At 49.2% G+C, this 259992-nt stretch overlaps 2 protein-coding genes across 6 annotated transcripts; one reads left to right on the forward strand and one right to left on the reverse strand.

Annotated features, from left to right (window-relative positions):
• Positions 1 to 62350: 62350 nt before the first annotated feature.
• On the forward strand, positions 62351 to 72093 carry CEBPG (CCAAT enhancer binding protein gamma). Of its 4 annotated transcripts, XM_082366549.1 has the most exons (4): positions 62354 to 62581; positions 63188 to 63375; positions 68247 to 68355; positions 68567 to 72093. In XM_082366549.1, the coding sequence occupies exons 3-4, from the start codon at positions 68331 to 68333 to the stop codon at positions 69103 to 69105; spliced, it is 564 nt and encodes a 187-aa protein (XP_082222675.1). In that variant the 5' UTR covers positions 62354 to 62581; positions 63188 to 63375; positions 68247 to 68330; the 3' UTR covers positions 69106 to 72093. The 4 variants fall into 4 exon arrangements, with proteins under 4 accessions (XP_082222677.1, XP_082222675.1, XP_082222674.1 ...); XM_082366551.1 differs by lacking the exon at positions 68247 to 68355 and having other exon boundaries at positions 62351 to 62581; XM_082366548.1 differs by lacking the exon at positions 63188 to 63375.
• Positions 72094 to 75113: 3020 nt separating this feature from the next.
• Positions 75114 to 189334, reverse strand: PEPD (peptidase D). Of its 2 annotated transcripts, none has more exons than XM_082366532.1 (15): positions 189247 to 189334; positions 180796 to 180979; positions 178744 to 178871; positions 171392 to 171455; positions 164575 to 164622; positions 163130 to 163191; positions 154085 to 154129; positions 144633 to 144708; positions 143671 to 143717; positions 99401 to 99469; positions 97879 to 97956; positions 87577 to 87725; positions 79631 to 79815; positions 76089 to 76280; positions 75114 to 75617 (listed from the first exon to the last, which is right to left on the reverse strand). In XM_082366532.1, the coding sequence occupies exons 1-15, from the start codon at positions 189261 to 189263 to the stop codon at positions 75480 to 75482; spliced, it is 1482 nt and encodes a 493-aa protein (XP_082222658.1). In that variant the 5' UTR covers positions 189264 to 189334; the 3' UTR covers positions 75114 to 75479. The 2 variants fall into 2 exon arrangements, with proteins under 2 accessions (XP_082222658.1, XP_082222659.1); XM_082366533.1 differs by lacking the exon at positions 189247 to 189334 and adding an exon at positions 183102 to 183125.
• Positions 189335 to 259992: the final 70658 nt, after the last annotated feature.

Below are 259992 nucleotides of genomic sequence, written 5' to 3' on the forward strand. Positions count from 1 at the left end.
TATGCCAGACAAGACTGCCAGGGCTTGGAGAGTCTGCTTAGTGCCTCTGAGCTGACTCGGAGGAAGCCCCCCTCAGGCACATGCAGCCCCCAGGGGTCTGGCTGAGCAGAAAGTGCCTTTGTTGGGAGGAAAAAGGGCTCCTTTCTCTGGAGAGATGCAGCCAGGCCAGGACACAAGTCTTGGTGAGTGGAGGCCTCCTGCATCGGAGTCGTTTGAGTAGCGCAAACTTCTCAGCCCTGCATGACGACCCTGGACCTCTCCCTCCACCTTGGCTCCAGAGCGCCCGCTATCTGTAAGGCACTGCTGGGTGGGGGCCCCAGGAGAGCAAGACTTAGTCCTTGGAGGTGACTGGACATCAGATCCACCTGGGAGAGCAGGCCGGCCTCCTGCAGGCCCACGCAGGAGGCAGGGGCTGGTCCAGGGTGTAGACCAGACAACCGCACTTCTCGAGAGATGGGGTGAGGCTCCTTGGAGCCCACTTCTGTGCACCCACCATTTTGACCCCATTCTTTGTCTTTGCTGATTCCAAGGACTTATGCAAGGTGCATCTTAAAAAACAAAACCCCTTAAATTAGGTGAGAAGACAAATCTTTTGAAAATCAAAATGAGTTTTTAGGTGCTGGCTCGTGAAGGCCTCAGTTGGAGCCCTTTTTCCTTGGGATTAGACTTAGCAACTCCCTCCAGTCTAAGCACCCCCAAGTATGTATAAAACGTCCCCCAGGTGCAGACATTGGAGCTACAGGAGGAATGATCTGCATACAGTGAGCTATTTGATAGGTCTCCAAAGGCCTTATCTGTTCTAGCCCATTAGCTGGGGCTGGATTACTCCCAAAGGAAGCCATATCTGTGGTGATATACTGTCAACTTACAGAGTTAAAAAACTGATTTGCAAAAGTTACCATTCTTGACATCCAAGATTAATCCTTAACTGAAAAAAATCAAGTTACAGAACAGCATGCAGCTTCCACTTTTTGAGGAAAAAATTATTTAAATACATACTGTTGGTGTATGCAAAGCAGTTAGGAGGAATACACACCAAACTGTTAACAGGGGCGCTGCCTTGGTAGGAAGAGAGATAACTTGTACTTTTAAATTTACACACTTATGTATATTGGACTTTTAAAAACAGATGAGTATATATTTATGGCTTTTATAATTTTATAAACTATAAAAATATTTTAAGTCACGTACGTTTTATACTTTTATAATTTTTATAGTTTTATAAACTATAAAATGTTTTAAAGTCACTTTAATTTACTCTGCAAACATGTAATGCCATAATGGATAGCATAGTTTTGTAAATTACTTCAAAATGCTTTTTAATGAGCATACTTTCCAAATAAAAAAAATCTGGAAACATGTTCTAAGAATGAATTGTTCCTGATTTATGAATTTGCTCATCTGAAGAACCACACCTATAGACACAGAATCACATCTAGTTTTACATTTAACAAGTCTTCTTTACTTTTTTTTTGCTGATAATTTAATTCAACTTTTATTCTTTTTTTTTAACTTTTTATTTTATATTGGAGTACAGTTAATTAGCAATGCTGTGATAGTTTCGGGCGTACAGCAAGGTGATTCAGTTATACATATACATTCTGTTTCAAATTCTTTTCCCGTTTAGGTTGTTACATAATAAGGTCATCTTTACTTAAAATGAGGAAAGCTCATTTATTTTAGAAATTATATATATAATTTATATATAAAGAACTTCTACAAATCAATATGAAAAAGAATCACAGTCCAAAGGAAAATGAGCATGGTCAGAGAGTTTATTAAAAAAAAAAACAAAAAAACAGTAAGTGCAAATGGATTTTAAACATGTTTAAAAGTGCTAATACTCTGAATAAAAGATATACATTAAAACTACACCAGTTGGATAGGTGTAATGTGCTGTACTGATAAATGGGTAGGGCAAACAGCTAGGATTGTATATTGATTAATACAATCTCTTTGGAGGCCAAGTTAGCAACGCCTATCTAATTTGAAAGTGTTATTAACCTTTCACCTAGTAATCTCACTTACAGAAATTTAATCTCATGAACTCTCATATGTGCACAAAGAGGTACATACATGGATATTGACCAAAACATTGCTTAGAGTCGCGAAAGACTGGAAACAATGGAATGTCTGTCTATTAATATAAGACTGGTTAAATAACCATGGGATAGCTGGTTAATAATCCTCTGTATCTCTGTTAAGAAGAAGGAAAATCTGTCTATGAACACATAGAGCTCTGATATATTCATTCATATATACATATGTATAAAATACACTTGCATACATGTGGATATGAATATATATTATACATATACATATACACCCAGTGCAGTAAATGTGCTTCCATTAGTGTAAAAAGAAGGAAGGTCTACATGTATGCTGTCTTTGTCTAGAACATCTCAGGAAGGGGGCATAAGCAGGGAAACTAGAGAGGAAATTGCAAATGGGTGAGACTTCTTATTATACATAAAGATATATAAAAGAATTAAACAATAATTAAATAATAAGAAACTGGGATTGCTCCAAAAATCCCAAATCATATGACTGCTGAATAGACCCTGAAAACACCAGCCTTAGGATAATGAGACAGGGATCTAGTTTAGTTTTCATATACTTGAAGAGAAATAAATGACCATAAAAGCCCAAACAATACTTTATTTTCATTTTTGTCACCCAGAAAATCTATAAACCAGTCAGTTACAGTAAAACTCTTTTATTCAACATAAGCCCATTTCCCCCAAATATGGAATTGAGTTTCCTGTCCATATTGATTTAGCAGTTCAGGGACTGCAGGCGGGCAGGGTTACCCCTTCCCATCCCTCCAACTGATTTGTCTCTACCATTTTCAGTCAAAATTCCAAAGGTCACTTGAAAAGCACATAACCCACTAAGCTTTCCAGACACTCCCTTTTGGCTAGATAACCCTCCAAGGCCCAGGTCCCAAAGCAGAGTCCTGGGAACCAGGGCAGCACTGTTATAAACCCTTGTCTACTTGGCCAAAAATTGGAGGTGACACTGAACAAATTGAAAGTTTCAACAAGTATATCTTTAGAATCCCATTTTTATTATAATAACTAGAAAATCTAGCTTACTTTCCAAATGCCGTCATTTTATCATAGTCAAGGTGCAATAACAGTTAAACGAAAACCAGCATGAGTCATGCTCGCATAAAACCGTCTACTCGCAGAGTTTGGCTTTTCTCTAAACGGGGAAAACTCAAAGTCAGGCAGCATAGAAAGGGGTTGTTCGGGCCTCTTACTGGGAGAAATTATTATAAGAAAAGCAGGTCACACGGAATCTGCCCAATGGCTCACTGACATGGAATGTGCACATCAGTTGAACCCTTTGGTTGCCCAGCCTCCTTCGCGGCTGGGATGAGGCATGAGAGGAAGGATCTGACAACACACACGCTGGTGAGAGCCGTCAGGGCGTCAGTGAAAGGTATAAGGAGCAGGTGCTGCTGGGCTTCACTCTGGGGAGGCCAAGAGACAGCCAGTGTCCGGGGTGCTGTGGGCATTGTTAGCAGCTGCACTTAAAGCTGGCCCCCATACTGGACCCTCGGGCCCTCCTAGAGATGTTGCCAACTACCTAACATCCTCTTGAACTCTTCTTGGACTTCATTCTTGTTAACTAGGGTGGATTCTGTTGGTCATGCCCAGCTGGGATAAGCCTCTGACTTGGATGACTAGCAAGGACTGGGTCAAGATCAAAGTCATAGATGACTCCTTCCACCTTCTCCCTCCAGCTATGGCCTTGGTCCTGAAAACTTGCCCTCATAGCCAGGGCAAGCTGTGTCTTATAGCCAGACTGAGAAAAAAGACGGGCTGTAGAGTGAACAGCCCTTGTGAATGCCACTCATGCGCAGTGACTTTGATAAACGGCTTAATCTCTCCTGCTAAGTTTTCTCATCTGTGAAATGGGGATAACAAAGCCATCTTCCCCATAGAGTAGTTGTGAGAATTAAATAAAATAACCCATGAATTTAATAGTGCTTAGATGAATGTTGAGGATTAGCTGTCCCAGTAAGGAAATAAAATAAGACTAAAGTGTGGGGAGTTAGAAAATCATATTATATGGGATAAAAATAACAATCCCTTTAACAGTGAGATCAGGGATTCCTAGCCATTTTTTTCTGACCATAGACTTCTTTACAATCAATCAACAAAATCCAGTGATATCCAACTATAAACTCTAAACAAAATCTAAACATTGGCTATCTGAAAATGATGGAGAATGAAATGAAAAAATGGATATGAAACAAAAAAATGAAAAAGAAAAAAGCAGGCAGACGCTGGAAAGAAGTTGACACTTGGAAGAAAAGGACATCACAAAGTTTCTTTCTTTTTAAGTAACATTTAGCCTGAAGGTAGGCCCCAGTGTATGCGTGTAGGACAGCTAAAAGTCTGACAGAAAAACCTGAATTATTATTGGTTTGATGAGGGCAACCACAGTTACTGGAGAGTGAGGAGAGGGGAATCCAAAAAAGGAGAGAGGGAGCCCAAATCTCCGGTTGACACCTAAGCTGCAAATAGATGGGGAAGACACAAAGCAGCCAGATAAGGCTAAGAAAATTGCACTTAAATTTGAGCTGCTACCCACCACAGGGGAGAGACAAAATTTACAGTTTGAATTCAGTCAAGTTAACTACAAGCTAAAATCTAAACCAATTTTCTTCAGAGAAACATAACAGAATCCAGAGACTCTACAATGCATCATTCGTAACATCCAGGATACAATCAAAATTCCCTGATATACCAAAAAACAAGAAAACACAACAATCTAAGAAAAAAGATAGCCAATGAAGACCAACTCCAAGATGATTCAGATACTAGGATAGCAGACAAGGATTTAAAAGCAGCTATTACAACTATGCCCAAGGACATAAAGGAAATGTATTTGCCATAAATAAAAGAACAGAAAATCTCAGCAGAATAGTAACTATAAAAAAGAACAAAATGGAAATTCTCAAAATTTCTCAGAAAAGTCAATATCATAAATGAAAATTTCGATATCATATACAAAATCGCTGGGTGGCTTTAAGAGCAGAAGAAAGATTACAGAAGACTTAGTAAAGTTGAAGGTAGATCAATAGAAATTATCCATTCTGAAGGACATACACATTAAAAAAAAAATGAACAGCACTTCAAGGACGTGTGGGGTAATATCAAAATGTCTAACATACCTGTAACTGATGTCCTAGAAGGAAAAGAGAGGAAAAATGGGACAGAAAATGTTTGAAAAAAGAGTTTTAAGAAATGGCTACATTTGGTAAAGGTGTAAATTTATAGATTTAAAAAGCTCAGGATACTCCCAAGCAGGATTTTAAAAACAACAGCAACAGCATACCTGGAGACATTATAGTCAAATTTCTGAAAATGAAATAAAGATAAAATCTTGAAAGTAGTCAGAGATAACAACACATTGTTATCTCTGTGTACAGGGGGACAAAGTCTCAAATAACCTGAGACTTCTTTCAGAAACAGAGGAGGCCAGAAGACTGGCACCACATCTTTAAAGTACAGGGGGGAAAAAACCCCTGTCATTCCAGGATTCTATATTTAGTGAATATATCCTTCAAGAATAAAGGTGAAAAACAGATTTTTAGATTAAAGGAAATCTAAGAGAATATGTCAACAGCAGACTAGTACTACAGGAAATGCTAAAGGAAGTTCTTCAGATGGAAGGAAAATGAAACCAGATAAACACTCAAATCTACAGGATGGAATGAAGATCATTGAGAATGGTAAATAGGTGGATAACTATAAAAAATTATTTTGTCATCTTAATTTCTTTAAAATACAAATAATTGTTTAAATAAAAATTATAACATTGTATTATGGGGTTTATGATGTATGTGGATGTAATAATTATAACAACTATGCATGAAGGACAGGGGATGTAAATGGACCTACATGGTTGCAACCTTTCTACATTTCATGTTATAAACTCTTAGAAGATTGTGAAAAGTTAGGGATGTATTTTATAACTTTAGAGCAGAGATGGAGAAGGAAGCATGGTTTTGAAAGATACATAGGAAGCTGTATAGTGAGAATTTGGCAACTCTGGATCTAGATGATGACACACACTGATATTTGTTAACTCCCATAAGCTGAGTCTCATGAAACCACTTGATGAAGTGCTACTTTATTCTTATTTCTCATAGAATAATAATAACACCATAACAAGATCTACCATTTTAAAAGTTCATTTTATTCAATGCAATCCCTAACAGAATCTCAGCTGGTTCCTTGTAGAAATTGATGCACTGATCATAAAATTCACATGAAACTCAAGGAACACAGAATAGCCAAAATAATCTTGAAAAGAAGAACAATGTTTAGAGAACTTACACTTTTTGATTTCAAAACTTACCACGAAGCAAAAGTAATCAAGATAGTGTGGTACTGGCAGAAGATAGATGTATAGATCAATAGAAGAGAATTGAGAGTCCAAAAATAAACCCATATCTCTATGGTAAATCAATTTTTTTATAACAGTGCCAAGACCATTCAGTGGGGAAAGAATAGTCTCTTCAACAAATGGTGCTGGGACAACTGGATATCTAGATGCAAAAAAATGAAATTGGACCCCTATCTCACACCATATACAAAAATTAACTCAAAATGGATCAAAGACCTAGATGTAAGAGCAAAAACTAAAACTCTTAGAAGATACCATAGGGGTAAATCTTTGTGACCTTGGATAAGGCAGTGGTTTCTTAGATATGACACCAAAAGCACAAGCAACGAAAGATTAACAAATTCAACTTCATCAGTACTAACAAAATTTAACAAAAAATTAACAAATTTGACTTCATCAGAATTAAAAATTTTGTGTTTCGAATGACACTATTAAGAAAGTGAAAAGACAATCTATACAATGGGAGAAAATGTGTGCAAATCATACATCTGATAAAGAATTTGTATCTGGAATATATGAAGAACTCTTACAACTCAACAATAAAAGTAATCTAATTTTATTAATTAGATTAATAATTAATTGGCTAATTATTAAATGTTATTCAGATTAAGCATTTCTCCAAAGAAGATATACAAAGGGCCAAAAAGTACATGAAAAGATGCTTAACATTGTTAGTCATCAGGGAATACAAATCAAAACCACAATGAGATACTACATCACATCCACTAATAATCAAAAAGACAAATAATTTAAGTGTTAGTGAGAATGTGGAGAAATTGAAACCCTCATACGCTGTTGGTAGGAGTGTAAAATGGTGCAGCCACTTTGGAAAAGTCTGGCAGTGACTCAAATAATTACACATAGGTATATCATCTGACCCAGCAATTCCACACCTGGATATATACCTAAGAGAAATGAAAATACATGTCCACACAGAAACTTGTACATGAATATTTTATAGTAGCATTATTGATAATAGCCAAAAGGCGGAAGCAACCTAAATGCCCACCACCTGTTGAATGGATAAACTAAACAAGGTACATATATCCATCCAATGGAATATTATTTGGCTATAAAAAGGAATGAAGTATTGATACATACTACAACCTAGATAAACCTTGAAAACATTATGCTCAGTGAAAGAAGCTAGTTACAAAAGATGACATATTATGTGATTCCATACATATGAAGTGTACAGAAAAGGCAATTCTACAGAGACAGAAAATGGATTAATGGTTGCCTAGGACTGGGGGGGATGGGAAGATTGGAAAACGGGTGATAGCTAAAGGCTTTTTTTTAAAAAATTTTTATTGGAGTATAGTTGCTTTACAATGTTGTGTTAGTTTCTACTGTATAGCAAAGTGAATCAGCTATATGTATACATATATCCCCTCTTTTTTGGATTTCCTTTCCATTTAGGTCACCACAGAGCACTGAGTAGAGTTCCTTGTGCTATATAGTAGTTCTCATTAGTTATCTATTTTATACATAGTATCAATAGTGTATATATGTCAATCCCCATCTCCCAATTCATCCCACCTCCCCCTTCCCCCCTCGATGTCCATACGTTTGTTCTCTATGTCTGTGTCTCTATTTCTGCTTTGCCAATAAGATAATCTATACCATTTTTCTAGATTCCAAATATATGCATTAATATACGATATGTTTTTCTCTTTCTGACTTACTTCACTCTGTACGACAGACTCTAGGTCCATCCACATCTCTACAAATGACGCCATTTCATTCCTTTTTATGGCTGAGTAATATTCCATTCTATATATGTACCACATCTTCTTTATCCATTCCTCTATTGATGGACGTTTAGGTTCCTTCCATGTCCTGGCTATTGTAAACAGCTAAAGGCTTTTTTTGAGGGTGAAGAAAATGTTCTAAAGCTGATTACAATGATGGTTGCAAAACTCTGCGAATATACTAAAAACCATTAAATTGTACACTTTAAGTGGATGAACTGTATGGTATGGGAATTATGTATCAGTAAAACAGTTACCAAAAACTATACATATATCGATACAAAACAATTTTTAAAGTTCATTTTGTTTTGAATTTTCAAAGTTATATAGCTTATATATGTATATTTTATGTTTAAGAAATTCAAAATATAGCAGGGTATAGAGGGAAAAAATCTCATTTACCTTCTTATTCTAAACTTTTAATCCTACTTTTAATCCTGAGAGGAAGCCACTTATCAGTTTAGTACAAATCTTTCTTCACACTTTTCTTTGTGTTTGCTTATGTATCGGGTTGGCCAAAAGGTTCCTTCATTATTTTCCCATAAGATGGCTCTAGTAGTACTTTAACTTCATCGAAACAATTTTGTTAGATTGTATGGTGACAGCTGTCATATCAGTGTGCCTTTAAAAAAAGACTTATCAAAATTAGTGAATTTTTGTGTAGTATTTTAATATTGAAGATGGAAGAAAAAAAGCAACGTTTTCAGCATATTATTTTAAGAAAGGTAGAAATGCAGCAGAAACACGAAAAAAGATTCGTTCAGTGTATGGAGAAGGTGCTGTGACCCATCGAACATGTCAAAAGTGGTTTGCGAAGTTTCGTGCTGGAGATTTCTCGCTGGACGATGCTCCACGGTTGGGTAGACCAGTTGAAGTTGATAGTGATCAAATAGAGTCATTAATTGAGAACAGTCAACTTTACACCACGCGGGAGATAGCCGACATACTCAAAATATCCAACTCAAGTGCTGAAAATCATTTGTACCAGCTTGGTTATGTTAATCGCTTTGATGTTTGGGTTCCACATAAGTTAAGCAAAAAAACCCTCCTTGACTGTATTTCCGCATGCGATTCTCTACTTAAACGTAATGAAGACGTTCCATTTTTAAAACAAAATGTGATGGGTAATGAAAAGTGGATACTGTACAATAATATGGAACGGAAGAGATCGTGGGGCAAGCGAAAGGAACCACCACCAACCACACCAAAGGCCGGTCTTCATCCAAGGAAGGTGATGTTATGTATATGGTGGGATTGGAAGGGAGTCCTCTACTATGAGCTCCTCTATTATGAAAAACAAATGATAAATTCCAACAAGTACTGTTCCCAATTAGACCAACTGAAAGCAGCACTCCATGAAAAGCGTCCAGAATTAGTCAACAGAAAACGCATAATCTTCCATCAGGATAACGCAAGACTGCCTGTTTCTTTCATGGCCAGGCAAAAACTGTTACAGCTTGGCTGGGAAGTTCTGATTTATCCACCATATTCACCAGACATTGCAACTTTGAATTTCCATTTATTTCAGTCTTTACAAAATTCTCTTAATGGAAAAAATTTCAATTCCCTGGAAGACTGTAAAAGGCACCTAGAACAGTTCTTTGCTCAAAAAGATAAAAAGTTTTGGGAAGATGGAATTATGAAGTTGCCTGAAAAATGGCAGAAAGTAGTGGAACAAAAGGGTGAATACGTTGTTCAATAAAGTTCTTGGTGAAAATGAAAAATGTGTCTTTTGTTTTTATTTAAAAACCAAAGGCACTTTTTGGCCAACCCAATATGAACATAAGTTGTAGATATATAATTTAGTTTTGTAATTTAAAAAATAAGAGGGCTCATGCTGTATGTATTCTTCTGCTGCTTGCTTTTTTTCAGTTAACGTTGTGTTCTGGAAATCCTTCCATATTATTATGTATAGATATTCCTCTTTAAAAGTTCTGCATAGTATTCACATCGTATTGCATTAGTAAAGATTATGTAGGCTGAATATTTAATAGTGAAATTGTTGGGTCAAATGGTGTGGGCTTTACAGTTTAACAAATACTGCAAATTGTCCCCCGAAAAGGTGTACAATTTCACACACGCAACAATAGTGAATACATATACCCTTCCCTACACCCATGCAAGCAATGTACATTATTAATACTTTAAAATTTTGTTTGTTTGATATCTCGTTGTTTTAACTTCTCTTTTCTTGGTTACTTATAAGGTTAGTCGAATATGAAATTCCCTAACATTTTCACCCTGAATTATTTTTCTTAGGATATCTGGTATATTTGTTACACCCCTTTTTAAACTTTAAAAATTCTGTTTATCCTTTTATGTTGATTTTTACTTTGTTTTGTCCATATCTCCTGTAAATAGCAAATAGCTAGGTTTTCTTGATTGTAATTCTAACAGAATTTACCTGATCTGAGAGCTGGAAAAAAAGGAAACTTGCAAAACCCAAAGAGTTTGTTATTGGCAAATCACTAAGACTAATGTTATTTAAAAGTCTGTCTGTATAGCTGTATATTAACTTTGTTTAGTATATCATCATGTTTTGCTGTAGAATTGAAGTTTTAAAGTTTGTTTATATAGTACATTCTTGGTTTTATTATGAAGAATTCCACTTGGTTATTATGATGGTTTTAAAACTTGCCCACAAATTCTTTGACCCTTCTCTCAAAAAAGGTGAGGCCTAATTCTCCTCCCCTGGAATATGAGCTGGCCTTAGTGACTCACCTCTAACAAACAGATTGAAGTGATGCTGTGTGGCTTCCAGCTTCCACCTGGCTCTTTTTCTCTTGGGATGCTTGCCCTTGGAACCCAGCCACCATGTGGTGAGGAAGCCCAGGCCACATGGAGAGGCCCACATGGAGAAGAAATGAGGCCTCCAGTCAACAGCCAGCACCAACTGCCAGACATGTGAGTGAAAAGTTTTTGACACTTTCAACTGAGGCTCCAAACATCGGGAGCAAAGACAGGCCACCTCCCTCCACTGTACCCTGCCCCAATTCCTGCTACATAGAATTCACAAGCAAAAGAAATAGTTGTTTTATGCCACTACACTTTGGGTAATTATACAGCCATGGTAAGTAGTATATTTATTAATAAAGATAGTTTTAGAGGTATTCCTCACCACCTTCCAGTTGGGGTGGAAAAGACAAGATAACCTCACTCAGAAATTTTATTATGTTTCTCTAATAACTCATTCTTCAATTCCTCAATGAGATATGTTTAGCACCGTTTATACCATCTTCTTTGGGGTTTTCTATTTCTGAATACAATTATTTCTTTTCTCTTGCCTTTCTTCCCCTTCCCCCCTTTTTAAGAATCTTTTGTTTTCTTTGAATTAATAGGTTTTTGTTGTTGTTCCATTCTTTCCTTCTGGGGATTAGACTATATAGACAGTATACGTCTTCTATTCTTTTTAGGATTATGATTACATTTAACACACATTTTCCTTCAATAACTAGAGGTAATCAGTATCTATTTCCTCCTCTGAATGAGATGAAGAACTTAGTGGACTTTCACTTCCCTCCTCTCTCTCTTCACCCCCACCTCTCATGTTTATAATCAGCTGAACTTGAGTTTCAGACTGCCTTCAGACTGCCTTCAAAAAAACAGCCAGTAATTAGTTATACTTAATTATAAGCACACCCTTTACCCCCATTCTTTGCTCATCATTGTCTTTAGTATCACATATATCTCTCATGGATTCATTTTCTGACTTGCTGGGAAATTTTCAGGGATGTGTCTGTGAGTGTAAACTTTATGAATCTTTGGATGACTGAAAATATCTTTATTTTGTCCTTTCCATTTGAATGCTTGTTTGACTTGGTATAGAGCTCCGGGTTCAAAAATTAAACTTCTCTTGGAACTATCTATCCGTTGCTCCAGTGTTTTCCAGCATCCAGTGTTGCCAACGAGAGAGATACGGTGCTCATAGGATCATCATTCCCTTTTGTGTGATCTGGTTCTCTCTCTCTCTCTCTGTTTTGGAAACTTTTCTCTTTATTTTTGGTATTCTGAAATTTCATGAGATGGGCTTTGTCTTCACTCTTCTTAGCAATCTAAGAACTGGTTTCTTTCTTTCACTCTGTAAATATTTCTCTCTCTCCATTCCCCTCCTGCTTCCCTTCCTGCCAGCATCCCCCCCTCAACTCCCACCGGACAGGACCCCTCTCACCTTCCTACCATCTAATCTACAGGCTTCTCACATCTGCATCCTCTCCTTCACCTCCTTCTATTGTGCCAAGGGAGGTGACCTCCTCCTGCCCTAAGTCAGGCCCTTTCCCCGTGCTCTGGACCCATTCCTCTCACCTTCTCAGCACCCCACCCCCATCTCATTCAGCATTCAGGCACGCTCTCGCTCTCTCTCTCTATCTCCCACTTAAAAAAACAAAACACCTCTCTCTTGACTCCACACCCTTTCTTCACGCCTCCCTATTTCTCACTCTTTATTCACAACTGAGCTTCCTGACAGAGTTGTCTCTATACGCCATCTCTACTTCCTCACCTTTGATGAATTTTCCAACTCATTCCAATATACTCACCACGCTCCCACACACTTACTGAAACTGCTTTTAGTAAGGTGCCTTCTGGGCTCCCAGATTCAATAGTCTCCTTTATCGGCACCTCCTTTCCCCTGGCTTTAAATACCATCTGTTGAATTTTTGCTGCTTATTTCCAAATTCGTGTCTCCAACCCAGACACCAAGTCTGAGCTCCATCCTCCAACATCTCACCTCTCCATCTGACTGTTTCACAGGTGGCTCAGAGTTGACAAGTCTAAGACTGAATCTTGTTTTCCTTCTGAACTCCCCTCCCAATCAGATCCTCCCATCCAGTGATTTAAGCCAGAATCCCAGGAGTTAAATCTCTACATCTCCATCTCACCACTCCGTGTCCGATCTCTTAGCATAATCTATTGACAATATTAACCCTTCATTATGGCTCAAAATGTGTCTATCAACCTCTCCTTTACCCACGGCCAGTACCCTAGTCCAAACCACCACTGTCTCTCACCTGGACCACAGTCATGTCCTCCTAACTGGGCTCCTTGCTTCTAGTACTGCTCTCTTAGTGCATTTTCCACCCAGCAGCTACAGGCATCCATTCAAAAACATAATCCAGCTCATACCTTCCTTTTGCACTTAAAATAAATCTTACAAGGCCCTGCATGACCCAGCTCCTGCTTCATCTCTCCAGTCACGTCTTACAGCCATTCCTCAGTCCCATCCCCCACACCTTCATTCATTCAGGGACTCTGGCCTTTCACACCAACAAAGACACTTAGGCATCACTCTATTTTGAAGGGAATTAGCCCGTTGAGGAGGAGGTGAACGGTGGGGCGAGGTGCCCAAGGAAGCAGCAAATTGGATGCATTCTCCTGTGCCATGACAAATGACATTTCATTTTCTGACTCAGGACTAGGGGTGGGGAGAGGCTGAGAGATCTATAATGGGAAAGTACTTGCAATACACATGGCAGGTGAAGGGTTAAAATCTTCAATACACGAAGACCCTCAATTTGGGAAGAAAAACAATCCAATAGAAAAATAGAGAAGGTATTTAATAGGCTTTTCAGAGGAAGAGAAATTCAAAGAATGAATAAACATGTGAAGAAACTGAGGTACCTTTTTAAAAGAAAAAAAAACACTCATCAGATTGGAAAAAATGAAAGAGTGGCTGGTAAGAATACATGAAATCAGACACTCTTGTACATTGTTGGTAGAAACGTGAATTGGAGCAATGCTTTGGGGAAATGATCAGGCAATGTTACTAACAAAATAGAAGATTATTCCCTACATCATGTTAAGTAAAATAAGAAGATTCAAAATTCTATCAACATTACTGCAAGTCTGTAAACATGGACTAAGCACATAGACAAGGACTAGAGGATATCATGAATGTACACAAACCCATGAGACTGTGGGGAATTTTTGCCTTGAATTTTTGTTGTTAAAATAATATTGTTTTGTCTGGGACTTCCCTGGTGGCACAGTGGTTAAGAATCTGCCTACCAATGCAGGGGACACGGGTTCGATCCTTGGTCCAGGAAGATCCCATATGCTGCAAAGCAACTAAGCCTGTGCGCCACAACTACTGAGCCTGCACTCTAGAGCCCGCGAGTCACAACTACTGAGGCTGCGCGTGCCACAACTACTGAGCCTGCGTGCCACAACTACTGAAGCCTGCACGTCTAGAGCCCGTGCTCTGCAACAAGAGAAGCCACCACAATGAGAAGCCCGTGCACTGCAACGAAGAGTAGCCCCCGCTTGCCACAACTAGAGAAAGCCCGCGGGCAGCAACGAAGACCCAATGCAGCCATAAATAAATAAATATATTAAAAAAATAATAATACTGTTTTGTCAATATTGTAACTTTTAAAAAACACATATGGTGAATCCTGGAAGCAGTGATTGTTTATGGGTTGGAGGTTAATTTGCCTTGAAGTTCATTTAAAAGTTTTCAGGCTACTCTTTGGGAAACCAGGAGTTGAGGATGGGTTGGTGCTTGACCAGCTGTAGAGCAGTGGATGGTGTGGCAGCCTTGAGGCCTGGGAGTGCTGGATGGATGGAGGATGGAGACTAGAGGTGAGCCGGGCAGTTGCTGCCACACGCTATAGATCAGCCTGGGGAGAGGATCAGGTCTGGGGCAGAGGAGAATGATGCAGGTTCAGAAAGCAAGTCAGAAGAAGAAACCACCGACTGGGTAAGTGAAGGGGAGGAGGTGTGAAGGTGATTCCAAAGGGCAGGAGGGGTGGCAGGGCAGCCACTCAGCTGGGGAGGGAAAGCTGTGGCGTCAGGGGAATTTTTCATAGGGGTGGAGTGGGAGGGGAGGAAGAGTCTGAGTTGGATTTCAGGCATGCTGAATTTGAATTTTGAGAGTTTTCTGAAATAATTGGGAATAGGGAAATGTGAAAATGACAAAGTTTAAAATATATATATATATATCTCTCAAAGAAGCCAGAGACTGAACATTCTTCTGTTACTTGATTGATCTGTAGAAAGATTGAACTTTCCCTCCAATAAGACACACTTCTTTCAGCAGAGGGAGTTCCATAAATAGTACTTCCTCACTTTCTGGTGAAACCATTCCTCATTTTGTATAGCTTTATCTTAATATTTTTTTTTTTGTCTAATATTGAACTCAGATTCTCCTTTTTAAGTCTTTGCCATATTGCTAGTATATTTTCCCTTTTTAAAACATTCCTTTTCTTAAAAGAAAAATTCCCTTGTTGGTTTTGTCCATATTTGTAAACAGTGGACACTGATGACCCAAACTACTCCTTGGAGCTTTCGTCTTTGCTCTGGACCAATTCCTCCATTCTTTTAATAACTTTGGTTCCTCTTTGGGCCCTGCCAGCCTTTTCTCTACATACTTGTGGTAGAAAACAGCCCTAACTAAGCACAGTTTTCTGGGTGTGGCTCTACTGTACTTCCCTCATCTGGGCAGTCATGGCTCCTGCCAGCTCTTTCAGGTTCTCTGACACTAGGTGGTCTGTGACCTTCTCTTCTCTGGCACTAGCTGGTCAGTACCCTCTGCCACAGGTTATAGATCTACATTTTCCAAATCAGATGTGAGCATTAACATATCCCAGCTCACCTATTAGGATGGCTATAATAATTTTTAAAAGGAAAATATTAAGTGTTCTTGAGGATGTGGAGAAGTTGGAACACTCATGCATTGCTAGGGGGAAAGAAGAATGGTGCAGCTGTTGTGAAAAACAGTATGGAGGTTCCTCAAGAACTTAAAAATAGAATTACCATATGATCCAGCAATTCCACTTTGGGGTATATAACTGAAAGAATGGAAAGCAGGGTCTCAAAGAGATTGTTCTACACCCAGGTTTATAGCAACATTATTCACAATAACCAAAAGGTGGAAACAACCCAAGAATCCATTGATGGATGAATGGATAACAATGTGGATGAATGTGGTATTTCCATACAATGGAATATTATTCAGCCTTAAAAAAGAAGGAAATTCTGACACATGTTATAACCTGGATGAACCTTGAGGACATTATGCTAAGGGAAATAAGCCAGTCATAAAAAGACGAATGATGTATGATTCCACCTACATGAGTTACATAATAATAGAGTACTCAAATTTATACAAACAGAAAGTAGAATGGTGGTTGCCAGGGGCTGGGAGGAGGAGGGAGTGGGGAGTTATTAATGGGTATAGAGTTTCAGTTTTGCAAGATGAAAGAGTTCTGGAGATTGATTGCACAACATTGTGAATGTACTTAACACTACCAAACTGTGCACTTAAAAATGGTAAATTTTGCATTATGTGTATTTTACCAAAATAAAAAAATTTGGGAGGAAAAATTTAAGAAAGAGAAAAAGAAGTAGTGGAGCTAGGATCCAAATCCAGGTCATCTGATGACAATGCCTGCTCTTAACGCTAGGCTACGCTAGTCCTGCAGGTAAGGGGACCCATGCGCCTTAGAAGGCAGATTATCCCCCTTTGAGGTCTCATTTCCCCAACACAAGCAGTTTATCAGTGGATTCCTTATATGTACATTCAGAGCACCTCCCCCTGCCCCGCCCCTGCCTGGAGGTGTTTGTCTTCTCATGATTGGTGCCCCAGCAGCCAGCTGGCTGGGCCAATCAGATTTAAGAAAAGGAGCACATCCTCTAACACGTATTAAAGTTGAAGCTTTGCAAGTGGCTAGCATGCAGCGTTGGTACCCACCCCAAGGAGTTCGCTCATCTTTATTATTTTGTGTTTGTTTGGCTCCCTGATGTCAGTATAAGTTCACCTGTACCTGAGGGACCCTTGTTCCATGCCTGTGCTCACAAAAGCTTTTCTATGTGGACCAAGAATTCTGTATTTTCATTCTTTTACCTAATACACTCTGTGAAGGTAGAACTTTGTCTTGTACATCCCATAATATTGCCACCATCTCATACATGAGAGGCATTTTAAAAAGAACAACTTTTAGAAATTTTCAAACTTCACAAAAGTAGAGAAAAGAGTACAATGAACACCTGTGTACCCATCCCTCTACATTGACATGTTGCCATTCTTATTACCTAATAAGCATGTAATAAATATATAGTGAGATAATGGCATTAAATGGATATTGTCCAAAAATTGAGAATTTTAAATTAGATGTAAAGGAAGAACTTCTTGGGAAAACTTCTTGGCAGGTACACTCAGTTCTTTAATAGGTGACATTATGGAATACACTCTTTCTGCTTAGCTAAGCCAGATTTCACCTTTCTGAGATCATTTATACCTAATTCTGCCTAATGATAATAAACAGATGGGCTAAATTACCTCTAATGTATTTTCTCATTGTGTTAAGTCGGAATGCAGCAGGGTCTTTGTTTACAAGCAACAGAAACTGAGTCTGGTTAACTTAAACCAAACAATCTGTTGAAAGGATTTGGAGAAGCTCATGGAATCCAAGGAAAAAATAGAATAACCTTGTAAGGGAGACCATCCAGGACAACTCCAGGGCTCCAGAGAGCAAGAACTAACTGACCATCTATTCCGGGTGCTGCTGCTGTTGAGGTGAATCAACGCCAACCGCTCTCTGACCTTGTCACTCCTGTCACCATTCGGATTCCCAACAGATGACGTCAGTTGCACTAGCCTGGGTCATGTGGCCATGCATACGTTCAACCAATTACTATGACTCCGATTTGGCCAGGCCAGGCTGGTACCCCAAAGAAGAATCTTGTACTAATACCAAAAGAATAAAGAAGGGATAACAAGGATGAGCAGAGTCTACCCCAAAGTCCCAATAGCACTTCTTCTGGGCACACCTTCCAGCTCAGTGTCTTGTGAACTAATTTGTCTTATGTAGCTTCAGATATGGCTTTAATTTTTTTTTTAATGTTAAGTAGTTTTAAACTAACCCCTAAAATACTAACACCCTCTGTGATATTGCCTCTCTGTCCACCCAGACCTTTTGGAGAATGAACAGTGTCCAAAAGAGTAAAAATCCACTCCATCCATTTTTACCCCAACTTCAGTTTATTTATATAATTGGTAAATGTTTGGATTCTATATGCAAATAGCTTTCTTTTGGAAAATCAAGTTATATTTTCCTATTACTTTACTAATAATATCAAAGTTTTGTCATCCTCACGTTTGACTGTTCTTTAGTAAGTGGTGGACATGACAATGGGATTCTCTTTATGACTTATGTGATGCTCTGTTCAAAGACTACTCTTGTGTGAGATCCTAAAATGAATACTTAGTAAAGAAAATTTCTGTAAAGTGAAACATTCTTTTTCCAAAAAAAAAGTATTTGTTTGAGCTTCATGCATTTTTAAAAGAACACTTGTAAATAGATATTTTAGGGACAGGAAGTAGAAGAAACTGAATTAGCAGAATAATTATAAAAATTTTCCATTTTCGTTTTCTATGTCATTACTCAATCTAACTTTAGTCCTCTGGTTTCTGAACTCAGATGGTCTTTAAGTCAAACATTTGTGGACTGGATTAAACACTTCCAATTATGATGAACATGCATTTACCCCATCAATTAAAATTGGAATTGTTCTAAAGAAGATTCCAGGTTGCTGGTAGAATCTGTTGTTCAGAATCCCTTTGTGTTGTTTCTTTTCCTTTTCATGCCTTTTTTTCTTTGCTTATAGATATTTACTTTCAAAGTTTTTTCAAATCTTCTTGTTGTAGACGTTCTCAGGGAACATTTGCTCTATTCTCCTGGCTTCAGGCAAGGCATCTAAACTCACTCTGATCCTTCATTACTTTATTCACCACTATCTAGGTTCACTATTTCCAGGATGAGCTAGACTTGGCCCATCATACAAAAAAGAATACACTGAAATGCACAGCATTATAGGGTTAGTTCCATGAAGGGTAAGACTATTGTGCCACTGGTGAGAACCATGGATTCTGGGGGGATGAGGTACCGAGTTCCTTACCCACCTGAGAATCTCTAGACAAATGGATAATTTTATCAACACATTATTTTAGTCTTTACATTTTCCATGAGCTAGCTTCTCCCGTTGTGCCACCCACACATTGGCTGATAAAACCTGGTTCTTTTGGCTGATGCATGCATTCAGAAACACAGGCTTGGGCCATTTTAGACCAGTGCTGCCCTATAGAAATAGAACACGAGGCACATATGTAATTTAAAATTTTCTGATAGCTACATTTAAAAAGTTAAAAGAAGTAATTGATTAATTTAAATTTAACCAAATATATAAAAATATTTTGGCATGTAATCAATATAAAAAATTATTACTGAGATATTTTACAGTCTTTCCACCCCAGTTTTATTGAGATATAATTGACATATAACACTGTATACATTTAAGGTGTGCAACATAACGATTTGATACATGAATATGTTGCAAAATTTTACAGTCTTTTTTCATACAATGTATTCAAAATCTGGTGTGCATTTTACACTTAGAACACACCTCAATTTGGACACTAAATTTTTATTGGAAATAACTGATATGTATTTAAATTTCATAAAATTGACAGTTGAAAGTGTACCAAAGTATTTAAAAGATTTCTAGTTGCTGAATCAAGTACTAGTTTTAAATTTTAAATATAAATTAATTAAAATGAGATAAAACAAAAAATGTAGTTCCTTAGTTGCACTAGCCACATTGCAAGTGCTAGTTTTTTTGGACAGTGCAGCTCTAGAGCCTTGTTACTCAAAGTATGGTCGGGGATCAGCAGTTATCACCTGGGACCTTGTTAGAGATGTAGTCCCACTCTAGATCTCAGAAGCTAGTTTCCCAGGATTCAAATGCACATTAAAGCTTAAAAAGGATGCTCTAGACCAGTGGTCAGTAAACTTTTCCCATAATGGGCCATATAGTAAATCTTTAGGCTTTGTGGGTCACAGATAGTCTTGCTTGCATGTTCTTCTTTGATTTTTTTTTTTTTACAAACCCTTAAAAATGTAAAAATCATTCTTAGCTCATGGACCATACAAAAACAGGCTGCAGGCCACATGTGGCAAAAATAGGCTGCAGGCCATAGTTTGCTAATCCCTGTCATGACCACATCTTCTAAAAGAACAAAAGAATCTTCAGCCCTTTCTGGTGGCCTAGTTACCTGGTATATTCTCATTATTACAAACAAAAAAAGATAATTAAAAATCTATCGTGAATTTTACAGGGCAAATTTGCCATTACCTATCCAAATGTAGAGCACATACCCTCTGACCCACACATTTCCACTTCTAGACATCTATTCTACAGAAACACACAATTACACACATACACAGAGAGCATAGCAATTATATATGTTCAATGATATTCATTGCAGCATTGTTTGTAAAAGCAAAATATTGGAAATGCTGTAAATGTAATTTACCTTTTAATGCAGTGATTTAATACAGTGATAACATAATAGAACCTTTTGAAAGAACTTTATTTTCTACATCTCAACTGAAATTGTTTTGTTCTTATTGTGTGTATGGCTTGTCAGTTGTACCTATCATCACAATTAAACTAATAGATACTAGTTTGCCGTTAATAAATGTTCTAATAAGTTATGACATCTCCTTTACCACAAAACACTGTAGAGTTGTTAAAAGAAAAAGTAGGGCTTCCCTGGTGGCGCAGTGGTTGAGAATCTGCCTGCCAATGCACACGACACGGGTTCGAGCCCTGGTCTGGGAAGATCCCACATGCCGCGGAGCAACTGGACCCGTGAGCCACAACTACTGAGCCTGCGTGTCTGGATCCTGTGCTCCGCAACAAGAGAGGCCGCGACAGTGAGAGGCCCGTGCACCACGATGAAGAGTGGCCTCCGCTCGCCGCAACTAGAGAAAGCCCTCGCACAGAAACGAAGACCCAACACAGCCAAAAATAAATAAATAAATAAAAATTTTCTAAAAAAAGAAAACAAACTTGCTTTAAAAAAAAAAAAGAAATGAAGTAGATCTACATACAATAACATGGAAGTATGTCCAGGATGTGTTGCTAATTGAAAATACAGAGAGTTGCAGAACAGCATGTTCTTACTTAAAAAATTGAAAACACACATGTGCAAACACGCACACACACAACCCAAATTAGTTCAGTGATCACCCCTGTGCAGTAAGAGTTGGGAGAAAGAGGTAGAAAGGACAGCGAACTTTCACTCTTTGCTTTAAATCTTTCTGTATTATAATAATATTTCAACAGGCATGTACCATCTCTGTAAAGCTCCTACGTGTGCCCTGAAGGAGAACCTTAACTCCTGCAGCTGCAGGGCTGAGATTGCTGAAAATCAAACACAGAATCTCATCCTGTGATTGGCTGAATTACAACACAAGCTGAACTCGCAGCCTGCGCTTACGGCAAGATGAGATCCCTACCATCAGTTGACAGAGGAAGAGAAGACTTGGGCCTGGTTTATAGATGGTTCTGCACGATATGCAGGCACCACCTGAAACCGGACAGCTGCAGTGCTACGGCCCCTCTCTGAGACATCCTTGAAGGAGTAGTGAACAGAAGTTTTCCCGGTGGGCAGAACTTTTAGCAGTGCACCTGGTTCATTTTGCTTGGAACGGTTAGATGTGCGATTCTACTGATTCATGAGCTGTGGCCAATGGTTTGGCTGTATGGGCAGGAACTTGGAAGGAACATAATTGGAAAATCAGTGACAAGGACATTTGGGAAAGAGGTGTGTGGATAGACCTCTCTAATGGGTAAAAAGTGTGAAGATATTTTTATCCCATGTGAATGTTCACCAAAGAATGACCTCAGAGGAGATTTTAATAATCAAGTGGATAGGATGACTGGTTCTGTGGACACCAGTCAGCCTCTGGAGACCCCTAGCCACTCCTTGTCATCACCCAATGGGCTCTTGAACAAAGTAGCCCATGGTGGCAGGGATGGAGTTCTGCACGGGCTCAGTGACATGGGCTTTCTCTCACCGAGGCCAGACTAGCTACTGCCACCACTGACTGCCCAATCTGCTAGGAGACCAGCACTCAGTCCTGGATATGGCACTATTCCTGGGGGTGATCAGCCAGCTACCTGATGGCAGGTTGATTGCACTGAACTGCTTCCATCATGTAAGGGGCGATGTTTTGTTCTTACTAAAATAGACACTGTCTCTGGAAATGGATTTTCATTCCCTGCACATGATGCTTCGGCCCAAACTACTATCTGTGGACTAACAGAATATCTTATTCATCATTCACACAGCACTGCTTCTGATCTAGGAACTCACTTCACAGCAAAAGCAGTGTGACAATGGGCCCATGCTCATGGATTTCACTGGTCTTACCGTGTTTCCCACCATCCTGAAGCAGCTGGTTTGATAGAATGGTGGACTGGCCTTTTGAAGACTCAATTACAGCACTAGCTAGGTGGCAGTATCTTACGATGTTGGGGCAAGGTTCTCAAGGGTGTAAATGCTTTGAATCAACATCCAAAATATGGTGCTGTTTCCCCCATAGCCAGGATTCACAGGTCCAGGAATCAAGGAGAGGAAATGGGAGTGGCACCACTCACTATTACCCCTGGTGACCCACTAGCAAAATGTTTGTCTCCTGTTCCTGCAAGTGTATGCTCTGCTGGCCTAGATGTCTTAGTTCCATGGGAGGAATGCTTCTACCAGGAGACACAACAATGATTCCACCTGGTCATTTTGGACTCCTCACGCCTCTGAATCAACAGACAAAGAAAGGAATTACTGCACTTGTGTTGACTGGGGTGATTGATCCTGCCTACCAAGGGGAAATTGGACTGCTACTGTACAACAGAGGCAAGGAAGAGCATGTCTGGAATACAGGAGATCCCTGAAGGCATCTCTTAGTATTACCGTGACCTGTGATTAAGGTCAATGGAAAACTACAGCAACCCAAATCAGGTTGGACTACTAATGGCCCAGACCCTTCAGGAATAAAATGTTTGGGTCACCCCACCAGCTAAAGAACCATGACCAGCTGAGGTGCCTGCTGAAGGCAGAAGGAATACAAAAAGGGCAGCAGAGGAAGGTAGTTATAAATACCAGCTACAGCCACATGGCCAGTGCAGAAATGAGGACTTTAATTATCATGAGTATTTCCTCCTTATTTTAAATCATATTTTAAGTTAAAGGTTATCAAGGAGAAGAGCAAACATCACTCAAGGACTTTACCTCCTCTTCTGGGGAAGGAGGTTTTTAGTTCTTTGTGTGTTTTTAGTTGTATGCAGAATTGTTGTATCATATAAGGTGGAACTATGACCTTGTTATTGTTTTTATTTGGAGCTAAAGTATGGTTTAAGAGATCCTTGTGGGTGCCAAGTTGACAAGGGGTGTACTTGTGGTTGTTAATTTTATGTGTATGAGGAGAGAGAAAAAATGGGAAATACAGAAAATAATGTAAAAGACATGTTAAAAATGTTTAACGTCATATAATTGGGGTCCCAGAACAAGAGGAAAGAGAGAAATGAATCCCAAGCTAGATATATACAAAGAAAGCCACAGCTAGGTACATCATAGTGAAGATGTTAAATTTAAAGCAAAGAGAAATCTTAAAAGTATCTAGAGAAAAAAGACTCATTCTCTCCAAAAGAAACAATGAAATTGACAGCTGAGTTTTTGATAGAAAGGATAGAAGGCAGAAGAAAACTGAATAAGATCTTTAATGTGCTGAAAGAAAATAATGGCCAGCCTGGAATTCCAGATCCAGTGAAAATAGGCTTCAGAAATGACAGTGAAATGAAGAAATGTTTAGACAAAGAATAAGAAATGTTTAGACAAACAAACATTTAGAGATAATTAGTTACTTGTATACTCACTCTAGAAGAAATGCTAAAAGGAGTTATTCAAGCATAAGAAAAATTATTCCAGAGTTAAGGGCGGAAATTTAGGAAGGATTAAAGAGTGGCAGAAAGAGAAAATGTGTGTGTAAATCTAAGTGAATACTGATTGCATAAAACAAAAATAATGACTTATGGGGACTTCCCTGGTGGTCCAGTGGTTAAGGCTCCGCGCTTCCATTGCAAGGGGGCACAGGTTAGATCCCTGGCCGGGGAACTAAGATCCCACGTCGGGGAGCTAAGATCCCACATGCCGTGCTGTGTGGCAAAAAAAAAAAAAAAACCAAAATAACGTCTTATGAATCTTATAGACACACAGAATAAAAAAATATATGACAGCAATATCACAAATGGTGGAAGGGGAATTTACCACAGCAGACCCTGAAACAGAGATCTGAGTTCAAATCATTTATTTGGGGAGTTAACCCAGGTAATATCAGTATGGGACTGGGGAAGTGAGGTCGGGTAGGGAGGGAACCAATGCAGTGTGTATAATCTAGCAAAGTATCACCAGGGGTAACTGGAGCTTAATCCTGTTTGGAAACTGTGGGACCAGAGGAGATCAGGCACCTCAGAGTTAATCCTACCTGAAGGGCAAAGAAGCTGGGATATTTATTCACCATTTCTGATCAGTAATTCGTTGAGGACTACTTCAGGGAGTTTTAAATTTCTGGGCACTTCTAGCCTGCTTGGCACTCAGCATCAAAAGAAGCCCTCAGGCCAAGTTGGGTCACAGATGCTGGGAGTTGTCAATTGTGCCAACATGCATGGAAATGGTGCCAAAGAGGTTTAGGTGGGGCATAGAAAGCATACACTACTGGAAAAAAAGGGAGTTAAAAAATTAAAAATTTAGTTTTAATCATCCAGGAAGAAATAAATGTACTAATTTACATTAGGCTCTAATAAACAGCAGATGCATATTGTAATCTCCAGATTTTAAAGAGTAAAATAATGTGGATTTGACAAGTTAGTAGAGGGAGAAAAAGGATTGATAAAAATGACCTGTTAATCCAAAAATGTTAAAAATTTGAAAAAATGAACATAGGAGAATGGAATGAATTGAAAACAAATACTAAGATGGTAGATTTTAATCTTGATGTATCATTAATTGTGCAAATGTAAAATGATGAACTATTCCAATTAAAAGACAAAGATTAGCAGATTAAGTAATAAAGCACAATACAACTAAATGTTGCTTACAAGACACTTTCAATATAGGATACAGAACAACTGAAAATAAAAAGATGGGAAATAAAGACAGGACAAACATCAACCAAAACAAAGTGGGTGCAGCTATATAAATGTCAGACAAAATATATGTTAAGACAGGAAGCATTACTAGGGCTAAAGAAGGATAATGAGAAAGGAGTTAATCGCCAAGAAGATATGATAATTTAAATTTATATGCATTTAATAACACAGCCTCACTATGTATAAGGCAAATGAGCAGAACTAAAAGGTGAAAGAGACAAATTCACATTCAACGTGAGAAATGTTTAGCGCATCTCTCTCAGTAACTGATAGGACACACAGAACCAATAAGGATATATAAGGTGTAAACAAAAATAACAAACTTAATCCAATTAACACATATAAATTTGCTGCCAACATCTGCAGAATACACATTCTTTTCGAGAATACTATAACATTCACCAAAATTGGCCAGATTTGGGGCCATAAAGCAAATATGGACAAATTTTAAAGGACTAAAATCATACAGAATATGTTTTCTTATTATAATATAATTAATCTAGAAATCAATAATTTAAAAAAAAAACACAAAACACCCCAAACCCCCAGTTCCAGAAATTAAGAAACACTTTAAAAAATCTAATGAGTGAAAGAAGAAATTGCAATAAAAGTTAGAAAATATGTTGAATGGAATGATAATAAAAATATGATCATGAAAGTATTGGATACAGATAAAACTGCTTTTTATACCTTAAATGTTTAAGTGAAAAAGAAGGCTGAGGGAATTCCCTGGTGGTCCAGTGGTTAGGACTGGACTTTCACTGCCATGGGCCTGGGGTATGATGTCTGGTCAGGGAACTAAGATCCCGCAAGCTGTGCAGTGCAGTCAAAAAAAAGAAAGAAAAAAAGAAATGGTAAATACATGAATAAATATTTTAAAAAAGAATATTAAAAAAAAAAGTTTTAAAAAATCAAAAATAAAGAAAAGAAAAGAAGGATGAAAATCAATAATGTAAGTATCCATTTCAAATGCTAGAAAAAGAACAGCAAGTATATAAACCCAAAGATAGTGGAAGGAAGGAAAAAATAAAGATTAGAGTAGAAACCAGTGAAATTAAAAACAAATGTATATTAAAGAAACAAAGACAAAAATTAGTTCTTTGAAAAGAATATTGAAATCTATAAACTCCTCATGAGACTTATCAAGAAAAGAGAGAAAAATCACAAATTACCATTATAAGACTGACAAAGAGGATATCACAGCCAATCTTCAGACATTAAAAAGATAAGAAGATAAAAATTTGTATGCCAATGAAATTTAGAAAAAAAACCCACAACCTACCAAAAGTGACAAAAGCAGAAACAGAAAAATCTGAATAAACTTACATCTATTTAATAAATTGAATCCATGATTAAAACTATCCCACAAAGAAAACTCCAAGTCCAGATGGCTTCACTAGTGAATTTTGCTAACCATTCAAGGAGAATAAATATTTATTTTTCGGGGACTACTTAAAGAGGGAGCACTTCCCAACTTGTTTTATGAGGACAGAATAACCTTGATCCTAAAACTGACAAGGATATTATAAGAAAAGTATAAGCCAACCTCTCCCATGAATTTAGATGTAAAAATCCTAAACAAAACATTATTAAACTAAATCCAGCATTATAGACAAAGGATAATATACAAAGACCAAGAAATAAAAGATTGGTTTAATCAATTGATATAATTTCACACAATCACTAAAGGAGAAGCTCATGGGATCATATCAATAGATGCAGAAGAATCATATAATAAAATTCAGTACATTCATTGTAGAGATTCTTAGCAAACTAATAAAAAAATGGAAACATCCTTTTGCAGGGTATCTAAAAATACCTGCAGAAAAGTGAAATACTGAAATCACTATCAGAAATCGGTAACGAGAAGAATACAGATCTTCCTCAACTTATAACGAGATTACATCCCAGTAAACCCACTGTAAGTTGAAAATGCATTTAAAATACCTAACCTACCAAACATCGTAGCTTAGCCGAGCCGACCTAAAACATGCTCAGAACACTTATATTAGCCTACAGTTGGGCAAAATCATCTAACAAAAAGCCTATTTTATAATAAAATGTGGAGTATCCCATGTAATTTATTGAATACTTGTACTGAAAGTGAAAAACAGAATGATTGTATGGGTACAGAATGGTTGTAAGTGTATTGGTTGTTTATCCTCGTGATTGCATGGCCGTCAGGGATGACCCTTGGATTGCACTGATGCTGCCCAGCATGACAGAAGAAATGTCTAACCACATATCGCTAGCCTGGGAAAAGATCAAAATTCAAAATACGGTTTCTGCTGCATGCGTATCCCTTTCACACTTTCATCAAGTAGAAACATCATAAGTGGAGCCATGGTAAGTCAGGGACCATCTGTGTAACGGCTATCACCACTTGTATTCAACATTGTGCTAGAGGGCCTAAGCAATGCAAAAAAGCAAGAAAAGAAAACAAAAGGCATAAGTATTAAAAAGGAAGAAATAAAACTGCTATTATTTACAAACAACATGATCGTATACACAGGAAACCCAGAGAATCATGGATAAATTGTTAAGATCAATAAATAAGTGTGACAAGGTTATGGGACGCGAAATCAACAAACAAAAATTAATTATGGGACTTCCCTCGTGGTCCAGTGGGTAGGAATCCGCACTCCCAATGCAGGGGGCCTGGATTCAGTCCCTGGTCCAGGAACTAGATGCTGCATGCATGCCGCAACTAAGAAGTCTGTGTGCAGCAACTAAGAAGTCTGCATGCTGCAACTAAGAAGTCGGTATGCCGCAACTAAAGATCCCACATGCTGCAACTAAGACCCAGCACAGCCTAAATAAATAAACAAAAAATATTTTTAAAAAAAGAATTAAAAAAATTAGTTATATTTCTGTTCAGCAACAATTAGACAATAAAATTGTAAAAGTGACATTTATAATAGTATAAAATAGCCAATAACTAGGTATATATCAAATGAAAGGTATAGAAGACTTCTGCAGTGACAGTAAAAAATCATTATCGAGATAAAAAAATATCTAAGTCAATGTAAGGATATGCCATGTTCATGAACTGGAACACTCAATTTTGTAAATGTCAATTCTCTCCAAATTCAATGCAATCCAAATAAAAATCCCAGTAGATGTATAGAAACTTGGCAAGCTGATTCTAAATTTATGTAATACAAAGTGCTAAAAATAGCAGAGACAGCCTGGAAGAAGAATGAATGAATTTGGAGGATTTATTCTGCCAGACGTTAAGACTTACCATAATGTTAAAATAATGTGACAGTGTGATATTAGCACAAAGATAGACCAATGAACAGAACAGAGAGTCTGGAAATAAATCCACACACATATAGATACTTAATTTATGATAAAGATGGCAAATGCAGAACAGTAAGGAAAGGATGGCTTTTTCAATAAATGGTTCTAGATCAGTTGGATATCTTCAGGGGGAAAAACATGAATCTTGACCACTACCTCAGATCATTCATAAAAAAGAAGTCCTGGACTTCCCTGGTGGCACAGTGGTTAAGAATCCGCCTGCCAGTGCAGAGGACACGAGTTCGAGCCCTGCTCCGGGAAGATCCCACATGCCGCGGAGCAACTAAGCCGGTGCACCACAACTACTGAGCCTGCGTGCTGCAACTTCTGAAGCCTGCGTGCCTACAGCCTGTGCTCCACAACAAGAGAAGCCACCACAATGAGAAGCCTGAGCACCGCAACAAAGAGTAGCTCCCACTCGCCGCAACTAGAAAAAGCCCGTGCTCAGCAATGAAAACCCAACGCAGCCAAAAAAAAAAAAAAACCACGTGCTGTAGATCTTAAAAAAAAAAAGAATTCCTGTCATATCAGTGATCTAGTTGTGAAAGTTAGACAATGCTTCTGGGAGAAAATACAGGAGAAAATCTACATTACCATGAGGTAAAGCTGTTTTAAATAGAACACAAAACAAAGAAAAAGATTGATAAATTGGATTACATTAAAATTAGGAACTTCTGCTCATCAGAAGACATTATTAAAGGAATAATAAGACAATCCACAGAATGGGAGATGACATTTGCTGACATATGTCTGACAAAGGACTTAAACACAGAATGTGAAAGAACTCTTACAAATCAAAAAAGATATCCCGGGCTTCCCTGGTGGCGCAGTGGTTGAGAATCTGCCTGCCAATGCAGGTGACACGGGTTCAAGCCCTGGTCTGGGAAGATCCCACATGCCGCGGAGCAACTGGGCCCGTGAGCCACAACTACTGAGCCTGCGCGTCTGGAGCCTGTGCTCCACAACTAGAGAGGCCACGATAGTGAGAGGCCCGCGCACCGCGATGAAGAGTGGCCCCCGCTTGCCGCAACTGGAGAAAGCCCTCGCACAGAAACGAAGACCCAACACAGCCAAAAATAAATAAATTAATTAATTAATTAAAATGAAGTGGGGGGCTTCCCTGGTGGCGCAGTGGTTGAGAATCTGCCTGCTAATGCAGGGGACACGGGTTCGAGCCCTGGTCTGGGAAGATCCCACATGCCGTGGAGCAGCTGGGCCCGTGAGCTGCAACTACTGAGCCTGTGTGTCTGGAGCCTGTGCTCCGCAACAAGAGAGGCCACGATAGTGAGAGGCCCGCGCACCGCGATGAAGAGTGGCCCCCCGCTTGCCGCAACTAGAGAAAGCCCTTGCACAGAAACGAAGACCCAACACAGCCAAAACTAACTAAATAAATAAATTTATAAAAAAAAAAAAAGATGAAGTGGGAAATGTTCCTTCCTCCTCTATTAAAAAAAAAAAAATGATATCCCAATAGAAGACTTGAATTGGCACTTCACCAAAGAGGATCTCCAAATGGTCAATAAACATAGAAAAATTTGCTCTATTTCATGAGGTCTCAAGGAAATGCAAATTAATAGAACAATGAACTATCACTGCACCCTCCAACCAGAATGGCTAAAATAAAAATGATTGATAATACCACGTGTTGGTGAAGATGTGGAGTGGAGTGCTTTGGTTTGCTAGGGCTGCCGTAACAAAGTACCAGAGACTGGGTGGATTAAACAACAGAAATTCATTTCCTCACAATCCTGGAGGCTAGAAGTCCAAGATCAAGGTGTCAGCAGAGTTGGTTTCTTCTGAAGGCCTCTCTCCTTGGCTTGTGGGTGACCATCTTCTCCCTGTGTCTTCACATGGTCCTTCCTCTGTGCGTATTTTTGTCCTAATTTCCTCTTCTTCTAAGGACACCAGTCATTGGACAATAGGCCACCCTGATGACCTTATTTAATTACCTTTTTGAAGACCCTATCTCCAAATACAGTCACATTCTAAAGTGCTGGGAGTTAGGACCTCAACATATGAATTTTAGGAAGATATAATTCAGCCCATAACCTGGAGCAACTGGACCTCTCATATACTGGAAATATAAATCGATGTAACTGCTTTGAAAAATGGTTGGACAACATGTACTAAAGTGGAGCAGACACGCATCCTGGGCCCCAGGGATGATTCATTTCTAGGTGGATATACAACAGAAACACAAACATTTGTACATCAAAAGACATGTACAAGAATGTTTATGGAGACCTTCATAACCGCTTCAACTGGAAACAAACCAAATATCCACAGTGGATAAGTGGATAGATAAATTTTTGTATATTCATGCAATAGAATTCTATAGAAAAATAAAAATGATCTATTGCTACTCCCAACATAGCTGAATCTCATGAACATAATAACGCTGAGTGAACGGAGCCAGACATGAAAACGTACATTCTGTACAATCTATAGAATTGCATTAACTTCAAGTTCAGAACTAGGCAAACTACTGCATGGTGTTGGAAGAAGATGTAGGATAGTGACTGGGGGTAGGGAACCACGAGGTTTCTTCTGTTCCTTGATCTGCGTCTTCACTTTGTGCAACTTTCCTCAGTATCTCAAAGAAATACTCAAAGAAAGCAAAGCACCTCAGGCCAGCCTGATACCGGTCTGCAATTGATTTTTAAATCAGCACCTAGGCCAGGATATTGCAATGTCCCTATTGTCTGTCCATGCCAGGTAGGAGGTCACAAATAACAAATGGGCGTTATTCTCTCCGAGCTGCTGACTGCATTTGTAATACAGCTCCTCAGCAACAGTTTGGAAAACTTCTCGCAAAAGACTACACTTCCCATGGTCAAAAGAACATTACACTGACTATTCTTAGAAAGAGGAGCTTAGATAAGGGACTGCTTTTTATTATGGAATTGAGAAGGGATTCAGAAGAGAAAACAACTTGCTTAAACAGAACAAGAACAGAGTCCAGCAAATTTACCCAGACACTGTCTTGATCCCAGAAGTATCAAAAATGAATTTTCAGCACAGATCCCTCTTAAGGACTTCGTTTCTTTATTCCCAACTGATTATTTAGCTGAACTGGGGCATTCGGTGTCCCAAAGCTAGCTGAGTTTGCAGTTATCATTCCCAAACCCCTCTCTTCTCCTCTCTCTTCCTGGATACCATGGAGACCAGTAATCAAAAGCAAGGTTTCCTCTCCTCTTCCATATCCCATGGGGCAGAGTTGAGCACTCAGAACTGCAGCTTTGGATTTCTCTAGTTTCGATGTAACAGGAAAAAAAATTGAGCTAACTGGAGAGTTACCCTTGGAACTCTGAAGATTTGGCATCTGTGTACCTCACGTGGTTCTGGGAGAACTCTGTACCAAAACCAGAATTTTTTTTATGACAGTCTCAGTTTTATGAATATCCCAGTAATTGCAGGTGGGGATTTCCTCCTACCCTGGTGACTCGCTGGCACAGTGCCATGACTCTTTTGCTCTTCCAGGCTCAGGAGAGCAAAATCCTGGCTCAAGGGAGCTTTTGGAAATAGGTGTGGTGGTTACTAAACCCATATACAACAGTACACACTCTATTCCCAGATGTATCCCACTCACTCTTTTTCGGACCTGTTTTGGATCGATAGGCCCCTTTAACAAAAATAATTCACTAAGTATGAAATTTGAGTGGGTTTCACTTAAATTTCAAATCAAAAAAATATTTCCCTGCAGGGACAAATGTCTCGTTAAGAGAAAGGAACTTACTTTTTTCCCCAGCATACATCTGGCTGCCTCTCTGAGCACATATCCTATATATAATCCTCGAAAAGAAGGGCGGGGAGGAGGGACAGAGACATTTCCCAAAAGAATGACTGTGATTATATCTACCATACCATGTCCTAAGAGAAGAAAAAAACCGAACCTGTCAGTTTTCAGAGTAATGTGACACCTGTAGAAAACCATTCTAGATCATTTTGTTCTCATGGCACATTTTGGGGGCTTTGATTCTCTTGGACTCTCTAAGTCTACCCCCACATGGAGCACCTCACCCAAGCCATCCTATTTAGATGCACTCAATCCTATGCCCAGTCCTCCTTACACTTCTCCCCTCCACTTTCCCCCCACCTTTTCATATAGTGCTCAGTTTATCTCTGTTTTCTGTCTATTGTTGGTGGTCTGTCTCCCCCTGCTAGAAGGTGACACCAGGAAGGCAGGGATCTCCCTCTGGTTTGTTCCCTGGTGCATACTAAATGCTGGGGACCATACCCTGCACACAGTGAGCACTCAATAGTTGTTGACAATTTGAAAATTCAGCACCATAATTAACCAAGTGCCAACCCTTTTCACCTTCTTGCCTCAAATCACACTACATTTTTTGATTAAAACGTCTTTGCTGTTATCCAAAAAAGATACTGCAACATATTTTCCAGACAGAATTGGGTTGCACTATCTCTTTTCAGCATACCATTTAAAACAAATTATTAGTGAATGCTAATCTTCTAATATCAAGGTCTAAAACTCCTGGAAATTAAAAAAAAGCATGTATGTCACACACACATACTCTATGATGTAAAGCAAATTGGGGGTTAATCGAAGATTCTCTAAAGGAGAACTTAAAGACAAAACATATTTGTCCTTAATCAAGGCATGAAGTGTCTGTTTGAGGAACAGTGCACGAAAAGTCCATATCCAATTACAATTGTTAAAACTTGTATGTTGGACGCCTGGTATGTGCCAGATGCTTTGCCTACATTACCTCTAATTTTCCCAGCAACCTTTTAAGGTAAGTATTATCATCCACATCCGTAGATGAGGAAACTGAGGCCCAGAAAGGAGAAATAACTGGCTCAAGGTCACACGGATCTCAGATGAGAACATAGGTTTGCTCAACCCCACAGACACTGTGCTAGTTCTCCAGAAAATAGTGTGATGTGACTTTATGAGATACTCACATATGTCATTGGTTTCAATATTCTTAGTCAACACATATGTTTCGAGGAATTGTTATGTTCATAGCACTGTGTCAGCTTCCTCGGAGATCGCTGTAAGAAGCTTGCCATCTCGCTGGGAGATACTCATGAAACCCGGGCAGAGGATGTGACGTGACGAGTGGGATCCACGCAGATGCGGTGGGAGCGCTGAAGAGGAAGAAGCCCTCCTGGGCCGGGCTCCTAGAGCCCAAGCACAGGCTGGCCCTCTGCCTTCTCAGTCAGGTCGGGGCCGCTGGCTGGGTCTGGCTGCCCAGCTGTTATCCGGACCCACAGTGCACCTCAGTTCTCAGGAGAAGTGACCTTTCCCCTACCGCGTGATCTCAGCACAGGGGTAACTATAGGTTGCTGCCTCACTCGCATTCCAGCCTCTGTGGAAGCTGGAGAGGCAAATGCTTCCTCTCTCCAATGATGGGGGGAAGCCGGGAGCCATGGGACCCACACTCGGCCAATTGCAGGCCAGTTGCCCGTGACCTTGGATCTTTTTTAAACTTTATTTATTTATTTTAATATTTTTTGGCTGCTACGAGCGGCATGCAGGATCTTAGTTCCCCGACCAGGGATCGAACCTGCGCCCCCTGCAGTGGAAGCGCGGAGTCTTAACCACTGGACCACCAGGGAAGTCTCCTTTTATATTTGCCGTGACCTTGGATCTTGAGTGAATGACGCAAGGATGGCGGACCATCTGCTGGCAGTAAAGACTGCGGTGGACAGAGGCCAGACTGAAGCAGCCACCTCCTGATTGGGCTGCTCCAGGGATGAGGAAAGTGACACATGTCCCTGAGAGCAGGTTTGTCTCCCATCAGGTCTGAGCGCCCACGAGAGCTTCCCGTAAACCTCCCAGTAGTCGATACTGTCCTAAATTTATTGTCCAATCTTTATTGGAAAAATGTATCTTTTTCTTTACCCTTTTCCCCTGCATTTCACATTGATGGATATAGTTCATGAAAACAACAACAACAACAACTTTCTAGGGACAATCATCACTGAATCAGAAAGTGAAATCTGCTTTTAGGAAATTGTTGTTTACCTGCTCCGATGCTTTCTCCACAGGCTGAAGAGTGTCTGACGCTTACCTAATGAAGTTGAGAAATTCAGTGTTTTCTTCATTCCTCTGAAGTTACCTGAAGCTTAGTAATCAATCACACAAGAAGCCACCAGGAGTCATGGAGTCACGGGAGACGTTGGGCCGTCCAGGTAGAGGGGGCTTTGGCTGAGGTGTGGAGGAGGGTGATGCCAGAGTACTGGATAGCCTGCTGGTTTTGCTCTGTGGGATGATGCAGGGAGAGGCTTCCCTGTATTTTGGCTCAGAACACTGGCAAGATCTCAGATGCAAAACCACAGCACCATGCCTGGCCCTGAAACCAGGAAAGAACTAAGCCTAGGATAACCCACTTACTGGGTGAATGCTATACATCTCAGCACTGTTCATTACCTTCCACAGTGCGACGGGCTAATTCACAGAGTATATTTTTAGAGCACACCTGTCCCTTTAAACTCTCTCCCGTAGTTACGGTGCAGAACTGGAACTTGAATTCACCAAAGCCAATCATTCCAGTTCCTTTTTCTTTTCAACTCGGAGGTTTTCATTTAAAAGTTGTCATGGGAAAATAACTCAATAAATCTCTTTAAGTATAGGGAATTAGGGCAATTACTGACATTTTTAAGAATTATTGAAACATTTTAAAGTTTTTTGATTTATGTTCTAAAGGACATAAGTAATCCTTTTTTCTTTTTGGAAGGGCTTCAGTTAATTTCAAGAACAGACAATGGCACACAGACTGTTCAAATCTAATTAATTATCTGGCTGTGCCCACAACAGTCATACCTTCAAAACACTGTGGTTGTAGCTAATCATCTGAGATTCTCCCACACTGAAATAATTGCACACACCCTTTTGGCCCATGACAGATATATGTATGGGGTGAATTACAAGAAGGGAAGGTGCACTCCCAGAGGGAGATCGAGTTATGTGTGTTTATTAGTGACTCATCAATTTAGTCATGCATTAAATATTCAATATCTGATGTAAAACATTTAAAATCCTGAGGTAGTTCCTTGAAGCAAAACTACACAAGTCAGGTTAACCAATCACATTAGCAGCTTTGTACCATAAATTAAATTAGAAAATCCCACTGCTGGGAAGAGCAATGGGGGAAAGATCCCAGGGATGGTGTGCCTCAGAAATCCACGGGTGAACAAACCCCGCAAGGCTGGGTGGTAAGTTTCTTTCAGTTTATGATCAACAGGAAGCTGAAGGCCAGTCACCTTCGGCCACTAGAGACAATAACCCTTGCCCAGTGGCATTCACTTGGAGTTGATTTACTGCTTCATGTGTACATCCAAAAATGAGCAGAGAGTTTATGATTCATTCTCGCATTTAACCTAAAAACTTCACTTTTCCACTCATTGATAAACTTTAACACATAGGAGAAAAGAAAGAATACTTGACCCTGAAACTTCTCTTGGAAAAGCTATTTAGGTTACGTGTAGTGAAGCAAAAGATCAAATGTGGCAGCCACACATCAATCATTGCTGAGACCAAACCCTTTCTATTTCCGCATATAAAGACGTATTACACCATGTTTTAAAAAAATACCGCAAGTCTTATCAGAGTCACAGTTGAGTAGTGGTATGTAGGTCTGCAGTGCAAACACAAAAATAAGTGCTAAAACAGGCCATGACATGCCACGTGCCCCATCAGATGTGTGTTTTCTTTCACACAGAAGTTTGGAATTCACCACTCCAGGGAAAAAAACTGCTTGTCAGTCCAAAGCCTGGACACCGATACTGGGGGCCAGTTCAATGATAACGTTCATGTGTGACTCAAGTGGTTTCTAAAAGGCAAGAGAGCATCCCTGTGAGGCCCAGGTACTGTTGCCCTGTTTCCTACAGGTATCAGCTATGATCAAGGGAAGCTGGTTTCTTCGGAGGAGGGCGCCCTGTGTGAGGTAAGAGAGAGGTGCGTGGCTGAACTAAGGTGTATTATCAGAAAAGCTGGACTGAGCAGGCCAAAAGATGGACTTCCACACGGTTTTCATTGATGATTCGAGGGAAATCGGCGTCTGGACCTGAATGTCTGAGAATTACTGCAGTTCTGTCAGCAGGGCCTGTGACTTGTCTAGGGCTAATCTTCCATTTTCCAGTGCCCGATATGCCAGGCAAAACTGAAGTTGGCATTGTGTGCCCCCGACGAGGAGGACTCTTCCAGCACCAGCTCCATCTCTGAGTTGCTCCACTAGTTCCAAAATGCCCCCAGGTTTTTGCCTTCACCTTTTCAGCCACCAGAAAAAGAAATTCATACTAAGGAAACAATTGCTGGTGAAAGGTTAATTTGTGTGTGTGTGTGTGGCAGGGGGTCGGGGTGGGTGCTCATTATTCTAGGAAAAATAGTACCAAAAAAAAAGGGAATTGTAGTGAATCCATTTAAAACAGGAGCCAAAATTTCATAGGACAGGGAAAAAAAGATATGATTAGGGCTTTGCCTTGAAATTTAAACAAGCATTACAAAAAGTTTTATTTTATATTTCAGAAAATGGGTTATAATTGCAATCATGAACAGTTCTTACAATGAACAAAGAATGAGTCAGGTGGTGCTGGGGGAGGTTCTGTTTATGATGTGTGCTGACACTCTGTGGATTTCCCTTTAGACTGTCACAGTGTGAGGACAGAGAAGGTGACTTTATTAAGTATCCCAAGAGCCTCCCTTTGCTACTTAACTCATTCTCTTTCATGTCGGTATCCTTTATCCATCGATTTCCCTCCCTCAGTTGTTAACCTGTCTGAATCGTGCCCTATCCACCTCTGACAATGGCTTTGCTTGTGATACAAGCAATCAATATGACTTACACAGACTGTGTGAAATCTGGGCTTTTTTTTTTTTTTTTTTCTCAATTTCACTTCGTGGTAGATCTGTTGTATGTGTATCCCATTCCATTGCCAAGAAGACACTGACCTCTCAGAATGGTAACATGAAAGGCAAAATGGCTCCCTTGTTGGGTCAGGAGATGTGTAAGTGAGGGTTTATTTTAACCATGGCCAACCCTTTTACCATGGCCATTCATATTTCCACATTATGATTACTTCAGATTCCCTGAGCAACTTCATAAATATCATATTTCAGATAAAGAAATCCCCCTTCTACTTCTCAGAACTGAATGATCGCCCCTTTATTCTTTTCCAATAATACAAACCTTTAAAACTGTGAATTTTCCAGAGTAACTAGATATATATTCTCAAAATTTAATATGTACTTTTCTATAATTATTTTCTAAGCATAAGTGAAATTGCCATTTTTATTATATCCAAAGATTTGTTACACCCAAAAGATTCTTAAAGATTGTTTTATTTTGATTTATAAGTTTGATTATTATGTTGATCCTTTTTATTTATCATTTAGTTTTATTGCATTGTGGACAGTGGAAGTTCTGTTTTTGGGGAATATATTCACATTTCTTTTATTGCCTAATGTAAATTTGTGTGTGTGTGTGTGTGTGAGTGTGTGTGTGTGTGTGTGTGTGTGTGTGTGTGAATAGTCCATGGGCATTTGGAAAGAATGCATGTTCTTTGGCCAATAGAGCATTGATATATTTTATCTATTAGTTCACAGTTATGTGTTATTATTCAGATCTTCCATGTCTTTTTAAAATAACAAATTTATTGAGGTATAATTAACATACCATACAATTTACTGACTTAAGGTATACAATTCAGTGTTTTTTGGTATACTCACAGAGTCGTACAAAAATCACCATATTCTAATTTTAGCCTAATTTATCAAAATCAACTTCAGATTTATAATGATTTAATTGTAGTGAAATATAGAAATTTTACTCCTAAAAAGCTCCTCTCCACCTCCTCTTTACGCAATTATTTTTATAAATATTATGTCTTTTGTTGACCTAAGATAGATTGCTAGATATTTCTTCAGCAAAGATGAGTGTATTTGAGATCAGCAAAGAATTGCAATTCGGGGTCTGCAGCCATGGCGAGCCACATGCAAGTCCCCACACAGCAAGGAAAGAAGAACATCTTTATAGAGGGGAAAAGGAAGTTGGGAGGGCTCTAGTAAACAGACAGTCCATGCCTCTTCATTGGCTGAGTCCTTGCCAGAAAAAAGAGGAGTCTTTTTTCTTCCTGTTGGGCTCTGCTATTGACACAGGGCATGAGAGCTCCCCCTTCTGGTCTATCGACACTATTTAATTGAGGTTTCTGATTATTAATTTTTTACACTTTATATGTTAAAACCCAACAATATATTATTATAATTAACTTAATGTAGTATCATATATTTTAAAGAAACAGAGAAGAAAGGAAAGCAAGTATATATTTATAGAGCTGTTATATTACCTTCTTACCCTTTCTTTTCTATTCATTTATTACTATAGATTTGGGTTGTCACCTTGTATGTTGCCTTACCCCAGTATAGTTTTGCTACCACCTTCCTTCTAGGTAATGTTACTGTCAAATATATTGTATGTCTGTATGTTATAAACCCAACAATACAATTATATTCACATTGTTTTATAATTCAGTTTAGGGAATACAGGAGAAGAAATATACAATTATGTATTGTTTTGCAATTACTACATAATTACCTTTACCAGCACTCTCTGAGTGTGTGTGTGTGTTTGTGTATTCAAATTACTGTCTGGGGTCACTTGCTTTCTGCCTGAATATTTCTTGTCATACAAGCGTGCTATCAATAAATTCTCTCAGGTTTTGTTTATCTGGGAATGTCTTTCTTTTGTCTTCATTTTTTTAGAGAAAATTTTACTGGGTTTAAGATTCATGTTTGACAATATTTTACTTTCAGCACTTTGAATATATCATCCCAGTGCCTTCTGTTCTCCATTGTTTCTTATGAAAAGTCTGCTGTTAATCTTACTAGGGAGTCTGTGTGTGATGAGTTGTTTTCTTTTGCTGCTTTCATGATTTTATCTTTGTCTTTGTCTTAAAACATTTTAACTATGATATGTGTGAGTGTGAATCTCTTTGTTTATCATACTTGGAGTTGATTAAGCTTCTTGGCATACACACACACATATAATGGTGTGCCACATTTTTCTGAGGCTCTGTTAGTTTTTCTTCTTTATTTTATTTTATTTTTTTACTCTGTACTCCTGATAGGATAATCAATACTGACCTATCTTCAATTTCACTGATTTTACTTCTGCCAGTTCAAATCTTTTGTTGAGCCTCTCTAGTGAAGTTTTTATTTTAATTATTGTACTTTTCAACTCCAGAATTTCTCTGTTGCTGTTTAAGTAATTTTATCTCTTTGTTGATGTTCTCTATTTAATGAGACAATGTTATCCTTTCCTTTAATTCTTTACGTATGGTTTCTTTTCATTCTTTGAACATATTTATAATAGCTGTTTTGGAGTTTTTGTCTGCTATTTCACCATGTGGGTCCCTTCAGTTCCATGTATTTTTCCTTGGCCTGTCAAAGAATAAAGGTATATTAAACTATCCCACTAAAAATGTGGTTTTGTACATTTTTACCTTTTGTTTTTAACTTTTTACTCTATAAAATTTAATGCTGTTACTATAGTAAGCACATAAAAGGTTTTTTCTGCTATAGGGTTATTAAGTATTAAGCAGCTACAAATTAATATTTATAAAATATGAGTTATAAATAACTATTGACATAACAAATATCAGAGTATGTACCCATCAAATTTAAGAAAAATAACATTATCACCAACTTTTCACTTTGTATTTTGAAGAATGATTTTGGAGAATTTATATTACTAGATGTAAAAACATCATTTTACCATAATATGACAGTGTGATATTAGCACAAGGGCAGACAAACAGACTAATGGAACAGAACAGAGAGTCTGGAAATAAATCAACACATATGTGGACACAATTTATGATAAATGTGACAAATGTAGAGCAGTAGATTTGATTTATGGAAACTCATATATTAACCCTATGTATATTATATAGTTACAAATATTTCCCCCCAGTTTGTACCTTATCCTTTAACCTTTTAGTTTAAACTTCTTCTTTTTTCTTTTCTTCCTTTTTTTTTTTTATTACACAGGGGGTTTTTTTTAATTTTAGTTTTTTAATTTGTATGTCGTCAAATCTGTTGATATTTTCTTCTTTGGATTCTAGGTCTCATGAATTATTTAGGAAAACTTCTGCAATCCAGGCTCATAAAAAATATTTTCCTCTAATGACTTAGAAAGGTGCATATGTGTATATATGTATATTTAGATCCTCAGTTCATCCAGAACTTCTTTTCATGTGTAGTGTGTGGTAGGCATCTAACAAATAGCCACCTGTCACTTTCCTATTTGTTGACTGATCCTTTCTTTTCCCAGTAATTTAAAGGGCCACGTTTTTCATCTCCTAAATTTCTGTCTCAGCTTTGGGGTTCTTTGTTTAATCTTGGGCCAATATCACATTGTTTTAATAGCTATAAATTAATAGTCTATTTTGATTTCTGGTAAGACAAGTATCTATCTCTTCAGTATTTTTTCCCAAACCTGTAGTGAATTCAGAGGGCACGCTTTAAGGTCTTCTGAGTCTAGATGCACAGGCTGAGGTCAGGCAGAGCACCCAGATAAGATTCTAGAGAAATATCTTTGGTGCTATGCTCCATAGAAACAACCATAAAATACACTGAACAGAATTATGATCTTCAGCTTCTACTGGGCCCCATGCTGCTCTGAAGTCTCATTTTTTCAGAGTCAATTCCCTTTCCTGTCCTTCTTAGCTTCAATTTTACACTTAAACCACCCCTCCTCCATTTACTCCTCCAGGATGTACTTCCCTTCTTTGTTACAGAATTAAAACAAACCATAATATGGGATATTAAAATGGAGAGAGAGAGTCCTGCCCTCTTCCTCCCAAGCTCTATTAAGTGAGATCTGGTCCCATCCCCTCCCATCCCCGTAGGGAATAGCTCCTTTCTGCCCTGTGTTTAAACATGCCTATCCCTCTCACCCTAACACACACACACACACACACACACACACACACACACACACAAACACACACTCTTTCACTCCAGATTTCCTTGCAGCTGTCTTGCTATCTCCTCTTGTTCAAAACCTCATTTCTAGAAAAAGTTGTGTAAACTCATCATTTCTTCTCCTCCCACTCATTCCTCATTCTTCTCAAAGGTCACTTGTCACTTCCTTATTGTTAAATCTTTGCTCATATTTCTGCCTCTGGTCATGTTCTCCTTCAATCTGTTTCTCACTGTAGCAGCCAGAATAATCCTTTTTTTTTTTTTTTAAATATTTCAGCTTACTTTTTTTTTTTTTTTTTTAACTTTGGGTTTATTTATTTTATTTATTTATTTATTTATGGCTGCGTTGGGTCTTCGTTTCTGTGCAAGGGCTTTCTCTAGTTGTGGCAAGTGGGGGCCACTCTTCATCACGGTGCGCGGGCCTCTCATTATCGCGGCCTCTCTTGTTGCGGAGCACAGGCTCCAGATGCGCAGGCTCAGTAATTGTGGCTCACGTGCCCAGTTGCTCCGTGGCATGTGGGATCTTCCCAGACCAGGGCTCGAACCCATGTCCCCTGCATTGGCAGGCAGATTCTCAACCACTGCACCACCAGGGAAGCCCCCAGAATAATCCTTTTAAGATGCCAATTTGAACACATGATTCCCCTCCTTAAAAACCTTTCATGACTTCTTATTGATCTCAAGAAAAGATCCAAACTCTTTGAGGAGGCCTCCATTTTCAGTCTCCTCAGCCCAGCCCTCTCCAACCCTAAACTCTGGTCACACCATGTTTCTCACTGTCCCTGACTTCCTCACTATGCCTTCACCTGGTCTTTCCTTCTGAACCTTTGCGTGGCTAATGCATACTTACCTTCATTACTCCAGCATGAAGATGCGAAGGCTTTCCTGACCACCACTCCAAGACCAGAGGAAGCTCCCCTTCTTGGTGTTTCCCTGGCACCTGGTACTTATCCCTATTATGTGGAGCCCATATCACACTGTTTATTTCTCTCTGTCTCCAACTAGGCTGAAAGCTCTTGAGAGCAGGGATCGTTCCTTAATCATCATCTAGCCCCAACATTAAGCAAAGTGCCTAGCACATAGCAGATGGACTATAGATATTGAAATGAATGAATAAATAGCTCCTCTCTTAGCTTGACAGTTCAGCATCATCTTTCTTTTTTTTTTAAAGTAAAGAAGGCTGTTTGTTTGTTTATATTATGGTAAAAAAACACATATCATAAAATGTACCCTCTTAACCATTTTTAAGTGTACAGTTCAGTAGGGTTAAGTATATTTATATTGTTGTGAAACAGATCTCTGGAATGTTTTCTCTTGCAGAACTGGAACTCTATACCCATTAAACAACAGTTCCTCTTTGCCTCTTACCCCCAGCTCCTGGTAACCACCCTTCTACTTCCCATATCTACGAATTTGGCTACTTTAGATACCTCATATAATGGGATTGTATAGTATTTGTCCTTTTGTGACTGGCTATTTTCACTTAGCCTAATGTGTTCAGGGTTTATACATGTACGAGGAGGGAACACTTCTGAACTCATTCTATGAAGCCACCATCACCCTGATACCAAAACGAGACAAAGATATCACAAAAAAAGAAAATTACAGGCCAATATCACTGATGAACATAGATGCAAAAATCCTCAACAAAATACTAGCAAACCAAATCCAAAATACATTAAAAGGTTCATATACCATGATCAAGTGGGATTTACCCCAGGATGCAAGACTTTTTCAATATCTGCAAGTCAATCAGTGTGATACACCACATTAACAAATCAAAGAATAAAAAACATATGATCATATCAATAGATGCAGAAAAAACTTGATAAAATTCAACATCTATTTATGATTTAAAAAAAACTCTCCAGAAAGTGGGCATAGAGGAAACATACCTCAACATAATAAAGGCCATATATGACAAACCCATAGCTAACATCATACTCAATGGTGAAAAGCTGAAAACATTACCTCAAGAGCAGGAACAAGACAAGGATGCCCACTCTCACCACTTTTATTTAACATGGTTTTGGAAGTCCTAGCCACAGCAATCAGAGAAGAAAAAGAAATAAAAGGAATCCAAATTGGAAAGGAAGAAGTAAAACTGTTACTGTTTGCAGGTGTCATGATACTATACATAGAAGTTCTTAAAGATGCCACCAGAAAACTACTAGAGGTCATCAATGAATTTGGTAAAGTTGCAGGATACAAAATTAATATACAGAAATCTGTTGCATTTCTATAAACTAACAATGAAATATCAGAAAGAAATTAAGGAAACAATTCCATTCACCATCACATCAAAAAGAATAAAATACCTGGGAATAAACTTATTTAAAGAGGCAAAAGACGTGTACTCTGAAAACTATAAGACACTGATGAAAGAAATTGAAGATGACACAAACAGATGGAAAGACACACCATGTTCTTGGATTGGAAAATCAATATTGTTAAAATGACCATACTACCCAAGGCAATCTACAGACTGCATGCAATCCCTATCAAAATACCAATGGCATTTTTCACAGAACTAGAACAAGTAATTTTAAAATTTGTATGGAAACACAAAAGACCCCAAATAGCCAAAACAATCTTCAGAATGAAGACCAGAGATGGAGGAATCATGCTCCCTGACCTCAGACTATGCTACAAAGCTACAGTAATCAAAACAGTATGGTACTGGCACAAAAACACATTGATCAATGGAACAGGAGAGAAAGCCCAGAAATAAACCCACACACTTATGGTCAATTAATCTACAACAAAAGAGGCAAGAATATATAATGGAGAAAAGACAGTCTCTTCAATAAGTGGTGCTGGGAAAACTGAAAAGTTACATGTAAAAGAATGAAATTAGAACATGTTCTAACAACATACACAAAAATAAACTCAAAATGGCTTAAAGACCTAAATGTAAGACCAGATACTACAAAACTCCTAGAGGAAAACTTAGGCAGGACACTGTTTGACATAAATTGAAGCAACGTTTTTTTGGATCTGTCTCCTAAACTAAAGGAAATAAGAGCAAAAATAAACAAATGCTATCTAATTAAACTTAAAAGTTTTTGCACAGCAAAGGAAACCACCGACAGAATGAAAAGAAACCTACTGAATGAGAGAAAATATTTGCAAATGATATGACTGATAAGGGATTAATATCCAGTATATATAAACACAAACAGCTCATACAACTCAACATCAAAAACAAATAACCCAACTTAAAAATGGGCAGAAGGTTTGGGAGCTTCAAGATGGCAGAAGAGTAAGATGTGGAGATCACCTTCCTCCCCACAAATACATCAGAAATACATCTACATGTGGAACAACTCCTACAGAACACCTACTGAAAGCTGGTAGAAGACCTCAGACTTCCCAAAAGGCAAGAAACTCCCCAAGTACCTGGGTAGGGCAAAAGAAAAAAGAAAAAACAGAGACAAAAGAATAGGGACAGGACCTGTGCCTCTGGGAGGGAGCTGTGAAGAAGGAAAAGTTTCCACACACTAGGAAACCCCTTCACTGGTGGAGATGGGGTGGGGGGGTCAGGGAGGGGAGCTTCGGAGCCATGGAGGAGAGCACAGCAACAGGGGTGCAGAGGGCAAAGCAGAGAGATTCTGCACAGAGGATCGGTGCTGACCAGCACTCACCAGCCCAAAAGGCTTGTCTGCTCACCCGCTGGCTGGGACGGGTGGGGGCTGGGAGCTGAGGCTCGGGCTTCGGAGGTGAGATCCCAGGGAGAGGACTGGGTTTGGCTGAGTGAACACAGCCTGAAGGGGGCCAGTGCACCACAGCTAGCTGGGAGGTAGTCGGGGAAAAAGTCTGGACCTGCCTAAGAGGCAAGAGACCATTGTTTCGGAGTGCATGAGGAGAGGGGATTCAGACCACCACCTAAACGAGCTCCAGAGACGGGCGCGAGCTGCGGCTATCAGCGCGGACACCAGAGATGGGCATGAAATGCTAAGGCTGCTGCTGCAGCCACCAAGAAGCCTGTGTGCAAGCACAGGTCACTATCCACACCTCCCCTCCCGGGAGCCTGTGCAGCCACCACTGCCAGGGTCCTGTGATCCAGGGACAACTTCCCCAGGAGATCACACGGTGGGCCTCAGGCTGTTGCAATGTCATGCCAGCCTCTGCCACCACAGGCTCGCCCCGCATTCCGTACCCCTCCCTCCCCCCGGCCTGAGTGAGCCAGAGCCCCCAAATCAGCTGCTACTTTAACCCCGTCCTGTCTGGGTGGGGAAAAGATGCCCTCAGGAGACCTACACACAGAGGCGGGGCCAAATCCAAAGCTGAACCCCAGGACCTGTGAGAACAATTAAGAGAAATGAAAATCTCTCCCAGCAGCCTTAGGAGCAGCAGACTAAATCTCCACAAACAATTTGATGTACCCTGCATCTGTGGAATACATGAATAGACAATGAATCATCCCAAAATTGAGGCGGTGGACTTTGGGAGCAACGATATATATATATATTTTTTTCATTTTTCTCTTTTTGTGAGTGTGTATGGGTATGCCTCTTTGTATGATTTTGTCTGTATAGCTTTGCTTTTACAATTTGTCCTAGGGTTCTGTCTGTCCATTGTTTTTTTGTTTCTTTTTAGTATAGTTTTTAGTGCTTGTTATCATTGGTGGATTTGTTTTTTGGTTTGGTTGCTCTCTTCTTTCTTTCTTTTTTTTCTTTAATTATTACTTTTTAATTTTTAAATTTTTAATAATAATTTTTTATTTTTTACTTTAATAACTTTATTTTATTTTATTTTATTCTTTCTTCCTTTCTTTTTTTTTTCTCCCTTTTATTCTGAGCCCTGTGGCTGACAGGGTCTTGGTGCTCCTGCTGGGTGTCAGGCCTGTGCCTCTAAGGTGGGAGAGCTGAGTTCAGGACATTGGTCCACCAGAGACCTCCCAGCTCCACATAATATCAAATGATGAAAGTTATCCCAGAGATCTTCATCTCAACACTAAGACTCAGCTCCACTCAATGACCAGCAAGCTACAGTGCTGACACCCTATGCCAAACAACTAGCAAGACAGGAACACAACCCCACCCATTAGCAGAGAGGCTGCCTAAAATCATAATAAGGTCACAGACACCGCAAAACACACCAATGGACATGGTCCTGCCCACCAGAAAGACAAGATCCCGCCTCATCCACCAGAACACAGACACCAGTCCCCTCCACCAGGAAGCCTACCCAACCCACTGAACCAACCTTAGCCACTGCGGGCAGACACCAAAAACAATGGGAACTACAAACCTGCAGGCTGTGAAGAGGAGACCCCAAACACAATAAGTTAAGCAAAATGAGAAGACAGAGAAACACACAGCAGATGAAGGAGCAAGGTAAAAACCCACCAGACCAAATAAATGAAGAGGAAATAGGTAGTCTACGTGAAAAAGAATTCAGAGTAATGATAGTAAAGATGATCCAAAATCTAGGAAATAGAATGGAGAAAATACAAGAAACATTTAACAAGGACCTAGAAGAACTAAAGAGCAAACAAACCATGATGAACAACACAATAAATGAAATTAAAAATTCTCTAGAAGGAATCAATAGCAGAATAACAGAGGCAGAAGAACGGATAAGTGACCTGGAAGATAAAATAGTGGTAATAAATACTGCAGAGCAGAATAAAGAAAAAAGAATGAAAAGAATTGAGGACAGTCTCAGAGACCTCTGGGACAACATTAAATGCACCAACATTAGAATTATAGGGGTCCCAGAATAAGAAGAGAAAAAGAAAGGGACTGAGAAAATATATGAAGAGATTATAATTGAAAACTTCCCTAATATGGGAAAGGAAATAGTTAATCAAGTCCAGGAAGCATAGAGAGTCCCATACAGGATAAATCCAAGGAGAAACATGCCAAGACACATATTAATCAAACTATCAAAAATTAAATACAAAGAAAAAATATTAAAAGCAGCAAGGGGAAAACAACAAATAACATACAAGGGAATCCCCATAAGGTTAACAGCTGATCTTTCAGCAGAAACTCTGCAAGCCAGAAGGGAGTGGCAGGACATATTTGAAGTGATGAAAGGGAAAAATCTACAACCAAGATTACTCTACCCTGCAAGGATCTCATACAGATTCGACGGAGAAATTAAAACCTTTACAGACAAGCAAAAGCTAAGAGAATTCGGCACCACCAAACCAGCTTTACAACAAATGCTAAAGGAACTTCTATAGGCAGGAAACACAAGAGAAGGAAAAGACCTACAATAACAAACCCAAAACAATTAAGAAAATGGTATTAGGAACATACATATCGATAATTACCTTAAATGTAAATGAATTGGTTGAGTGGAACCTTGTGCATCGAGGGTGTTTAAAATTTTTTTGATAAGTTGAGTCAAGTGAGAGAATATTCATCTTTCTGGGATCATATGGTGAGGTGGGGAGAAAGGCACCAATTTCTTAAAAGCTAATTAAAACAACATAGAAGCAAAAAAAAAAAAATGTAAATGAATTAAATGCTCCAACCAAAAGACATAGACTGGCTGAATGGACACAAAAACAAGACCCGTATATATGCTGTGTACAAGACACCCACTTCAGACCTAGGGACACATACAGACTGAAAGTGAGGGGATGCAAACGGATATTCCATACAAATGGAAATTAAAAGAAAGCTGGAGTAGCAATTCTCATATCAGACAAAATAGACTTTACAATAAAGACTATTACAAGAGACAAAGAAGGACATGACATAATGATCAAGGGATCAATCCAAGAAGAAGACATAACAATTGTAAATATTTATGCACCCAACATAGGAGCATTGCCTCAATACATGAGGCAAATGCTAACAGCCATAAAAGGGGAAATCGACAGTAACACAATCATAGTAGGGGACTTTAACACCCCACTTTCACCAATGGACAGATCATCCAAAATGAAAATAAATAAGGAAACACAAGCTTTAAATGATACATTAAACAAGATGGACTTAATTGATATTTATAGGACATTCCATCCCAAAACAACAGAATACACTTTCTTCTCAGGTGCTCATGGAACATTCTCCAGGATAGATCATATCTTGGGTCATAAATCAAGCCTTGGTAAATTTAAGAAAATTGAAATTTTATCAAGTATCTTTTCTGACCACAATGCTATGAGACTAGATATCAATTACATGAAAAAAATCTGTAAAAAATACAAACACATGGAGGCTAAAAAATACACCACTTAATAAACAAAGATCACTGAAGAAATCAAAGAGGATATCAACAAATACCTAGAAACAAATGACAATGAAAACACGATGACCCAAAACCTATGGGATGCAGCAAAAGCAGTTCTAAGAGGGAAGTCTATTGCAATACAATCCTACCTCAAGAAACAAGAAACATCTCAAATAAACAATCTAAACTTACACCTAAAACAATTAGAGAAAGAAGAACAAAAAAAACCCCCAAAGTTAGCAGAAGGAAAGAAATCATAAAGATCAGAGCAGAAATAAATGAAAAAGAAATGAAGGAAACAATAGCAAAGATCAATAAAACTAAAAGCTGGTTCTTTGAGAAGAAAACAAAATTGATAAACCATTAGCCAGACTCATCAAGAAGAAAAGGGAGAAGACTCAAATCAGTAGAATTAGAAATGAAAAAGGAGAAGTAACAACTGACACTGCAGAAATAAAAAGGATCATGAGAGATTACTACAAGCAACTATATGCCAATAAAATGGACAACCTGGAAGAAATGGACAAATTCTTAGAAAAGCACAACCTTCCAAGACTGAACCAGGAAGAAATAGAAAATATAAACAGACCAATAACAAGCACTGAAATTGAGACTGTGAGTAAAAATCTTCCAACAAACAAAAGCCCAGGACCAGATGGCTTCACAGGCAAGTTCTATCAAACATTTAGAGAAGAGCTAACACTGATCCTTCTCAAACTCTTCCAAAATATAGCAGAGGGAGGAACACTCCCAGCCCATTCTACAAGGCCACCATCACCCTGATACCAAAACAAGACAAAGATGTCACAAAGAAAGAAAACTACAGGCCAATATCACCGATGAACATAGATGCAAAAATCCTCAACAAAATACTAACAAACAGAATCCAACAGCACATTAAAAGGATCATACCCCATGATCAAGTGGGGTTTATCCCAGGAATGCAAGGATTTTTCAATATACGCAAATCAATCAATGTGATACACCATATTAACAAATTGAAGGATAAAAACCATATGATCATCTCAATAGATGCAGAAAAAGCTTTTGACAAAATTCAACACCGATTTATGATAAAAACCCTCCAGAAAGTAGGCATAGAGGGAACTTACCTCAACATAATAAAGGCCACATATGACAAGCCCACAGCCAACTTCGTTCTCAATGGTGAAAAACTGAAACCATTTCCACTAAGATCAGAAACAAGACAAGGTTGCCCACTCTCACCACTATTATTCAACTTAGTTTTGGAAGTTTTAGCCACAGCAATCAGAGAAGAAAAGAAATAAAAGGAATCCAAATTGGAAAAGAAGAAGTAAAGCTGTCACTATTTGCAGATGACATGATACTATACATAGTGAATCCTAAAGATGCTACCAGAAAACTACTAGAGGTAATCAATGAATTTGGTAAAGTAGCAGGATACAAAATTAATGCACAGGAATCTCTTGCATTCCTATACACTAATGATGAAAAATCTGAAAGAGAAATTAAGGAAACACTCCCATTTACCATTGCAACAAAAAGAATAAAATACCTAGGAATAAACCTACCTAAGGAGACAAAAGACCTGTATGCAGTGAACTATAAGACACTGATGAAAGAAATTAAAGATGATACAAACAGATGGAGAGATATATCATGTTCTTAGATTGGAAGAATCAACATTGTGAAAATGACTATACTACCCAAAGCAATCTACAGATTCAGTGCAATCCCTGTCAAACTACCAATGGCATTTTCCACAAAACTAGAACAAAAAATTTCACAATTTGTATGAAAACACAAAAGACCCTGACTAGCCAAAGCAATCTTGAGAATGAAAATGGAGCTGGAGGAATCAGGTTCCCTGAATTCAGACTATACTACAAAGCTACAGTAATCAAGACAGTATGGTACTGGCACAAAAACAGAAAAATAGATCAATGGAACCGGATAGAAAGCCCAGAGATAAACCCAGATGCATATGGTCACCTTATTTTTGATAAAGGAGGCAAGACTACACAATGGAGAAAAGACAGCCTCTTCAATAAGTGGTGCTGGGAAAACCGGACAGCTACATGTAAAAGAGTGAAATTAGAACGCTCCCTAATACCATACACAAAAATAAACTCAAAATGGATTAAAGACTTAAATGTAAGGCCAGACACTATAAAACTCTTAGAGGAAAACATAGGCAGAACACTCTATGATATAAATCACAGCAAAATCCTTTTTGACCCACCTGCTAGAGAAATGGAAATAAAAATAAAAATAAAGAAATGGGATCTAATGAAACTTAAAAGCTTTTGCACAGCAAAGGAAACCATAAACAAGATGAAAAGACAACCCTCAGAATGGGAGAAAATATTTGCAAATGAAGCAATTGACAAACGATTAATCTCCAAAATTTACAAGCAGCTCATGCAGCTCAATATCAAAAAAACAAACAACCCAATCCAAAAATGGGCAGAAGAACTAAATAGACATTTCTCCAAAGAAGATATACAGATTGTCAACAAACACATGAAAGGATGCTCAACATCACTAATCATTAGAGAAATGCAAATCAAAACTACAATGAGGTTATCACTTCACACCAGTCAGAATGGCCATCATCAAAAAATCTACAAACAATAAATGCTGGAGAGGGTGTGGAGAAAAGGGAACCCTCTTGCACTGTTGGTGGGAATGTAAATTGATACAGCCACTATGGAGAAGAGTATAGAGGTTCCTTAAAAAACGAAAAATAGAATTACCATATGACCCAGCAATCCCACTACTGGGCATATACCCTGAGAAAACCATAATTCAAAAAGAGTCATGTACCACAATGTTCATTGCAGCTCTATTTACAATAGCCAGGACATGGAATCACCCTAAGTGTCCATCGACAGATGAATGGATAAAGAAGCTGTGGTATATATATATATATACAATGGAATTCTACTCAGCCATTAAAAAAAGGAAGTTTTGCCATTTGCAGCAACATGGATGAACTTGGAGGGCATTATGGTAAGTGAAATAAGTCAGACAGAGAAAGACAAATACTGCATGATATCAATTATGTGGAATCTAAAAAATATAAAAAACTAGTGAATATAACAAAACAGAAGCAGACTCATAGATATAGAGAACAAACTAGTGGTTACCAGTGGGGAGGTGGGAGGGGCAATGTAGGGGTGGGAGAATAGGAGGTACAAACCTTTGGATGTAAGATAGGCTCAAGGATGTACTGTACAACACAGAGGATATAGCCAATATTTTGTAGTAACTGTAAATGGAAAGTAACCTTTAAAAATTGTATAAAAATAGAAAAAGATTTTTTAATTAAAAAAAGTTTCATGCATGTAGCATGTTAGAGTATTTCCTTCCGTTTTGAGGCTGTCTAGTATTCCATTGTATGTATATACCACTTTTTGTTTGTCCATTCATCCACTGATGGACGTTTGTGTTGCCTCCATACATCAGTGATTTTTTTATGATTTTCTACAGTATTTATAATTCTGTTTTTTCACAAGTTTCTGAACCTACAACATTCAAATTCTAGATAATATATGCAAATATAGGCTTTATAGAAATAAAAAGAGCTTTATTAAATATAAGCTTTTGTTACTACTATGAAGTTATTCACACTTTTTCTAATAAAAAACTCATTAAAATGTATACATTTTAATATGTATTTCACTGTAAATCCTCATTAAAAATAAGAAACACTTATGTAAGATTTGGTATCAGTCTAATTTATACAGAAGAATGAATCTAATAAAACTGATTTTTGTAAGTCAATTTTTAAACTTAGAAGTATAAAAATCTTGAGAGTCACGAATATATTAATGAATGAACATTCATTTAGAATATATATTTTATATATATATTCCAAAGCTGTGTGTATATCTTTTTGAAAGAAAGAACACAGGTCATTAATCTTGGTTTTGTTCAAATACCAGACAGCCCAGAGGAGTACATTTTTAATCAACACCTGAGATCAGGTGGGATGGATAGAGTTCTCTGCCCTAATGGTCAAATTACAGTGCAATCCATGCAAATAGGCATTTAGTTCCTCAAGGGATAAGAAGACAAAAGAAAGAAAGGTGACAAAAAAAAATCCAATAATAGTCCCAGATATAATCCTGTTACTTTAAGGCAATTACCTATGTTAGGCATATCTTTTCTTCCAAACATCACCTTCATTCCTTCTTGTTGATTTTGAGAAATGGGTCACCACTGGTTGGGACTCGTCCGAATGGACATTTAGATGAATTCTTTCTCTTCCTCTGCTATTGTAAACATGATGTAATATACTTCCTTGTATTTTTGCATGCATGTATGATGATCTTCTTAGAATAAATGACTGAATTGGAATGGCCGTGTCAAAGGGTACATCACACAGTTCTAGGGTTTTTATTGCAAATTGCCAAGTGACCTTCCAGAAAGGTTTTACCAAACTACTTTCCCACTGACCATATGTGAAGTGCCAATTTCCTTACCTTCTCGCTAACATCATTTATTAACATTCTTTTTGGTGATTTATAATCAAAGACAAAATTTGGTATCTTGTTGATTTAATTGCATTTGTTTGATGATAATAAGGTAATTTATTTTTCAAGTCTCAGTCCATTAGTGTTTCTTTGTGAAATGCTTGTCCATGTCCCTTGACCTTTTTTATATTGTGGTGTTCATCTTCTGATTATTGATTTTTTTGAATTTTATTTTATTTATCTTTTATACAGCAGGTTCTTATTAGTTATCTATTTTATACATATTAGTGTATATATGTCCATCCCAATCTCCCAATTCATCCCACCACCACCACCCTGCCTCCCCGCTCTCCCCCTTGGTGTCCATACGTTAGTTCTCTACATCTGTGTCTCTGTTTCTGCCTTGCAAACTGGTTCATCTGTACCATTTTTCTAGATTCCACATATATGCATTAATATACGATATTTGTTTTTTTGTTTCTGACTTACTTCACTCTGAATGACATTCTCTCGGTCCGTCCACGTCTCTACAAATGACCCAATTTCGTTCCTTTTTATGGCTGAGTAATATCCCTGTATATTGATTATTGATTTTTAAGAGTTACTTGTATGATAAGGAAATTTATTATATGTTCCAAATATTTCTCCAGTTTCTCATTTGTTACTAATTTTATTTATGGTGTATTTTTATATCCAAAAGTTTCAAGTATTTACGTGCTCAACTCTATGAATTGTTTTCTTTGTCTTTTTTGATTTGGAAGTCAATTTTATGTAACCTCCGTGTGGCAGGTTTCTATCCTGTAGGGGAGCAACTTGCTAACCTCTGTGATAGCCTTGGGGCAGGGCTTGAGTTCTAATCAGGGAACTTTTTCTTACTGTCCTGTGTACCTGGGGAGCCTTACCTCCTGCTGGACTTTGGCTCCTCTCTGGCCATGATAACCATTAGTATCTGCCTAGAACACAGTGGGTGGTTCAGCGGGGTGAGGGAGGGGTGCCTGTCTCTTTACATAATGGCTGCTTCCACTCCCAACACCCCAGCAAAAATACTGGTCTGACCATAGAACACTGGTCAAAATTAGGAAATTAACATTGACACAATACATACTATTACCAAATCTATAGGCTCAATCAGATTTTCTCCAGTTATCCCACTAATGTCCTTTTGCTGGTCCAGAATCCAATGCAGCATCTCGTGTTGCCTTTGGTTGTCATGTCTCCTTAGTCTCCTCCAACCTGGGATAATTTCTCGGCTTTTCTTTGCCTGTCACGACCTTGGCATTTTTGAAGAGTACTGGTCAGTTGTTTCATAGAAAGTCCTTCAATCTGCATCTGTCTGAAATTTTCTCATGATTGGATTGAGGTTATTTATGCATTTTCACAGGAATGCCTTTCTCAGTGCCTCATAACAGGGGCTCATGATGTCAATATGTCTTAGTCCTGCTGATGTTAACTTTGATTACTTGGCGGTAATCTTCCAGGTTTCTGGTAGTATCTTCCAGGTTTCTGGAAGTTATTTTTCCCATTGTAATTAGTAAGTATCTTGTGAGAAGATACTTTGAGAATATATAGATATTTTGTTTCTTATTATACTTTCACCCATTGGTTTTAACATTTATTGATGATTCGTGCCTGCAACAATTATACTGCTGTGCTTATCTAATGGTGACTTGCTGTTTCAGCCATTCTTTCTACATTTATTAATTGGGATTTGCTGTAAGGAAGAGCTGTTTCTTCTCTGCCATTTATTTGTTTAATTATTTATATCAGTATAAAGTAATAGATATTTATTTTATTCTGTGAACTATAATCTATTATTATTATTTATTTTGTTATTCAAATTGTACCAGATTTGGTCATTGGGAGCTTCTTCAAATTAACACATATGTTCTTTGATATACTCCCACCATTTTTTTTTTTTTTTTTGAGCATTTCTTTACTTCCTGTCACCACAAGGTATGCCAGATTCTTCTTGTCTTTTCCCTGCCCATCTCTGGAATCAACCACTTCTCCAATGAGCCCTAGTTCCTCTCATCAAAGAAAGATATTTAGAAACCATGATTTGGTCTCTAGGTAGGATCATTGCTACTGGGGTGTCATTGCTTTTAGGTCCTCTCAGTGGACAAACCTAGAGAACACATAGAGAGAACATATATATTCTCACACACACACACCTACACACACATCTGTATTTATTTCTATATCTATCAATCTATGAATATACTACAAATCGTGAATTCATTCTGATAGCCTCTGATTCCAATCCAACACCACAGGGTTCATTCTAGTCTTGCTCTTTCTTTATTTGTAACTCCTTTCTCCAAAGTGAGAAACCTGCTCTCATTATCCAAATGTATTTACTTAATTCATCAGTCCTAACATATATGTAAAATAGTTTCGGAATTGCTAACCAATACCCCTTTGAAAAACTTAGTAACTAGTGCATATCATCGGTGTACAGTTCTTTTTGTATTTCGCCTATCCAATCAAAATACTGTGTTCTGAAGCTACTCAGGTTAGTTCCTTTCTTTCTTTTTTTTTAATATTAATTTATTTATTTGGCTGTGCCGGTCTTTGTTACCGCACACAGTTTCTTCGTTGCCGCGTGTGGGATCTTTAGTTGCGGCATGCGGGATCTTAGCTGAAGTATGCACGTGGGATCTAGTTCCCTGACCGGGGATCAAACCTGGGCCCCCTGCATTGGGAGCGTGGAGTCTTAACCACTGGACCACCAAGGAAGTCCCTTCGCCACAGTGTGGTTGTGTTGTTCATTTGTAGTACAGTTAGGTTATTGGTTACTGTTTGTACGATATTTCATTTTGGGTTCCTCCCACATCCTGCTTGGTGTTAACTATTTGTTTCTGGGGTTTGTGAAACCTCACCACAGTTCTCAGAGTCAGAGATATACAAAAAGGTATACTCACAGAGGTATCACTCGCTCCCTCATCCCTCCTACCCGCTTCCCACTCTCCCATTCTTTCTATCTCCGTCCCATCCACCCCTCATAGGTAACCAGTATCATTAGTTTCTGATTTATTTGCCCAGTGTTTCCTTTGCGTGACTGATCCCCTGCCAGTCTTGATGGTAAATGGACAAGAGCAGCGGCTAAAGCCTTAAAAGGACATGGAAATGAAGGGTGAAGTTTACCCCAACAGGTAAGTTTCTTAGAGTAGGAGACGTGCTGGCCAAGGCTGAGGGGACTCTAGAAGGGGGACTGATAAATTTGATACAATATCAAATAAAGTCCATGCTTTATTTGTATTTCCTTAGTTTTTACCCAATGTCCTTTTACTGTTCTAGGATCCCACCCAGGATACCACATTACATTTGGTTGTCATCTCCCCTTAGGATTCTCCAGACTTCCTCTGACTTTCCTTGTTTTTGATGACCTTGACAGTTTTGAGGTGTACTGGTCAGATAATACTTTGTAGAATGCCCTTCTATTGGAATTTGTATGGTGTTTTTCTCATAGTTAGACTACCATGAGTTCTTGGGAGGTCAAGTGCCATTTTCATCTCATTATAGCAACATGGCTTATGTCTAATTGATGTTGACCTTGATCACCTGGCTGAGGTAGTGTTTGTCAGGTTTCTCCACTATAAAGTTTCTCTTTATTTTTCCCTTTCATGCTCTGCTCTTCAGAAGGAAGTCACTATGTGCAGCCCATACATAAGGAGTGAAGAAATATTCTCCCCCATCTGAGGGCAGAGCATCTACATAAATTATTTAGAATTCTTCTGCATGGGAGACTCATCTCTTCTCCAACATTTATTTATTTACATCAACATGGACTCTTGGGTATTTCTTTTATACTCTGGGTTATAATTCAATACTACATTAGTTGTTTTCCACTCAAATTGGTATTAGGACTCTTTGGGCATTTGGGGCTCTTCCATTTGCTTCCTGTGCCCCTTTGACATGCCATTTTGGACTGAATGTTTGTGTCTTACCCTTCCCCTGCCACATTCATATGTTGAAGCCCTGATCCCAAACATGTTGGTATTTAGAGATGGGCATTTGGGCAGTAATTAGGGTTAGATGAGTTCATGAGGACCCTCTCATAATGGGATTAGTGTCTTTATAAGAAGAGACACTGGAGAGCATGTTTCTCTCTCTCCCAGCATCCACACAAAGATCACGTGAGCACACAGTGAGACGGTGGCTGCCTACATACCAAGACAAGAGGCCTTGGAATAAAATCTACCTCGTTGGCACTTTGATCTTGGACTTGCCAGCCTCCAGAACTGTGAGAAAGAAATCTCTGTTGTTTAAGCTACCCAGTCTATGATGCTTTGTTACGGCAGCCTGAGCTAAGACACATACCCTCATTGTTTTGCTTTTTGAGTGCTTCGTTACTTTCTGGCATTGCAAGATGCTCCAGGTTCATCTTGTGTATTTCCTGCGTCAATCCTAGAATCAGCCATTTCTCCAAGGAGCCCAGTTGCTATTACTGGAGAATATTATTAGAAACCAAGAACAGGGTCCTAGGTAGCAAATTCTTTTTGGATGGACAGATTATTTTGTGCCTGCTATGTGCCAGGCACTATGTTAGCTTCTTTTCTTGTAAGTTTACTTGATCCTCATAACAATTATATGAGGAATTTACTGTTAACCCTCTCTGCAGATGGGGAACAGAGGTTTAGCTAGGTAAATGCTAGCCAGCATCACCTTGTTCTGTCTCCAAAACCCATCACACTGCTATGATGGAGACTGGTATCACATATGTCACAAATAGACAAACCAAAAGACCCTCTGTTTATCTTCAGTTTTGTGCTTCATAGGCACTGGAATAACTTGCATTACAATCAATATGTAACAGGTAATCATTGCTTATTCAGTGGGGTGATATAAGAATAAGACCCTCCTAGGCCCACAACATGATACGGATTACCTCTCCTGATATGTACAGATGTCATGCCACTCTTATGAGCACAGATGCATGCAGCTCTCCTCATGTGTGCAGACAGTCTGTACCTAGCTTCATGTGCTCACAAGCTACACACCACAGTACACACCGATCCTTGTGTGCACAGATGACATGTACTACCCTTAAATGTACAGGTGACATGTCTTAACTCACAAAATAATGAAATCCGACACGTGGAAAAGTGCTTTATAATGGACATTCACCCTATTTGCCACCCGTTCACGTTTAAACTATGTCAGAATTTTCTCTTTCACGCATAGGACCTGCTTATGAAATTTGGGGATGTCCTAAGACAACCGTTTAGCATCTTAGCTGTTATGATTCCAAATAGTGCTTCCAAAGGTAAAATTGGAGGTTTAAATTTTGCCCTCAAGGATGGAGAATCATATGATACAGGAAAGAACAGATCAGACAACCAGAGTGATTAAGGCTCTGTCAGAGTGACCACGGTGTGAGCTGGTGTTTGAAGTGGATATTGATGGATTCGTCTGCTCAGCACTCCCTTTTCCTCTGGAAAGTGCCTCTGCCATCCCATCCATAGCTGCCATGTTAGTACATCGTGACCTGGTCCTGGCCATTTGATCATTCCAGGGAAGAGCACTTGATCCAGCTGGACCAACCCCAGAGTCCTTGCCTAGGACTTTTGTAACAGGAACTTAAAAGGTGAGTGGGCCTTTCTTTAGTGACCAAAGCTTTGAACATTGAGGCTGTTAGTGGCCGTGTGAAGAAAGAATAATGCCCTAAAATCTTTGACCAAATCCTTCTTTATGCTAAGCCTACTCGGGGATGGTTTTCAGTTACTTCCTATCAAAACAGCCCTGAGGCTTCCCTGGTGGCGCAGTGGTTGAGAATCTGCCTGCCAATGCAGGGGACACGGGTTCGAGCCCTGGTCTGGGAAGATCCCACATGCCGCGGAGCAACTAGGCCCGTGAGCCACAACTACTGAGCCTGCGCGTCTGGAGCCTGTGCTCTGCAACAAGAGTGGCCGCGATAGTGAGAGGCCGCGATAGTGAGAGGCCCACACACCGCGATGAAGAGTGGCCCCCGCTCGCCGCAACTAAAGTCCTCGCACAGAAACGAAGACCCAACACAGCCAAAAATAAATAAATAAATAGCGTTCCCTTTAAAAAAAAGAAGAGACTACAGATAAATAGGCCAGCTAGTACCAGCAGATTAGCCAGTGGACTATAAAAAAAAACAAACAGCCCTAACCAATGCAGAATGATGGCCAATCACTGCCCTGTTATTGCTAATATACCAGAAAACATATTTACTGAGACTCAAACCTGTGACAGACATTATCTCAACTCTCAAAATGCTATATAGCTTTAGTCCAGATCTGTCAAAGGTGGTAAATTTGGTATATTAATTTTTCAGAAATTTTCCAAATACACATTTATGATACTTAAGTATTATCCTAAGTACTTAAGACACATTTAAGATAAATACTTAAGTATGCATAGTAAACATCTATTGATCTGGCTTTCAAACAGTAAGAGATTTCAAATTACTAAACTTTTTCTCCACTCTGCGGAAAGAAGTGAAATGATAAGATGTGGTAACTAAGGGAATTATTCTAAAAAACGCCTTTTGAGATACCCTAACGAGTCAACATCACCTTCAATATTGTGAATATTTCAGTGCCTGAATCATCAAAGCAATATTAAGCACAGCACGACTTTGTTTTGAAGTGTATTTTAGTCTATTACAATTCTATGGATATAATTTGTTTATAATTCATGTATGAGCATCATGGTAATAACAGCTAATACTTTTGAGCTCCTACCATGTATCAGTAAGGCAGTGTTCTAGGGCCCTAACTTTTATCAACTCCTTAATCCTCACAACAATTCTATTGGATAGACACTGTTCTCCCCATTTGCAGATGACAAGAGAGGTTAAGTAATTTGCCCGAGGTCACACACCAGTAAGAGGTGAAGCTGTGAACAGAACAGCCTGACACTAGAGTCCATACCTGTTAGGTAACTAAGTAGTTAACTGTAGTAGCTCTCAGGTGACTAGCCTATTCAATTAGCAGGAGATCCTACTTCTCAAGTCCTTTGGAGGGGATTTTAATGTACTACTTCTTTACAAATTCTTTGGATTTGCAGACTACGCATCAGGTATCAGTGACGCAGAGAACCATGCAGGAAATTTTTCTTTGATTATAGTGGCTTGAGTCCCTGTGACTTGCAAGAAACAACAAGGTGGATCTCCTCAAACTAGAGACAGCTCCACCAGGCTCTCCTCATTTCCTTATGGTGAGAGCAAGTCTTTCAGAGGATTCCCATCTCTCTTAGGGTAAGAATCAGAACCCTTCTCAGGCCACAAGGCCCTGTCCATCTCATCAGTCTCCTCCGGGGCACTGTGCTTCAGCCAAAGAAAGGTGTTTCTCCCATCTCAAGACCTTTAGATAAGACAGTCCCTCTGACTTGAAGGCACATCCGCTTCATCTGCGCCACCTAGGCAAATCTTGCTCATCTTACAGTGTTTCCGGAACCCACAGACCAGGTTTGACTTCCTTCTTATAATTTCTCGCAGCACCTTGTACTTCCTTCTTGTAAGAGCTGTGAAAATGGTAATTAGAAAATTGTTACTGAATGTCTGTCTCCCTGCCTCTAAGTGTAAGCTCCATGTGGACAGGGACTGCTTGTGTTGTTTGTTGCTGATTCCCCACAGCTTAGCACATAGTTGGCACCAAATAAATATTTGTAAACTGAGAAGACAGAATTACCAGCTACCAGCTGAAGACGAAATAAATACTCTAGTCTCCTTGGCATTGACTAATCCGCTGAGTGTGGAAGAAGGCCTGCCCAGACAGACACAGAGAATGCTGGAGCAGCTTGGCAGAGTGGTTAGCAAACCAGGGGATAAATGAACATATCTACATGGTTTTTTGGGGGGTTTTTTTCTATACAATTTTTAAAGTGATTAGGACATGGTGAGGGTAAAATTATAATTTTGTGAGCCACAAAATCGAATCCAGTTTTAATAGTGCTAAAATCTTGATCAAAGAAATTTCAATTCAGAACACTAAGGGCCAAAGTGAAAGAAACGTACTGGTTGTTTTCTTTTTTAATTAATTAATTAATTTATTTTCGGCTGTGTTGGGTCTTCGTTTCTGTGTGAGGGCTTTCTCTAGTTGCAGCAAGCGGGGGCCACTCTTCATCGCGGTGCGGGGGCCTCTCACTATCACGGCCTCTCTTGTTGCGGAGCACAGGCTCCAGACGCGCAGGCTCAGTAGTTGTGGCTCACGGGCCCAGTTGCTCCGCGGCATGTGGGATCTTCCCGGACCAGGGCTCGAACCCGTGTCCCCTGCATTGGCAGGCGGATTCTCAACCACTGCACCACCAGGGAAGCCCAAACGTACTGGTTTTGATATTGTGTCATTCTACCAAGTCTGCTTCTGTGGTTATCAGTGTTCACTTTTAGTTGCAGCCCTCTTAATTTTTATATCTTTATTTTTTTCGCAAATGTTTTATCACCTCTTTACTGATTCCTCGAAACCGTCTTATGCGGAGAGGTGGTGCCATGGCCTGGGTGATGAAGAAACGTTTCCTCTTTCAAAGACTCCAGTTTTTAGACGATAAGAATTGCTAAAAAGGAAGCAATCAAACCTGTCTGCCTCCACCCAGCGCGCTGCTTCCCGGTTGTAATACGCTTTCAGATCCTCCTGCGAATCGTCTTAGATAAATAAGGCTGGTTTGCCATCCATTTTTTTGAGTTCACGTCTCTCAATCTGTTCACCTGGAGGACAGTACAAGGGAATTGATCGTGGAAATTCATTTCCCCGTAACCACAGTCTGCACCAGTGCCATCAACACTAATCCTAAGTTGGGAAAATTTTGCACCCTTCGTCTTTCAACAAGTTTGCAGCTGCCTTCAGTGTCGTGAGGTTCAGGACTTCTCTCCAGGCTCCCTCCGAGGGGCGCGGGCCGTCGGCGGTGAGGCGACCGTCGGGCACCCAGCGTCCCGGGAGGCGAGTCTGGTGGGCCGTTCCGGGAAAATGTCCCCGGGAGCGACTCCGAGGCGGGGCTCCCCGAAGACGTGGTGAAACCAAAACAGAAATCGATGGTTCAAAACATCACCTCAGCAAATTGTGTTTTCCAGAGACAGGTGTTGCCTTCACGAGGCTACGGTTCTCCAATGCCTCCAACTTTCACAGAACCTTTCTCGCAGCGGGTCGCATACCGCAGGGGTGCCGCCCCGCGCGCTAGGCCGGGGAACCCCGCTCGGTCGCTCCCACCGCCCCCGCCCGCCCCACCGCGCAGCGGGCAACGCCTCCGCCACGTGCCCGCCTCCAGCGGCCAGGCCGCCCGCGATTGGCTGGAGGCGCTGTCCGTCGCGGAGGGAGGGCGCGTCCCCCGCAAGCCGGCGCTCCCATTGGTTATGGCGGCGGCGGTCGCGGCCGCGCGCGCGGCCGCGGCGAGGAGGGGACGCCGGTGGCGCTGGCGGCGGCTGCGGAACGGGCGGAGGCTGCCGGTTTCGTAACCGTCGCTGCTCCTCGCCGACTCGCGGGCCGGGAGGCCTGGGTCGGGCCGCGCCGTGCGGGGCCGCTGGGAGTGGAGGCCGCTTGGGGGCGGGCGGGCTGGAGGCGCAGGTAAGGAGGCCGCGGGCGGGCTGAGGGAGGAGGAGGAGGCCGCGGCGCCGCCGGCCGCTCGCGTGGGCGCGGCCCCGGCCCGAGGAGACCCGGCCCGGCCCTGGGCGGCCGGCTTGCCGGGAAGGCCCCGCGCGGCCCGCGGCGCGGGCGGCGGCCCCGCGCGGCGTCTGATGCAACCTGCCGGCAACACCCGGCGGGGCCGCTGATCTCATCCTTGGCCCCGGCCCAGCGCCGCGGCGCCACCCGCAGACCCCCGCGCTCCCCCAGCGCCCCTGCTGCCGGCCCGGGACGGGATGCGAGCCGGGCTGTGCCCCCCTCCAGAACCCGGCCCTCTGTTTATGCAACGTGCAGTGTGACTAGCCAGGCTCGTATTGGCCCCTGGGGATAAAGGGTGTTCCCAGAATAGCAGAAGGTGGACGGTATCTTACTTCAGTGCCACCTGGGGTATTTCCTGCGCCTGCGAAACTGCTCGGTGTCGGGTAATCGAGAATCCTTTTTAGAAGTTAGTCGAGAAGTAGTCAGGGAAGGCGGTCGATTTTTAAATATGTGACTTTACACAAATAATATTGTGCTTCCTTATGGAGCTGTACTTTGAATATCCTTCAGGTGACTGTTGAACACAGGTTGGATGAACGTGCAGCAACCACGAGTTGACTAGAACAGAGAAGGGCAAAAAATGAAGTGCTTCGTTAGCATGCTTGGAGGGAACACAGTAAGGAAAATTGCCAGTAGAGGTGTCTAGATGGAGAGGATGGAAATGCATGTTTGAGGGGAAGGAGAATCTGTTCTTCCAAGTAAGCTCGTGTGTTTTTATTCTTCAGAAGGTTTAATTGCTGGGCTTTCCTCTGGTCTGAAGTTTGTGCTGTCATCTGGCGTCTTAAAATGTGTCCGTTTCAGAATGGTTTTAACCTTGGTGGGTTACACAAAAATTGGTAGTTCTCTCTTCCCAGTGTACACTCACTCAGTTGTATTCTTATTGGAAGAGATTGTCCTTTAATTCAGATAGGCTAGGCTGTGGGACGCTCAAAGAAACTTTTGAAATAAAATAGTATAAAGGTTTGCTTTACTAAGAAATTCTGCATCTACAAGCCCTTGACAGTTAAAAGTTAAAATCTGGTCAGCTGTTACTACTTGAGTAGTATTTGGGATAAGCTATTAAAGTTGATTCACTGTGTTGGAAAAACTTAGTGTAAACAAGGCTAAATAATTACAGGATGCTAGTGAGCTGAAGAATTTTTCAGTTCGAGTCCTGCTTCTGGTGGGCACACTTGGCAGATTCAGTCATTTTAATACCTCCCTGAAAAACATAGGTGGAAGCAAAACTTAATTTTTTTTCTCCCAGAATATCTTCTAAATTCTCAAGGTCACATCATGACTGTCAGCAAGGTTGTCTGATCTTGGACAGGTGGTTTCATCCCTTGGGATTTAAACAGCACCTCGTGAGTCCTAGGTAAAGATAAATAGGACCTCATGGGGCTGAATTTGGTCTTATGGCCTAAGATTGCCTCACCTGATCACAGAAATGGTAAACGCAGGTAGCCACAACTCCAGGTTTATTGTGTATTCTTGGGAGGGGGTGCTTCCATGGGCTCTTATACTGGTAGGTACATTGGTCGCCTGTCTTTTTGGCTTTCCAGACCTATCAGTTAAAAAAGGAAAAAAAAGAAGAGAAAAAAGAATTGAGCATGACTCCCTAATAGATGTATATTTATAAACAATGTGTGTGTATTAGTTTGTGTGTGTTGTTAATGGCACTAAAAGTAGAGTAAAAAGATGACATGAAAAAACAAAAGAACGTGCATTTTCTTCTCATACTCCAGTGGACCACTTGTGTACTCCCTGAAGGGATGTACCCTCCTTCATGGACCCCTGCTTTGGGTCATGAACCCAGCAGTGGCAAATAAATAGAAATCCTGCTCATTTGGGTGTTTGTTAACTTTGCTTACCTTCACTTCACTTGTGGTACAGAGTTGTCAGACCCTGGCAACATATGTCTAAGAACTTGAGGTTATGGAAAACATAACTGGGCAAAGTGGAAAATAAAGGTTCTCAACTGATACGAAGCAAAGACCAGACAAGAATGATGTTCACTGTATAGGCTGGGGGCTAGAAGTAGCAAATGTTTTTATTTTCCTGTATACCATTAAGAAAGACCAAGAACTTTAGGTGGTAAGACCATAATATCTTAGTAACAGTCTTGATTTAATTATGGTTGTTATAAGAGATTTTAATGCTAGAGAATCTCATTTTTATGTAAGACATTTGTAAAACTAAATGTTTTCTCTTAGCCTTTTGAGGCTGTATTCAACAAATATTTCTTGAGCACCACCGCTAGATGCTGGGCATATGGTGATAAAGACAGAGTCCTGTCTCTAGCTTAGTCTACAGGGAGGCACACTATCGAGCTGACATTGACCAAGAAACTGGGGGAACAAATTGGACAGAAGCACAAAGAAAAGAGAACGTGCAGACCATTTAGGGGACGGATAGTGGTTCAGTATTGAGGTGTGATGTGAAAGGGAGCAGGGGCTGGAGAGAGGGTTAACACCTTGGATTGATCTGTATGCTGGAGCCACAGACGACTTTTCAGTGAGCCGGCGTGACACACTCAGGTTTGAGTGTTAGATTGCTTTGGAGACAGTGGTTGGAGGGAACACTGCTAAAGCAGAGGAGGCTGTGCCCCTGAGAGATGATGTCAGCCTGAGGTAACTCTGTGGCATTGGGATGGAGACGGATACTAGAGGTGCGGTGTTTTGGGGGGGTGGGGGTGGGTAGAATTGTCAGATACCAGTGATTTGAACAGATTTGGAATAAGGGACAAACATCAGAATATTTTGGAGTGTAGACCTTCGTTGAGGAAATTGGAGTTAAAAATTTATTTGGTGGGGCAGGGGAGGAATATCTGGTTGTACACATGTGAAGAAAATGACAAGAGGGTTAGGAAAATCCTTGAGAGGTTTATTTTCCCAAGTGAAACTTGAGAAAATTTTGATTTTGTTTTACTCATTCTAACGTTTTGAGTTGTCACTGTGTCACTGATTTGAATGAACATTACTTGAATTAAGGAACTTGAATTTAAAAAATGTTACCCACTCAGTCCATCTTTCTTAAGGTCCATGGTTGATTTGTAACAGTGGCTCTCAAACTTCAGTGTCATCAGAATCACTTGGAGGGCCTGTTAAAACAAGATCGCCCAGCCCTGTTCCTACAGCTCCTGATTCCCAGGTCTGGGGCAGCCCGAGAACTTGCATTTCTAGCAAGGTGATGCTGCTGCTGCCGGTTCAGGGACCACACTTTGAGAACCACTGCTTTTCAGGTTTTCTCCTGCTTCCTGCTTGAATGATTCACAGCAAGGAAACAAGGTGCCACTCTGCTTCCTGGAGACTGAACTTTGGAATAGTATTTGTCCACATAGGAGCCAGACTTTCACTTAGGGTTGAATATCCAGATTTGAAATAAACTTATTTTCTTTTTGTGCATTGTAGGTGCTCAATAAATGTTTGTGGAAGAAACAAAAGCACAGATAACTGTGTAAACTGTAAAATATGTCACTTGTAGAGGCAGCTGTTTTGCTCAGTGTAAAAAACAAAATTGATAATATGTTTGGAGTTAAGTCTTAGACCACTTAGCTCTTTGACCCCCTTTCCTTAGTGGATAGCTCTTCACTTTAAGAGCTACTTTCTTGGCTTGTCTTCGGTTGGAGAACTTAAAAAACAAAAAAAATTGGAGTTCTTTTTATTATCTCCAAGTTGCCTTTTCTTACATTTTTACCAGTTTGATGATTACTCTTTGTTTTACAAGCCAAAGGACTCATTTTCAAAACCTTACCTACTGTGTTCAGCCTAGTACCTTGAGTCAGACTGAGGTAAAAGAGCCCTTCCCTGTTCCGGTATCTTTGAGAACAAAAATGGGCATGAACATCACTAAATTTGGAGGCTGTAATAAGAGTTTTTGGTGACTGAAGTTCGTGGTATATTGTCAAAGTCAGAAGGCATTTTACCACTTTACGTTCCTCATTTGCAGATGGGGAAATCGAGGCTCACAGAGGGAAGGGGTATGTCCAGAGTGAAATGGGGGAAGTCAGAGCCAAGACAAGAACTGACTTGGTTCCTGGTTTGTACTTCTTTGGATCATTGTTATCTCTGAGTTTATTAGAGAGTAGCTTTAAAGACTAAAAACCTAATTGACATATAAAAAATAAAAAAGATAAATAAGATGAACATAATCATGATTGTTGAGACGGTCCCAGGAGACATGTTAAATCAAACAAGTTCATAAAAATTGAGTAAACACTTTTCACTTCATACCAAATAGATAAGCAATGGTATAGATGGCCTTTAACACTATTAGTGGTAAGTGTAGCTCAAATTATACTGAACTGCCACTTTTTAACTGGAAGAAAAAATAGGCAACATGATAAATTATCAAGGGAAACGTGAAATATCCATTACTGAAGATAGACTTGGAGTAGATATCCATCATGGTTTGGAAGGAAGCTTTTGGTGTTTCCTTAGCACTGAAGTGAGAACAGATGACCGGCTAGCTCAGGGCTGCCTGTGTGGCTTGAAAAACAATGGAAAGTAATGATATATGGCCTTTTTAAAAGCAAAGATTTTTAAAAAGCAGACCAGTAAATGGTGTTTATACAGACATGCCTGGCTAAAGGTTTGGGTGAAGTTGCTGGTGTTTACGAACTGAGCTTTTCTTAAGAACTGTAAGGTGTACTCATTTGAGGCAGTTCATAATTCTGGCTGCAGGTTTTTTCCCACTGATGCAGTTTTAGCAGTTTTGTGAAAAGAGAACGGGGTAGTTTTATGGTTCCTAACACTGCTTTCTCAGTTTCCAAGAGTGCTGTGACTTCTTGGTGGGCATGGTTCACTCAGCTTTAGTCAGTTTGTCTTGAAGTGGCCTCATGATGATAGGATAGTCTGCTTTTGACACATCTTGAGGTAGTTGTAGCGAACTGGTTGAATTCATAGTAATGCAAATCTGACTAGTTCTGAAACTGTGACTTCATTTCTACGGGCAGCACTGCCGTAATGTTTCAGGATTGGCGTTTCCTCTGCGCTCCTTGAGCAGTGTCAAGTGGGTGCAGGCGCTGCAGCTGCTCTGGCTCTTGGTCCAGCCTGAGTCCCAGTGTTTGCACCTCCTTGGATGCATCATCAGGGCTTTTGTTTCTTTCCTTGTGGTTTTAGGCTGACTGTGTTTAGATGTGTTTACTAATTATGTCGAGAATTAAAAAAATACTGTTAGAAGCATGATGGGATGGGGAAGCAAATTGGGCATCTCAGAGCTCCTCAATCTGTGATCCAAGAAACTAACTTAAAAAAATCTCTGTAAACTACTCTCATTTGAGGTCATTAAAAGAAATAAAAACAAGCAAAAAACACCTTTTCAAAATATCCTGTAAAGATTCTTACGCTCCGGGAGAAAAGTCAAGTCCTTGATGACTCAGTCTCTGCTTATTAGAGTAAGTACCATGCAGAGATCGTAGTGCAGTGCGTCCTGATGAGCTCTGGAGACTGGGCTGGGCGCTCTGCTCCAGGCTTCTATTTTGACTTGAGCCAACAATTGAAACTTTTTCTCTCTTTTATTGCAGGTGTCTCTCCTATCATAATTGAACTCATTGTGTTTAAACCAAACATCTCACATTTCTCTCTTGCAGATTGCCAAGTGCTATTGGTTCATATGTGCTACCTAATTAGTGGTATTCTTTTGTTTTTCCTCCCATTTTTGATAACAAGCACAGATGGGCAGTACCCTCAGGGGTTCAGGTGGGTTGAATTTGGCCGTGTGGTGCGTCTGTATTAACTTACCTCTCTAAATTACATGACTTAGACTTCTGAAACATTGGAGCAGTTGGCAGTTGTCATAGACTTTTCTCAGCATAATCAATTAATACTGGCCTGCTATTAGGTACATGCAAGTTTAATCTTACTTGATCTTGTCATTTCAAATATTTAATGCAATTTATTTTTTAACTAGGTACATGTGAAGATTTCTTGGCAGATCAAACCATTGATCACCTTGTCCTCATTTCTACTTGTTCTGTGTTGACAAGGGAGCGTGCCCAAATGAGCAAGGTATCACAGCAGAACAGTACCCCGGGCGTGAATGGAATAAGTGTCATTCATACTCAGGCTCATGCCAGCGGCTTACAGCAGGTTCCTCAGCTGGTGCCCGCCGGCCCTGGGGGCGGAGGCAAAGCTTTGCCTCCAAGCAAGCAGAGCAAAAAGAGTTTGCCCATGGATCGCAACAGTGACGAGTATCGTCAGCGCAGAGAGAGGAACAACATGGCGGTGAAAAAGAGCCGGTTGAAAAGCAAGCAGAAAGCGCAGGATACGCTGCAGAGAGTGAATCAGCTCAAGGAAGAGAATGAACGGTTGGAAGCAAAAATTAAATTGCTGACTAAGGAATTAAGTGTACTGAAAGATTTATTTCTTGAGCATGCACACAACCTCGCAGATAATGTGCAACCCAGTAGCACTGAAAATACGACAAGTTCTGATAATGCAGGACAGTAGACCTCACCCCTTTCAAACGTCACAACTTGTGTCCTGAACGTTAAAGGTGTGACTACCTACACTACTCGTATCAGCGGCTGAATCTCCATTATTCAAAGATCCATTGAAGGTTGTTTTCTAGGATCAGCACTGAACAGTTGATTAGCTAAAGATGTTAGCCATATAATTTGAATATCTGGTTTTAAATGATAAGGATTTTTGTGGGGATAAAAAACATTTTTAAAGGTATATGGTAAAAAGAAAAAAATGCCCTGGAGCTTGATGTTCTTAATAAATCCTGACTTCCCAAGAAATGTTTCTTTTCTAGGTTGACAAAAGGAATGGGGAACTGGCAAGTCATGCAGAAGGGTCTTGGTTTTAATGGATATGGTTAATTGGATGAAAGAAAGTTGAATGCCATCTCTGTTCATCTATGTGTGACTTTTTTCTAAATTATGTATTAAAAATGCTTAGAGCTATAGAAACCAATCACTTTATAATTTGGAGTGATTTTATGTATAGCATAAACCTTGTTTTAGCATAATTAGTACCGTTTTCCCCAGCAAGTACAAGTTTTTGAATAGTGATGTCAGGTTAAGTAAAGAAACCCCATTACATTTTAAAGGCAGTATGCAGCCAACTGGCTTAAAAATATAAATAGCATTTAGTAAGCAAATAGGTTTTTTAAAAGTAAAAGCAAAGCATTTGGGATACCTTTGGGTTATTGCATTGGCATTATTTTGTTAAAATTAAAAAAACAACTCAGTGGTTTAGAGAAACTTATGTACCAAAATTTTAGTTTCTGCAGATGCTAGTAAAGTAAGCATTTTTTTTTTTAACATACCATTTGGACAGCCAAGTTAGTAAACAAAACGTCTTAACAGTTTATGGCCACACAGGTTACTGATTAGGATTTTGAATATTAATTTCAGCAGGTAGTTTCTCCTGTGTTCAAATACACTGCAGTGGGGCCGTGGTTTTTAAAAGCAAAAACTTCTTGTGAACGATCACTTGGTATTTGATCTTAAACAACTGATTATTAGAAAAATACGTCATCAACTCCATGCCATTTCCCAAAATAATAGTCTAAGAAAACTTGAAAGTGTAAGGTTTAACCTTTAATTTATTTCACTTAAACACATCGTTTTATATTGTTTTTGCGACATTTTCTAGTTAGTGGGCTGTTCTTCCAGACTTTTGTACCACTTTTCATTCATTTGTATGCATTTATGTCCCATAAATTATTTTAGCAAGAAAATACTGATAAAACTCAGGATATTGACATTTTTGTTAAGACTAAAAAGTGGCAGTCACTGAAGATGGAAATCTCTAGGGTCTGGCTTATATAAATGTTGGTAGTTTTGATTGTCCTTGTTGACTTTTTTTTAAGAACAATTCTAGCTCAAATTTGTGTTTTTCTCTTTTTTTGGTTTTTGTTTTTGGGTGACCTAGGCTGGTGACAAGAGACTGAGTCACATCAGATTAAAAAGTTACCAGGTATCTTATTTGAACATGGTCATTTTGGGCCACATTGTTGTTTCATACTAGGACCTGGGACAGTGTAACCAGGATGTAACTCCAGTTGCACCCTTGGGTTGGTGGAAGAGTGCTGTCTGTGCCCTTCTGGGCGGAAGAAGACATCACAGTGCCCTGCAACTCAGCAAAGCCATTATTAAAGGCCAAGAGTCCCTTCTGCATGTGACAAGAGCCCTGTATTGTTCCATGAGAGCAACTGTCCCAGGACGGTTAACTCCCTACAGATCCAGGAGACAGGATAGGGCTTCCTATTAGGGTCCAACATCGGTTTACTGTGGTTGGAGTATGGATCTACTTGTAGGCTGATAGATGTTTTAAATGACTAACTAGGAGATACCCACAGAATCCTACTGAATCTTTAATAGCACCTCATTGGAGATGCAGTTAGGTCACTTGAATCTTTAAGCACCTGTAAGAGGTGCTACAGACATTTTTAATCTCTTATTTACTAAACAATATCTTTCAGAAATGGTTGTCCCCATGGAATTTATTGTTACCAATTATATGAATTGACTTAACTATCTTGGAAAAGAAGCTTTAGGGAAATCATCAGGTATGTACTCAATTATTTCAACTAAGAAAATAAGATTGTACCTTTTGGAAAAATTCAAGCTTTCCTTTTACCTATGCAAATCAAAACTAGCACCAGCAGTCATGCTTAGAACAGAAATGTTAACCGTTGTCTTGACTATCTCACTGAAGTGTTTGGGAATGAAAGTTGTTAGTTGGATAGATTTATCAGTATAAAATGGAGGGAAACCAAGTACGGGGAATGGGTAAGTTTGGGAATTGTATATGACTTCTGTAACTTTTGTCCTGTAGGTTACATATGAACCATTAGGATATGATCTGCCTTTGCTGGCAGGTCTAGTGGTTTAGGAATTAGGCTTTAGTATAAATTTCTAGCTGCATGTGAGTCTTCCGGGATGGGTGTTTTCTGACAGGTCTTGGCTGCAGGTGGTGCGATCCAACAGTTCTTCCTGCTGTCCGGCCCCTTTTAGTTACTGGGATGTGAGCTCAGATACTTTGGACGTTCTTACCAAGAAGTAGTAAAATTTTAATAAAATATGACCAGATCTTTGAAATTCAGGTCACGAGTGTGAAATTCTCAAATTTACATAAAGAAGTAGAAGTATGTACAATTTAATGTTTGGTGTTACAACAAAGGAAATCGTAGCAGCTTTTGATGTTTCTTAATCCCCCTTAGAGGGCTTGAAACCTTGTACCTGAACAACCCAGTTAAAACACTCGAGTGTTTTTGATGCCTTAGAAATAGGAAAAAATTTTGTTTGACAAAAGCTAGGAAGGAAGAAAGTCCGTCCTATAGCTGTTAGATCTGCCTCTCAGGAAAAAGTACTTGTTCTTTGTGTTCCTGGCTTTCCTCAGTTTGTGAGATTACTCTATTTTTTTAAATATAATTTTATTTCTTTCAATGAATTTGAAATAAAAAAAAACTTTGGAATAATGACTGTATTTCATTGTGGGTTTCTTTATGTTAGATACCAAGAATGTAGTGCAAATGTTAACCAGCTCGGAGCAGCAGGCAGATGCCCTGCTGCCTTTCTGTTCCCAGCCCAGGGCAGGGGTGAGGTGGGCGTGGGGGCGGGCGGAGGCGCTGTCGTCCCAAGTCTAGACTTCCCTTAATGATAGGAACCTAGTTTTCTCTGAATTTAGAGTGCCTTTCCGTAATATTCTTTGTCCCCTAGTCTAATGTAGAAATGTATACCAGAATAGAAGAAGCAATAACTCGCATCCTGCTTAGACACCTGACGTCTCAGAGCGTGGTCTCCACCTATAGAGTGGTAGGAAATAAGTTCTGAGGCTTTGAGGTCGACGGAATGTCAAAGTAAGGCCTTTCCCCTAACAGTACAGTTTATATAGTATGCGTGTCGTCTTTGTTTACACGATGCCATAGGGTGTCTGTCGAAAGAAATTCATACATAAGAGTCTGAGAAGCTGATTTGAGTGTTTCAAGGGAAAGTGCCATAGATACTTGTCTTCTATGATCCTTCAGTTACTTTCATGTCGTGGGAAATAGATTTCTACTTATTGCATCTTAATGAAAATTGTAGTACAGTAATTATTTCTGTGGGTAATGTGTCCCATTTCATTTTTATGAATTAGCTGTAAGTTAAAATCCAATAACTTGTCAGGGAATTTTATATCGACATGATTGTGAGGGTGCTAGCTCTTTTTCAATAAAAGCACTTTAGACCTACTGCTCTTTGGTTGGCTGCCTGTGAGTATCTGAAGAGTTCATATGTATTTTACACGTACTCAAAGGAGAGCAGCAACCCTGAGTATCCTTTGACTGCAACATCCCACTCCTCCCAGAGCTGTAGACCTGAAGGTTATGCAGGGGTGTCCAGAGAACCGGGCTTGAGGCTGTCACACATCACACTTTTCTGCAGCCCAGGTACCGGAGTCTTGTTTCCTCTGAAGCAGCTGTTGGAGCCAGGTGCCTTTGTACATCACCACCTTTCAGTTCTGCCTCCTAAATGAATCTTGTGACGTTTGCTTCACCTCCCCTTCCCCACCTTCTGCAGAGCCATCACCCTCTTTTGCCTGGCTTCTGTCTCCCTGGACTGTTGCATGCTCTCCAGAACCTTCGTGGTTCCCCAGTGCACTCCGGGTGAGACCCAGTCTCCCTGGGATGTGGCTCTGTTTGCTCTCGCTGCCTTCATTCCCCTCCACTCTCCCGCATCACTTTGCTTTGGCTGCAGGGCTTTTCTCAGCACTTTTTAGCTCAGGGCCGGCTGCCTTAGGACAGCTCTTTACATCTGGAATGCTTCATCTCCTCTTGCTTTTTCACTTTCCTCCCTTCCTGTCTCAGCCCCCCTGGCTTTCTAGACAAGGTCAGTCCTGTTACTTTCCTTCTTGGCACGTTCTAATGTTTGAGGTGATCTATTTGTGCATGTTTGTTTAAGGGGAAGCCTCTCTCAGGAGACTCTGGGCTCTGAGAGCAGGGGTCATGTCTTTATGCCACATTGGCACATAGCAGATGCTCATTTCTTGAATGAATACCTAGATCTTTCCTGGGTTTTGGAAAAGCTTTTGGCACTGCATGGCTTTCTGGAAGGGTCTCTAATATATTTCTGAAGCTGTACAAACTTCTGCAGAAGTTGGAGACTTAGGAATTGGACCATTCTCTAGAACATGGGGCAGAGTAGGTGGCTACTGCGGTCCCCTGAGACCTGCACCTGCAAAGAATGCCTTTGACTCGCCTACCTGGGCCCAAGCAGCCAGTTCTGTCCCCAGTGTCCCTCTTGGACAAAGAGCATTTAGTTCCTGAGATTTCTCCTTGTTCTTTCCTATCGACTTCTTTGATAATCAAACATTTATATGAAATGGGCAGTTTTGGTATAAAACGTCTAAAGGAGAGGAAGGAGAAAGATGTGTGTGTGTTGTAGTTAACACAGCTAAACTAAGCTGTCCACTTAGAGTTCCAACCTAACTTTTAACTGGTTTTATCCTGGGGGTGGGGGAACCTGAAACCCTGTGCACTAGAGCATGGCTCACAGATACAGCTGGGGGAGAGAACGATTTGGCACTCTCAAACTTCTGACCCTCAGAAAGACGATCATTACTCAAACTGCTTAATACCACAGATAACTTACTTACGGAATATATCTGCACACCAGGAGGAAACCTTAAAAAATTGTTTGTAAATCAAAGAGGCAAGAAAAAGATAAATGGTGATTTGAAACTAATGCTGCTTTATTTTAATGTGGCCACATCACAAGCACTTTTGTGTTACTGCCATAGGAAGAAATCAATTTACTCAACTCTTCAGTGACTTCAGCGGTCTCTGGCTTGGGCTATAGAGTTTCCCCACCCTATTAAGGTTTCATCTCTGATGTCTGTCCTTCTCACCTGCCCTTCACCTTGGCTCGGATGAGAGCCAAGGATGAGAGAACCCTAGAATGGTGTGCAGAATTCTCGAAGCCCGCTGCAGGGGTGAGGGCGGTTCTGTGGGACCGTGGGAGAGGTGGGCAGGCAGAGGAAGGCCAGGTGTTCTGCCACTGGCAGGGACTGGGCCCAGGTGGCCCTGGATGGCTGTACAGCCTCAGAGTGGAGTTCGGCCAGTGGGCTTCCACTTAGGGGAGACAAATGGACTCAGCAGACGTGGAAGGAGCCAGAAAGCTCACCTTTGCCATGGTGCTGCCTTAGGCGGCAGTGTCTCTCAAACAGATGCTGGCTTTGCTAGCCTGTCCCGCACGAGAAGGAAATCACAGACAAGGAATCTGCGAGTCTCATGTTGTCGATAACTGTACCTTAAGCGCTGCGTAATTCTGCCCCCCTTCGGAAATCCAGCTTTGAGGCAGTAACCGTACCAAAAAGGCTTCCTACTCTACGGCCCCCTTCACGTGGGCAGAGGCCCAGCCCCACCTATGCCCAGACTCCTGGGTCTCTGCAGGGCCAGTTTCCAGGTCTAACCCTGCAGTGCTCACCTGCAAAGGGACAAAGAATAGAGAGGGAGCCGGGCACAAAGGTCCATTTTAGGAAATCTTTTATTGCAAATTCCATTCTGTGTATTGATTTTGAGAGAAAATACGAGGACGGCATCTTTCCTGAGCAGCATACAAATGATGGCAAGATACACATTTAGTTGCTAGTGAAGAACAGGATTATTCAAAACAACGGGATAATTGAAAATTAGCATTTTAAAAGCCGCTGTCATTCAAGCAAAGTAAAAACAGATTAAGGGTGTGATCCCACAGAAGGTTAATAAAAAAGTTTCTCCCTGGGAAACAGCATATTTGGTGTGATCAAACGCCGATGCCGCATGTGATTTCTGAGCAGCACCGCTGGGGGCCAACCGTCAGGCCGCCGTCCATGAAGTGCGCTTGCTGGTGGCTCTACTTTGGGCCAGAGAAGGGAGCGAAGGCCTTGTCACGGCCTGCCATGCATTCTTCAACCTCTTCCACTGTGCGGGGCACACAGGTCAGCAGCTCCATGCCACTGTCAGTCACCACGACGTCCTCCTCGATCCGGACCTGGTCAGACCGACGGACGCTCGTTATTTCTGAGCTGGCCTCACACGCTAAGTTTGAGGGTCGGGCCCGACGGCTCCAGGCTGAGCCCCGCCGAGTGGGAAGAGCCCTTTCTGAGGAGTGGTCAGTACTGCCGGGGGCGGGGGGCTGGCCTCAAAGGCCTCTGTGGGCAGCTGCTGGGAAGAAGGCGCCTCCCACAGGGACCTGCTCGTGCCACCTGCCCACCCTGGCCTTGCCCCTTGCCCGGTGGCCGGGAGCCCCTGGAGTGGGCAGGGGTTTTGTAGGAATCTGAGTCGCTTGTGTTGAGGGCTGAGGCTCCTGTCTGGTGACAGACCATGAGAAAGGGCGGGCCAGGTCCCTCTCAAGTGAGGAAGTCAAGACTGTGCCTCCTGTCCTGGAGGACAAAGAGGTGACACGCAGCAGTTGGAGGGGGGCCGTTCTGGGAGCAAGGACGCGGGGCCCACCAGCACTCACCCCGCCAAAACCACGGAAGCGTTGCAGGACCTCGGGGTTAAAGAAGCAGGCGCGGGCCGGGTCAGCCAGGGCCTCGTCCAGGAGGTGGTCAATGAAGTAGATGCCGGGCTCCACAGTGAGCACCATGCCCGGCTCCAGGTGCCGAGCGGTGCGCAGGTGCCGCAGGCCGGGCTCGTCCATCCGGTCCATGCCCTGGGGGAGAGGACAGTGAGGGGGCTCCAGGAGGGCGCAGCCCCAGCCCAGGGCCACCGCATCGGCGGGAGGAAGATGGAAACAGGTGAGCGCGCAGGGCACCCGCCCCTGCCCGTGCAGGCGTCTACACGTGGGGCCTGACTCGGGCCCCGGGCCCCATGGGTCCCCCTGGAGCTGCAGGAGGCTGTGACCATGGGGGTCTCCAGCCCAGACTCAGCCTTGCTGTGCTGTCCACGGCACTCCAGATAAAACCCTCCGCTCTCCACACGCTCCCCTAGATTTCTCACGTCCCTGCCCCTGCTTCTCCTCGGAACCATGCCCCGTGGATGCCCGTGCGCACACACCCAGGGCAAGCTGCCCCTGCTGGCCCATGGGGCTGGCTGGGGGTCCGGCTGCCTCACCCAGGCCCTATCCCCGCGAGGGGAACAGTAGAAGCCAAACTTGCGAAGCTTTTAAGAAGGCTTGCGGGGCCTCCCAGGCTGCGTGCTTTCTTCTAGGCAGCTCAAGTGGAAACCAGCCCCAGAAGTGCTGGACCTGGTTCCCCCCACAAGCCAAGTCCCAGGTTTTCCACGTGGCCTTCCAGGAGGAGGAACAGGTGCTGTTGGCAGGACGGGCTGTCAGTACGAGCTCTGGCTCGTGTGTGCACAAACGCACGCTCACCCCATGTGCATGGCCTGGGGGTGTGGCCCCCAAGAAGCGCACGTGGGCGGCTCCACACCATGCCCGTGTGCTGGACCCCCACTGAGCCATGGTGACCGGCTCTCAGCCCCGCAGGGGCACCAGCCCCCTCCCCTGCCAACACTCACATGGGCGTGGCCAACGGGGCCATGAGGGCAGGTGGTACCTAGGACACTTGCAGAAATTTCCCTGCCTTCCCCAGGTCCCAGAGGAACCCATCCATCCCTTGGCCAAGGCCTGTGAGCGAGCGGGGCAGCAAGCAAGCCTTCTGGTCGGGCTCTGAGCTTGCCCTGCCCCGCTCGCAGCTCTCCCCTGGAAGCCCAGATGTTGGAGATGGAGCTGTCATTTCTGACTGTTTGGGGGCCAAGAACATCAGACTTCAATTAGTGGTTCATGTAAGGTAACCAGAAACGGGCTGGCTCAGCCTCCATCCACGGCTGGGCACAGCAGGGAAGGCTGTGAGCGTGATTCCATGAGGGCGGGGACAGCGGGGCGTGTAGAAACTGGTACACGCAGCCGCCCTGACCTGGTGTGAGTCAGGCTGGGACGGAGGTGATGAGGGGACACCAAGGCCCTGTGACCCCTGATGGGTCATGCTCTTGGGCCCAGACGCCTGTCTGGTGTGGTACCCGACCCCAAAGCACTATGTGCCTGGAGGAGCTAGGCAGGAGGGCAGGGGACCTAGAAGGGCACAGTCTGGGATGACAGTCCCTGTGCTCAGGTGGGAGGTGCTGGTGGGGCGGGGCGGGGCCCTGTCTCCTGCCATCTGAAGCCCGTGCCTGCCCCTGGGCAGCCCCTCCCGTCCCTTCCCTTCATGCTACCCCCCAGGTGCCGTCCCCTTCTCTCTACTCCAAGGTTGTCAAAGCCAGGGGCCTGGCAGAGGCAGAGACTGACAAGGTCTCCCTGACCTCCTTGGTCACCGTGGGCCCCCGCTGCCCCAGAGCTGTGTGCCGAGGTTGGAGGGTTTGCTCCAACTTGTACAGACAGCCTTCCCTCCGGAAGATTTCAGGACCACGACTCAGACTGGGGGTGAGGGGAGAATGGAAGGGATCCCATGGGGCATAGGAGAATGTGCGTGCCCCAGCCCACTGACCATGACCCCCGCCCCCCTTCAGAGCGCTAGCTCTCGGGAGTCTGCCCTACGGGGCCCACCAAGAACGGCCAGATCAGGGCTGGGAGAAGGATGGAGGCCGAGCTGAGTGGGGAGAAGACCCCAAGAAGGGGAGCAGCCGAGCGCCCAGCCCCTCGGGCCCGGGGACTTCAGCCTTGTTGGGGCTCAGGGGCCCCTGCCCATGCCGGGTCCACGCTGGCTTCTGCCTGGGCTCAGGGCTCGACGGGGCCTCAACTTTACTGGGCTCCGGGCAGAAGAGACCCAGATGTGTCTATAGGCCTGAAATAAAACAAATGACTTTTATAGGAAAAGCCATATTTTTTCCACAATGTTTATCTGTCAGAAGAATAGACTCTGAGCACAAAGGACTGCTTACTGGAAAAGATGAAAACAGTTTGCTGCCAATTTTCTCTGGTGGAAAAAAAGTGCTTTGGAGACTAATGAATAACGAACCTCAGTTAACAATGTCTGGAAGGCCCAGCTCTTGGCTCCCCGCGCACAATGTGATGGATAGAAATTAGGAAATTAAAACTGATTTTGTTTCTCCAAATTTAACTGTTTACACTTGAGGAAAAAATAATTGAATAATAATGCTTCTCTTGAGCAACTCCGCGCCCCCCCCACCCCCCAAATATCGTTCTTAGAGCTTTCAAAATACCCTGCAGCTAAGAGGCCAAGCCCAGTCTTGGCTAACTGGCTGGTGGGCCCCAGGGCGTGCACCGATTGCATAATCCACCCCCTGCACTGCGGGCACCAGGCCAGACGGCAGGGCCGGGCTCACCCACACCCACGGGCCCGGGAGGCTGCAGCCACCTGCCCCGCAAGGCTTCGGCAGGGCCTCCCGAAGCCACAAGCACCGTCTGGTTGGTCCTTTCAAGGGTCGGTCAGTAGGAGGGGGAGGGGAAAGCCTGGCCTGGAGACACCCACACAAGCCTTCCTCCCCTGCCAAGGGTACCTCCTAGAGACAAGGAGGCCAGCAGAGCGTGCTGGCCCAGGGGCCTGGGGGGCAGAGGTTGCACCAGGGAGGAAGCAGGAGTAGGACCTGTGAGGGGCGCCGGGCTCAGCTGGTCCCAGGAGGGACCGGGGCCAGCCACCAGCTGGTGGAGCCTCATCACTCCTGTCTGAATGAAGCCAGAGGCATGAGGACATGACGGGTGCAGTGCCAGCCCCATCACTAAGACCCAGCTTTGCGGCTCCCGCTGCCCTGTGGGGACCCCGTGCACTGCACACGGACCGTCTACCACCTTTCAGGGCAGGCGCTGCCCCCAGCGCACAGCCCGGGGCTCTGTGCAGAGCACGCCCATCCCACACCAGGCCCTGTGGAGGCAGCCACCGGGGAGGCGTTGGGCACGGGGGGCATCAGGGCAGCGACCTGGGCCAGGACCAACCAACGGGTGAAGGGGGAGGAGGGGCAGCGGGCCTTGCCGGGACCCCATTCCTCCTCACCCTGCCTGTCCCACTACACCCCCGCCGTCTCCCAGAGCCCCGGCCCAGCCCAGGGAGGGCCAAGCCCAGCTACGGCTCACAGGCAGGCCACTCGGGCTGACGCGCCCACACTGACCTCGGGGTAGCCTCCCACGTCATGCACATCGATGCCCATGAAGTGGCCGAGCCCGTGAGGCATGAACACGGCCCCCAGGTGGGCCTGGACCATGGCGTCCACGCTGCCGGTCAGGACGCCGATGCGGGTCAGCTCCTCCAGATGGATGCGGTCGGCCAGGCGGTGCATGTCGGGCCACCAGACGCCTGTGGCTCAGAAGGAGGTTGCAGTGAGCTGCGGAGTCTGGCAGCCTGGCCAGGGCTTCCCCGGGCAAGGTTTCAGGGGACACACGACGCCCTCGCACTGGCTGACGCCAGAGGGCCTGAGGTGAGGGGCAAGAGTGACGTGTCCCGGGCAGCCCTCCATGCAGGGCTTTCCCAGCACAGCTCTGGACTTGAGGTCATTCTTCTCTCTCCACTGTGCCCTCAGGGGCAGGCTCCTGTCGCCCACGGTCACCACAGGGGCCCAGCCCATGTCGTGTCTGCTCCTGGGGCCAGGGGAGCCCAGTAAGGTCCTTGGCATCAGGAGGAGAAAAGCGTTATGTCCCCAAGAGCGGACGTGGGGCGGCCTCAGTGAGCCCCAGACTGAGGCTCAGGTCCAAACGTTGCCTCAGCGCCTCAGGCTGGGGGTAGGGGGCGTCCCTGCACACCCCCGCATGGGACTGAGTCATCCCTGGAGGCTCTGTGGGGAGCAAAGGTTTCTGGGGTGAAAGTGCAGCTGGCACTACCTCATGGGCAAACCGGCAGGGGTCTGTGACCCTGCCTGCTACAAGCGCTAGGTGACCATCTCCTTGGCAGCCCAGATGTCCAAGCCCCAGGCTGCTAATCAAACTCATCTTTGCCCCATCCTTCTGGGACAAAGGTCACCGTGGAGAGTATCCCCAGTAACCAACTTTCGAGGAGGGCAGGCTGTGCAGAGCTCAGGGGCTCAGCCCTGCCTGGCGCCCAGGGAGGTCCTTAGGGGCTGGAGCCTAGGGCCCTCAGGGAGTCGCCTCAAAGAGCCTCGGCCGTCACTGGCGCACGGCCGCCTTGGCCACTGGGCTCCACGGAGTCCCCACCTTCAGCCTCACTCGAGGGCGCTGGGTGCTCAGCCTAAGCACCAGACAAGGCCTTAGGCTGGCAAAACCCCCCGCCCCGTCCTACGAGGGTGGAGTTGGGGGCAGGCCATGTGCCGGCCGAGGCTAGCTGCCCCAGGACACTCAGGGCCAGGTGGATAGGGTGGGACCGGCACCCAGAGAGGGTGGCCAGTGCCGGTCCCTGCAGCCCCCTCCATGTGGGGAGTAACCCTGGCTCCCAAGGGGCCTCCCAGCCATGCCCTGATGATCACGGGAGCACTGGGACCCCACACCCTGAGGGGCCTTGTTGGACCCTGCGCTGGTGAGGGTTAGGCCACCAGGGTCTGAACCTCTGTGGCTGGCAGAGGGCAGATGATGGGCCCAAGGGGTAAAAAGAGATGAGAGCCCATCCCTGGGACACATACCCTCCCCTCGCAGATGCTCTTGCTGGGCACCACGTGGGGGCCCCTTGCCTGCCAGAGACAGTGGGCCCACGGCTGGGGTCTCGGGCTGGCTGGAGGCCCAGGGCTGATCCAACGTCCCGGATCCCCAGGGTCCAGGCTCTGAGCAGGTGGTGCTGCGCCCTGGCCAGTTCACAGGAGAGTGGCCAGCCCCCGGCCCAAGGTGCAGGGAGGCCAAGGGTGGAGGAAGCCCAGTCCTGTCCCGAGGCTCAGCCCCCTTGGAATCCAGCCCCTGAGTCCAGCCCCGTTCTACCTGCCCGGGCCCACCACATGGGGGTGGCATCCTGGGGTCTGGAGTCTGGCTGTAACCACGTCAGCGTGGGGGGCCAGGTTTGCACCCCTGAGGGTGGAGCCGGCACGGGGGGCTTTTCTCTGATGGTCTGGCACCCTGAAATGGAGACCTGGGTAACCGGGTCCCACCTTGGCTGCTCACCTGCCTTGTGACCTGGCCAAGCCTTCACCTCCGTGAGCCTCAGACGCCTCCTTTGTCAAACAGGGCCACAACGCTGGCCCCAGAAAGCTGGCTGTAGAGGCTCTGGCATCTACTGGGGGACCAGCTCACTAATCCCCCCAAAACTGTCATTAGCCACTTGTGGCCAGCCAGACCCTGGGTTGGACACTTGACAGTTCTCTGTGTTCCTGGGGCACAAGCCAAGCCTGCCCCAGCCTCGGCCGCCGCTCTTTTTCTAACACCGACCCACCCACCTCGACCTCCTTGGGTCAGGCCACCTGTGTTCCAGAAGCACAATGAGGTCTCTGCACGTCAGACCCTTTCCAGACCCGGCTGGCCTGTGACTCCTCATCCTCGAGGTCTCAGCGGAAACGTCAGCCCCTCCTGGGGTGACACCCCCCCACCCCACCCCCGCCATCGTTCTCTCTCTGCTGTCCTGGCTACTTCTCTCCGTGCACCTTGTTCCTGTCCAGCACGTGTGCTTCCTTGCTTCTAGGGTCTCTCCACCAGAAGGGCGGCTGCCTCCCCCGGGCACACCAGGGCCCGGCGGAGCGGGTGCCGGTTCAGGGCTGAGTGTGTAGCACACTTTTTTCTAAGGTCTGGTCTGCTCCCGCCTGGGGCTCTGGGCCTAAAAGAGCCCCCTAACAGCCCAGCGAGCTCGGCTCCTGTCACTCAGCCTGGCCCCTGGGACTGAGGAAGGGCCGATGCCCCAACCCCAGGGCAGCTCCATCTCTCTTGGGCAGGGCCTTTTCCGGTGGCCAAGAGAGAGGCCCGGGAAGCAGTCTGACTTCAAACCTGGCTAACTTCCACGGCGGGGCTGCGGTCTCGGCCCAGCCGCAGCAGAGGGTGGGAACCAGGTATAAATCAAGCTCCGTGCTGGCAGCTCGGCTCTCCTCCTGTCCTCGTGGCCCCTTGTGGGGGCCGGACGTGCAGGCCCCAGCGGTCCCCACGGCGCCTCTAGTCTTCCTTGCCTGCGTGCCCTTGGGGAAGGCCTTGCACACAGCTCTCTTGGCCGGGAGTGGGAGTTTCTGCCTGCGTGTGGTTAGGGTTGTGACAGTGATTAAACCTCCAGCAACTTGGCCCCAGCGTCTGGCCCGGATGGTGGTTACGACACCCACGGCCAGGGCAGGGGCCCCTGAAGTGTGTGGAGGTTACTGTCCTAGGGCTAGGCTGGAGGGGTGGGCACAGGCCAGAGGGCCTCCCTGCCCCCCTAACGCCCCAACGCCCGGGCTCCTCAGCCTCTGCAGCCCGCGGGCACCTCTGAGCCCACATGCCCGGCCAGGGGCACCGGCAGTCCCCCAAGCCTGCTCCTACTGGGGATGCCACACCAGGGATCACACTGTCTGCAGAGACTGGGTGTCATCTGCCTGCCCACCCTCCCACCTCCAGCAAGCACCAAGTCTCGTCCCGTCTTCCCGAAACGTCTCCTGAACCCGGTGCCTCTGTGGGCCCTCACCTCTCCTGGACCCCTGCCTGGCTCCTCCCCAGTCCTCGCAATGCCTCACCCCCGCTGCAGCCTGCACAAGGCCGGGACACCAGGACATCTCTTTAGAACATGGATCAGACCATGCCAGTCCCCCGCCGCCCGCCACCGAGGACAGAGCCCCGAGCTCCTCGGCCCGGCTTCCCACTCCAGCCTCACCCTCACCCACTCCTGAGTGCTGGTGCCCCCGTGCCTTCCACCTGCTGTTCCCTCAGCTGGGACCACCCCACTCCAGGGCCCTCGCCTTCCCAGTCTCACTCCCGTTCCTCCTATGGGCCTTTGTGTTGAGGCTTTCTCCAGGAAGCCCTCTCTGACTGCCCCTTCCCATGCTGCCAGAGCTAAGCACACGGGCACAGCCATGGCAGGTCGTGGCCTCTGAACCCTGAGAAGGCGGGGCCTATGCCCTGCTCCGAGGCTGGTAACCGTTTGGCCTGACCGGGAGCCCCTGCCTCCCTCGTGGCTCTCTTGCAGCCAGTGCAGTGACCTCACGGGCCCAGGATTCAGGTGTGCCCCCCGCCCCGCTCCTCTGTGCACTCAGACCCCCGGGTGGCAGGGCGGCATCTGGGTGTGCGCCGCATCACCTGCCTTTTGGCTCAGAGGGACCAGAGTCCCAGTGCCCAGGCCCCACTGTGTATCCAGAGCAGCCCCAAGTCACTGGCTGGTCTTCTGTGCCCACCTGGCCCCCCTCCGACCACACCTTCCGCTGCTGGGCGCGGAGCCTGCTGGGCCTGCCGCCTGGGCCGGCCCCTTGGAGCCTCGCTCGGCAGCATCCATCACCGGCTTGAGGCCTCCTGCCCAGAGCGTGACAGCCCGGGGGCTCGAGGGCCCTGAGCCGAGCTGGAAGGCAGCAGAGGGCCCCTTGAGCTACATCCTCACAGCCCCATCCAGACAAAGAGCTCACTTCATTTGAAGACAATGGCCCTCGGGGGATGATAGCGCGCCAGGCCCTGGGGGTGCAGGAGGGCAGGCCCCACGGGCTGCAGGGAACCTTCTGGCAGGCCGCACTGGCGCAGGGCTGAGGCCTTCCAGACCGCCCCACCACACGGCCCTGCCTGCTGCCAGGACCTCTGGGGACCCACTCACCCTGCAGAAGGACAGGGGCAGCACGCGCCCGGGCTGCAGGCGCCTCGATGCTGAGCTAAGCGTGGCTGCCTCACGTGGTCTCCGCGTGGTCCCTCCCCGCCCTCCCTGGCGGAGAGGCCAGGGAGGGCGGGGACTCACTCACTGCCCTTCGGCCAGCAAGGGAGCCTCTCAGGCCAGAGCGGGGACACAGGGCCCTCACCAAACACAGCCCTCCCTGTCCTGGCTTCTGCCAGAGGGCGCTCACGATCTGGATGGCGCGCTCTCCCAGCACCTCTGTCTGCCAGAGCCCTGCGTTCCGCACCAGCTCTGAGGCGCAAAGCCTGAAGGGAGTCCTGCCGCTGCAGCCCCTGCCCCCGCCAGGGAGTGAGGCAGAGCAGGCAAAGGCGCCCTGACCCTGGGAGTCTGCAGAAGTGCCCCGCCCTGCACCTGCGGCCAGCTCAGACACCGGCTCTGGCCCCAGCCTTCCCCACAGTGTCTCCTCCCCTCATGCGGGCCGGGGGCGGGGGGGTCCCATCAGCAAGCTCCTGGGTGCCCGCAGAGACAGGGGGGCGTGGCCGCTGCCCTGACACGGAAGCCTTGGAGAGCTTCGACTGCACCCGGCCAGAAGCCGGCACGTGGCCACCGCATCCCCTCCCGCGGGGCAGATGAGGGTGGCGTGCTCCCAGGTGCGGCAGCTGCCTGGCCTGCCCCTGCCACCTCGTGCGGCCCCCCTGAGTGAGCTCAGCCCTCCTTTCCTGGCTGTCTCTGAGTGGCAGTGAGGGACGCTCCCCCTCTGACCCCAGGCCTGCTTTCCTCAATCCCGGGGCAGTAGGCCAGGATCCGTGTACGCTCCAAGCACTGATCCCTGCCTCTCCTCTGGGCATCTTGCTGTGACCCCGGCCGCCTTTATTTACTCTTCCCTGGAAGGCTCAGGAAGCAGTCACGCAGTCTCAGTGGGTGTTTATCTTGGCCCAGGAGCCAAACCCACAAACCCGGGGCATTTCCGCTAGGATAGGGCACGGGGCTGACCTGGCCACGGCCTCTGAGCTGCCTGTGGGGAGGCGACCTGCCCCGACATGAGAGCAGCTCTGTGGGCAGGACCCCCATCCCGCCCGCCCTGCACCGCATGCGGCCCCTGGGGAACTGTGTGTCACAATCCTGAAGCACGGGGTGTGGGCCGGGGGAGCTCTGCAGGGGCTCTGCTTCATCCCCCCCCCCCCCCCACCGCCGACAAGAGAACTTCGAGGCCCCACTGTGCGCCGGGGGAGGCCTGCCTCCGTCTGCCGGGACCAGCTCAGCTGAGCCCAGCCTGGCCGGGCCTGAAGCCTTATAACTGCCCCTGAAGTGACCTGGCCAGGCAGCCCCATGGTACCTCAGTGCCAGGACCACGCACCAGGCCCTTTTAGTGCAATGTGTGGCCCCGGGGACCTGCCCGTGGGCCCGGCCACCTTCTGGGCAGAGTTGGGGTTGCTTGATTGGCCGACTGAGCTGGCCGGGACACCAGCTGGGGAGGCGCCACCTAGGTCGTGCCCAGGCCGCAGCAGGTTTTCCTGTGGGTGGATGGGGTCAGCCAGGCCTTGGCCGCCACCCCTGTCTCAGCACGAGGATGGGGCTAAGCCATGACAGGGACATGAAGCCTGGAGCTCCAAGGTGAGTGAAGAGCCCCAGGGGAGACACTGTCCCTCCAAATCCCTACCTGCCCGACATCCCGCCAACCTTCCCCCACCACCACCACCATATGCCTTGGCTCACTCTGCCTGCCCCTTTGTCTCCAGCGTGGAATGCGGTAGCAGCCCTCCATCCTTCTGTACCGCGGCCCTGCGCCAGGCTCGGGTCCACACAGGCCCACGCCACGCTCCCAGAGGGACCCACCATGGGGCGTGGGTGCACAGGGGTCACGGGGCTCACCCAGAGGAGCGCCCACCTCGGGGGCCAGGCACCTCCACCCACTCTCACTGGCCCAAACCTTTTGCTACATCCAGAACGTTTATCACTTAAATGACCGATGTTCAAAGCTGAGCAGAACCGTCTATTCCTTCTCTCCCTGGGGTAAAGCGAGGGTGTCAAAGGAGGGGGAGGAGGAGATGTCCCTCGCTCGGGGTGACTGCCCCACACAGGCCGGGTTTTACAGGAAACAGGTCACACATTCTGAGGTTTAAAGGTCAAAAAGTACAAAAAGGCTCCTGGTGAACACTCTCCCTTCTCCCCACGCCCCACCCTGTCTGTCTGGTTCCCTTCCTGCACCTCTTCTGTGGATTTCCAAGCACATGTGGACCCACGTTCTCGCCGTCCTCTGTTTTTCACAAAAGGGGGTCCCCTGGCCACCCCCTCCTGCACTTCTGTGTCTTCATGCAACGGCCTGTCCTGGAGGTGTCCGTATTAATTCCTACCTAGAGGGAGCTGCTGCTGTTTAAACACAGTTACAGCACAAGATGCTGTTTTCTTCCCCAGCCGCTAAACCAGGCAAGTCTCGTTGACACCGTCACCCGGCAGGAGCTTAGCTTTGAGGTTTCCTTCCTTGTCTCCTTTCTGGGGTGTATCTGAGTTCCTCATCCTTGGAATCATCTGGTCACCAAGCTCTGCTCCCTCTGGACACAGGGTGCGGGCCCATCACCCCTCCAGGGCTCCCTGGCCTCTGGTGGGCCCCAGTGCTGGATGGGGGCATCCACAAAGCCCTGCTGACAATTTGCCTCCCCTGAAGGGGGCAGCTGCAGAGGACCCCTCACGATCAGCACCCGGCCCGCAACAACCGGCCACGGGGCCGCGGAGGCCAAGAACCGAGCCATCAGATTCTGGGCCTGAAAAGGGCCACACACTGGGGCCTTACAGTCTGGGGGCTCAGGATCTTTTCCTCTTTTTCTCTTTGTGAAAAAAAAAAGCTCCATGGAGGGATACAAATCTGACTGCCACAGTCCCCGATTTCAGCATGAACTCAGAGCCCAGCCTCCAAGGCCCATCACACCAGGTGCTCAGATGGCTCCGCAGCCTCCTCTCACCATCCCCCAAATACCGGAGAGACATTCGGCTCCCGCCAACCCAGCCACAGCCGGCAGCCCCGAACGAGGCTGCTCCACGTGCAACCAGAGGCCAGTGTCCAAGCTGCCAAGCCCTCTCTGGAACAGACTCTGCTTTGGGACAGGGCAGAGGACACGCTGACATCCCAGTGGCCAGTGTGGAAAGGAAGATGTGCAGGTGGAGGTCGGATGGGATGTGGGGTGACCTTGGGCTGAGCTCCCCGATCCCCAGCTCTGTCCCTGCTTGGTGGTCAGACCCCTTTCCCAGGAAATGGACGCCGGGGACCCGCTAGCATCTGGAGCCTTGCTGGCTGAGCATGAGAGGGGGCGACGGAATCAGGTCGCAGAGTGTGGGACCTGCTCCTCCGAGGTGCCCTGCCACCTGGCCATCTGCATCCCCACGCCAGGTGGTCCTCCCCGCAGGCCCCGCCCCTGCCCTCACCTGGCTTCATGGTGTTCATGACGGCCCGGGAGCTCCGCAGCACCGCCTCATAGATGGCCTTCTGGTCCAGGGTGAACTTGCCGTTGGCGGGAAAGGAGCACGTGATGTCCGAAGCGAAGCAGTAATACTCACCGCCCATGTCGAACACGCTGCAGGGAGAGTGGGGCATGAGGCCAGGGGTACACTCAGGGGCACCCGTCCCCTCCAACCACACTTCCCTCCCACCTGGCGCTCCAGGCCGCTGAGCCCGAGCCTTCTTGCAACGTGGCCGGTGCAGGCAGCAGCTTGGGGCCCTCCGACCCTGCTGTCTCCTCACGGTACACGAGCGGCCAAGGAACCACGGGGCGTCCCAGGAGACCTCCGACTCCAGAGCAGGAAGGTTAGGGGGAGTGGGGCTGCCCACACACCTCCCCTCCACGGCCTCCGCTGGCCAGGCCTCTGGATGCCCAGCTGTGGGGAGGGGGAGGGGCGGAGATGTCCTCAGGCCCCCGCCTGCCACCTGGCCTCCACAAGGGCATTCTGACAGACCCTCCCGGGGCCACCCAGCACCCAGCATGGGGCACAGCTGCAGCCCACGAGGCAATGCTCATGGGAGCTGGACGGGTCCTTGGGACAGATGCACCTGCCTGACAGAAGACGTGGGCTGAGCCGCAGCGCCTGCTTCTTGCAGGCCCCAGTGTCCCAGTGAAAACCCAGCCGACAGCTCTGCTCCAGCTCTGGGGTCCCCTTGGCCAGGGAAGCACGGCCCTCTCCCCACTGGGGTGGGACACGTGTGCTCTGCCAGGGCCCGGCGGGCCAAGTCCCCGACTCGGGGGCCATCTGGCCCCCAGCATCTCCAGGTGACAGGGTGGAGACCAGGAGGCACAGAAGGCGGGAGTAGAGAGGGGGAGGAAAGAAGAAGCCGGAGCTGGGAGCACGAGCCAGCAGAGGCAGGACGGTGCTGGGACAGGCAGGCAGGCTGCTGAGTCAGGAGGACAGGCCAGCTGAGCCTGCCCTCCGGACACCCCGTGACAGGGCCCCGGTGCAGCAGGGCTGGGAGGGAGTGGAGCGAGCCTCGCTCCCACACCCTTGCTGCCTGACCACGCGCTCACACCCTTTACTGGTCAAGGGCGGGTAAGAATCCTGCCCCACGCATCTTCCACGGTGAGATAAGACAAAATAAGTGAGGGGCTGCTGGGTCCAAGCCTGGGTCCCACGGGGTCACCCACGCTGACAGGGGTGGGGGGCCCAGACTGAGCGGCCTCCACATCCTGTCCCACCCCAGCAGGCTGCTCGACTGCAGGCACAGAGCAGGGACCCACCAGCCCCCTGACCCCATCACGGGGTCAGGGCCAAGTCAGCATGCTGACAGTGACAAAACCGACAGAGGGACATCAGTCCAGCCTCAGGCCCGGACCCCTGCTGTGTCTTCAGGACCAGGGGACCACAGCGCCAGGTGGGGTGGAGGCAGTGAGGGCTGTCCTCTCTGTGCCTGTCTCTTCCCCTTGGGGGGCAGTCTGTAGCCGCACAAATCCTGGCAGATCTGAGCCCGGGGGGCAGAGCCACACCTTCCATGACAAGGGCTTCTCACCGAAACCCAAATTCTAATGGTAAACACTACGGCTCAACCAACATTCCAGAAACTGCCTGTGTGCCTGACTCTGGGGACCCCTACCCCCAGCAACCGGCCCTACAAGTGGAGCAAGGAGTTGGGCCATGCGGCCTGACACCAGCACCGGGGACAGCACAGAAACAGATTTTTAAAGGAAAAACGCGAATGCTCGGGATCCGCAGACGCCCTGCTGGAATCCAAAGTCCCCAGTCGGGCAGTTTTTAATCTCTTGTCTTTTTCTGATTGCAAAACACCATAAACAGTGTCAATAGTGCAAAAACCATCAGATAACAACTCAGGTGATTCTCAGGGGGCGGGGGAAGAGCCCCACTGGCATGGCAGGGGAGACTTCGGTTTGGGTCAAAGTCACAGACTCTGGGGGACCCTGCCTGGGGCGGGCCAACGGAAGGGGGACTTGGGCCTCACTTGAGGGGACCCGCCCAGGACCGGTGTGGGAACCGAGGACCAAACGTCGAGAAGCCCTGAGCAAACATGCCCAGGCATCTGCTCTCCAGGATGCTCCAGATGCACCAGGGTGTTAGGGCTGACGGCTGTCTGCAGCCTTACTCCTGCCCGGGGCACATCCCCCGCTCAACTCCCGCCCCCATCCCAGCTGGCCGGGAGGGTGGGGCATATCTTAGCCCTAAACTTCAGGGAAACTGAGGCTCTGAACACTGGTGCAGCAAAGTCCCAAGTCGGTGGTCAGCAGTTCAGAGCCCAGGGATGGGCGCTCCTGTCCTGGCTCTGGCCCTCAGCCTTCAGGGCCTCAGTTTTCCCACTTTTCAAACGCGGACGCCACCACTGCTGCACGTTCACGTCCGCCAGGGCCAGCATGTGGACAGGCCTGGGGAGTGGAACTGCATGTGGCCGCGGCCTAGCTTCACCCGCGGAGCAGAGCATTCTCATTTGGGCTCCTCAGAGGCAACAAAGGAAAATCATCTGTGGCTTGTTGATTCAGAATGCCGAGGAATGACCTGAGCAGACAGGATAGAGCCAGGGGCGTGGGGACATGGATTCCTGGGGGCCACCACATCAGGGGGCAACCTGTAGCAGCACCCCCGGCAGAAATTTCTATCGGACGGTGCAGATCTCAAAGAAAAACAGAAATTAAACTATTTAAAAAGCCAGGAAGCCCACAAGAGCAGGCCAAACGCTGGAGTCATCCAGAGCAGTGAAAACAGGACTCTTCCCCAGGACAGACAAGACTCCTGACCAAGTTCTCAAAAACAAAAATGTGGGAAGGTGGGTGCTTGGAGTTCCTCAGCCAGTCTGGCTTTATTGTTCAGGTTCTAGAAAACTTCAGCTGTATTTTTTGTTTTAAAATCATCCACTTTCTGGAGAAGGAAGTGTACACCCAGCTGGCCAGCTCCATCCTGCCCAGCGACGCTCAGGCACGGGGCTGACGTCTATTTTTGTGCTCTCAGTTCCCTATCTCTTTTCGTTTTTTGGTTTTTTTTTTTTAAATCCCCCTCAGAGTTCCTACATGTATAAGTTATTCAGATTTTAAGCCATTCTGGAATCCAGGGATGAAAGCCATCGCCTTTTATAAATCATCTCGCCCAACTCCTCTGTGTCCACTCCATCCGTCCTCTGAATGCACGCTGATGATGGAGCATTCGCTCATACTTTGGCTCAACCGAGAACGCCGGATCCGTCCTCCCCGGCTGCCTGGGGACACCCACTGGGGACCTTACCATCTCTGGCCGAGTGAACGCGTGTGATAATCTAAGCCATCTGGGGAGATATTACACATCTCCGAGCAATATGCTGGCGTCTCAATCCTCACATGTGTTCATCTGGTTCTATTTCTGGCTCAGATGAGAGGTTCTGTCTTCCGTTGGCTCCTCCTGGGCAGCTTCAGGCCCGGGCTACCTGCCACCATTGGCCCACCCAGGCCCTCCTCAGTCCCCTTGGCTCCACCGCAGGCAGAAGGCCTACGAGATGGTTCGGCCAGTGATGTGAGGCCTGAGGAGGGTTTGGGGGAAATGCTGCAGTGTTTATACGAGGGCCGCTGTGTACGCAGGCTGCAGCTTCATTTTAAGCTCCAGGGCCGTTGCCTCGCTCTCAGCTACCTCTCACCCCAGACAAGGCACTGTCCATGCGCGCGTGCGTGTGTGTGTGCACTCACTCAAAGACCTATTCACCACAGTCGCAGCATTTCAGACCCCAACTTGCACCCGCCCCAGTCTGCGTTCCAGACCAGGCTGGGGGATTTCTGAGCTGCGGGAAACTCCTGCTTCCCTCCAGACCTCAGCATGAGACAGAGAGGGAGGCGTACTGGTCACTTTCCCGTTCGTGTGCCGCAGGCCAGACAAGACCCACGGGCCACCCGCTGGCTCCCAGCCAGACCTTCGGTGCAGTGCCGAGCCCCAGGTGTGACCGGCGGGGCAAAGGCCACCACTCGGAGCCCTGGAGGCTCCCTCCATACCCCAGGCTGACTCACCAAGCTGATCTCTCCCCAGAGAGACTGCCCTCTGGGCATCCCTGTTCCCCAACCCAGTCACGGGACAGCTACCCGTGGGGCCCGGGCAGACAGGGAAGTCACCCAGGCAACCAGCTCCAGGACCCCCAGAGCCAGCAATCTCCAGCACACATGGTGACGAGAGCAGGCACGTGCCGTGGGCCTCCTGCGTCTGGATGGAACTGTTGTTACCTTTCCACAGACGACGTGGGGAGAAGCAGAGCACCAGTATGGGTTGCGTCCCCAGGAAGGACATAACTTGGTACTGGTCCGACCTATGGGTGGGACACGGCGGGCGCCCACCCAGGGCTGGCTGCTGCCACCGCACAGCGGGGCGAGGGCTGGGCGTCAGGGCAGTGGCCTCTGCGGGGGAGGCAGTGAGTTGGTGTCACGCGCACAGCACATGCTTCGTTCCACTTTTCGGTAAGTAGTGTCCCGTGGTATCTGCGCGCACCCGGGCTGTCTGGACTGGTGCTTTCACACTGTGAGTCGTGACGTCAACTGTGTGGGATACAGGGAAGGAGCACAAACAGACAACAGAACGGACAGAAACCCCACGGTGAGGGCGCCGGGTTACCATCTAGGCGTGTCTGCTCCCCTGGTCCTGCGTTATAACGTAAAGGCTGCTTCAACCTGGATGGCAGGTTGAAGGCCACGGCCACTGGTCTGGACAGATGGCTGACCAGGGCCTGTGCCCTCCTGAGAGTGTTCTCTTGCCCCCAGGACTGGGGCATGTCCTTAAGACCATCCAATCCTCAGGAGGGGGCTGGCTGGTGACAGCTGCGCTGTCCTCTGAGGAGACAGCAAGGTGGGTGCGGGCGGGGCGGGGGTGTGTCTGGGCTGGGCCTGGCATCAGGAAGCTGGGCCTGGAGGTGACACTCATTCCCTAAAGCTGACCGAGGCCTCAGGCACCTCCGGCACCAGGACAACGGGGGCCTGGGGGCCCCTCCATGTGGCCTCTCTGCCAGCTGGGCAGGAGCCCCAGGCATGACTCGCCCCTCCGTGGGCAGCAGCACACAGATGCCAGAAAGACATCAGACCAAGTGGCCCCCAGGAGTGGGCAGGATCGTCCCATCCCTGCCTGAGATGCCAAGGGGGCTGCCGGGGCCCTGGGTGAGCAGCCCGCAGGGGTGGGGGTGGGATGTCGATGGCGGAGACGCAGGCTGCTGTCCCGGGCGCCGTGTGACGGAGGGGGTGAGGCGGGGGCACGCTTCCCAAGCAGTTTAAACTAATGTCTAGCCCACATCAAACCCGTGGGACGAACAGGGAACTAACTCGAGAGAAGGGCAGGGAGGAGTCGGCCGGTAGTGGTGCCAGTGGCAGGAGGAGGGTGGCCAGGAGGGGAGAGAGCTGCCCCAGCCGTGCCCCCTCGTGGGCCTGGCTCCTCCTCTGGGGCAGGAAAGGACGGGGCAGCCCGGGCAGCCCTGCAGACAGTGTCTGACACCACCTCAACTCGGGGAGCAGCGGCACACACCACCCACAGGCCAGCGACGCTTCGGGTGTCTTCCGGGGCCTCCCTGGGAGGAAATCAGTAGCCCTTACTTCTCTGGGCTTCGGTCCAGGAGTGCTGTGTCAGCCTTCCGCCAGTCAGCAGGGCAAAGCCGGGGCTTCAGGCTGACCATTATCGGGGCAAGGAGACAGAAGGGGCCCTCGTCCCACTACAGGGAAGGAAAGGAAATGACACAGGCTGGCTGCTGAGGGACGGGCTGGGACAGGCATCTGTCCCCCCCCACTAACCGAGCTGGCGGCCCCCCTCCCATGCCCCAGGACACAGAGACCACAGCCAGCAGAGATGAGCCCGGCAAGCACGTCCTGAGGCAACGCTGCCCTCTTCTGGCCAGTGCTGGGAGGTCCGGCTCGCCACCCACCAGCCACATGCTGTCTGCAGCTGGGCAACCCAGGCCGGGGCATCCTTCGACTGGGGCAGCTAGAAGGTTCTGATAGGGGCCACAGGGCATGCTACCCCAGGAACCACTCCTCCGCCACCTGATCAGATGGTGGGAGAGGGAGGAGGTGGCAGGTGAGGAGCGGTGTCCCAGCTGTTTTCCAAATCAGACGCCACTGGACGCAGACCCTGGACCCTCCCTACCTCTGCCCCCTGGGGTGTGCCTGCTGGGCCCAGAGGAGGCAGGGAGTCTAGCGCAAGAGTGGGTCCAACTCTGGGTGCACTACTTCCTTGGGGACTTAAACATGGACAGTGGCGCTCCCTGGTGGCCCATGGGCAGGGCACCAGCCCTTGGTGCTTCTACCCACCTTTGGAGACTCTGGTTTCCAAAGCCCAGGCTGGTTCTGGGAGGAGAGGGCAGTGCGTGAGGACTCAGAGGACCATCACACCAGCCACTCCTGTGCTCAGAGCCACCGGGTCAGGACTGATTTGGTGGTGAGGGGTTCTGCTGGGGCTCCCACCCAGGAAGGGCCTTCGATGACATTAGACACCGTCCCCTGGGTGAGCTCGGCAAAAGCATTAATTAGAAGTGCGCCACACTTCTGTTACCCTGTTTTAGAAGGTCTGCCTGCTTTTGCCTTAAAATGAAAACAGCAGCTAATGGCTTCTCTAGGACGGCAACTTGGTGACGGGGTTCATGGTGAACCCCGAGGGCCACAGCAGGAAAGGGCTCTCAGAGGCCACAGCAAAGCCCTGAGAGGCCCCACAAGAGGCCTTGTGTCTCTGAACCAGCCAAGAGGGAGGAACGTGGGGACCTGAGGCCACGTCAAAGTCCAGTTCCCCACCCCGGGATCCGTGCGGAGCAAGCGGGGCAGCGTCCAGCCGAGAAAATGGCGGGTGCTGGCGTGGTGCGAGGAGTGGTCCCCAAATTCCTCTTCTCAGCTCTCGGGTGACGCGTCTGATGTGGAGTAAGAACCAGCGTGTCTGTCTAACTTACGGGGCCCTGATTTCCCAGCCCGGCTCCCGGGAGGCGCCTGGTTTTAGAAGGACAGAGGAGTAGACGGTGGCCCTGGCCGGCTACATGCTCCACCTGGCACGCGCCTCGAGGACAGTGTGGGGGCTGAAAACACAGAGTGGGCAACCACGTGACCGGAGAGCTGTCTGAATACACTGGGCCCGGCACGTGCTCTGCTGGTGGCTCTCGCCTCCAGTCTCCGTCCTGGAACCAGCTGCCGGAAGGCGGGCCTCAGGGGCACAGGTGCGCTGCTGGCTCTGGGGACGTCGCTGTGTTGCAGCTCTCTCCCGCCAGGAGCCACCTGTGCCGGGCTCCACACTCAGCGCTTTGCCCTCATTACCCCAGTCCTCAGAGCTGAGTGCTGTGTCTCCCCCAACGACAGATGAAGAAACTGAGGCTCAGAGGGGTGGCCGTTCAGCTAGGGAGGGGGAGGGCAGGGACTTGAACTGGGGACCTTCTGTGTCCATCATCACACGTCTGGGACCAGAGGGGGAGGGATGGGAAGGGCTGGCTGCCGCTCGGCTCCCACTCCTCACTTTCTCCAGCAGAGTCTGACTGTCCTGGACCAGCTCCGGCCCCCAAACAGCCCCACTCCTAAATGTTAAACTATCTCGGGGCATTTTCACCCGACATCAAGGAACTGAGACCCAGAGCATACCACCTGATGGGCACCCTGGAAAATAGTCATGGCTCTCGGAGACGCTCAGCTTCAGGAAAAATTCTGCACTATGCTTATATTTTGGTTTTGTACCTTATGATGAAGTGCTGTGAATTTTATGTTGGGATAACAGAGTGCTTTATTATTTACCAAACACAGTAGGCGCTTGGCAGATCAATTTCAATAAAACAATGGATTATAAATGCCGCCAGCAATCTGGCAGTAGCAGTAATCAACAAAACATGTTGTTCTAAATGCTGCATAATAAATTGACTATAATAAACTCATAATTACTCTACTGGCTACATTTCAAAGTTAGCACTAGAAAAATAAAATCACCAGTTTGGGCTTGGCATTAACATCCGTGGGATTCCCTGGACCACTCCTGTCTCTAAAGCCTCAACCAAGAGACGCAGGTGCCACACACACTGCCCAGGAGGGTCGAGGCCACAGCGTCTGACGTGTGGAGGAGGCCTGCTGCATGGCACCCCGATCAACCAGGCCCCGCCGCGCCAAGGGCCCCCGGAGCCAGCCTCTCATGGGGGGAGGACTGTCTTAGGACACATAAAGAGATAGGAGAAGCAGTCCTTTCCTCTGGGCCGTGCCAAACTCACAGAGAAGAAAGACTCAGAGCCACATGGCCCTGCTGCAGAGCCTCCGACGGGGACAGCTGGGGCCTGCTGGTGTGGCTGGGGTCTGCCTCTGCCTGGGGACTGGGTTCCCACGTCCTGGCCCAGCCAGAAGGGGCCACAGAGTGAAAAGCGTTAGGAAAGGTTCTAGGAAGCGTGAGTCCCTGAAGACACCAGGCGATCTTCCTTTGGAGCCACCAAAGGGCAGGCCCCCCCCCACTTTCCTTAGTCTTCAGCTGAGTCAAGCCGGAGGCAGCCGACCCCCTCCCCAAATCCTCTGGCTCTGCACCTGGACGCTCCTGTGTCTCAGTGACCTTGCCTACACATCGGGGGTGGGGGTGGGTGAGGGGAGGGGGAGACACCCACTTCATGGGATCAAGGGGAGCAAATCTACATAAAGAGCTGTCCCTGGCGTCAGGCATAGGGGAGAACCCTGTCAAAGTTGCTGCACGCCCTTGGCCCCTATGCCAGGAAGGGCGTTAGACACGCTGGGGATGGGGGGGTTGCAGTGAGCGGCAGTGGCCTCTGTGTCCACATTGGGTGTCCCCCTCTGCGGGCTCCCGTCCCTGTCCTGCTGGCCCAGGACCCTGAGAGAGCGTGTGTCCACCCAGCACTTGTGGTCCCAACATGTCCCTGCTGCCGCCCAGTGCAGTGCCAAGTGCTGTGTGCTATCTCCACCGACAGCAGGTAAACTGAGGCTCAGAGTGGGAATTAAGAGGCTTTGTTTCCTCCCAGAAGGCTGAGCTGGGCTCCTGTCAACAGGGGCCCGGGCCAGAACATCCATCCAGCTCCTGACCCTGGGTGAGTGGACACCGCAGCCGGTGGGTGCCTGGTGCACCCTGCAGCAGGGGCACCCTGGGCTTGGGCGGGTTTCTGAAAACACTGGGCAGTGACAGCTCAGACCCGGGCATCTCTTGGCTCACGTCCCCTGGTGGCTGTGGGCCAGGGAACCCCGTGTGCAGCCTTCCCCACTCCCTGCGCGAGGCTGGGTCCTGGCCAGTGCTGCGGGCAGGACCGGAATGCCGGCTCGGGGATGGAGCCTAGCAGGGCACGTGTGCGACCCGAGAGGGGGCGCGGCATTAGCGGGAAGCAGCGCGATGGAGCCTGGCTCAGGTGCCTCAGCAACAGGAGGGAAAGGCACCAAAGGACCAGGCGGGACAGCGCGCACCCCTCCTGCCCTCATCTGCGGGTAGGTGACCACAGCAGGATGTCTGCAGGCCAAGACAGGTGGCCCCGTGGGGCTGGTGGCCTCTGGACGGCTCTCGGGAGCCCTTGGCAGCCTGGACTGGCCCTGCCCGACGTCTGGGTGGTGGAGAGAACAGGCGGGCAGTGCGAGTGCCCGTGAGCGGAGGACGGGGCCGGTCCAGGTCAGTGAGGCGCCCACAGGCCCCTGCCAAGGCCAGAGCGGCTACCCAAGAGAGGGGCGCGTATGCCCAGTATGAGCCCTACACACTGGGGCCTGGGAGCAGGGTCTGCGGCCCCGCCTGCTGGGCACAGTTCATCGGAGGGCTGGAGGCTGTGGGTCCTGCCCACGTCTGCTTACTCACGGCTCCATGGGGGGCAGGGAGCACAACACACCGTGCTCAGCAAAGCCCTGCCAACAGCCTGAGGGCCAAGCACCACTCTGACTCCCTGAATCAATGGCCGCTCGTGCCAAGGAGTCTTGAGGCAGGAGCTGGCAGGTTCAGAGGGCGGGGGGCTCCCTAGGGGTCTTCTCCACTCCGAACTGAGATGCCCACCCTCCCAGCACCAAGCCAGAGAAGTGAGCGTGGTGGGTGCCGGGAGACGGCGCAGGCCCTCCTCTGAGGTGGCGCCTCACCCGCACAGCACAGGGCCCCCGCTCCCCTCTCTCAGGGCCTCCTTGGTCCTGGAGAGGAGGCTACATGTAGGCCAAAGCCTTGGCAGAGAAGTCTGGACCCAGAGCAATGGGGGGACCTCACCGTGGTCAGCCTTCTCAGGGTGGGACCAAGAGGCCGTGGTCAGCCACCTTTGGGGTTGAGGCCCACCGCAGCCCCACTGTTCACACGCAGAGCCAGGGCAGCTCGGGGGCTGGCCTCACTCACCACATGTCTCCGTCCTGGATGGTCTTGTCGTTGGGGGCCCCGGCGTGTCCGTAGTGCAGCACGGCCGAGTTCTCACCACTGCAGAGCACCAGGGGGAGGTCAATAGCCCATCCTCACCCAGCAGGCCCCGGGCGCTAGCACCCCAACTCCCTGCCCCAAGGGCAGTACTGTCCACCCTGCAGCAGGGGCCCAGGGCCGCTGGACCAGGTCCACAGCCTGAGGTGGGGGTGAGGGGCAAGGTGGCCCTGGCATACTGCAGTCACACAGCTCTTGGCCAACCTCTGGGCTCATGGCGGTGGCACTGGCGGCGCTCCCTTGGCTGAGGCTGTGCGGGTAGGTGGCCTCGGCGCTGGGGATGTGGGCCTGATGTGGGAGCGAGGGCCTGCGGGCCCGGGGAAGGGACTCCAAAGAAGCCCGTATTTCCTGGTGACTAGCGGAGAGGGGGGGCCCAGTGGGAAGGGCCCGGGCTGTGTCGGGGCTGCCGTGGAGTCTGCCAGGCCAGGGCCACAGACGGCGAGCCAGTGGCTCTTCACTCCTCTGCTTGAGAACACTTCCCTAATGAGCGATGCCTTTAAGAAAAAATAAAGACTTTTAAGTCTGTCCAAAGGGAAAAAAAAAACCCACTGGGTGTAATATTTATGGCCCTGTTTGGGAGTCTTAGGAATCATAAAAGTAGAAATAATGATTTTTCTCTCTATCCACCAGAGAAGAACATTTCCAAGGACTGAGATGTTCACATGTATTATTCATGTGGCAAGGACGTGCACATCAGCAGAGCTGCAGGCTCCATCCTGGCTGGACAGAGGCCAGACCCTCTGAGCCAAGGGGAGAGCACAAGGAGACTAGATGGGGTGAGCCTGGGGGACGAGGGGGCCGCCCACACCCAGGACGTGCCCCTCAAAGCCACACAGCAGTGCAAACTCACGGCCATGAGCTGCCCCTATACTCGTGGTCATTTCCACCCTGTGCCTCCAAAGCACACCCGGCCAAGTGCGGGTGACACACAGGACGTACACAGAGCCCCCGCCCCCAGCCACAACGTGCCACACACAAACACGCCTACAGTGACACCCTGCACGACAGAGCTCCAGACCCACCCACGGCTGTGCTGTTCCCCACACGGCCACACACACGCAAAACCACAGCCTCCAGCACTGATACAGCTCCTTCTGCACCGCCTGCACACAGAAGCTGGCATAGCCTGAGGTCACGGCCCGGTCCCCACATGCTGGGAGCGTGCCTGTGTGGAGGGGGCGAGGAAGGCCAGCCCCAGGAGGAGCAGCCAGCTGGAGACGGGAAGGGAGGGCACGGCAGTGGGCAGGCCGGCTCCCCTCCCAGGACGGGCAGAAGCAACCTCTGCTCCCAGAGCCTCGGGAGGGGAGAGCGACTTCTAGGCTTAGGTGGGCACTGCCTCGGGCATGGGAGCAACAGGTGCGTTTAAGCTGGGAGGACGGTGGGGTCCCCTCACTTTCCCTAACCTCCTCCCGTGATCATTCCCACGTGGCCCAGGAGGCGCGCTTACCTGCCGCAGATGCAGGTGTAGGAGCTGTGGCGCATGCCACCCCGGGAGAAGCAGTAGTGCTCGAAGAGGCTGCGGGGGAAGGAAGACACGTCAGAGTAGAGTCACTGGAGCACGCACGCCCCCCGCCCCCGTGCAAATCTTCAGCCCAGGCCCTGCTCAGCTGCGCCTGCAGGAAGGCCTGAACTCCCCAGCGTGGATCTGTGGCTGGTAGCCTGTAGTCCACAGGCCGCCGAAGCACAGAGGTCAGCGCGGAGAGGGGACAAGGCTGGAAGAGCTCGCTACTTCCAGTGCCACGGCGCTGCCCAGCCTTTCAGGCCCATCAGGAAGATAGCCCTGGTCCTGCAGGGAGATGGGCTGGGGCAGGGGCCACCTGCCTCTGCAGGGCTGGAGGGAGCGTCTCCCTGTGACTCCCTTCTCCAGTGGCCACATCCTCCCACACGAGGAGGGGCTGGATGCAGCCAGGGAGGGAGGGAGGGACGAGAGCTCTCCCAGCCCCAGTGCTGGACTCACCCAGGCCCTGAGCCTGAGCCCGGGGAGGGGCGCAGGGAAAGGAGAGCGGGAGCCACTGGGCTCTGGCCTAGAGGACGGGATTGAGGGGCAGGTCCGTGTGCAGATGGAGCAAGGCAGGGCAGGCTCCAGGGAGGGGGAGAAAGGCAGGGTCTGGGGGCAGGCCCAGCTTTTCCCTACTTGTGACAAGTAGCAAACCGGTTGGCCCCCTGGACGAGCTCCCACCTGGAGCAGGGGAGGCCAGGAGAAGGTCTAGAGGGAAAGACGAGACCTCAGAGCAGGTCGCCGGTAGCCCACCCTTAGGCTGAGCCCAGACAGAGACAGAGCCAGGGGAGGCCTCCAGGGGAGGTCAGCAGAGCCCGGCAAGCCCAGGGGTGTGACGGAGGTCAGAGGATGAGCCACTGCCACATCAACACCATACGAGCAGTGCTGAACCCTTGGGAGACCACGCTGCCAACAGCTCTGGAGACGCCAGGACCCTGCCCCTCCCCCCACCACACACTGCAGGACCTGGCGGGTGGGAGATCATCTGGGCGTGGGACTCGGCGCTCCAAGGCCCCGGCCTCTGCAGAACCCAGCCGGGGAGGGGGGCAACGGTGGGGGGCTGCCCTCACCCCCTCCCTGAGGCCTGGGCAAGAGCTCGGGCCCAGCCTTCTGGGTGGCCTTGGTTGAGAAGCAGGTCCAGGTGGACCCCACCCTACCCACCGACCACCAGGCTGTGCTCAGAACACCAAGGCTGCCCGTGGGCACACTAAGTGGCAATCCTGCCCTGCATGTTCTAGGCCTGTTTTAGAGCACGTCTGTACGGAGGAGTCTAATCTTCCAGGCACTATAAACACAAATTATGCATAATTGTTACGATTCGGTATTAAGGAGTTGTTATGCAGCAACAGTTCTGCTATATTCAATCAGCTTTCAGACTTGCTTTACAAATCCCACAGAATAATTGGGTATCTGCAAGGGAAATATTTCCTCAACACAAAGGATTTCAGGAACTGCCCAGGGAGGTGAGGAAAGCCACATTCGGCATCAGCTGCCCCCGTATTCATGGCGGGAGTGCTCAGGCGGCTGCCCCCGACTTCAGCCTCAGTCTCTCCGAGGCCACAGGGCGGCCAGGTCGAGTCAGGGTCCTGAGGCGGCTCCACACCACCCACCCAGACAATGGGGCCCCAGACACTGGGATTCCACACAGCAGCCCACGGTGAGTGGGGGAATGCCGACAGGCCACGGACCCACGGGGCTCCCCGAGCCTTCGGGGACGATGCCCTGCCCGGACAGAAGCAGCGCTCTGGGGGCAGCAGCCACTCTCCAGGTGATGGGGACAGCAGGGGACAGGCAGAGGGGTGGTGAATGAACAAATCAGAAGGTTCAGCCTGGGGAAACGGGGTGGCATCGGTTCCCCCACCTGCAGCCAGTCTCAGAAGCAGGTGTTTTCCTAACCTGTAATCTACTCAGTAGAAACAGCCTTCATCGCATGCCTTGGCTTCGAAGTAAAAAGCCTTTGAAAGGCATGACTCACAGAAGCACCAGACTAAGGAACGGCCGACCCAGTTTTCATCTGCAAGCTGCAGCCCGGATTACCTCTGTCAGCCACATGATCCCACACCCACAAGGAAGAGCTGGAAAGAGGAGGGGAAACGCCACATGCTGGAAATTCGCTCTCCCTTAAAAGGGTTTAAGTCCTTCAAGCTGGACTTCAGCATCTGATTTTGTTTCAAATGAACCTGTGTGACATGATACAAGAACAAACTGATGCTCTAGTGGCATAACACGTGGACTCGACGGGCTGCGTTTTTTGCTCACACACCTCAAGGGCCCCTCTCCCCAGGACCTCAGCCTTGGGCCGTGGACATGCAAGGGCGCCCAAGTTCTGGGGCAAGTGCAGTGGGCCAGGACCCTGAGTCCGACATATTTCTGATTCTCAAGGCATGGGGAGTAAGGATGCTCCAATCTGGGGCCACAGGCTCGACGTGAGGCTCCCGCACAGCCCGGTCAGAGCTCGGCAAGAACAGGCCTGGAGGACGGGCCGCAGCAGCAGAGGCACCCCATTCCCACTGGATGGCTCACGGACCAGGCAGCCACGGGAGGACACTTCATAAAGACCCGCTAGACCTTTACGGAGAATATGGCAAACCGTGAACCAGGTGAGGGTCCAGCTGACGCACAACCTGAGGGGCTGACTACTGATGACACACGTCTAGGGCCGAATCCGGCTGTGAGCTACCCATCAGCCCCTTGGGAGCCACAATGAGATGAAGGTAGAGTATGCAGCCAAAAGCCTTCCCACCCCCAGCACTCAGAGGTGCTGATTAAAACTCATAAGCAGAGCCACATCCACAGGACAAAAGGAAAGCGGGGCCAGAAGAGAAGAGGAAGCTGCCGGTCTTGCTAACCTGGAGGCCTTGGCATTCGTTGCCACGTGGGGACAGTGAAGAGGCCCCGGACGAACCAGAGGTAGGGGGCCAGAACTGAGAGCCCTCCCCAACATAAAGCTGGGGGCTGGGCAGGGATGCACAGACTTGGAGAAAATTCACCAGCACCACAGGAGGCAATCAGGAAGCTTCCCGGGCTCTGGGAAAAAAATAATGAACGTTCCCTCAGAATTCGCAGCATAGGTCTGTCCTCCACGGGGTTCAGGTTCAAGTGTGAACGACCTGTATGGTTTGGAAACCCCGAAGCCAGGAAACTAACAAAAAACTCGGTCCCTGACTGGTGATATCTGGAGCCAAACTGACAAAGCCAAACTGAGCGGCCACACTCTCAACCCAGGCAGGAGAGCCACGATCTGCCACAATCTCTGCATGTGCACACACACGTATGGACACACATGCACATACGTCTACACACACATGCAGGTACATATACACACCTACGTCTACATACGTCTACACACACATACATGTATATATGTATCTATACACAGATATATACACACACCCTACACACTGAAGATGAACTCACAGTCTGAAAACAGTCCACAAGAGCTGTCAGCCACAGCAAGCAGCAGGCTAGACCCTCCCGGGACTTCCGATAAAAGAACCATCAGAGAGAGACTATAGACACATATTAGATAATTAACACCTGAAAGTACAGTATGAAAACACAGCAGGCAGATTTTACAAAGAGTCACAACAGAACTGCTAGAAATGACTGGTCTATCCATAAGGGGACAGCAGACAGAAAGTCCGGCAGCAGAGTCGGCAGCCCCAGAGACCAGCCCGCCTGCCCTTTCAGGCAATCGGACTCTCACGTGCAGCGCGAGGGTCAGGTGGGCCTAACCACCCCAGCCTCCTCCGGCTCACCTGGACGGAGGAAGGGTGGCGGGCACTCCGACCAGGCACATGGCCCACAGCCTCCCCAGGCAGCAGGAGGGGCTTCCTGACGAGCAGAGGGAAGGGCGGGGTCAGCCCAAAGCCCTGCCACCCGCCTTGCGGTGGTCCCTGAAGCTCCCCGACATGGCCATCCCTCTAACACTCTTGCCTATAAATTTCTCCCAAGCAAGACACAGGTAGAAAATGCTTTGTATCCAGGCATAAATGAGAACCTTTAAGTAACCTGGGAGAGTCTGTGCTGTGAATAACGACGTGGATGGGGTTCCCGTAGCGACAGTGTGGCAGTCCCATCCGTCAGTGCCTGGAGAGGGGTTAACAGGGCAGGGACAGCAGATTCCAAGGCCCAGGTCTCCAGGGACAATACTGCTGGGCCTCCCCACGTGCCTGCAAATCCAGCCCATGGAGCCTTCCTGGCCGCACCGCTTAGCTTCTGCCCTCTGAGGTGTATCATCTGATGAGCAGATAGCCACAGCCCCGCAAAAAATGCATTAGCTGCCCAAGATTATGGCAGAAGGGCTGCCCCAGGCAGCAAGGGTCGCCGCACTCTCAGTGCGAGCGTGAGCGCCAGCAGACGGGGCCAGCCAGGGAGATCAGCCACCTCATCCCCTCCCAGGTTGGGCCTCGATGCATGTCAGGCTCCCAGGAGGCCGAGCCAGGAACAGGAGCGTGGAAGAGAAGATGGGCGTGGTGGTGGAGGCCACCTGGATGAGCAGAGGGTCTAGGAGGGCAGGCAGTTAGGACACGGGGTTACGAAGGTGGGCAGGGCCAGAGCGTGAGGGCCTCCTTGCGGGCGGGAGGCACCGGCACTCGGCGGAGAACCGGGGGGCTGCCCTGTCCCCCTCCTTCCCCAGGCCCCCTGGTGAAGAAAGACACAGAGCACTCCAGGAAGCCACCACGGAGAGGCTCCGAGCACGTTTTAAACGAGCAAGTGGCATTCACACGGAATGACATCAAGAAGGGACGGATTTAAAGCCTTGGATAAACCCAGAAATGCATTATTAATAAAACCAGTGCTCACAGAACAGCTTCGTGGCCCAGCCTGCACCGATGCAGCACCACCAGGGACAAAGGACCACCTGCAACCCTGGCCGGATGGGGGGTGCTGCCGCCTTCTCACCCAGGACCTCCCACAGGCCTGGCCAGCGAGAAAGACCCAACAGCTACCTGCAGCATTTGGTGTTTAGGACAGTCCTTCAGGGGAGGAGAGGGTTTCCTACTTTGCTGATGAGGAAACTGCAGGTCAGCGTGGTGATGTGCTGTGGTCAGGAAAGCCCTCAGAAGAGTCCCTTTGAGCCTGGGGTCCATGTAGGGTTTCTGACCCCAATGCCTCTAAACCTCACATCTGTCAGCGGTGGGGGCACTTGGCGGGGCAAGGCGCTCTGTTCCCCAAACACCAGCGGTGGATGACGCTGTGCTATGCCTTCCAGGGCCCTGGACTCTAGTCTGTGCATGGGGCCCAGAGTGAGCAGGAACGGGTCTGCCAGGACAAATGGCCCACCCATCCCAGGGACGGTGCACCAGCCCGGCCTGTAGAAAGCAGGAGCTGGTGCTCCAGGAGAGGCCGCTGGGGTGCAGAGATCCTGGAAAGGGAAAGCTCGCCTGCCAGAGGCAAGGGCAGCGTAAAGACGGTGGTGGTCAGGGCATGAGGAGAGGCAGTGCCAGGGAGAAGCCACTCTCTCTCTCTCCCCGCGAGAGCGGCCTTATCAAGGTATGAGATAATTAGCATTTTAATTGGATACTTGGGAATTCTGAATTGCCTATCTTGTATGAGGCGTAACTGAGGACATAACATGACATTCAATTAACAAATATTCCCCTTTATTCTTGACGTGCTCGATTAGGTGGAGTTCCTGAGTTCCTCGGTATCCATTCTGGGATAAAGCACTACATCCTTTCAGCTGGCAAAGCCCTGGCCGCATCAGACTGCTAATAAACTTCAGCCATATATGTGTGTGTGTGTGTGTGTGTGTGTGTGTGTGTGGAAGAGATTTTAGAAATTTTCTACACAAAGGAAAAAAAATTAAAATCATCCATAATCTTATCTCCTAGAAACAATCTCTATCAAATATTTTGTTGAACATCCTTCTAGACAATTTTTTTAGTGCAAAAACACAGATTTTTAAAATAATAATGAACTAAACTTTAAAAAAGTCACCTCTTGACTGAAGTCTGACATACATCCAGAAAAGGACCAGAATCATAAGAGCTCGGCACAACGGCCCGTCACAAAGTGAGCATCTCTGTGCCCAGAGGCCCCTCCCTGTCAGTCCTCCTGCCCACGGGGAGCCTGACTTCCAAGACCACAGGTTAGATGTGCCTGTTTTTGAACTTGACGTAAATGGAATAAAAAACCAAGACCTCTTTGAGTCTGGCTTCTTCCGCTTCTCCACCTCACGCTGGAGAACCACCCCCCATGGTGGGTCACTGTCATTTGTTCCTTAGCGCTGGCAGTGTTCCGCCGGGTGAGTGTGTCCCAGTCTTCTGTTGGTGAGCGTGCCTGCTGTTTCCGGATCGCAGCCATCATGAATAGTGCTGCCGAGGACCTTGTGCAGTCTTCAAGGGCACGTGCACACACATCCCCCACCGAGCACGTAGCCAGGAGTGGAAATGCTGTGTGTCGCTGGATTCTGTGTAGGTTCAGCTTTAGCAGATAAAGCCAGTCTTTCCAGGTAACTGGATCTAAGTATTCACTGGCCTCTTCCACTTCATACCTGTGCATGGGGCCCAACTGAGCTGAAGAGGGTCTGCAAGGACCAATGGCCCCACCCAGCCCGGGATGAGGGCCGGAATGTGCCAGGGAAGCTTCCTTCTAAAGCAAGAACGTTGTTCCCTGTCAACAGATACGTGTTTCCACTATGCCCAGAATCCGACACTTCTCCCCACTGCCTGCCCCTGGTGCAGGCCACCATCTTCTCTTAAAGATGGTGACAGTGCCTGGTCGATGGTGACAGTGGTGGAGCTGGCTCTCCTGCTTCAGCCCTCGTCTCCTACAGAGTGTGCTCCTTTAACAATGTACGTAGGCCCCCAGGACTCCTCTGCTCAAACCCTGCCTTCCCATGAGCAGACTGCCTCCCTCTCGCTCCCACATCTCCTCTCACTTCCCAATCTGCCTCCTTGCTACTCATGGGACCACCAGCCAAGCTCCCACCTCAGGGCCACCAGATGAGCCCTGTTCTCTCTGCCCGGAACGTCCGTCCCACAGGTCCACAGCTTGCTCTCTCTCCTTCAGGCTTCTCCTTCATGTCTCCTACTCCAGGACACCTGTCCTGAGCCCCCTGGGTAAAGAATACTCCTTCACCAATATACAACCTATTATCCATCCCCCCATCCATCCATCCATCCATCCATCCATCCATCCATCCATCCATCCATCCTCTCTCACCTCCCATGAGGCTGGGTTTTGTCTATTCTGTTCACCACAGAATCCCCAGAGCCTGGAATAGTGCCTGGCACACAGGAAGTTTTCAGTACATCTGTTGAGTGACGGAATAAGTAAATGGTTGCATGAGCAGGACCACAGCCTATAATTTACCTAACCGATTTCACGCTGTTAGATATCTAGGTTGCTTCCACCTCCGTGTTACGATGGACACCCGTGGCCATATGGCTTTTCACTATCTTCGGGCTAAATTCCTAGAAGGAGAATTCCTGAGCATCTGCAGTTTTGAGTCTCAGGGCATGTTCTGCCAAAAGGACCCCAGAAAGCTCATGAGGATTTTCAGGGTCCTGAGACGTGTACCGTGGGGCCCGTTTGCCACTGGACTGCGAATCTGGTAGGCAAAACAAAAAGGATTTCGTTGTCTCGTTAACTGGCAAGTTTGGACATGTTTATATGTTTATTTCCTCATATTTCTTCCTTTCTGAATGGCCTGCTTCTATTTAGAAAACTGCTTCTATTTTTCTTACTGATCTTTAAGGGATTTATCTATGAAGGATACTAGCTAGTGGTTTTGACCATCATCTACGTGGCAAGCGGCTGGCCTGTTCTGACCCTCTCCAGCTCCTTCTTTGTCTGGAAAAAGAACGGGGTGCCTGGGGCAGGAGCTGCAGACACAGGCAGGGCATTACTGGTGCCCAGGATGGTGACGACACACAGGAGGATGAAACCTGGATCCCACAGCACATGGCTCAAGTGGGAAATTCTAGATCTGTAGATCCAGACCTCTTTGGGGCTGGCTCTCTCCAGCAAGTGAGAGGCCCCAGCTTTGGAAGGCCCTGGAAGAACCATGTAAACACAGGCACAATTTGCCAACTGTTCTCTGCCTTCCTCAGAGACCAACATCTGCTCTCATCTGACCCAATCTAACTAGTTCTTGCCGATGTCAACAAGAACACCTTTCTGGGCCCCAAACCAAAAACTCCCCCTTTAAGAATGCACCAGGTCGCCCTAGGAATCAGCCAGGGAGGATCAAACTGCAGGACCAGGAAGGGGTGGAGGGAGATAATCCTCATTCACCACGATCTAGAGCCTACTTTCCCTCCAAGGGATGCCAGCACCCCCTCCTCCCCTCCCTGGGAAGGTGCAGGGCAGGGAAGCCCATACACAGGGAGTCTTCTTGGGGAGGGGAGGGAAGGGATTTTCTTTGAGCTAGTGTTTCCCAAAGCATGACGTGGGTCCATGAGATGACATTATGGGATGGGGTACACTGATAAACACGTGTGATGCATTAGGTATTTATTTTAAAGTCACCTTCCTGCAAATTATACTGGGTTTCACTCATGACAGGCACACAAAGCTTTCTTTTAAAATGTATCTCAAGAAAAAAGTAAATAAACTATTAAGCAAATAATACAAGGATTTAGCAGAAGTTCTCTGAAGAAAAGCCTGTTTTTAGTTCTGGGTGGGAGGACAGTCCAGAAGCTCCCCGTCCCCAGACGTCCCCCAAATCTGCCAGTCTTTGGAAAACAGCTGGTGTGAGGACCCCAAGAGAACCTAGGCTCTCTCCAGTGCCCCCACCTGCTCCTGTCCCCAGCTCAGCAGCCTTGGACACCAGGCTAGTGTGGACCCCGGGGACAAAGGCCAAATGGGCCCTCCGTCCTTAGCACCGGGGATGCCGAGGGGTCTCAGGGAACAAAGCCACCTCCAGCAAACCTAGTTGCCGAGGGCCTTGGACAAGCAGATGCCAAGCTCTTACCACGATGCTCTGTTCCCCTACCAAGTGCAGGTGAGTGAGAGCTTCCCTTTAGCCCAGAATCCTGGCTGGAGTCTCGCTTGGCAATGTTTCTACCTTCTTTTATTTAATAGCTCCTCATAAGGCCGGGTCATTGACAGAGCCTGGTCAGGGCAATGACTGTCTGTCTGGGGCCCACTCGGGACCACGGTTGTATAGCACCTTGGGTGCCTGGTAGCTGCCCTACTCCACCCTGGGGTGTCCTTGGGGGCACCACCTGCTGCAACTCTCCCCACTCCATGAGTTCCCCTCCCATCCCCAGTGGAAGAAACAAAACCTGGAATCTTCCACCAAACAGGTGCTTCCTAAATGCTAATCCTGCAGGAGACAAGGGCCCCGGATTCCACCCGGTGCAGGTAGGACAGGACGACTAACCCTTATTCCTGAATTCCTCTGGGCTTTGCTTTCTGAATCCCTCTAGGGTGCTGTGTTTTGTTTCTACAGAGCCCAGTGCTACTTTATTTCCAAACATCGAATTCCCTTCTCAGCCTTATAATCTTAAAATATTTCACAGAAGTGTCATATCAGATAAAATTTTCTTTGGAAAGCACCATTTTATATCACTGCCTTTCTAACGTGGCAGTCCCAAGCACTGGTTCCCTCTCCCCGGGCCGTCTCTGGCTCTGGGCAGACCCCCGTGGCCCTCATCTTCCGATTGGCTGAGCCGCAGCTGGGCCCCGGCTTATTCTGGCTCATCTTCTGGTCTTGTGTCCACATCCTCCCTCCCAGCTGCCCTCGGCTCAAGGCTCTGAGGGGAGAGGAAGAGCAGCAGGTGCTGCCCAAGCCAGTCCTACCTGCACACACACCCCTCTAGGTGTGTTAAGCACAGGGCACCGAATACAGGGAACTGCTCACCTGGGCGGTAAGCGCGCAGCAGCAGGCCGGGGTCACCCCTAGGCTGGAGGGACCCAGGGAGCTGCGTCCCTGCAGCCCAGGATTGCAGGCCACCTGCAGGAAGCGAGACCCATGGGTGCTTCACCAGGCAACCGCTACCCCAGGTTCCTGCGACATGATGTCTCTTCTTTGAGAAGGCTCTCCCAAGCCCCCAGGAGCCCCAAAGCCCAGGTCAAAGTCAAAACAGCAGTGGATGGAGGCCCAGACACTGTCCGACAAGGCCCGGGGACCCTTGGTGGAAACGGCCCTTCCCACCCTGCGTGTGGCTGTGCTTTTTGGCAGCATATCGGCTGTTTGGTGTGAGCTGCCAAAGACCCCTCTTTTAATGAGCTTTCCCATCCTCACTCACGACTCCAAGCGTTCTTTTAGTCACAGTCGGCTGAAGAAACAACAGAATTCTACTTATCACTTTGAAAGTCGTCATCCACTAAAGACGATAAATGGGGGTTGCACTCACGCTGCCCCTGGAGAAAGATCAGCCCTGAAAAGAGGAGGTGCTGCCGGTGCGGACACTCTGCAAGCATGGGGTGGGGGGCGGAGAGGGGGGCTTGGCCTGGCCAGTGGCGTCTCCAGCACGGTGGGGGCCGCATCGGTGCTCCCGCGGGAACTTATCAGTGGGGCCTCAGCCGAGGTTCAGCACAGCGAGGACACGGCCAGAGAACGATGCCACCTCCCATCGCCACAGTGCTCTCCACCATCCCCGACCTGCTGCAGGATGTCCACTCTGGGTCCAAGGGGACGGGAGAGGTGATTTAAGAATTCACTCCCATGCTCTGAACCTTCCTCCAACTGACACACCCCCGAGTTGCAGGGCAGGCTCCTAGAAGTACACCTCTAACAACCCCCATGAATTAAATATTTTGGTAACTTAAACCTACTTATCAACAGCTAATTAATAAGGCCTAAGTCCTCTGATGACAGGGTGATTAAACTGTTTCTGAAATAATCCATTTTTAATTAAAATGCTACCCCCTTTTGGTTTCTGGATAGATTCAAAAGAAAGCCTTAACAGATGTCTTGTTTTAAAATGCACATTATATAAAGCCAATAATTAGAAGAATTCATGCTTTTAATTATATTTTAATAATTCTCTGCCTGTTGATGCAAAGTTAAATGATCTTTCTTCATGGTACTAACGCTGCTAACCAAAGCCAGCAGACAAGCAGCAGGAATTCTTCTGGGTGTGAAATCCCATTTCAGGGAGCAAAGGTGCTTGCAGGAACTCTTTGTCCTCGTCCTGGCAGATGGCAATCTAATTACAGTGAACTGCCTGGTCCTGAAGCGCGCGCCTGGCTCCCGGCCTGTAAGAGCCACACTCCAAGGCGGACACACCAGTTATGTGATGAGGGCCTGGGTTTCCCCTTCTGCTGTGCAGCACCAGGCAGAAGAGTCCCTTGACTTCTCCACTCCCCTCCCTGTACACCCTGCAAAGCATCTCACCAGAGTGACCTGCAGGAGCAACCAAATCACCTGCCAAACTTCAGAAAGCTCACGAAACGCAGTGAGAACTTGGGAGGATGAGGAAGAGGGGGCCACCCCGAGAGGCGTGCTTTCCTACCTGCCATGCTGACCCCTGCGGCGAGCATCCTCATGCTGGCCAGTGTGCCCTGAGCTCTCCTCCCCAGGCTCCACCTCCAGCACCACCCACTGCCAGCACCCCGTCAGGTCCCCTCTCCCCAGGACCACTGCGGACCCTCCTCATGGCTCCCCCCAGGCCACCTGGCTACCCTGCTAGCCTTAAGCAGGTCCCCTCAGGGCCCACCCAGTAGCCTCCCCCTCCTCTCCCCATCGAAAGCTCTTCATAGCTGAGGCACCCTCCTCCCCACCTCCTCCCCACCCTCTCTCTCTCTCTCTCTCACACACACACACACACACACACACACACACACACACACACACACACACACGTGCACGCCCTCTCATGGCTGTTAGGCTTGCACATGGCTGTGCCACAGTGCCTGCCTTTTCCCCCTCCAGTCTCAGAGGGAATTCCTAGAAGCAGGCCCAAGTCACCCTGTACCCAAGGCTGGGCACAGTGAGGAGTGCACAGTCAGTCCTCAGTAAACATCTGGGGAAAGGGTAACAGACGGCAGGGATGGTTGGCCTGCACATGCCTAATGACCAAAACAGAATGCGTGTGCATGCGCGCTCACACACACACACACACACACACACACACAGCCTTAAGCCCTGCCTGTCTAGGCGGAGCCCCAGGTGGAGACCTGGCCGTGTGCTCACCACTCCACTTCCTCCTTCTGGGCACATTTTTCAGCCTCCCTGCAGTTAGGCTGGGACCCGGGACTGAATCTCGCCAATGGGAGTACAAGGGGAAGGGACGTGTGCTGCTTCTCAGCAAGACTTTTAAGTTGGATGTACGTTCTCTGTGCTTTCTCTCTCCCCTCTCAAAGGGGGCAGCGTTGGGCAATGAAGCAGCCCCTCCCCATGTTTGGAGGAGAGACATGGGGCCTCTCAGACTGTAACATGAGCCAGAAATAAACTGTCCCTAGGCTAAGCCACTGAGATCTGGGGTTTTTTTGTTACGGCAGCAAAGGCTATCCTATGCTAACGCACATAGGAGTTTAGAATATGGTAAAGGTGAAATTATCAGTCAGTGGGGCAAAGACATTATTCCAAAGACAGGGGATCAACTACTCATTTCAAGAGGGCAAAAGTGCCAGGATCCTTGCTCGCTCACCACTTTAAATGCACTTTAGATAAAGAGTTAACAACTTAAAAATGAAATCACATGGATACATGGATATGTTATACTATACATACCAGCGTCAAAATAATTTGTAACCGTACAGAAGATATTTTTTAAAAGAAAATCATAAAAGTAGAAGAAAACATACGCAAATAATTGAATTGTATTGAGGTGCTAGAAACGGTCTATGTAACTATGCAAAAGGCATAAACTATACAAGAAAGGCTCGATTTGACTATTATATTTAAAAATTCCTGTATATCAAATTGGGAAAAATATTTTGACCAACAGAATTGTAACATGAAAAGCCCTATTATAAAGTGTTCTTGTAGATCAGTAAGTCAACCTACACATGTCAAGAGCAAATTGTGCCAAGGACAGACAAACCACGAAGGCAAATGCCCAGGAAACACCTGTAAGAGAAGTTTAACCCTGCCAGTAGACAAAGAAGTACAAATAAAGGTGGGATATTACTTTTCCCTTATCAGACTGGTAAAGATGATTAACAATAAAAACAATACTAATTAACTTTGCTGTCCGAGTGGGCCCACAGGCACTATGGATGTATATGTATATGTATGTACGTGTGTGTGTGTTTGTCCGGCCCGGTAGCTGAGAACTCGGTTTCTGGAGAGAGGCCACCTGGCTCCTCTAAGACCCATCTGTCCATCGTGGGATCTTGGGCAGTTCCTTAAAGCCTTCCTGGCTCTGTGTGCTATAAAGCAAAGATGCCATCCCCACCTCACGCGATTAAATGAGAAAATCCCCAGGAAGCTCATAGTATGTGCTCACCAGACATTGACATTGACACCATGCAAGCTGTGTGGGAGAACAACTTTTAGAAGGCAGTTAGGTTTTGTATATCAAAATCCCCCCCAGAAATTCCATTAGCAGGAATCTACCCCAAAGAGATTATCAGTTAAACACCCAAGAGGTGGATAGATAAGGCTGATCATCACAGTGTTGTTCACACTGTAAAGTCAGAAACCACCTGGCCGCCCCTGCGGAGGGCTCGATAAGCGGATTACGGTGCAGCCCCGCGGGTGCAGCGGGTTCTGGTTCACTGACGGAAGAAATTTCCACTTCACAGAGGAGGAGGGACAACGCCGCCTAGTGTGATCCCAGCAGACCCGAGTCTGTCTGTCTGTGCCCCCGGAGAGATCCAGAACACGACTGCTAAAGCAACAGGGATTAGTGAACCTCTGAATATCACAGGATATTTTTCATATCTTGGCTATAATGCTCTGTGCTGATTAAACTTCCTGCTGGCACACATAATATCTTTTTATCCGAGAAAGCTGTTTTCATTTTGAAAATATTTTTTGGAAGAAATGAAAGCTACCTGTTAAAGACCAGCTCTCCTGCAGCCAGCCTTGCCCCATTGGCTCCACCAGGCCTCTTTCCCACGTGGACACAACCCACACGGCCCCGATCCGGGACAATGCTGCGATGCTGCCACGAGGGGTCGCTAGTGCACACCGCCCGCCACCCACACTGAGAACCTTGAGAAGACTTCAGCCCGGCTTGAGGGATCACAGTTCAGAAACAAATGCTGTAGGAAGGCCCGTTGGTATGGAGTGTGAAGAGTCCAAGCCACAAGAATGTCTGCTCAGCCCTGCTTCAAAAGCCCACTTATCTGTCTTCTCTGGAATGGGATTCTGTCTGCGCGAGGAGGCATCCCTCCTGCAGCCTAAGTTCGGGACGTCAGAGACTGGCTGGAAAACAGCCTCACCTGCTTCCTCTGGCTGCCCACACCGTACACACTGCACTCTGTGGACCACCCCCCCCCCCCACATCGGGAAACTCACAGGGCTTGGCCTCCCGCTGAGTGGAGGGAGCCAGAGACAGGATGGGGCTGTACATGCAGCTCTGAAGGGCCAAATTAAGAAGCAAATTTGCCCCTGGTGCTGCTACTGGGAAACCCCAGCTCTCCATCTCCCCTGGGAGCAGGAGGACGCTTCTCTGCCCAGGGCACTGAGCTGCTCCATGGAAGCGAGCCTGCTACTCTAAACAGATTCAGCACGCACAGGGAAAACCTCACCTAGGACACAGAAAGCATGACATTCACCAAATGCCCCTGGAAAGAGCACTCAGATTCAGTAAACAGCTCAGATTTGGATGGATTTACATTCACAGCTTCTAAATCCCCAATGCAATGCATTGCTGCACGGCAAAGGTGGGAAGTTGGGGCTCCCTGCACGTGTAACCTGGAGACAGTGGCCCTGATGTTGCCTGAATCAAATGCACACACGTCTCCCGGGAGCCTCTGGTCCCCCTCTGCTGTACCGCCTGCAGCTATGGCTGGGTACATGGCATCAGACCCTCCCGCCCACCTGCCCGCAGCAGGGTGTTCTGAGGGAAGACACTTTCTACCCGCATCCTCCCCCACCCCAGTTCTGGGACAAATGGTGGTCCCCAGGGCCCCAGGAGCTACACGAACACTTGCATGCGGCTCCCAACCAATTCCACCCCATGTGAATCCGGCTATCCCTCCTGGCCTTCCTTGTCTCACGCACAGGACAAGCATCATGAGGCCACAAAGCGCCAGCTTCCTCAGAAACTCTGATAACTAGGGAAGAGATTTCTTTACTAAATTTTTGTGGTCTGGTTGCTAGTTCCTGCCTCTTCCAGCATGAGCAGGTGTTTTACCCTTAAATATGGAGCCGAGAGCTCCCCTCCCAGCTGGGCATTCCCACTCCACACACACACAGGATACAGAGAGGCCCTTCAGACGGTCTTAGAATAATGATGCCCACTTGGTACCTCCAGGGGACTTAACTAATTTATAAGGCAATTTTAATAATAACTATATATTAATTTTACATTCCCTTTTTACCTATTTCAGTGACTAAGAACTGTTAGGAATTAGGTAATATATTACAACAGGCTTCTGGGGACTTTTTATTAACTAATGCCCCATATTTAAAAACCTTCCTGTCAAATGAGAAACATTAAAAAATGCTGTCCCTTTTATAATTGCTTCTAATAGACTCAATATTCAGGTCCTGGCCTTACCAGACAGCCCGGGAGGTACTTCCCCAAATTACACTTAACTTTTCATTTTCTTTCTGTCACTGGCCAATGGAATAATTCTGAAAACACACAAACGGTCATCTTACCGTGTCAGCCTGTAGCTCCTGAGATGCCTATAAATTTGGAAGGTACAAGGACCACACAGGACAGAGACATGCGGCAGCCTTTCTGCCCAGACTGTCACTGCAACGGCTCTGCGTTTGTAGAGTTGTTTTTTGTTTTGTTTTGGGGGTTGGGGGGTAACCCTATTTATTGAAATATAACATAACGTCCAGTAAAACGCACACATCGTAGGTGTCCAGATTGATGAGGTTTCACAAACGTACCCTTTAGATCAAGACGCAGAACATGCCTAGTCCCCTGGCAGGTGCCACCGCTGCCCCCTCTCTCTGCCCCCATCTGCTCCTCCATCACCAGAGTTTTGCCTGTTGGGGAACTTCATGGAATGGAACAATTCTCCTTTCTCTCAACACTGACCCCGTGGGAGCCGCCTGACCTTGGTCTCGTGTGCAGAGACCTGTGGTTCTCACTGCTCAACGGTACTCATCACGTCAACACACCATAGTCCATCCACCTCCACGGGCGGGCTTTGGGTCCCCGCGGTTTTAGAGAACCCCCAGCCCACATACACAGTGTTCTCGCGTGTGGCTCTTGGCGTGTCTGCTGTACCCCGAGTGGAACTGCTGGTCGCCAGGTACGGGATGCTCAGCTTTGGTGGACGCTGCCAGTCGTCCTCCAGTGTCTCTGTTTTTCATGTTTGCTGCTTTTTCCCTGGTGGAGAAGAAACTTTCAAGCCCTTCGCTTTATGACCTAGAGGCTTGAACCCGAGAGTGAGGCCTTGGAGCGAGCGCCTCACGGGGCCTGGGTCCTGCCTCTCTCGGTCATCTCGGGCAAAGCTGGCAGAAACCGCCTCCTCCTCAAGCCAGACCTACCCCGTGGGATGACGGCACATCTAGCCTTCCCCCCAGCCCCAAAGGTGGGGTCACGTGCTCCTGAGAAATGGAGTTGCAGAGGGACTCTGACGCCCCCTCATCTGCGAGTAGAGACCTCTGCAGAAATGGAAACCTGATTGGGGCTGAGGCAGAGGGAGTGAAAGACACAAACCCTTTCAAGCAGGGGAGAAAGGTACCAGCTGGGGGCGTCCAGAAGTGGCTGGGAAAGGCCATGCCCTCTGAGTGGCCGCTCGGCCTCGGGAACGGGGTCGGGAAGGAGCAGGAGGGAGCTCAGCAAGTGGCCTGCAAGGTCCAGCCCTTCCTGCTTTGAGTGCAGACTGAGACAGGGCGGTCAGGGGCCGCGCAGACACTGGACAGGCAAACATTTGAGGATAACCGGAGAGAGCGAGCAGAGAGAGACATCAACTTCCCCAGGGAAGGAGCCCCAGGGTGCAGGCCCACTGCAGCGTGAGCAACAGGGACTATCAGAACACAGGCCAGAACTGAAGACGAGGGACGAGGAGGGATGAGGAGGGACAAGGAGGGACAGAGGAGGTGGCAGACAGCCCCCAGCACCGGGGGCGGCCAAGTGCGGCCAGTTGAGGTGACAGTTTCACATCCACCTTGCACTTCCAGGCAGAGGAGAGAAGAAGCCCAGCCTCCCAGGGCTGCTGGAAAGCCGCCAAGCTGGGAGGCCTTTGTTTTCATTTCCAAATTCAAAGGCCCTGGGCTGGCGTCAGCCAGCATCTGATCCCAACTCAAAGCCACAGCGGATCCCTGATGAGCCCAACACAGAGTCTCAGCTGTGCCAGCCTTGGGGAGCTTGGAAAATTAAGGCCCCAGAAGCCAGTTTTAGAAGTTTATGAATAATAAATGCAATTAATGTGAGAGAAAACAGAATCTGGAAGCCGAGGGGAGGCCGCGGGATGGGTGACTCAGCAGGTGGCCTCCCTCGTCACTTCCGGCTGCCCAGCCCCTCAGAATGGACAGGTGGTCAGGAGGTGGGGGGGGCCAGGCCCCTCCCTCACCTGGCCACAGCCCAGAACAATGAACAATTGGGGCCTGGGTCTGGCTGGGAGACAAAGGCCCCCAGAACCCTCCCCCTGGTTCAGCCCCAGGCCGGGTCTGCCCTGGTGCTGGGGTCCCGGTTCCAGAGCGTGCCTCTCTGGCCTTGACCACACTTTCGACTAGATGTTGTCACATAAGTGCTGATCCTATGACCCTCCGCTCTCACTCACATCAGCATCCTGGGGGTCCAAATCGCCAAGGGCTGCAGGCTGAGGGCCGCCTCGGGCCCCTCACACTACATTCCCATGGGGTCCCCTGGCTGGTCTTGTGCTAGTCCGAGGCCCGTCTGCAGGTCGGTGTCCCCCCCAGAGCTCTCAGCAGGTCCTCTGCCTTCCCAGTGCCTGGCACTGAATATCCCTCAACGAGCGTCACTGGAAGGTAGAGCAGGTGTGGAGGAAGAAAGAGGCTGGCCTCCAGGAAGCAGTGAGGAGGAAGAAAGGTGGGCTCCAGTTGGGGGAGGCGAGGAAAAGCCTGAAGTCAAACTGGCCCAGAGCTTCCCCCAACTTCTTGGCTCCCAGCTTGGTTTCAGGGTTGCTTGTGGAGAGAGGAGCAGGAGAGGGGAGGAGAGGTGGAGGAGGAGGGAAGGGGCGGGAGGGCTCAGACGGGCAGCCTTCCCAGTGGACCCCCAGAGCCCCACCTGGAGGCTAGAGTGAGCCTTCTCCAGCATCTCCCGCTGGCGAGGACGGGCTGCTCCTGCCTGACCAAGACCAGCACAATCCAAGCTCCAGGGCCCCCCAGGCTGAGGAGGCACCTGCCCCCGGCATGGGCCATGAGACTAGTGCCCACCAGTGAGGCCTCGGGGGCTGCCCCAGATGAGGTCACCAGAGAGACTCTGTCCACTAGCCCTGTAGGGACTCAGGGGCCCATCGGTGAACATGGGTGAGGAATTGCCAGGAAGCTTCTTTCACTTACTATAAATTGCACCTTTATGGGAAAATCAATGATATTGCCTCCTCGAACTTCCACACTTGTTGCTGGTCTAAAGTAATTACTCCACAGGATGACAGGCCAAAACCGGTGATTCCCGAGAGCCCGCCTGCCTCAAGCCTGCATCCCAGGAGGGCCCGGGATGGGAAGCTGCCGGGAGAGATTCATCACGCCCAGCTCCCCGGCTTGTCCATCAGGTCCCTGGGCAATACCATCCACACGCCTACTATGCGCCAGTCGTGACATACTGTGACCACAACAGGATGAGTGCGGCAGATCCAGGCCCTCGTCCACGGAGAGACAGACACTACCTGATTAACCGTGACAGTGGGAAGTTGGACAAAGCAGAAGCCATGTGAGGGAGAGCACAGCCAAAGTGACGGGACTCACAGGAAGACTTCCTGGAGGAGGGGGTCTGCAGCAGAGGGCAGAGCAAGTGGGAAATTCAGAGGCAGAGAGAAGCAGGGCATGCGAGAGGAGTGGCAACAAGGCCCGAGGAGGCAGCCAGAGCTCCGGGGGCTCTGACCCTCAGAACGCCTGTGTCGCCCATTCCTGGCACTCTGAACGTTAACTTCTTGAAACAGTCTACTTTTTCCTCTTTCAAGGTTCTTTTAAATGATAGCTTGTTTAACTACCAACATCAATTGGCCAGCCATTCCATGAACAAATGGTTCTCTGCTTATCTCTGCATTCAATCACTTTTATTTGTCCCCAAGTATTTGGCAGGAACCAGTTACATCAATAAAGAAACGTCAATTTTTAACTGCCACATGAGATGCAAAAGCTTCAGATGGATTTTCCATCAGCAAACAGGGTGCCTGGAGGACTATTATTAACAGCCATTAGAGACACACAGGCAGGCCCGGGAGACAGGGCTCTAGATTTAGACCGGATTAAGGAGATGCTGTAGACGCCGGACCTCTCGGCATCATAAATAATGCTGAAATTTTAGACTGTGGCTGAACTCTCTGTTGTCACAATCGTTTAGGCCACGGTGTGTCTGATGTTGTATAGCAAAATGACAAATATCTTTCTCAACTGCTAAGTGCATAGCGCCCACAGAAATAAATCCAACCAAATTGCCCAGTACAGGTAAGGAGACATGACATGACGGTGGGTTGGGGGGGTGGGGCGGGTGGTATCAGAAGCAACTCAGACAGTGATTTCCAGAGGTGTGTGGGCCGTGTGGAGAGGGGCTTGTTTTCTCGCTGACTCTCACCACTTCCTGTTGTGTCACCTCACTGCTGGAAGAGGTGGGGTTCCCAACCCTCAATAACATGTGGGGTCTGATACCCAGCTCTCCCCAACAACCACCACATCGCAGCAGAGCCAATGACATGGGCAGAAAAAAAATAACGCAGGAAGAATGATGGAGTGATGCGTCTAACTGTGAAATATAAGGAGAGAAGTGCATTAAAGCCATGGGTGATCCTCCCGGACAGCTGGAAATCGCCCTCCACGTCCCGCTGGCTGGCCCACTGCCCAAAGGCAAGCCCCCAAGGATGTCACCAACCAGCAAGACTTTGTGCAACGTCCAGAAACCGGGGAGGGCGCTCAGAGGGCAGCCCCGGGGCCTCTGGGCTTCTGGCACAGACACTCGGCTGGGCACAGGGTGAACAGATCCATCTGCCCCTGGGCCTGGGAAATAACTGTCCCAGGGGCAGGGACGCCACATCTCAACACCCATGCCGTGCCCGTTCTGCAGGAGAAACCATGCCCATCTTAGGATCCTGCCCCAGCTCGGAGCCCCAACCAACACGCTGGGCCACTCCCTCTCTTGGGCCAGACCCGCCTGATTTTGGGGTTGCCAGAAAATGAAGACTGCAGGGCATCGAGAGAAGAGGCAGGTCAAAGGGTTCCACTGGCCCTTTAGCCCTATTCCTTGCAAGACCAAGACCTCTGCCGGGGCCCGTGACACCCCCAGCCTTGCCAGATGGTGAGCTCTTCCACTGTCCAGCCGGCCAGGCCAAACCAGAGTGGCCCCTGGGTGATGGAGGTGGGTACGGCAGGGCCCTGCTCGCATCAATAGCCGGCCCTGGCGGGGCAGCTGTCCTGAAGGAAAACAGTCTCCCTGCACTGGTCGCTCTCACCGGAGCAGAACTGTGGAGCCAAACCAATGACGCCTCTGGGACTGAGGTGTGCTTCTGTAAGAACACAGGAAACAAGGAGAATGCTGTCTAACAAAGAGGGACCTGTGCTCCAGGCCAGCCCACTGACACACTTCTCCTCCCTGGCAGTGCACAAGTGGCTGCTCTCGGAGGGGACCTGAAGTGGAGGTCTGAGGGGTTGCTCCATGCTCCAGACAAGTCATGGCCTGGGTAGTGAAAATTGTGACCTGGCCAGGGCTCTCATAACCTGCCATGTCTCACAGGCACCCACAGACCCCAGAGGGTACCGGCAGCGCCCGGGTCCTACACCTCCTGGCCCCGCCTCCCCTCGGCTGGGCACCTAAGACAAGGGGCCCCAGCTGTTGGTGGCCATGACTTCTTTTTTTTTTTTTTTTAAACAGCTTTTGCAAATGCTAGAAGCTACTGCTTATCTTTTGTTTTGGTTTGGTTTTTTATTATTATTATTTATTTATTTATTTTTGGCTGACTTGGGTCTTTGCTGCTGAGCATGGGCTTTCTCTAGTTGTGGCGAGCGGGGGCTACTCTTTGTTGTGGTGCGTGGGCGGCTCATTGCAGTGGCTTCTCTTATTGCGGAGCACGGGCTCTAGGCGCACGGGCTTCAGTAGTTGTGGCACGCAGGCTCAGTAGTTGTGTCTCGCGGGCTCTAGAGCACAGGCTCAGTAGTTGTGGTGCACGGGCTTAGTTGCTCTGCGGCATGTGGGATCTTCCCGGACCAGGGATCGAACCCGTGTCCCCTGCATTGGCAGGCGGATTCTTAACCACTGCACCACCAGGGAAGTCCTGGCCATGACTTCTGCCAGGACTGGGGAGCAGCACTAGACCCTCCAAATCCTCTCCTGGAGGGGCCAAACCTTAGACAAAGGTGGGTCGGCACAAAGGCTTTCTCCCCTGTGCACAGGGGCAGTGGGGAGGGGGACCGGGCACAGGGCAGGCTGGCATGCCCATCGAGCCTCCCCAAGAAGCAGGGTCTCTGAGGGTGACCCGGCAGGGCCCCTGGGGCCCAGGCAGTTGGTTTTAGCTTCCTGGGGGCTCACCAAAAAGAAGATTCCCAAGTGAGAGGGCTTGGCCCAGAGATGACCACTACAGCTGGCTCGTCAGGGGTCTGCGGGTCACGCAGCCCAGCACCATCCTCGTGAAGGGTGGCTGGCGCCCCCAACTGTCAGCGTCCGTGATTAAATCAGACCACAGCCTCTCAGGTGCTGCCACCCTCAGGCCTTGATTAATGCCTTTCATACATTCCCTGGAGCAAATGCCAAACCTTACAAGAAAACAGTTCCAAGAAATGTTCTGAATGATTGTATGCTGGCTTTTCCTCAAGCATAGCAATGGTTCATTTATAAAAATTCTAGACGACGTCCAGTGGGACCTGTCACAAGACGGGTGACCCTGGCTGGAGATGAACCTTTCCCCTCTGCTGCCTCAATCTCCCCAGGCACAGGTGGTCCGGACTCTTCTAGCCAGTCTCCCCCCGACCCCAATCATTTAATAGCAACTCCATCCTTCCAGGTACTCACGTCGAAAACCCTGCAGTCACCCTTGATCTGACAACAAATCCTGCTGGCTCTACCTTCCAAATCAGACAGGGACCAGATTCCACGATAACCTCTGAGTCTTCAGGTTCAACAGGTCCAGCATAAAATACACCCAGAACCTGTCTGCTTCTCCCCTCAAACGTTCTGACCCCGGACTGGGGCCCTGTCACCTCTCACCACTGCAGGGGCCTCCTCGTGGGGCCTGCTGCTGCTGCCCTTGCCCCACTGCTGTCTCCGCTCAGCACAGCTGCCTAAGGCTACTCTCCATTATCAGACAGTCCCTCCGCTGCCCGACCTGTCGCCTCTCGGCCCTCACCCCCCAGCCCTCTCCTCTCTGCCCCTCGGGCCTCTGCACTGCTCCTCTCCTCTGCCACCCCAGGGCTCGGCCCCCAGCCCCTCTGGGTCGTACCCAACCTCTCTGCGAGGCTGCGATGCCACCCAACTCAAAACCGCAGATCACTCCTAGGACTCCCTCTATCACTTTTCACGGTTTTCCGTTTTCTGTAGTATTTGTCACCAACGAATATTCTGTACATTTTACTTACTTATTTTGTTTCTCTTCCCTCTAGAGCTTCGCAGATAGGTTTCCCTCTGTTCTGTCTCTCTGCTCCTAGAACACTGCTTGGCACCTGTAGTTCCCCCAATAAATGTTTGTAATCCAACCAACTGGCACAGGCAAGCTGGGAATGAGCCAATACTTGCTGGCCGGCGGGCAGGATGGGCCCAGGGGTGGCCTGTTTGCCAAGGACAGGCAGTGTGTGGGGGGCATCTGTCAGCCTGCTCGGCCAAGACCAGCGGGAGGGTCCAGAGGGCTTCCGCTGCCCTCCCGGCGAACCCTCTGAATGGTCAAATCAGAACTCTCTGCGATGGACAACGCTAAACGTAGTTCTGGGCCAGTTTTCACCGCACGGACTATATCTGGAAACGACTTTGGAAAATCCTGGTCTTGAAGGGACAGTGAAGCTGGTTTCTGTAGGTTCCACCAAGCCCAACGAGGTCAGCTCTGGCTGTTCCAGGCCTGCGGAGGTGACCTCGACAGCCTGCCGTATGAACATCCTTCTGGCGAGGCCGGCCTTTGTCTGGCCTCGAGAGCACCTGTGAACGACTGCGCCTCATTGCGACACCAACACGCCTCTTATCTGCCAGCGCAGGGGCGCAGACCCAATTCCTCAATAACCACTGGGCTGTCAGGTTCACCAGGGCCAGTGACCACATCCACAGGAAGCGAGGCTGCCTGGAAGAGGGCATGGCTGTGGGCAGGGTGGGGTGGGGTGGGAGGGGGGTGGGACGTGATCTTGCCCTGACATGCACGACTTTGGCCCCAGCTGGCCTGGAGACTCCCTGGCCCCTGAATCCTCCAAGGGTTGAGCGAGGGGCCTGTGGAGCCCTCCTCTTCCTCAGGAATAGTTACTGAGCACCTGCTACGTACCAGGCCGCCACAGGCCCTGAGGCAGGGCCTGTTCTCTCTGCCCTGTCTGCAGTCCAGAACCGTCCATCCCTGCTGGTGACCTCTGCCTGCTGGTGACCTCTGCCCCCGCCCGCATGTCTACCCGACCGCTCCCCTGCCCAACCTGTCCCTTTGTTCTGGACCTGTGGTCTCTAAAGGGCCACAGAGAATGTTTCTAGAGGCTGGAGCAACCTCTGAAGGCCACACCCTGGCCTCTAGACAATGGCCCCTGGGCTTCCTGGTTGAGATTGACCTTGACCCGGGGTGTGTGTGGGGGGGGGTGGTTTGAATGCCCTGCCATTTCTTAGGCACTTCAGGAGCCCATTTCTTCCACTTTAGGAGGCAGAACCTCTTCCTTACCTAGGGTTGGCCGGATTCCCCCCAACCCCGATTCTGGCATTAGGTTATATGTCATCATAATTCATAAAGTGATAGGTCTTTGTCATTTTAAATTTGCATAGGTAATTTAAAAAATCAGAACTCCCATAGAAGAGACCTGGGCCTTTCTGGTACCCTGCACCGCGCAGTGATCACTGCCAGGATGAAAGCAGCAGGCCCCCATCCACTGGGCAGAGGTCGCCATGGCCGAACAGCGAAGGTCAAGCACTCTAGAGCCACGGGCCAGGGTTCCAATCCTGGCTCAATGGATTGGCCTCTTGTCAGTGGTATGGCCTTGGACAAGTTACTCAGCCTCTTTGTTCCTCACTTTCCTTGCCTATAAAAGAGTCAATTGTGCCTACATGCAGAAGGTTGCCGTGAGGGTGAAATGCATCGTACCCTCATTTGACGGCAGAAGGGGGAAAAGCCCAGGCCTCTGGAAACGCCTGCGGGGCTGTCGCTGCCACCTGGCCAATGCCCATGGCCTCCCTCTCCCAGAACTAGCTCCAGGGTAAAGGGTCTCCTTCACTGCTGGATCCCCAGGGCTCAGAACAGTGTCTGGCACACAATTTGTGCTTAATAAATGCTTGCAGAACAATCGAATGGGCTGAAAGAGGAACAGCTGAGGGAACTCGCCCTGGCCTCAGGGGTTTTGTGTCTTACATGCTGGACCAAGAACTTCTGATCCCCAAAGCCCCTTTGCCCCTCCCTGAGAACCACCACCTCCCTGTCCGCACAGGTCACTGACAGATCATTTCTAAGACCCCAGACCCGCTGCCCCAGCTCCTCCTCACTCCTCCACCTGGTCGTCAGCCCCACGAATGGCTCTGTCCCTCTGGAGATCTGTCTGACCCACCCCACCTCCTGCCCGTGGTCTAAAGGGACCTGCAAGGGCCAGGCCTGTGTGCTCTCAGGCAGGCAGAGTGAGGGGGCGTGCTTAATGGGTGTGCACATCCCTACACACACACACACACACACACACACACACACACACCCCACACACACACTTAAGGCAGGGACATGCAATACAGCCAGGCCCTAATGAAAGTGCAGAGCCAGGTCCCTAGGGAGCTCCCTCCCATCCAAATGCACAGATGTCATAAAAGCACAGCCCTAAGGCCGAGCCTCTGTGTTTCAGGCCGGCACTACAGTGGCTGGGAGGTAGGAGGCAGGAGAAAAAGAAGCAAGCAGTCTGGAAGTGTGGCACCTGGAGCTGCCTGGACCAGACCTGCCTGTAAGGGGACAGGCAAGGGGCGTCGGGGAAGCGTGACTCGGCCTGCACAGCCTGGCTCAGCGCCACTAGGCCGCAAGTCTGAAGCCTGGGACTCCCACCATTCCTTCTCTTCCCTCACCCCCACGTGCCATCCCTCAGCAAGCCCTCAGCTCCAGCTCCAGCCTCAACCATCCTCCAACCCATCCTCTCCTCTCACTGCCCTCCTGTGGCCGCCTCTGTCCACTTGCCACCCAAAGCCACAGCCCCAGCAGGTCAAGACACGCCAATCACAGACATCTCCGAGGGGCGTCTCACTGACACCCGGCCTGCCACCCGCTCCTCTCTTACCCACCGGGCCCCGGTCCCTGTGGCCCTCACCAGGTGGGTCAGTGCCAGGCTGGCTCCTCAGCCCCTCAGCCTCGGTGCGAGGGTCACGCTGGGCCGTCAGCTCCCTGTTCTTTCCTGGACTCCAACTTATCACCACATGTATTGATAATTCTCCTGCTTGTCTATCTTCCCCTCTGGAATGTCAGCGGTGAACTCCTATGGGCTGAGTTGTGTGTCCCCCAAATTCCTATATTGAAGCCCTAACCCCAGTGCTTTAGAATGTGACTGTATGGAGACAGGGCCTTTAAAGGGGTGATTAAATTGAACTGAAGCCATTATGGGCACCTTAATCCAATCTGACTGACATCCTTATAGGAGGAGATTAGGACACAGAGACACCAGGGATGTGCACCCCCTGAGGAAAGACCATGTGAGGACACAGCGAGAGGGTGGCCATCTGCAAGCCAAGGAGAGAGCCCTCAGGAGAAACCAAACCTGCCCCCACCTTGATTTTGGTCTCTTCCAGCTTCAACACTGTAAGACTACAAATTTCTATCGCTTAAGCCCCCCGTCTGTGATATTTTGTTATGGCAGCCCTAGCAAACTAATACAGACACCTTCAGGCCAGAAGGATGAGAGGTCTCCAGACGCTCTCAGGGAGGCTGTGGTCACAAACCACCAGAGCCTGAATCGCCCATGACCTACAAGCTGAACCAGAGTCCCACCAGGGTCAAAGCTAAGACCTCAGAGGCCAGAGAGAGGATATGAGGAGCCACTCCCCCAGGCTAGCTCCAGCCACAGCTTTGTTGCCTGCCAGGAGGGGCCTGTGTCTTCATGGCCGAAGAGAGATGCAGAGCCCCCCACCCAGCCCGCCCCTGGCTGGAGTTCTGGCGCCCACCCCCACTCCCACCCCAAGGAAGGGCTGCCAGTCTGAAGCATCCAGACTGCAGCCTCTCGGAGATTCATTTCTTTCCTCTTCAAAGCATTATAGATTGATTGCCAAGTCTTGCCGTAAATCAAAAGAAAGTCACTACTCATTACCTACTTAGAATTCCCTGAGTTCTTCCTGGGAAACCATTTCTCCGCTGTTTGATCTCTGAGCCACCAGCACTACCTGCAAGCACGCCACCCATCACGGCAGCCACCAGACACTTTTTTCTTCCAGGCTCCTTTCTCAGCACCTAGATGAATTTTTACCTTTCTCCAGTTTCAAGAAGAGCTGCCAAGATAAATGATTCAAAGACTCCAGCTCCTGCTGAAAATATACGGACTGCGCAGAGCCTATTCTGAGTAACCCCGCGTTGGGGAGAAAGGCACCGACCACACTCTCATTGGACGGGCTGTGCTGGCAGCCGGGCCCCAGACTCACGCAGGCACCTGCACACTCCTTCCTGTGTCTTTTCACCCGTGGGACAGTGACTTGTCCAGCTGCAGCCAGCACCAGCTGCCCATGCCTCAGTCAAGCCCTTCCTACCTCTCAGCAGAATGTCACCCAGGGCCCCAGGGACACGCGCCAGCTGGCTGTGGCTAGTGGGACCAACAAGGTACCCCATTTGCAAACGAGGCGCCCCAGGAGGACCCTCTTTCCCCAGTTCTGCAGCTGGTACTGGTACAGTTCCTTCTCCCAAGGAACCCCTACCCCACAAAAGGGCTACTCACCACCCAAGGGGCAGAGCCCAGCCAATGCCAGCCTCTCCAACCCAGGGTGCCCATCTCCAGAGCCACCAGCCCAGTTCCAGGTCGAGCAGTCAAACCCCACTTCTCTTGCTGGGATGAACAGCAAGACAAAGTAAAACAGCAAAAACAGGGACTTCCCTGGTGGTCCAGTAGTAAAGAATCCACCTTCCAATGCAGGGGACAGGGGTTCGATCCTTGGTCAGGGAACTAAGATCCCACGTGCTACGGGGCAACTAAGCCCACGCACCACAACTACGGAGCCCACACGCGCGCACCACAACTAGAGAGAAGCCCGCGTGCCACAACGAAAATCCCGCGTGTTGCAACTAAGACCTGACACAGCCAAAAATTTTAAAAATAAATAAAATAAATAAATGTTAAAAAAAAAAACACAACACAGCAAAAACAAGCCGAGCCAGGCCCTGACCCTAACAGCCACCAGGCATCCACTGTGCGAGGGGCTAGACGGGCAGAGCTCTCCACCAACAGGCCCCAGTCACCCCAGGCTGGAGGGATGGCTACAGAGCATCTGGCCCTTGCCAGGACACCCAGGAGAGCCGCCGGGCCGGCCACAGCGCTGCTCCTCAAGGTCGGGATGTGACAACAGCCCCACCTCAGGCCCAGGCACAGAAGGTAGGGGGCTGCACCCACAAGCGAGGGGACTCAAAGTGCTGTCACAAGTGCAGGCCACCTGGCTGGCGGGGGTGTGGCACCTTCATGGAGGATGGCCCCGGGGGAAGGCACAGCTGCATGACGCTGGAGCAGAAGGGGATAAGGAGACGTGGCTGCCCCAGAACTGGGTTTTCTAACGGAACAGTGGAATCAACATAAACGCAGCCAGCTGGGTCTGTGAGCAGCGGTAACCACACCAGGTTCCCGCAGGTGCTGGCCGAGAGATGCCAGCCTTTGTGGCCAGGGCTGCACCCATGGGCAGGGGCCGTCGTCTCATTCTGCTCAGAGAAGCAGGGAACAGGAAGGGACTTGGGTCATGGCAGTACTGGGGCCTGAAGGAACCCAGGACACTCCACAGTGATGACATGCTAGCCCAGACCCCTGGCCCGAGGCTTGTCACCAACACCGGACATGGCCCCCAGCCAGGCAGCAGCAGCCTGGTTCCTGGACATCCTTGTCTCTTCTGAGCCTCAAGCACAGTGTGAGGAGAGGCCCGGGTCCACGGGAGCTGCAGGAGCCCATCTCCTGACCGTCCACCCGACCCTGCACCCTTCCTCGCCCTGCGGGAGGAGGAGGCCACAGCCAGGACCGTGGCAGGCCCTTTGACAACAGTAGAAGCTCAAAGGCCCACACGGCCCACCCTCCACGCCAGGGACCAAGGGGAGTCCTGGTGCAGGGCACAGAGGCTGGCCTGGCCTGGGGGGGGCTTGTGGGGGACACAACTGTGGCTTCAGAGCAGCCCCTGTTGTTGAAACCTCTAAGTGGGAAACCCTCTCTGTGGTTCCACCATCAATAACCTCCGGGTTTTAGAAGCATACATGCCTGCTGGCAGATATGGGAATGGGCTTTCAGAGTTCCTGGACCAAACCCTTCGTGACATCTACAGAATTCAGAGTTAGGAGGGAAAAACTCCCAGCCCAGAATAATTGCTCCCACAGGGAGCATCTTTCTGCACCAGAATGTAATAGGTCTGGATGAGAATTTTCCAAAAACCGGCACCAAACCTTGCAGCAAAATCACAACTGTCTGCTTGTTCTGGGGGCCAAACCGAAATAACAGCTCCTACAGGATAATTCCTCACCAGACGCTCCTGAGACCCAGAGCAATGCTTTCTGACCATCGGACCCAGACAGGGCAGACTGCCCTCCGAGATGGGCCCCTGGTCCACGCACCACATCCTCACCCGTTCCTATCTGCCATGGGGCTCCTCCTGTACAGAAAAGCAGAAAAGCTACTCCAGGGTCGGGGTAAGGGCCAGTACCAGCTCAGAGGCCTAGGGGCACCTGGCAGGTAACTTGTAAAGAAGTGAAGCTGACCAGAGATTTACACACAAAATATGAGAAACAGTCCTTTTATTTTCCCCATAGCACTCCCATTTTTCTTGAAATACATGACCCTTTTGACTATTTTTCCTCTTTCCTTCTTTTGATAGAGACACTGGTATGAGAAATCTTTCTCAACTACGAAAGAACCAATGTCATGAGAGCCATGAGAAAAGGTGCTGGAAGGGGTCTGCCTCAGTGCTGGGGAGGCATCAGGGAGGGGTGGGGCCTGCAGCATGTGCCCCAAAGGCTACTCTGCCCAACTGGGCTGCTGCTCTCTGGGAGTTTCAGCCCAAGGATACCATCAATTTCAATATCTAGGGAAACCCGGAGAAGTCTGATTTTTAACTGTTGACTTAGAACAACCAAAACAAACCAAAAAATTCCACTGTGTGGGCCAAACTAACACTGCTTACGCCCTGGGTCTAGCCCAAAGGCTACCCACCAGTTTACAACCTCTGGACTTTGTCTTGCTAGAAAATTCCTCCTGGGGAGTAAGAAGTAGGGACACCAGAGATTCCACTCCCCACAAGACCCTAACCTGACAGAAGCTTCTGGAAAGCCACAGGGTCTGCAGCCCATTCTCACCAGGGCCCCCGGGGGAAGGCAGGCCACCTAATGGGGTATGGCCAAAGCCAGCTCCAGCAGCAGCCAGCGCAGGGGAGATGTCTCCCACTGCCAGAGAGCGAAGGCCTGCTGCACCCCTGGTGTGGCTCACACCCTCCTCAGTTCCTTTGGGTGGCTCAACTTGACAGTGAATCCACAGGCAACCCAAAACTTCCTCCCCTTTTCTTCTGGGCCTGAGCCATTTCAGCGGCACCCCGCATCTCGGGGTCAATCAGACAGCTCTCGGTCAGCTGTGCAGAAGGAGCCAGAGCAAGTCTCCCTTCGGGAAACCGGAGGCGACTTAGAGTCTCTGGCCCATGTTTTTATGGGCTCCACAAGGTCAGCACATCTGAAGAGCAAGAGCCAACAGTCATGGATGGAGAAGGGGCCACGATGGAAAGGGGCTCTCTAAGACCACAGATGTGGTGGCCAAGTTATAAAATGAGCGTAATAAGGGAGGAGCAGAGCTTCTGGAAGGGGGTCACAGGAAGTGAATGAGAAGACAAGCTTGCAAACTTTCCACCGATGCAGAAGTGGGGATTATGAGAGAAAAGATGAGAGCCCCGAGGCAGGGACAACCCCAGGCCTGTCTACACAGCTGCTGGCACCCAATGGGTCACCATGTTAGCTCCTGTAACTGAGAAGGAAGTCACAGAGAGACCAGGGAGTGAAATCTGTCCAGGGTGACATGATATATAATTACATTACAGGTCTCAGATAACATGACCCAAGGGGATAAATGCCTGTCCCTGGGGAGTGACCAGCGGGACAAGAGACAGGGAATACAGAGCGTGCGACATTCTCACCTGAGTGTGCACGCGGCCACTGCCTCTGGCCTGTCCTGGCTGGTGGCCCAGCTGTTCCTGACTCCACAGAGCTGTTGCTGGCATCACCGGACCTGTCACCTGGATCACAGTCAACAGGCTGTGTCCTCCTCCACCTCGTCTGCTCTGTGTGTAGGTGTGACTGCTTCTCTGCTCTACCTTTCACTGGCTTAGGTCAGAATACACCTGATCTGAGTCTTGCCACTTGAGTTGTGCTGCCCTCCGCACCCACCCGCGCTGCCTGGCTCAAGAGCTGTCGGCTAACACGAGGCCCAACTCATGCCTCTTCTCAAGGAGCCACCTCCAGGGCCTCCCACCCAGCTGGCGAGGCTAGTGGGATCCATGACTCCCAAAGCACGGCTGAAGCTCAGAACGGTACCGAGACAGATCCTCGGGAAATACTGCTGCGCTCAAGAGTCCTAAAAACATCAGGCAAGAAAAGTAAAAGTTCCCTACAAAAGAGAAAGAATATGATTGGCCTAAGATCTCAGGCAACAATGGAGGGAACATGTTCATAGAACAGAGATTCAATATCCAGTAAAGCCCTCCTTCACATAGGAGGCAACACAAGGACTCTCCAATGTGTGGGGTCAAACTAAATGCTTTAGAGGAAACGGAAAACACGGTACAAAATAGGGGTCCACACTGGATTCAGTAAGACAGTGACATCTAAGTAACTGTTATTAAAATGATTAACTTTTTAACACCAACTTTCCAATGACAAAAAAAAATTTTCTTTCAAAGCCAGAACAAAAACCAGAAAGCACCAAAGGAGACTCTGGATGAAAAACCAAACATACTGGTCTTCACCACAGACGCGAATGGCCCTCCTAACACTGGGAGGGGCTCAATTTGGAACAGGTAAACTGCAACCAATGAACAAGATTCAAAATAAAGGAGTAAGCAAAGATACACCAGGAAAATGCAACAAAAGAAAACATTTAATAGCAAAACCAGTATCAGTTAAAGTCAGATTCAAGATAAAAAGGATTAATTAGGTCAAAATGGTTTTTAAAAGCTGTAAAAAGGTAAAATATCACAATAAAGTTTTAATCGTCAACCTTTATACGTCAAACAACTTGGGATGGAAATGAATGAAACAAAAGCTACTAAGAGTCACAAAGAGGAATTCATAAAACCATCTCTCTTAATCTTAAATATACAAAAATAAGGAAGGAGGCAGAGGACTGGAATAAGGTAAGAAATCTGATTTCATGTACACCAAAGTACACTCTACTTTTGTTTATTAAAAAATAAACATTTTCCAGTATTCCATAAAAGATTGACAAAGAATATGTCTAAATAGGCCACAAAGAAAAATCTCAAAATTTACATAGCCTATAATCTCTCACTATAAAGGTGATAAAACCAGAAACTAATAATAAAAAGTTAACAAACCACACATCTACCTAGAAATGAAAAGAAATGCTCTTAGTTCGTTTCTTGGGTTAAAAAACAAATCAATCAAAACCTCTTAGGATATGGTCAAAGCAGCATTAAAAAATATATTAGCTAAAATTCACTTATTACTGAAGAGGAAAAAATTAAAAACTAAGATTCAACTAAACAAGTTAAAAGATAGATGCTCAAAACAAGGTCAGGAAGGAGGGAGAAAGAAATCAATAATAAAGCTGGGAATCCATGAGTTAGACAAGCAGAACCAATAAATACATTTAATAACTGATTTTATGAAAATACCAATAAAACTGGTATAATTCTGGCAATGCTAAGCAATAGAAAAAGAACACAAATACATAATATTAGGAATGAGAAAGGAAATACAACTACAGTTATAGAGAATTTCTTGGGGGGGTGGAGAGCCACGCTGTGTGGCTTGCAGGACCTTCGTTCCCTGACCACAGATCAAACCTGGGCCTGGGGAAGTGAAAGCACCGAGTCCTAACCACTGGACCGCCAGGGAATTCCCTAGAGCACATATTTTTAAAAATTAAGAGAGTAAAATTGATAACTTGGTTCTAAGAAGTTTAAAATTCTGGATGAAAACAAAAATTTTCCAGGAAAAACTTGAAAAGGCATCAAAGAAATTCTCCCCAAAGTAACAGTAGGTTCTGACAGCTTCAAAAGACTCCTTTATACCTTCAAGGAACAGACAGCCCCTATGCTTTCTAAATTGTTCCAAAAAATGGAAAAATGTGGAGAGCTTCCCAGATCATGATCTCAAAAACTCTCATCTTAAAATATGACTAAGAAGTTAAAAAAAAAAAAAGTCTACCTCAATCCCCTATTTTGAACCTATATACAATGCCAGTAAAATAACATCAAACAATCATTATGTCCTATACACTAATGATGAAAAATCTGAAAGTGAAATTAAGGAAACACTCCCATTTACCACTGCAACAAAAAGAATAAAATACCTAGGAATAAACCTACATAAGGAGACAAAAGACCTGTATGCAGAAATCTATAAGACACTGATGAAAGAAATTAGAGATAATACAAACAGATGGAGAGATATACCATGTTCTTGGATTGGAAGAATCAACATTGTGAAAATGACTATATTACCCAAAGCAATCTACAGATTCAATGCAATCCCTATCAAACTACCAATGGCATTTTTCACAGAACTAGAACAAAAAAATTTCACAATTTGTATGGAAACACAAAAGACCCCAAATAGCCAAAGCAATCTTGAGAATGAAAAACGGAGCTGGAGGAATCAGGCTCCCTGATTTCAGACTATACTACAAAGCTACAGTAATCAAGACAGTATGGTACTGGCACAAAAACAGAAATATAGATCAATGGAACAGGATAGAAAGCCCAGAGATAAACCCACACACAGATGGTCACCTTATTTTTGATAAAGGAGGCAAGAATATACAATGGAGAAAAGACAGCCTCTTCAATAAAGTGGTGCTGGGAAAACTGGACAGCTACATGTAAAAGAATGAAATTAGAACACTCCCTAACACCATACACAAAAATAAACTCAAAATGGATTAAAGTCTTAAATGTAAGGCCAGACACTATAAAACTCTTAGGGGAAAACACTCTATGACATAAATCAGAGCAAGATCCTTTTTGACCCACTTCCTAGAGAAATGGAAATAAAAACAAAAATAAACAAATGGGACCTAATGAAACTTAAAAGCTTTTGCACAGCAAAGGAAACCATAAACAAGACGAAAAGACAACCTTCAGAATGGGAGAAAATATTTGCAAATGAAGCAACTGACAAAGAATTAATCTCCAAAATTTACAAGCAGCTCATGCAGCTCAATATCAAAAAAACAAACAACCCAATCCAAAAATAGGCAGAAGATCTAAATAGACATGTCTCCAAAGAAGATATACAGATTGCCAACACACACATGAAAGGATGCTCAACATCACTAATCATTAGAGAAATGCAAATCAAAACTACAATGAGGTATCACCTCACACTGGTCAGAATGGCCATCATCAAAAAATCTACAAACAATAAATGCTGGAGAGGGTGTGGAGAAAAGGGAACCCTCTTGCACTGTTGGCGGGAATGTAAATTGATACAGGCCACTATGGAGAACAGTACGGAGGTTCCTTAAAAAACTAAAAATAGAACTACCATATGACCCAGCAATCCCAGTACTGGGCATATACCTTGAGAAAACCATAATTCAAAAAGAGTCATGTACCAAAATGTTCACTGCAGCTCTATTTACAATAGCCAGGACATGGAAGCAACCTAAGTGTCCATCGACAGGTGAATGGATAAAGAAGATGTGGCACATATATACAATGAAATATTACTCAGCCATAAAAAGGAGCGAAACTGAGTTATTTGTAGTGAGGTGGATGGACCTAGAGACTGTCATACAGAGTGAAGTAAGTCAGAAAGAGAAAAACAAATACCATATGCTAACACATATATAAGCAATCTAAAAAAAAAAAAGAAAAAGAAAAAAAATGGTCAGAAGAAGCTAGGGGCAATACGGGAATAAAGATGCAGACCTACTAGAGAATGGACTTGAGAATACGGGGAGGGGGAAGGGTAAGCCGGGACAAAGTGAGAGAGTGGCATGGACATATATGCACTACCAAATGTAAAATAGATAGCTCGTGGAAAGCAGCCGTATAGTACAGGGAGATCAGCTCGGTGCTTTGTGACCACCTAGAGGGGTGGGATAGGGAGGGTGGGAGGGAGACGTAAGAGGGAGGAGATATGGGGATATATGTATATGTATAGCTGATTCACTTTGTTATAAAGTAGAAACTAACACACCATTGTAAAGCAAGTATACTCCAATAAAGATGTTAAATAAATAAATACATAAAACAATCATCATGATGCTTACTAGATATACTGTTCTATATACTATACATATGTTAATTCACCAAATCCTCCCAACTATCCTATGAAGTGCTATTATTAGCCTTTCTTCCAGATGAGGAAACTGAGGCACAGTAAGTGGCGCAACTGGGACCCAAACCCAGGACACCAGTCTCTAGAGACCATGCCCTAACCTCTAACGTGGACTGCCTCCCCATTTCAATCCTGCAGCTTATTAAAATAGTAATCCACCACAGCAAGGTAGGGTGTGCCGGGGATGCCCGGCTGGCTCTGCACCAGGAAGTCTAACCATAAAATTAATCTAAGGAACACCCAGCGCCCAATCTTGGTATCTGATACCATGATCCAATAAAAGGAACGAGGGCTCCTCAGAGAAATGGCTGATTCAAGGGCTGGAGCAAGGGATACAGAAGATGAGCCTGGAGCATCCTGCAGTGCCAGAAACTAAGAAAGTGTTCAAAAAGCAAAATTATGCAGTGTGTCAGAGGGACACAGGAGCCAAATGAAAGAGTCCCCAATGGCCAAGCTGGAACAATTTAAGCAACAAAATAATGTATTGATAATATTGGTTTATAACCCAAAGTATAAAATATATATCTATGAGTCCATACAGATATAAGTAAATAAACGATTGAATAAATAAACAGGAGACAAGAGACAAATCTTCCATACAGAAGAATTACAAATAGTGTATGTAGATAATTCCCCGCTCAAGGAGATAGAGTATAACTCCCCACTCCTTAAGTGTGGGCTGTGTATTCTGCCTTCTGAAAAATACAGTATGGAAAGGGGGAAAACAAGTAGGTTTACAGTGGAGAAACCTGACAAATACTAGCTCAGTTAGGTGATCAAGGTCAACATCAGTGATAAGTCAGTTCACTAACATGCACCCTTGAAACAACGAGATATAAAAGTGGCACTTTACCTCTGGGGTCCTCCTCCCAATGACACATATCTCCAGTCTAACCATGACAAAAACATCAGAAAAACTAAAACTGAGGGACAGTCTACAAAATACCTGACCAGTACCCCTCAAAACTGTTAAGGTCACTGAAAACAAGGAAAGTCAGAGAACTGGCCACAGCCCAGGGCAGCCGAAATGTAACGTGGGATCCTGGAACAGAAAAAGGTTATTAGGTAAAAGCTAAGGAAAGTGGAATGAAGTATGGACTTTTGATAATAATAACATAGCAACACTGTTCATGGACTTCCCTGGTGGTGCAGTGGCTGGGAGTCCGCCTGCCAATGCAGGGATCATGGGTTCGATCCCTGGTCCGGGAAGATCCCACATGCCGCAGAGCAACTAAACCCATGTGCCACAACTACTGAAGCCCACACACCTAGAGCCTGTGCTCTGCAACAAGAGAAGCCGCCGCAATGAGAAGCCAGCACACCACAAGGAAGAGTAGCCCCTGCTCATTGCAACTAGAGAAAGCCCGCACACAGCAACAAAGACCCAACGCAGACACAAAACAAAAACAAAAACAAAAAAAACACTGTTCATGAGTGGTGACAGTGTATCACAATCACATTAACAACAGGGGAAAAAGAGAACTGTCTGTAATATTCCTGTAACTTTTCTGTGATATAAAACTGTTCTAAAGTCAAAAGTTTATTAATTGCTTAAAACACAGACACACAAGGCTGATAAAATTCAACATCCTTTCCTGATAAAAATCTCCTAGTAAGCCAGGAAGAAGACACTACTTCCTTAAACTTATGATAAATATTTACTGAAAATCAACAGCACCAGGTTCAATGGTGAAACACTAGAGGCAAATCCATGAAGATGCCTGCTGGCACCACTGTTACCCAGTGGGTTCTCCAGGGGCAATTCCCCCGGCATCTGAAAAGAAAATGCCTACTTCTGTTGGCTTTGCCCCCAAAAGCTCTAATTAGGGCTGCATCAACCAGGGTGCACATTTGCAGGAAGTCCTTCCCTCTGGTTCTTTGCGCAGCTTTCTGGCTGGATATCACGTTAGTTTATGTCCTAAACGTGCCCATTTCTCAGTTACTTTTTAAGCAAGGTGAGCTATCCAGGCTTTAAGCCACAGATCCCCACGACCGCTAAGACCCAGCTACGCTCCCAGACACCGGGCTCGGCAGAGCCTCTGGGTTCTCCTCTCTGCTGTCAGGTCTGCAGACAGAGCAGGCTGGGTGGGCACACAGGACCTGCCCTGCCTGGTATCGGGGGGCCCAGGATGAGGTAAAGCCTGCTCAAAACCCCAGGAATTCTCCACCCAAGACGGCCCTGACTCTTCTGTCAGAAAGGGCTCGGCTCAAATACGCCGAGGTGCGGCGGGGTGCAGGACTCATGGGCTGCCTTCCTGAGGGGTGCACCAAACCGATGGGGGTTTCCTGACCCTTTCGTGGTGGGCTGTGTGTGGCTCATCTGCAACCGCTTGAGGAAGTGCTGGCAGGAAAGCCGCACCAGCCACGCGACGCAAGGCAAAGAGCCGGCTGGGCCACACCCAGACCTGGGGGTCTCGGCAGGCCAGGCCGCAGCCTCACCCCTCAAAGTGGCCAACGAGAGTGAGCGACATGTCTGCTGTGGAGGGCGCAGGGCACTCACCGCCCAGACAGCGACCAGGCCCACGGAGGAGGGCCCGTCACACCTGTCCCTACCCGGGGGCTCTCAGTGGTTGCCTGGGCCCAGACCTGCCGCAAAGGCCCCAGGCAAAATCTAGCACCTTCCTGAGGTAGATAAACTGAGGGCAGTCTCCCTGAGGCCCAAGCTTGCCTAGGTTGAGACCAGATTACGTTGGGACTACTCCAGGGAACATCTCCAGGACCTCCAGGAAAGCAGGAAGGAATAAGGGCCTCTTGGTGCTGTCCATCGCCGATGAAACCTGGATCCCAGCGTGACGCATGGGGTGCTCAGAGATATACAGGGCCATGTCTGACCACCACACCCAGCATGCCAGGCAGAGAGAGAGACCCAGAGTGAGAGGAGGGCCACGCAGGCCCAGGCGTCTAAGAGATGGCCCCGCAGGGGTGACAGCGCACCAGGAGGGATGGGCAGAGACAGAAGAGGGCGCTAACCTGAGAGCAGGAGAGGCAGCTCCTGCAGATCCGACAGAGAAGCTGGTCCAGACGAGAAGGGGGTGGGGTGGCACTGCAAAGAGTGAGGGGTGGGCGCAGGGGGTAACTGTGCTGCGGAGGCCTGGGCGGGAGAGACAGAAAAGGTCTGACACACCTGCCTACGCTCTCTGCAGACACAATCACCACGGGTCAGTAGCGGTGCAGGGTTTCCTGTAAACTCTCCCACCTTCCAATTACCCTCACTACAGTTAAATTTTCTAATCCTCAGGAAAAACAAAAAAACAGGCCTTTTTTAACAAGAACACAGCGAGGATTTTTGCAGCCTGCTCCCTGGGTTGATAATCTGAAAGATCAACCACCGATCAAGCCACTGATCCAGCACCACGTGGCTTGGATGGAATCTGTGTGTGAGTGTGTGGTATGGTGTGCAGTATGTGTATGTGATGTGGGACGTGTGTGTGTGGTATGTGGTGTGAGTGGTGGGGAGTATGTCTGGTGTGTGGTGGGTGTGCGTGTGGGGTGTGTGTGGTATGAGTGGTGGGGAGTGTGTGGTGTGTGGTGGGATGTGTGTGTTTGTGTGTGTGGTGGAGGGTGTGTGTGTATGTGTGTGTGGTATGTGGTGTGAGTAGTGGGGGGTTGTCTGTAGGCGGGAGACCCCCACCCTCCAGCCCTGGGGGGAAGACCCTCAGGCCTGGCCCTGTCTCCCCGCCCCCAATCCGGGCCCAGTGGGCACACTGAACACACAGATTCCTGACTTGCTCCATCTGGACAAAGGGGAGCAAAAAGCAAGGCGACTCTGAGCACGGAGTAGCCCAGCCGTGCAGTTCAACATTAACAAATGACTGAAAGAAGTGAGAGAGTGGCATGGACATATACACACTACCAAATGTAAAATCCATAGCTAGTGGGAAGCAGCCGCATAGCACAGGGAGATCAGCTCAGTGCTTTGTGACCACCTAGAGGGGTAGGATAGGGAGGATGGGAGGGAGACGCAAGAGGGAGGGGATATGGGGATATGTGTATATGTATAGCTGATTCACTTTGTTATACAGCAGAAACTAACACACCATGTAAAGCAATTATACTCCAATAAAGATGTTTAAAAAAAAATGACAAAGAAAACAGGAGACTCTTATTATGGGCTGATGCCTGTGACGGAGCACAGGGAAACCCAGGCCTTGTCAGGGGTGTCCAGATGGGGGCCGGTTGTCTGCCAAGAAGGACGCCAGCTGGGGAAGGAGGACAACGCCGTGTTGTCCCCTAGTACACCTCACAGACCCCTCTGCCTGTTAAATGACTCCCACACCCCCCACGGGAGCTGCCCGGGAAAGGGCCCGAAATGCCCCGTTCACAGCTTGGAAAGAAAGAGAGCGTTATTTCAATTAAGGTCCCAGACTGTCAAAAACATCAAGTTATTAATCTCCTTGTGGCAAATGTGCACCGGGACCTGCTTACACAGCCAATTGAGCATGCTCTAAATTAGTGTTTGCCGGTAATTGATTCAGCTGCCAGCCCCATGCCAGCCGGCTATAAGCCCGTGACACCACTAACATTAAGTAACATGAGGAGGTAAAATGCATGCCTGGTTGGGCCTGCAGTCAGATGCCATTAGCACCCGATTTACCCAAACATTAACGTCTTATTGGTTTAACACAATTCACCACACCTCAATTGCAGAAACTGATTTTCATTTTCCCTGGAACCCTGCTCGCAGGCACAGCACAGAGGAGGAGTCTTAATAAATGCCACCAGCTGGCTTCCTTGTTTCTAACGTGCCTTCCAGATTTTATGACAAACCTTTGATGATAAAACAAAAAGATGAGGCTTAGAACTGAGTCTCCTGACCAGCGGCCCTTGTCTGAGTCTGAGCGCCGTTGTGCTGGTGGTATGCCCGCCTTCCAGAAAATCAGCCCCAATCTCCCCCCAACCCCCACCCCCAGGAGTCCCTGCCCTTCTTGCCCTGTGTCCCTCCGTGGGGCTGGAGCTGGCCATGCTCTCAGCAGAACGTCCAGAAGCTTCTAGGGATGCTCTTCTAAGCCAGGGGTCGGTGGCCTGCCCGAGAGTCGCTGCCCTGGACCTTCCTGGGCATCGGTCCAGCCTGTGTTAAGGAGGCCACACCTCCTGGGGAGCCCTCACCTGCTTTAGACGTGCTCTCATACTCCCACTTGGTTAAGAGAAGAACGCTGAAGTTCACAGCGGCAGAGAAGACAGGCAAAAGTAGTTCAGGACATTTTCTTCTCTCTCCTGCCCATCCATCTAACCCGCCCACACGTATTTCCTGATACCAACTGCGGGGCAGACACTGCAGATTAACGAGATGGGGCCTCCGAGAGAAAGTTCCCAGGCTCCAAGGACACAGGCCACAAAACAGCATCCCAGGCTACCTGGGCAGTGACGTGCCTGTGGGGACATAGAAAGCGACATCGGCCCCCTCACCAGTGGAGACGCCCCCAGGCTTAGGCTGGCACTGGCAGTGGGTGGTGCCCTCCTCAAATCTGGCCAGGGACACCCCAATGTCCCGGGAGAACCATCTTCCCACTGTCTCCAGGGGGTGACACCATCTGCCTCCCAGGGTCACCCCTCCTACCTGCCCTTTGGGAACAGACTCTGTCTCTTGTCCTCACCATCTCTGCCTCAGCTTTTAAAACCCCTCGCCACACTCCACCCCAGGAAACCCCTGCTCTCAGGCCTCAGGGACCCAGAGATCAGATGGCCCCCCTGCCGGGCTGAGGGTGCGAGGGTAGCCACTGCTTCCCCCCGTACCCCCTACGGCCAGCCGCAGGGTGGGCATGACGCATAGTAGGTGCACAACAGGGCACACACCTGGCACGTTGAGCTGGATTAATGCCACTCAGCACCCTCAGGGCGGCTGCTTCGGGCCCTGAGCCTCAGGATCATTTCTCCGAGGGCCGCCCCTGGTCCACAGAGGAGGCAGCAGTGGGACCAACCTGGGACGCAGTGTGGAGCGGGAGGCTGAGCCCTTTGTAGACAAACGTAAGATCTCCTCGGAGCTCAGCTCAACAAGAGGGTCTCCTTCAAACAACAGCCAACCGCAACGTGTAGACCCTGAATCCCAACTCATACAAACCAGTTCTAAAAAGATAGTTTTAGACAACATGAACTAGACGTTTATAACATTAAGGATTACTGTTAACTTACTTAGATGTGATCATGACACAGTGGTTACATGAAAAGGAAAACAATACCGTCATCCACTGAGACACCCGCTGACGTATTTACAGGTAAAATGACACAATGTCTGGGGTTTGATTTTAAATACTCCAGTAAAACAAAACGGAACAGAAAACCCTGATGGGGACTTCGACGTTCATTATACTCTTCTACTTGCGGGTGGGGGGTATTTGAAATTTGTCATTAAAAGAAAAGAAAAGACCTCTATTACCTTGGGTTGGGGAGTAGGGAGCTGGGGGAGGTATCCTGAGTCACCAGCCCCCGACCCAGAACTCACACCCAGGTTGCTCTGGCTCTGGGACACCGAGGACGGCTCAGGCCCCTCCCAGGAGCCACCTTCAGAGCTGGACTCCCCGCAGTCTAGGGCACAACGCAGCAGTCAGCGTGGCTCCACACCGGGGCAAGCGAGTCCTGCTCCAATTTCTGGGTTGTTTTATTTGAAGCATCGGCTGTGGGTCACTGTGGGCCAATTCAGCTGGGAACAGGTTTCTGGGCCAGTGCCAATCTGAGGGACCCACTGCCCAGCCCACCTCCCTGGCAGCCCCGCAGAACTCCTCCTGTCCCAGGTCGGGGGTGGGGGCGGGGCTGGGGCAAGGACCCTGGGAATCCCAGAGCACGGAGGCAAGAGCTAGACGGCGCCGCCCCTTCCCCGTCCTCCTTGGGCTGGCCTGACAGAGCCGGGTCCTTGATGACTCACTTGTTCCATGCCCTTCCTGGGAAGGCACAGCAGCGGGGCCTCCGAGGCCATGTTAACCTCTTACCTCCCAGGGTAAGGGGAGAGAAACATAGAGGCTCGCTGTTCAGGACTCCTTTAAGGGTTATTAGACTTTGAAAAAAGCCGCCTACCCCCAAGCCACGTGATGGTGATTGTAAATGCCCACAGTGCCCACTGCCGACTCTGTACCTCGCCCTCACTCTGCACTAAGGTGCCCACCTACCCCCAAGCCACGTGATGGTGATTGTAAATGCCCACGGTGCCCACTGCTGACTCTGTACCTCGTCCTCACTCTGCACTAAGGTGCCCGCCTACCCCCAAGCCACGTGATGGTGATTGTAAATGCCCACGGTGCCCACTGCCGACTCTGTCTGTACCTCGCCCTCACTCTGCACTGCTAAGGTGTCCGCCTACCCCCAAGCCACGTGATGGTGATTGTAAATGCCCACGGTGCCCACTGCTGACTCTGTCTGTACCTCGCCCTCACTCTGCACTGCTAAGGTGTCCGCCTACCCCCAAGCCACGTGATGGTGATTGTAAATGCCCACAGTGCCCACTGCTGACTCTGTACCTCGTCCTCACTCTGCACTAAGGTGCCCGCCTACCCCCAAGCCACGTGATGGTGATTGTAAATGCCCACGGTGCCCACTGCCGACTCTGTCTGTACCTCGCCCTCACTCTGCACTGCTAAGGTGTGGAGGCAGAGCGGGCCCTGAGGGTACCTGGGGCGGACATGGGCCCTGCGAGGTGGGGAAGGGGCAGCAGCACCAAGCTCTTACAAGGCCAGGCAGGAGAGGGCAGCCCAGGGTGGAGGGTCTAAGGTAAGACGCTTTTTCGTACTCACAACACTTCTGATAGCAAATATGTAGGTTTTCCACACTAAGCAATTCTCCACCTCTCTGTGGACACCTTCTGACACTAACTAACTGCCAGAGTTAGTGCAGACCCCACAGGTTAAGGGCTCAGTCCCACGAAACTGCCCCCTCTTCAGGCACCAATCACAAGTCCAGGCCTCCTTTACCTCTGACCCATCGGCCTTAAATCAGGGGTTCCCACAAAACCTAGCCTTGGGTTTCATAATTTGCTAGAATGGCTCCCAGAACTCAGGAGAGCGCTTTACTTACTATTATCACTTCATCAGGAAGAATACAACTCAGGAAGAGCCAAGTGGAAGAGAGGCACAGGGCAAGGCGTGGGGGAGGGGCATGGAGCTTCCAAACCCTCGCCAGGGATGCCAGCCTCCCAGCACCTCCTCTAGGTGTTCACCAACCTAGACGCTTTCCAAACCCTTTGGTTTAGGGCTTATGGAAGTGCCATTACCTCCTTAGATACAGGATTGATTAAATCACTGGTCAGAACTCAATCTCAATATCTAGTCCCTCTCTTCTCCCAGGAGGTCGGGGCCTCCGACAGTCCCTCATTAGCATAAACTCAGGAGAGTCCCTCATTAGCATAAACTCAGGTGCGGTGGAAAGGGGCTTATTATAAAGAACAACAGATGCTCCTCTCTATCAGGGCATTTCAAAGGCTTTACAAGCTCCGTGCCAGGAACTGGGGGCAGAGACCAAATACGCATTTCCTATTATGTCACAGGGGGAGAAAAAGGCAGCTTCAGTGTCTTCTCCCCATGGGGGCTCCCACGCGGTGCAGTCACTTGTGAGAGACTCAGGAATGGGGGCTTCCTGCCCCAGGAGGTGGGTGGGAGGGGAGCCACCGGGGCAGTTTGGGTCTGACCCCAGGGCTCCTTCACACTGTGGGCCGCAGCACGCTGACTGACCCCTGGGTCCTGGCACGGGGCTGAGGAGCTGGCCAGGCCACACCCAGCACAGCAGGGCAGCCCTGGGAAGGCCCCGGGTGGCAACAGGCTCCCTGCAGCCTAACTGGAGCTGCAGGATGATGGAGCTCTCCAGAACGCTTTATGAGCCACTTAACCAACCCGCAACCCAGTCGTCCAAGCACAGCAGACATAATGGCAGTGTTTACACATAAAAATGGCAAGCTGTTTTACTAGCGGCTTTCAGAGTCACAATAGCAGTTATTTGGTAGTTTCCTGCAAATTGCAGCAACAAAGTCCAAGAGTGGAATGATGGGGCACTAAACCACCCTGAAAAGTAATCAAAGACCATTACCATCAAACACTCTGCCAAGAGCCAGGGAGGCGGCCACAGTCGGAAGAAAAATCCTCTTTGCCCACGACGCCGAAGCCCTACTCCTAATTCCCACTCAATCTGTGCGCCAGGCTGCCGCGCCTCATCTGTTACTTGCTCAGCGAACGTAAATTACTGTTTTTTACATTTTAATCTTTACCCAGAGAAACACAGCAGCTTACCTTTCCATCTCATATTCTTTCATTCCCACTTTTACAGCCTTCATTACCTGGAGGATGGATATTAAGCAAAGACATTTGTATTAAGGAGATAAGTAACACCGCCTTATAAATAATGTATAGCATTTTTTCAAAAGAATCTCTTCTTTAAAAAATAAAAATAAAAAAAGAATGATACCTGCACACAGTGGTGCAGAAATGTGACAAATTAGAACTTTTTTAAAGCTCCGAAGTCATACAGTTTATTTAAACCACTCCGGAGCACTTCTGTTCAGAAGTCGATAAACACCTTGGGAGGCAAGCGAAGATTTAGCCAAGACATGTTTGGTGAATACTTAATGCTCAGAAGCCTATGACAACTATCCTAAGAGGTTTCCCTGCTTATAAAACACAGAGAAAATGAACTCGGAGAAGACATTGTGTTGCCCCCCATGACCCCCATCTGTCTCCTGACACAACTCTGCAAATGTCAGTAAGCAGGTACTGGGCTATCCCAATGGCCCGGACCCATTACCAAAAATAAACTTCCTTATTTGCTCCTGCTCCTCAGGTAAAGTGGGAAGGTTTGGGAAAGAACCAGGTGAGGGTGTTTTCAAAAAATGGATGCTAGTAATAAACGTGCTTGAATCTTGGTTAAGGACCACAGATTCTTTAAAAGGAACTGGGACCGCCAGAACGCGAGGAGGGAAAGCTCTACTGTCCTGGAAGTTGGGACTTCTTGCTGGGAAGTTCCCTGAGGGCGGGTACCTTAAGGTGAGGACAGGCCCTCCCTGCCCTGTCCCCACCGGGGAACAGTAAACAGCCAGCACCGTATCTCGGGTCCGCAGTGACACTTCCTGCCTGCTGGGGGCCAGCGCCCCCCCAAGACCGTCCACCTCGACAACGCCGTCTTGCCCCACACAGAGCAATGCTGCTTCCCCAGCCCACCCAGAACGGCAGGTCCAATGAGCCAGCGCCCAGCTTACCTCCTGGTGGGCCTCGCTGGAAATTTTATTGGTGTAGCGCAAAACCTCCAGCTCCATGTCTGTCTTGAAGACCCGGCTGCAGAAAGGAGAAAAACGAAGCGGCAAGTCAGCGACTTCCAGCAGGAGCTGGCAGACCCCTCCAGGGAAACCTCCACACCCTGCACAGCCTGGGAAGGAGCCCAGGGCTGCAGATGGGCTGCCTGGGCATAGGATGGGGGCAGGATGGGCCACCAAGCCCCAGGAGTGATGAGCTACACTAAGCACGGCCCATCCCGACCCAACGCCAGCCTCAGGGGTGCAGGCTGTTTCCAGTTACAAGATCGGGAAGCCGCTGTGGGTGGCAGAAGCCCAGATTCTGTAGCCAGACACACAGTGCCTCACTGAGACTCAGTTTCCTCATCCATTAAATGGGGATACAATCTACATGGCAAGGCTGCTAGACCTGAATCTTGAGCGTGCTGACTCCCAGGGCTCTGCCCAGATGGCTGAAGAGTTCTCCCATTTCCCCCCGCCACACCCACCCGTCCAGGCAGCCTTGGAAAACCATGTGACTCAGGCCCCCTGCGTGAGATAGGGTCAAGCTGGGAATGGGGACGGGGCGGTGCAACCAACAGACCCTGCCGTCCTTTCAAGGCTCAGCTGTGCCTCCTGCCAGCTGGACTCCAGGGGGGTACTGGGGTCCTCACAATAAGCTCATGTTCATTTGCCCAAAATTGGTTAGGTTTCTGGTCCTTGCAATCAATCTCAGCCCCAAGTAAGCCTCCCGTAGAGAAGCTAAATAAATATTCTTTTTCTACTTCTACCCATTTCAAATAAGCACCTCCAGCTCACGGCATTTAAGTGGCAGTGGGCCCAGCCCTTAAGCGCATGGAGTCCTCAGTGCGTCCCTCATGCTCCCTTTATGAAAGTGACCTGCCTTCACCAAAGCTCCCAGAGAGCCACCTCTCCCTCTCACAGAGGGAACCCGCTCAAGCCCCCTCAAGATCAGCAAAGCGGAGAGTCATGATGGCAGATTAGCGCCTGCCCCTCCGTCCACAGCGCACCCCTCGTCCAGCCACTGCCCACCGCCGAGGCGGCTGAGGATGACAGGGAAGGCGCTCCCACCTCCACCAGAGGCAGCTACCGACCAACCTGTGCTGTCTCCACGACACCCATGTAGGACAGCCAGCCATTTGTCGCTGGGAGGGGAGGAAGGCATCGTACAGCACAGGGACACCTTCCTGAGACTGTAAAACCTTCCAGGGGATGTAGGAGAGACAAACCCCCAACCCACTGAGACTTCCTCCAGATGAACCTGCCTCCTTTGTTCAGAGGCAGACCCTGAAGCCTAAGCTTGCTCTCCGGCTCCACCTCGGGGCGCTGGGAGCAGCTCTACCCGGGGGAACAGAAAGCTGGTTCCTGTGCCCCGGAGGGTGTGGTCCAAATCCACTCACAGATAACCTAGCGGCCCCTGATGCTTCGTTCCTGCCCTACTCGGCCCCAGCCCGAGGATCTGTGAGCTGGGAGCGGGTCTCTCTATTCTCCGATGCGGTGACGACCAGAGTGACAACACAGGTGGGAACCAGGCCCAGGCTACAACCGCCTCTGACCCCCTGCCTCTCTCTTCAGCCTAGAGCCCTGGTCCAGCCCTCTAGCCACCACTCCGGCCAACACTTTAGACCCCCTAGGACTTGTGCCCTTCGATCCACACAGGCTCGGCCGAACGCCCGCAAGGGATGAACCAAAGCCCAGGCCTGTGTGTGCAGGACACGAGGGCTGAGGGGGAAAGCACTCAGCTGGGCGGACGGCACAGCCAGCTGCCACCTGCCTCCACACACCCAGCTCTGCCGGGAGCCACAGGGTGAGTGTCCAGGCTCCTCTCAACTTCCTCCACCTCGGGGCCCTCCCAGGGCTCCTTGTCACATGAATGAACTCATCCCCTACTTCCTGGAGAACACAGAAGCCAGCAGGTGGGCGTACTCTCACCTCTTCTCCAAACTCCCAAGCCCTCCCCACCCCCATCCTCCCCTCTCTCCCCACCTACAAGGGAAGGGGTGCCCTCTTGTCAGTGACGCTCAGCCCCCCAACACGCACACATGGGCTCAGATCCCAGCCCCCAACCGCCTCTGTGCACCTGCCCCTCTTACTGGAAGCTCCATGACCACTCACCTCGTCCTCCAGCCAAGCTTTCCCCCCACCACCCAGCCACGCTTCCAGAAAGGAAACCCTGACAGTCCTTGCCTCCGGAGAGGAGGGAGAGCAGCTTTTACAAACCTCCTCCCCATCTTCTCACTAACCCTCTCCCCTCCCTGCCCCCCGGCCTTGCCGCTGCACCTGCTCCCAAACCCCCCGCTCTGGCACAGGCCTCTCAGCTGCGTTCCACCTGCAGGACCCCCCCAGGCACCTCCAGCTCTGGCACAGGCCTCTCAGCTGCGTTCCACCTGCAGGACCCCCCCAGGCACCTCCAGCTCAGCAGGACAGAGACTCCCACCCTTCTGCAGGCTCCCGTCTCCAGCCACAGCTCCCCACCTCCCACTGCTTAATGCAGACACCTGGGCACCTCCCTCTCATCCGTCCATCACTCCCACATCCAACCGACGACCAAGGGCGGCAATTCCACCTCCACAACCTCTCACGCCTCCCCTTTCGCTCCGTCCAGACCCCACTCTCTCCAGCCTGGACAACCTCTCCTGGCTCTTCTGGCCTCCAGGCCTGTCTGCTCCCCGACCACAGCCGTGGATCTTCGGGCAATGCAAATCTGACCAGGCTTTCCCTGGCTTAAAACCTTTAGTAGCTTCTAGATGTCGTCCAGATGAAATTAAAACTCTATCCAGCGACCAGGAGGCTCTCTAGGCCACACCCTGCCTGTCTCCACCACTCACCCCCCCCACCCCCGAAAGGGACTCCTCTGCCTGGAACTGGCTCCTGCACATTCATCCTCTAGCTCCTTTCTCAGAAAGCGGGGAGGGGCTCCCTCCAGCCCCCTCCCAGGCTAGATCCCTCCCTCTATTCCCTGGGCAGTCTATGTGAATCCTCAGTAAGCTATCACGCTTGTAATTTCCTTTTCATTTAAGTCTCCCCCTAAAAGCCCACAGCCCTGGAGGGCAGGGTCCCAGGGCTAGAACAGTGCCTGGCCCAGAGCAGACACACAGTAACTACAGGTTAGTAACAGTACCTGGGCATTGCACCAAAGCTGGAAAACACCTTACTTCCAACCAGGAGAGAGAATGGTTCATCTCAAAAAGAAAAGGAGGCCTCCTCCACCCCGTCCTCCCTGGGCCGTTCACCAGGTCGTGGTGGGATGTCGCACAGCCGGGCAGGCCCCGGGCAACACAGGGCGTGGGGGACAGCCTCCCCGGGCCTCAGCAGTCCAAACTCCCACCACCACTGCCTCACCCCCAGCCACAGAGGCAGGAAGAGGCAGCCCCCGCCTCAGAGGCCCACTTCACAGGCTCTCCGCTCACCTCCTCCCTGCCCCGTAGGCACCCTCAGTCTTGAAAAGAGCCGGGAAAAAGACTCCATCAGCCCAAGGAGAGAGGATTCTTGGAGCCCAGACCATGCTCCCTGCCTATGAGAGATGATAAGCACGTTGCGCCATCGAGGCCCAGAGTCCTGCTTTCTTTTCTGATTTCACTTTGGGGAAGATGACAAACCAGGCCTCTAGCTGGTTGCCTCAGGACTTATTTTTTTAGTCATGTTAAAAAAAAGCAAACTGAACCAGGGCAAAGGCAGTTCTCCAGTGAAGCCGGCCTGGCTGAGCACTGGCCTGGCCCAGTTGAATCCAAGCTTTAAGGGCCCTGAAAGTAAAGGCTGCTGTGTGCCGGCTCATCCAACTGTCCACAGGGCGCTCTGGGGCTGAAGTCTCGCCCTGGCGCCAGGCGTCCCCGCCTGGCCCCGTTATCGCCGCAACACAAGCACCAGAAACCGTTTTTAAGATCACGGCAGAAAACGGTAAGACTTTCCAGCATTCTGCACAGTTTCTCCTCATCTGCAGGAAGACTTCACTGCCCTGAATTTGAGGAGGCTATTTCCTTTACTCCCGAGCACAAAAAGGCAAGGTAGGGGGATTCTGCTGGGGTTTAGTCTCTGTAGGCCCAGCCGCCTTGGAGTGAGGGATTTTGAGTGTCACACTCAGCCCCCACCTTGTCCAGCCCAAGGACATGTGAGGTAGTGGTTAGAAATATCATCTGCAAGGCTTCTATCCCCAGGGGAGGACGAAGGTCACCTCCTCCAGGAAGCATCAGAGGACCGAGGCTCAGGACAGGACAGCACTGATGCCACTTAAGACATCTGTGCAGGACTTCCCTGGTGGTGCAGTGGTTAAGAATCCGCCTGCCAATGCAGGGGACACGGGTTCGAGCCCTGGTCCGGGAAGCAGCTAAGCCTGTGCGCCACAACTACTGAGCCTGTGCTCTAGAGCCCGCGAACCACAACTACTGAGCCCACGTGCCACAATTACTGAAGCCCGCACGCCTAGAGCCCGTGCTCCGCAACAAGAGAAGCCACCGCAATGAGAAGCCCGCGCACTGCAACGAAGAGTAGCTCCCGCTCGCCGCAACTAGAGAAAGCCCGTGCACAGCAACAAAGATCCAAAACAGCCAAAAATAAAAATTAATTAATTAATTAATTAAAAAAAAAAAAAAAAGACATCTGGGCAGAAGGCAACTCAGGCTCTTCCGGCAGCAAGAGGAGGTGCCTGACGTGTGCAGGAGATGAAGGCACTCAGGCAGGGTCCCCAGCTCGTGGCCAGGCCTGTGAGCGTCACCACATCAAGGGGGCCGCTCGAGGGGAAAGGCAGCACCACAGGCAGGGTGGCGGGGGTGAAGGCACAGAGTCCCCTGCTACTGGCCCGAAATGACAAAAACTGGACCAAGCTGAGATTCAGTCGTGCAACCTTTTTTTTCCTTAAATATTCACAGGTCACAAAACTGCCTCTGGGCATTAAATGCAGGATTAAGACATCAATTAAGTGAGGTCTGAATGCTCCACTGATTAAAATAGTAGCAAGACAGGATGAAGTATTTCCAAAATCGGTCTCTAAGCATCAAAGTGCCACAGCGTTGCACAAAACCCATTTGAAGGGACAGGAATTCCATCTCTCCCGCAGATGAATGTGCAGGGGCTTCTGTGGGAGACGAGTGTGGGAATTCCACACCGCATGACCCCCACGGCCATTCCTTCCCTACCCTGTGACCCAGGGATTCAAAGGGTAAAATTCCAGAACAATAGGAGGGACAGAAAGGAAAGAGCTGGTTGGAATTACATATCCTCAGGAAGCTCAATCCATAAGTCCTCTCAGAGAAACCAGAGCCAGGAAGAAAACGGTGGTTCAGCCCGTGGTGAGCTGAGTGTGCCTGAGACCTGACCGGGGCCAGGCAGTCGCGAGCCACGTGCAGGGAGAGCTGGGACCAGGGCCTGAATGCTCCCACCTCCTGTGTCCAGCCTCCCAGTGCACAGTAAGCCAGGTTCTCCCCCCTACTCTCAGGTCCCCACTTTCCACTTGGCTTTCTCGTTGACTTAGGGTTAAATGCCTATTCACTGGGAGACAAAGACAGCAAGCCTACTGGAATACTTTTCATAGACACACCAAGAATCTAAGTCATCATCTACATACCTTTTCTAATTTGGGACACATTACCCAGGATGCAGGATCCTGGTGCGTGTCTGCCCCAAACCATCCACCCCTCACCGTCTCCCGTGCACAGATAGGCAGGGGAATAGAAATAGACAGCTTACCCCGCTGCCTGATGAATACACACAGGCCACCTCCGCTCCGTGTAATTAACAGCTCTAACACTGGCATGACACCGACTCAAGTTAACACGGCCTCACTCAAAACCCGAGAAGGCGCATGGCAATGGCTGACATGCTTGCTTTTCTGTGACGCTTCCAGAAGTGCTTAACTGAAATCCACGGCGCCGAGCTATTAGACAGCACAGAAGTATCTCCTTTTATTTCCTACCCCACCTTCAGATCAATTTAATCATCTGCTGAACAGGAAAGCAGAACCACAGCCTAAATTATGGAAGCGAGAGACGCCTGCTCTTATTAAGTTTCAACTTCTGACCTCCACGTTCAAACTGCAATACCTAGCACAAGGAAAGAAATGATCAGCTATGATCTCATGTTTGTGGGGAAGAAGGGTATGATTATAGAGGAATTTACAGGAAATCAAAAAGGTACTGCTTGAGAGAATGGAAAACAATAAAGCAGTCACAGAAAGGAAATGAGTGACACCCAAACATAAATGAGAAGTGAAGCTTCCCCTGTGCTGGGAGAGGCTGCCTGTTGCCTCCTAATCAGACAGGCTCCGGGAAGCATCCCAAATCCCCAGCTCAGCCGCTACCTGGGAGCTGGGGTACATGTGGGTGGCAGGGCGCCGTGCTGGGGGAAGCATAGCTGCACGTCCCCAGGCCCTCCACCCCACCACACCCTGGCCTCCACAAGATCTTTTCTGTGGGCTCTGAGCAGGTCAGATGGCCAAGAATGAACCGAGAGAGAGGCTGACACTCAGGCAGCACCCCCAGCCCCTCAGGGTACTCCTCAGAGCCACATGGGGCAGCATCAGAGCCTGGAACCATTGGCCTGGGCTCAGCTCCTGGCTTTTTCTTCGGCAAATCACTTTCCTGTGCCTCAGTTTGCTCACCTGTAGCATGGGGATAATCAGAGTCTTACCTTATAACATAAATAAAATACCTCTTTAAATAAGGTGACGTGTGTCAAGTGCTTAGCATAGTACCTTGCACAAAGGAAGTCTCACAAGGTGACAGCATGATTACTAGGATGTGTTGTCACTTGACTTTTGCTCTCACTCAATCCTTGAGCCATCCATCAAGGGAGACCACGTCCACTCTGCAGGTATGGAAACTGAGGCTTGGTGTTATACACTGAACACTGTGTTCCCCCCAAATTCATAGGTTGAAACCTATCCCCAGCGTGATAGTATTCGGAGGTAGGATCTTTGGGGGGTACTTAGGTTATGAGGGTGGAACCCTCATGAATGGGATTTGGTGCCCTTATAAAAGAGACCCTAGAGAACTCCCTCACCCCTTCTGCCATTTGAGGACACAGAAAGAAGACGGCCGTCTATGAACCAGAAAGTGGGTCCTCACCTTGGCCTTGGACCTCCCAGCCTCCAGAACTGTGAGAAATGAATTTCTGTTGCTCATAAGCCACCCGGTCTATGGTAATTGTTAGGCAGCATGAATCTTCACGTCCATGCTGTGAGTTAGGCATTACTACATCCCCATTTTATAGATGAAGAAGCTGAGGCTCAGAGAAGTTCAGTGACTTCCTGAGGTGGGTGGGCTGGGGTGAGAATTTGGATATGCCCAACTGGATAGTTTTTCCATTACCCCAGGTAACTTCTCTCCACGGGCCGAGAGGGGGGCATTGGAAAAAGCATCCAGGACAGGGGCCCAAAGATACATCAATGAGCCATAATTTAATACCATGGAAACCCAGTCTCTCCTGTAAATGAGGGGCCTGCCCGCCATTCCACCCAGAATCCTTCCTCCAGTTACCGGAGGAGGGAGATAACTCGCATGGCTCCCACCAAGAATGACTGCAGTCACTACAGAGGCCAGAACGCACGCTGCTAAAACACACCCCTGAGGCAGTAAGGACAACGTGACATTTCTAAAACAGTTCTACTGCCATCAAATGCCAAATAAGTCCTTTCTGCTGTTGGCTTTAATAAAACTGGGAAGTATCTTATGAATGCAGAATCTACCTAAGAGCCTTGGAAATGTCACCAGAATTAAAGCATGCTCGTTCCAAAGTGACAAACTAATGACTTGTCCCTCAGGAGATGCTGGGGTGCACAACCCAGCCCTGGTCTTCAAAGTACTCAGAATGTAAGCGGCCACAAGGGATGCCACATCTGGGACATAGGTGGACGCGGTCCCTGAGTAGCCAGGATTTATTCTTCTGCCAACTGGGGGCTACGGAGGGGCCAGGCATGTTACTTCATCAAAACAAGAAGAGGTGGCTGTGAGCTGGAAGGACACAAGCCCCCATGCTCACAGAGTGTGCGGCCAGGATGGGCACCGGGCCAGGGCTGCCGACAGAGCTGCTGGCCCGCCCACCCGCCAGCTCTCGCAAGGGTCAGTATCGATGCCTGTCGACAGCCCTCAGATCTTCGCCTCTGGACCAGCCTCTCTCCCACTGGCACCTGCCTCAAACTCAACACACCACAAACAAGTCCCTCACCTGCCAAAGCACCTGCCCCATCTTGGTGACACACCACCCAGCTGTTCAGGACAAAACCCCAGAGTCACATTCAACTCCACCCTTCACTCAGGCATCAAGGCTGGTTCCTCCTAGGAGCGTTCCCCTTGACTGCCCCTTACTCTCAACTCTGTCACCTACCCCTCCACGGCCACCTGGACCCTGCAGCAGCCTCCTAACCTGCAGCCTGCTCCCACTCCTGACCCACAGCTTTAAAAAACGCAAACCTGGGCTTCCCTGGTGGAGCAGTGGTTAAGAATCTGCCTGCCAATGCAGGCGACACGGGTTCGATCCCTGGCCCTGGAAGATCCCACATGCCACGGAACAACTAAGCCCACGCACCACGACTACTGAAGCCACATACCGCAACTAGTGAAGCCCATGCGCCTAGAGCCCGTGCTCCACAACAATGAGAAGCCCGTGCACCACAACGAAGAGCAGCCCCCGCTTTCCGCAACTAGAGAAAGCCCGTGCGCAGCAATGAAGACCCAACACAGCCAAAAATTTTTTAAAAACAAATTAAAAAAAAAAGAAAACCTGATCCTACCATTCTCCTGCCTAAATCCTTGAAGGTTTCCCCTGGTTCCCATTTCTCTCAAGACAAAGTCCAGGCAGACACCACGGCCCACCCGGCCCCTGCCCGTCTCTCTAACCAACCTCAGGGGCCATTTCCACAGTGTGCGGCTCTAGGCTGGCCACACAAAGCCACCAACCTTTCTTGTCTCCAGCCTCTTCAAGGGCCCACAGAGGCGATGCCCAACTGGAGGCACCTTGCCCTGCTGTGACCCAGCAGAAAACACACTGCAGGTAGGGCTATCAGTACCAGCAAAAAAAGAGAGCAGGCAACATAAGACACGTAAAAAGGATGCCAACTAGTCAAGACACATGCATGACATGAGGAAAACATGTTTACCTTTCTGGTATTAGGATCATGTATGATGTTTATTTTTATTCTTTTTCACTAGCTACTTTAACTGAGCTATATACGTTTGGCTCATTTATGGTAAGTTTTCTTTTAAAAACCCCTAAAGAAAAAGAGAAATTTAATTGACATTCGAGTGACGTGTGTCCTTTTGGAAAAAACAGACCAACTGACAAACAAAAAATACAAAACAGAAGAGGCTGAGACAAGAGTTCTAGGGACCAGCTTGTCTGAGGGGCTCTCTGAGATGGTGTGGGCGGGAACAGCAGGGTCTCTCACCTTCCTGGGCTGAGCATAACAAAGAGCCACAAGCCATACTCACCATTCCACAATCTCTGGATGAAGAATGGTGTTGTTGACACTGAACCTACAGACAGAAAACAAGTAAAGTCCATTAGTTCAGTGGTCTATCATCTCCCAGCAAGAAATACTTCATTCAAGACATACCAAGAGAAAGCCTGACCAAGAGAACTTTAACTTCATGACTCCCTGGACAACAGAAGGCCTGCTGCTGCTCACGTCCTGCAGCAGACTTGGCAGTCCAGGCCACATCCTCCAAGTGTCGTCAGTTGGAGAACAAGCTGCTTGGCTGCAAAACGCCATCCTCCACCCTCGCTAGGCAGACAGCATAGCCTCTTCCATCAAGTATACCCACATACACATAATAGGAGTTCCAGAAGAAAAGGAGAGAGATAATGGAGCAGAAGAATATTTGAAAATACAATGGCCAAAAACTTTGCCGATTCAATGAAAAACATCAATGTAAACATCCATAAAGCTCAATGAACTCCAAGTGGGATAAACTCAAAAGAGATCCACACCCAGACACATAATCAAACCGTCAAAAGAAAACCTTAAAAGCAGTAAGAGAAAACAAATCCATCACACGCAAAGGATCTTCAGTAAGATTAATGGCTGATTTCTCATCAGAAACTACAGAGGCCAGAAGGCAGAATACAGGATGACATATTCAAATTGCTACAAGAAAAGTATCTGTCAACAAAGATTCCATATCCAGCAAAGCTATGCTTCATAAATGAAAGAGAAATTAAAACAGTCCCAGATAAACAAAAACTGGGAGAATTCATCACTAGAAGACCTAGCTTATAAGAAATACTGAAAGGAATCTTTCAGACTATAGTGAAAGGAGTTTCTAGAGAGTAACTAGGATCCATATAAGGAGAAAAAGGGCACTGGTAAAGGTAATTACATAGGCAAGTACAGAAACAGTGTAAATGTATTTTTTGTTTGTATGTCCTATCTGATTTAAAAGACAACTGCATAAAGCAATAATTATAAACCTGTGTAGATCACTGCGAAATGTATAAAGATGCAATCTGTATGCAATAACAGCACAAAGGAAGGTAGCATAATTTTTGTGTACTATTGAAATCAACTGATATTAATGCAAACTAGATTATTACAAGTTTAAGAAGTCATTTGTAATCCTCTGGGTAACCACTAAGAAAATAACTAAAATATACAGAAAATGAAATAAAAAAGGAATCAAAACTGTATACTGCAAAAAAATCAATTAAACACAAAAGAAGGGAGTAATGGAGAAACTGAGGAACAAAAATAATATATGACACAGAAAACTAATAACAAAATGGCAGAAAGAAGGTTTTCCTTATCAGTAATTACTTTAGATGTAAATGGATTAAATTTTCCAATTAAAAGACAAGGATTGGCAGAATAGATGGGAAAAAAAAAGATTCAACTATATGCTCAAAAGAGACACTTTATTTTATTTTATTTTTTTTTTAAAGGAATTCCTTTATTTTTATTTTTTATTTATTTATTTATGGCTGTGCTGGATCTTAGTTTCTGTGTGAGGGCTCTCTCTAGTTGTGGCGAGCGGGGGCCACTCTTCATCGCGGTGCGCGGGGCTCTCACTATCGCGGCCTCTCTTGTTGCGGAGCACAGGCTCCAGACGCGCAGGCTCAGTAGTTGTGGCTCACGGGCCCAGTTGCTCCGCGGCATGTGGGATCCTCCCAGACCAGGGCTCGAACCCGTGTCCCCTGCATTGGCAGGCAGATTCTCAACCACTGTGCCACCAGGGAAGCCCAAAAGAGACACTTTAGACTCAAAGACACAAGATGAAAGTGAAAGGATGGGAAAAGATATATTATGCAAACAGAAACCAATATATCCATAGACTGGAATATTTCTCAGCCATAAAAATGACCAAAGTACTGATTCATGCTACAACATGGATGAATTTTGAAAACACAGTGAACGAAGCCAGATATAAAAGGCCACATACTGTATGACTCCGTTTATATCAAATGCTAAAGTAGGCAAATCCATAAAGACAGAAAATAGATTAGTGGTGGCCAAGGGAATGACTGCTAATGGGTACAGGGTTTCTTCTTGGGTGATGAAAATATTCTAAAATTGATTGTGATGATGACTGCACAAATCTATAGACATACAAAAAGGCATTTTAGTTGTACAGTTTAAGTGGGTCAGTTGTAAAGTATGTGAATTATATTACAACAAAGCTGTTTTTAAAAACTTACTGAATTATACACATAATGAATTTTATTGTATATAAATTTTATTCTAATAAAATTGATTTATAAAAATTGACAGAAATGAGAAACAGATAAATCAACAAGCATAGTTTCAGATTTTCACATACCTCTTCTGATGACAGAACAAGCAAACAGAGAAATCAGTAAAGTTGCAGAAGATACAAACAATACAATTAACCAACTTAATTTCATTGACATATACAGAACACTACAGCCAACAACTGCAGACTACATGCTCTCTTTAAGTATACATGAAACACTTATCATGAAACAATAACATATGTTGGAAGTTTCAACAAATTTCAAAGGGATGAAATACAGAGAATATTCATTGATTACAGTAGAATTAAACTAGGAATCAGTAACAGAAAAATATAAAATCCAAAATTGTTTGGGAATTAAGCAATAAACTTCTAAATACCTACAGTTCAAAGAAGAGATAATAATAAAATCAGAAAATAAAACCATGAAATATCATAATTGGCGAATGCAGCTAAAGTAGTGCTTAGAGAAAAATTTATAGCTCTAAATGTAGGCAGTAGAAAAGAACGTTGAAAATCAATGATCTAAACTTCCATCCCGGGACTTCCCTGGTGGCGCAGTGGTTAAGAATCCGCCTGCCAATGCAGGGGACACGGGTTTGACCCCTGGTCCAGGAAGAGCCCACATGCCACAGAGCTACTGGGCTCATGTGCCGCAACTACTGAAGCCTGCGTGACGCAACTACTGAGCCTGCATGCTGCAACTACTGAAGCCCACGCGCCTAGAGCCCGTGCTCCGCAACAAGAGAAGTCACAGCAATAAGAAGCCCATGCACTGCAAGGAAGAGCGGGCCCCTGCTTGGCACAAGTAGAGAAAGCCCGCGTGCAGCAATGAAGACCTGACGCAGCCAAATAAATAAATCAATAAAAATAAACTTCCATCCCAGAAATATCTTTCTTCTTTCTCAATGAACCAGAGAAAGAACAAATAAAACCTAAAGAGATTAGAAATTTTTTAAAGCAAAAAATCAATGAAATAAGAAGCAAACATACAATAGAGAAAAATCTACAAAGCCAAAAGTTCTTTGATAAGATGAACATAACTGAAAAGGGAACCCAGGAGACAAAAGGATCAGGTTGGGACACTTCTGTCATGTGTGACTCAGAGCTCAAGCTATCAGTGAGACAGCTAGATAAGCGCAATGTGTCTCAGCACAATGTATGATCCTCAGCAGAGAAGCCTTGGGAAGCCTTCAATCCTCAAGATTCTGAGCCCTGCTCCATCTCAAGCCAGGATATCACACAGGGCATATAGGATTGTGACCCACCAGGAATCCTCCATGGCCTCACTGATGGGTGTTTGAAAACACCTATCTAATGCTGTGGTTGTGCAGCTGGTACCCCCACTTGTGGCTGAAGGAGGGACAAGGACGGGGAGAGGGAAGGAGGTATTAGCAGGCTGAAAGGATTACAGATCTTCGAAGCTTTCAGGATCCCTAACTATAAAAATAAGACTACTTAATTCAAAGTCTACCAAAATGTTGAAGAATCAAGCCCTACTTGTGAAATATCAAAGAGACCACAGAGAGCCAACATGGCTCAGAGTGAAGAACAGAGCAGGAGATGACATAAATAAAGACGGCAATATAGACTGTCTCCCATTCTGCCAAATATCACTTTGACGCTAGGAAAAGCGATGGCCTATCTCCTCAAAAGCCAAACACGCCAGTAAAATCTCACGTTACAAAACATACGTACATATACACACGTGCACACACACACACACAAACAGCAAGGTGACCAGGCACAAAGACATAGATGCAAACACACAGAAACACACACAGACAGGCATATGCTTAGAAAAGAGGCGCAGGCAGACACACACAGATGTATATTCACAGACACAGGCAAATACATTCACACACACACACATGAAGGCATAAACTTGGACTAACACACAAAGATCCACACCCAAATATACACACAAACAGAAACACACAGACTCACACAAATGCACACTCAGACACAAAAACATCCAGATAGAGAAACACCCTCAGACACACACGTAAGAGTCCAAAAGACATTCACTGCAACGTCAGTGGTTTAACTCAGGTAATGAAATTTGAACATTCCTTGCTTTCGCCTCTGTGCTAGTTAGAGCTTTCCACAACGAGCATGTAATAATTGTGTAAAATCAACAACAAAGCCCACCAGAGCCCATGAAGGTGGGGAATGTCCTGGAAGCAGAGGGTACCTCCCTGGTGGGCTCTAGCTGTGGGCTGGGTGATCGACAGTGAGTAGTATAAGCCCAGCCAGCCCCGCCCCAGCCCCCGGGCTCCTCCCTGCAGTTTCTAACTGGAAGATGGAGAACAGGTCCCAGAAGGCCCCCCACTCCACCCGCAATGGGGGCTGGGGCGGGTTCTTGTCTCTTCAGGAGACTCATGGAGATTCCATGAGCCATAATCAGAACCTCAATCCAAATTGTTAACTTGATACATAAGTTAACAGTAACCAGAAAGCCACTGGTCCCCACACCACAGACTGGCATTTTATTGTAACTGTCGAGTTTTAATAATGTCCCTCTATTTCTTGGGTTTGAAAATTCACATCCCTGAACATTAATATTCCTGCATTAATAACCCCCAAATTCAGCAATTTCATATTTAACTGCTTATTTAAATGGAATTAATTTGTAACCAATCGTCGTCAAATATGCAAGGCAATTTAAGTAAATGCCAGAAGATAAGAAATATGCTTATCCTGAATAACCAGCTAATGTAAAACATCGACCATGTTTCTCGGTCAGACAACGGCGTGAAACAGCGCTCTCCACTCGCTGCCCCTGCCCAGGGCTCCTGGGCAGCCTGCCTGCCTTGGAGGGAACTGTCTCAGGCCAAGAAGGCGGCCCAGGGGCTTCCCTGGTGGCGCAGTGGTTGAGAATCTGCCTGCTAATGCAGGGGACACGGGTTCAAGCCCTGGTCTGGGAAGATCCCACATGCCACGGAGCAGCTGGGCCCGTGAGCCACAACTACTGAGCCTGTGCTCTAAGGCCCGCGAGCCACAACTACTGAGCCTGCGCGTCTGGAGCCTGTGCCCCGCAATGGGAGGGGCCGCGATAGTGAAAGGCCCGCGCACCGCGATGAAGAGCGGTCCCCGCACCGCGATGAAGAGTGGCCCCCACTTGCCGTAACTAGAGAAAGCCCTCGCACGAACCGAAGACCCAACACAGCCAAAAATAAATAACTAAATAAATAAAGTAGCTATAAAATTTAAAAAAAAAAAAAAAAAAAGAAGGTGGCCCATAGGCCACCTGGCCCCCCACAGATAACCTCTTTCCCTTCATAGCCAGGGTCTGTCTGTCTGTCCATCTGTCTGAGGAAAGCCTGCTCTCAAGTCTACCTCCCCTCTGATGCTAACAAAGACGAATCACGTCTGCCTTTGCTCCCAGCTGCAGGACCCAGCTGCTCCAGGCAGCTGTGGTATGTGCCGCCCCCAGGAAGAAGGTGTCTTTCCTGTGGAGCTACCCTCTCCACAGACCAGCCCCGGCCCTGCCCTCACCAGCACCTGGCAATGAGCACCTGACCCTGTCCTCTGGCCGGAGCCCACTACAGGGCCTGCTCCTTCCACCCCTTCCCCGGGAGCTACCCAGGCACCAATCCCGCTGTACAGGGAGCTGTGGCCGGGGCTGGAGTCAAATTCAGCACGAGGCCTACAGACTGTCCCCACCTGCTCCCGTCACCCCAGCATAATCACACCCTTGCTCCCCAGGGAGGACAAGGCCACACCCCTTGGTGAGCCCAGGGGCCCCCGGCCATGGGGAGATCCCAGCGCATGTCTACCACCCGACCCCGCCTCTGTCTCCCCGCTCCGAGTCCTCTGCCGACCCCACCACTGGGACACCTGGCACACCCCCTGCCGTGGGCAGCGGGCGACCTGGCCCTGATCTGGGAAGGCCAAGGGAGGTCTGAGGGCTCCCAGGACCAAACCCACAGCCCCACCGAGGTGACAGGCCCGAGGCGGCCAACCCTGAGGAGCCACGTCCGGAGAGCTGACAGGCTGACTGCCTAGCTGGGTGGACAGCCGAGGCCACTGTTGCATCACAAGCTCCCTCCTGCCCCCAGGCCAAGCGGTGAAGGTGGCCTGGCGTGGCCCATCAGGACAAACCGAGAGGCCAAAACCTGAACTTCTGCCAGACCAGGTCAATGAAGGATCCAAGATGGGAGGTGCTGCAGAGAAGTTCAAAAGGGTCAAAAACAAAAATTCCAGGAATAAAGCACTGCATTAGGGCAGTGAGAAGCGACCGACGATAGAAGCAGTTGAGTATTGGAAAGTAGGACGACAGCAAGATTCATCTTGCATAGGAAACAGGCTATTATTATCCCTGCAAACTGCTGGAGGTGCTCATGGCTGGCAAGTGAATGCGGTCACTGAGCCGCAACAGCTCTGGAGGACAAGGGCCTCTCCAGCCTGGCGCAGGGGCCGAAAGGTGGCAGAGCTGGGGTGGGTGGGAGACAGGGGGCTGAGCTGCACCCAGACCCCAGGAATACAGACACGACTTTCTGCAGGGAAGGTGCTGGCAGGGGGCCCGAGGTCAGTGGCCACAGTGCGCAGGTTGGGGGGGTACCCAAATGGAGCAACCCCTAAGGGCGGAGCTACACGAAGGGTGCCACAGTGGGATGTGAGGCCCAAAGCAAGGTGTGAGGGGACAGGAGGGGAGGGAGTACCACAGGGAGGCCGGGGGACCCCAAGGCAGGGAGGGCTCTCACCTGCGATACTTCAGCCAAGTCAGAAAACTCAGCCTGCCACATGGGTGTGGAAATGAATTCCCCCAGCATGGCGGCAGGCACTCAGCCCAGCAGTGAGGGGCCTGGGGAGCGGCTCAGAGTCAGCCCCCGTCTGGACTGGACCATGGGTTGGAGAGGGCCAGACTGGGAGAGTGTGCAAAGGCTCTCCAAAAAGCCTCCCAAGGTGGGGTGGGGTGTTGGCCAAGCACAGGATCCTCTGGGCTCTTGGCAGGGGCCACGGGGACTCAGGGAGCAGCAGGGAACAGAGGCTGGGGTCTGCTCAGTGGAGGGAGAGGTCAGTTCACAGTGGGACTCCTCCCGGGGGAGTGGGGACGAGGCCTCAACTTCCAGTGCTCACAGAGAGTGATGATGTCCCTGGAGTCCCCCACCGCTCCCCCAGAAAACCTTAGGGAGCAGCCAGGAGCCATCCCCACCACAGCACCCCCGGGGCCTGGGCCCTGGGTGCTTGAGAAGGCGTTCTCTGCAGCAGAGACCTCGGCTGTGGGGGCGGGGAAGAAAGACCCCACAGCTCACTGACATCCAGGAATCTTGTCATCGGGGATCCTGAAGTCCGCTGGCCCACTACACAGCCGGGGAAACTGAGGCTCGGAGGGGCACTGGGGCGTGATGGGGGTTTGCTCGTGGGCAACTGTTTATTAAGCACCAGCTCCACGCCAGGCTCCGGACGAGCGGGATCTCATTTCATCCCACAGCAAGCCTGAGATGCACCGTGCTTCACATGGGAGAGCTGAGGCTCAGAGGCGAGTTCTGCTAAGGTCACAGAACCGGTCGGTGTGGCAGCAACCACGGCTCCCTCCTTCTAGCTCAGGGCTTCCCCACAAGGCAGGGAGACCCAAGTCGAGACTGGAGAGGCCAGCCCACGGGACCAGAGCGGAGGCAGGTGAGCAGGGCACAGGAGCCGCCCCGCACCGGGCAGTGCTGGGGCACCAGGGGGGGCTCGGATCAGGAGAGGCCGCAGCAAGCTGCGCCCCGTACCACTCCCCTCAAGGGCCTGGAGAAAGACAGCGGCTCCACGGCCAGCATCTCAACGAGCTGGGCTAATCACTGCCGGTGTGGGAGGCGAGGCCGCTCTGGGGAGCTCCCAAGAGGATGCGGAGATGCGTGCGACGAAAAGAAGCAAACCTGATGGCCCACCGCTCTTATCGCTGGGGGAAGTGATACATATTTATGAGCTCATAATCTCTCCTAATCGCATCACGCACCACACATACGCACAGATTCCCGTGGCTCAGGCTCATACATAATTATAAGGCACTTCCTCGGTCCACCAAAGGACAGAGGGTGCCGTGGTGCAGAGTACAGGCGGGGGGGAGGGGCTGGGGCCGGAGAAACAGGAGACCAGGCGAGCTGTCCACACTCGGCAGCCCCAAGGAGCAGGTGCCTCCCCTCACGGGCTCATCTGCTGCAGCCTCGGGCCCTACAGACCACCTCCCGCAGGGCCCGTCAGCAGCCAGCCCGGGGACACAGGGGCCAGGGTGTGAGGGTGGCAAGGCGGGAGAGGTGCTGGCTCCTTGTGCCCAACACCTGCCCTCCTGCCTGGAGAGGCCTAGAAGGGGAACAGAGCTGGGGGGCTGGGCCTGGGGCTACGCTGGGGAGCAAGGGCAGGTAAGGGGGGGGCCATCTGCGACTGGGGCAGCAGGGGACACGGGGAAGTTGTGAGCCAGGCTAGGGGAGGTCAGGGGCTAGGAGTGAGGGGAGGGGGCTGATAAAAACAAAGACCACGGAGCTCAGAGCAGGTCCCTGGAAGGAAAACAGCCGCCCCATGTGTGTGCACGGTGGCCAGGGCTCCCTAAGCACGTGGCGGGCCTGTGCTTTCAAGGTAGAGCTTGACAGGGAAGTGGCATCGATCCTTAAAGTCAAGGTTGGAGTGAATTTAGGCAAATTATTTTTCTAAGCATGTCCTCGAATCACCCAATCTAATCCCTTTTTAGCATCCTCCTGTTTGTGTGTTTTGTGTCTAGTCTGTAGACTGGGCCAGCCTGCTGGTGAAGATGTGACCTGACGGAGGATGAAGGGAGATGGTTCCCGGGGCCCCAGGACTCACTTGCTGATGCCCTCGAAGGAGGCCTCCCTGCAGATGCTGCCGCTGTCGGTGTTGACGCCGCGCTGGAGAGAGAGAGGGAACGTGAGGGCGCGGACCCACCACACGGGGCGACGACGGGGAGCCCCCGCCTCAGCCCAGCCAACCCACCCCTGCCCGCCTTTCAGGTAACTCCAGGCCGGGCCCCAGCACAAGGGCAGCCCTCCTTTCTCTGCTGCAGCTTGAAAAGGAGAGAAAGCAAGGCCTCCTCCATCCAAGCACCTTGCTGACCCCAGCTCAGGCTGCCTGGGCACAGGTGGAAGCTGGGTGAGAAGACCTCGGACCAGGACCACCTCCAACCACAAATCCCTCCGCCGCCCCAAGGCTGGCTGGTCTCCCTGTGCACGTGTGTGCACACACGCTCCCCACAGACAGTGTCCTGAAAAGCACTGCCAAATCCGGCCCTTCCAGAGACGCGGGTGTGACCCAACTCAGGCAGGAGGGGCCTTTCTCCGTGACACCGAGATTCTGTGTTACATTCCTCTCCTTTCCCTGATTGTAAGGAGACTCCAACTGGAACTCAGACAGGAGCGGAGACAAAACAGAAGATTCAGAGGAAAACGTGCCATCACCAGAGAGGCCAGGCCTTTTAATTCTTCCTCAAGACCTTCAGGTCGATGTCTAATTGTATCCCCCCAAATAAAACACACTGAACCCTCCATGACCACAGTCATAACGCTTCTTCTCAGCCATCAAAACAGCAGGGTGGAAAAAAGAGATCGTGTGTAGTGCTAACAAAAATAACTGAGAAAAACTATTTCGGTAAACATCAATTAACAAAGGAGAGAAGGGTCACTTTGGGAGGGTAGAAGGGCTGCATACTCTTCATATTTGAAGCTCCCCAAGGTTGAAGAAGTATAAGAAAGCAGACTTCTTCTCAGAGTCATTTCAAAGCCTCAGCACCCCCTCCCCGCCCTGAGAGGATGCACCGTGCACCCTTGCCTGCCCCAGGCTGCAGCAGGCCCTCCGTCATTTAGTGCCCCGAGTCCAAAATCTGATGCCACACAGCCCAGCACCCTCATGGGCAGATGCAAAGGGTGTGTTTTTCAAACTCTATCAACAACGGAGGAGACACAGTGTGGAAGCAAACTGATATTCTACATCCACAAACCCCAAGAGTTCAACCTGACACAAATACATCCTCTAGTCAGGTTTTAACCCTCGGAGTACACGTGGCGTCTTGTCCACAGTGGCCTCGGGACAGGACACAGCCCAGGTCGACTGGAGAATGGAGGACGGGTCCTGGACACGTTTAGCAATTCAGACTGAGGTGTCACTATTTATCATCAATGACCGTTGCTCTCAGTTTTCAATCCTCCCCATGCCCTGACCTCTGCAGGGGCAAGCGGCTCCCTAAAGCCCCTCCCTGTACTCAAACGCTGCCTGGTCCCTGAACACCAGCCACTTACCAAAGTGAGGAGGACGGAGGGGCTCCGTGATGTCAGGACGCTGGCGATCTGAAAGGTCAGAAAGAAAAATCCACTTTAGCGCCACCACGTGAAGCCTGATGGTGATGACGTACCAGCGTTATTAAATACTGACAGCTCACACTGATCAAGCACGTCCTTAAAACAAAAGTTTACAGAGAATAAGGGACTTCTGAAAGCCACACAGCTATCAGGCAACAGAGAGGGATTCAAACTTAAACCTGGCTTCCCCACGTGCTGCCCTGGCTCCGAGCCCCACACAGATCCCAGCTCCAAACAGCCAGACCCACCCGCCCTCCAAGGCTAGCACCTCTGTTCATCTGCCTGGTCCCTCATGAAAGACCAACTGAGGCAATCTCTTCGGCACTGGTGCCCAGGGTAGACACCCTCCTCCCTGCCCCCGTTCATCCCCCTGACCACATGGACTTGCCACCCCCAACCCCACATCCTCGCTTTCCATCCCTCCCACGGCCCACTCAGGCCCCTGCACGCTGGCTGCTTCCCACCCGACCCCCTGAACGAGCTTGCCACGCAAGATCACCTCCCCATGCCTCTGCCTGGGCTCTCACCTCTGCCTGGGACGCCTTCTCCCCATCTTAGCCGCTTCCTCAATTTGAACTCAGGACTGAGGTCTCTGGCCCCCCGGCGGGTTGGTCCACTCCCTCCTCTACTGCCCCCCTGGCCGATCACACTGCCTCGGCCATGACATCCTCACCCCAAGGGTGCGGGCCACCCCGGTGGGACCACCTTCCTCCTCTCCTGGCCCCACCCCTCAGTCTGCTCTGCATCTTGGCCACTGCAGCTCCTACCGTATTGAGCCCCCTCCCCACGCTCCCACCCTAAACTCTCACACCTTGACACAGGGCGAGAGTGAGGAAGATTTGTTGTTTGTTGTTTCAACAGCTTTATTGAGCCATCACCGACATACTCTACGCTGCACATTATTTGAAGTGCACGTTTTGATAAGTTCTGACATATATATATATATATATATATATATACACACATACATATATATATATATATGCTTTTTAATACTGAGAGGCTGCCAGATAAAACCTGGAAGATACCGAAAACTATAAAAAGATAAAATACACCTACAAAACCATCCCCTGAGACTTTTTATCTCTGCACATAAAAACAGAGATCTGTAATGACATTTGGATCATATGAAGTTACATGCTTCGCTTATTTCCTGTCATTAAATATTCTTCAAACACGCCATTTTTACCAGTCACTACCACGGGGGATGGTAAAAGTCCAGGGAACACTTGATTACACAGCCTGTGCCAGTCACTGCAGACTCATCTCATGTAACCACCCAGGAAGCTGGTACTGCAAATGTCCAGATTTCACCAGTGAAAAGGCTTATGGGTTAATCTGCCCATAGTTAAAAGAGAGCACAGGGGTGGCTGTGTCATATTCTCTTAACAGATCTGGCATAGTTTATTTATTCATTCCTCTACTGGGCACTTACATTATTTCTAATGATTAACTTTATAAATCATGCCCTGATGGACATCCTGATATAAAGTCTTTACTTCCTTAAAAAAAATGACTTCCTTAAAAAAAAAAAATTGACCCAGTGAAACTGCTGGGCGACAAGCCCCGTACTTCGTCAAGGTTTTGATGCTCACGGCCAGATGACTCTCTGGATGTGTACCAACCACCCTCCCACCAGCAAGCCCAACGCTCCATCTCCCTGGACCCTCCTCGCTTGCTCAGTAACTGCTCTGAGAATGACTGAAGCCCAGCCTCTGAGCTCCACACACAACAGCGTGGTGAGTCGCTAGCACGCCCCAGGCCCTCTGCGAAGAGGGGGCGGCTCATTAGAAGGAACCAGAGCCGCACTTGTCGGGCCCTGGGTGTGTTGTTACGGCGACTGAACGGTCTACATTCATCAGCACAGAGCGCGTCCGTCAATTACGGCAGCACAACCAGAGCACGAGTAGGCACTTGGGAATTGTATGTGCTATTGTCCTTGGGAGAGGGGAGCAGGATAACAAATGTGTGGGCTGCTGGTTTTTCTCTCGGCCGTGACTCAGGACGTGCTGCTTGGGGATAATGGAGGAGAAAGCAGCCCTCTCAATGCCACCCGATGTGCAGACGGATGGAGGAGGCCTGACGCAGCAGGCCGGGTGTCTGCTGGTCCTGGCAGGGCAGCATCTTTTATTGATCATGAACGCTTGAGTGGGCCCTGGTTACCTCTGTGGCTGCAAAACCTCCCCCAGCCAGGCCGCTGCACCTGTCCTTCCCCGTGGAGACCAATCAGTGCTACACTCTCGTCAGCACACCCTGATTCCCTGCCTCCGAAATTAAGGCAACGGACGTTGAGGCAGCTATGCGTCACCGGTGGGAAATAAAGCTCCGCACACAGGACGACGTGGCTCTGTCCACACGGGGCCTCATTTCCATGGACCAGTGGTCACTGGGGACCCACCAGCTCTCATGAACCAGTGCTGTTAAACGCCTTGCCTTGCTTCATGCCACAGCATCGGTTTCCCAGGTAGCCTGGCCTCTCCGGCAGGTCGCAGTGGACAGCACGCACAGAACTCCTCAGGGCCCTGTGGACAAGGATCCTCCCCTGGGGACAGTCAGAGGCTTCCCGTGGACACCTCATGCACCCTCGTGCCCAAAGCTCCCACCAGGCCTGCTGGCCACTCTTCAAGGGTGATGATCCAGAAAAAGGGGCTGGACAATCTTTGACCAGTGCTGTCAAGAAAGCCTGCACTGCTCCGGGAGCTGGGCTTCACTGTGCAAAAAGCAAAGCTTTTAAAAATAAACCTTTTTCACGGCAGTCTGAAACAGGGCTGCACGCTGGCGGCCAGCAATGCATTTAAAATTTTCCATTTGGGGGGAATTCCTTGGCAGTCCAGTGGTTGGGACTCCGCGCTCTCACTGCCAAGGGTCCGGGTTTGATCCCTAGTCGGGGAACTAGGATCGCACAAGCCGCGTGGTGCAGCCAAAATAAATAGCTAAATAAAAATTAAAAAATAAAAATTTCAATTTGTTTCTAAAATTTAAACATTGGGAAAGACCACGAACAACTGGTGTATCTAGTAACCTGGGATGAGCAGTCCCACACAGCATTCAGAGGGCCTGCCGCAGACCCCACCACTCCCTGACGCCTCTACCCACCGAAGCAGAGAGGCAGGCAGCATCTATCACTGTGCTGCCACCAAGGCCTCTTACATCCAAGCCAGTGACCCTGGCAACATCTGCCTGGTGCCATAAAGGAGAACACAAAATGTGCCCTCCGCCCGGCCAACTCCCGTCCCCATGAACACCAGCCACTGCACTGCACCTTGATAGCAATGTCTAGTAGCCCCTCTCAAGGTTCTCCTGAGCTCCCCCCTCTCAGGGGAGCCACCATTCACTCTACCTTCTCAATAAACTCAGGATCACCTACAGGAGGAGGGAAACTAGATAGCCAGGTTTGCTACATCAGACACCTGTACTGTACATGTGGTATCGAGTGACGGGCCATGGCCTGGGGTGGGGGATTCCTGCCTTCTTTCACAGGAGACAAGTGTCAGCTGCTTCTCGTCTGTGATTTATAGCCAAGGCTGCCCAAGGTTAGATCAAGCTGAGCACCACAGAACTGGTCCAGGGAACCCTTCCCCAACATAAAGGGCTTCCTTTCGCTCTCCATGATGGAGTAGCCCCAGGCACCCTCGAGTGCCTCCCAGCCCAGGTGTCTACTTGAGTCGGGCTCCATTTCAAGCCACAGAAAATCAAAGGCACTTGGGAGCCTTGTCACCTCTGGAGGCGTGTCCTGCAGCATCTGTTCACTTCTGACAGGGCAAAGGCAGAGGTGGAGGGCGAACCCCTGGGGTCCAAAGTCGGTGGGGTCCGTGGCCATGCGGCCGTGGATGAGGCCCTTCACTGCTTGGAGCCTTGGATTCCTCTTAATGGGGTGAGACTGTGGCCCACCACGGGACAGGGTGGAGGGAGGAGGGGATCTGTGTGAGCTGCTGAGGTTGCTGGAACCCACAGGTGCCACCCTGGAGTGAAGCACCTGTCCCACGGTCCACAGGAGCCCTCGTTTCCAATAAGATCCATAGCAGTAATAGTCACAACGAGGCCGATTAACGATGACAGTGATAATGGCGCGGCCCCGCAGAAAGCTCCGTGCTCTCAACTCCACTGAAGCCTTCACTTAAGATTCTGCTTCATAAATACAGACTCAGAATGAGCTGGTCTGTGGGGCTGTAATTCTACACTATCATGACAGGCTTTCCTGGCCTGACACTCAAGACCTCCTCTGTTTTACCGCATTTGCAGGCCGGCTCTCCTTCTCGCCAGAAATCACTGTGTAAATGGAGCTGAGTTCACGGCCACCGCCCCCCTCCCCGCCCACCCCGGTCATAAAAGCAAAAACACCAGACTGTGGCTGGGAGGCTGCGGCAGAGAGACGCTCTGACTTGATGCGCTGAGCCTCAGGGCCCATTCCAGGCTGCCCCCTCCAGGTTTCACACCGAGGAGACCCAGAAGGTCAAGGTCCCAAAGAGCAATAATGTTAAGATGCAGTTTACAAAGGTAGGAGGGATACACCCACCAAAGGAGAGGGTCAGAACAAAATCAGTACTAAGGATGGGCGTCCCTCTCTCTCTAGCACTTCAAAAATACAAGGTACAGTAAGTCCCCTACATATGAACCTTCAAGTTGCAAACTTTCAAAGATGCGTAAGTGCATTCCATCAACATCAGGTGTGAGTGAAATTGCAGCTTGCCCTCCATCTCCTATTGCTGATGATCTTTCAGCTCTACCATCTCCCACCTCCTCTTCCTCCTCCAGTCAGTAACTCTTCTTGCCCGTTCATTCAATGCCAGCCCCTGTATGGCAGCTGTTGTACTGCACTACTGTACTTTTCAAGGTACTGTACTGTAAGATTAAAAATGTTTTCTGTATTTTTTGTGTTTGTTTTTTATGTATTATTTGTGTGAAAAGTATCATAAACCTATTACAGTACAGTGCTATATAGCCGATTGTGTTAGTTGGGCACCTAGGCTAACCTTGTTGCACTTACAAATTGAACTTACGAACACGCTCTCGGAATGGAACTCGTTCATTTGTAAGGGACTTACTGTAAGTGGCAAATGACCTCATTAGGGGCGTGCAAATAAATGTTCAGACTATTGGAGATCCTATACCCAAAGGTCGATGCAACACATCACGTGTATATTAACAGACTCTTTAGATGCTATGAGTCACCCCCAATAACCTGGTATTGAAATCACATGACATAAAATAAAGACCCACCAAAAGCCCCCCCTGCCTTCACACTCTAGCCAGACAGAAGGTGCTGCAGATACAGGCCCCATGGAAGTAAGGGGCACTCCTCCACGACGCCCTCCTGACTGGGCACCACCCTACGGCTGACTATCCACCCGTGCGGTCACCTTCTGCACCAGACCGTGCCCCTGGCTGCTGAGTTCAGCCCTGGGTCCCAACCAGCTCTGATGTCCACACGTCTCTGGGACTGGGCAGGGAGAGAGTGTGATCGTAAACTCTGGGGAAAAAGAACTGGGCCTTAGTGACAAAGACAAGACAGTAAAGGGCAGGGTACAGACCAGAACACGGCCAGGGTCCACAACTGGTCCCAAGAGCCAGAGGAGGATTGCCAGTGTGGACCGGAGCTGGTAGGGGATGCCGTGGGCTGCACGAGGCCTTGGAGGATCGGATACTGACAGAGAAGTGGGCTGGCCTTCCAGGACAGCAGAACTGCAGCAGGACTGTCCTGTGCCCAGGATGACGCTGGCGCTGGCCTGCCGGGGGCTGGGCACAGGTGCTCATCGAGGTGAGCTGTCTGCCCCTGAGCAGGCCGGGCTGAGACACACCAGTTCCGCACCGTGTGCCTGGCCACAATCCCTGGGAAGCAGCCCCTCACCCACTGCTGTCATTCCCTGTCACAGACTGTGTCCTGCCCAGGGGAAGTGGGGTCGGGGGCTGCTCGGCCTCCCGCTGGCTGGCTCCTCCGGCAGCTTCCACACTGCACCCCAGCTCTTAGTGTACGACGACCTCTGTCTGGGGAAATGCGGCACAGGGGGGCTCCGTGCAGCCGATCCTGCCAGGCCAGGGCTGCACCCCGGGCGGCAGGCACTCACCTCAGAGTGTTCATGCTCTACCCAGCACCGATCTGCACAGAGGATGGGGGTTGTGACAGCACCCAGGGACAAGCAGAGGCCTCCAGTGCACCAGGCAGTGGTGCAGTATCGGGGGGACTTGGTCCCCCAAGGAGACGAGGGGGGCACATGGCTGTGCCCTCACCTTTGCCACGGCCTGGCCCTAACAGCAGTGGAAGTCAGGGGCAGCCCCTTTTGACTGCCTGGATTGGGGGACAGATTCATAGCCCCAGGAGGACGGTCACATACCCACCCAGGCCACATGCCACTGGGCAACCACGCTGGGAAGAGGATTAAAGCCAGGGGCCCTCCAGGTCCACTCCGCCCCACAGGCCTCTCGCTGTCTGGGGCTCTTCTGACAGCGGCACCTGCAGCTGGTGAGGGCCTGTGGGAAGGGCCTCCCAACACGCGAAGGCCCGGCCAAGCCTGATCAGATCTTCACAGAGACAGCCTTCCACCGGGCAGCTCAGCGGCCACATGCCAGGTACAAGACACCGGCTACCGAGTCGGGCACTGCCCCAGCAAACCAGGGGCCTCCCGGGGAGGTCTGAGAGGCATGTTTCTTGCCTGCTCTCTCCAAACAAGGGCACTGCTGAGGGGGCTGGTGGCTGGACCGTGCTGTCCCGCGATGTCCAGCCAGGCTGCTGCAGTGGGAGGAGTTGGCCACTACTGACCTCGTCTGCGTACTGGACGTCGTCCACGGCGTACTTCTCCTTGAAGTGCTCCTTCGAGTGGATCCTCAAAAAGAAGCACAGGGAACACCAGGGTCAGGGTTTGGCCGCAGCTGGGTCCAGGCTGCCTTCTGAGCCCAGGCCAAGAAGCCCCGGGCCCATCCCTGCCCCAGCCGGCACCTGGCACCGAGCCGGTCTGCCCAACACAGGCTCGGAGGGCAAAGGACACTGGGCCACAGGGTGACTGCTGAACCCCACCGGCATCTCTCCACCTCCCCCAGCCAACCTCTGCTCCTCCTTCGAGTTCGTGACCCTGGCCGCCTGGGGCAAGCAGCTGCGGACAAACCTCCCTCTACTACCAATGAGAGCCCACCGGGCAGCCAGCCAGCCCACCCGTGCTTTGGGGCATGAAACTAGCTCCCTCCCAGGCCCCCACAGAGCCTCTTTAAAGAAAAGTTTAAAAGTTAACATTTTAAAGAAGTCAGTAACAGTATTACTCACTGTGATGAGAAACATTCAAGCTTACTCATCGTCCCTGAAAAATCAGCCAGTGAGAAGACAAAGACGCAGGGCGGAGGAGGCTGGGTAGCCCTTGCCCACCTCACAAAGGGCTCCTGGTCACGGCTGCGCTGAGCAGGGCTGGTGGGTCCAGCAAGCACCATCCCCACCCCCCAGCCTCTTGGTAGGTGGATGAGTCAATGTCACTGCTGGTGACAGAGCTCACATCAGGAGCTCTAGCCACCTGGGGGAAGGGTGTCCAAGATGCACACACACACACACACACACACACCGTCCCACGCCTGGGCACCACATCAGCATGGGGGATTCACTCCCGTCCTGCCTGTGATTGCATGATATTCTAGTCACCAAGTGTCAGATCTGAAAGAAGCCTCAGAGGAAATAGCAGATGGTTTTCAGATTGTGCTGCCTGGGCTCTCAGGGTGAGCAGACGACAGGCAGGTGGAGGTGCCAAGGACAGTGTACCTGGGGAGGCCCGTAGGGGACAGGGAGGGAGAGCGCTTTGGGATTTGGAAACGACCACTCTAAAAGCAAGCTCCACATGCCTCTGAAACACCACGGACCAACCAGCACCGCTACCCAGGAAACAGATTCCCACTCCCCTCTCTGAGCCCTGCACCATTTTCCCCTCCACCCAAACAAGCGTCCCAGACCGGACTGTGGCCAGGAAACACAGAGCACAATCCAGGGACAGATGGGCGGCCTTGGGTGTCAGCAGCAGGGAGCTCACAGCCGTAGGCAGCGAGCCAGGCCGGGGAGACAGTGGTCCACTAAGATCGGCGGCCTGGTGCCCCAGAACCCTTTTTGCTTTACCGCCCTTTTGGCCTCTCTGAAGCGGGCACTGGGTATCAAGCTCCCGTTGTTAATTAAATTTGCATGATCCAATTGCATTAGCTTCTATGATTGAGACGGGACTCAAAGTTAAATGGCCAAAGGCTGTGCCTCCATTAGCACTGCCTGTAGCAGCTACGTGGGGCAGGAACTGATGACAAGCACCTTGCCTGGATGCTGGAGGCCCCGGTTCCAGGGCTTACCGCAAAGAGCTCGCTGACCCTTTGCTACCAAGCAGTGACACCCTCAGCACAGCTGACCCTGCAGCCATTCACAAAAGCACGTGCCGGAAAGGCAAGAGGCAGGGCCATCGGTGTCATCACCACATTCACGCGGACTGCCCCGGCTCCAGTCCCTGCTCAGGACAGACGCCCAGAATTCTCAGCAGGTCCCCATTCACCCCTGGTCCCCAGTCACTTCATCCTCTCCAGCTGTGACAGGCATCAAAAGCAAACCCCAAAAATATTCAGGAAGAGCCAAGGACATGCTTTCGAGGCCAGCCTCAATGATCCCTACAGAGGGGCGTCTCGGCCATTAGCCTGGACACTGACCTTTTCACCTCACCTCCCGTGGGGGACGCTAACTCTCCCAAGCTGTCTTGCCAAAGGACACCTCAGGAAACGTGCTCCTGCCTGCCCTACCTGGGAGTCTTGGCAGTCAGTACTCAGCAGAGACCTAGGAGACTTCAGACCTGGGAACATCTCCATGTATTCATCCTGAGGTCAAGGTCTTGAGAAGGTGGAACCAGAGGAGGTGGGGGGATGAGGGGGAAAAGGAGAGGAGAACACGAGGCAGCTGTGATCTGTGGGCGGCCCCAGGGCCGTGTGCTTGCCTGTCCACCCCTCACCTACCAGCCACAAGCCACTTCATCTGCCACGGGAGTCAAGGAGTGGCAAGGGCCAGCCAGCTCATGGGAGAGCCGGCTGAAGCCATCCCTATGTCCAGGAGGAAGTGACTTCAGGGGCCGGCCTCACCAAATGCCCTTCGCCCACCTTGACGCACACTGGGCCTCAAGGGCCCCAGATCGCCCAACTAGCCACAGGCCTGGTTCTCAGCAAGAATAACCACTTGACAGATACAACCCGAAAAGCTGTGAGCATCTTTTCTGGCACTTTGCGTGTCATTTTTTTTCCTAAAGGGCAGAGATAATTAAGTTTGAATAGTACTTATTTTTCCTGTTTGGGGGCCAATTATAGTAAAAATCATTTAAATGTCACCCTAAGAGGTAAGTGTGCCATGCCAGCACGTCAAGCCAGCCACCAGAGGTGTTGACAGGAGAAGGAGTGGCATGTCCACGTGAGCCCTACAGAGCTGGCTGGAGGGGTCACTGGGCAGCTATATGCCACCTGAGTGCCAGGCTGGCAGCAGCCTCACAGAGGGCTGCATGGAGCCCTGACTGGAGTTTGGGGTCCAGTAGGGCACCTCATGCCAGACCCCGTCGTGTGGGAGATCCAAGTAGAAGCAACTGGATGGGAGAGGATGGGTCAGTAGGGAAGCCGACCCCACCCCCGAAACTCTTCCCTTCAGAAGGAAGGGGCACCTCTGGCAGGAGAGAGGAGGGAGGGTCCCACTCAAAAGGGTTTGTGTCTTCAAGAAGGAGCCAGTGTCTGGGAACCCGGCCCACGCAGGCCTCTTTCACAGGCAGCTGGGCCCAGCGTGCGACAGGGGAGGCCTTTCCCAGAACTCAGGGTCAGGGCAGGCGCAGCAAGTGCCCACACCCTGTGCGGGCCCTCCTGTGAGAAGGAGACTCTCAATTAATGCCCATGGTGCAGACATGGTGGAGCCCTCTAGAAAATGAAATTTCCAAGCGCAGGTCTAGCTGGCGAGCTGACCACCCACATGGGGCTAATGAATAAGTAACAGGGCCAAATCACAGCCGTTACCATCCATCTCCAGCGGCCGCAGCCTGCCTGCAGCCGCGTACAGCACGGCGGCCTCTCCTCCCGCTCACACCCGGCACCCCGCACTTGCCCCAGAAGGAAGTCGGCAACCATGTCAAGCCTCTATTAGCTTCTTAGAGAAAAGCAGGGCTCTCCAAAGCTATGCAGGCGCCTGAACCCAGGCGGTGAGGCAGCACTTCCCAGCGAGGCCGGTGCGGAGAGCAGAGGTAATGGAGAGGAGGCCCGTGGGCAGCAGAACCCGGGGAGAGGGGCCAAACGCCTCGCCAGGCCTCGGGCTGACCGGGGTCAGGCTCCCCGCAAACCGCCTGGGGTCAGAGCCAAAGGAATTCCCGCACTCCTCATCAGTGCCCGGGCGCCTTCCCTAAAGACGGGGCAGCCGGGGCCAGGCCGTCAGGCGGGCGGAGGCAGCCTTCGTCCTGTGACCCAGTCGTGTGTATGGGGTGGGGGCAGTGACTGTGAAAAACCACACCCTAAACACCCCACAGACACACCACCCCACAACCCTACACCACACACACACACACACACCCATACTCCACCCCACACACACACCACTCCACATACTACACCACACATATATCACATCCCACAGACACACCACCCCACAACCACACACCACACACACACACACACACACGCCCACACTCCACCCCCACACAACCACCCAGCACGCATACTATACCACACTATACCCCCCAACAAACATACCCACACGCATCACACATGCACACACACTGCAGACACATACACACACACCACAGCACACATCAGTCCCCATCCCAGAAAGTGCAGCGCTCGGGGCCTCAGCTCTGGGGAGAGCCCCCTCCTCCCTACAAACCCCAGGCCGGCCACACTGTCTCACGTTCCAAGCCCGAGGCCTCAGCCAGGGATGGGAGCAGAAAACCGCCAAGGCTCCAAAGGTTCTAGGAGGGTCGCCCAGCCTGGCCCAAAGTTGCTCACCCTCTGTCAATGCTGAAACTGCCCAAAGAGGCAATTTCCCACCTGCTTAGAGGACCCCAGACACCCCAGCAGCCAAAACTGCCATCAGCTGAGGCTGATTCTGATGAAAATGATGGGAAACACTCTCACATCAAAAAGACACCAAACTTTTGTAAGCAAAGACCCCAAATAAAAACAAAATAGAAGCTACCACACTCCTGTCCCCACAAAGACCTGGGGTGAGGAACAGGCGGAGTACCAGGCTGCCCGCGAGCCCCCTGGCGTCTGCAGCCCGGACAACAGGACAGGCTGTTTACACGGGAAGCGGCAGACCTACAGACGGGGGTGTTGTTTCCCTGGATGACTTTGGATTGCAGTGTCTGCCAGATGGATTTTCAAAAGCCATCAGACAGAGACTCAAAAGGAAGCTGGGGAGCTGAAGGTCAAACGTTCAGCCCGGTGGGTCTCGACTGCAAAGGCCAGGTAATTCCATCAGCCTCGCTCCCACCCTATTGATTATGAGCGTCTGGAAACAGCTACACACATCAGATCTGGCTGCTCCCCACCTCCAGCCCCAGACAACCAACCCCTTCCACTGCCCTGTTCCCATCGTGCCTTCTCTCCCAAAGGCTTGGGACATGGGGACTAGGGGAGGGTCACACCAGAGCAGAGGAAGGGAAAGGCCTGCCGGGGATGGGCACGGAGGGGAGCCAGGTCGGCAAGAGGCAAGGGGCGAGCTATCTGCCGCGGAGCCGGAACGCCCGCTGGGACCAGCTTGCTCGGTCTGGCCTGCCCAGCGCGTACATGGAGGCTTTCCAAGAGGGAGACCCACCCTACAGACCCATCTGTACCCTCCAAGGTGCGTACCAGACAACCAGCTGCCCTGGCAAAGCAGGGACAGACTAAACGAGAACTTTTTACCAGCGGCTCTTAAACCCAGCCGTGGTCAAAGCACAGAACATCATTCCTGTATTATTGGAGATCATGCTCTAGAACAGCCAACCGATAACAGCTGCTCCCTGACCAATCAGGTCCTGGGTTTTAAACCCTCAAGTCGGGACCTCCCTGGTGGTCCAGTGGTTAAGACTCTGCACTTCCACTGCAGGGGGCACGGGTTTGATCCCTGGTCAGGGAACTAAGATCCCACATGCCGTGCGGCTTGGCCAGAACAAAACAAAACAAAAGCCCTCAAGTCAAGTGCTGTTTGGCTCCCCAGATGATGGCTGTGGGGAGGCAGGGTGAGATTTGCTCAGGTTTTCCCACTGGCGTGTGGAGTCCCCGAGGCAGGGGCCACGCCCTGGAGGATGTCCACCCTCCCCCACGGACAGGCACTCCCTGACTTCTCATGAGAGTCGGCTCTGCATAAGCAGCAGCAGTCAGAAGAGGGGACGCACTCAGAGCCCCTCCACACCTCCCGACAGAAACTCGCCACTGCCCGCGCCCACGTCTCACGGTGCTGCATCTCCGACTGCAGCGCTGCTGAGCAGTGGGCATCTGAGCACGCCCTGAGCCAAGAGGCAGGGCCACAGGGAGGCTGAGAGGGCTGCCAGGCCGAAGCCATGGGTGCCACCCAGGCACAGGGGCCACTGGCAGGACGGGCTGAGGCTACAGCTCTGTGATCACCTCAAGGTGCGGGAAGGGCTCCGGGAGAATCTTCTCACGGAGACCAGATCTAAACTCTCACCAGGAAACTCCTCCAGTTACCAGGGCTTTGTGACAAATCACCCTGACACGCAGGGGAGTAACAAAGCATGTATCACGTTCACGGACTCTGAAGGTCGGGGCTCGGAACAAAGCCCTGAGAGGGCTGGGGCTTGGCGTCACCCACTCCAGCGGGTGGTGCTGGCTGTCAGCGGGGCCTCTGGTTCCTCCACATGGGTGAGTTTGGGCTCCTCACTGAGTGGCAACTGGGCTTGAGGAGCGAGAACCAGGTGGAAACCGTAGCACACTTTACAGTCTAGCCTCAGAAGTCACACAGTGACACGGCCACGTTCACGCACGGAGGCAGTCACCCAGGTCCTGACTGAGTGAGGGAGGAGGGAAGAGATTCCGGCTCTCCATAGGGAATGGCCACAAATACTGTGCACATTACAAGCTGCCTGTCCCCAGCACCTTCGCTGCCTCATTTCAGTGTCACCAATGTAACCACCCCACAGTGACCATCACTGTGACTACAGCCCTGGCGATGCCTCACGAGGGCCATCATCGCTGTTCCACAGATGAGGCATCAGAGGCCCGACGGTGGCCAGACCCGCTCCCCGGAGAATCCCGCTGAGGTGTGGGAGCCCTGCCCTGGCCCTCTGCACAGAGCAATGTCCCTGCAGCAGCCGGATGCCTTATCATTCAAACCAGCCGCAGACCCGCCAGCCTACCCGGTACTGAGCATTTTGGGCCCATGAGGCAGCAAAGGCTGCAATGTATACATTAGCCCAGAATAAGCACTCTCCTGGCAGAAATGACACGCTGGAAGGCGGCGAGCATTTGGCAGGATCCTCTGATCACCTTAAGCATCCCCAGTTAAGTACAGCTTCTGCCTCAGCGCCTCTGAGCATGCAGGAACGGCTCCCGGGAGGGGTGGACAGGGCCCTGAAGCTGGCAGGCACCACAGATGATGAGGGAGGCAGCCTCTCAGCCTCACCCAGGCCTCTGGCCTCACACTTCTCCCACAGCACAACCCTAGAGCACGACCCTATCTCCCAGGTGAGCCAGCTGAGGCAGGGCCTACATCCTGGGAGCCGCAGAGCCTAGCCCAGAGGCCGGCACTGCGGGAGGCACCCAGTAACGCCCTGCACTGCACGTCAGTGACGGGCTTCAGAGAAGGGCCCCAGGCTGCCCTCCCCACCACACCCAGGGAGGTGCTGCCTCCCACTGACCCAGGCCAAAGCCTCGGGCATCTTAACAAAGCTGGGAATCCGGAATTTCAAGATTAATAAATAGCACCTCCGAACAAATGTGACCATGGTCTGTGGCTCCAGCTCTGACACCCCTTCCCAGCAAAGGGTAACAGGCTCTGGCCCAGAGTAGGCTGTTAGCGGGCCTGCCCGCTAACCCTCCCCCTTGCTAATTCTCCCCCCCCCCACCCCCGCACAGGCCCCCTGCACCCATCCCCACCCCAGCCAGCCAGCGGTCAGCAGGCACGGTCACACGCCCCGGGGTGCTCCGTACTTTCCCATCCAGGTGGCGTGGCTGGGAGGAAACCTGGGCACGAAGAGCGTCGACATCCCAGTGTCCACGTCCATCATGCCGTAGCAGCCTGGCTCGGTGACACCGAAGGCCCAGTGAAAGAAGGACTCCTGTGGCGGGAACAAGGACCCAGGTCACCCCGTCAGCAGGACAGAAACGTGAGGTGCAAGGAGAGAGGTGGGGTATCTGACCGAGCACTTTCCCCCCCGCACCCTGGAGAGTCAGCTCGGGCTCCCTGGCTCTCGGTGCCTGACCCCCAGCCTCACACCACCCTCCACCTCAGCACTCTGCCCCCTGCACCAGCTGCAGGCTGCCGTCCCCTCCTTCCTCCTGGCTGGCTGCTCAGACCCTGCTTTAGGCCCGTGCCCCAGCCCCACCTGCACCCCACCTCACCGGCCACCCGCCTCAGGTCCCAGACAGGGCAGGTTAAGACACGGGTGCCCAGGAGCACCACGGGTCCGTCTCCGCCTTGCCCGCACTCCCCTCCCTCCCCCCACCTCTCTGCTACCCCCACTGCCTGCAGGCGGGCAAGATGCCACCTTGACTTAGACGCCCAGGCCGGGCATCTGCTCAGAAACGGATTCCTCCATTTAGGACTTCTTCCTTCCTTCTCCCACCCCCGGGGCAGCTGATGACTTTAGTGTTTAGCATTAAACACGGAGCTAAAATAGCGTTATAAAGGTATGAAGTGGAGGAGGCGCTCTTCTAAAATTAATCTTGCATAACACCAGTAAGAGAGCCAACAGCTGAATTTAGGAGATCGGTTTTTAAGCCACAGACTATTGAAACCTCAAGAAGCATCAAGACTAGTCAGAGAATACTTATTTAGACCTGCGCATCTCCAGCAACAGCGACGGCAGGCTTGCAGCTGCAAGAACGACGCGGCAGAGGGAAGCCCTGCAGTAGGAGGTGCTTTCCGTAGAAAACATTGCGCCGTGGCTCCCGGCAGTGGGTCTCGGCCTGTGCCCTGCGGGGTGGACGCTGTCCAGCTGCAGAGGCCACGCCTTACCACCCGCTCTCCGCACTTAGCTCCCCTCTCGTTCCCCTGCCTCTTCCCTGACCCGGATGCTGGACGCCCATCTCCTCTCGGCTCTGCCTGCCCCTGGGGAGTTCCCAGCGCATCAGACCTCTGCTCAGGGCAGCGCAGGGAGGAGAAGAGAACGCTAGACTTGGGGTCGGGAGATGGGTTCTAAATAATCCCAGCTCCACCTCTAGCAAGTCATTTCCCTCTGAGCCTGTTTCTTTATCTGTAAAGTGGGGCCAGCTCAGGGTCCTCCTGGCTTTCTGGGTGAGCTCCTCTGTCCAGTGTCCTTGCTCTTGTTCCTGGGAACCAAGAGATGCCAGTGATTCTCAGCCGAGGCCACCACATCCAAGCTGGCTTCCTGCAGCTGGGCCACCCGCTGCCCCACAGGGTTCCAGAACCTCGAGGAGCCCCTGGACCACTTCCCAGAGGAGGAAACCAAAACCCAGTGAGGGTCACAGGGTCGGCACTGGCCCAGCCGGGACCAAGGCCCGGGCCGCCGACTCCTGCTCACATGCCTCCTCCCAGGACCTCTGCAGCCCCCGTCCTCCTTGCTGTGGCAGAATCTGGCCCCAGGAACTCAGCCCGCCCCATCTGCACCTCTCCCGGGCCAGGAAAGGCTGCCCAGCCCGCCCTCTGAGGTCCAATCCTGCGGATACTACCCCGAGCCCGGAACGCCCATCCCCAGCTCCACCTGCCAGAATTCACGCCGGCCTTCAGGGCTCACACCAAACACTGCCTCCTCCACGAAGCCTTCCTGCTTGCTACCCCAGGAGCATCGTCGCTCCAGGCTCTGACCTGAGAGAGCGGAGGCTGGCTGGCGATGGCCCTGCCCCCCGCAGAGGGGGCTCCCTGGGGACCCAAGCCTCGGCCTGCTTTCAGAGAGCCTCTTCGGGGTCCCCCAGGGGGCAGAGCTGCCCAGGCCCACCAGGCCTGTTGCTGGAGGAGGGCAGACAGCCCACAGCGGGCCTAGTGCACACTCAGAGATGTGGGAGGCTTCCAGCTGGGCTCACCTGGCGGAAGAGGACCCCGGTGTCGGTGCAGTAGCGCTGAGTCTCCTCCCCGCCCTGCAGCACCACGACAGAGCCGGCCTGCACCGCCGGGTTCTTTCGCAGACGCTCACACAGGCGCCGCCTGTTCAGGGCAAAGAGCGCCAGAGGCACCTTCAGGGTTTCGTTCCCCAGCCAAAATGAGGGTCTGCAAAGACACAAGCACACACCGCCACGCAGGCTTCTGTTAGCACCACCAGGCGCGTCCCCCACCCAGAGGCACGACCCCCATTAGCGCGTGGCAAGCGGGTCCAAGCTCGGCCTGCCCATGACCCAGAAACAGCCCCTCACTGGGCCCCTGGAGAACCACAGGGGCTTGTCAACCACACCCTTCCCTCCTGTCCCTGAGCACTGGACCACAGTGGGGAGGAGAGGCAGCTGGGTCTGTTTAACTGGTAGATGGGTGAAGCCCACGGAAGGAAAGTCTGCAGTGGTGTGGTGACACACACCCCCAACCCCCAATTCCAGCCCTCAAGGAGCTTCCCATCTGTGCGAGATCTGGCCCAGACGACACTGGATCCCTGCCCATGTGTCTGCAGGCCGCCATCTTCTCTGCAAGTCACAGACCCAGCAGCCTGAGCTGTTCCTCACCTGAGTCGGGACACCCACCTGTGCCCAGCACATACACACGAACACACACACACGCCCAGGGCGCTCAGCACCAGGCCCTAAGCCGAGCCAGGCTCATAGGTGCCAAATGAGCAAGGAGGAAGCACGACAAGACGGACCTGGGAGCGGCAGCCCTTGGGGTGCTGGCCCTGAGGACGGCAGCCAGCAAGCAATGAGCTGTGGTGGCCTCACTGAAGGCCAGGCGGAGCCAGGCCTGGCAGAGCAGGTGGGTGTCTCTCCTCACGCCCACACTGGCTTCCCTTTTCACTGAGAAAACACCCCCTATCCCCCTAGCACCCACTCTCCAGACCCCTCCTGCCTCGGGCCCCTCTAGACAGCTGCCCCCACCCGAGGCTCGCCCTCCACCTGGGCATGGCCTGCCCCACCCCTCGCCTTTCTCCCCACCCGCCCCCCCAAGTTGCTCCAGCATCAATTTTCCCCTCTCAGGATCATTCTCAGCATCCAGACATACAGGAACCTCACCCGGCTTGAAAATAAATAAATAAAAGCACTCCCCTTGACCCCGGTGCTCGCCAGCCGTCTATTTCTCTCTCCCTTTGCAATAAATATCCTCTGAAGAGTCACCCAGCCCATCCCCGTGTCCTGGCCGCCCGTGCTCTCCTCAATCCACCCCAGCAGACCTTGGCCCACCCCCTCCTGCACTACAGCCCCTGCCAGGCCACGATGGCCCCATGCTCCTGAATCTGCAGGTGGGTTCCCAGTCCTCAGGGGGCCTCGGTGCCCAGGACACTGGAGGCCACGCTCTCTGCTGAAACCCGGCCCAGCACCGGCCCCTCTGGGCCCCCTCCGTCCTCAGCTCACCTCCAAGCTGGAGCCCGGACCATGCGGCTCATCCCCATCTCCCACCTGGACAACCGCAGGAACTCTTAGCTGTTCCCAGTCCCAGACTCTGCCACAGCCTGGTCCGCACCCACCCAGAGGGACCCTTGAAAAATGGGAATCCCAGCAGGCATTACCCCGCTCAACCCCTCCCCGCTTTCTACTGCCCTTACAACACGGTGCAGACTTACTCCCAGCCACAGGGCGCTGAGGGGAGCCGCACAGGCGTCCCACCCTTCCCGAAACCCCCAGAACGCTCCCGCTGGGGGCCTTCGCTGCTGCTGTTCCCTGTGAGGCGTGCTCTCTCCCAGCGCCTACCAGGCTCGCGTTCTTGCTTTATCCAGGCCTCTGCAGAAATGCTCCCCCTTCCCGGAAGCTCTTCCAATAACCCCATCCAAACCTATCCGCTACTCTCCTCCCGCCTCTCTAGAGCCACGCATCGCTGCCCAACAGTATATATTTACTTGCTTGTTGTCTCCCCAGGTAAAATGTAAGCTCTGTGAGGGCAGGGACCTTGCCTCCTTCCCGGCACCTAAAATAGTGCCACGTGAATGACTAAACAAAGGAAGGAAGTGCAGTCATAGCGAGTGGGCCGGGGGCCAGCAAGGCCAGAGCCAGGGTGCAGGAGGCAGGCAGGGCGTGTGATGTGTGCTCGAGGGAGGTCCTGCAGGCTCTCTGGCCAGCAGGCAGCAGGCATGGAGGTCCAAGAGGGGAGGGACAGCCCAGAGCTGGTGCAAGACAGGGGGCTCTGCCTGGGGCTGCAGTGAGAGTTGGGCAGATGGAACCTGCTCTCACGGCCCTGGGGCACCTCCCACACTCACCTGGCCATGGGACCCTCAGAGGAAGGTAACACCTCCTGCACATCTTGGCTCCAATGGCACTTTCTCAGGATGGCTTTCCCTGGCTTCCCTCTTTAACCTTGCAGCTCAGGCTGGGCTGTTCCCCCACTTAGCCCTGGGCCGGGCTTCCCCCACTCGTGTCTCCAAATCCACTCTCCCACTCTGTCCAGGCCTGGCCCACGAGGACCTCGTCAGCTCCAGGAGGATTTGGTGACTGGGAGGCAGGGCAAGAGGCTGGAGAGTGGGAAGAGATGGGGGAGGACAGAGAATCCATTCCCGCTCCCTCCCTGGGGAAACCTGGAACTACAAAGGCTGCTCATTCTCCCCCCACCCAACCTGCCCACAGCTGTGTAAACCCACCCTGCATTACACTCTCTTTAGTCACCCCTTGGATTGAGGCTCGTCCAAGTCCCTGCTGAAATGACGTGTTCACTCTCCAACATAAATGTGTACTGGTGCTCACTGGTGAGGTCCGCGTCTGTCCACTAGAATGGAAACCCCATGATCGCAGAGATCTGGGTCTGCTCTAGTCCCTACTGCCCCGTGCCTAGCACTATGTTTAGCACACAGCAAGTGCTCAATAAATATCTGCTGAGTGAACAACTGTCACAACGTGGGGCCACCCACACAGCTGTGCCAAGTTGCCACATCAGTCCCAGAGGGGCAGGAAGCAGAACCCTCGGGCCAGCCTGGCCAGGAAGGGTGGAGGGGTCTTGCCCACCCCGCACATGCTGACAGGACTACAGCCTCCCTGCTGTCCCCCTTCCCGGGCATGGGCCCCACTCACCCTCCTGGGCGGGTGGACACAAGAAGCCAGGGCTTCCTCTAAGCCGTGCCACTTGCCTGCCATGCTCGGCCACAAGGATGAAAGGACAGAGGTGACAGCTCACAAACATGCCAGCGCCCCAGCTGGCCGTGCTATCAGGAACTGAAAGTGCAGCCACCAGCACCCGTGCACAGAGTCCCCCAAGCTCCCTCCCATTCTTTCCCCTCACTCAGCAAAGCCCATGGAGGGGGTGGGCTCAGGGAAGAGCCTCGTCTCTACAGACTCCCAGCGGCACAGAGGGAACGGCACCAAGGCACTGCTGCAGATGGCCTCGGCCAAAGGTGCCTAGATCCGTGCAGACTCAACAGCACAACTGCCTGAAAATGCCCAGCCTCGGCCGGCAGCCTGCACAGCCCCACCCACCTCATCCCCCCACCCCCCATGCCTCACGCCCCACACACCTTCTTCCTTAAACACACCAGCTACCGGCTCCACCTGGACTGCCACCACGTTCCCACCTGGAAGGCTCTCAGAAGGGTGGGCTTTGTCTTATCCAGAACCTTCTGAGAGACCTAAATTCCTCAGGGCACCCAGACAGGACCTTTGTGGCCCAAGGGCCAAGCAGCCCAGGTCAAGACAGGAAACTCAATACGCTTCCCTCCTGTGAGCTTCAGCTGCTCCTGCAAAACCTACAGCGCTATCTAGTCCTCCATGGGCTCAGCCAGAACGAGAAAGGCAGCCTGGCCAGAGCCCCCAGGCAGGTCGATGGCTGCAGTCATTCATTATGGCAGGGTACCCCAGAATCAAGGTTTATAGAGACATGCCCTTTGATTTCTCATGACATAAACTAACCCCTCAGAGAGAATGTTGGGCCCAGAGCCATCGCAGGTGGCTTCTTCCTGCAAGTTCAGCAAAAGCAGCACCCATAAAACATCCCCAACTGGTTTCTGCTGGAGCTTTTGCTAACTGGCACCCGGAATCTAAAAGGCAAAAGCCAGGTCGTCCCCAAGTCCAAGTATAAATAAGGCACACTTTACTGCAGGCAGCCAAGGGCACAGGCAACACCCGGGGAAGACCGCAGGGGCTGGCAGACAAAGGCTCCAGGGTATCAAAGAGACACACGGAACAAGCTCCAGCCCCCATGGGCCAGCCCATCCCCTGCCAACTGCCAGAGCCCAGGAAATGGCCAGTGACCAGCTCCCGCAGAAGGTGTGATACCACTGCTCTGAAACTCTCTCCTGTCCCCCAAATCAGTACTGAGTCAGCCCCTCCTTTGACCTCAATGGCCACCTGCAGGGTTCTCACCCAAGGGATTCATGCATAGTGTTTAGGGAGTCCACCTACTTGGATGGGAAAAAAAATTATATCTTTATTTTTTCTAACCTCACCTTTAAATTAACATTTTCTTCAATTATTAATGTAAGCAACAAACCACAATAGTATCAGCAGTGTGTGAATCTGTCACCAACAGAAATCAGAGGTATTTTCATGCCACCTTATTGATGTCACAGTACCTCAAAATACCACTTTTACTCATCACTACTTCAACATTAAGGTGGTTCTTAGACCTGCTGCTTTTATTATTTAATGTATAAAGAAGCATATACTACTATACCACAAATTTATTTCTTAACATCTTGATAACTGTATTTCCATATAATTGGTTTTCCCTGTAATCCTCTGTATTTTATTTCATCATGCTGAGAGTCATGTAAGGTCTCACGGATGCCCATGGGGTCCACAGCACAGACAAGGACAAGATCCCTGCAGTAGGATGTGACACCACTTCTGGATGGGGCCATGCTGCTAAGCTTCCGGCAAGAGAGGCCAGTCAAGGACCGGCCTGCTTCCTTGGCCACAGCCTCCAGCTCAGGCCAGGCACCGAGCCCACCGAGCCCTCCGGCTGCCTGTCAGCAGGGCCAGACCGCTCACCCTGGCTGGTGGGGCCTCACGGCAGCTGGTCAGCATCTCTCACCCTGCCTACCTTTCTCCTGAGGAGGGTCGCGGGGCTAAGCACACACAGGGACCTGTGTGGAGTCAGACCAGGCCTGGGGAAGGGCATGGGAAGGCAAAGGGGCACTCAGTGGCCAGCCTGCCTCCCACAGACCCACCCCTCCCCCGCCAGCCCCCAAGGTCAACCCAATGCGTCTTCTCCAAGAGCACCAGGTTCATACATATCAGGGTGGGGACGGGCTCTGATCCAGAACCTGGCTCCTCCATATATTTGCCCTCCAGAAATGCTGACTCCAGCGTGAACTATGACCCCACAGGTACACACCCAGGGCAGCTCACCTGCTGCTTATCACTGGGCAAAAGCCCTCTGGGCAGCAGCTCCCTGAGAGTCACTCAGTTAAAGAATTAAAGATACTCCTTCAGAGATATGGGGATATATGTTTATGTATAGCTGATTCACTTTGTTATACAGCAGAAACTAACACACCATTGTAAAGCAATTATACTCCAATAAAGACGTTTAAAAAAAAAAAAGAAAGATACTCCTTCATCCTATTCAGAGTTCTGTTCCCACTCCTGCCCACAGCTCCTTTCCTCAGTCACTGAGGGCTCCGTGCGAAGCGGGATGGCATGTTGAATTAGCGTAAAGTAAATCCTCCTCTTACTCATTAGGCACCGTGTCACCCAGCACCAATCACTGGGCGGCCACAGGGCCCTGGAGACACAAACCAAACCGGTCCCTGGGCTTCAAGGATGCCGGAGAGACATGAAGGGGAGCAACCTCTCACTCAACCATGATGGGTAGGAGTGCAGATGTAGAAGAGCATTCTGCCAGTGGGAAAAACTGGGATTCTCTGGAATATTGAGCAGGAAGCCTTGACTGGAGGTCAGGAGGGAGGGGGGTCAGGAAAGGCTTCTAGGAGGAGGAACCATCTGAGCTGAGTCTCCAAGTATGTGAACAATATGTCAGAGGATGAGGACTCTCCAGGGCCAGCCGGTGAGTGGGCAAAGGGAGGTGGAGAAAGGAAAAAGCCATGTGGGGGGCTGATGCAGCAGGTCTGGCAAGAGCAGAGAAGTCTCATCTCTGTCCATGGGAAGCTCAAGGCATGACTCAAGGAGAAGGCAGGGCTCCCTCCCACCAAGTGATATTGGATTAGGGGAGGGGGTGGAGACGGCCTCACGGCAGACTCTCTGGGGGCTGTGGGACCCTCTGTCTCAAACGTGAAGTCCCTGCCCAGGCTGGCAGGACAGAGCAGGATCAACCCGTAAACACTCCCCAGAAGAGCTTCTCAAGTTTCTAGTTGAATCTGAGATACTAGCTTAGGGCTTCCACTACTCCCCACATCACGTGGAGTACACTCCAAGCACCCAGGCCTCCCCAGGCCCAGGATCTGGAAGGACTCTACAGGCAACCAAATCCAACTCCTGGGGAGCCTGTGGCTGTGACTTGATGGTATGGTGCCTCATTATGCCTGACACTCTGATCTGTCCTGTGTATGCAGCTGGGCACCGAGCTTTGCTGGAAACACACTCGAAGCCTCTTCCACTTAAAGAATCTGCTGGGCTCTAAGTGTCCAGCAGGGTAACCCATACCAGCCTGGGATGGCTCTTGCCAAGCAGGTCCTGCCAATTTCTGGAAGCTAGCTGCACCTGTCAGGTCTCCCTTCCGATTACACACCTCTCCAAGGCCTCTGTCACTCAGTTTTACTGCTCCATGGCCCAGAGAATCAGTTTTGCTATAAGGGCCCTCCTTCCAGGATTCAGCCAGCTCTAGACTCACGCCCATCCAATCACCAGCCTGGCTCCCTGTCTCTTCGGGAGAGCAGCAGACCTCAAGCCAGCATGGAGCCCTGAATCCAAATGCAGCCCCTGGAACTCCCTGTGAACACCTGGTGGCCCAGATACAGGGGTAATTGACCCACATGTGGGCACTGGCCTACACCTACTGCTCATTCTGCTGTTCACGACAGGGTCACAGGCTGGGCTCAAGGATCTGGCCCTAGATTCCTTGACACTCATCTGGGACTTTGCAAGCACAGTTCTCTGCCTCAGGGGTGCTCAAGGGCTAGCACAAATGTCATCCAGGAAGTGAAGCCTACCCACACTCTCCTCTGAGCTCAGAATCCATGCCCGTCAATGGCACACACCAAGACTAGAGGCATGACATCTACCCCAGTGGCCCATGAACACCTAAGGGTAGGCCCAGTACTGTTCCTGGAATACAGCAGGTGCCTATTAAGTGTTTGACTTGCATGTCCTAAGCTCTCCCAACCTTGGAGTTGGGGGCCAACTGAGGGGGCCATTTTCTGTTGCCACTCTCCCTACCTTCCAAAAAGAGAGATGCATTTAGCCCACCAGCTCCCCCATTCTGATCTCAATTCCAGCCTGGCATCTGGGGCACTGCCCTCTCTCTACCACTCCCCTTCCCAGCCCCCAGCATCTCCAGGCCCAAATGCCGCCCCCATAATTGGGCCTTGCCCCGAACTCATACATAGCCCAGGGGATAGTCGTCTCAAAGGCAGATCTGAGCAGATTAAAAACCCTTGGAAGTTTCCAGTCCCTTAGGACAAAGTCTGGAAAAGCCAGCTGGGACACTGTGCCCTCCAGCACAGGGACACGCTCCACTGTCCCCTGTCCCCAGAACACTCTGAACTCTCAACCTTTGTTCAGATGTTCCTTCATCAGGGACACTCCGCAACGCTGCAGTGAGCCCACCCGTCCACATTTCCTGCCACTAGGACCATTCACCATTCTTTCATTCAGCAGAATTTATGAAGCATCTACTGTGTGCAAGACATGTACTAACAAGGTCCAGGAGCAAACCAGACAAAGGCCCTGACCTCACACTTTAAATGGAGAGAAGACAAGAAACAAGTTGTTTCTTTTTTGGTTATGTACTATATAATTTACCAGGTGGTCATAAGAGTAGGATAGGTGCTTAGGGAAATCTTCTCTGAGGAAATTCCATATGGGCCCTGAAGGAAGAGGAGAAGTGCCGCGCTAGGGAGGGGATTCCAAGCCCATCTCAAACGCTGCCTCCTCCCGGGGGGCCCCCAGGTCCCCAGCGCCCTGGCAACGCAGTCTTCCCATCTGAGGGTCGTGACCGTGAATGCGCGCGTGGACCCCACCTCGGCCGCACAGTGGGGACTCCACACGCGCGGGTGGGGCCTGAACGCCACTGCGGCCCCGAGGGCAGTGGGCAGTGGCCAGGGAGCTGACTCGGACGCGCAGCCAGACGCCCCGCGCTGGACGCCCAACCCGCGCGAAGAAGCGCGCTGCCCGCGGCCACATTGCACGCCCGGCGGGGACGCGGCCCTGCAACGGGGCTCTTAGCCACTGTCCAGCCGGGAGGCCCAAGTCCCCGCTCCGCGCCGCCGTGCAAGGGCCGGGGACAGCAGCAGCACTCACCCGCTAGCCGCCGCCATGCTTGCCCAGCTCCAGCGTCACGTGAAGTGAGGCGTCAGCTGAGCCCCACCAGGTCCCACTTCGAGGGGCGGGGCCTGGGCGGGGCCGGGAGCCATTGCCCCGCCCCCTCTAGTGAAAAGGCTCCGCAGGACCCGGAGGGGCGGAGCCCTGAAGGAGGAGAAGAATCTATCCACTCGCCGGCCCCCATCTGCAGGCGAGGGGCGGGGCTGGGGTGGAGGCAGAGGCCTTTCCAGAATAGGAGGGAATTTCCCGACGCAGTGGATGCTTTGATTTTGGCCCTGACCTGGCGTCCCACCCTGCCCAGGGGGAAGACACCTTGGGAGAGGGAGCCTCTGACCCAGTCTAGGTACGGGGCAGAGGTGACAGCTGTTGCTTAAGAAGGGAAATGGCTTGAGCAAAGGCCGGGGCAATTGGAATAAACTAAAAGTTTAGTGTCCAGGAGGGGGGTGTGGGAGTGAGAGGTGCAGCCTCAGAGGTAAGCAAGGGTCAGATCTTGCACCACCTTGAATATGGGGCTGGGGAGTTAGGTCTGTTGGGACCTTTCCAAGCTCCTTCAACTGCAGGATGGAGAAGGACCTGGGGACAGGGAGGCCAGTGAGGAGGGCTGGGGAGAAGTGGGCACAGGGAGGGCACAGTTCAGGAGAACTGTGGGCATCCCCCTCTGCCCTGCTGGGTACTCTTGTTGGGTGCAGTGTCCTCCAGAAGGTTGGGGAGTGGGACAGGAAGGGTGGTGGTAAGTAGATGTTCCAGGGGAGCTCCCTGTGTTGCCGGTGCCTTAGAATAATAGTAATACTAACAGGTACGGAGCACTCAGTGTGCCCCAGTGCTATGCAAGTGTCAGTTCACTGAATCCTCACAATAGCCCTGTGAGGTAGGCTCTGTCCTTAATGCCATTTTACAGCTGAGGAAACCAAGGCCCAGAGAGGTAGATAACTCACCTGAGTTCACACAGGGGCTGACCTCATGCAGTAGTGACTTGGTAGTGATTCACACTGGCTCAGTAAAGGAAGGGGCCCAGGGCTGGTGGGGGAGGTTACCCCTTGAGTCCTGGCCCCCACGAGGGTTATGCAGATATGTGTGGACAGGATGTGAGGCCCAGCACGTGCCCATGGGCTTCTTTACCCCAGCCCCCAGCTATCTCACAGGTGGAAGTGGCTTCTCTTTGAAGACCTTGGATTTGGGAGTGCCTCTTGTTTCTTTGTCAGAACAAGGATGCGGGTCACCATGGCTGAGCTAGGGAGGCACCAGGGACTCCGAGATGGAGAAGCAGCTGTTGTTTGTCCCCACAAAGCTGGGAAGAGAGCAGGCCCCTTAAATAGGGGGAGGAATCAAACCAGAGCATAAGCAGGGTGGGTGACACAGCGTGCCTGCTTCAAGTCCTAGCACCATCCCTGGTTTCCTCATCTGACAGGTGGGGGCTAATGGTATCGCCTCACGGGGCTGCTGCAGGATTTCATGAGCAGGCATCCCAGCACCTTTAGCCTGTGGCACAGCTAAAATGGCCAAAGCCATGAGGAGGAAGGTGGCACCTCCAGACAGCCCTTCCCACCTCCCTAACCCAGATAAGACTAAGGAGAGTTGATGGAAGAGGGGACATCCATCCTTCCTCCCCCTTCCCACTTCCTCCAGGCAGGACCCCAGGGAGGATCTGTCCGCCCTCTTGCCAGTTTCCAGGGAGGAGAGCAGAGGTATAAGCCCCACACCCGACTGCCCAGCCCATTGCCCTGAGAACTTGGACCCGCCCCCCACTTCCCATTATGCAGTTTCCCACCTTCAGCGAAAGAGACTGGACACTTTTTAAAAATAGCAAAGGGTGAGCAGAATGAACTTCTCATGCTCTTTTGTGGAAGGAAAACCTGCCCCGGAGCTAATCACAGCCCCTACACCATTGATTTTGACAAAAAATACGTGAAAATTAAGCCAACTGCCAGCTCTGAGTGTTTATTAGTATGAAAAAGAAGTAATTATCCTAAATAGCCACAAAATAATAGGGGGAGGGCACCTACCAACTGAGTGGAGCACCCTTGTTTGTGGGCAGTGCTGGGGGGTGGGAGGGGCCTGCCCCTGCTTCCTGCCCACCCTGGTCTGTCTGGATGGAGGGCTTGCCCTGCCAGTGAGCCTGTCACAGAGGGCTGCCCTGCTACCGCTCACCCCTCCCCATCAGAGGCTCTGGCAGGGCTGTCCCCACCCGCCACCCCCCTCCTGATCAGGGCTCTGGCAGGGGCTCCAGGAGAAGCAGCCTTGGGAGTGGGTGAAGATTACTCATGCAGGGCCAACCCTGAATGCTGCAGGAAGCCAGGAGGCAATTGGGAAAAGATTGATTTTAGAGAGTTGGAGCGAGAGGGTATAAATCAGCAAGGGAGAGCTCCAGCCAGCACACTCAGGCCTCACGCAGCGTCCCCTCTGAGGTCACAGACTGTTGGTTGAAAGTCTCCCCTCATCGTGACCTCCAAGTGGCTGAGATGTGTTTGCACTCAGCCAGCCCAGTGGCCAGGGCATCATGACCCTCATGAAGTGCCCTGCTCCAGCCAGAGACCACAGAGAAACTTGGTCCCAGGAAAGCTTCTCCTTGGAGCTCCCGTGGCTCCCTTTGTCCCTGTGACACTGCCAGGTTTCCCTACTCTGCCCACACCGCTCGAGCCGGGCACCAAGCTCTTGCAGCTCCATGGACACTGCTGACAGCTGGCTGCCTGGAGACGGTTGGCCCAGAGGAGGCGACCAGCCAGACTCTGACTTGGGGCCTCGCAGGGGCGTCCCTGGAAGAGCACGACACGGGCCCCTTCCATCTTCTGCTACATCTGAGGATGCTGGTCTGCTGGAAGGCTCTGTGTGACCACAGTGGATGCCAGCTCCGCCCTTACTACCAAGCTGTCTCACGTGCCAATCTGGGAGGGGATGGGGCCCAGACCCTGCCCTGGAGGTCTGGGCCGAGGAGGAAGAGGGGCCCTCAGCATTGTCGCCAAGGAGCCCACCATCTGGGAGGGCCGAGAGCAGGGCTGTTTGGCGAGTTGGGGGTTACTGAGAGATTCTGAGCAGGAGAGCAGTGGGGTCCGAGCCCACGTCTGGAGCAGGAGGCGCTGGCAAGGGGCTCTGTGCTAACTGCATGGGGGCACCAGCCTCGGGTGGTGAAACCCACACGGGGTGGCATGTGGGGTTTTTGTGACTATTTGCTTTTGCTGACAATAGAAGACTGGGCTCAGGAAGCCAGCACCAAATAGACTGAACAGAAAGAAGAGAAGGGTGCAGGCATGTGCGGGTGTGAGATGGGAGAGGGGGGTGGCATAGTCTAACCCAAGCTCTTCCCTAGTAGGGAAAGAAGGAGAGTGATGGAAATGAAATGCCCAGGAGACCACCTCTCCATCACGGATCCGGCGGATCCCAGCCCTCAGCCTTTGCAACATCAGCAGCAGCGGCAGCTATAGCTCTCCGACTCCTGGGGCCAGCCTGGCCTGCTCCTTCCTCCAGAGCATGCCACAGCCGTCACCACCATCCCTCAGCACCCCCAGAGGAGCCCCTACACCACGTCACACTCCTCATGCCCTTCCTGGCCCCGCCCAGCCCTCCTGGGTATCCACCTTCCTGCAGGAAAGAGGCAGGCAGGCAGCAGCCGGGGGGCCTTCCCTAGGAAGCCCCGTCCCTACCTCAAATGAAGTGGTCCCTGCTGAGCACTTTGCCAAGGTCTATGAGGCAGTTCAGGATGAGAAATGGAACGGTGCCTTCGGAAAGGCAAATCATTCCAACAGCACCTTAAAAACATCGAAGGAAACAAGCTCTTTGTGTGTGTGTGTGTGTCTGTGTGTGAAAATGGGAGTATATTGTTTTTCACTCTTTGGAAGACTGTTTTCTCATCTTGAAATCACAAGCTGTTTTCTTCCAGAGAGACTTATAAATACATCCAATTATCGACATTCAATACAGGAAATAAAGTTCTGAAATTGTTTTCTTGCGCGCACGCGGAGTGGGCTGGCCAGGTTGCACAGGTGATAATTACTTTTATTTCTTCCAAGTCATATCAGTGCTGAGTGGCTTGTCTCTCCACCTTTTATTGCTTTCACTTTTATTGCATTTCCCGTGTTGTGTGGAGCTATTCATTGGTGTAACTTTATTACCACGTTTCAAGATCTTGATAAAATGAACGAAATTCAAAAGTATGAGTGTACAGTGGCAGCTCAGGGAAATTGGGTTCTGTGGCTTGTGTCCTGGAGAGAAATCTCCCCGGGGGATGGGCTCTCCCTCTGCCCCGCTCCAAGTTATTGAATGTCTCTGATGTCCCTGCTGACATTCACAACTGCCCCTCTCGTGGGTTTCCGTCAGGGTGTCATTTTAAGGGCGATGCTTTCTGCCCTTCATGAAATCACCCACAGACTATGTCCCCAGCAGCCACCTAACCTGTCTGTGCCACCAGCAAGACCGGGGTCACCTGTGACTCCTCATTCTCCTGACCTCACATCTGTCCACTCTTCCTCCTCAGTGCCTTGTCTTCCCCTCCCCCCCACCATCCCCCCCCACCTCTTCCTTCCTGCAGCCACTTCCCACTCCCCCATGTCAATGCCAAGTCTCCGGGGCTGCCTGCCTGCCTGCAGTCTCTTGCCATTTTAAGCCCCATGCTCATCAGCGTTCTTTGTAACAAAGAGCCCCTGAGTCTGGTCATCCTCAAGTAGAGGATGTGTCAGGAGGGTGTTAGGAGGCACATTTGCAGGAGAGGCAGACTCAGAAAACAGAAGGGAACCAGGCAGGCTGGTAGCTGAGTGCACGGCCAGACCACACCACACACTGCTGCCCGTAATTGTTGCCACTACCCCTACTCTTGGACATCACCTTGGTCTGACACAGCATCCAGCATCCTGGCTTCACTCCCTGCATGGCCAAAGCCCTTGGTGGGCAGTGTAGCCACTGACAGAGCCCAAGCCTCATGCCTACGCTCTGGCCATCTTGTCCCTTTGGGCTTCTGCAGCAGGGAAGGAAGGGTTGGGAGCCCAGCATCTCACTAAATCCAATTCTCCTAACAGGTGGGGGTTAAGATGCTGGGAGATATACACAAATCCCTGTGACACACAATATTGTGGGTACCAATTTGGTGTTCCAGCAACTCCCCCCAAATAAAACCTTGAAAAGGTCAACTTGGACAAACTAGTCCTGAGTATTGCAATCAAAAAGTCTAGAAGGCAGCGATTTTCATTTCAGCACAAGTGTGAGTTTCTTGTTTCATGGTTTTTCTTTTCAGTTTACATGAGAGGATACATCATCTTCATTTCTTTAGCTCTAAAGGTCTTACCTAGCCCTGCCTCCATATCATTGCCAAATAAATATCCCCAAGCACAAACAGCCTGTTAGAAATCATGTGGTGGAGAAAGAAAGAAAGTGCATGGACTTCAAAATCAGAAGCCTGGGTCCCCTGACTTCTCTGGTCCTCACTTTTGCCATTTGGAGACAACAGGGTGCTTTTGTTTCCCCTAAGGGGCAGTTCTAAGGGGCAGAGGAGGCCTTGAACACCAGGGCTCTTAGGGAACAGTTTAACACTATACAAATATGGCAGTGGTCACTTTCCTTATTATGATACTTATTATACGAGAGCATGTACACGGAGGTTAGGAATGTGGATGCAGGAACCTAGATCCCATTCCTGGCTTTTTTACTTTACTCCCTGTGTGGTGCTGGGCAAGTTACCCAATCTCTGTGAGCCTCAGCTTCCGCCTTGGTAAAATGGGGCTGATGGGTCTCTGCTCAGAGGATTGTTGAAGAGATTAGATGGGTGACCCCATGAGACCCTCAGCACAGCCCCTGGCTCAGGATGGCTGCCATATTTATTTCAGTGGTCATGTGAGAAGTAGGGGCAGCAGGAAAGCACCAGGACCCTCATCCTCAAGGCGTGAAAGGGGGTGAGATGCCCCATGATGTCACTCTTAACCTTGCCCACCTACAGAACAACTTTGACACAAATGGGTGAGTCCATAGCCCCAAGCCAAGGTGGTCAGTGCTTATTCCCTTCAAGAGGACTTGCTGGCTCTTGGGGCTGCCTAGCCACTGCGAGCCAGCCCTGCTCTCTATACATGAGCTGGCAGCCCAGCCGAACACAGAGATACTGAAGAGATGCAGGAAAACGGATGAGTGGGGAAGGCTGCAGAGAGGGCATCCCTGGCTGCACCCAGGGCTTTTGGCCCTGCCTATGAAGCCAGCAGGGCTCTGCTTGTAGGCATGGGTTTGCACGTAGGGAAGAGGGGCTGCAAGGAGTTTTGTGAGAGTGGTTAGGGACATACAATAGATTGCAAAATCGGTCTCAAATTCTCCTTGCTGTGTCCACGTCCTTGCTTAGTGATGCTGCAGCCCCTCCCACCCAGAAGTACAGTCTATTTCACCAGCCCTTGAATCTGGATTGGCCACGTGACTTACTTTGGATAACAAGACATTCGCGAAAGCAGAGGCCTCGGAAAGGGCTCACCCACTGGGACCGACCCTCTTGCCTCTCTTGGGAGCCCTGCCACCGGATGAAGATGTCCCAGTTAGCCTGCCAGAATGTAACATGCCCGTTCGACAGCCTGCCAACCAGCAGACACACAGGCAAGGCTGGCTTGAACTATCAGCCTCCAGCCAACCCAAGGACTGATTGCAGACCCACGAATGAGTCCAGCTGAGACCGGCCGAGCAAGCCCCAGCGTCCCGAGCCATGTAAACGGTTGTTCTGAGCCATTACATTGCATGATTTGTTATGCCGGGTTATCACACGGGGCAGAGGGAGGAGAGCCTGAAACTAACACCCCAGAGGGGCGGCTGGGGACAGGGGCCTTAGGGGCTGCTTTCACGTGGAGCTCTGGGGGGTGCAGGGTCCCAGCAGCACCCACTGTGGGGCCCTGGGGAGAGAGTGCGACCATCAACTCACCTCTACCTGGAGCGTAGTCTGGCTGCCGGGACCTCGATTCTGCCCACCACCGTGTGGTTGCACCGCCTTGGGGGCGTGCAAAGGCACCACCCTCACATAGCTCTGTTTCTGCACGAGGGAGACTGGGCAGCGGTGGTGCAGAGACGTGGTGCCCCCAGTGGAGCTTTCTGGGCAGCTGACTTGAAGCACAGGAAGTGGGAGGACTCTGAGTTTCCGTAAGAATCCCTCTGGGGACCCCGCCAGGAATACCTGAAAGAGACTTCTAAGGGGACTGGAGGGCCCCTGTAATAGAGATGGTGCTGGAGCCAATTAAATCCAAACGATTATGCCAATGGAGCCTCGTGTGCACCTTGGGTGCAGCAAAAGCCAGTGAGCCCGGCCTGGGGACTTGGCCTGCACTGTCACACCCCAGAGCAAGGCCAACGTGGGGCGCACATAGCATGGGGTTGTACCTGGGTAGCCTGGAGGGGTAGCTGAGAGGTGACAGTCAGCAGGGAGTTCACCCCTAGGCTAGCCTTGCACAGACAGACCCAAACCTTGTAGGAGACCTAGCACAGAGTGTGAGGAGAGCCCTGCTCTTCCCAAAGCAAAGCACCTTCTCACCTAGATGAAGACAAGCGTCCCGCTGCAGAGACGCCTGCCCAAGTCCGAGGCTTGGACTGTCCAAGCTGAGCGCCTGCCCCACTTCCAAGAGCTGGTCATTCTATCCGGGGCATCTTTTAAAAAGATTAATAGGTACCCAAGACGTTGCCGCCGCTGTGCTCAGTCCAGACAGTAGCACAGTCTCCGAATCAGATGCCAAGTTCACCGGCAACTTCAGGAGCCGGCAGGGGTCTCACTCGCTTCCCCATCCTGTCTGGACATTCCGTTCAAACAGTCTTTGGGAAAATTACAATTTTACTTCCGGAGCTCGGAGATCAATATTTAGGGCTTGAGGGAGAATTTACTGAAAATCATCTCACAGTGGAAACGCCAGAAGCAGGAGCTTCGGCACATGCAACTCCTCCCAGATCACGAATCCGCCTGCAGGACCAGCTGCTGGCCCGGCACGGGGCCGCTGTCAGCTTCCTCCGGGGGAGGCTGGGCGGCCGACCAGGACAGCAGTGCTGGTCGGGGGTGGGCAGCCAGACCTTCTTTACGGGGGGTCTGGGAGGAGAGTGGACCTAGCGTCTCCCCCGGGCACCACCTCTGCTTGAGGGAGAAGGAGGCCCAAACTTGGAAGAGAAGAGCTCCCAGAATCTTTGTGGATGCTCGCTGAACACCGTCTGCAGAACTGGCTGCACGGAGAACCAGTTTTAGCTTTGGATCTGGCAGACTCTGTCCCTTCTGTCACCAAGGGCACTTGCCATGTGAAGACTAAGGGCCCCTTCTAAGGAGGTCCAAGTCCCCTGGGGACGGCCCACCCAGCACAGGACAAGCTGCAAGCTCTCTCTGTGTCGTTGCTGGGGGCATGAGGGGTGGGACAGACATGTCACCCACCCCTCAGAGATCTGGATTTGGTGGACTGGGAGGCGACCCAGCCACGTGGATTTCTAGCCAACACGCTAGCCACCAGTAGTTTGTGGCCGGGTTGGGCTTTATTGTGTGACAGCCACCCAAGGTAGCTAAACCTCTCTCGTGACCTCAGGTCACACGCACTCCTATGCTGGCCTGTCAGCTGCCTCTCCAGGGATGAAGGATGAGGCATGGGCGCTGGACCTCGGTCCTGAGCTCATCACCCCCATCACCCACACATTTATTCCCATCCTTCCTCCCATTGAGGGCCTTTTCACACCCCACTTTCCAGTGAGGCCCCCTCCTCCTGCCCTTCCCACGGCCCAATCAGAAAAGCTCGCTGGCCTGGCCAAGGGACCCCTGGTGTCCACGGGGCCCCAGCCCCTGCTGGCTAAAGAACCCATAGCCCATCACTCTCACCCCAAGATGGGCATCGAGTAAAAGCGTGCCAAGACCAAATGTTCTAAGGCTGTGGGAAAATAAAATTGGGACATCTACTTTGGCGAGTACCTTGGAAATAGCTATAAAACCCCAAAATTTAAAACAAAGCCTTCTGACCTGTAATTGCAATTCTCATTATCTACCCTAAAGAAATCCTGCCTCATGAAAACGAGAGGCCACAAACCAGCAAGTTCACTGAAAAATTATTTGTGATAGCGAAAAACCAGAAGCAGTCTGCGCGTTCATCCACATGTGAACGCTTGTCTGCTCCTGCACTTGAGACCCATTAAGAGGAATGTCCTAGATCTACAGGTATCAACTTGGAGAACTCTCAACAGCATTTCGTTGAGTGAAAAGTTGAAGAACGGTGCATACTGTGTTATATCATTATGTTTATAAACCGATAAAACAATAGACAGTTCTATGAATTCTCCGCAGACACGAGTATATGTTGTAAAAGTGCATAAAAGGTCTGGAGGAAGATAACCAGGGATGAGGGAGGGAATTGTGAGACAACTTGGAAGGGCTATACCTTTATCTAATGGCTGAATTTTTTTTTTTTAAGGAGAATATATTCAGGCATTTGTGTAATTAAAAAATAAATAAAACCACTGTAAAAAAAACCCACAAAAAACCTCTGTCTCGGGAATGCCCTGCAGCCTATGGGGCTCCTTTGAAAACTGGGGAGCTTGCTTTCATCTGGGGCCCTGGAATCTGTTGGAGCCACCGCTGATGCCCTCTGCACCTCCTACTCTGTCTGAGAGGGGAGGTTGTTTGGTTTGTGACTTTTTTTTAAATTGACATACAGTTGATTTACAACAGTGTGCTAATTTCTGCTGTACAGCAAAGTGACTCAGTTATACACACATATATACATTCTTTTTTTATATTCTTTTCCATTATGGTTTATCCCAGGAGATTGGATATAGTTCCCTGTGCTATACAGTAGGACCTTGTTGTTTATCCATTCTAAATGTAATAGTTTGCATCTGCTAACCCCAGACTCCCAGTTCATCCCTTTCCCTCCCCCACCCCCACCCTGGGCAACCACAGGTCTGTTCTCTATGCCCGTGAGTCTGTTTCTGTTTTGTAGATTGGTCCATTTGTGGCATATTTTAGATTCCACATATAAGTGATATCATATGGTATCTGCCTTTCTCTTTCTGACTTACTTCACTTAGTATGATAATCTCTAGTTGCATCCATGTTGCTGCAAATGGCATTATTTTGTTCTTTCTTATGGCTGAGTAGTATTCCATTGTATATATGTACTGCATCTTCTTTATCCATTCATCTGTGGTTGGGCATTAAGTTGTTTCCATGTCTTGGCTATAGTGAATAGTGCTGCTATGAATATAGGGGTCATGTATCTTTTTGAATTATAGTTTTGTCTGGGCATATGCCCAGGAGTGGGACTGCTGGATCATACGGTAGTCCTATTTTTATTTTTCTGAGGAACCTCCATACTGTTTTCCATAGTGGCTGCACCAACTTACATTCCCAGGTTGGTTTGTGTTTTGCAGGAAAACGTCTGGTTATTATTGACAAGGATCACAGACAGAGGACTGCAGGGCAGTGTCAAGAGGACAGTTGGGAAGTTGGGGCCATTCGGTAGGGGGACGACCCTGGCTCACGGGAGCCCGGACCATGTGGCCAACCCCATCTCCCCAGCCCCTGACTCCCAACTCCCCATCCCTACCTCCCAACTCTGCCTCTCCCCACTACTGACCCCCATTTCCCAACCTCCAGTCCCAGAGCCCTGACCCCCGAGCCCCGATCCGCACACCCACCACAGACTGCTCCCCAGGCCCTTCTCCCCTCCCCTGACCCTTGCCGCCCCCCACGCCGGGGCATGCTGGCTCCCCCCCAGAGCAGCAATCCCTCTCCTGCTCTGCATTCTACGTTCTGGTGAGAAATGGGGGCCAGTCCCTCCGCAGTGGGGGGGCTGCCAGGGAGAGAAAAATGGTACCTTTGGCTTTTACTCATCAAGGAAAGGAGTACCCCCCTCGCCCTCCCCAGGATTTGCAAAACGGTTCTCAGCCCCCTCCTCCCTTCTGATTTCTGCCTCCTCTGTGGTTTCCATGGATTCAGAGATTGCTCCCAGCACCTGAGCCTGGAGTGAGGGGGAGGGAAGTGAGGGAAGTGGCCCAGTCAGCTGGCCCCGGGGGGGTGGAGCTGATCCACAGCAGCTCCCACAGGCACCCCTTCCCAGAGACCTCAGAGGTCGGAGGGGCACCTGGCCTCCCAGGGCGTTTGCTGGGGACTCCCTGGGAACCTGACATGTCTCATCCTCCTGGGTGGCCCCCGGGGGAAACATGCTCTACCCTGACTGACCTCAAAGCCAGCTCACTGAGGGACTGTCACCCCCAGGCAGCAAATGCCAACGGTGACCACAGCAAGAGAGGACACTGTCCAGACTGGCTGGTAAAGGTCACGCTGTCGCTGAGAAGAGCAGGATAGTTTAGGGAAGGGGCCAAGGACACTGCTGGTCGGTTTCCGCTCTGCTGGACCCAGGGGCCCAGCCAAGAGCTCACTTGGGTCCCCTGTGTCTTGGGGCTTTAGTGCTCCTGCAGAATCTGGGCCACTGGAGAGAAGGTGAGAAAGGGCCATGGTGGGGAGTCACAGACCATCATCCCCTGGGGAGTGTCCATCCTGCCCAGTTTAGCCCCTTCCAGAACAGGTAGAGCATTCCCCACCCTGCCTCCACCCTGCCAGGGCCCATGGGGCACTGTCACTGTGGCTGCCCTGTGCCTCAACACCCTTTCTCTTTCGAGGGCCGCTGGGTGTGCAGGCCCAAGCCCAGCCAGGCCGGTGCCCTGCCTAGGGTGCAGCAGGAGAGCCGCAGTCGGAGCCGGCACAGGCAGCTGGGCAGGCTGTGAAGGGAGCAGTACCGGAGGCTGCCCGCCATGGGCTCCTCCCCAGCCCAGGTCTCAGGAGGTTCTGAGAGCTGCCTCACACCCTTCCAAGGGGGTCCTTTCAGTATACATTTGCTTAAGTCCATTTTTGTTGTTTACATCCGGGAGCCCTGACTGACACAATGTCTGCCAGTGGGTGGGTGGTCTTCAGTGGGCAGTTAGATTCTTGGAGGCCAACTGTGATCTCACATGACCACTACCACATGAGGCCCAGTGGTCCTCTTCCCTGGCTTTCACTGGAATCTCCTGGACAATCTTTAAAAGCTGCTAGTGCCTGCGCTTCACGCAGAACAACTGAATCAGAATTTCCAGGAATGGCGATAGAACATTGGGATTTTTGAAAACTCCCTGGCTGATTCTCCTGGAAGCCAGGATTGAGAAAGCTTCAAGACAGAGTCGACAGGGACGGTGGGGTCCCACAAGAGGGAAGGCAAGCGTGGTCCCCAGGCAGGACCTTCTGACTCGCAACCAATTCAGACCAGTTCCCCAGGGAGTCCCCACCCCCCACTCTGCTCCTGTCTCCTTAAGGCTGCCCATGCACCCTGCCCCCTCATCCTCTTTGTCCCTCCACCATTCACCCCAAATTCTGTCTCCGCCTTTACATTCAGCTTGGATGACTCATGAAACCTAGTATGGAAGCTGTTCATTTGAAACCTTAAGGCAGAGTGCCCACCTCTGACCCAGCAATTCCATTCCCCGGTGCACACCCAGCAGAAACATGAGCATCTGTCCCTCGGCAGACATGGGCAAGGCTGCTCATAGCTGCCCTGTTCGGAAAAGCCCTGAACTAGAACTACCCAAATGCCCATCAGCAGCAGATTGGACAAATAGAGTGGTGCTGTCATGCAATGGATCTATGCCGCAAAGAGCATGAATCTCAGAAACACGGTGCTGAGCGAGATCAGCCTGACACAGAGCAGGTGCTGTGTGATTCTATGGCTGCTTTTGCATGACAACGGCAGAACTGAGTAATTGCAACAGAGGCTGCAGGACCTGCAAGCCTGAAATATTGATTATCTGGCCTTTTTCAGAAAAAAGTTTTCCGTCTCGTGATCTATAAGGTAGGGGGGATGGAAAAGGACAAGGATAGAAGCCAGACTTCTCAATGGGCACACTCTTTTATATCGCTTTGGTTTTTGAACTGTTAAAAGAAAAAAAAAAGGGGAAACAACAGGCTAAAATGGAGTCACTTGTGCTAAGCCCCGACACCAGCAAACTAAGACTTAATACCTAACTTAATTGCAGTTTCAGCCTCTCCCAGGAAAGTGACCCTTAACCAGTCAATCTGGAATTACTTGGTCAGCACTAGTGAGATAGATGTCCCCTCCCCCATAGGAAGGTGACCTCGCCTGAAACAATCCGCTCTTTGCTAGAATAACTTCCTTGCCTGCCTCCTTCTGCCTATAAATGTCTTCCATCTTGTACATCTCCTTGGAGCTCCTTTCTATCTGCTTGATGGGATGCTGTCCAATCCATGTTTCATTGAATAAAGCCAGTTAGATCTCCAAATTTACTAGGTAGAATTTTTCTTTTTTAAGAGAACTTAGGAAGCAATGTATTGCCTGTTTATAAAAAAGAAATATTAATAAAATAAAAACAAAATAAATGAAAAACAAAAAAGTTAAGAAGAACACTGGAAAACTCAGCTAAACAGTTGGAAGTCAAAATCATGGTTACCTGTGGCCAGTAGTGCCTGGAAGGGGGGGACAGGAGAGACTTCTGGGGCCAGTGAGGTTGGGTTGGACTCATCTGGGTGGTTCCACGGGTGTATTCAGTTTGTGAAAATGCACAGAGCTCCACGCTTAGGGTGTGTGCACTTTTCAGTCTGTAAAATGTTGCTATAATTAACTAGGCTGCCCTTGAGGAGGATACTAGGCTGCCCTTGAGGGAAAAAAATTGCATTCCCTCTTCCTAAGGCAGGAAAGAAGACACCTAAACTCCGAAGTTTCCTTATTAAAGCCAGCTGAACATTTACATCCTGCTGGAGGTCTCTCCCTCTGTGCGCCCAAAGCTGCCTTTTACCCTGACACCCGGGCTGCCTGGGGCACCAAGTAAGAAGGGAGCCTCAGCCTGGGGGCCAGGAGTGGGGGACAGGAGGAGAGCCAGCCCAGCCCAGCCCAGGCTCTTTGTCCCTCCAGATCCACCAGACGCCTTTCAGCCTCATCCTACTCGGCCTCTTGGCACCTTAGGGCGCTGGGGATAACTCACTCCTTGATGAAACTCTCTCTTGCTTTGTCTCCCAGCTGCCCACCCTCTCCTGACTTCCTCCTGCCTCTCTGGCTGGTCTTTTTCCAACTGCTGAGATTCAACCCATCCCTCAAAAAACGAAGCCCCCCCACCCCAGGGGCCCTCTGTCGCAGGCCCTCCATCCTCTAACTGCTGCCCACGTGCTGGCAACTGCAGCACCTTCATCCCAGGTCAGACTCTCCCCTTGGCTCTATTTCTGTATCTCCCAACAGCACCACTCAGTTATCACTGGGCAAGACAAACAGCCTCACGTGGTCACTACTTGATGGCCCCTATTCCCATTGTGATTCCCCATGTCAGTGACCATGCAGCCAGCTGTCCACACAGAAATGTGGTGTCACCTCACCTTCACAGGTACATCCCACCTGTCATCAAATGCTGCCACTTCTCCCCCAAGTATCGCTGGAATCCCTCCCTCCTCCCAAGCCCACTGCCCTGGACCAGGCTCCCTCTTCCCTCCCTGGGTTATTGCTAGAACATTCAACGAGGCTCTCCCAGCTTCTGCCCAGCAAGCTTTTAAATAAAAGAGATCTGATCTTGTCCCTCCCGGCTGCTCACAGCCCTTCAGGGATGCCACATTACCCTTAAGCTAAAGCCGTCAGGTCTCAAGCAGGGCTGCATCTTAGAATTGCCCGGAGAGCGTTTAGTGATGCTGTGTCTGGTCCTACCTCCAGGCAGGGTCGCGAATGTTGGCACAACTCCACCTGCCCCCTGTTGTCAGCCCAGGCCCCATCTTTCACTGCCCCCGCCCACCTCCCCTAATTCCACATCCCTGATTCACTGGCTCTTCTGCTTCCAAGCCTCACGCATCACATATGCTGTTCCCCAGCCACCCTCCCTGCCCCCTCTGCCTCCACCACCTTCAGGTCCAGCCTGGACCTTCCCTCCTTCCCTGACGGCCCTGCCTTCTGTCTGCTCAGATGTCTCTCCTCCACGTGCCCCCTGCTCCCGCACTCTCCCCGTCACCACATACTCCCCATTGATTTGGCTGTCTTCCCCACTAGAACTCCATGCCGGGAGGGCTGGGCTTGCACCTGCCTCCATCTCCTTGGCAAAGACTCTCTCTTTGACCAAACTCAGGCTCCTCTGAGCCCTCTTGCCCACTGGCCCCAACCTTGGCCTGTAAGGACTGCAGCCTCTCAGGACAAACAATTTCATCCACTCCCCACGCTGACAGACATCACCAAACCAGCTCAAGGCCGTATCCCTGGGACAGCCCACTCCCCCCACCCCCTTAATTTCCTGCCTTGGAAAGCTCAAGGCTGCCAAAAAAATTTACTGTCTATTCCAGCCAACACCTGAAGATAGGGCCCCTGTCTCCCCATCTCTGGGGGAGGGTAGGAGCTGACTTCCATAAGCTCCAGTGAGCAAACCCAGGGGCCTAATCACATTGACCAACCCCCACCTGCTTTGTGCACTTTTTCACTTCCCCAGTTCTGCCTCCGCCCCTGCCTGTTCCCCCTCCCTACCCCCCATCTTCCCTCTAAAACGCCCAGTGGCCTCTACATGGAGGACTTGAGCTCAGTTCTACACCGGAGTCTCTTTCTCCTACTGCAGTGGTTCCTGAAGATCTGTCTTTACTGCCTTTATCACCCACTGGAACGCACGCTTGAGTGAAAGGCAGGCAGGATGTGAGCGGGCTCGTGCCCACCTCTACCAGGATGATGTCGCTGCACTTGACCAGCCCACCCTGGAGAAAGTGACCCCTGACTGGCCGAGACCCTGCCCTTAGATGGGCTCCCCAGATGTACTGATTTCCTAGGGCTGCTGTAACAAATTACCTTAAACTGGGTGGCTTAAAACCACAGAAATTTATTCTTTCATGGTTTTGGAAGCCAGAAGTCCAAAATCAAGCTGTCTGCAGGGTTGGTTCCTTCTGGAGGCTCTGAGAGGGGATCGTTCCATGCCTCTCTCCTAGATTCTGGGGGCTGCTGGAAGACCTTGACGTTCTTTGGTTTGCAGTGGTGTAACTCCAGTTTCTTTCTTTTTCTTTTTTTAATTAAACTTTTTTTAATATAAATTTATTTAGTTGTATTTATTTTTGGCTGCGTTGGGTCTTCATTGCTGCGCACGGGCTTTCTCTAGTTCTGGTGAGCGTGGGCTTCTCATTACAGTGGCTTCTCTTTGTTGTGGAGCACGGGCTCTAGGCGCGCGGGCTCAGTAGTTGTGGCGCACGGGCTCTAGAGCACAGGCTCTAGAGCACAGGCTCAGTAGTTTTGGTGCAAGGGCTTAGTTGCTCCACGAAATGTGGGATCTTCCTGGACCAGGGATCGAACCCGTGTCCCCTGAATTGGCAGGCGGATTCTTAACCACTGCGCCACCAGGGAAGCCCCGTAACTCCAGTTTCTGCCTCCATCTTCACGTGGGCTTTTCCCTCAGGCTCTGTGTCTTCTCTTTTTCCGTCCTCATAAGGACATTTATCATTGGATTTATGATCGCATCTTGAGATCCCTAATAACATCGGCAAAGACCTTTATTCCAAATCAGGTCATATTCCAAGATTCCAGGTGGACGTATCTTTGGGGGAAACACAACTCACCTCATGACATCCGGGTTCCTCAGGCACCCACCCTTCTTCCTGGCACTCATGCTGGCATTCCCCAGGATGATAAGACAGATCCACGGGGAAGAGGGCTGGTCAGGGAAGTCTCAGGGGTGTGGAAAAAACTGAGACCCCCAAATTCTGGCCAACCCACCCTTCCAGTCTCTGTCAACTCCCCCCGAAAGATAAGCACTTGGCTCAGAGTCAGGAGGCCTGGACTCAAGGCCTGGCTCTGCCCCTTGACTTGCTGGGTGATCTCTGGCAAGCGGGTCCCCTCTCTGGGCAGAGATAATGCTCCAGCCCCTCCTGCAGCGCGGGCTCTGGGACTGTGCATGTGAGCTACAGCATCGCCTGTTCACATCTCAGACAGCCTGGCATCCCGTACGTACCCCAGCCTAGGAAGGTACTGAATGAGTGGCGCGGTGTGCCTGGAGGTGGGATGTGCCTGAACTGGGCATGTGGCAGGCTTTGGGAAGCCCCTGAGCTTCCCAGATGGTCATGTCCCCACTGTGGCTGTGTTTCTTCCAGCATCAGTTGAGTTCCCTGCAGATGGTGAAGGCTGACACATGGTGACCAGGTACAGAGCAGGATGTAGGAAGCCAGATGTCATGGGGAGGCCAGTTCCTCTGGTAACAAGGGTGGAACTGTGAGCCCTCACAGCTGGACCTCCTGAAAAGCCACAAAGGGGATATGCTGTCCACATCAGTACGTCAGGGGACTCGCTTTCAAAGGAGCCTGTGGGGCAGGGAGGACCTGGGAGGAAACAGGAGATTCATTCCCAAGACACTTGTATTGCCTGCAGACCCATCCTAAGGTGTGCAGAGACAGAGAGAAAGAGAGAGAGAGAGGGCGTGCATCTGTCCACTGCACCTCCACAAGAGACATGCAGCCTTTTCTGTGCGGAGGTGACAGCCCCCTCCCAATGCACCATTGGTGGCTCTTGCTGGAGGACTCAGGACACGGCACACAGCCAGGATCAGAGGTGTGTGGCCATGCACATGCAGTGGCAGGGGGGCAAGGAGAGGACCAGTATTTCTCAGTTCCATCTCACTCCAGCCTCCTAATATATTGATGAAATAGGTACCATTGTTATCCCCATTTTATAGATGAAGAAACTGAAGCTCAGAGAGGCTAAGTAACTTGCCCAGATCACACAATTCTTAAACTGTATAGAGCAGGACCCCAACCTGGTTGGTCTGGCTTCAGAGTCATTCTTTATACCCCACCATCGCCTCTGAGGGGCCCAGAGTGAGCCAAGACTGGAATAACGAACGCATCACACCAGCTAATCAACCACATCAAAGACTCTGCCCACATATTCCCCAGATTATACCTTTAACAATGGTTGTATTAGGATTGTGGGCTTATGAAGGATATTCTTCTGCTTTCCAAATGTTTGTTAGTATGCTTATATTATCTTTCAGGATAATCATCATTCAGAAGAACTTGTTCAGGGGACAAGCCAACCAATCACAGATTCTCCAGGCCCTGGAAAGTCACACACCGCCACTGGATTTCTCTGCTTTCACACACAGCTATTTTTACCAAACTACATCTTAATGCCCAGCAGCTGTTTGACCCTCATGTCCTTCATAACCTCACCACAGCTCTGAGAACCCTGGAGCAGAGAAGGCATTGTGCCCATTTCATGGATAAATACACTGAGGCCAAGCTGAACTAATGATGTCTCTCCTAAGGACTCACAGGAAGCTGATTGCAGAACCAGGGCAGAGTCCAGGTCTGAGACCTGTTAAGAAATACACCCACTGTGGCACCACCCCATGGCTTGTGGCCCTGTGCACAGCAGACCACCAGCACCAACAAGCTAGTTACCCTCATCCAACTCCCCCCCTGCAGCCGGCCAGGGTCCAGGGTCCATGGCTTAGGGGTACCGGGCTCCCTCAGCAGGAGAGAAGAGGAGGCAAGCCTCCCATGTAGACAGAGACCTGTGGCCACTGCTGGGACAGCATTAAAGATGTCTTTCTTACACCTGATAGTTTGTACCTCCCACTCCTGAGATTCTTAATCATTTTTATCTTTGAACTTGTGCTTTATAAGTGAAGTTCAAAGGGATAATGGAACACGTGTTGGAGCTTAGAGTCCCCTCCTTCCACCACCTCCCACATGCCAGCTGCCTACTCCGCGCCCTACCCAGCGACTGCTGTCACCCTCCACTCCTGGGAACCTGAGCACAGGCACTGGGAGGCCGGGTTAGGCACTGAGTTGCAGGGTGGGACCCCGGGTGCCCACGAGGATCTGCATTCTCCCCACAAGGTTCCCCATGCCCAAGGGAGGGCAGCATTAAATAGCAAATTAAAAAACACCATGACACGTGGCCAGAGAGACTGTTGAAGAACAGAGGAAGCTTTTTCCTGCTCTTTGAACAAGGGGTCCTGCGTTTTCATTTCGTACTGGGCCCGCAATCATGGAGCCGCCCTGCCACCAGGGGCCACTGACGGTGCTGGTGCGGACCGTCCTGAACTCCATCCCGGGCTTCCTACTGGCTGCACTGAGACCCCTTCCCCGAGGGCTTCCTCTGGGGGAGGATGGGGGCTGCTCTTCTGGGGCAACCTCACCCCCAGCTGCAGGAGACCACCCCCAATGCCCCATCAACCTCTCTGAGCTCATGCCCCCCACTTTCCCCTCATCTGCACCCCCCACCTCCATCCCATCCTCCCCAACCCCTCGCTGTTCCCTTTGCTTGATCTGCTCTTTCCTGCCTTTTCCACTGCTGGGTCCTTGGGCTTCCACTTCCAATGCCACCTTTCCGAGGGGCCCTCCCGAGCCTTGTCGCATTTCCTCCATAGCACATCTGTCTCTGAAGTTCCTTTCCTGTTGATTTGATTATGTGCCTGTGGCACCCTGCCCCTCACGCTCCCTCCACACTCCCTGAGGGCAGGACTCTTTCTGTTTGGTTCGTTGATGTGTCCCCAGAACAGTGCCAGACACACAGTAGGAGCCAGTAAATATTTGGGGAAGGTGGGAGAAGAAGTCTGGCTTAGCATCTGGGCTGTGAGTCTCTGTCTAAGGGGTGACTTACAAGGTGATGGGCCAAGACCAAGATGGATGGACCCCCATTGGGCTGACCACAGCAGGGTGCTGTGTGAGCTGACAGGACTCCCTGCAAAATGCCCACCCCGTTCTGTAACCCATTCTCAGCAAGGTGATAGCGAACATCCGTAGCCCAGAGGGAAAACCAGGGCTGCTTCAGCTTGAATGACGAGCGAGGAGGTGAGGTGTTGGACATACTCAGTTGTCACCTCAAACCCTATCATCGATCATAATCTGCCAGAGATAAATCACAGGCAGGTAATTATTATGTCAGGCCAGGTAGCAGAGAGAAGTTTTAAAATAGCAATCAAAGAACTTCCTGGTTAATTCAAATCCATCCTGACTCCCTCCAGGGGATAAAAGTGCTTTTGTAGAATTGACCAGGCATAGAGAAACGGGATTGCTCCATGCAGAATGGGGACTCCTGGACTTAATGTTTCTCTCTGTCAAGTTTCAGAATAGCACACCTGTCAGGAGTCCTAAATCAATGATCACCCACTTGGAGTAAATCATATCGCGGTGATGTCCTAATTCCTGGGTGTCAAATCCAAACTCCCCAGCCTGCTTGCCAGGGTGTAGCAGCCTCTGCTCCAGCCAGGCGTCAGGACCCAGGCCTCCTCACTTTGTCTTGCCTCAGGCCTTTGGCCCCTGGGTGTCCCACACCAGCATGCTCTCCCCCATCCAAATGCCACCAAGGCCCAGCTCAAGCCACTTTGCCCCCAGGCGTCCTGCACCCCAGGCGGTCTTGAGGCTCATCCCTGGATCTGCCTTAAGAGTTCCAACCTGCCGTCTGGACCCTCAAAGGACAATGCTGGGTTTCTCTGTCCTGCACTGGAGCTGGTTCCAGGGTCTTCCCAGAGCTGGGTCTCCTCATTCTTGTCTATTTGAACAAAGCAGTCCTCTGGGGCCAGCTCCTCCACCCAGCAGCAGAAACCCCTTTGGGCAAACTTAAGCCAGAAAAGGGGGAAGTTACTGGAAGGATGCTGGGCATGGGGAGGTCTCTTGGGGTGGCAAGGGGCAGGACACCCAGCCCACCATGGGTTGAGCAAATCCCATCCAGAGCAGACTGGCCTCAGGCAGGCCTGGCCTCAACCACTAACTCTGGAATCTAGATTCTGGACTCTGGTTGACTCTGTTGGTGATATTCAAGGGCTCCACGTGGCGGTCAGGTAGTTTCTCACATCTGTCCAGGTGCAGGTCCATTAGGACATGGTGGGCACTGCATCCCAGTGGCTCATACAACACCCTGGGGTTAGTTCTAGCGGGGCCTGACCGTGTAGCCAGAGTCACATGTGTACTGCAGGGCCCATCACCGCGGCACAGGGGAGCAGTGCTCTGATGGGCTTGGGCCCTGGGTCACAAGCTGGCCCCACGTAGGGCACAGCTCCAGCCACATAGGCTGAGAACATAGAAGGAGCGAGACCCATGGAGAATCAGGACCCTGAGAAGAGGGACTGGGTGCTGGGCAGCCCCAAACTAACAAACACCATGACTTTGTCTCAGATTTCTAACTGGTCAAATCAAAATGCCAGTAATTTAGGGGCAGTGGACAATCCCCCAGAATGTCCTCAGTCCCCCTTCCCCCCAGCTGTGATCTTTCTTACATGAGCCCCTCATCCTCAGCCCGAGACCCTCCAGGTAAAGTTCAAGTTCATTACCTTGAGCATCCCTGCACAAACCTCCATCTGCCTGCAGCCTCGTGTCCTCTTCCGCCCAGCTTGGAATCCTGCTCTGCTGGGACCCGGGACTTGGGCGGTCAGTGCTCCTTTCACACCTCTGGGCTGCCGTCCCCCACCTGTTCCCCCCATCTTTCCGCCAGGTGACCCCTACCTCTCTCCCACTGCAGAGGCAAGTCGGACAGGCCTCTCTCACCTTCAAGCCCAGCAGCTGCCCCCGTCCCCGGCCAATCTCGCTGCACTGTGGGCAAGTCTCCTCCCCCCTCCTCACCTGGTCTTCCCTGGACCCCCAGTCACTGCGCTGGGTGCGGCCGGCAGTGAGGTCCCACTAACACGTGCTGGACGGAAGATCAGACGGCACAGCTGGGAGGTGGGACCATGGTTCTATGGCCAGAACTCCGAGGGTCATGGAGCCCCCATACCACCCCCCGGCCTGCCAGCCCTTGTTAGGAAACACCCAGATGGGTCTTAAGTCAGGAAACAAGTTCATCCTTGTGGTCAGCACTGTGGCCAGGGGCCCTCAAGAAGAGACACATGGGGACAAGCCAGGAAAATCTCCCTTGGAGCCCCTGGACAAGGAGGTGGAGGGATTGGCCGCCTCCACCCCCAGCCTGGCCCTGGAGTTCCCTGAGAAGGAAGAGAGAGTCCAGGGAGAGGTAAGGCACTTGGAACTGTGGGCGTGCTGAGGACAGGAGCCCCAGCACCACTGGGAACGCTGATAGGTGTGCACAGGACTGTGGGCTCTTAGGGGCCCATCTCTGGGGCCTCAGTGGGAAGCTGGAGGTGACCCTTCTATGTGTGAGTTTTATATTCTTTTTTTTTTTTTTTTTTTTTAATTTATTTATTTATTTATTTTTGGCTGTGTTGGGTCGTTTCTGTGCGAGGGCTTCCTCTAGTTGCGGCAAGTGGGGGCCACTCTTCATCGCGGTGCGCGGGCCTCTCACTATCGTGACCTCTCTTGTTGCGGAGCACAGGCTCCAGACACGCAGGCTCAGTAATTGTGGCTCACGGGCCCAGTTGCTCCGCGGCATGTGGGATCTTCCCAGACCAGGGCTCAAACCCATGTCCCCTGCATTGGCAGGCAGGTTCTCAACCACTGTGCCACCAGGGAAGCCCTATGTGTGAGTTTTAAACAAGGGTAGTTGGCCAGCACAATAAGACTGAAAGTGAAGAAAAGGAAAACCAAAGATTAGAAAGGAAGAAACAATATTCTCATTCTTGGTGAACAATATGTTTACGTTTACCGGGAAGATCCAAGAAAGTTAATTGCACAACAATTAGAGCCACTGAGAAAGCCTGGAAAAGTGGGCTGATGGAAGATACCCTGAGAAAAATCCACAGCTTCCCCTGTACCAGTGAATAGCTGCCTGGGAAATGAAATGAAAAAAAAGAGCCTCATTCACAACATCAGTAAAGCTACAAACTATATAAACTGAACACGAAACGTGCAAGACCCAGATGAAGAAAACTCTAAAACACTGAAAGGACAAAAAGACAAGCCTGGTTAGAGAGAAATGATTCTTTCAGGGTTGGGAAGACTCGTTTTGTGAAAATCCTATTTCTCTCCAAGTTCATCTGTGTTCTCACCACAATTCCAATTTTTAAAATCCCCAAAACATTTCCATTGGAGTTTGAGAGACAAACGCTCAGGTTCCTCAGAAAGAGCAGGAGTGGCCGGGTTGAGGGCCGTTGCTGTCCCCACGCATCAGCCTCACACCTGCCCTGCCCCAGCCCTGCAGGGACATCGCGGCCACGCACAGCCATTGTCACCGCACCGTGGGGCTGGGAGTGTGCCGGCTCTAAGCCCTCAGGCCTTGACGCCTGTTCCCTGGGCGGGTGGCCCAGGTGGTATGGGGTCACCCGCCATACGTACTGAATCCACAATAGGAAGGGGAGTGTCTCCTGAGGGGAATCGCGGTGGGCCCAGGGCAGGGGCTCCATGGCTGAGTCCAGCTCAAAGTCTAGACCTCTGAGGATGGCTGCTTGGCGAGGTGTCCTTGTCCTTGACGGGGCCGAGGAGACTGGGTTGGGCTCTCAGGGGTCTCAGCAGCTGCACACTCAGAGGAGAAGGAGAGGGTGGGGCAAGGCAGGCAGGACCATGAGGCTTCCCTCCAAGGGCTGGCTGCCCCACTTCTGTCCTGTACTCTCCTGTGGCTCCCTGTGGCTCCCGGCACTGGGGACAGAATCTTGGGGTCCCCTGTCTGCCACTTCTTTTGCTGTGTGACCCTGGACTATTCTTCCCCTTGATGTCTCAGTTTCTCGATCAGTAATGTGGGGGGTCGGCTGGATCTCAGGGCCTGGGTCTCTCCAACAGGGTTGCCTTTGGAGACAGTAGGTGGAAACTGCCCTCTTGTAAAAGGGAACCTGGGTGTCAGGCTGGCTGGGAGGGCTGAGTAGGCCAGACTGGAGCTGAAGGCCCAGGAGACTCTGGGAGCAAGGTCCAGAGCGGGGCTCGTCCAGGCCTTGCAGGCTGTAACAGAGGGACAGATGGAAAACCGGGCTGCAGGGTGGGGTGTGGACCTGTAAATGGGTCAGTGTCCTAAACCCACGTGCAGCCTTCCTGCAGGCCTGAAGACCTTCCCTCTCTCAGCAGGTCTGAGACAAGCTATGGGAGTTGGGGCCTTGCACAGGTGACCCAGGTGTCCTCCGTCTCCCCTCCTCCCAGCCTGCAGCGCCCACACAGGAATTAGGGACATTTTGCTGCAAGATTCATGGCAAGGCCATACAGGGCCTTCTGCTTTTCTGCCTCAGAATTGGGGTTGCTGTCAGATTCATGGGAGCCATAAACCCTCGCCCTATTTCTGCTCTAATTGAGGCTATTTGTATTGTGACTAAAATAATCAGAGACAATTTTATTGGTAGATTAAAAAAAATAATTACGTCCCATATATTTAAGTTATGTAACTGCAGTGACAGTCCAGTTGGGGTCCCCAGGGCCCCAGCTTGGAGAGCCTGTGCTAGAGGACCCTGTCTCGCCCCAGCATCCTGCACCTCCCAAAATCAAGAGCAGAATTGATGCTGACAGAAGTGGGTCCCCAAGGCCTGGATCACAGTCAGGGGCTTTCCGGGGGCCAGGCAGGAAAGATCTGGGGGCAGGCATGCCAGCCCAGTGACCCCAGAACACTGTAGGGAAGCAGAGAAACGGGGCTTTCTGGAGCCTCCGCAGGCCCTGGCTCAAATCTGGCTTTCGTGGTGAGCTTTGCCAGCCAGCCAGGAGTCATCTGCCTTCTGGTCACCCCATGCTTCTCTGGGGACTCCCCACTCTTTGTCGTCCTGTTTCTGGAGCAGCTGATTGCCGCTACCAACTCGGGGGTGGGCCAATCAGAGCAACACACTCCCCAGCCACGGTGATTGGTTCAGGGCTAAGTACGTGACTGTTCAGAGCCCTGGAGCTAGGGCTGTCCCCGGATTGTTTGGATGCTCAAGCCAGTGCATCCCACTTTTGCTTAAGCCTGTTTGAGCTGGGCTTTAGTCCTTGTGATCAAAAGAGTTATAATTGGACTTCCCTGGTGGCACAGTGATTAAGAATCCGCCTGCCAATGCAGGGGACAGGGGTTCGAGCCCTGGTCCGGGAAGATCCCATATGCCGCAGAGCAATTAAGCCCGTGCACCACAACTACTGAGCATGCGCTCTAGAGCCCACGAGCCACAACTACTGAGACTGCATGCCGCAACTACCAAAGCCCGCGCGCCTAGATCCCGTGCTCCGCAACAAGAGAAGCCACCTCAATGTGAAGTCCGCGCACCGAAACAAAGAGTAGCCGCGGCTCCCCACAACTGGAGAAAGCCTGTGCAGCAACGGAGACCCAACGCAGCCAAAAATAAATAAAATTAATTAATTACTTAATTTAAAAAAATAAAAAGCTCAAATTTTAACAACAACAACAAAGTAGAGTTATAATTGATGTAACTTCTGTGAAGGGGGAGAGCGGTAGCACCCATCCCGTGGGTTTGTTATGAAGGTGCATGGGGAGGGGCTTGTACAGCACCAAACAGAGCGCCCCCCTAAACTGTGGCCATGGCTCTTGTCAGAGGCAGCGTGGAGCACGGATGCTTGTCACCAGTGTAAGGAAGAGAGACCAGGGAGAGTCTAGGAGGTGACTTTGCAGCCCAGGAGGGGGCCTGGGTCTTGCTGGGAGGCCCTAGCCCACATGCTCATGGGTGGCGGGAGCAGCTTCTCTGCTGGCTTGGAGCGCTCGCTGGCCTTCTGCATCAGCGCCCCTCCTGCGTGGGCCTAACACGTCTGATGGTGCTCAGCCCGGGCCACTGGGTCACAGGAGGCGCCCGCTAGGCAACCTCTCCCCCTTCCCGCTCAGCACCTGCCGACTCAGCTGAGCTGGTGGATGCCTCAGCATTCCCTCCGCGCTGCTAAGCCTCCGGGCCCTGCGCTCAGAGCTAAGCGGCCCTGAGTGCCCCCCAGCCCCACAGTACCACTAGCCACTGTGGCCAGAAGTGCCTGAAGCCCCACCCACTCTGAGCAGGTTTTCTCTCCCCAAGCAGCCACATCCGTCAAAGCTGCTAACAGGCAGCGGGAGCCGTGCCACCCTGCCCCAAGAAAGCCTTTTCTCTCTGTGCTGGACTCAGACCACCTTGGTCCTAAATCGCAGTTGGAGCCGAGGGGAAAGTCTACCTGGGGGAAGCAACACGCTCCATTCTTGGGCTTATCCGATGGGTCCACTGCCCAGGGGAGGAAGGGCCGAGAGAGATGCTGGGGCTGGAACATCCAGCTGGCTCCTGGGACTCTTGGCCCCCCAGACTGCATGGTTCGGTGGAGACACCCACACTTGCACACATGCACACACACATACACTGCACACACATGCACGCTCACGTGCCCCAAAGCACTTGCTTTTTCTCCCTGTGCCAGAGCAGAGAGAGACAGGCAGATGCCCCTCTGAGGGCCTCTGCAGCAGCCACAAGCCCCAGGCGTGTGGGATGTCAGCCCAGGAGACCACCTTCTCCTGGAGGGCCGTTTCCTCCCAGTCCACAGGGTCCCCAGCCTGAGGGGTAGGTCAGATCCAGCATCTGTTGGTCCTTGCAAACATGAGCCCCACCTACCCACTGGGACGTTCTCTCTACCTGGCCCTAGGAGCCTCACCAGAGGTCCCTGACTTCAAATATTCTTTTCTGTTGTCAGCCCTCAGGTGCCACAGATGTCTTTGAAAATCCAGCCACCCTCACAAGTCCAGACATCAAGGTACAGAGGACACCAGGCCCAGTAGGACATAAAATCCTCGCAGTCACAGGGAGATGAGCAGACCCGGGGACACCTGCAGTACAGCCGAGCCCCTGGAGCTCAGTGTGTGTGTCTGGTGGAGGCACTCCCCCCACCTCTGGGTCTGGGTTATAGGCCTCCCCTTCTTTGGGTCCTAGAGGGCACAGACTGGCAATGGGGCCTCCCTCGCTCACCAAGCTATGACCTGGCACTCCTCTCCCCACGGTGATGGCCCCAGGGATTCCCAGCCGCTACCCCTCCCTCCGGACCACCCCCCAGCTCCCACAAAGCCATCATCCAGACAAGTGGACACATGGACCCTTCCCATCCCCATCTGCACACCCAGGACAGACAATGCCCTGTCCAAGTCACTGAGTAGCGTCCCCTCTGCCCCTGTTGTCACTGTGGGTAAAGGACACGAGTCTATCTGATCTCAGACCAGAGTCGGCACGTGCCAGTCCACTCCCGGAAGACCTCCCCTCTCCACCCCAGTGCAGCCCCCTTAGGGGGCCCTTGTGTCTCCCGCCCATAGCCTGGCCAGCCGGTCTGCTCCGTTCTTCCCTGACTCCGGTGTGGCAGCAATTGATAAAGATGAGAGTGCCCTGGGAGACTGGACAAGCCAAGAACTCCTCATGGAGGAAGGCCGCCCCCTCCCTTGGCCTCCAGACCAGCGGGAGGCCTGGGTCAGGATGGTCAGCAGGCACCTGAGGGTGTGCAGCCTCGGGCAGTTGGCAGGGAGCTTGGCCTGCAGGAGCTCGGGCCCCTGAGGTCCTGCCTTCAGGCCCCTGATGTGGGCTCCTCAGGGGGCCCTGGGAGACATCACCCATGTCCCATGCTGTTGGGAGGTGACACACACAACCTGGAAGTGCCTGGAAGAAAGAGAGGGAGGGAGAGAGAGGGAGAAGGAGACCCTCAGAGAAGCTGATATGCAGACTGGGGGTTGGAGAGGTATAAGGCGAGTCCAGGTGGGGTTCCTAGAAGGACAGACAGACAACAAACTGGACCACCACCCCTGGCCCCCCATCTGGGCCCCATGGGAGATGAATAGGTCCATCTCTAAAAGGGCCCCGGGAAGACTCTGCTCCCAGGATGTCTTTGCCAACAGCCCTAAAGACCCCACCCCACCCCATCCCACTCCCTGTTCAGAGGAGGAAACTGAGACCCAGAGGCAGACAGAGCTGCTCTGGGTTACACTGTGGACTGTGGGTGTCTAGAACCCAGACCTGCAGACTCCCAGTCCTGTACTGGGCTCTCACCAGTGACTGCCCCAGACCACGGTGCCTTTCCATCCCTCAGCCGTCCTCACCTACAAAATGGGAGCATTGGGCCAGAAGGTTGTAGATGCCCTTTCTGGCTTGGATACCTAGACACTTAGGACCCATCCCTCCGAGTCTTTGGGAGTCCAACGGGAGCCCTTCCTCTGCTCTCACCACTCAGCACCGGACCCTTTTTAAAAGTCAGCTCTGTCAATTACAAAAGTCACCACCTGCCGGCTTGTTAACCTTTTTCAAACAGCACAGAAGATACAAGGCAGGAAGCTGGAAGTGCCTCCCAACCCAGCCCATCTCCACCAGGAGCCCTGAGGTCTGCGCAAATCGAGCAAACCCTCCGCTGTCTCTCTAAGCCCCTCTTCCCCTCAGAGCCAAGGAGGACAGCCTGGAGTGCGTGAGCCCGGGACAGCCCTGAGCCCAGCTCAGCGATCCCACACAGGTCAGCCCCTGCCTGCCCGCACCGGCCCCTCCCTGCGCAGCCCCCCTCCTCCTACGTCAGCCCCCTGCGCAGAGCCCAGGGACAAGGGCTCATTATCCCATCCTGTCTGCCTTGGATGCCGCAGAGTGACAGCTGTTCCGTGTTTAATTACTGATGGGCTGCAGCTATGCCAACCCATGAATAAAATTACAGTTGTTCTGCAATGCAAATACCGCGGCGCCCGAGTCTGTGGGTCTGTGACGTGCTTATTTTGATTGGCTGGCTTTTTTAATGAGAAAAGTTTTATTACATTTTAAAGAACATTAGTAATGATGAAACTCGTACACCTAAAGATTTATATAGCACCGCAAACAAGTAGCAGGGAGAAAGGAAGTTATTTATAACTTCAAATACACTCCTGCCTTCTGATTGCATTGTTTTAGGGAACAGGGCATTTTTAGCTGATAATTGTTTTAATGATAAATGTGGAAACTCAAGAACCAAAATATCCAAAGCATCTTGAAAAGGCAAAAGCCTCAGCTAAGATGGGGGTGAGTTGACCTTACTTAGGGGTGAGTTGACCTTACTTAGGGGAGAGGGTGGTGGAAGGGGAGCTTGCCCTCCACAGGGCACGTGGGATAAGAAGACGTTACAGATACTGGGCACTGGCAGAGGTCAGTCATCTGCGGGTGCCCACTGGGCACAGGTTCAGCCTATGGAAATGGGAACGGAGACGTGACCTCTTCCTGTTGGAGCCATCACCACGGGAATATCTCTCCTCTGCTGGTGTTGAACGTTTCCCTTCAGAGTGATGTGTCCGTGCTCTGAGCCGCAGCTGGGTGATAACACAAAGTTTTGAGTCAATGATCCGAATTCATATAGATTTGAATACAGAACGTCTGATTCCACATTTTTCACTTAGAGGATGGAGTTTCCCGAGGAAGGTGGGCCTTTGCAGATTTATGAGGCTGGGAGATGGCATTTTCCTCGCTAAGTTTTCCCTGCAGATCCTTCCCTCTGGGGACACTGCTGAACTCAAAACAGTAGAGCAGAGAGGGAGGGTTCTCAGCTGGCCTAGGTCCCTGTCTCCAAACAGAACAGAACTGACTTCGACTTAGCAACATGGGTGCATTCATCTGTTAATTCATTCCACCAGCACATATTTATTGAGGGCTTACCACGAGTCAGGCTCCTGGCACATTCAGACGAGGAGGATGGAGCCTGTGCTTCCAGAAGGGGTTTATTGGGTATGGCAGAGACAACGGAGCCGCACTACATGACACTGTGAGAGGACAGCCATGGAGGTATGGATGCCCAGCTCAGGGACAGCAGAGGCCAGGGGCCCAGCTCGGCCTGGTGGGGGCGGGGGACATCAGAGAAGGGGCCATCCAAGCCAGCCTGGAGGGGTACATAGGAGTCTGGAGCAGGCACCCACCGCCTAGAGGTCTGGGGGGAGGGAGGGGAGCTTGGAGGGCCTGGAGCATGGGGGTGGAGGGTGGGGTGGGGTGGGGTGGGGGGGGTGTCCGTGACGGGGGCAATTTGGGGTGACACAGGCAGCAAGCCAAAGTGCCTGGGCTCTGAGCACCTCTGCAGTTCAGAGCTGGGGTTCAGAGTGACCTGGAGGCCATCTTTGGGGCGTGGGGTGGGGAGGGAGCCTGGAGAGAGGGCCAGCGCGTGTGAAAAATGGTTAGAAGGCAGAATCAGCGTTTTCCGCTCCCGTCTTTTGGAGGTCAGTCGAGTCAGTGTGTCTCCTGTCCATTCAGCCAAGGGCCCCAACCTGGGACGGGTGGGCCCAGGAAGACCGGGCAGGAATCGCAAACCAGCTTTGGCATATGTGCGCGTGCCGCCTGGTTTTTGTGCACGTGCTTACCTGTGTGCCTATCTCTCTACGTGTGTGTGTACATGCCTATACACGTTTGTGTTTGTGCTGTGCATGTGTGTGTGTGTGAAAATGTGTATGGAGTGCTCTCATCTGTGTGAGCCCTTTATCTTTCATGCATGAGTGTGCATGCTTGTGAGTGTGCTCAAGTGTGCCATTGAGGATTTGTGTGTGTAAGTGTGTGTGCATGTTCATCACACAGGTTTTTTTTTAATAAAGTCTGACACTCTGGAATTGACACAGTCTGACACCACCACCACTGGCGCTTCTCAAATGAATCTCATACAGCTCTGCGCACTGCTCGTACCCTCGGGCTGCTCATGTTGCAGAGGCCTCCTCGGTGAGAAGAAGAAAATGGAAAATGAAATCACAGCACTGCCTCCTGGGACTGCCCAGGCCACGCTCGGGGGGCTGTAGGGGGCAAGAGGACATCTAAAGACAGTCAGGTGCCAGGGACAGCCTCGGGGCAGACAGGAAAGGTACCCACAGATGCCTGTGTGTCTGTGTACATGCACATGGATGTGTGTGGTGCAGGTGTGTACCTACATGTAAGTGTGCGCATGTGCACATCTGTGAGGGGTGTGTATGCACAAGTGCGTGTGCACACAGATAAGCATATTGGTGCCTGTATTTGGGCGTGCTCATGACCTGTGTTTCCTGATCCAGGAACACCAATCTTTGTTGACCACAGTGTTACCCAAAGTTGCATCCAAAGAGGGTGGGCATGGTGGAGGGCACATATCTGCACCTGCCCCCCACCCCCATGCTGGCCCTCTCATCTGCCAGCCTCAGTGCTGTCCAGGGAACAGACTGTGCTAAGGGCTGGAGAGATTGCCCAGCAGGTGCAGGACACCCCACAAGCACTCTGCCCCACGCCACAGGGGGATGGGAATTCACTGCCTGCCCTGGAGGCCTGTTCTCTTCTTAATGGCCTGTTGGGGGTTAGCTGATGGCAGGGCCTGCAGGTACAGGCTCACTACCAGGTTTAAGGAATCTTCCTTGGGCAGCTGAGTCTCTTGAGCTCTGTTTCACTTCCCTCATTCAAGCTGAAGGAGGTGGAGGGGCTGGGAACTGGGGGGTAGCTGAGGGATTTGGTGATTAACTGGAACCTGCCAATTTTGGTGAAAACAGCCGGGCTGTGACATAGCAGCCTGAGTGGGCCAGGGAGTGTTTGGGAGGGGAGTAGGTGGAGACACGAGTGTGGTCCATCTGCAGAGCACTTCTCCCCACAGATGCCCTCTTTATCCAGGAGTGGTGCTGTGATCCCATTTCACAGGTCAGGAAACCAAAGCTCAGAGAGGTTGTGCAGCTGCCTGTGGCCTGCACCGAGGTCAGCTGAGCCCACAGCGCCACCTCCTCCATGCAGCCCTCCTCTCCTGTCACTCCAGCCAAACAACAGGGCCCGACCAAGACCTCAGGGTGCTGAGACCTTCCAGCTCAGGGTCCAGAGATGGGGAAACAACCTGGTGCAGACACTGAGCAGCTGTGATATTGCGAAATGCACAAGGTTCTCCTTTGATCTCAGCCCCATCCCTGTTTGCAGAGTTGTCTCTATTTGCTAATTTTGCCCAGAGGGGAAGAAAAAAAAGTTCTTTATTTTGAATTTTAGGAAAAGGGTGGAGCTCTGGGCTGCATTCCAGGATTCAGAGGCTCTGAGGGAAGAAGGGCCTGACTCTGGGTCCCAAATTACTACATTCAATATGGTTGTAAAGGGTTAAAAGATTAAGTATAAATTAGTCCCTCTAAAGTCATTATTGGGACTTCCCTGGTGGTCCAGTGGGTAAGACTCTGTGCTTCCAATGCAGGGGGCCCGGGTTCAATCCCTGGTTGGGGAACTAGATCCCGCATGTTGCAACTAAGAGTTCGCATGCTGCAACTAAGAGTTCGCATGCCACAACTAAGAAGGCTGCATGCTGCAACTAAAGATCCCACATGCTGCAACGAAGATCCTGCATGCTGCAGCTAAGACCCGACACAGCCTAAGTAAATAAATAAATAAATAATTAAAAAGAAAAATAAAGTCATTACTGTGTGTGTGTATATGCGTATGTGCATATATAATATACATGTATATATGTGTGCATGTACACATATATTTGTGTGTATATATACACATATATAAATTATATACACATATTTTTCATATATATTTACATACATAAAATATACACACGTATATGTGTGTATCTATGTTTGTATCCATATATGCGTATATATGTGTGGGTGTATATATAACTTATTATTCCTAGATGACTCAGGGACAAGATTAGTTTTATGGGATAAACCTAAATATCTCATTGGTCTTTTATTTCCTCTCGGAAGAGGTATACTTATCCACTGATGTTCTTTAGTAAAAAGTTGAATTTGAGGTAAGGCGATAATCCCAACCTTAGGCTATCTGTATTTTGAAGACTCACAGCATATATCACGGTAAATACAGAATGTGCTTTCACGATAAGTAGTGATTTAACCAAACAAGGTCGTGTTGGAACAGGAGTCAGAGTGACGATTTTTCTTATAATAAATAAGGCCTAAGCACCACTTATTGATCACTTCCACTTGCCAGGCACTGTTGTAAGGGCTTCACAGATATCGATTGTCTTAATTAATTCAAGCCACAGAACCTGACGTAGGTGCTGTTATTTTCCTGTCTTCAGATAAAGAAGCTGTGCTTTCGTTATCTCCGCATTTCCCAGAGACAAAACAAAAAAATTTTTTGTCCCTTATTAAAGTTTCACTGGAATAATGACTCATCAATCTCTTTAGCCATTGACATGTGTGATTAAAAAGTATCCAAAGGGCTGTGAAGGACACAGCACACAACTTAGGCATGAGATGTGTGAAGGGAGGGTAAGGAAAATGCCTCATATCTCCCTCCCTGAAATGAAAACATGCAAAAAAGATAACAAAATTCAGGCAAGCCCTGCTGAAAGTCAAGGAAAGCAGCAGCTGCATTTTACAGACTTGAAGGAGTCTCTGCAAGGTGCTGGGCAGCTGAGACCAGGGTGAGGTGCTGGCTTGAAGTAGACCCACAGCCCTCCTTCCTGAGTATGGAAAGAAGTGAAAAAGTGTGTGGTGTCAGGAAAGTAAGTAAAGGAGATGCTGGTGGAGCATCACACACGTCCCTTCCTCTCCAGATGAGGCACACAGCGAGCACACTCATGGGGGACGTGGCGGCCAGTGCCAACCACGTCTCAAGGGCCTTCAGAGGCCCCAGCCGCAGAGCCATGAGCACGGTCTCGGTTGCACCGAGATGCAGCCCTGGGGTGCTCGAAGCTTTCTCTGACCTGGCCATTTACTGGTGTGGAAGAACTCCTTCCTGAACCCTCTAACTTGGAGGGGTACACTAGAGGCATGATTACTCTTTGTCCCCGGGGACCACTTGCCACAAGGAGGCTGTGCTGAGCCTGGAAAGGCTGAGTCTACGCACCAGGCAGAACTCTGTGGTCAGGGCTCTTCTCCAACTGCCATGGGCTCAGTCGGCCCTCAGGAACCCTGCCCTGAACAAGAGAGACACACCGCACTCACACGATGGATGGAGCACGCCCAACTTGGCAGGAAGAAACCTGGGCATGAGAGTGAACTCAGCCATATAGCACCTGAAGAAAAGGTGGACGGAGCAGAAACCCATATTGTAATAATATCAAGGAAGGCGAAAAAATGTGAATTTTGAAAATATTTGCTCCGGGAAACAGATGAAGACTTTTTTTTTCAAAATGAAAATATTGACTCTAAAAACCAAGAGATCGAGAGAGAATGACAACAAACTGTAATCAAAATGAAGCTGGAAGTTGGGTAAACCATCTGAGGACACAAATGACACCACAGCAGACTTTTAAAAGGCATCAGCGACAGTAAAAGCCCGGAGAGGGCCTGTGGACAATTGATGCAGTGACACGGAGAGTGAGTTTGAGACGCTTTTTCAGGATGCAGCAAAAAAGGACAAGGGAAGTTGGAAGTAATCAGAGAGAAGGCAACATCTTTGGAGACAAGATATTGGAAATGCAATAAGGGTAAGGGGTGTGATGAAGTACAGAACACAGCTAGCAGAAAAGAAAAAGCATTCAAAAATAAAATCGAGGAGAACCTTGCTGAACTGAAGACAGATGTAGATCTGTAGGTTGAAAGCATTTACTCTGTACCAGGCAAAACGAATGAACATCAAAAGAGAGCTGGTGAAATGATCTAATCTCCTGGATTAATGAAGAATAAGTACCCACAAAGAGATCAATACCAGGCTGGCCATAGAGTTTCTCCCTCCACCCCTACCACCCTGCCCTCCTTGAGTGGAAACTTACCCTGAACCTTCAGTCTCTTTCTCTGCTTTCTTGATGACCCCTCCCTTCTCCTGCTCTAGGTCCATCATCGGTTAATCCCAGGTGAGATAAACTTGCACGTCCAGTGGCCCTGCCCTCGGGCTGCTCAGATGCCCCAGGGAGTAGGAACATCCTCAGGGACCAGAGGCTGGCCATCCGCATAAGCTGAGTCTCAGCCATTCAGGCTTTCCCAGAAGGGGGTTCCTATCTTCAAATGGGATTTGGACAGACAGAGGAGAGAGACCCGTCCTCCTGCAAATTCAGGTCAATCAATGAGATAAGCCCTGAATAGCAGAAGCCATGTAACTACTGGGCCACATTTTAGACCAAATGCGTATCTTGCTCTCCTGATCCAGGAAGGCCCACTGGGAACTTGCCCAGGTTAAACTGGATGACACCTAGCAGGGCTGCCCAGTCCCTGACCAGATACCTATCCTATGACCCAAGGAGAAACCAGCTGGTCTCCTCTGCAGCAAATGTTGCCTGGAAGGATGAGAAACATAATTAGAATCTCAGGTGTTTTTTCCCAAGGGTCATTCCAGCTGGAGAGCCTAAATATCACACAGGGTATGAATGTGCAGCATTTATTATTTTCACCATGGAGACATCCAAGAAAATTGACCTTTTCAGCTTCAATAAAAACGGATTTTCCTGTAGGTCCTTTGGCAGCAGCTGTGATCATGAGCAGGGCTGAAACTCAATATTAAACACCAAAGAACAGAAAAAGGAGGTGCCTTCCCTTGTCCTGTGAGGGTACTGCTACCTGTTTGCAGTTAGATGCAGGCAAGTGTGTGGGGGCCTGAGACCTGCTCAGAGGAGAGGCCCACTACTTCTCTTGAATCCTAAAGGCTCAGGCATCCTCCCAGCGTCAGAGGTGCCTGTTATTCAATTACATTCAATTCAAGGCAGGTTAGACTAAGAAAAAAGCCACAGTAGCAGGCTGCTCTGGAATTCAGCAGGACTGCGTACTGGCATGATTAGAATTCAGTGTCCCCTCCAGTAATATGCCCAGGAGTCCCCAGACATCCCACTTTGACTCATCTTCCCCTAAATGAAACTCAGGGCTGGCCATCTTGCCATTACTTGGCTACACTGTTGAGCAAACCCTTGCAAACTTCCTATTCCACCATTTCTCCTGACCGTGATAGTCAATACATAGAAGGATACAATGACAGTCAAATGGTAATAGTGCTGCCTTGCACTGGAACAAGGTGTTTAGCAGTAGCAAAACCTGGAGTGAGTGCCTATTAAAAACCAGTGGCTTGACCTCAGGCATCTTCTCCTCCCCATCCCAGCCCTGCCACCATGAAAGTAAAGCAATTTTAAAAGGTATAAACCAACAAGGACAAAGACAAATGAGGTACAATAGTAGCAGTGAGGGGTTTCAATAAATTTTGGAAGGCAGAAAATAGAGGGAGGAGTGCATTCTGATTGAGCAGAGCAGAGAAAGTAATATCAGAGGTGTGTTGGAGGGGGATGTTGGTGAGCACGAGCCCATTAACCACAGAATTCCCAGGCTCAGTATTGGAGGGGCTGGGCTCTGGAAGCTGGGGCTGGGAGTGGGGTTTTAGCGTGATTAAAAACAGGGAGGTTGGGTAGCGTCACTGAAGATGGTAGGGTAGGAAGCTAAAGGAATCTGTCCCTCCATCCAAACAACTATTGAGTTAGCTGGAGTTGTCTGAAGCAATCATTTTGGAACTCTGAAATCCAGTTGAACACTTGTAGTTTCCAGGGGAGAGCTTGATGAAGAGGCTGGTAAATTTTGGTAAGTTCTCACATTTTATATAGTGGTTAGCATTCTCCAGCCACCAGCCCCTTGGCAGGCAGTCATGGGGATGGCAGCCCACATTCCTAGTATGGCTTGCTGGTGTCAGGGTGGGCAATGAGGACCTTGTCCTACAAACATAAGGGTTGTGTGTTTTGATTGCTGAATACTGCTTTTGATCACTGAGGGGCTGGCACAGAGGCCAATCATTGTTTGAAGTCCCATGAACTAAAGCAGCTTTCCCACCATGAGGAAATTTAAAGAAAGAGTACCCCCCCTCCCCCAGACATTTAAGAGAATATCTGTCAGGTCACTGAACAATCACAGAGACTATGGAACAGAAATTTCAGTGACCACACACAACAAAGAATACACACTTCACATAAATAGTTTGGAAAAAATCATAAATAGATGACCCCAGCCCTCAACATGCAAAAGTCAGAAATCCCTAAGAAGTGTGAAAATCTGAGTACCAGAGTTACCACACCATAATCCTCAGAATGTCCAGTTCTCAACAACAAAAAAATTTAACAAAACATACAAACAAACAGGGAAGTGTGGCCTATTCACAGGAAAAAAAGAATTTGATAGAAACTATTCCTGAGGAAGACCAGACATAGGAATTAGTAGTCAAAGACATGAAGTCAACTGTCTTTAATATATTCAATGAACTAAATGAAACCATGGACAAAGAACTAAAGGAAATCAGGAAAATTATGTCTTAAAAAATGAGAATTTCAATAAAGAGAAGTTATAAAATGGAATCAAATAGAAAATTTAAAGCTTAAAAGTACAATAACTGAAATAAAAACTCACAGGAGGGGTTCAGCAGAAGATTTGAGTAGGCAGAAAAAAGGATCAGCAAACTTGAAGATAAGACAATTGAAATTATTCAGTCTGAGGAGCAGAAAGAAAAAAGAATGAAGGAAAATAAACACAGACCAAGGGACCTATGGGACACCATCAATATAACAACATATGCATCATAAGAATCACAGAAGAAGAGAGAGAAAAGCAGAAGAATATTTGCATAAATAATGGTGAAAATGTCCCAAATCTGTTGAAAGACTTGATCTAAACATCCAAGAAGCTTAACTAACTCCGAGTAGGATAAAGTTAAAGAGATCCACACCAAGATATAGTATATTCAAATTGCTGAACCCAAAGACAAAGAGAATTTTTGAAAGCAACAAGAGATAACCACCTGGTCACATACAAGAGATCTTCATAAAATTAACAGCTGATATCTCCTCAGAAACCATGGGGGTCAGAAGGCAGTGGGATTACATATTTCAAGTCCTGAAAGAAAAAATACAACCAAGAATTCTACATCTAGCAAAACTACCCTTCAAGAATGAGGGAGAAATTAAGACATTAATTAAGACATCCAGATAAAAGCTGAGGGAAAACACTACCAATAGAACTTGCCTACAAAAAATGCTAAAGAGAGTCCTTCAGGTTGAAGTAAAAATATACCAGACAGTAACTCAAAGCCATAAGAAGAAATAACACCGGTAAAATCAACTGCAAAGGTAAATATAAAAGCTACTATTATTGTACTTTTGATTTGGTTTGTAACTCCTCCTGTTTTCTTATATGATTTAAAAGGCAAATGCATAAATATTGTAAATCTATGTTAATAAGCATACATTGTATAAAAGTGTAATCTGTGACAATAATAATAATATAAAGAGGAGGGATGGACATGTATAGGAGCAGAGTGTATACTACTGAAACTAAGTTGGCATTATTCAAATTAGATTCTTATAAGTTTAAAATGTTAATTGTAATCCCAAGGTAATGACTAAGAGAATAACTAAAAAAATACCAAAAAAGGTAATCCAAATGGTTCACTACAAAAAATCAACAAAATACAAAGAAGGCAGTCATGGGGGAATTAGGAATGAAAACCATAGAAGACATACAGAAAACAAACAGGTACATATTTGTTTCTATTTACAGAAATAGAAACAATACAGTAAATGGCAGAAGTAAATCCTTCTTTATCAGTAATCACATTAAATGTAAATGGATCAAACTCTCCTACTAAAAGAAAGAGATTGGAAGATTGGATAAATAAAACAAGATCCATTTATATGCTGTCTATAAGAGATTGTAGATATAGGGACACAAGAAGTTGAAAGTAAGAGGATGGGGAAAGATATTTCATGGAAACAATAACCAAAAGAGAGGTAAGGTGACTATATTACTGTCAAACAAAATAGACCTTAAATCAAAAAAAGATTAAAAGAGACAAAGAAAGACTAGAGAGAAAGATAGATAGATAGATAAAAGTTTCAATACAATAAGATGTAACAATTATAAACATATATGCACCTAACAACAGAGCCTTAAAATATATGTTGCAGAATTGAAGGGATAAATAATTCTATAATAATAGTTGGAGACTTCAGTACCCCACTTTCAATAACAGATAGGACAACAAGACAGAAAATCGATAAGGAAACAGGACTTGAACAACACTATAAAGCAATTAGACTTAATAGCCATATACTGAACACTCCACTCAGTAACAGCAGAATAAACATTCTTCTCAAATGCACATGGGACATTCCCCGGGATAGATCATATGTTAGGCCACAAAACAAGTTTTAATACATTTTTGAAGACTGAAATCATATAAGGTATCTTTTCTGATCACAGTGGAATGAAACTAGAAATCAGTAACAGAAGGAAAACTGGAAAATTCAAAAATATGTGGAAATTAAACAACACACTCTTAAACTACCAATGGGTCAAAGAAGAAACCACAAGGGAAATTAGAAAATACTTGAGACTAATGTAAACAAAAACACAGCATACCAAAACTCATGGGATGCAATGAAAGCAGTGTTAAAAGTGAAATTTATAGAAGCCAACGCATATACTAAAAAAAGGAGAAATATCTCAAATCACTAACCTTACTGTACACCTTAAGGAACTAGAAAAATAAAAACAAATTAAACCCAAAGCAAGTAGAAGGATGAAAGAGTAAAGGTTAGAGGGGAGAGAAATAAAATAGAGAATAGAAAACTAAAATCAATGAAACCAAAATTCGTTCTTTGAAAAGATTAACAAAATTGACAAACCTTTAGCTAAAATAACTAGGAATAAAAAGAGAGAGACCCAAGTTACTAAAATCAAAACTAAAATTAGGCACATTACTACAGATTTTATAGAAATAAAGAAGATTATAAGAGAATACTATGAATAAACAATTATAACCAACAAATTGGAAAACCTAGATGAAATGAATAAATTTCTAGAAGCACATAATCTACCAAAACAGACTCAAAAAGAAATATAAGATCTCAATAAACTCATAACTAGTAAGGAGATTGGATCAGTAATTTTTTTTAAAAAAATCTCATAACAGAGAAAAGTTCAGGACCAGATGACTTCACTGGTGAATTCTATCAAACATTTAAAGAGGAATTAATGACAATATTTCCTAAACTATTCCAAAAAATTGAAGAAGAGGGAACACTTCCTAACTTATTCTATGAGACCAGCTTTTTCATTACACCAAAGCCAGAAAAAGATACTACAAAAAAAGAAAACTATAGACCAACCTCCCTAATGAATATCAATGCCAAAAATTTCAACAAAACACTAGCAAACCAAATTCAGCGGCATATTAAAAAGCCATCATGACCAAGCATAATTTATGCCCAGAATGTGAGGATGGCTCAACATAAAAAAAAAAGAAAGAAAAAAAAAAACAGAAAAACAAACCAAAAATCCACAAAGAAAACCAATCAATATAGTACACTACATTAATAGAATGAAGGGGAAAACACATGATTATTTCAATTGATGCAGAAAAAGCATTTGACAAAATTCAGCGCCCTTTCATGATAAAAACACCCAGTAAGCAAGGAATAGAAGAGAACTTCTTCAACATGACCAAGGCCATTTAAGGAAAACCCACAGCTAACATCATACTCAGTGGTAAAAGTCTGAAAACTTTTCCCCTAAGACCAGGAACAAGATAAGGATGTCTGCTTTCAGCAGTTCTATTGAACTTCTATTCACAACTTCTAATCAGTAGTATTAGAAGCTCTAGGCAAAGCAATTATGCAAGAAAAAGAAAATGCATTCAAATTGGAAAGGAAGAAGTAAGATGATCTCTGTTTACAGATGACATGATCTTGTATGTGAAAATCTCTAAAGTAATAAAAAATGTAGAGCTAATAAATAAATTTAGCAAAGTTGCAGGATATAAAATCAACATGCAAAAATCAGTTGTATTTCTGTACACTTGTCATGAACAATTCAAAAATGAAATTAAGAAAGAAATTCCCTTTATAATAGCATCAAAAATAATAAAATATTTAGGAATAAATTTAACCAAGGAAGTAAAAGATTTGTGCACTGAAAACTACAAAACATTGTTAAAAGAAATGAAAGGAGACCTGAATAAATGGAAAGACATCATATGTTCACGGATTGATATTATTAAGATAACAACACTACCAAAAGTGATCTACAGATGTAATACAATCCCTATCAAAATCCCAATGGTACTTTTTACAGAAATAGAAAAACCCATTCTAAAATTCATATAGAATCTCAAGGGACTTGAATAGGCAAAATAATCTTGAAAAGAAGAAAGTTGGAAAACTCACACTTCCAGATTTCAAAACTTACTACAAAGCTACAGTAATCAAAACAGTGTGTTACCTGCATAAGGAAAGACATACAGACCAATGGAATAGAAGAGAGAGCCCAGAAATAAACACTCACATACAGTCAATTGATTCTCAACCAGGGTGCCAAAACTATTCAATGGAGAAAAGACAATGTTTTCAACACATGTCATATAAAGAACTGGAAATTAGAATGACATCAGGTTTTTCAATAGCAAAGGTAAAAACTGGAACACAATGGAGCAAAATTTTTTAAATTCTGAGGAAAAATTATTTTCAATATGAAATTCTATATCCAGCCAAACTATCAACCAAAAATGAGAGAAGAATAAAGACATTTTCAGACCTTCATGCACTAAAAAGATTTATTTTCCAAATACCCTTTCTCGGGAAGCTGAAGAACATGCTCCAGCAAGATGAGAAAGAACATAGAATCCAGGAAATGGAAGATCTACACAGGAATAGAGTGAAGGCTGCTCCTAAAGTGACAGCTTCACAGCAGATTGTGACAAGAAGGAGAAAGTTCCAGGAGAGACATCTTCAAGAGTGAGACAGAAGGTCTGTTAGAGCAGAGGTTCCCAGATTTTCTTGGTTCATGGTGTCCTTGTCTTGGTAATTTTTTCTTGATACTCCTAGGTTAAAAGAAATACCTAACAGTTCTGTTTATAAAATAGTTAGGTCTGAGCAACTTAATCAATATTTATGTCCTAACAACCTAGTAGCCTTTTGAAAAACCAGTACACATAAATTGAAATCAAAATATATGAATTTCATTCTTTAATAATCACAATTACTTCCTAATGAGGTGTGTGCACCTGTTTGGACACTGCACAGCTTCTCAAACCTTTGAATCAGATTATACACCTCCACCCTCATTTTCTGTTTCACACTGATATTTACCCAGTATTTGCATATTATCACAGTAAATGCTGAAAACCCAGCTTTGCAAAAATGTGACATCAGTTGAAGGAATGTAGTTCACACTAACACTGAAACAGTGAACTGCCTTATGCTAGTAGTTTGTGACAGCTAACAAATGTTGACTATCACTGTATTTCTCTCAAAAATTTAAAATACCCCGTGATGCTTCTGAATGTTCACTGCAATATCCTGGTGTGCCTCGATGCAGGTTGGTAATTGTGATATTAGCATGTATCAGAAATTATTGTTAATAGACTGTGGCAGAGATTTCAAAACATGTGGAAAAAATTAATGATGGGTATGTTGAAAACCAAGCAAATAAAAAAGTGAAGCAATTAATAACTCTAGAGGGAAAAAAACAAGGTTGGATAAGAAAGGAGATGAGATGATTATATATTCTTGACTCAACAATAAACCACATTTGCATAGTCAAAATAACATAAACACTGGCCGTAATTGTAACCAGAAGTGTGACGGGGGATGGTGGAGGAGAAGTAGGGAGGGGATGCCCTAGGAAAGCTGGGAACTCATTCACAGGGTGGCATATCAAAATAGAATGACAGAACCAATGAAGGAAGAGGGGGCCATGGTTGTGAATGTGGATTGCAAACATGGAGGTGAATACAGGAGGGAGCAGGCCCAGGAGGTAAAAGCGTTGTCTCTGGGAACAAGATTGGGATGTAGGGAAGTATTGTTCCTTATTATAAATCTTTTGGCAATATTTGACTTTTCGAACTATGTGCATGCATTGCTTTAATAACAACTTGTAAAAATTAAACAAAACAATACTAAAACCTAACGAATGTAACCCAGATGCCCCTTGTGGTCTAAATAATATTTCACATGCAAGAGAAAGCCTAAGAACTCTACTGAGATTTCTGCAAAGCTGAGCCTGAGAGTAGGGGGTGAATTCTATTCTCACGTCGCTCCTGCTCCATTTGCCGCCTCTGCTGAATTCTTGTCCTCTGTCTCTCGATCGTGCCGTGATGACCGTGATTTAGTCATCATGGTCCACCTTCCCCAGCCTCTCCAAATCAACTAAGAGTGCAAGCTGAGGCCTGCGAGTTTGTGGACCTTGGAGGAGGGGCTGCTTGGTAGATACCCCTTTTCTCCATGTCAGGCCTGGGCTCCTGGCTTCTGGTCTCTGACCCCCACCTCCATCCCAGAGGCGGCTGCCCCCGGGAGTACCAGCTCTTCCTCCTACAGCTGGCTCCAGGGACACCATGGATGTGCACAAGCACACACACACACACACACACACACACACACACACACACACACACACGAGGGTCACTGGGGCAGAACAAAGAGCAGGCCCTCTGAGAAGAACAGCGGAGATCCTGGAATGATCATCTTTCCCTCACCAGGCTCCATCCTCCCAGTAGAAAGTGTCAGTTTGAAGCAGCAATTTTTTCCTCCACTGCGCATTATTCCCCCTACCTTGATAAGGGAAGAAAAACAGCAGCTGTGTATTGTGACCGGCTCACAGTGGCCTGAGGATATGATGATAACAAAGCTCTTTCCTGGAAACTGGTGATGCCCACGCCCTGTGTGTCTGCGTGCGGGGAGCCGTGCAGTGTGGCCCGGCCGCCGTACACTTTAGCAGAACACTAAGATGAATGACTGATGCACTGATGCACAGACTTGAATTTCAGCAATCCCAAATAGCTCACTCCGTAGGCTCCTGGTGGGAAGCCCGCGGTCAGATGTTTGAGGTGTAAGGGCTTGTGCCTCACTCACCCAGAACGGCTGAGATAGGACTCTGGATCCCTCTGCCGCTCCTGCCGTTCCTTCCCATGTGGGACAAGGACCCCAGTCTGCAGAAGCTTTCTCTGTCCCTGAAGCATAATCCTAAACTCGTGGAGACCAGCACTTTTGCATTTTTCTCCATCTCCCTAGCAGCCCTGGGTGGGCATCTGGAGTCCAGTCCCTCTTTGTGGGGTGGCCAGGACCCAGCTTCAGTCCTCCTGGGCTCCCTGAGGACACCGTCTATCAGATGTCCCAGAGACTTGCTGCCTGCATGGGGCCTGGACCCTCCAGGCGGCTGGCCCATGGCTGAAGCTGCAGGTTCCTTTTCTCCTGCAAGGGGCGCTGGCAGGGCTCCCTGAGGACGGGGCAGCCTGAGGGAAAGGGGCCCGATGGTCCTGGCCAGCACCCACATCTTTGGGCTACACATTTACGTCACCCATCTGTAAATGATCCTCTCCACTCTGCCCTGGGGGGCTGCAAGGAGAGGGCAGTGGAGGGTGCAAGGGAAACGTCCAGCCTCCAGGACGAGGACAAACCTCCAGCGCTGGCGACGAAGGGAGCATCTCAGTTAGAGCGCTCGCAGAGGCCACTCCCAGTGACCTCTGGCCCGGCTACACCGGCCTCCACTCCAGCCTGAGGGTAGATATACCGCCCTTCCCTTTGGATTCCAGAGGATGAGGTCCAGGACAATAAAAGGGGACAGAGGCCAGCATGCCCTGGACAGCTAGGGCCCCTTCATGGTCCCGGTGGGCCTGCTTTCCTCCAGATGCTGGCCGTCACCTGCAAGCATCATCGTCCTGGGGGCCATTGTCTGGAAGCCACATCTCAGGGCTTTTGCCTCATTTAGGATCTGCCTGCCCCACCTCTCCCGCCTCCCAGCTGAGCAGACACAGCCTTCTCCACTTGCCCGGACTTCCCTAAATGAGGCCCTGAAGGACACCGGAAACAGTCTTCGCTTTAGGAAGATCCTCTGCCCCGTCGACACCACACCCACCCCCTCCTCACCAGGACCTGCTTCCAGAAAACCCAGCTGCCATGAGCCATGCGAAGGGGAGCTAAGAGCCATTGAGGATGGAATGCCAAAGTCCCATCACATCCGCATCTCAAATATTCTCCCTGGAGCAAGTCAGCCTTGGAGCCATCCTCGGAAACCTGAGGCACACGGGCTCTTGTCGTGCCCCGCCTGGTCATCCCACTGGCAGGACCTGTGTGCTGGGCATGCCCTGGGCTGCGTGACTAATGCTCTCCTGAGCTGGATGCAATGGGGCTGTTCCTTTCCATTTCTTGGAAGCCTCCTGCCCTGGTTCATAATTCCATGGAACCCCCTTTGGCTTGGAAACTGGGCTTGTGCCCCGGGCTTGTGTCCCAAATGTACCAACTCTGACTGCCTGGGCCGCCACGCCTGCCCCCCAGCCAAGCACAGGGCATGGGGGAGCACATGCTGTCCTGAGATGTTCTTTTTTTCTTTTTTTTAATAAATTTATTTACTTTATTTATTTATTTTTGGCTGTGTTGGGTCTTTGTTGCTGCCCATGGGCTTTCTCTAGTTGTGGCGAGCAGGGGCTACTCTTTGTTTTGGTGCACGAGCTTCTCGCTGCGGTGGCGTCTCTTGTTGGAGAGCACAGGCTCTAGGCACATGGACTTCAGTAGTCGTGGCACGAGTTCTCAGTAGTTGTGGTTCGCGGGCTCTAGAGCACAGGCTCAGTAGTTGTGGCGCACGGGCTTAGTTGCTCTGCGGCATGTGGGATCTTCCTGGACCAGGGCTCGAAATCGTGACCCCTGCATTGGCAGGCGGATTCTTAACCACTGCGCCACCAGGGAAGTCCCCTGAGATGTTCTGCGTCGATTAAGACCTTCAGTGTCTGCGAGACAGGAAACTCCCCTTTCACAAGCAAGCCTGGTTCTCACTGGCCTCCACGCCACTGCACGGCCGGGATCAATACCAGTGTGAGTGGAGCTCCGTCCTGAGTTGTTAGCCGTCCTTACTGGTTTGGGGCATAATCCTTAATGTTTGGCTCCTGGTGCCTGGCTTCCCCGCAGGCTCTGGGGTGATGCCAACGAGCAGGGCGTCCAGTCGAGGTGGAGGCACAGAGTCCTGGGGACAGTTGTGGGAGACCAATGGGGGGCATGGGGGCTGAGCTGGCTGACAGCCCCTCCAGCAAGGAGCCTGGCTGGCCCTGATGTGGAGGCGCACGAACCCCTCTCCCCTCAGCACCAAGGGCCTGGAACTTTCCCAGACCTCCTCATGGGGCTGAACTGCCCACACATCCCTGTCGGCTGAGGACAATTTGTTAAGAACCGTCTGTTCAGCCAATAATGAGGCTCGGCCCTTCCGCTCCGGCCCTGGTAGGGGGTGTTTCAGGGAAACTAGATTTCCAGGGATGCTTAGGCAGGGCCGTGTCGTATCCTGGCAACCAGACCCAAAGCCAGGTCCTCCTGAGACCCCGGCTCCCGCCCAGCACTGGGCAGCACGGGGAATGGCAACGGTGCAGGCTGCCCTCACTGCCCACCCCACCCCTTGGCTGGACCCGAGGTGTGCAGGGGTCCACACCTCTCCTCGGGTGGCCACACCCTGACCTGCCTTGGCCTGCTTTCTCCATCACCGCCCCTCTGGGCTCCCAGGGCTGCCCTCGGCCATAACCTCATCTGCAAAGGGGCAGGCGTGGGGACACAATTCCTCCAGCTCCTGCCCACGCCCCTCTGCCACTTCTTGTTCTCAGGATAATTTGTTTAAAAGCAACAGCAGTTGAGGTGACTGGGATGGGGGTTTGGGGCCAGAAACAAACCTCCCAGTCTCCAGGCAGCCCTTCTCTCCCAGCCGGGCCGGGCCCAGTCATTCCCGGGCAACTCCCTCTGCTTTTCCGATCCAGCAGCTGGAAAGCGAAGCAGCAGCCTCCCAGCCACAGGCCCCCCACCCTCCATGCGAACCCTTCTCGAGAGGGTAAAGCTGCCCATGTCCTCTCAGCCCAGAGAGGGCCAGGGCATTCGCTTAAGCTCACCTAGCTCTGGCCCGCTGACCACCCCATCAGATTACTACCCTAACCCTACAGCAAAGCTTGGGGGAGACAGACCCCAGGCTGGAGCATCCACACGCCAGGGTTTCATCCTTGACCCTTAGTGTTCCCCCTCGCCGGGTTTCTGAGAACATCTCCCCTGAGATCTCTCCCAGTGGCAGCTCTGCCAGGGAACCCAAGCTCCACGGAGCCCACGGGTAGGCCCCCCCCCCAGGGTTCCACAGAGGGGACCTCCTTGAGGGTGAGTCCGTCCCAATGGCCTTGGATCTGCGGCTCCCTGGGCTTGCCCTCGGCCCCTCTCCTTGGAGAGTCACAGCAGATGGATGCCTCCAGGAGAGACTTTCCCATCCCCACATGGAGGGGACACTGTGGCGTGCCACCCAGACCTCCTCTCCAGGGCTGATGCTGCCACCCCTCGGCTGCTGGGAATTTCACTGTGTACTGAAGGGCTGTCCCAGCTCCAGAGCTCTCATGGGACTGACCGAGGCCTTGGCTGTAACCCCACTGTGGTCGGCTTCCCTCTCTGCCCACTCCTACACTCCTCACTTCCTTATAGGGGTCCGTTCTGAGAGCCCTCAGCATAAACCCCCTGCCCCAAAGATGCCTGGGCTCTGGGGCCAGCTGGCTGTGGGTATGAGGGCCTGGGGCCCCCATCCTCTTGGAATTTTCACTGCAAGCTCAGAGTTGTAACTTCACGTCTTGACCTCCAGCTGACCGTGGCATTGATCTGACCCCCACAGGCCTCCCCTAGCTCCCGCCTCTGTGAAAGACTCCCTGTGTGGTAGACACAACTGATGCTCCTCCCAGAGCCCCTCAGATCCCCACACCTGGGCATCTGTGCCCCGATTCTATGAGCTGCACCTGCAACTTCTCGGGATCTCCCTGGGTTACAGGAGCTGCTCTGCCCACAGGTGCATGTCCCTTGGGCAGCCCTTAGTCGATGACTGACAGGGGCAGGAGTATGAAAGACCAGCTCCTTAACAAACCACATGGATGCTCATCTTGGGGTCTGCTTTTAGGAAGCCCTACCTAAGACACTCTTTTCTTATAGGAGAAAAAGTAGAGTCTGGAGAAAACCCACACGCACACTTGAGCCTGTGGGCCTTGGATTTTGTAGTTTCCATGTCAGGCTTGGAAGGACTTTCTCACAATCAATATCTGCCATGTGAAGATCACTTACCCACGTTTCCTTCCATTATTTTTGAGAGCTTCAGTTGTTATAATTAAATCTTCAATCCACTACTTGGGACTTATTTTGGTACATGGTATAAAGAAGGAAGCTAATTTAATGTGTCCATAAACAGTTAACTATCACAGTACGACTTATTTATTTATGTGATTTTTAAGTTAAAAATGAATTGGTAAAAAAATTTTTTAATAAAAAAACAATTGGTATATGAAATGATCTCCAAGATATCATTAAGTAAAAAAAGAAAAAAAAAAAGAACAAAAATCAAAGTGCAGAACAGTGTGTATAATAAGCTTTTATTTGTTCAAAATAAACTACATACAAGTGCTTCTATACACATGGACAGTTCCTGAAAGGGTTTATAGAAACCCTTTATATAAACCGTTAATGGTGGTTGGTTCCAGAGAAAAGGACAGGGGTCTGGAGTGGAAGGGAGAACTACTTTTTTTTAATTGACTACCCTTTGACCTACTTGAATTTTTTAGCATGTTCAGTTATGACCTTTTTAGTACAAAATATATTCATTTTAAAAATTCAAGACTGTAAGTTGCAAGTAACAAAACACAGCTGAAGCTAGCTTGAGCGTAAGGGGGCACATATTTTGAAGGATGCAGTAGTTACCCATGGAGCCCACGGCCAGGAGGGCAGCCAGTGTTGAAAGGCCTGGAACTAGGAATGTAAAGCTAACAGAACCGTCCCTCCTGCCTGTCCATCTGTCCCCATCCTAGATCAGAGGACTTCCTCCCAATGGAAAGGTGCCTAAAACCCACATGTCCCTGTTCCCCGCCCCACCCAGGCAGCTGTGTGGCTCCTCTTCTCAGAGCTCACTTTCTTTTTATAAGGAGCAGGTCACTCTACTACTCCATCGGTGCCTGGTGCCACCCTAGGCTGAGTAAAAACTCATCCTATGGACAGTGGTGAGTTTCATTTATAAGATTGGGATACATTAAGAACATTCTTGAACAGAGATGCACCCCACTCAGTTGCCAGTCCAAAGCAGATACCATTTCTTCCTGCCCAGAAAGGATCTGGGAGTGATGGGACCGGAGGTTTCTTGCCTTCCACAGTGCTTTGGTGGCTTGCTTACCCGGCCAGCACCCATCCCAGGGGGGATCTCCAGATCCAGTGTCCTGTGGGGACCCTCCAGAGAGGAGCCCTGGGGAAGACTCCCCCCAGGGGGTGACCGCCTCGATGGCTCACCCCCAGCTAGAGCCCAAGCTAAGAATTGTGGATTTCCCAAGAGACGGAAAATCCCAAGCCCCTGTTGGCCAGGCTTTCTTTTTTTTTTTTATTATAAATTTATTTATTTATTTATGGCTATGTTTGGTCTTCGTTTCTGTGCGAGGGCTTTCTCTAGTTGTGGCAAGCGGGGGCCACTCTTCATCGCGGTGCGCGGGCCTCTCACTGTCGCGGCCTCTCCTGTTGCGGAGCACAGGCTCCAGACGCGCAGGCTCAGTAATTGTGGCTCACGGGCCCAGTTGCTCCGCGGCATGTGGGATCTTCCCAGACCAGGACTCGAACCCGTGTCCCCCGCATTGGCAGGCAGACTCTCAACCACTGCGCCACCAGGGAAGCCCGGCCAGGCTTTCCTTTTCCTGGAAATATATCTCATGAAAACCTAAGCCGTCTAAGTGTAGGGATCCCCTACAACCTTGTTCTCTGTTAGCCCCTAATCCTAGGCCCAGGAGCCAACAAGCATCATAATTGCTTCTCCAATATTTACCCCAGTTGGGAGGCTTCTCGGTGTTGGATGGGACTCCCCACTGTGGTCATCCCCACTCTCATCCTGCCTCAGTCAGCTCACTGTCTTTCAAGGACTGTCTACTTGTAACTCCACTTCTGGTACCAAGGTTGATATTGCTTAATACTCTTCTGATTATACCATCCAACTAGAATAGGCTTAAACAAAAATATGGGTTTTTAGAGGCTGTAGAACCTGCAAACAGAAACCTCAGGAAGGTTCACCATTCAGAGCCTGGACTGGTTAAAAACAAGGCCACCCAGCTTTCCTGGCTGTGTAGGTTACTGGTTTAGCCACACAAAGGACTGACTTTCTCAACCTGATTTCAAATTCCTGGTCAGAGGATCTTGACTGGCCCAGCTTGGTAACGGCTGTCGACTGAAGAAACGTGCACAACCTAAATATTGTGAGTTATGTTTTATTTGGGGACTTTACTAAGGACTATAGCCCAGGAGACAGCCTCTCAGAGAGCTCTGAGGAACTGCTCCCAAGGGGTAAGGGAGGAGCCAGGATACAAAGGAGTTTCTTTTGCTGGAAAAAAAAGTAATCGAACATCAAAAGATTACTGGAAAGCACAAAAAACAGACAGCTCAAGTTAATGATCTTAGTGCTTTTCTAAGTATCGGAAAATGCAAGGGCTCACTGAAATTATTCCTTAGATATACATCTTAACCATCTAGGGCCAGGATTCTGTTTTTCTTCATCCTGGATCCCCTCAGGGTGCCCTATGGTGGGGGGGAGCGGCAGTTGTAGTGGCTGATGGCTTGACCCTTGTAGAACTGGAATGACGGGCAACGTTGTTTACTGGAATGGCGGGCAATATTCTTTGTTTATTGGAATGGCAGGCAACATTCCCTGTCCACACTACCCACCCCTGGTTCAGCCCCTCAGGCTTTCATGGAGGCAGGTTTGGGGATTGGGAGCATTTAAGCACATTGTACAAGACAGCTAGACACCCACCAACACTGTCAAAATAAGGGGCGAGGATTAGAGATGATTTTTTGAGTTGAGAAGACACCTCTGAAAGGTACACGAAAGTCTAACAGTATAGAAGATTGCTTTTCTGTTTCAAGAGAAATATATGAAAATTACAGAAAAATCATAAAATTCAAGAAAACAGGAAACACCCTTGATTTCATTTATCCAATTAGATTGTTCAACTCTCCTGCCACTCCTCCACTTGGATACACATCCCTCCAGTCTTTTTTCTCGGTTATTTATAGTAAATTTTACATATATGTGGTAGCAGACTCTGCATGCTCAGCCTGCTTTATTAAAGAATCGAAGCTCTTTGATCTTTTTATTCGTTTTGTTGCATTAGAGAGACAGAATGCAAATATTTCATCTCTCCTCCGGGAAGGGTTGCATATTAAGTTCTTCCTGCCCTTGAGGAAAGAAAGGGCAACCAAGTTTTGGTGGCTAAATGATGGGCTTAATGGTTCATCCAATCAGACCTATTGTGAAAGAATGAGGGAAGATAAGGAAGAACGAGGGGTTTGTTGGCATTTGAGGTGAGCAATAACAAGTTTCGAACCACCTGAAAAATAAAATTCAGTAATCAGACAGATGGAGATGAAATCGTCAGCTTTGGGTATAATGAGGCTGACGTGAATTCCCTAGGATATCCAGCCCCTGTTGGGCTTCCTAATATTACACCCGCCACCAACGCCCTCCCCAACAGCAGAGACAGTGTTTAGTGACACCCTCTGCATACGTATCTACAAAAGTGGGTTCTACCATATTCACTTTGCTCTGAAACCGGCTTTGTCCTTTTATTTTATGAATCTCCATTCAATGGCATCAGAGTTGTTTTAACATGGAGACTATTATGAACACCCTTATTCATATATTGTTCTTAACCTGTTTGATGAGTTCCTTATGATAAATTCCAAGAAGTGGATCACATTACAATTGTGTATGCATTCCTGCTATGTTGCTCTCAGAAAGATGGTAACAATTCAAAATCTGCCTAACAGGGTATGAACGTTCCTGTTTCTCCCCATGCTCATCAACATTGGTAATTATCCTTTTTTACTCTTTGCAAATATGAAAGACCAGAAACAAATTGCATTAATGTATATTTCTGATGACCATTAAAGTTGAACGTCTTTTTTTATTTTTATTTTTGGGCTGCGTTGGGTCTTTTTTGCTGCGCGCGGGCTTTCTCTAGTTGCGGCGAGCGGGGGCTACTCTTTGTTGTGGTGTGCCGGCTTCTCGTTGCGGTGGCTTCTCTTGTTGCAGAGCACGGGATCCAGGCACGTGGGCTTCAGTAGTTGCAGCACGCGGGCTCTAGAATGCAGGCTCAGTAGTTTTGGCGCACGGGCTTATTTGCTCCGTAACATGTGGGATCTTCCCAGACCAGGGATCGAACTCGTGCCCCCTGCACTGGCAGGAGGACTCTTAACCACTGCGCCACCAGGGAAGTCCAACCGTTGAATGTCTTTTAATGTTTGTTGTGTATTTACATTTCTTTTGGAACTGATTGCATTTGTTTTTACATGTTTCTCTTATTGATTATTCAGAGCTGCCTGTACCTTGAGGATAACTTTTGCTCATCGTAATGTATTACAAATCTCTGTCCACATACACACTCCAGTCAAATTTTGTTTTCTGGTTTGGTGGGTGGTGTATGGGAATCATTTGGAAAATTTTCAGTATTCACATGCTGACTACATTTATTAAGTATTTACTGTATGACAGGCACTGCTCTAATGGATTCACGTTAACTTGTTGTAATCCATACAGCAATAACCCTTATGAGACAGATACTACTATTGTATCAGTTTTATAGGCAGAGAGACATCTTGCCCAAGGGCCCACAGCCGGCAAGTGGGATTCAAGCCATTGCCTGTCCACAGGATTCTTGCTCTAACCATGACTAGTGCCACATGTATTCACTCTAAACCCTGGGGAGTCTGAAACGTTTCCTTGACGTGTGACTGATATATGCGTACTGAGAAAGCTCCCAGTTTTGATATACCCCCAGGATAAGCACCAGTTGTTAGTGGTGTTTTATTTGTTTGTGTTTTGCTGTGTGGAAGTTTTACATTTTTTACCTAGTCAAATTTGTCCTGTTTCTATTATCCGCAAAAAATTAATCAATAGTCAAACTAAGAAAGAAATGAAAAATTTTATTCAAGCCAACCTAAGGATTATAACCCGGGAGACAGTCTCTCAGAGAGCTCTGAGAACTGTTCCGAAGAGGAAAAGGGGGAGACCAGGATATATGTGATTTTGGCAAAGGGGTGTGTGCAATCAAGCACACATCTTGGTAGAAGGTTGCCACTAGCCACAAGGAACAGATATCTCAGTTAGTGGTTTTAGTGCTTTTCTAAATATGAGAAGATGCAAGAAACTAAGTTCACACAATCTTCTCCTGAAAATATCTGGCCCTATCTGAGGGCCAGTTCTGTCAGTTTTCTGGAGGCACAAAGTGTCTCATCCTGATCTTCACCCTAAATTCCTTTCAGGGTGCATTGTACGTCAGTGACTGCAGTAGCTAATGACTTGATTCTTGTAGAACTGAATGGTGGGTGACATTCTTTATTTTACAATCTCTTCCTTTTTGGTCTTTACTTCAACCAGGGTTTGGAAGGTATTTTATGACCAATTTGTCCCATGGTGCTAGGAATGCTTATTCCCAGGTCAGGTGAGGATTTTGTTGATAGGACACTCAGTGTGCTATTATTGGACTAGGCCCTGTTAACAGTAACCAAAGGCCTCTGGACCACCTGTCTTACTAGTCTGTTATGGTCCAGGAAATGGTTCCCTCTTGTTGCTTCTTCCCATATCTAGAGTAACACTATTACAATCACTGATCTTATAGAACTATATCTATTTTTTGTTTGTTTGTTTGTCTTGTTTTGTTTTGTTTTTTGGCCACCCCACATGGCTTGCAGGATCTCAGTTCCCCAACCAGGGATTGAACCCAGGCCACAGCAGTGAAAGCCTGGAATCCTAACCACTAGGCCACCAGGGAACTCCCTAGAACTATATTGTTGACCAATCATTTCAAGTCACCTAATTATCATTAATTTTATCTGAGGCTCAGTCACACTATTTGGCAATGCAAGAAGCATGACCAAATATCTTGTAAAATAGGCAGAATACAAGTAATATAGCTAGTAGCATTAATAAGGTCATAAGTAAATATTTAAGCTAAGAACTTCCATTAGGTGTGGCTCAGTATCTCCCCAGGTCATCTGACTAGTCTGTTCTGCACCAATCTCTATGTTTAAGAGAAATGATATATTGGCATTGTACATAAAGTTCACCAGAGATGTCTGCACATACAAGGTGAGTGGTGGGTCATCGTGACCCCTTACAGGATTGAGAAGGGAATGTTATCTTCTAAGGAGTTACATGGCTGGTGCCAGAAGAAGAAAAATTGATCTTTATGGTTGAGCAGGTATTTCTGCCATCAGGGAGATCTGGTTAATACATAATGCATGTGCACAAGGCACACTAAAGGGGAAGGAGGAGGCCAAAGGGCAGAGGAAAAGTTTTATGTTCATATTTTTCTTGTCTTGCCTTAAAATGTGAATTTTCATTTCATCACTATCTATTTTTCTTTACCACTGCGTTAAAAAAAAGCCTTCCTTAGCCCAAATGCATCAGTTATCTACTCAGGTATCAGTGCTCAACACTCCACTCCAAAGCATAGTGGCTTAAAACATTAACCATCTATTATTTTTTATGATTCTCTGGATGGCATTTGGGTGGTTTTTCTGCTGGTCTCTTCAGGGATCACTCACGTGACTAAAGCTGCAGTTGCTTCTGGCTATAGGCTGGGGTGACTCAGTTCTCCAACACATGCCCTCTCCTGCTCCAAGAAGCTAGCCTGGCCTCCTTCATGGCATGGTGGTCTTAGGACTATGAGAGGGTAAAGTAGAAGCTGTAACATCTCTTACATCAGAGGATCCAGACCTGGCCCAGGGTCACTTCCCCGCATCATATTGGCCAAAGCAAGTTACGAGGCCAGCCTAACTTCAAGAGATGGGGGGACAGATTCCACTTCTTGATGGAAAGAACACCAAGGTCACATTGCTAAGGGGCACAGACACAGGAAGATGTGATTCAGTGGAGGCCAGTATAGTAACGCTCTACCCCAAGGTGTTAAAGTCACTCTTTCCACAGTGTCTTCCAGTACTTTTTTTTTTTAGGTAAAATTCACATGAGATAAAATTAACCATTAACCATTTTAAAATGTACAATTCAATGGCATTTAGTATATTCACAATGCTGGGAAACCGTCATCTCTATCCAGTTCCAAGACATTTTCATCACCCTAAAAGGAAAACCCATATTCATTGAGTGGTCACTCCCAAATCTCCTCCTACTTACTCTCAGACCCTGGAAACCACTGCTTTCTATTTCTATAGATTTACCTATTCTGGATGTTTCATATAAATGCAGTCTTTCAATATGTGGCCTTTTGTGTCTGGTTTCTTTCACTCAGCATAATGTTTTCAAGGTTCATCTACATTGTAGCATGTATTAGTCTTTCATTCCTTTTCATGGATGAATAATATTCCATGGCATGGACTAGCCACAGTTTGTTTATCCATTCATCAGTTGGTGGACGTTTGGGTTGTTTCCACCTTTTGGAGATTGTGAATAGTGATGAGCATCTAGTACCCTTGATTCTTCTTACATTGAAATCTTTCCCATATCTGGGATTCAATTTTGTACATGATCTGAGGTAGGAAATCTAATTCCATTTTCTTTCTTTTATCCCATCGATAGTCCCATAGACTATCCTTCTTAACCAACTTTATCTGTCACTCTTATCATAATGGTGTATGCCCTTGGGCAAGTTATTCAACTGCTTTGTGCTTTAGTTTCCTCATCTGTAACTTGGGTTAGTAATAGTAACCAACCTCCCAGAGCTGTTGTCAGGATTAAATGAATTAATACATGTAAAGTGCTTAGAACAGGGCCTGGCACATGGATTACTTACTCAGTGAGTATCCGTTTTTATTCTTAGTAATATCAGATGTCTACATATGCAAGGATCCATTTGGGGAATCCTGTTTCCTCTTCTGTTGTTTTGTCTATTTCTATTTTTAAGAAGCATCCCTTTATTTTCTGGTTCAATAGCCAATAAACCAAATCTTCTTTCATTGTTCCTCTTTTTTTTTTTAATTTATTATTATTATTATTTTAAATTAATTTATTTAATTATTTTTGGCTGTGTTGGGTCTTCGTTTCGTGCGAGGGCTTTCTCTAGCTGCGGCAAGCGGGGGCCACTCTTCATCGCGGTGCGCGGGCCTCTCACTATCGCGGCCTCTTTTGTTGCGGAGCACAGGCTCCAGACGCGCAGGCTCAGTAGTTGTGGCTCACGGGCCTAGTTGCTCCGCGGCATGTGGGATCTTCCCAGACCAGGGCTCGAACCCGTGTCCCCTGCATTAGCAGGCAGATTCTCAACCACTGCTCCACCAGGGAAGCCCCTCATTGTTCCTCTTTAAAGAACAGTTCTTAGTTCATCTTGGTCATTTGGAAATCTTCCAATTGAATTTTATTATGTTCTTCTCCCTAAATCCTGCTGGGATTTTTTATTGGAGTTACATTTATAGATTAATTTAGGGAGAATTGAAATACCTTTATTACCAAGTCTTCCTATGCCATAACATGGCTCTTCATTTATTAAGCTCTTATTTTATATTTCACAGTACAGTTTTATAGATTTTTTTTGGTACAGTTATTGCATATTTCTTTTGGTTCATCCCTGGATATTTTATATATTTTGTTGCTATGGTAAATGGGATTTTTTTCATTATATTTAGTGAGTTACAATTTGTATATCGGGAAACTATGCATCTCAGTTCTTTTTTTGATATCAATGTTCTAACAGTTTTCCATTTGTTTTTTTTGAAATGCATATAATCTTCAAGTAATTACCTTCTTTTCTATTTTTTGCATCATTATACATATCTATATTTTTTTCTTGACTTATTGCACAGGCTAAGACTCTCAGAACAATATTGGATAAGAGGCGGCAGCAGGCACAAGTGCGTACTGAGGCGTGGCAGTGCGTGGCAGGGGAGGCATTCCAGCAGAACAGCGTGAACGGGAGTAGGCAGGAAGAAAGCAGTGATGCGTCTAGAGAATGGTGTAAAGAAAGGAGAAGTTGGTCTTAAATTCCCAGGGTGGGGATTGTGGATTTGACTTGACAAGTGGTAGACATCAGACTGGTGTGGTCAGGTTGTATTTTAGAAGCACGACTCAGACTGTGGTGGAGGGTGGACCAGAGGGATGTGAGACCCAGAAAGGGTGACCAGTTAGGTCCTTACAAATCATCAAAGGGGAGGTGGTGAGGACAGGACCTGTGTGGGAGTGTCTGCTGGTGTCCCCTGTGATGAGCAACACCAGGTTGAGATTAGGTTTAAGTCTTAAAACTTTGGGGCCCTGTGTAGCATGGGGACGTTTGTGCTTTCTCCCAAAGAAGTTCAAGTGTGGCAGGACAAAGCTAACGATCCTCCCCAAGGGCAGCCTCTGTGCCTTCCCTGTCTCACCCTCCAGAAGAATGTCTACACCCTCAGTTATACTTCCAAGTGGGAATGGGGTCTTGTGGGATTTCCTTTTATTTTTGTTATTAGTCATTGAATGTCACATAAATAGCAATCCATAAAAACTCAAGATTTCAGGCCTCAAAGGGCTATGGCCCCAGACTTCAGTGTAACATCTGAAACATCAGAAAGTGGTCAAGGCTTCTCCACCCCCATCCTCCATTTTCTGACGTTGGTTAGTTCAGCCCCATAAAAGTCTGGGACCTCAGTGAGCATCTCTAGGTTAGTGGGGATGGCTGGACCTCAAGGGTGTGGCATGAGAACGGGAAGCAGGTCTGGGAGACGGTGACTCACTGTGGTGCCAATATCTCCCCACTCCCCACAGCGTCTCCAGGGCGGCATTCAGACTGCTTTCTGACCCTCCCTATCCAGCTATCAGAGCAGCAGAAGAGCAAGAGGTGGCCAGAGGATGAGCCCAGATCTTGAGACTAGAGAGGAGAAGCCATCTCAGCACCCACAACAGCAGGGGCAACAAGGAACAGGCAGGCAGCAAGCAGGCAAGGGAGGAGGGATGGCCCTTGGGGGACAGAGAGGGGAGCAGGTGGATGGAGGCTGTCCCCGTGAGGAGTTGGGGAAGTGGGGTGTGTGGTTTTTTTAAATTTTTTTATGGCTGTCTCACAATGCTGTTTATTGTAACTTTTAAAAAATAATTAGTATAGAACTTTTTTTTAAAACATATATCCACTCTTTTTGAGACTATTTTCCCATATAGGTCATTGCAGAGTATTGGGTAGAGTTCTCTGTGCTATACAGTAGGTGCTTATTAGTTATCTATTTTATATATAGTAGTGTGTATATGTCAATCCTGATCTCCCAATTTATCCCAACCCCAACCCTGCTTTCCCCCTTAATAACCGAGAGTTTGTTTTCTACATCTGTGCCTCTATTTCTGTTTTGTAGTTAAGTTTATTTGTACCATTTTTTTAGATCCCACATATAAGTGATATCATATGGTATTTGTCTTTCTCTGTCTGACTTACTTCATTCGGTATGACAATCTCCAGATCCATCCATGCTGCTGCAAATGGCATTATTTTGTTCTTTTTCGTGGCTGAGTAATATTCCTTTGTATACATGTACCACATCTTCTTTATCCATTCATCCGTCAATGTGTTTAAAAACAGGTGTTTGACCAGGGAAACAGGAACCCCTCAAAGTCCTCAAGGGAAACCAGCACAGGAGGAGTCTGGGAGGAGAGCCCTTTGATCCTTTGACCCCAGACTCCACCAAGGAGCCCGAGCCCTAGTGGTGAGGAGTCTATCCGGACCCCATTCCCAAGCCTTACTCTGGTTCTCTGGGCTTTCTGCTGCCCCTTGTCGTCTTTACTGGCATGAACGTGAAAGCATTGCTAGTGTACGTGGCTTCTGGGACACCAAGGTCCAAGGATGATGGTGAACAGGAGACGGACTCCGATTTTCTGCTTAAGCCCAGCCCTGAATTCCTGGCTGGGGACTCTGATTTGGTAGTCGGCAAATGGGTATCTGGTGGTGATGCAGGTGATGGGCTGCTGGATGGGCAGGACTGCTCCAGCCACACCTGACGATGCTCACAGCCTCATCTGGCAGTGCCAACGCCTCACGTGGGCAAGGCAGAAACCTAGATCTATCTTTGGCAATAGAAGGCGCAGTTTTCAGAGGCATCCAAAGCAGACCCCAGACTCCAAATAAGGTGGGAGACAACTCACCCTGGCAAGCTGCTTGTTCTGATTACAGGGACCATGAACCCTGCTTCAAGGAGGACTCTGAAGTTGTAGCACCCTCTTTCTGTGCCAGACCTTGGCTCCTGGGCAGTGCCCCCACTCCGTCTCTGCTTGACTTGTTGCTCACAGTGGGCGTGAAGAACCAATACAAGTCTGATTTGGGCTTTTTTTGTGCGCTCACATTTGCTGGGAGGAGAGCCTATTGGAAATCGGCATAGAGGGAGCATTTTAATTAACATAGCTGGTCTGAAACATTAGGCTGATGCAACTTTGCTCCATGCTAAGGCTGATCACAGTTTAACATAGGGAGAAGAAAGCAATGAAGGAAATAGATCAGATGAGGCAATATTGGGAGTTTATGAATCCTGTGCATTTTCTTGTGGCTTCACAGTGATTGCTTTTAAACTGGCTGTTGCCCATGCATGAATTATGGCCTCAACCTGGGAGGATGGGGAGGCCGACAAGACATACACCCGTGCGTAGGACACCGGCACTCACCCGGCTCATAATTCCTTCTTATGCTGCAAAAGTGAAGACCGCTGTGATAGAAGAGAGAGATGTGACCCTTGTGATGTCTTCAGAAAAAAAAAAAAAAAAAGACAGAAAACAACTTGGGGGCAGGGGAGGGAAGAGGAGAGCTAAGAAATAAATAACAAAGCAGGATGCTATTTACATACACAGGGAAGACCTTTGAGACTGCGCTCGGGGGCTTGGATGTCAGTAATAACTCGGTGATGGAAATAAAGAGATTCCACTGCAAACCCACATTGCCCGAGATGGTATCAGCACTGTTTTTCCCTTTGTTTCCAGACAAATTCCGGCACAGCAGTGGGCAAGACAGTCCCCCGTCAAAGGGAACAGTGGGGTGGGGGTGGGGCTGAGCCCGGTGGTCCCCATGAAAACTCAATTATGTTGGCTGTGAAGAGATTAATTAGAATTGAATTTTCTATTGATGTAAAACTGCCTTTTGCACCTGCTGCTGGCATCCTCATCACTGGTTTTCTATTACAGGGGATTATATGATGCAGTGAAATAAAGTTTATGCTTCCTGAGCGATGCTCTTAAAATAGGTTTACTGTACTTAACTGGTGGAGAAGAGGGTTACCTGAGAGAACTATGATTTAATCCATTTTTTTCTTCTGCTTTTTATTAAACAAGGGAACCTCTATCCACCTCTGGAAATAGCAAGGCACGGGCGTTTGAATGTCCACTGGGCAGGCGATAAGCTCTGTGAGGGGAGGTCTGGGCACGGCTTGCTCACTCTGTGCCTGACACTTGCTAGGAAGATGATGTGGAAGGAATTATCAGCTCCCTGTACTGGGATGAGTCACAGCAAGTGACTCGCTGGAATAGGTGGCCCAGAGATCTGCCTGTAGGGAATTGGAATCCCCGAGATTTCTAGAACTTATTTCTTGGGAAGCGGGGTGGAGGTGCGTGTGGAGGGGCAGGTAGCATCCGTGCTCTGGGAAGAGAACTGCAAACAAATGCCAGATGAGAGGAAACTGGCTCCAGTCCCATGAACCACCTGCTCATCCTTTCCAAAGTCAAGTTTGGGAGGCACCGGTCATGAGTGGGACCATCTATGGAAAACAGAGGCATCACCCTCAAGAGCCCTTACTCCTCTCCAACTGGAGTAATCCGGTAACTCCCTGGCCTCTGCTGTCCCAGCTGTTAAATGGGTATAAACCAGGATAAAGGGGGCTAAGGGAAGCAAATAATTCTCAGCAATTTTGTGTAAACCTAATTTCATCTAAGTCACTTTAAATGATGCTACCTTCCAAACATGCCTTGAATTTGGGTCTCCAAGGATAAAGGTTGTACCTCATGTTTGTATGTGGGTACACCTGGAATCCCCGTGTTCTTGGGGACCCTCAAGGGCAGGGATGGGAAGCAGAGCGGCAGAGGGCCTGCACACACCAGTGTCAGCCCATGCTGTCTTTCCCTGATGTTTTCAGAAGGAATCCTCTTGAACCCTAGAGCCCACAGATATCCCTCCTTCTCCCATGGCAGTCACCATGGCAAATGCTTCTCCAGGAAGGGGGAAGTGCTTCTCTGAAGCATCACCAAACTCTGGTTCAAAATGAAGGTGAAAGGATGATCCAGCCCCACCCCTGGCCTGGCCAGTCCTCTAGAAGCAGCAAGGCATCCTTCATAATTGTGGTTCACCAAGGAGGATCTCCCTGTTGGTGGGACGGGTGGTGTCCAAATGTGGGCCAGAAAATGACCTCAGAGATGTGGATAGGACCGACTCAGAAACAGGGAGGAGACGGGCCTTTTCGTGGTGGGGTCGCAGTATCTTTTACATGACCGATTACACTGTACATTTCTCCCCGACAAAGTGAAACCACTGAGTCCAGCTTCTGTCATACATTCATTCAAGGAATATTTATTGAGCACCTACTACATGCCAGGCGCAGCTGGGAATACAGCAGTGAACACGGCAGGCACAGTCTCTGACCATCTGGAGCATTTATTGTGGTGGGTCGTTGGGTCCTTCTAATTAGACACGCAGCATCCTCACTCTGGAGCCAGAGCCCTAAGGCATCATATTGGGAAATCAGTCACAGCCACAAACATTGCCTCTTGGCATGTGGAGAATGAGGATGAAACTAGGGATGGGGAGAATTTTTTAAAGACGTATTTTCATTGTAAAATAAAACAGACAGAAAAAATAAGCCCAACAAATGTATAGCTTAAGGAGTTATTATAACAACCACCACCCAGAGCAAGAAATAGAACTTCACCAACATCCCCAGCTGCGCCCTCATGTGTCTGCTTTCCATCTCAACTGCCTTCCTCCCTGCATAAGTGACCCCTCTCCAGACTCTGATAGGAATCTTGTCTCTTGTCTTTCTTGACACTTGTATCACCCGGGTGCCTTCCTAGACATGTGCTGTAGTCTTGCTATTTTTCAAAATCCAATCTACCTTTTGAGTCTCTTTTAATCTAGAGGTTTCCCCCTCCATCCCTTTCTGTTCTTTATAATTTATCTGTTGAAGAGTCTGAGCCTTTTGACCCAGTTTCCCACTGTCTGGGTTCTGCTGATTGATACTCTTGGTGGAGTTCAAGGTGTCCCTCTGTATTTTCCTGTAAAATTTGCAGCTGAATCCAGAGGTTGGATCAGACTCGGGTTCAGTCCTTTCAGCAAGACCATAGGTGGTGATGTGTTCTTTCATAAGGAGACACATAATGTCTGTTTGCCTCTCCTTTTGTGAGTTTAACAGCTGTTGCTGCACAATACCTAGCTCTGTTCATTCACAGGGGCTTTAAAATGGTGATATTCTATCATTTCTCTTTCATATATTAAGTTGAGTACTTCTATAAAGAGATGCTTGGGCTTCCCTGGTGGCACAGTGGTTAAGAATCCACCTGCCAATGCAGGGGACACGGGTTCAAGCCCTAGTCCGGGAATATCCCACATGCCGCAGAGCAACTAAACCCGTGCGCCACAACTACTGAGCCTGTGCTCTAAGGCCCGCGAGCCACAACTACTGAGCCTGCGAGTCACAACTACTGAAGCCTGCGTGCCTAGAACCCGTGCTCCGCAACAAGAGAAGCCACCTCAGTGAGAAGCCTGCGCACCACAACAAAGAGTAGCCCCCGCTCGCTGCAACTAGAGAAAGCCCGCGCGCAGCAACAAAGACCTAACACAGCCAAAAATAAATAAATTAAATAAATAAATAAATAAATAAAGAGATGCTTCCACTCATACACTGTTTGGCTACCCAGTGGTAGAGTTCACATATTAAAGGCAGGATAAATGTTTGATTCTTTCCCTTCATTTACCAGGTTTCGAGAGAATAAATTTGTTCTTTCTCCTCTGAAGGTGACTATGTTTTAAGTAGCTTTATGAATTAAAGGTTTAAATACATTTGATGGGTTTTAATTCATTACAATTATAATCTTTGTTGAAGCGCAAATGGTTCCATATTTGGTCACCAGGAGCCTCTTACAGATGGTTTCCATGTCCTTTTGACATGTCTTTTAGTACTGCCAGTCTCCTTGCTATCTATACATAGTGGATTCTATCTATCTATGTCTATCTTTTTTTTTTTAAATAAAATGTCAAGAAAATGAAAAGACAAACCATAGACTGGGAGAAAATATTGTAAAATACGTATCTGATAAAAGATTGTTGTTCAAAATATACAAAGAAATAAAAAGAATGAGCTATCAAGCCACGAAGAGACACGAAAGAAACTTAAACACATATTGCTAAGTGAGGGAAGCCAATTTGAAAAGGCTACATCTGTATGATTCTGACTATAATACATTCTGGAAAAGGCAAAACCATGGAGATGGTAAAAAAGATCCGTGGTTGCCAGGGGTTCAGGGGATGGAGGGAGGGAGGGAGGGATGAATAGGTGGAGCTTAGGGGATTTTTAAGGAAGTGAAAATATTCTGTATGATACTATAATGGTAGATACATGCCACTATGCATTTGTCAAAATCCATAGAACGTACAACACAAAGACTGAACCCTAATGTAAACAGTGGACTTCAGTTGAGGTTGGTCAATGTTGGTAGACTGACTGTTATAAAGGTACCACACTGACACTGGATGTTGATGGTACGGGAGGCTGGTTTCGGGGGATGGGGGTGGGTGGAGGGGAACCCTCTGTACTTTCCACTCAGTTATGCTGTGAACCTAAAGCAGTTCTTTAAAACTAACTCTATTAATTAAAAAAAGATAAAATGCCTCATGAGTGTGTACTGATTCTTTCAATTCAATTTGAGAATTATCAAGTGTTTATTTAAACTCTTCTTTCTTATACCTGAATTCCTTTTTCTCACCCAAAATCATACTTCTCAAGAGTACACAAGAATCACAGAATTAGAATATCCAACACTTATTTACTTTATCCCATATTATACGCACAAAAGTCTCAGTGTAAAACACTAATACTACCTCAATCAACACCATTATTAAAAATAGTTAATGATACAATGAGGTATCACCTCACACCAGTCAGAATAGCCATCATTAATAAGTCTACAAATAATAAATGCTGGAGAGGGTGTGGCGAAAAAGGAACCCTCCTAAACTGTTGGTGGGAATGTAAATTGGTGCAGCCATTATGGAGAACAGTATGGAGGTTCCTTATAAAAAACTAAAAATAAAGCTACCATATGATCCTGCAATCCCACTCCTGGGCATATACCTGGAGAAAACTCTAATTCGAAAAGATGCATGCACCCCAGTGTTCATAGCAGCACTATTTACAATAGCCAGGTCATGGAAGCAACCTAAATGTCCATCAACAGATGAGTGGATAAAGAAGATGTGGTATAGATATATATACAATGGAATATTACTCGGCCTTAAAAAAGAATGAAATAATGCCATTTGCAGCAACATGGATGGACCTAGAGATTATTGTATTAACTGAAGTAAGTCAGACAAAGACAAATACCATATGATATCACTTATATGTGGAATCTAAAAAAAATGATACAAATGAACTCATTTACAAAACAGAAATAGACTCACAGACATAGAAAACAATCTTATGGTTACCAAAGGGGAAGGGGGGGAGGGATAAATCAGGAGTTTGGGATTAACATATACACACTACTATATATAAAAAAGGTAAAAAACAAGGACCTACTATATAGCACAGGGAACTATATGCAATATCTTGTAATAATCTAAAATGGAGAAGAATCTGAAAAAGAATGTATATATACATATATTATATATATGTATAACTGAATCACTTTGCTGTACACTTGAAACTAACACAACATTGTAAATTAACTATACTTCAATTGAAAAATAAAATAAAAGAATTTTATCATACCAAGTTATTTTTCTTGCTGACAAAATTGGAACAGATATAACAAGATCTTATGTGACTTCTATTAAACCTAGGTACAATAAAAGTATTATACTTAAAAAAATTTTTTCCATATGCTTTCCTCATTTTCTTATTCCTCCCATTAATAAAGAGCTGTACTATGTCTATATTGTCAGAAAGTATAGCCATTACATACTATACTCTTTCCTTTTTAATCCTCAATTATTCATAATTCCATAAACAACCAAATATTTAGAGCTCATGTTCATCTCTTTATTCATGTTTCTCTAGTCACGTTGGTTCTATGGTAGATTCCTCAGGAAGGGCTCAATATTTCCTGAATTTTTGCATATTGGTAAGAGTTTGTACCCTTTATACTTGAAAGTCAGTTTTCCTAGATTCTTGGTTCACATTTTATTTCCTTGAGTATCTTCAGTATAGTACTCTATTTTCTTGTGACACAAGTGTTACAGTCAAAAAGTTGGTGATAATCCAGTTTTCTATCAAATCATATGCTACTTTCGCTTACCCAAAGGAATTTTATTTTTTTTTAAGTCTCATTATTTTACTAAAATTATACCCTAAAGTTGGTCATTCTGGGTCAGTATTCTCAGGAACATGGTGTGACCCTTCAATATGTAGTTTCAACCCTTTCTTGTTTCTGACAGTTTTCCTTGAATTATAGCTTTTAATATTTGTTCCAAGCCCTACTTTTGTTTTTTTCTTCAGGGACTCCTATTCTCTGCATGTTAAGTCATCTTTACCTAGCTTCAACATTTGTCACTTTCTCTTGAATCCTTTGTATCATGTTCATTTCTTATGGATTTTTAATATTTTCCATTTTTTTCCCATCTCCTATTTCTTCTAGTGCAATATCTATCATGTTTATTCACTCATGTATTCTTTCTAGTTTAGTCTTAATTTCTGAAATATTTTTTCTTTTAAACCAAATTTTTTCCTGAATTTGTCACTTCATTTCTGAGTTTTTAAATTTCTGATTTATGTTGTTATACCATTTCCTTAATTTCTTATGGCTTTTATCTTTGGAAATCGTAGGTTATAGCTTCTTATTTGTTTTGTAAGCATATCTTTCTTTATGCTTTTCATTGTCTGTGGAGATGGTATTCTACTCCCTATTCTCTCTCTCTCTCTCTTTTTTATTTTTTACTTTGTGTGGGGTATGACCTTGGTTCTTTTCTTGTGCTCATTTCTGTAAAGAGGAAATTAATTTTTCTGAAGTTTTAGGAGGAAGTTTAGTTCAAGGTAGCTTTTCTAACTTCACAAAGCTCCCTGTTTCATTTCACGCAGTTAAAAGATCTGGCAGTTTGATTTCCAACGTTCTGGCTCTTATAAACGTGTCTCCACTTTTATCTGAATCTTCTGTTTCCTTCCCCTCCTTTATCCCTTCTTGGTTCAATTCTGATTCCTCTTTCAACAGTGTCTCCTCCTGGAAGGAAGACCTGGCTGGTCAGTTTCAGGATGCTCCATCCCCTTTAAATCATCTTACCTGATGCCTTTTGCACTTCCATGCTGTTGGAGGGGGCAAAACGCTCCCAGCTTCAGCTACTGTTCTAAAACGGGATCTCTATGCTTCCCAGTGAATACCTACTGGCTATCTGGGGGGTGCTCATGTTCTCAGGCGTGACAAGCACCCTGTTTCTTCCCTTTGCTAGTATTCTGATGTTTGGAGGGATACGTTGCCCACCAGTTTTTTTGTTTGTTCGTTTGTTTGTTTTTTGGTCGCACTGCGTAGCTTGTGGGATCTTAGTTCCCTGACTAGGGATTAAACCCAGGCCCACGGCAGTGGAAGCGCAGAGTCCTAACCACTGGACTGCCAGGGAATTCCCACTGCCCACTAGTTTTACTGAGAATGTTTCCCACGTGTTTTAGGTCTGGCTACCTAGTTGATCTGTCTGTTTTTATTAGGGGATTCAAAATTATACCACCAGCACTGCTGCCATATTCTCAAAAATACCACAGGGAGAACTTTTAACCTTGGCTCTTTAACACCACCAAGGAATGCTTTATCACGACCGAACCAGAGGAGAAAAGCTATGTAAACATTAATTTGTGTAGAGTGTCTTGTGCTGATAATGACATTGTAACAAACTCTATTGATCCCCTCAGCCCATCTGAGTTCAACCCAGGAGATGTTTCCAACCTTAAGCTCCTGCATCTCTTTTCTCCCTATAGAGCTTTCCCTGGAACCATCAAAACTTGTTAGCCTGCCTTGGGCTTCCTGAGGTCACTCTCAAATAAACTACATGAACCCAAATGCTTGTCTTGGGTCTGCTTTTGGGGGACCATAACCCAAGACAGAGACTAAGCTGTGTTCCAGTAGCTTTGCCTGTTTCAAACATTTCTCATGTCGCATAACCTGCTTATGATTTTCAAAAATGGGAAGATGTTGGCTTAATATTTTTAATAGCTTTGATGAGACATCTTTTATTCCACACAAATAAAATGCTTGTCTTTCCTTGTCTACAACCTCTTTACTCCCTCAAAAGGGACTGATTGATTGTTTCCCCTAGACAGTGTCATTCCTAAATGCTACACTCGTTTTCCAGAATTCAGCAATCCTACTTTCTAATTGTAGAGTCTACCCTTTTTCTGGGCGTGGAAGTGAGAGTCTTTTACCTGTAGGTGCCAGAGTATTCTTGATGTTTAACTAAATATACGTAGAATTATTGTCCCCTTGGTTCTCTGTGGCCGTTTTTTTTTTTTTTTTTTTTTTTTTTTGGCTGCGTTGGGTCTTCGTTGCTGCACGGGCTTTCTCTAGTTGCAGGGAGCGGGCTTCTCATTGCGGTGGCTTCTCTTGTTGCAGAGCACAGGCTCTAGGCGCGCGGGCTTCAGTAGTTGTGGCGCACGGGCTCTAGAGCGCAGGCTCAGTAGCTGTGGCGCACGGGCTTAGTTGCTCCACGGCATGTGGGATCTTCCCAGACCAGGGATCGAACCTGTGTCCCCTGCCTTGGCAGGCAGATTCTTATCCACTGCACCACCAGGGAAGCCCGGCTGTGAGTCTTAGGAGCGAGAACAGGCCAGGTGAGGTTAGGTCAGGCCAAATGCTACCTCCTCCGCTAAGCCCTTCCTGATCCCCCGGGGAAGGTGACTCAGCCACCTCTGTCATGGCGCCATCATGATCTGCCTTGCCTTCTACTCCATGCATCTGTCTTCCTCCTTTACTGTGAGCTGCTCTTCCCATTGCTTCCCCCATCCTGTCCCTAGCAGTCCGTCCAAGAAGGTGGGGCAGGACAGTCTGTGCCTAAAGGCAGGTGGCCAGAACCGTAGAAGGGGCTGGGCTTCACTCATGGGCTTGCCTCCAGCTGCTGCATCATCTCAGCACACCTCTAAACAGGGCTGAGCCTGGTTCATGTCCTGCACCCCGCCCCCGAATCTTGGGACAAGCCACCAAGGCTGGAACAGGCACAAAAGGTGGACTCATTTGAGCCCAAGGCATCCAGGAAGCTCTGTCTGAGGACAGGGATGGGGGACAGAGTGTGACAGGCTCCACGCTGGGACCTGCAGGGCTGCCTCCGTGCCACAGGGCCCTTCACGTGGTGTCAAAAGAGGCGATTTGGGTTGTCTTCTTTTTTTTAAAGCTAACTTGCAACCCTACTGACAGCAAGATGTCTCTGGCACAAAAGCTGACAGGAAGGCAACGGGCTCACTGTTTCCATAGCTACTGACAGGACGCCACTGGGCAGTGCTTTGAACTCCAGAGCACCTCAGGCTCTGCTTGCAGGATGAAGTTTCCTCGGCTCCGGGAGAACTCAGCAATGAAATGGCAGTTGCTTATCTCAGTTTCTGTCGCAACTGCCTTCTATTTTCAATGACAGGGTTTAATTTCTCCAGGTATCCAAAAGGGTTTCCCTGCAGAACACTCCTGCACCCAGGAATCCTAGGAAGCTGGAGATGTCCCTTCCCCCACAAACCTTCCCAGGTGGTGTCATCTCCTTCCAAAGCCTGGTGACCCTGGCACATTTTCTGCCCTGGAGGATGGCTTTGCAAGGTGGGGAGGGGAGTTTCCTGGGTGGCTGGCTGGCTCTCAGCGACGTGCTGGGCATGGAATAGGAGGGGCTGACAGTAAGTTTTAGCATGACCTGCTTCCAGCTTGGAAAACCTTTGGAGGGTCTGAGGAACTAAACCTTCTCAGGATTTTCCAGTTTCTCCTTCACGGGGAACCTGCAGGAGAAGGGTTCAGGTGCTTCCCTCCAAGGTAAACTTGGGTGCTTCCTGTGGAGGCATCTTCCCACGGAGGAGTGGGTAGCAGAGGCTGCAGGTTAGGGACCCGGTGTGGGTGTTGGACCAGGGACAGGCATTCCTGATCTGCTGCCCTTGGATGTTCCTCTCGGGGGCATGCTGCCTGATTGATGGGCTTCTCCTGATCTGTTTCCTTGGATGCATAATGCGCCAGGCTTTTGTTTTCAGTCCCGGTGGAGAGGTGCATGCTGCCAGGCGTTGTGTAGGCCCCCGGCACACTGTGGAAATGCCACTTGCTCAGGATCGCCGGGAGAAGAAGGGCAGTACCTGCCACTGCTTTAGCATCTCTGCTGTGGCCGCCCACGTGGTTTATGGCACAACTCGCCTTTGCTAAAAGGGTCTGAGAAAACCTTGAGACTAACCCACTGCATCTGGGAGATTCTTACAGTATCTGTCTTCAGGAAAGCACACATCGCAACTGAGCTTAGTGACCGTCTTGCTTTCCAGCTCTGTGGGCGCAGAATGCGGCTGTGGCTCCTCCAGAATGCGGTTTTTCTAGCCTGGCTAAGAAATTGCCACTTGTGTGTCCTCTATCTTTGTGTCACATTTCTAAGCTCATCTGATGATAAACCTCCCCCAACGGGGAGGTCTCAGGGTGTATCTCCTTACCCCATGGCATGCTCCCAATGGCACCTGATAAATGTTTCCGGAGTGTCCCTATGGAAGTATTTTGTTCAGTTCAAAGCAATCCTTTCTTTTCAAAAATCTCCAAACATGATTCTTAATGCTAAGCATTAAATTTAGAATAGCATTCAAGTTTGCATTTTTTAAAAGCGCTTTTAGCTATCTCAGGAACTCAGAGGATACTTAAGCCCCATTTTCTTACCACATAATGGAAAGAGATGAAGTGATTTATGCCCCTTGGTAAGGGCATATGGGCTGACGATGCTAGAGAGGAAATTCTGCCCTCAGAGGCCCCACTGCCTCTCTCAGACCCCATGGAGCCCTGGATGAAGTTGAGTAACCTACAGCCACTCTACTCTGGGCAGTGAACGGCAGACACATGAAAAGCTAAGCCGTGACAATCTGGGCTAAGCCAGAAGGAGTCCTAGAGAATCAGCAAGCTCTCCCAATTAGGGAGTGTTTAAAAAGAAGTGCCATTTATTTATGTCATACAGTAATTTCCTCATTTTAATAGTCATCTCAGTTAATGACTAACAACACATAGCCAAAAAAGAAGGTCAGCCAAGTGAACTTGATTGAATAGGGAGAACTCTTCATAATGAGCTCATTTGTATCTGGATGCAGATAGATGCACAGGAACACTACAGTGGCAAGAGAAGTCAAAACTCATTTATGCTCCAGGTAGGGAAGACATGCCCCCTACCAGCCGATTTCCACTGTCTTTGACTGACAGTGAAAAAGTAAACTTCAGCCCAGCCCCGCATGACGTGAATGCTGAATTCATTTGGTCCAAATTAAATAGCATGTACTGAGTTGTGACATATAAATAGTCTAGAATTTTAAACTCTTTACCCCAAAGTAAAAAGAAAAATCTCTACCATTTATGTTCAAGGTCTATTGGACCCCCTCCTGCAGTTAAGCCCCACCTTAGTGTCCTCTCCCCATAGGCAGACCGCCAGAGGATGATGGGGCTTAAGGATTCGTGGGAACTGAAGGAGTGACCTGCAGCAGACTAGCTCAATAGTGTTTTGTGGTTTGTTTTTGTTTGTTTGTTTGTTTTGTTTTTTTAATTAAGAAGCACCAAAATGAACTTGATATTGGCAAGACTCAACAGAGAAACCAGGCTGGCCCTGAGCCCAGTTTGCATGGATGGGCTGGACTTGGACTTGAATCTATCTGGCTGCTTCTTGGACTCTGGAGTCAACAAAAGGCCATCTGCAGACCTGTGGATCTTAAATTGGAAGCAGGGTATCCCTTCCTGGAAAGCCCAAGGGTCCTCTAGCCCTCTGCCCTGGTTGCTGAGGCTAGGCTCCCTCTCTGCTCTGAGACCCCCAGTGTCCTTTCAAGAAAGCCTCCCTTTTTACTCAAGTTAACCACAGTCAGTTTCTACTATGTGCTACCCAGGAAAC

The sequence above is a fragment of the Balaenoptera borealis genome, assembly GCF_965194805.1.
Source record: "Balaenoptera borealis genome assembly, chromosome: 19".
In the NCBI taxonomy this organism is placed as follows: domain Eukaryota; kingdom Metazoa; phylum Chordata; class Mammalia; order Artiodactyla; family Balaenopteridae; genus Balaenoptera; species Balaenoptera borealis.

Excerpts from the sequence above, each read along its gene's own strand:
- CEBPG (XM_082366549.1), top strand. The coding sequence starts at position 68,331 with ATGGGCAGTACCCTCAGGGGTTCAG. Across the intron at positions 68,356-68,566 it reads CAGTACCCTCAGGGGTTCAG|GTACATGTGAAGATTTCTTG; the intron begins GTGGGTTGAATT and ends TTTTTTAACTAG.
- PEPD (XM_082366532.1), bottom strand. Across the intron at positions 178,872-180,795 it reads CCGGGGTCCTCTTCCGCCAG|GAGTCCTTCTTTCACTGGGC; the intron begins GTGAGCCCAGCT and ends TTCCCGCCACAG. Across the intron at positions 87,726-97,878 it reads ATCCAGGACGGAGACATGTG|CGTGTTCGACATGGGCGGTG; the intron begins GTGAGTGAGGCC and ends CTCTCCCTGCAG.